The sequence below is a fragment of the Salmo salar genome, chromosome ssa01 (assembly GCF_905237065.1).
Source record: "Salmo salar chromosome ssa01, Ssal_v3.1, whole genome shotgun sequence".
Classification (NCBI taxonomy): domain Eukaryota; kingdom Metazoa; phylum Chordata; class Actinopteri; order Salmoniformes; family Salmonidae; genus Salmo; species Salmo salar.
This window is the reverse complement of record NC_059442.1, coordinates 62677006-62912102: the sequence shown is the minus strand read 5'-3', so window position 1 is coordinate 62912102 and position 235097 is coordinate 62677006. Positions and strand designations below refer to the sequence as shown.

At 43.1% G+C, this 235097-nt stretch overlaps 2 protein-coding genes, 1 long non-coding RNA gene and 1 pseudogene across 3 annotated transcripts; 2 read left to right on the top strand and 2 right to left on the bottom strand.

The window, feature by feature from the left end:
• Positions 1 to 36496: 36496 nt before the first annotated feature.
• Positions 36497 to 122394, top strand: LOC106605638 (stromal membrane-associated protein 1-like; annotated as a pseudogene).
• Positions 122395 to 123405: 1011 nt separating this feature from the next.
• Positions 123406 to 159274, bottom strand: LOC106607144 (galactosylgalactosylxylosylprotein 3-beta-glucuronosyltransferase 2). Its single transcript, XM_014203776.2, has 4 exons — positions 157955 to 159274; positions 139120 to 139264; positions 126241 to 126389; positions 123406 to 124368 (listed from the first exon to the last, which is right to left on the bottom strand). The coding sequence occupies exons 1-4, from the start codon at positions 158477 to 158479 to the stop codon at positions 124282 to 124284; spliced, it is 906 nt and encodes a 301-aa protein (XP_014059251.1). The 5' UTR covers positions 158480 to 159274; the 3' UTR covers positions 123406 to 124281.
• An 18406-nt stretch (positions 159275 to 177680) lies between these two features.
• ogfrl1 (opioid growth factor receptor-like 1) lies at positions 177681 to 182922 on the top strand. Its single transcript, XM_014201492.2, has 7 exons — positions 177681 to 178055; positions 179123 to 179206; positions 179301 to 179379; positions 179642 to 179720; positions 182101 to 182167; positions 182302 to 182447; positions 182561 to 182922. Exons 1-7 carry the CDS (start codon positions 177873 to 177875, stop codon positions 182832 to 182834), a joined length of 912 nt encoding a protein of 303 aa, XP_014056967.2. The 5' UTR covers positions 177681 to 177872; the 3' UTR covers positions 182835 to 182922.
• Positions 182923 to 200500: 17578 nt separating this feature from the next.
• LOC106607133 (uncharacterized) lies at positions 200501 to 208363 on the bottom strand. The gene is made up of 3 exons (XR_001329162.2): positions 207789 to 208363; positions 207558 to 207695; positions 200501 to 200788 (listed from the first exon to the last, which is right to left on the bottom strand). It is a non-coding gene; the product is annotated as an uncharacterized lncRNA (long non-coding RNA).
• Between the last annotated feature and the right edge of the window lie 26734 nt (positions 208364 to 235097).

Genomic DNA, 235097 nt, shown 5'->3' with positions numbered 1-235097 from the left:
AGGGGAACATGGTGCGTTAAAATCAAAGGAAATCAAATTTGATTGGTCACATACACGTGTTTAGCAGATGTTAGTGCGGGTGTAGCGAAATGCTTGCGTTTCAAGCTCCGAGAGTGCAGTAATATCTAACAAGTAATAGTTAACAAATTACACAACATATTCCCAATACACACAAATCTAAGAAGGAATGAATTAAGACTATATACATATATGGATGAGCGATGTCAGAGCAGGAAAGGACTAAGATACAGTAGAATAGTATAGAATACAGTATATACATATGATGAGAAATGCAAGATATGTAAACATTATTAAGTGACTAAGATACCGTAGAAGTATAGAATACAGTATACATATGAGATGGGTAATGCCAGATATGTAAACATTATTAAGTGACTAAAACACTGTAGAATCGTATAGAATACAGTACATACATATGAGAAAGATATGTAAACATTATTTTAAGTGACTAGTGTTCCATTCCTTAAAGTGGCCAATGATTTCTAGTCTATGCCTATATGCAGCATCCTCTAATGTGCTAGTGATGGCTGAACCTCTTAAGGATTGGACCCTTTTTTCAAATTTCGCCTAAAATGACATACCCAAATCTAACTGCCTGTAGCTCAGGCCCTGAAGCAAGGATATGCATTTTCTTGGTAACATTTGAAATGAAACACTTTGAAGTTTGTGGAAATGTGAAAGGAATGTAGGAGAATATAACACATTAGATCTGGTGAAAGATAATACAAAGAAAAAAACAGTTTTTTGTGTTGTTTTTGTACCATCATCTTTGAAATGCAAAATCTAAATTGCACCTGGGGTGGAATAATACATTATGGCCACTAGATGGCAGCAGTGTATATAACACGTTTTAGGCTGTTCCAATGCATTTCTGTTAAAACTTTTGTATCAAGACTGCCAAAATATGCCTCATTTGTTTATTAATAATTTTTCATGTTCAAAACTGGGCACTCTCCTCAAACAATAGCGTGGTATTCTTTCACTGTAATTAGCTACTGTAAATTGGACAGTGCAGTTAGATTAACAAGAATTTAAGCTTTCGGCCAATGTCAGATATGTCTATGTCCTGGGAAATGTTCTTGTTACTTACAACCTCATGCAAATCACATTAGCCTACATTAGCTCAACCGTCCTGCAAGGGACCCACCGATCCTGAAGATGTTTTAGCAGTCTGATGACCTTGAGATAGAAGCTGTTTTTCAGTCTCTCGGTCCCAGCTTGGATGCACCTGTACTGACCTCGCCTTCTGGATGATAGCGGGGCAAACAGGCCGTAGCTCGGGTGGTTGATGTCGTTGATTATCTTTTTTGGCCTTCCTGTTAACACTCTGTGGAGACTAAAGATCCTGGCTGCCAATGTGTGCAGCTTGAGACATGCCATTATTAACTTCTCCACACTAACATGCTTTTATTTGTAAATTAAAGTATATTGAAATAGAAATCTATAATAAGAAGTGTACAAGATAACATAAGGATGGAAGTCCAGGACATATGAATAAAACACATTTTTACCTCATTATGTCGAGATCACAACTTATTTAACTCATGATCACCACATAACAAAAGTTGTTTTGTTGAGATCACGCATCATCCATTATTTGTTCAGATGCAAGATAATCACTTCATCAATGAGCCCTGTGGCTGCATTGATCCTGATGCTGGGCTTTTAAGCCCTGAACGATGCCTGACAGGCAACTGGGTCTCCCAGGTTGTAAGCCGCCCTCAAGACCACAGCCGAACATGCATGGAACAATGCAGATAGTTAGCTAGCAAGCTACAGTAGCTTGCTGTCTATGCTGGTTGTTAGCTTGCATAACTGATGTGTGTGTAATTATAAGGGGCAAGTCATGTTTTGTGGATAATATTTACATTTACAGTATAAATTATATTCAGAAGGTTTTACCTGATTAAGTACAATACCATTGGATATTTATTTTTATATTCCTAAAACTTCAGTTTAAAATTATGCAGTCGTTGTTTCCTGTTGATAACACATTTTGATAAATAGTCCAATGTCAAAACACAGTTTTAAAGTGTTCAAATCAATGGTGAGCTGCCAACTGGTGAGTGAACATGGGAAAGTGACATATAAAGGGGAGGAAATGATGAAGGTAATGGAGTCCAGGTGTGAATCATAATGATTATCAGGTGTGCGTAATGGTGAATCCCAGGACCCGTGGTTAGTATTCTGGCAACGCCCCGGAGGGGGGGAGCAGGAGTGACATTGACAGGATGTTCTCAATTGTGCATCTGTAAAAGTTTGTGAGGGTTTAAGGGGCCAAGCCAAATTTCTTCAGCTTCCTGAGGTTGAAGAGGCGCTGTTGCTATTGTGCCTTCTTCACCACACTGTCTGTGTGGGTGGACCATTTCAGATCGTCAGTGATGTGTACGCTGAGGAACTTGAAGCTTTCCACCTTCTCCAATGCGGTCCCGTCGATGTGGATAGGGGCGTGCTCCCTCTGGTGTTTCCTGAAGTCCACGATCAGCTCCTTTGTTTTGTTGACGTTAAGTGAGAGGTTATTTTCCTGGCACCACTCAATCCAGGGCCTTCACCTCCTCCCTGTAAGCTGTTTCGTCATTGTTGGTAATCAGGCCTACTACTGTTGTGTCGTCTGCAAACTTGATGGTTTAGTTGGAGGTGTGCGTGGCCACGCAGTCATGGGTGAACAGGGAGTACAGGAGGATGCAGAGCATGCACCCTTGTGGGGCCTCTGTGTTTAAGATCAGTGAAGGGGAGGTGTTGTTTCCTACCTTCACCTGGGGGCAGACTGTCATGAAGTCTAGGACCCAGTTGCAGAGGGCAGGGTTCAGACCCAGGGCCCTGAGCTATAGTCAATGAACAGCATTCTTACATAGGTATTCCTCTTGTCTAGATGGGATGGGACAGTGTGCAGTGCGATGGCGATTGCATCGTCTGTGGATCTATTGGGCCGGTAAGCAAACTGAAGTGGCTCTAGGATGTCAGGTAAGGTAGAGGTCATATATCCTAAACTATCCTCTCAAAGCACTTCATGATGACAGACGTGAGTGTTATGGGGCGATAGTCATTTAGTTCAGTTACCTTTGCTTTCTTGGTTCCAGGAACAATGGTGAACATCTTGAAGCAAGTGGGGACAGCATACTGGGATAGGGAGATATTGAATATGTCTGTAAACACAGGACAATGGAGTGTTGCCTTATGTCCCTTCCACAAAAAGTGTAAAATGGTAACACCACATAACACAACCATGTCTTTCCAGGAGACGTGCAGTACCAGCAAATCTTCTGCAAGAGGTTGCATCACTGCCTGGTACGGCAATTTCTCGGCCTCTGACCACAAGGCACTACAGAGGGTAGTGCGTACGGCCCAGTACATCACTGGGGCTAAGCTGCCTGCCATCCAGGACCTCTACACCAGGCAGTGTCAGAGGAAGGCCCTAAAAATTGTCAAAGACCTCAGCCACCCCAGTCATAGACTGTTCTCTCTAGTATCGCATGGCAAGCGGTACCGGAGTGCCAAGTCTAGGATAAAAAGGCTTGTCAACAGTTTTTATCCCCAAGCCATAAAACAGGTAATCAAATGGCTACCCGGACGATTTGCATTGTGTGCCCCCCCCAACCCCTCTTTTTACGCTGCTGCTACTCTCTGTTTATCATATATGCATAGTCACTTTAACTATACATTCATGTACATACTACCTCAATTGGGCCGACCAACCAGTGCTCCCGCACATTGGCTAACCGGGCTGTCTGCATTGTATCCCACCACCCGCCAACCTCTCTTTTACGCTACTGCTACTCTCTGTTCATCATATATGCATAGTCCCTTTAACCATATCTACATGTACATACTACCTCAATCAGCCTGACAAACCGGTGTCTGTATGTAGCCTTGCTACTTTTATAGCCTCGCTACTGTATATAGCCTGTCTTTTTACTGTTGTTTTATTTCTTTACTTACCTATTATTCACCTAACACCGTTTTTGCACTATTGGTTAGAGCCTCTAAGTAAGCATTTCACTGTAAGGTCTACACCTGTTGTATTCGGCGCACGAGACAAATTAACTTTGATTTGTGCTGGAGGCAATAGGAGGCAATAAAAGGCCACTGCAGTTTTGTCACACAACACTATGCCACAGATGTCTCAACTTTTGTGGGAGTGTGCAATTGGCATGCTGACTGAAGGAAAGTTCACCAGAGCGGTTGTCAGAGAATTTAACGTTAATTTCTCTACCATAAGCCGCCTCCAACATTGTTTTAGAGAATTTGGCAGTACATCGAACCAGCCTCACAACCACAGACCACGTATATGGTGTCGTGTAGGCGAGCGGTTTGCTGATGTCAAAGTTCTGAACAGAGTGCCCCATTGTGGCGGTGGGATTATCGTATGGGCAGCCATATACTACGGACAATGAACACAATTTCATTTTATCGATGGCAATTTGAATGCACAGAGATACCGTGACGAATTCCTGAGGCCCATTTTTTTTTTTAAAGGTATCTGTGACCAACAGATGTATATCTGTATTCCTGTCACAGCTGTTTGAAGGAGCGGACCAAGATGCAGCGTGTTCGTAGTTCCACATATTTATTAAAAGTGAAACTGAATGCAATACACTGAAATACTTGAAAATACAAAACAACAAACCGTGACGCAGAGAGGACAACACACTACTCAAAAGACAATAACCCACAAACCACAATGAGAAAAAACCCTACTTAAATATGTCCTCTAATCAGAGGCAATGAGGATCAGCTGCCTCCAATTAGAGATCAACCCCAAACAATCCCAACATAGAAATAGACAAACTAGAACCTAAACATAGAAATAGAAAACATAGATAAACCAAAAACACCCACTGTCACGCCCTGCCCTACACTACTCTAGAAAATGACATCTTACTAGGGTCAGGACGTGACAATTCCCAGTCATGTGAAATCCATAGATTAGGGCCTAATACATTTTTTTCTTCAATTGACTGATTTCCTTATATGAGTCATTGATCCACCTCTATGCAGACGACACCATTCTGTTTACTTCTGGCCCTTCTTTGGACACTGTGTTAACAACCCTCCAGACGAGCTTCAATGCCACACAACTCTCCTTCCGTGGCCTCCAACTGCTCTTAAATACAAGTAAAACTAAATGCATGCTCTTCAACCGATCGCTGCCTGCACCTGCCTGCCCGTCCAGCATCACTACTCTGGACGGTTCTGACTTAGAATATGTGGACAACTACAAATACCTAGGTGTCTGGTTAGACTGTAAACTCTCCTTCCAGACTCACATTAGGCATCTCCAATCCAAAATTAAATCTAGAATCGGCTTCCTATTTCGCAACAAAGCATCCTTCACTCATGCTGCCAAACATACCCTCGTAAAACTGACTATCCTACAGATCCTTGACTTCGGCGATGTCAATTACAAAATAGCCTCCAATACCCTACTCAATAAACTGGATGCAGTCTGTCACAGTGCCATCCGTTTTGTCACCAAAGCCCCATATACTACCCACCACTGCGACCTGTACGCTCTCGTTGGCTGGCCCTCGCTTCATACCCGTCGCCAAACCCCATGGCTCCAGGTCATCTACAAGACCCTGCTAGGTAAAGTCCCTCCTTATCTCAGCTCACTGGTCACCATAGCAGCACCCACCTGTAGCACGCGCTCCAGCAGGTATATCTTTCTGGTCACCCCCAAAGCCAATTCCTCCTTTGGCCGTCTCTCCTTCCAGTTCTCTGTTGCCAATGACTGGAACGAACTACAAAAATCTCTGAAACTGGAAACACTTATCTCCCTCACTAGCTTTAAGCACCAGTTGTCAGAGCAGCTCACAGATCACTGCACCTGTACATTGCCCATCTATAATTTAGCCCATACAACTACCACTTCCCCTACGGTATTTATTTATTTATTTATTTATTTATTTATTTAGCTCCTTTGCACCCCATTATTTCTATTTCTACTTTGCACTTTCTTCCACTGCTAATCTACCATTCCAGTGTTTTACTTGCTATATTGTATTGACTTTGCCACCATGGCCTTTTTTGCCTTTACCTCCCTTATCTCGCCTCATTGGCTCACAGTGTATATAGACTTATTTTTCTACTGTATTATTGACTGTATGTTTGTTTTACTCCATGTGTAACTCTGTGTTGTTGTATGTGTTGAACTGCTTTGCTTTATCTTGGCCAGGTCGCAATTGTAAATGAGAACTTGTTCTCAACTTGCCTACCTGGTTAAATAAAGGTGAAATAAAATAAAAAATATGAACTGTAACTCAGTAAAATCATGTTGCGTTCATATTTCTATTCAGTATAGTTTTCCTTGGGACATAGTGGCCACGTATGGAAGCAGATTTGAGTGCCTCTGACACATTATTTAGCATGTCAATTAAAATAATCATCAACCATGTAAAATAGGATAGGCTTAAATGTCATATCGTTTTTATTTTTTACTGCTACTGGGTTGAGTATAATGAATCTCACCTTTCCATGAGCAGTCATCATGACTCATCTTCACAGCCACGGAGTCAGCTGAGTTGGATGATGGACCCCTATGTTTGGACCACCTTTGCCTCCCTGCTTGATCATTCCTGCAGAACAACACTTTTCTTTGACAGATGGTCTCAAATATCAGACAGACAGACAGACGTAAACACTCTCAAAATCATGGATTCAAGCGATGACAGTCCATAATTGACATGATATGACATATTTTGAGGCTATTGTTTTAACAAAGACAAAAAATTATATTTTGGATTGTGATATGGCAATATTGTTGTACTAAGCTCACGAGGCACAATCTTCAATAATCAATTATACATGCAAAACCGAAGACTATTGAATATCAAGAAATATCTCAAATTGTGCGGTGGAATGTATATAAAGTAGTAATTAGAAAAGGAGGCTACCGTATATGTTTTGAGACTGCAGTAGGAAATAGATAGAAACTGATTTTTCCATTGACACGTCATGTAGAAACTTTTGAAATGAGGGGAAAAGCGTCATGGTAAAGAGAGACACCTAGTGGTGAGACTAAGAAACAACTTGTATAATTGAGAGTTGAATACGTCACAAACCACATAAAAAAAAAAAATCACCTTTATTTAACCAGGTAGGCCATTTGTTAACAAGCTCTCATTTACAACTGCGACCTGGCCAAGATAAAGCAAAGCAGTGCGACACAAAAACACAGAGTTACACATGGAATAAACAAACGTACAGTCAAATACATTGGATTTGAAAAAAAGTCATCAACGTTATTTTGAGGGTGAAATTTCACCACAGGATTGTAATCATGGTAACCAAATTTCAACATAGACAAACCTTGTAAAAAATGTTGGATTTGTACCTTTAAAACAACGTCAGATCTTCAACATTATATCCACTGCCAGAAAAAAAACTATAGGCTGGGCAGCACCTACTTGAGAATTGATGTATCTAGAGCTACCCTTTGGTCTCCCATTCAGGGTTTTAATTAACCTCTATAGGATCGGTGTCCCCCCATGGGACGGTTAAGCTGACGTAGGCGAATGTGATTAGCATGAGGTTGTAAGTAACATGAACATTTCCCAGGACACAGACATATCTGATATGGGCAGAAAGCTTAAATTCTTGTTAATCTAACTGCACTGTCCAATTTACTATAGCTATTACAGTGAAATAATAACATGCTATTGTTTGAGGAGAGTACACAATTATGAACTTGAAAATGTATTAATAAACCAATTAGGCACGTTTGGGCAGTCTTGATACAACATTTTGAACAGATATGCAATGGTTCATTGGATCAGTCTAAAACTGCACATACAATGCTGCCATCTAGTGGCCAAAATCAAAATTGTGTCTGGGCTGGAATAATACATTATGGCCTTTCTCTTGCATTTCAAAGCTGATGGTAAAAAATAAAAATACACTGGTTTTTCTTTGTATTATCTTTTACCAGATCTAATGAGTTATATTCGCCAACATTAATTTAACATTTCCACAAACTCCAAAGTGTTTCCTTTCAAATGGTATCAAGAATATGCATATCCTTGCTTCAGGTCCTGAGCTACAAGCTAATAATTGAAAAAAAGGGGCGGATCCTTATTAACTTGTCGACAAATTAACAAATTATATGTTGGATTCAGATCCCCAACTCAACCAAATATACCAATTAAAGAGGAAGTTCAGTAAAAAATCATGTGATCAAGGCTCATGAAGTTTTGACTGCAAGTTTCTGCAGTTGCTCATCACCAATTTTATCCTGCAGCCATTGCCTGCTTTGTAGGGGGCTCTATTATCAACCAATCATTAGGGTGTTTTTGTATGACCCACGCAAACGTAACCAAAGACATGACTGAAACTGGAACCAACTTTGCTGCAATTCATGTATCCATGCATTTGAGCAAATTAGTGTGATATTTGAGGCTCTCACTCTCTCACCAATTGATTGTACAATGTACACACCTATATTTTCAGCTTGTGAGTGAACCTAGGGAAAAATCTTATTTTTTTAATTCAGCATGTTTTAGTGATACATTCTTACTTCATTGAGATAAGGTTGAATTGGAGAAAGCTGGAGGATGGTAGCTTCGCTGTCATCTTATTAATTATCTGAATACCTGAAGATAAGAAGGATTTTTATGTTTTCCAACAGGACCTCAGTCAGCTGTCTCGAAAGCGTTACTGTGATTGGGTCCGATAGCTAGAAACGTTTCTTTGCTGCGTATTGCTACCAGCATTTGGGAGTGCTGTCTACCTCAAATAAAAGTCTACAGACTTTTTGAGGATTCAACACCGGATGTTCCCATGTCTGTGCGGCATTGGAACTGACAACGGAACACAGGTCACCATAATAAACTAGCAGCAGGATATTATGCTGGCAGCAGGATCCCACTTCAAAGACATGCTAAACTTTGGGAATATCTACTGGACTCTACTGCAGTACAACTGTTTCTTTTAAAAGTTTACACAAATACTGGTATGTTGAAAGCTATTGTGTAGGCTATATTTAATTAAACATAGTTAATAAAATACAAATATACACTGAGTGTACAAAACATAAGGAACACCTTCCTAATATTGAGTTGCACCCCTTTTGTCCTCAGAACAGCCTAAATTCGTCAGGACAGGTGTCAAAAGCATTCCACAGGGATGCTTGTCCGTGTTGACTCCAATGCTTCCCACAGTTGTCAAGTTGTCTGGATGCCCTTGGGGTGGTGGACCATTCTTGATACACATGGGAAACTGTTGAGTGTGAAAAACCCAGCAGCGTTGCAGTTGTTATTTACAATGACGGCCTACCAAAAGGCAAACGGCCTCCTGCAGGGACGGGAGCTGGGATTAAAAATATAGGACAAAACACATCACAACACTAAAGAGAGACCTAAGTCAGCAACACATGATAACACAGAATGGTAGCAACACCACATGAAAACAATATGGTAGCAACACAACATGGCAGCAGCACAACATGGTAGCAGCCCAAAAGATAAAACTGTCTAGTTTGAGTGTTTTTTGCAGCTTGTTCCAGTCGCTAGCTGAAGCAAACTGAAAAGAGGAGCGACCCAGGGATGTGTGTGTTTTGGGGACCTTTAACAGAATGTGACTGGCAGAGCAGGTGTTGTATGTGGAGGATGAGGGCTGCAGTAGATATTTTACATTTACATTTTAGTCATTTAGCAGACGCTCTTATCCAGAGCGACTTACAGTAGTGAATGCATACATTTAATTTAATTTCATGCATTTTTTTTTTTGTACTGGCCCCCCGTGGGAATCAAACCCACAACCCTGGCGTTGCACACACCATGCTGGCATTGTAAACACCATGCTCTACCAACTGAGCCACAGATAGGGGGGAGTGAAGCCTAAGAGGGTTTTATAAATAAGCATCTCGCGACGGGTATACAGAGATGACCAGTCTACAGAGGAGTATAGAGTTCAGTGGTGTGTCCTATAAGGGGCTTTGGTGGCAAATCTGATGGCCTCTCAAGAGCACCCTTACCTGACGATCTATAAATTACTTCTCCGTAATCTAGCATGGGTAGGATGGTCATCTGAATCAGGGTTAGTTTGGCAGATGAGGTGAAAGAGGAGCAATTACAATAGAGGAAACGAAGTCTAGATTTAACCTTAGCCTGCAGCTTTGTGCTGAGAGAAGGACAGTGTACCATCTAGCCATACTCAAAAGTACTTGTATGAGGTGACTACCTCAAGCTCTAAAGCCTCAGAGGTAGTAATCACACCTGTGGGGAGAGGGGCATTCTTCTTACCACACCACATGACCTTTGTTTTGGAGGTGTTCAGAACAAGATTAAGGGCAGAGAAAGCTTGTTGGACACTAAGAAAACTTTGTTGTAGAGCGTTTAACACAAAATCCGGGGAGGGGCCAGCTGAGTATAAGACTGTATCATCTGCATATAAATGTATGAGAGAGCTTCCTACTGCCTGAGCTATGTTGTTGATGTAAATTGAGAAGAGCGTGGGGTCTACGATCGAGCCTTGGGGTACTCCCTTAGCCAGAGATGGAAACTCGAGTCTGAGACTCGGACTCGAGTCACACTTAAGTCGCAAAGAATAGGACTTGCGACTTGACTTAGACTCGTCATCAATTGACTTGAGACTTGACTTGGACTCTAGATGAGAGAGAGAACTTGTGGAATTAACATTAAAGATGCTGACACAACTACATCTAACTTCATCCGACATTTGAAAACTCACTGTGAAAAGGTCAGTTAGGCTAGCTAGCTAACAACGTTACAATGTGGTTAGACTAATAATAGCCTGTTTAGCAGATGCCAGCTTGATATAGCTAGCTTTCTGGTGTGTCATCTTTTGCTAACTGGAAATGTATTACTTTGGAATATTTGTTGAAAGTTTAAGTGGTGGGTTGTCAGATAGCTAGGCCTACTTGTTAGCAGAGATTATTAAATTACATCTCAGCGATATGCATATCACTCTGAGATTTAATATACCTTCTGTTATAGTCTGGTCCTATGAAGTAACTTAGTATAAAACGAAAGTTCAAAGCATGCAACTTCTTGGACATTTCTGCTGAAAAATCCCATAGACCATATATATTTGTTTGAGTCCTTGTAATTGCATTTCAAGTCAGCAACAACTATCCATCATGTTGTTCATCTGCAGGTTCACTGAATTTTGCAAAGCAAAGGTGGTCAGCGCAGGGACAGAAGGACAGAGCAGCATTGACTCATTCTTGACCACCACAGGTGTCCATGTGTACAGCCAGGGCCACCCCAGGCTGAAGGCCATGGCAGAGGCTAAACTGCAAGACCTGATCATTTCCTGCAACCTGCCTATGTCCTTAGTGGACAACTCTCACTTTAGACATTTCATGTCAGTGGTAGATGACAAATATAGACCAGTAAGTAGGCCCACGTTGACCAGGTGCCTGCATGACTTAACACTGAACAAAGAGGCTACCATCAAAAGTGCCGTAGAGAAGACAAAATCAGTGTCTGTCACTGAAGATATACGGACTGACAAGACCATGAGCGGCTTCATGGGAGTAACAGCCCATTACATGGCCATAGAAGAGAAAAAAACTCCCAGACTGGAATCAGTTCTGTTGAGCTGTGATAGATTTACAGGGTCACAGTGGGGAAAGAATCAGTGATATATTTGAAGTAGTATGTGATAATTTTGGCATAAAACATAAATTAGATAACATATGTGATAATGCTGTAAATATGAAAAAGGCCTTCACAGTTTGTTTTCCCAAAGCAAGCAATGATCATGATGATGATGTGGATAACCCCAGCCTATGGGAAGAATTTGGTGATGGGTACAATGCTGATGTAGAAGCTACCCAAACCTACTGCAGGCAACCGTGCTTACAGTGCTTTCAGATCGACTAAAGGAACCAAAAATCATAAACAGTGTGATGGCTAAGGTAACTAAACGTTGCAGCTTACGACATACTACCTGTGGTCTGAAAGAAGCATTTGATGCCGAGTTCGGAGCCAATCGTAGTATTCCTGCTGCTGTGTCTACCAGATGGAATTCGATCCTCCGGCTTGTTAAAGCAGTCACCAATCTGAATCAACAAAGTCTCAATACTCTACTTGAGGCCCAAGGACACAAGGAGCTCTGCTTATCACCAGGGGAATGGATTCAGCTATTGGAGCTAGTGGACATTTTGGACCCTTTTGTCCTGGCCACCGACCTTACTCAGGGGGAGAAAGTGGTGACTCAGTGCTGCCCTTCCTTGTGTACTGACACTCAACTATCATCTGCAAAGTATACTGAGCACAAGTCGTCACCTAGTCAGTCTAGTAAAAGCACTGCAGCAGTCACTCAAACGCAGATTCCAGGGGGTGTTTGTGAATGTCAGAATGGAGCACTCGGATGAACAGGCAACAAAACATCCATTTGGTGACAATGTATACATAATGACTGCACTGCTGGACCCATCTTTCTGCCTGTTCTGGCTTGATCATGATGTCCTCATACCACATGAAGATAAAGCTGAATTGAAGGAGAGTCTGATTGGTAGGTACAATGCATTGCAACATGCAACGTTTTCTATGTCACTTGCATTCAAATAATGTTTTTTTTATGTGTAATGAATACTGTTATATTCTTGATCATATACATTTTTTTTTTGTACATTTCAGACCTTGTTTTGACTGAGGCACAGGAAGTCACCGTTACGGAGAGCAGTAGTGGAGAAGAAGAACCACCTGCCAAAACCTCCAGACTGTTCTCTGGCTACCGCAACAAGATCAGCAAAAAGAAAGGAGACATAAAATGATCTGTCATAGAAGATACTTCAGTGTAGTGAAAAAACTCTGCTAATGAAAATGAAGTTGATTACTTGGATTTTTGGAGAATCCATGCAAAAGACTTTCCAAGGCTCAAGCAGGTAGCAATGACAGTGTCGGCTGTGCCTGCCACCAGTGAGGTGCCTGCCACCATGGAGGCCTCATCATGCGCCCTCATTGTGCCAGGCTCTGTGCAAGAACGCTGACAAACTTGATCTTTCTGAAATGTAACCTGTCTGCAACATAAATGTTCTCCGTCTAAGGGCACAGGATGTAATTTGCTACTTGTTACAGGAAATCGTATTTCTGTTAAGTGTCCAGGTCAGTAAGTATATTTTAGGGATAAAAGGTCATTACATTTGATATATACGCCACTTTAGTAGTGCAGTTATTGAACAGTTGTCAGTCATTTTGGGTTACATTCATGCTTGTCATTTATCTTCCCTCACCAATAATGTTCTGTTTGTGTGACAGAATGAAGTGAAACATAGACAATGACTGCCACAAAAAAAACATGCACTTCAAAATGTTATGTTTGCTTTTTTTCATATAAGGTACAATTACTTTTATTAATGTAAACTGTCTACATTTTAAAATGACATTTATTTTGATTTAAATAGTGCCTGATGTGCTTTCTTTCATACAAATATGGACTAATGAACAAGAGAGTCTCTTCAAATAATTGACAAAGTTTAGGACCTTTAAGGTTGCAGTGACACATCCATCACCTGAGCAGAAACCAGATACCAGAGAGAATACTATAGACATCAAGAAAGCCAGTCAGTTGATTATTGACAAGTTTTTCCAACACTTTTGATAAACAGGGCAAAATAGAAATTGGCCTATAACAGTTAGGATCAGATTGATCTCCCCCTTTAAATAAAGTATGCACAGTGGATGCCTTCCAAGCAATGAAAACCTCCCCAGAGAGGAGAGACAGGTTAAAAAGGTCAGAGATAGGCTTGGTGATGATTTGGGCTGCAAATTTAAAGAAGAAATTATGTTCTAAACCATCTGACCCAGATGTTTTTTGGGGTAAGTTTAAGGAGCTCCTTTAGCACTTCAGACTCAGTGACTGCCTGCAGGGAGAAGCTTTGTAGCGGGGCAGGGGGAAAAGGAGCATTGGGGATAGTCACATTAGAAGGGGTGGGAGATGAGGAAATGTTGGACGGGCAATGAGGCATGGCTTTGTCAAATAGGAATCCTGACTTAATGAAGTGGTGATTGCAGAGCTCAGCCATATGCTCCTTGTCAGTAACAACCACATCATCAACATTAAGGGACATGGGCAGCTGTGAGGAGGAGGGTTTTTAGGTCTTAAACCATTTTCCAGAACTTCTGGGGTTAGACCCATAGAGAGAACTGCTCCTTAAAGTAACTAACTTTGGCCTTCGGGACAGGCCGAGTGCACTTATTTCTCATTTGCCTGAATGAGAGCCAGTCAACCTGAGTATGCATGTGCCGAGCCTTTCGCCAAATGGAATTCTTGAGGTGGATTAACTCTGCCAGAACACGGTCGAACCAAGGGCTGAACCCGTTTTTAATTCAAATTTTCTTTATGGTGGCGTGTTTGTTAACAATACCACTGAAAATATAAAAAAGAAGGTCCAAGCGTCTCTGTAAAGCGATTCTATACCAATTTACAGAGGACAGGTCATGAAGGAAGGCTTGCTCATTAAAGTTTTTTAGCAAGCGTCTGACAAATCCGGACAGGTCATTTCACTGAGCAGGCAAAACGAACACAGTCTTTAAAAACGTTGTCATAAAGGTCATAACAGAAAACACCATACTGATACCTTTCAGGATTATTTGTGAGGACAACATCAAGGAGCGTAGCCTTTTCTGGGTGGTTGGAGTCATACCTTGTGGGATTGGTAATAATCGAGTCCCATTGCTTTAGGACTTGGTCAGGTGGTTGTCTCAGTTTATGTCACCTAGCAGGACAAATTCAGACTTAGTGTAAGGGGCCAGGAGAGAGCTTAGGGTACAGGCCGGGGCTGATGGTGGACGATAACACACAGCAACAGTCAACAAAGAGTGATTTGAACGTTTAATGCTTAGAACCAGCAAATCAAATTGTTTGGGGACAGACTTTGTGGAGACAACCGTGCACTGAAGGTGTTACTTGGTAAGGATTTCCACTCCAGCACCTTCGGAAGATCTGTCTTGCCGAAAAAGGTTATAACCAGAAAGGTTAACATCAGTATTCAAAACAGTCTTTCTTAACCATGTCTTAGTAATAACCAACACATCTGGATTGGAGCTGTGAACCCACACTTTCAATTTATCAATTTTAGGTAATAAGCTTCTAGTGTTAACGTGCAGAAAACCCAGGCTTTTACGAGAGCAGAAATCAATGAAACAGATATCAGAGCACAAGTCAGAATTGGGGCTAGCAACAGTAGATTGGCCAGGGTGTACATGCACAATTCCAGATATCGTCAGCAGCAATCAGGGCACAGCAGAGAAAAGGGACGGCTCTGCAGTGTTGATTTTTTTTATGACATTTGAATGTGCATCAGATGGCAACAAGATCATATTGTACAGCAATTTCATCATATGAACCTAATGCTGTTAGTAGTGGCTGCACATTAACACATTTAAAATCAGTGTAAGACCTGTCTTGACATGTAAAGAAATGCATCAGGTCAATCGCTTGGGCTTACACAGAAAATACCTTTGAGGTAGTATCCTAGTAAAATCATGTTGCTACCATGCCAAAAAAGGACACTACTAGGCACAGCTTATAGTGCATTCAGTAAGTACTCAGATCCCTTGACTTTTCCCTCATTTTGTTACTTACAGCATTATTCTAAAATACCCCATAATGACAAAGCAAAAATAGGTTTTTAGAAATGTTTGCAAATGTATTAAAAATAAACATGTTAAATATCACATTTACATAAGTATACAGACCCTTCACTCAGCAGCTACTCCCCATCTTCGTACTGTTATATCAATATGTTTTGACCATGACAGTTTACAATCCTGTAGGAGGTGCGTACTGGCGGCAGAGAAGTCAGGCGCAGGAGAGCAAAAACTGATTTACAACGGCGCAGCTTAATAAATAAAACCACCATAACAGAACAATAAATCAATGGGTAAACAAAAACCCCAAACCCCAAAACCCAAAAGAGGGTTAAATACACAACATGTAATGATGGAATTGAAACCAGGTGTGTGGGAAAACAAGACAAAACAAATGGAAAATGAAAGGTGGATCGGCGATGGCTAGAAAGCCGGTGATGTCGACCGCCGAACGCCTCCCGAACAAGGAGAGGGACCGACTTCGGCGGAAGTTACTCCAAGCAGTTTAGTCACCTCAACATGCTCAATTTGCACATTATTCATTACGAGACATACTTGAGGTTTAGGGTTTAGTGAATGATTTGTCCCAAATACAATTATTTTAATTTTGGAAATATTTAGGACTAACTCATTCCTTGCTACCCATTCCGAAACTAACTGCAGCTCTTTGCAGTCATTTCAGTCGCTGTAGTAGCTGACGTGTATAGTGTTGAGTCATCCGCATACAAACTGTAGACACACTGGCCTTACTCAAAGCCAGTGGCATGTCGTTAGTAAAGAATTTAAAAAAGCAAGGGTTCTAAACAGCTACCCTGGGGAATTCCTGATTCTACCTGGATTATGTTTGAGAGGCTTCCTTTAAAGAACACTCTTTGTGTTCTGTTAGACAAGTAACTCTTTATCCACATTGTAGCAGGGGGTGTAAAGCCATAACACATACGGTTTTCCAGCAGCAGACTATGATTGATAATGTCAAAAGCTGCACTGAAGTCTAACAAGACAGCCCCCACAATCATTTTATCATCAATTTCTCTTAGCCATTCATCAGTACTTTGTGTAAGTGCTGGGCTTGTTGAGTGTCCTTCCCTATAAGCGTGCTGAAAGTCTGTTGTCAATTTGTTTACTGTGAAATAGCATTAAATCTGGTCAAACACCATTTTTTTCCAGATGTTTACTAAGGGTTGGTAACAGGCTGATTTGTTGGCTATTTGAGCCAGTAAAGGGGTCTTTACTATTCTTGGGTAGCGGAATGACTTTAGCTTCCCTCCAGGTCTAAGGGCGTAATTGTGTTAGTTTTGGTCAGGATGTGGCAGGGTTTTTGTGTGTGTTAAGTGTTGTGTTGGTGATTGGACTCCCAATTGAAGGCAGGTGTGTTGAGTTGCCTTTGATTGGGAGTTCTATATAGTAGTGTGTGTTTTTCTTTGGGGTTGTGGGTAGTTGTTTTTGCACTGCGTTTTGTGTGCCTGCAAAACTGTTGCTGTCGTGGTTATTATTGGTTTTCCTGTGGATGCTTTACTCTGATTCATAAAAAATATGAGTATCCACATTCCCGCTGCGCCTTGGTCCATTCTTGAAGACAGCTGTGACAGAACTACCCACCACAAAAGGACCAAGCAGCGGAAGAGGAGGGAGCCACAGGAGAACAGCATGGATGGATGGACGTGGGCGGAGTTAAGGATGAGCATTTCCAGGGCTATGGAAGAGTTAAGTAAACTCGAGAGGCAGCCCCAATAATTTTTTTGGGGGGGGCACAAGGGCAGTTTTGCGGGGCAGGAATGGAGCCCCAGGCCAGCTCCCCGCACTCGCCCTGAGGTGCGTGTCTCCAGGCTGGCACGTCCAGTACCAGCCCCACGCATCAGGCGTCTAGTGTGTCAGCCCAGCCTCGCCAGTCAGGAGCTGCCAGAGCTTCCAGCCAGTCAGGAGTCGCCAGAGCTGCCCGCCAGTCAAGAGTCACCAGAGCTGCCCGCCAGTCAGGAGTCGCCAGAGCTGCCCGCCAGTCAGGAGTCGCCATAGCTGCCCGCCAGTCAGGAGTCGCCATAGCTGCCCGCCAGTCAGGAGTCGCCAGAGCTGCCCGCCAGTCAGGAGTCGCCAGAGCTGCCCGCCAGTCAGGAGTCGCCAGAGCTGCCCGCCAGTCAAGAGTCGCCAGAGCTGCCCGCCAGTCAAGAGTCGCCAGAGCTGCCCGCCAGTCAAGAGTCGCCAGAGCTGCCCGCCAGTCAAGAGTCGCCAGAGCTGCCCGCCAGTCAAGAGTCCCCAGAGCTGCCCGCCAGTCAAGAGTCCCCAGAGCTGCCTGCCAGTCAAGAGTCGCCAGAGCTGCTCGCCAGTCAAGAGTCGCCAGAGCTGCCCGCCAGTCAAGAGTCGCCAGAGCTGCCCGCCAGTCAAGAGTCGCCAGAGCTGCCCGTCAGTCAAGAGTCGCCAGTCAAGAGTCGCCAGAGCTGCCCGCCAGTCAAGAGTCGCCAGTCAAGAGTCGCCAGAGCTGCCCGCCAGTCAAGAGTCGCCAGAGCTGCCCGCCAGTCAAGAGTTGCCAGAGCTGCCCGCCAGTCAAGAGTCACGAGAGCTGCCCGCCAGTCAAGAGTTGCCAGAGCTGCCCGCCAGTCAAGAGTCGCCAGAGCTGCCCGCCAGTCAAGAGTCGCCAGAGCTGCCCGCCAGTCATGAGTCGCCAGAGCTGCCCGCCAGTCATGAGTCGCCAGAGCTGCCCGCCAGTCATGAGCCGCCAGAGCCGCCCGACTGCCCGGAGCCGCCAGAGCGGCCCGACTGCCCGGAGCCGCCAGAGCGGCCCGCCTGCCCGGATCTGCCAGGGTGCCCCGCCTGTCCTCCGGGTCTGCCAAATTGCCCCGCCTGTCATCCGGCCCAGCCCGAGTGGCCCGCCTGTCCTCCGGCCCAGCCCGAGTGGCCCGCCTGTCCTCCGGCCCAGCCCGAGTGGTCCGCCTGTCCTCCGGCCCAGCCCGAGTGGCCCGCCTGTCCTCCGGCCCAGCCAGAGTGGTCCGTCTGCCAGGGTCAGCCCGAGTGGCCCGTCTGCCCGGTGCAGCTAGCGGAGCCACCGAAGTGGGCGACGCCGAAGGTGGAGCGAGATCCACGTCCTGCACCTGAGCCACCTCCAGGATAGGTGGGTTGGGGAGGGAGGGTGTAGCACAGTGCCGTCGTTGAAGGCAGCCACCCTCCCTTCCCTCCCTTATTGTTTAGGGGATATTTTTTGTTGTTTGGGGGTTTGTTTTTTCTTTTAGGTGATTTGGACCCAAGATGATTTGGATGGAAGGTGTTTCCAGAAGGTGTCAAAGTTCTCTATAAAAGTAACCAGCAGAGCGACAGTAATCTTTTAGCTAGATGTATAATGCCAGTAGCATGCTGAATCTTTCACACCCACGGCCCAACGATGGTACTGGACCTGAAATGACTGGCTGTTTTTTGGAGTCTTTTAATGCTGAAATCAGTTTTTTTTAATCCATTTTCAGATGTTCCAAGCTAGCCCTCCTGATGTCGTATGTTCTGGAAATGAAAGGTTGTGGTGTTCCACATACGCCATCCCAACTAGCCACCCATGGAGTTCGACTTCTGACTGTGTGAACGAGCAAGCTAATAACACAGACGCAATGGCTACCTAGTCAAGCTACACTGGTCATTCCCTTTGACAGGTTTGTTAGCTTGCTAGCCTAGCACGATGGAAGCAAAAGAGAATAGAATGTAATGGCTCCGATGTGCTTTCCTCTAATTTAATTATGAGCGGAAAACACGTTGTCCGAGAGCAGTCTATGGTCAGAGTAATCAGCCTCTCCAGTATTGACTGTCAAGCAGGCTTTGCTTCAGCTCAGCGAACCACTCACCTGTGATTAATAAAAGCCTGCATCTTTACGATGGGTTTTACTAGCATCTATGTCGTGTTCAAAACAACTTAGAACTCGGTAATCTCCGACCTCAGTGCGTTCTAAACAACTCGGGAAAAACGAACTTCAACTGGGAATAAATCGATTTGAACGGTCATCCAACTCAGGAACTCTGGCCTCTTTCTAGAGCTCCGACCTGAAGATCACTGACGTCATGATTTGATCTCATATTTTTCAGAGTTTCCAGTTCTTTTGAACGTGACATTACCCCTCGTTTATTGCCAGTCAGTTTTAATTTCACTATTAGCTGCAAATGCATGTTCAACACTAGCTCAAAGGCCGGCAGATGGTGATATTGAACTGGTATTGATGGTTTCATCTACCTTCCAAAGGTGTTGTATGCAGCTGGCAAATCACTGGTATCCCCGTGGACCGGTTGGAACCTAAAACCTTCTCCATTCAGGCTGCAAGGTGTTGATTGCCTCTAATGGCAGAAAAAAACATGGAAAATATGCATACTTTCTTTATGAAACACCATTTTCCACCATCATGCTAGCAAAGATTTTTGTAACTAAACCAAGATAGACGACAGCCTGGCGTTTCCAATGGGAACAAAGGGGCAGAACAAGCAAGGAGGTGGGCAGAGCCAAGCATGAGCTAGCAAGTTCCTATTAGCCCGTTCTAGCAGACATCTACATATTTCCGTTAGGGAACGCCTACTCTGAAGTGTGTTTGTGCAAAAACTCAATTTGCCTTTGCGCTCCTAAACAACACCATTAATACATTTTTTTTTACAACTTGGCAAAGATTGAACTACGTTATGTAGACTTTAATCTGTTCATTACAGATTCTAGTTTTGGGAACAGAAAACTGTATTGACATAAAATGTTTCATCAATGAGAACATTTGCAGAATGTCAACCAAAATCCACCTCATTCCATCTTCTCCCGCTGCCGGCCACTGGGCTTCCTCTCACTACCATATTTGGTAGTGAGTGGAAACGCCAAGCAGATGCTTCCCATTTATACATCTGGTGAAATACCTGTCTCATTGTTCTATCTGTGATGCTAGTGGCTAATGATACTTCCTGATGTTGTGTTAAACAAGACTGCTGTAACCTGATTGGCTGAAAGCGATACGCAACATCTGGGACTAGCATTCCTAGTCATTAACCACTTTAGCATGGTAGTGGACAATGACGTTTCATATAGAAAGTATGGATATTTTCCCATTTTTTTCACTTTCACGCCATTAAATCTAGGTAAGGAGGAACTCGACACCTTTGCAGCCTGAAGGTAGAATTTTAGGTACGATCTGGTCCACGGGGGATACGAGTGTATTGCCGGCTGAATACAATGCATTTGAACGGTAAGATGGAAACTACTCAATATCGCAATCTGCCGGCCTTTGGACAAGGTCGGCACACGAAACAAGTATTTTTGTCCATTTGAGCAATGATCAGTCAACAGCATGACGTGTCCCTATTGCCCTGAAGAGTTTCTCTGGTCTGTCTCAGGCATTTGAGATGTGAGTCACACGTTGACATAGCTGTGATAGTGATTTCAAAACAAATTGGAACTCAGGGGGGAAAAAAAAAAGATGTCAAATCATGACGTCAGTGATCTTCATGTCGGAAAGTTGGAGCTCTAGAAAGGTGCCACAGTTTCCGACTTGGAATTCCGAGTTGGATGCGGGGTGCTGCGTATTATTCATATATATGTTACAGTTGAAGTTGGAAGTTAACATACGCTTAGGTTGGAGTCATTAAAACTCATTTTTCAACCACTCCACAAATTTCTTGTTAACAAACTATAGTTTTGGCAAATCGGTTAGGACATCTACTTTGTACATGACACAAGTAATTTTCCTAACAAATATTTACAGACAGATTATTTCACTTATAATTCACAATTATAACAATTCCAGTGGGTCAGAAGTTTACATACACTAAGTTAACTGTGCCATTAAACAGCTTGGAAAATTCCAGAAAATGATGTCATAGCTTTAGAAGCTTCTGATAGGCTAATTGAGATCATTTGAGTCAATTGGAGGTGTACCTGTGGAAGTATTTCAAGGCCTACCTTCAAACTCAGTGCCTCTTTGCTTGACATCATGGGAAAATCAAAAGAAATCAGCCAAGACCTCAGAAAAATAATTATAGACCTCCACAAGTCTGGTTCATCTTTGGGAGCAATTTCCAAACCCCTGAAGGTACCGCATTCATCTGTACAAACAATAGTACGCAAGTATAAACACCATGGGACCACACAACCGTCACACCACTCAGGAAGGAGATGCGTTCTTTCTCCTAGAGATTAACGTACTTTGGTGCGATAAGTGCAAATCAATCCCAGAATAACAGCAAAGGACCTTTTGAAGATGCTGGAGGAAATAGGGACAAAAGTATCTACATCCACAGTAGAACGAGTCCTATATCGACATAACCTGAAAGGCTGCTCATCAAGGAAGAAGCCGCTACTCCAAAACCGCCATAAAAAAGACAAACTACGGTTTGCAACTGCACATGGGGACAAAGATTGTACTTTTTGGAGAAATGTCCTCTGGTCTGATGAAACAGAAATAGAACTGTTTGGTCATAATGACCATCGTTATGTTTGGAGGAAAAAGGGCAGAGGCTTGCAAACCGAAGAACACCTTCCCAACCGTGAAGCACGGGAGTGGCAGCATCATGTTGTGGGGGTGCTTTGCTGCAGGAGGGCTGGTGCACTTCACAAAATAGATGGCATCATGAGGAATTCAAATTATGTGGATATATTGAAGCAACATCTCAAGACATCAATCAGGAAGTTAAAGCTTAGTCGCAAATGAGTCTACCAAATGGACAATGACCCCAAGCATACTTCCAAAGTTGTGGAAAATGGCTTAAGGACAACAAAGTCAAGGTATTGGAGTGGCCATCACAAAGCCCTGACCTCAATCCCATAGAAAATGTGTGGGCAGAACTGAAAAAGCATGTGCGAGCAAAGAGGCCTACAAACCTGACTAAGTTACACCAGCTCTGCCAGGAGGAATGGGCCAAAATTCCCCCAACTTATTGTGGGACGCTTGTGGAAGACTACCTGAAACGTTTGACCCAAGTTAAACAATTTAAATGCCAAGATAAAGCAAAGCAGTTTGACACATACAACAACACAGAGTTACACATGGAGTAAAACAAGCATACAGTCAATAATACAGTAGAAAAATAAGTCTATATTCAATGTGAGCAAATGAGGTGAGATAAGGGAGGTAAAGGCAAATAAAGACCATGGTGGCGAAGTACATACAATATAGCAAGTAAAACACTGGAATGGTAGATTTGCAGTGGAAGAAAGTGCAAAGTAGAAATATAAATAATGGGGTGCAAAGGAGCTAAATAAATAAATAAATACAGTAGGGGAAGCGGTAGTTGTTTGGGCTAAATTATAGATAGGCTATGTACAGGTGCAGTAATCTGTGAGCTGCGCTGACAGCTGGTGCTTAAAGCTAGTGAGATGTGTTTCCAGTTTCAGAGATGTTTGTAGTTCGTTCCAGTCATTGCAGCAGAGAACTGGAAGGAGAGGCGGCCGAAGGAGGAATTGGCTTTGGGGGTGACCAGTGAGATATACCTGCTGGAGCGTGTGCTATAGGTGGGTGCTGCTATGGTGACCAGCGAGCTGAGATAAGGGGGGACTTTACCTAGCAGTGTCTTGTAGATGACCTGGAGCCAGTGGGTTTGGCGACGAGTATGAAGCGAGGGCCAGCCAACAAGAGCGTACAGGTCGCAGTGGTGGGTAGAATATGGGGCTTTGGTGACAAAACGGATGGCACTGTGATAGACTGCATACAATTGGAGGCTATTTTGTAAATGACATCGCCGAAGTCGAGGATCGGTATTATGGTCAGTTTTACAAGGGTATGTTTGGCAGCATGAGTGAAGGATGCTTTGTTTCAAAATAGGAAGCCAATTCTAGATTTAACTTTGGATTGGAGATGTTTGATGTGAGTCTGGAAGGAGAGTTTACAGTCTAACCAGACACCTAGGTATTTGTAGTTGTCCACATATTCTAAGTCAGAACCGTCCAGAGTAGTGATGCTGGACGGGCGGGCAGGTGCAGGCAGCGTTCGGTTGAAGAGCATGCATTTAGTTTCACTTGTATTTAAGAGCAGTTGGAGGCTTTTGAAGCTCGTCTGGTCCATAGAAGGGCCAGAAGTATACAGAATGGTGTCGTCTGCGTAGAGGTGGATCAGAGACTCACCAGCAGCAAGAGCGACATCATTGATGTATACAGAGAAAAGAGTCGGCCCAAGAATTGAACCCTGTGGCACCCCCATAGAGACTGCCAGAGGTCCGGACAACAGGCCCTCCGATTTGACACACTGAACTCTATCAGAGAAGTAGTTGTTGAACCAGGCGAGGCAATCATTTGAGAAACAAGACTATTGAGTCGGCCGATGAGGATGTGGTGATTGACAGAGTCGAAAGCCTTGGCCAAGTCAATCAATACGGCTGCACAGTATTGCTTCTTATCGATGGCGGTTAAGATATCGTTTAGGACTTCGAGCGTGGCTGAGGTGCACCCATGACCAGCTCTGAAACAAGATTGCATAGCGGAGAAGGTTCGGTGGGATTCGAAATGGTCGGTAATCTGTTTGTTGACTTGGCTTTCAAAGACCTTAGAAAGGCAGGGTAGGATAGTTTGGCAGTCTGGGTCAAGAGTGTCCCCCCCCCCCCTTTGAAGAGGGGGAAGACCGTAGCTGCTTTCCAATCTTTGGGAATTTCAAATGACACGAAAGAGAGGTTGAACAGGCTAGTAATAGGGGTTGCAACAATTTCGGCAGATCATTTTAGAAAGAAAGGGCCCAGATTGTCTAGCCCCTGTCTAGGGGTACAGTTTTTGCAGCTCTTTCAGAACATCAGCTGACTGGATTTCCGAAAAGGAGAAATGGGGAAGGCTTGGGCGAGTTTCTGTGGGGGGTGCAGTGCTGTTGACCGGGTTAGGTGTAGCCAGGTGGAAAGTATGGCCAGCCGTAAAAAAATGATTATTTAAATTCTCAATTATCCTCTCTGGGCTATCGTCCCACCTACTCAACAGCCAGTGGAATCGAGTGGCGCGATATTCAAATACCTTAGAAATGCTATTACTTCAATTTCTCAAACATATGACTATTTTACACCATTTTAAAGACAAGACTCTCGTTAATCTAACCACACTGTCCGATTTCAAAAAGGCTTTACAACGAAAGCAAAACATTAGATTATGTCAGCAGAGTACCCAGCCAGAAATAATCAGACACCCATTTTTCAAACTAGCATATAATGTCTCAAAAACCAAAACCACAGCTAAATGCAGCACTAACCTTTGATGATCTTCATCAGATGACACTCCTAGGACATTATGTTATACAATACATGCATGTTTTGTTCAATCAAGTTCATATTTATATCAAAAACCAGCTTTTTACATTAGCATGTGACGTTCAGAACTAGCATTCCCACCGAACACTTCCGGTGAATTTACTAAATTACTCACGATAAACGTTCACAAAAAACATAACAATTATTTTAAGAATTATAGATACAGAACTCCTTCATGCAATCGCGGTGTCCGATTTTAAAATAGCTTTTCGTCAAAACCACATTTTGCAATATTCTGAGTAGATAGCTCGCCATCACGGGCTAGCTATTTTGACACCCACCAAGTTTGGCACTCACCAAACTCAGATTTACTATAAGAAAAATTGGATTACCTTTGCTGTTCTTCGTCAGAATGCACTCCCAGGACTTCTACTTCATCCACAAATGTTGTTTTGGTTCAAAATAATCCATAGTTATGTTCAAATATCCTCTGTTTTGTTCTTGCGTTCAAGACACTATCCGAATGGTGACGCGCGGACGCGTATCGTGACAAAAATTTTCAAAATATTCCATTACCGTACTTCGAAGCATGTCAAACTCTGTTTAAAATAAATTTTTATGCGATTTTTCTCGTAAAATAGCGATACTATTCCGACCGGGAAACCATGTTTTCGTTCAAAGACTCAAAGTTGAAAATGGAGTCATCTTTTGCATGCGCGCCCCCGTCTCATTGTTCTCAGATCGACCACTTACCAAATGCAATACCGTTTTTCAGCCTGGGACAGCAGAGTCATCATTCAACGTTCTGGCGCCTTCTGAGAGCCTATGGGAGCCTTACAAAGTGTCACGTTACAGCAGAGATCCTCAGTTTTCAATAGAGTGTAGAAAGCCAAGAAATGGTCAGAGAGAGCACTTCCTGTACAGAATCTTCTCAGGTTTTTGCCTGCCATATGAGTTCTGCTATACTCACAGACACCATTCAAACAGTTTTAGAAACTTTAGGGTGTTTTCTATCCAAATCAAACAATTATATGCATATTCTAGTTTCTGGGCAGTAGTAATAACCAGATTAAATCGGGTACGTTTTTTATCCAGATGTGAAAATACTGCCCGCTACCCTAGAGAGGTTATAGTGGATTTATCGGTGGTGACAGAGTTTCCTATCCTCAGTGCAGTGGGCAGCTGGGAGGAGGTGCTCTTATTCTTCATGGACTTTACAGTGTCCCAGGACTTATTTGAGTTTGTGTTGCAAATTTCTGCTTGAAAAAGCTAGCCTTGGCTTTTCTAACTGCCTGTGTATATTGGTTTCTAACTTCCCTGAAAAGTTGCATATCACGGGGCCTGTTCAATGCTAATGCAGAATGCCAGAGGATGTTTTTGTGTTGGTTAAGGGCAGTCAGGTCTGGAGAGAACCAAGGGCTATATCTGTTCCTGGTTCTAAATTTCTTGAATGGGGCATGCTTATTTAAGATGGTGAGGAAGGCATTTAAAAAAAATAACCAGGCATCCTCTACTGACGGGATGAGGTCAATATCCTTCCAGGATACCCGGGCCAGGTCGATTAGAAAGGCCTGCTCGCTGGAGTGTTTCAGGGAGCGTTTGACAGTGATGAGTGGAGGTCGTTTGACCACTGACCCATTACGGATGCAGGCAATGAGGCAGTGATCGCTGAGATCTTAGTTGAAAACAGCAGAGGTGTATTTAGAGGGCAAGTTGGTTAGGATGATATCCATGAGGGTGCCCGTGTTTATGGCTTTGGGGTGGTACCTGGTAGGTTCATTGATAATTTGTGTGAGATTGAGGGCATCAAGCTTAGATTGTAGGATGGCTGGGGTGTTAAGCATGTCCCAGTTCAGGTCACCTAGCAGCATGAGCTCTGAAGATAGATGGGGGGCAATCAGTTCACATATGGTGTCCAGAGCACAGCTGGGGGCAGAGGGTGGTCTATAGCAGGTGGCAACGGTGAGAGACTTGTTTTTAGAGAGGTGGATTTTTAAAAGTAGAAGTTCAAATTGTTTGGGTACAGACCTGGATAGTAGGACAGAACTCTGCAGGCTATCTCTGCAGTAGATTGCAACACCGCCCCCTTTGGCCGTTCTATCTTGTCTGAAAATGTTGTAGTTAGGGATGGAGATTTCAGAGTTTTTGGTGGTCTTCCTAAGCCAGGATTCAGACACGGCTAGGACATCCGGGTTGGCAGAGTGTGCTAAAGCAGTGAATAAAACAAACTTAGGGAGGAGGCTTCTAATGTTAACATGCATGAAACCAAGGCTATTACGGTTACAGAAGTCATCAAAAGAGAGCGCCTGGGGAATAGGAGTGGAGCTAGGCACTGCAGGGCCTGGATTCACCTCTACATCGCCAGAGGAACAGAGGAGGAGTAGGATAAGGGTACGGCTAAAAGCTATGAGAATTGGTCATCTAGGATGTCCAGAACAGAGAGTAAAAGGAGCAGGTTTCTGGGGGCAATAAAATAGCTTCAAGGTATAATGTACAGACAAAGGTATGGTAGGATGTGAACTCAGTGGAGGTAAACCTAGGCATTGAGTGATGATGAGAGAGATATTGTCTCTAGAAACATCATTGAAAGCAGGTGATGTCATCGCATGTGTGGGTGGTGGAACTGAAAGGTTGGATAAGGTATAATGAGCAGGGCTAGAGGCTCTACACTGAAATAAGCCAATAAACACTAACCAGAACAGCAATGGACAAGGCATATTGACATTAAGGAGAGGCATGCTTAGCCAAGTGATCATAAGGGTCCAGTGAGTAGTGAGGTGACGGGGTCACGGCGATTCAGACAGCTAGCCGGGCCATGGGTAGCAAGCTGGCAGAAGATGGTCTGTTTTTAGCCACCTCGTGCGTTTCCGTCGGCAGATTAGTGGGGTTCCGTGTGGTAGAGGGGACCAATCCAATTGACAAAATAGTTATAGTTATAGTGGCCCAAGAAAATTGTCCGAAAGACCTATTCAGTTAGCAGCCGATAAGACAGCTAACGATTAGCGGGCCGCAGATGGGCGTTCAGGTTACGTCGCGACGGAGGGACCAGTTGGATAACTCCCTCGGGCAGATAACGTCGGTAGTCCAGTCGTGAAGGCCCGGTGGGGCTCCGCATCGGCAGTAAAACGGGTCCGGATAGGTGACTGTAGCCCAGGAGTGGCTGATGGAACTCTTCAGCTGGCTAACTCCGGAATAATTGATGTTTTCTCCGGGACCGACGTTAGCCAATAGTCACTCGGATAGCAGCTAGCTAGCTGCAAGATCCAGGTGTCAATGTCCAGAGCTTGCGGTAGAAATCCGTGGATATGGAGAGAAAATAGGTACGGTATGCTCTGGTCTGAGTCACGTTGTACAAAAAAACTGGCGATAGCTTTTTGATCTAAAGGATAGCTGATGACCGCCAACCGTGGTTAGCTGAATACTAACGTTAGCCGGTGAACTGTTGTAAATATATATATTTACATATTTTCTTCGCATATCTTTTTATATATATTTTTTCTAACAACTCAACTTCAAAACACTCTCCTGCAACCCGCCTCACCAATTGTTTTAAAAAAAGTATATATATATACATACACATATATATATATATATACATACACGGGACACGACAAGACGAGGACAATGGACGTCTGACTGCTATGCCATCTTGGATTTTGCATACTAATTGAGTGTATGTAACTTCTGACCCACTGGGAATGTGATGAAAGAATTAAAAGCTTAAATAAATAATTCTCTCTACTATTATTCTGACATTTCACATTCATTTCACATTCTTAAAATAAAGTGGTGATCCTAACTGACCTAAGACAGGGACTTTTTACTAGGATTAAATGTCAGGAATTGTGAAAAACTGAGTTTACATGTATTTGGCTAAGGTGTATGTAAACTTCCGACTTCAACTGTATATATATATCTATATATATATATATAGATATATATATATATATATATATATATATATATATATATATATATATATCACACACACAGTACCAGTAAAAAGTTTGGACACCTACTCATTCAAGGGTATTTCTTTATTTTTACTATTTTCTACATTGTAGATAATAGCAAAGACATCAAACCTATGAAATGACACATGGAATCATGTACTAACCAAAAAATGGTGAAACAAATCAAAATATATTTTATATTTCAGATACTTCAAAGTAGCGACCCTTTGCCTTGATGACAGCTTTGCACACTCTTGGCATTCTCTCAACCAGCTTCATGAGGATTTATTTTCCTACAGTATTGAAGGAGTTCCCACAAACACTACTGTTCAAAAGTTTGGGGTCACTTAGAAATGTCCTTGTTTTCCATGAAAACATACATGCAATTAGTTCCAAAATTAATAGGAAATATAGTCAAGATGTTGACAAGGTTATAATTAATGATTTTTAATTGAAATAATAATTGTCCTTCAAACTTTTGCTTTCGTCAAAGAATCCTCCATTTGCAGCAATTATAGCCTTGCAGACCTTTGGCATTCTAGTTGTCAATTTGTTGAGGTAATCTGAAGAGATTTCACCCCATGCTTCCTGAAACACCTCCCACAAGTTGGATTGGCTTGATGGGCACTTCTTACGTACAATACGGTCAAGCTGCTCCCACAACAGTTCAATAGGGTTGAGATTGAGAATACCAGCTGACTGCTTCTTCCCTAAATAGTTCTTGCATAGTTTGGAGCTGTGCTTTGGGCATTGTCCTGTTGTAGGAGGAAATTGGCTCCAATTAAGCGCTGTCCACAGGGTATGGTATGGCATGGCATTACAAAATGGAGTGATAGCCTTCCTTCTTGAAGATCCCTTTTACCCTGTACAAATCACCAACTTTACCACCACCAAATCACCCCCAGACCATCACATTGCCTCCACCATACTTGACAGATGGCGTCAAGCACTCCTCCAACATCCTTGAATTTTTTCTGCGTATCACTAATGTTGTTCTTTGTGATCTGAACACCTCAAACTTAGATTCGTCTGTCCATAACACTTTTTTACAATCATCCTCTGTCCAGTGTCTGTGTTCTTTTACCCAACTTATTCTTTTCTTTTTATTGGCCAATCTGAGATATGGCCTTTTCTTTGCGACTCTGCCTAGAAGGCCAGCATCCTGGAGTCGCCTCTTCGCTGTTGACGTTGAGACTGGTGTTTTGCAGATACTATTTAATGAAGCTGCCAGTTGAGGATTGTGAGGCGTTTGTTTCTCAAACTAGATACTCTAATGTACTTGTCCTCTTGCTCAGTTGTCCTCTTACCCACTCCTCTTTCTATTCTGGTTAGAGCCAGTTTGCGCTGTTCTGTGAAGAGAGTAGTACACAGCGTTGTACGAGATCTTCAGTTTCTTGGCAGTTTCTTGCATGGAATAGCATTCATTTCACAGAACAAGAATAGACTGACGAGTTTCAGAATAAAGGTCTTTGTTTCTGGCCATTTTGAGTCTGTAATCAAACCCACAAATGCTGATGCTCCAGATACTCAGCTAGTCTAAAGAAGACCAGTTTTATTGCTTCTTTAATCAGAATAACGGCTTTCAGCTGTGCTAACATAATTGCAAAAGGGTTTTATAATGATCAATTAGCCTTTTTAAAAAGATCAACTTGGATTAGCCAACACAACGTGCCATTGGAACACAGGAGTGATGGTTGCTGATAATGGGCCTCTGTACGCCTATGTAGATATTCCATTAAAAATCAGCCGTTTCCAGCTACAATAGTCATTTACATCATTAGCAATGTCTACACTGTATTTCTGATCATTTTTATGTTATTTTAATGGACAAAAAAATAGCTTTTCTTTAAAAAACAAGGACATTTGTAAGTGAACCTAAACATTTGAACGGTAGTGTAGGCTGAGCACTAGTTGGCTGATTTTCTTTCACTCTGTGGTCCAACTCATCCCAAACCATCTCAATTGGGTTGAGGTTGGGTGATTGTGGAGGCCAGGTCATCTGATGTAGCACTCCATCACTCTCCTTCTTGATCAAATAGCACTTACACAGCCTGGAGTTGTGTTTTGGGTCGTTGTCCATTTGAAAAACAAATTATAGTCCCATTAAGCGCAAACCAGATGGGACGGCATATCGCTGCAGAGTGCTGTGGTAGCCATGCTGGTTAAGTGTGCCTTGAATTCTAAATAAATCACAGACAGTGTCAACAGCAAAGCACCATCACACCTCCTCTAAGCTTCACAGTGGGAACCACACATGCGGACATCATGCGTTCAGCTACTCTGCGTCTCACAAAGACACGGCGGTTGTAACTAAAATTCTCAAATCTGGACTCATCAGACCAAACAGCAGATTTCCACTGGTCTAATGTCCATTGCTTGGCCCAAGCAAGTATCTTCTTATTGGTGTCTGTTAGTGGTTTCATTTCAGCAGTTTGACCATGAAGGCCTGATTCACGCAGTCTCCTCTGAACAGTTGATGTTGAGATGTGTCTTTTACTTGAACTCTTTGACGCATTTATTTGGGTTTCAATTTCTGAGGCTGGTAACTCTAATGAGCTTATCCTCTGCATTAGACGTAACTCTAGGTCTTCCTTTCCTGTGGCGGTCCTCATGAGAGCCAGTTTCATCATAGCGCTTGATGGTTTTTGCGTCTGCACTTGAAGAAACCTTCAAAGTTCTTGAAATGTTCCGGATAATACATGAAGGTCAGTCAAAAGAAATGATGGACTGTTGTTTCTCTTTGCTTATTTGAGCTGTTCTTGCCATAATATGGACTTGGCCTTTACCAAATAGGGCTATCTTCTGTATACCACCCCTACGTTGTCACAACACAACTGATTGGCTCAAACGCATTAAGAAGGAAATAACTTTTAACAAGGCACACCTGTTAATTGAAATGCATTCCAGGTGACTACCTCATGAAGCTGGTTGAGAGAGTGCCCAGAGTGTGCAAAGCTGTCATCAAGGCAAAGGGTGGCTACTTTGAAGAATCTCAAATATAAAATATATTTTGATTTGGTTAACACTTTTTTTGGTTATTACATGTTTCCATATGTGTTTATTTCATAGTTTTGAAGTCTTCACTATTGTTCTGCAACATAGGAAATGGTAAAAAAAAAAATGTATTCAGATTTTTCAGGGGGTGCTGCAGCACCCTCTGCACCCTTGCTTCCCACGGCTATGCCCACTCATATTCCTTCAATCAACTTTTGTCATTCTTTGTTCTCCAAATCTGTGTCCTTTACCTCTACTGACCACAGTGACAAGGGCTTCTGCTGTGAAACAGGGAGAGGAGTGCTAGGCTGTGTGTGTTCCTAGACACCCAGGACTATGTGTAACATACCTGTAATAATGGTGATTAGACTGGATGTTGGCCGGCAGATTTGTCACCTAAAGTGTAGTAAGTGACTCTGCAGAGCTGCTCAGGTGTAATTTCACCCTGCCTGCCTGTGTCTCCGTGCCTGTACAGTGTGCACACTGCCCTGAACCAGTCTTTTTGTGTACTGCTGCTATGTGTTGAGGTTTGTAAGCCTATCTATGCTAAAAAAGAGTGCCGGCCTTTATCTCATTAAACTAGCCTACTCCCTTGTTTCTAGGGGTATTGTCTACATTTTGCATTTTGAATCAGCTCTTATTCAGAGCGACTTAAAGTAGCAATTAGGGTTAAGTGCCTTGTGCAAGGGCATATCATCAGATTTTTCACCTAGTCTGCTCTGGGATTTGAACCAGCAACTATTTGGTTACTGGCCCAACGCTCTCAACCACTAGGCTACCTGCCAACCCAGCATGGCATGTCATGTTCATAACAGTGGGACTCTCTCTCTGAACTGGCATGATTTTCTCTGTGTTGGTACAGCAAGCTTGGCAAGAAGGCAGCTTGGCACAGAGGGTTGTTTTGACCTCTCTCTCTCTCTCTCTCTCTCTCTCTCTCTCTCTCTCTCTCAGCCTGCTGTATGAAGGAGAGGGCAGCCAACTTCTGTCGCTACCAAATGTAGGCCTAGCCAAGGTAAACCTAAAGACACTAGTAACTAACCCAACACCACCAGTGTTGTTTCCAATTGGGAGCAAATTAAGCATAGTGGGCAGAACAAGCAAGGAGGTGGGCAGAGCCAAGCATGAGCTCGTAAGATCCTAGTGGCACATTTTAACATGTATTTGCATATTTCCATTAGGGAATAACTACTCTGTGAAGTGCACCTGTGCAATAACTCAATTCACTCTTGCACTCCTTCTAAACAATCAAATTCTTTGAAACTTTTAGAAAGGGTCAAGTCTACAAAACCTAGTGAACTCTGTTTGTAACAGATTCTAGTTTTGGGAACAGAATTGTATTGAGATGGAATGTTTCATCGATGAGGAAGTAAGCAGAATGTCGGACAAGTTTCATCTAGCTCTGTCTTCTTCCTCTTCCCGCCACTTTGGCTTGGTGATAATGGTGATAGATGCATCAATTTAGAACGTATTATCTGTGGCAAACCTGTGAGAGCCAGATCCAGTGGAACTGGATATTAGCCTCACACAACACCTTGTCGGATGTCCTGCAGGTAGACTTGTTTCTGCAACAACTCTCAACATTTGGGAAACATTGCTCCAAATAGTGAGAGAAGCCATCTTCTCTGTGTCCTCATCATGACCTGCCTACTGTTCCTGTCATCGCCAACAGGTGGTAACATAAGCCCATTAACTCTGTGAGAGAAAGAGAGTCAGGGAATTGACGGAGGCCCAATCTGATAATCTCTCAACCAAACAGTACTTTGTGTTATCCATAATACCACTGCACTTCATTTTCTTCAGGTGACAGAAGTAGCCTAGTAATTTGATTAATTTGGTCTGAGAGGATATCAATGAATTCTATTTCTGTTCACTTACCACACTGCTCTGAGCTTCCTTGATGACTTATGGGCAAGAATTGGAGTGTGATGTGTGGGTGGTATCCCCACATAAGATGCAGGCTATTTATGGATACAGGCCCAGGTGCCTACATTCACAATAGACATATACATTCACACACACACACACACACACACACACACACACACACACACACACACACACACACACACACACACACACACACGATCCAGTTTAGAGAGCCCCAGCTCCAGAGCTCCGTCAGCAGCAGATGACAATTTTGAATGGAAAATAGATGTTAGTGCATCGAACCGCATCATATCGAACCAAATCTCCTCGTTTTGTTCCTCTAATGAAACCAAATCGACCGCATCGTTTCGTTCCTCTAATGAAACCAAATCGACCGCATCGTTTCATTCCTCTAATGAAACCAAATCGACCGAATCGCTTTGAACTAAAACGTATCATTGCTGTATCATATCGGAGCCCATATATCTAGATGTGTATCAAATTGTTATTGAAAGGGAAGATGTACACCCCTAGTGTGTATGCATGTGGCATTCTTGCTTGTAGAATATGTACTGCATGTGCTGTGTGAGTTACTGGCAGTCCTTTACTAATCTGAACACGGCTGGTCTTCTGTGAGAGCTAGTGCTACAACCTAACCTCGTCCCCAGGCTATTGCACACAAAAGCCTGGAACATCAATGATTAAAAATTGGCCTTAGTGGGACCTTACTGAGTAAACTATTTGTCTTTAATTTTAGCGAATCACACGACAGTGAGGCGTGGCTCCAAATGGAGGCAGAAACTTGTGGTGCGCAGAAGACACATACTTGGCAGGATTAAGGGGAAGCCGATTTGTAAGCCAATGCCTATGCGTTGGGAGTTTTTCCCGATCTTTCTGTATTGGCCAAGTCTGATGCTTTGGTCCACCAGACCTATTCACACATTTGGGTGGAAGTGTCTGGGAACGAGATTAGCCACGACCTAACCTGGACTGTACAGCATCCAGCCCCCACCAGGGAGCAGCAAAGCACTGTTCCTCAGCTCCAGAGGTAGAAGTTGTCCCCTTAACCACAGATCTAGGATCAGATAGGCATGCCAATCATAAAATCATGGGTATGACAAAAATATCGAGCCTAACCCTGTTTGAGTGGTTGAGTGCAACTTTATCTACAGCCACTTGTTCCTCAAGCACTTTCAGTGTGGATTTAATTTTCGACAGCTTTGAACAATGGTGTCACAGATAAGGCCAGTAGTAAGAAGCTCCTGAGACAACCTGTCAGTGTCTTCTGGAGAACTGTCTGCTATCCCTGACGGCCACCAGCTCCCCTGTTACACACACACACATACGTAAGGCCCTGTCCTCAGGTTGACGGTAGGGGCTTTAATTTCAAGCTCGACTGCCTGTCACCCCGAGTTGGAAAGAGCCACTGTCACTCATTGAGGCTCCAGGGCCCTGTGTGTGTGCGTTTTAGTGGATGTGTTTGTTAGGTTGGCTGATTTTAGGTCTGTAGTCCGTCAGTGGTTGATCTATGGCAGGGGGTTCTGACTAATCGGCTAATCAATGCTCTTCAGACAGGACCACGCATAGTTGAAGGAATTGGTGTCAATGCTGGACTGGAACAAAAACAGTACCAGAATAATTAATAAACTCAGCAAAAAAAGAAACAGCCCTTTTTCAGGACCCTGTCTTTTAAAGATAATTCGTAAAAATCCCAATAACTTCACAGATCTTCATTGTAAAGGGTTTAAACACTGTTTCCTATGCTTGTTCAATGAACCATAAACAATTAATGAACATGCACCTGTGGAACGGTCGTTAAGACACTAACAGCTTACAGACGATAGGCAATTAAGGTCACAGTTATGAAAACTTAGGACACTAAAGAGGCCTTTCTACTGACTCTGAAAAACACCCTAAAGAAAGATGCCCACGATCGGTACATCCGAACATCACACCCACAGGACAGGTACAGGATGGCAACAACAACTTCCCAAGTTACACCAGGAATGCGCAATCCCACCATCAGTGCTCAGACTGTCCGCAATAGGCTGAGAGAGGCTGGACTGAGGGCTTGTAGGCCTGTTGTAAGGCAGGTCCTCACCAGACATCACCGGCAACAACGTCGCCTATGGGCACAAACCCACTGTCGCTGGACCAGACAGGACTGGTAAAAAGTACTCTTCACTGACTAGTCGCGGTTTTGTCTCACCAGGGGTGATGGTTGGATTCGCGTTTATCGTTGAAGGAATGAGCTTTACACCGAGGCCTGTACTCTGGAGCTGGATCGATTTGGAGGTGGAGGGTCTGTCGTTGTCTAAGGCGGTGTGTCACAGCATCATTGGACTGAGCTTGTTGTCATTGCAAGCAATCTCAATGCTGTGCATTACAGGGAAGACATCCTCCTCCCTCATGTGGTACCCTTCCTGCAGGCTCATCCTGACATGACCCTCCAGCATGACAATGCCACCAGCCATACTGCTCATTCTGTGCATGATTTCCTGCAAGACTGGAATGTCAGTGTTCTGCCATGGCCATCGACGTGCCCGGATCTCAATCCCATTGAACACGTCTGGGACCTGTTGGATCGGGGGGTGAGGGCTAGGGCCATTCCCCCCAGAAATGTCCGGGAACTTGCAGGTGCCTTGGTGGAAGAGTGGGGTAACATCTCACAGCAAGAACTCGCAAATCTGGTGCAGTCCATGAGGAGGAGATGCACTGCAGTACTTAATGCAGCTGGTGACCACACCAGACTGTTACTTTTGATTTTGACCCCCTCTTTTTAAGGGACACATTATTCAATTTCTGTTAGTAACATGTCTGTGGAACTTGTTCAGTTTATGTCTCAGTTGTTGAATCTTGATATGTTCATACAAATATTTGCACATGTTAAGTTTACTGAAAATAAATGCAGTTGACAGCGAGAGGACGTTTCTTTTTTTTGCTGAGTTTATGTACGTCTGCGTAGGTCTGCGGTGGGCATCATGGAACCTGGGGGTCTTCATGTTTATACACTGTGCTGGCATCCACAGGAACCTGGGCGTCCACATCTCCAGAGTCAAATCTGTCAACCTGGACCAATGGACCCAAGAACAGATCCAGGTAACATGGGAATGCGTGTATTTTTATTTATTTTATTTTATTTCACCTTTATTTAACCAGGTAGGCAAGTTGAGAACAAGTTCTCATTTACAATTGCGACCTGGCCAAGATAAAGCAAAGCAGTTCAACACATACAACAACACAGAGTTACACATGGAGTAAAACAAACATACAGTCAATAATACAGTAGAAAAATAAGTCTATATACAATGTGAGCAAATGAGGTGAGATAAGGGAGGTAAAGGCAAAAAAGGCCATGGTGGCAAAGTAAATACAATATAGCAAGTAAAACACTGGAATATTAGGTTTGTAGTGGAAGAAAGTGCAAAGTAGAAATAGAAATAATGGGATGCAAAGGAGCTAAATAAATAAATAAAATGGGTGTGTGTGAAGGACAGTGTGGTCTGTGGGTAGTTTTGGGGGTGTTCAGTATGGGAGGATGTGAGGCAGTGTGAGTAAGACCGATGTGGGGGAGGGGGGAGTGTGTGTGTATATTTGTGAGGGGGGAAAAAAGAAAATATTTGTGCACGCAAACGCAAAATGTAGGCCTATCTGTGGTTTATTGAAGAGAGTGCATAGCTGTTATCTGTGTGGTTAGATAGAGCGTGAGTCTCTCTCTCTCTCTCAATGTTAATTGCTAACCCTAATTCATTCCTGATGGGTGATTATTCCAACTCCAGCTCATTCATTCCTCCTCCCAACGCCATCATCCTCATCTGTCTGGCAAGTGTGTGTGGTTTCCGGGTGCCATCGTGTGTGTGTGTGTGTGTGTGTGTGTGTGTGTGTGTGTGTGTGTGTGTGTGTGTGTGTGTGTGTGTGTGTGTGTGTGTGTGTGTGTGTGTGTGTGTGTGTGTGTGTGTGTGTGTGTGTGTGTGTGTGTGTGTGTCATTACCAAGTACAAACTGCCTAGAATGTAAGTTTAATATTTCAAAGCAGTCAGGTTGTGACTTTTTCAGTTTCTCTTCATTCCATTTGTTTTGAAGACCTTGCCTTCCATTTGAATGTGAGTCATTTTACCTCAAAAGCACAAGAGGATTTCAACACCCACCATCTGAAATTGTGCTCAAATTGTTTCTGTAGTTCAAAACATATACGATTATTTTATTTAAGTATAATTTGATCTCTGAGAAATTAAGCTAAAGAGATTGCATCCAAATTGTCTCTTTTTAATTGATAGGATTCATATAATCTTCAATAAATATAGTACCTAACATCCGATTTGGGCTATAATTCTTCCTAACAATGAGTAAGATGAGGAATTCACTAAAATGATCAAAAGCCACCCATGGACCCCCCACGCCAATCCTAATCCAACAGCCAGTATACACTATCAGTTCTCTATGTCTAACAAGAAGTATGGAGCTGAGGCTTGGAGTAGGCTATTGCTTCTTCGTCCTATGTTATGTATTCCCTGTGAATCTGGAAATGTCCTTTTTTTCCCCAGTTCAGAAAAATTTGCTATTGAAGTCGATTACATTTTTTACCATAAATTAGTGTGAAAGTAACAGGTTTTGCCCGCTAGATGCTGCTGTTCCTGCAACTGACACACCCTTTATCCATTTTGCTGGTTTCTTGTGTTTATTAAATAGATCACAACATTGTCTTTGCAACTTTGGGTAGGACCATGTCCTCTGGTCTGATGCAAGCCAAAGAACACCATCCCAACCGTGAAGCACGGGGGTGGCAGCATCATGTTGTGGGGATGCTTTGCTGCAGGAGGGACTGGTGCACTTCACAAAATAGATGGTATCATGAGGTAGGAAAATTGTGTGGATATATTGAAGCAACATCTCAAGACATCAGTCAGGAAGTTTAAGCTTGGTCACAGATTGGTCTTCAAAACGGACAATGACCCCAATCATATTTCCAAAGTTGTGGCAAAATGGCTTAAGGACAACAAAGTCAAGATATTGGAGTGGCCATCACAAAGCCCTGACCTCAATCCTATAGAAAATGTGTGGGCATAACTGAAAAAGCATGTGCGTGCAAGGAGGCCTACAAATCTGACTCAGTTACACCAGCTCTGTCAGGAGGAATGGGCCAAAATTCACCCAACGTATTGTGGGAGGCTTGTGGAAGGCTACCTGAAATGTTTGACCCAAGTTAAACAATTTAAAGGCAATGCTACCAAATACTAATTGAGTGTATGTAACCTTCTGACCCACTGGGAATGTGATGAAAGAAATTAAAGCTGAAATAAATCATTCTCTCTACTTTTATTCTGACATTTCACATTCTTAAAATAAAGTTGTGTTCCTAACTGACCTAAGACAGGGAATATTTACTTGGATTCTATGTCAGGAATTGTGAAAAACTGAGTTTAAATGTATTTGGCTAAGGTGTACGTAAACTTCTGACTTCAACTGTATATAATGTCCTGTCAGAGGCCAAAGACATATCCCGTGGAGTACCGCAGGGATCAATATTAAGGCCTCTCTTATTTCTTATATCCGTTAATGATATGCCAGATACAATAAAGTGCAAACGCTTGCTTTGTGCTGATGAGTCATCCATACTGGTATCAGGGAAGGATACAGTTTACATAGAGGACACCCTGAGTAAGGAATTACATTTTGTTAGAGATTGGTTGTCTGACAACAAATTGTCACTACATTTGGGAAAAACTGAATCGATTTTGTTTGGAACAAAAGGTAGATTGCTTAGGGCTGACAAGATGACAGTAACCTGTACAGGCAAGGAGATTGAGTCTAAAACAAGTGTATCTTGTCTTGGTGTGTCCCTAGATCAAACCCTTTCTGGAGATCTGATTGCTGCTAAAAATGTTTCTAAAACGGCGAACAAATATAAATGTTTATATCGTAACACTAGATACTTTAACATTAAAGTTAAGAAACTGCTTATTTCAATCTTGATCCAGTATAATTTTGATTATGCCTGCTCTGCTTGGTATAGTGGCCTATCAACAAAGCTGAAATAGAGGTATATGCTGAATGTCCCCCCTAAGACCCACATAGGGGTACAGGAGTTCCGGGAGGTGGGCTTGTTGCCTTTGGAGTCCAGAGTGGACCAACTTCAACTTAATCATATGTTTGACGTCTTAAATGAGCGTGCCCCAGGTTACATGAAAAACCACATTGATACGGTCTATAACCAACAGTCACAATACCAGAGCTAGTGTTATGTCTTGTAAAAGAGTAAACAGTACTGCGAGGTGCACGTTTTTCCATACAGGCATTGGTCTATGGAATAGCCTTCCCTTGGAGATAAAGCAAAGAAAAAGTAAAAATAGCTTAAAAAGCAGGCAAAGGTTTTATTTTTTGTCTAAGTAGGAGACACCACTCCACTGCCCCTTGTGCCCCTTACTGTTGGTCAGGTGTATTTATTTGAAGGATCGGTATGATGTGAAATGAATATGGTTGATTTTTAAGGTTATGGAGAAGTGCAGTGAATAGTGCCACTTTTTAGGATCTCAATAAATTAATGTATTTTTTGTTTAATTTGGTCTTGCCTTCTAATCATTATGTGTTATTGTTTTTACAATCGAGGACCACTTTGGAGACTAGCGTTTAAATTAATACTTTCAGGTGATATCCTCTGGATCCACATTGTACATTTTGTTGTATATGTCTGTTACAGTACCCCAAATAAATTCAATTCAACTGAACTAAATTACTATCGGCCCGTATAACTCACTTCTGTCATCATAAAGTGCTTTGAGAGGCTAGTTTAGGATCATATAACCTCTACCTAGCCTTACCTGACACCCTAGACCCACTTCAATTTGCTTACCGCCCCAATAGATGCACAGACGATTCAATCGCCATCACACTGCCCTATCCCATCTGGACAAGAGGAATACCTATGTAAGTTCATTGAATATAGCTCAGCATTCAACACCATAGAACCCTCCAAGCTCATAATTCTCATAACTCTCCTTCCGTGGCCTCCAACTGCTCTTAAATACAAGTAAAACTAAATGCATGCTCTTCAACCGATCGCTGCCTGCACCTGCCCGCCCGTCCAGCATCACTACTCTGGACGGTTCTGACTTAGAATATGCGGACAACTACAAATACCTAGGTGTCTGGTTAGACTGTAAGCTCTCCTTCCAGACTCACATCAAACATCTCCAATCCAAAGTTAAATCTAGAATTGGCTTCCTATTTCGCAACAAAGCATCCTTCACTCATGCTGCCAAACATACCCTCGTAAAACTGACCATACTACTGATCCTCGACTTTGGCGATGTCATTTACAAAATAGCCTCCAATACCCTACTCAATAAACTGGATGCAGTCTATCACAGTGCCATCCGTTTTGTCACCAAAGCCCCATATACTACCCACCACTGCGACCTGTACGCTCTCGTTGGCTGGCCCTCGCTTCATACTCGTCGCCAAACCCACTGGATCCAGGTCATCTACAAGACCCTGCTAGGTAAAGTCCCCCCTTATCTCAACTGGAAACGCTTATCTCCCTCACCAGCTTTAAGCACCAGCTGTCAGAGCAGCTCACAGATCACTGCACCTGTACATAGCCCATCTATAATTTAGCCCAAACAACTACCTCTTCCCCTATTGTATTTATTTATTTTATTTATTTTTCTCCTTCGCACCCCATTATTTATATTTCTACTTTGCACTTTATTCCACTGCAAATCTACCATTCCAGTGTTTTACTTGCTATATTGTATTTACTTTGCCACCATGGCCTTTTTTGCCTTTACCTCCCTTATCTCACCTCATTTGCTCACATTGTATATAGACTTATTTTTCTACTGTATTATTGACTGTATGTTTGTTTTACTCCATGTGTAACTCTGTGTTGTTGTATGTGTTGAACTGCTTTGCTTTATCTTGGCCAGGTCGCAATTGTAAATGAGAACTTGTTCTCAACTTGCCTACCTGGTTAAATAAAGGTGAAATAAAATAAATACATAATTAAGCTTGGGGCCCTAGGTCTGAACCCCGCCCTGTGCAACTGGGTCCTGGACTTCCTGACGGGCCGCCCCCAGGTGGTGAAGGTAGGAAAAAACATCTCCACTTCGCTAATCCTCAACACATGGGCCTCACAACGGTGCATGCTCAGCCCCCTCCTTTACTCCCTGTTCACCGACAACTGCGTGGCCACGCACACCTCCAACTCAATCATCAAGTTTGCAGACAACACAGCAGTAGTAGGCCTGATTACCAACAATGACGAGACAGCCTACAGGGAGGAGGAGAGGGCCCTGGGAGTGTGGTGCCAGGAATATAACCTCTCACTCAATGTCGACAAAACAAAGGAGCTGATTGTGGACTTCAGCAAACAGCAGAGGGAGCAGGCCCCTATCCACAACTACCTGCCCTCTAGGACACCTACAGCAACGGATGTCACAGGAAGGCCAAAAAGATCATCAAGGACAACAACCAACCGAGCCACTGCCTGTTCACTCCGCTATCATCCAGAAGGCGAGGTCAGTACAGGTGCATCAAAGCTGGGACCGAGAGACTGGAAAAACAGCTTCTATCTCAAGGCCATCAGACTGTTAAATAGCCATCATGAGGTGGCATCCACACGGTTAGGTAACCCTGCACCTTAGAGGCTGCTGCCCTATATACATAGACTTGAAATCACAAGTCACTTTAATAATGGAATGCTAGTCACTTTAATAATGTTTACATTTTTCTTTACTCATCTCATATGTAAATACAGTATTCTATTCTACTGTATTTTAGTGTATGCCACTCCGGCATTGCTCATCCTAATATTTATATATTCCTTAATGTCATTCTTGTACTTTTAGGTTTGTTTATTGAGTGTGTTGTTGTAAATTATTAAATATTACTGCGCTTTTGGAGCTAGAAGCACAAGCATTTCGTTACACCTGCAATAACATCTGCTAAACGTGTGTATGTCACTAATAAATTTGACTTGATTCTTTATTGTATTATTTTATGACAAAACCTGCAAAAGTGTCAACACCCACATTTATTCAAATTCGTTTTTTCCCTGCCAAGAAGTTTCCTTTCTGTCACGACTTCTGCCAAAGTCGATGCCCCTCCTTGCTCGGGTAGTGCTCGGCGGTCGACGTCACCGGTCTTCTAGCCATCATTGATCAGTTTTTCATTTTCCATTGGTTTTGTCTTATCTTCCTACACACCTGGTTCCAATCCCATTCATTACATGTTGTGTATTTAACCCTCTGTTTTCCCTCATGTCCTTGTCAGTGATTGTTTGTGTGTTATGTACGCGTGTATTTTGTATCGGTGTGCGACGGGTTATTTTTACCCATGTTATTTTTATATTTTGGTTTTGGTGTTTGTTTTTCTATTAATTAAAATACTCCAGTTTAACCAAGTTGGTTTCTCCTGCGCCTGACTTTCCTGCCACCTACACACACGGCTATGACACTTTCTGTTTCAACGTTTTTTTCTTAAATCCTTTTGATGTAATTAATTCTTTACAGTCACTTTTTTGTTCATCATATATTAAATATCTTGTAGAAATACACTTTGACACTGTCATGCCACGTGACCAACCTGTGTCACTTCGACTAAGAATATACACTTCATGACACTGTCAAGAAGCATTGTGACCATCATAATCATATAAGCCAGATAGGCCTATCACGTACATGCCCTGATATCAGTCATCAATCAAAAAGAGGGTGTCTTGTCCTGCTCCTGAAATCTGCCCTTGAATTCATCCCACAAACAGGACCAAGCCTGGCCTGTTGAGGAGTGACGGACTCCATCCTAGCTGGAGGGGTGCTCTCATCTTATCTACGAACATAGACAGGGCTCTAACTCCTCTAGCTCCACAATGAAATAGGGTGCAGGCCAGGCAGCAGGCTGTTAGCCAGCCTGCCAGCTTAGTGGAGTCTGCCACTAGCACAGTCAGTGTAGTCAGCTCAGCTATCCCCATTGAGACCGTGTCTGTGCCCCGATCTAGGTGGGGCAAAATTAAAGATGGCGGTTTTCGCTTTAGCAATCTCACTAGTATAAAGACCTCCTCCATCCCTGCCATTATTGAAAGAGATTGTGATACCTCACATCTCAAAATAGGACTACTTAATGTTAGATCCCTCACTTCAAAGGCAGTTATAGTCAATGAACTAATCACTGATCATAATCTTGATGTGATTGACCTGACTGAAACATGGCTTAAGCCTGATGAATTTATTGTGTTAAATGAGGCCTCACCCCCTGGTTACACTAGTGACCATATCCCCCGCGCATCCCGCAAAGGCGGAGGTGTTGCTAACATTTATGATAGCAAATTTAAATTTACCAAAAAAAAAACAACTACGACGTTTTCGTCTTTTGAGCTTCTAGTCATGAAATCTATGTAGCCTACTCAATCACTTTTTATAGCTACTGTTTACAGGCCTCCTGGGCCATATACAGCGTTCCTCACTGAGTTCCCTGAATTCCTATCGGACCTTGTAGTCATCGCAGATAATATTCTAATTTTTGGTGACTTTAATAGTCACATGGAAAAGTCCACAGACCCACTCCAAAAGGCTTTCGGAGCCATCATCGACTCAGTGGGTTTTGTCCAACATGTCTCTGGACCTACTCACTGCCACAGTCATACTCTGGACCTAGTTTTGTCCCATGGAATAAATGTTGTGGATCTTAATGTTTTTCCTCATAATCCTGGACTATCGGACCACCATTTTATTACGTTCGCAATCGCAACAAATAATCTGCTCAGACCCCAACCAAGAAGCATTAAAAGTTGTGCTATAAATTCTCAGACAACCCAAAGATTCCTTGATGCCCTTCCAGACTCCCTCTGCCTACCCAAGGACGTCAGAGGACAAAAATCAGTTAACCACCTAACCGAGGAACTCAATTTAACCTTGCGCAATAACCTAGATGCAGTTGCACCCCTAAAAACTAAAAACATTTGTCATAAGAAACTAGCTCCATGGTATACAGAAAATACACGAGCTCTGAAGCAAGCTTCCAGAAAATTGGAACGGAAATGGCGCCACACCAAACTGGAAGTCTTCCGACTAGCTTGGAAAGACAGTACCATGCAGTATCGAAGAGCCCTCACTGCTGCTCGATCATCCTATTTTTCCAACTTAATTGAGGAAAATAAGAACAATCCAAAATGTATTTTTGATACTGTCGCAAAGTTAACTAAAAAGCAGCATTCCCCAAGAGAGGATGGCTCTCACTTCAGCAGTGATGAATTCATGAACTTCTTTGAGGAAAAGATCATGATCATTAGAAAGCAAATTACGGACTCCTCTTTAAATCTGCGTATTCCTCCAATGCTCCGTTGTCCTGAGTCTGCACAACCCTGCCAGGACCTAGGATCAAGGGAGACAGTAAAGTGTTTTAGTACTAGATCTCTTGACACAATGATGAAAATAATCATGGCCTCTAAACCTTCAAGCTGCATACTGGACCCTATTCCAACTAAACTACTGAAAGAGCTGCTTTCTGTGCTTGGCCCTCCTATGTTGAACATAATAAACGGCTCTCTATCCACCGGATGTGTACCAAACTCACTAAAAGTAGCAGTAATAAAGCCTCTCTTGAAAAAGCCAAATCTTGACCCAGAAATTATAAAAAACTATCGGCTTATATCGAATCTTCAATTCCTCTCAACATTTTTTGAAAAAGCTGTTGCGCAGCAACTCACTGCCTTCCTGAAGACAAACAATGTACACGAAACGCTTCAGTCTGGTTTTAGACCCCATCATAGCACTGAGACTGCACTTGTGAAGGTGGTAAATTACCTTTTAATGACGTCAGACCGAGGTTCTGCGTCTGTCCTCATGCTCCTAGATCTTAGTGCTGCTTTTGATACCATCGATCACCACATTCTTTTGGAGAGATTGGAAACCCAAATTGGTCTACATGGACAAGTTCTGGCCTGGTTTAGGTCTTATCTGACGGAAAGATATCAGTTTGTCTCTGTGAATGGTTTGTCCTCTGACAAATCAACTGTAAATTTTGGTGTTCCTCAAGATTCCGTTTTAGGACCACTATTGTTTTCACTATATATTTTACCTCTTGGGGATGTCATTCGAAAACATAATGTTAAATTTCACTGCTATGCGGATGACACACAGCTGTACATTTCAATGAAACTGTCACGCTCGTCGTTAGAAATGGCGGACCAAAACGCAGCAGGTATGTGTATACTCATCTTCTTTATTTACCGGAAAAGAAGGAAAAACCAAACAAACACGTATACAAAAAATTAACAAAACGATGAACGACAAAATGACAGCCTTGAACGCACCACAGCAATCCAAGAACAATCTCCCACAAAATACAAGACAAACACACCCAACTAATATAGGACTTCCAATCAAAGGCAACACCAAACAGCTGCCTTCAATTGGAAGTCCACCCCAATTAACTCAACATAGAAACACACTCACTAGACTACACATAGAAATACATAAACATAGACCATAACCCAAAACCCGGAAATAATAAATCAAACGCCCTCCTAACTAACACACCACCCCGAAACACATAAAACAAATACCCTCTGCCACGTCCTGACCAAACTACAATAACAATTAACCCTTATACTGGCCAGGACGTGACAGTACGCCCCCCTTAAAGGTGCTAACCCCGGAAGCACCTTAAAAAAAAAAATACAACCCCAAACAAGAAAACAAAAATTCCCCTCTACTACAAGGGAGGGAAGGGAGGGTGGCTGCCGTCAACGACGGCACTGTGCTACACCCCCCCCTCCCCAACCCACCTATATCAGGAGGTGGCTCCGGTTCTGGCAGCTCGGGGCAGTCTGGCCAGTCTGGCAGCTCGGGGCAGTCTGGCAGCTCGGGGCAGTCTGGCAGCTCTGGACAGTCTGGGCAGTCTGGCAGCTCGGGGCAGTCTGGGCAGTCTGGCAGCTCGGGGCAGTCTGGGCAGTCTGGCAGCTCGGGACAGTCTGGGCAGTCTGGCAGCTCGGGACAGTCTGGGCAGTCTGGCAGCTCGGGACAGTCTGGGCAGTCTGGCAGCTCGGGACAGTCTGGGCAGTCTGGCAGCTCGGGACAGTCTGGGCAGTCTGGCAGCTCGGGACAGTCTGGGCAGTCTGGCAGCTCGGGACAGTCTGGGCAGTCTGGCAGCTCGGGACAGTCTGGGCAGTCTGGCAGCTCGGGACAGTCTGGCAGCTCGGGACAGTCTGGTAGCTCGGGACAGTCTGGGCAGTCTGGCAGCTCGGGACAGTCTGGTAGCTCGGGACAGTCTGGGCAGTCTGGCAGCTAGGGGCGGTGGCGGTCCGGGGCGGTCGGGCCGCTCCGGCGGTCCGGGGCGGTCGGGCCGCTCCGGCGGTCCGGGGCGGTCGGGCCGCTCCGGCGGTTCGGGGCGGTCTGGCCACTCCGGCAGTTCTGACGACTGTTGACTGGCGGGCAGCTCTGACGACTGTTGACTGGCGGGCAGCTCTGACGACTGTTGACTGGCGGGCAGCTCTGACGACTGTTGACTGGCGGGCAGCTCTGACAACTGTTGACTGGCGGGCAGCTCTGACGACTGTTGACTGGCGGGCAGCTCTGACGACTTTTGACTGGCGGGCAGCTCTGACGACTTTTGACTGGCGAGGCTGGGTTTACGCACTTGAAGCCTGGTGTGTGGTGCTGGTACTGGGCGTACCAGATTGGCAACACGCACCTCCAGGCTAGTGCGGGGAGCGGGAACAGGTTGAGTCGGACTGGGTTGACGCACTTCCGGGTCCGCACGAGAGACAGGAGATGGAAACCCAGGGCTATGGAGGCGCACAGGCGGTCTTGATCTTACCTCCTGCACAACCCGTCTTGGCTGGATGGAACTAGTAGCCCTGTACGAGCGGGGTGCTTGTACAGGGCAGACTGGGCTGTGCAGGGGCCTGATGGTAGCCGTGCGTAGAGCGGGAGTTGGGTAGCCTGGTCCTCGGAGGCGTACCGGCGACCAGATGCGCTGCGCAGGCATCCTCCTACCAGGCTGGATGCCCGCTCTAGCACAGCACCTGCGAGGGGCTGGAATAACGCGCACTGGACTGTGTGTGCGTATGGGTGAGATAGTGCGCTCCTCAGCGAAACATGGCGCTCTCCACCTCATACGCTCCTCCATATAACCACGGGTAGCTGGCTTCCGGCTCTTCCTAGGCCTAGCCAAACTACCCGTGTGCCCCCCAAAAAAAAATTCTTGGGGGTGCCTCTCGTGCTTCTCCCTCAGCGCGTCCAAGGCCTCGTACCTCCGCCTCTCTGCCTTGGCTGCCTCAATTTCCCACTGCGGGCGGCGATAATCCCCAGCCTGGTGCCAAGGTCCAGCCCCGTCCAGAACTTCCTCCCAGGTCCATCTCTCCCGCCAGTCCAACTCGAAGTCCCCTTTCTTCTGCTGCTTGGTCCTTAGTTGGTGGGAGATTCTGTCACGCTCGTCGTTAGAAATGGCGGACCAAAACGCAGCAGGTATGTGTATACTCATCTTCTTTATTTACCGGAAAAGAAGGAAAAACCAAACAAACACGTATACAAAAAATAAACAAAACGATGAACGACAAAATGACAGCCTTGAAGGCACCACAGCAATCCAAGAACAATCTCCCACAAAATACAAGACAAACACACCCAACTAATATAGGACTTCCAATCAAAGGCAACACCAAACAGCTGCCTTCAATTGGAAGTCCACCCCAATTAACTCAACACAGAAACACACTCACTAGACTACACATAGAAATACATAAACATAGACCATAACCCAAAACCAGGAAATAATAAATCAAACGCCCTCCTAACTAACACACCACCCCGAACCACATAAAACAAATACCCTCTGCCACGTCCTGACCAAACTACAATAACAATTAACCCTTATACTGGCCAGGACGTGACAGAAACATGGTGAAGCCCCAAAATTGCCCTCGCTAGAAGCCTGTGTCTCAGACATAAGGAAATGGATGGCTGCAAACTTTCTACTCTTAAACTCGGCCAAGACAGAGATGCTTGGTCTAGGTCCCAAGAAACAAAGAGATCTTCTGTTGAATCTGACAATTAATCTGGATGGTTGTACAGTCGTCTCAAATAAAACTGTGAAGGACCTCGGCGTTACTCTGGACCCTGATCTCTCTTTTGAAGAACATATCAAGACTGTTTCAAGGACAGCTTTTTTTCATCTATGTAACATTGCAAAAATCAGAAACTTCCTGTCCAAACATTACGCAGAAAAATTAATCCATGCCTTTGTTACTTCTAGGTTGGACTACTGCAATGCTCTACTTTCCGGCTACCCGGATAAAGCACTAAATAAACTTCAGTTAGTGCTAAATACGGCTGCTAGAATCCTGACTAGAACCCCAAAAATTTGATCATATTACTCCAGTGCTAGCCTCCCTACACTGGCTTCCTGTTAAGGCAAGGGCTGATTTCAAGGTTTTACTGCTAACCTACAAAGCATTACATGGGCTTGCTCCTACCTATCTTTCCGATTTGGTCCTGCCGTACATACCTACACATACGCTACGGTCACAAGACGCGGGCCTCCTAATTGTTCCTAGAATTTCTAAGCAAACAGCTGGAGGCAGGGCTTTCTCCTATAGAGCTCCATTTTTATGGAATAGTCTGCCTACCCATGTGAGAGACGCAGTCTCAGTCTCAACCTTTAAGTCTTTACTGAAGACACATCTTTTCAGTAGGTCCTATGATTAAGTGTAGTCTGGCCCAGGGGTGTGAAGGTGAACGGAAAGGCTGGAGCAACGAACTGCCCTTGCTGTCTCTGCCTGGCCGGTTTCCCCTCTTTCCGCTGGGATTCTCTGCCTCTACCCCTATTACGGGGGCTGAGTCACTGGCTTACTGGTGTTCTTCCATGCCGTCCCTGGGAGGGGTGCGTCACTTGAGTGGGTTGAGTCACTGACGTGGTCTTCCTGTCTGGGTTGGCGCCCCCCCTTGGGCTGTGCCGTGGCGGAGATCTTTGTGGGCTATACTCGGCCTTGCCCCGGGATGGTATGTTGGTGGTTGGAGATATCCCTCCAGTGGTGTGGAGGCTGTGCTTTGGCAAAGTGGGTGGGGTTATATCCTACCTATTTGGCCCTGTCCGGGGGTTTCATCGGATAGGGCCACAGTGTCCTGACCCCTCCTGACTCAGCCTCCAGTATTTATGCTGCAGTAGTTTATGTGTCGGGGGGCTAGGGTCAGTCTGTCACATCTGGAATATTTCTCTTGTCTTTTCTGGTGTTCTGTGTGAATTTAAATATGCTGTCTCTAATTCTCTCTTTCTCTTTCTTTCTTTCTGTCTCTCGGAGGACCTGAGCCCCAGGACCATGCCTCAGGACTACCTGGCTTGATGACTCCTTGCTGTCCCCAGTTCACCTGGCCGTGCTGCTGCTCCAGTTCCAACTGTTCTGCCTGCAGCTATGGAACCCTGACCTGTTAACCGGACGTGCTACCTGTCCCAGACCTGTTGTCCCAGACCTGCTGGAACCCTGACCTATTCACCGGACGTGCTACCTGTCCCAGACCTGCTGTTTTCAACTCTCTAGAGACAGCAGGAGCGGTAGAGATACTCTCAAAGATCGGCTATGAAAAAGCCAACTGACACTTACTCTTGTGTTACTGACTTGTTGCACCCTCGACAACTACTATGATTATTATTATTTGACAATGCTGGTAATTTATGAACATTTGAACATCTAGGCCATGTGCTGTTATAATCTCCACCCGGCACAGCCAGAAGAGGACTGGCAACCCCTCATAGCCTGGTTCCTCTCTAGGTTTCTTCCTAGGTTTTGGCCTTTCTAGGGAGTTTGTCCTAGCCACCGTGCTTCTACACCTGCATTGCTTGCTGTTGGGGTTTTAGGCTGGGTTTCTGTACAGCACTTTGATTTGATTTGATCCCAGTCATCAGCAATAGAGCACTGAGGAAGGTGAATGTCTGACATCAATGTGTGCGCAATTGCAATGATAATTTAATATGGTCAATTTCAAAGCATTTTATATAACACAGCCTACATGTCAACAGTATATTTATGGTGTAATTAAAGGTTTTGCCTTGTGTGGTAGGTTTTGTGGGTTTTGACACTCTTATGTAGGTGTCATAACAGCAGTAAAATCTCTACCGTGGTACGTTTTGTGGGTTTTGACACTCTTATGTAGGGGGTCATAACAGCCATACAATAACACTGTCACAACAGGTCTGAATATATGTAATGACAGTGTTATGATCATTTAACAGGCTGTCAGTTGTTATGACATATTGCGTGGCTATGACCATGTCATAACATGTTATGACACAGTGTCAAGTAAAGTGTTACTGTTATGATATATTGAAGACTTTAAGATCACTCTCCCTGTGTGTGTATGTGTGTGTGTAGAGTATGGTGGACATAGGAAACACCAAGGCCAAACAGCTGTATGAAGCCCTCCTCCCAGACAACTTCAGATGGCCACAGGCAGACCAGTATCCTTTTTGTGTGTAGTTATAATAATTAATGCCTCTGTGTGCATCTGCATTTGACCACCACCCTACTCTTCAAAACACAGTTCCTTTGCCCATTTCACTTTGGAACCAATATTATGATGAGACACACATTTGGACACAGCACCTTTTGAGTGCATGGTTATAACGCAGCATGACAGCATGGTATCTGGTTTGCCTGCTGTTCTGATAACGAGGACAGGACAGCTGTGTGTTCTTAATAGCATCTGTTCCTGTTCAAACTCAGACTGAATTCACACCGTCAGCTTGTTTCAAGATAGTTCTCTAATATATCTGATATCTAGCTTTTGTTTTGGTGTGGTCATCAGTTTTGCGTTTTTGGTGGCTACTGCTAGGTCTGACGGTAGCTCTAAGGCATAGAGGTAGAAAGAATATGTAGGCCTACGTACAGTATATTCACTGTGTGGGTAGTTGGAGTATTTAAAATGTAAGGCTGTGTGTTGCTTAGCTTTCAAGTTGTCCTTCAAATTCTTGTATTGATGAAGTGCCATTCCTTTTTCATGGTTCCTTTGTCTGTCTTTCTTTTCTTCGCTCCCATCTTTCCCATCTCCTCCTCTTCTTTTACTTCTCTGTCAGATAGTTTCCCTCTATTTGTCTTGACACACACACACACACACACACACACACACACACACACACACACACACACACACACACACACACACACACACACACACACACACTGCCCTGGCTTCTGACTCATCTCATATACATTCCAGCGTGAATAAAGATGTGCCTACAGTAGAAGCACCCAAATAGATTCACACACTTTTTGTCAAGGGTCTGTATTTTTCCTACTGCTCTGACAGTGTCCTCCTTCTTTCTCTTGTCGTTCCGCGTTGTGAATTTCAGTCTCTCCTTTTCTTTCCTCCTTTCCTCCCCTGTCTCTCGCTTCTCCCCTATTCCTCACACCATTCCATCCTCTCACCTTTTGCCTCCTGTTATCCTCCTTCTCTGCCCCCTATCCATTGCATCTTCTAGTTCCATCTCTCTTCTCTCTCCCTCCACTCTTCCTCCTGGTTCAGTAGCGGTGCTATAGTGTTATGATCAAAGTTTCTACCCCCAGGCCATAATACAATAATGCCACTGGAGCGAGTGGTGTGTGTGTGTGTGTGTGTGTGTGTGTGTGTGTGTGTGTGTGTGTGTGTGTGTGTGTGTGTGTGTGTGTGTGTGTGTGTGTGTGTGTGTGTGTGTGTGTGAACCACAGTGGTATTCCTTAACCCCTGATCTCAGAGCAGTGGAGTTCTTCATCCGGGATAAGTATGAAAGGAGGAAATGCTATGACCAGAATGGCCTCAAAACAGCTCCAGTAAGTGTACACACGCACACACACTGTCCACAACACTGATCTGTTACACAGCAATTGGCATGTATAATGGCCGTGTGTCTGTGCACATTGTGTGGGGTTAGCATTATTTGTGTGAGATTTGTAAGTGAATCCGCTGCGTATGGGAGTTATTTGTGTGGGTGGCTGCGTACTGGTATGTAAAGTATGCGTGGGTGATTGAATGCATGCCCATCTGTGTGTGTGTGTTTGTTTGTACTCATGCTTGCATATGCACACATCTCTCAGATCACTGAGTGTCTAAAGCCCATTTTCCACCTGAGGGGCCCCCTGTCCACTCACACCTGCTAGCTAGCATTCGCCTGATAGCTCAGCTGACACACACACATACTCAGTCATGACGTATGCACACTTTATGCAGACTCTCACATCACAGAGAGAGATGTCTCTCTCTCTCTCAATTCAAAGGGCTATATTAACATGGGAAACATATTTACATTGCCAAAGCTAGTGGAATAGATGATAAACAAAAATGAAATCTCTCCCTCTCTCAGGTTCTGCTAGCAGGCGTACTCTGATCTAGTATCTGTCTCTGCCACCTACACAGACACTGCCTTTTTATATGCAAATGAATTATTAAAAATGACTCATTATTCATTTAAAGGGAAAGTTCACCCAAAAACACTTCTGGGCCCTTTATAACAATTTCCTGGCTGTTTGTCAGGTCTCCAGACAGTTTTTATGTCCATTGCTTGAGCATTTAGATGTAGGTAATAAGCTGATTCTACCCCTGCCTTCCCCATAGAAACCACATGCAACATCAAAGTCCATCATAAATACCTCCCAAACACAACGCTCTCCCATGACCCCAATAGTCATTTTAATGACTTGCTCTGCACAATTTTTCATCTAACTTATTTTAGTATGCTAAGTTTTACCAATGTATTTTGTTGTTTTTGACCAAGATCGGGACTTCCGAGGTGGGTGTGGTTGAAGGATGTAAACAATCGTCAAATCTAATTATAGTTAAGAATGTCAGACTAAGAATGAAGAGGGAATTGGAGACCTGCCTTATTTTCGGAATGGTACTCTTGTGCCATATCGATTATTCTGAGGCCGAGTTTCATTTGCGGGCTGACTGAGAGAAATGAGTGAGCAGATGTTGAGGAAACACAGGCTCTTCCCAGAACGCACATTGACTGGTGGTGCAGTTGCTGGAGATACCTACCTCTACCAACAGACAGTGAATGTCTGAATGGGACCTGCTTATTCCGATAATTGAGGAGGTAGAACATCAGACTGACAATGCAGCAGAAAATGGCGCATAAAGAAGGGCACTGCGTTCATCCACCACTGGACTGCTCGCCTCCCTACCTCTGCGGAAGCACAGTTCCCGCTCAGCCCAGTCAAAACTGTTCGCTGCTCTGGCACCCCAATGGTGGAACAAGTTGGAGCAAACTATTGTAAAGTGGTTGTTCCACTGGATATCATAAGGTGAATGCACCAATTTGTAAGTCGCTCTGGATAAGAGCGTCTGCTAAATGGCGTAAATGTAAAATGTAATATATAACTAACACTCCGATTTGTTGTGTCTCATCAATCCTGGTGTGTTGGAGACTTTCTTCAGAATGCCCAGGAACAACTGGAAACGACGTGCCACACCTGGCGTTCCAAATGGGAAGCTCTTTGAAGCGTAAGTGTTTTCGCTAATATTACTCACAGGATATTTATATTACTCTCTAAGATAATAAATAGCTTACCTAATGACACCCTTCCAACTGTATTTTTGAGTATCCTGCCTGCATACCATAATGTAACTGGCTATTGTAGTCCCTCTCAAGTTTGTCTGACAATGATGACATGTTGGCTAGGTAAACAGTGTCTAGAACGAGTGGATGTGCGCCATAGAAATAGTATGTATGGGACGCGCACCTCACAATCTGGGTCTATATTACCGAAAAGTGTAAGAAGTATAAAGTCAATACTGGTAGTAGAGAAGAACATGTTTCTTGCAGTTGCCAGTCTAGCTTTTATACCAATAATATTCTAAAGAGCCTGTAAACCCACACAGAAGAGGAAGAAAAAGCCTCACACTTGAGTTGGCTATTACAGTCTTCAAGTATACAAGACCAAGAGAGCTGTCAATAGTATTGCAGCAGGTAGCCTTTCGGTTCGAATCGCTGAGCCGACAAGTTGAAAAATCTGTATGTGCCTATGAGCAAAGCACTTAATCTTAACTGCTCCTGTTAGTCGCTCTGGAGAAGAGCATCTGCTATATTAGCTAAATGTATTGTAACATCATCAATATGGCTTATAAGTGAATATGCTTAATGATCCCTGAGACTGTTATTTTATGTTGTATAGGCCTAGGCCTATTTATTTCTTTGTTGTTGTATATAACACTGCCATGTATTTATTTTCTGTCTATCTAGACAATACCGACTGGTCCTTCGTCGGATCACCCTGGAGTGGATGCTGAGGGGGAGAACAGGCCAATGACGGGTACTCTCAGCCTCTGTGGTGGCAACAATTACATCCAACCAACCTTACCCCAGGCTCATAGCGTCATATACAAATAACATTTTCAAGAAATAGCATTCTAGTAAAAAAAAAAATCGAAACTATTTAATGTTATTATAAAACAACAATTACACAGTTACTATTCCATTTACACCGTCACTCAGCATTAGTTAGACCGTGGATTTACAAACATGTTCCTGGAGAGCAACCGTCCTGTAGGTTTTCACTCCAGTAGGTGAGCTTGATTAGGGTTGGATTGAAAACCTATAGGACGGTAGATCTCTAGGTACAAGGTTTGAGAACTGTGGGGTTATGTAAAACACAGAATCTTACTCATTACTCAATGTGCTGACTCACGCCTGGGAGGCAGCCCGGTTCCAAACTTCACTGGTGAAAAACATGCCTGCCCGGGCCAGATTAATCAAATCTCCTCATTGAATAGAACTGGTGTACCCATTCAAGACAATGATGGCATAATGGGTGGACTGCTGGCCATTGTGAGTTTACCCATAGGAGCAAAGCAGGAAGTAAAAGCAGGAAGTGTAGCCATCAATCTATGCTGGTATTTGTTGAATCAACTCAACTGACATAAAAAAATACATTCCATTGTATGAGCCACATCAGTTAGCATCATTTGAATGGACATTCTACATTACCATGGAAATTATTGCATCATGAACGGCAATCGGTTCCAATGCAGTCTGGAAATAACAGAACCCTGAACAGCTTCTACCCCTAAGCCATAAGACTACTAAATATTTAACAAAATAGCTACTTGGACTATCTGCACTGACCCTTTTGGCACCAAATTTTTTGACTCCTCACATACGCTGCTGTTAGTGTTTATTATCTGTCACTTTATTCCTAGTTATATGCACATATCTACCTCAATTACTTTGTACCCCTGCACATCAACTCTGTACTTGTACCCCTTGTATATGGCCAAGTTATTGTTACTCATTGTGTATTTATTACTTTTATTATTACGTGTTGTTATTATTACGTGTTATTACTTTTCTATTTCTCTATTTTCTTTCTCTCTGCATTGTTGGAAGGGCCCATAAGTAAGCATTGTTAGTCTACACCTGTTGTTCACGAAATGTGACAAATAAAATGTGACAAGGCAGCTATTGCAAGTGTACCCATGAGTTGACCAGTCAAATTGCCAGGTTTAGAGGTTCCAAGCCTGTTCTATTCATTCTGATTTCTATGCTCATGAGTTTACCGGAATGAATACACCTGAGGTAGAGAATGGTGCTGTTCTTGGTAGTCTACAGTACATAGCAGTCACACTGAACGCAACCACCAATTATTGCATGCCATGTTATTGATGGCATTCCACAACATCACACTGCCATCATTAGGCTAGCTAGAGTTAGTTGCAAAGTTGAAACATGTCACCTTAGTTGGTTTTTCAACCAGGGCGATGTTGGGAGTTTTTTACAATTTCTATTTATTAAATCTTTATAAAATTAGGCAAGTCCGTTAAGAATAAATTCTTATTTACACTGACGGCCTACCAAGAGACAAAAGGCCTCCTGCTGGGATGGGGGCTGGGATTAAAAATAAAAATGTAGGTTAAACACACATCACAACAAAAGAGACAACTCTACATAAAGAGAGGCCTAAGACAACACAGCATGGCAGCGACGCAACATGGTAGCAGCACAACATGGTAGCAGCACAACATGGTGGCAGAAAAAACATTGTTGGGCACAGACAACAGCAAAAAGGTAGAGTCCATGATTAAGTCTTTTAATGTAGAGATGGAGATAAAACTGTCCAGGCTGAGTTTTTATTTTTTATTTTTTTGCAGTTCGTTCCAGTCACTAGCTGCAGTGAACTGAAAAGAGGAGTGACTCGGCTGTGACTGGCAGAACGGGTGTGTGTATATATGTGTATATATAAAAATATATGAGGGTTGCAGAAGGTATCTCAGATGGGGGAGAGAGAGGCCTGAGAGGGTTTTATAAATGAGCTTCAACCAGTGGGTCTTGTGCCAGTTATACAGAGATGGCCAGTTTACAGAGGAGTATAGAGTGGTGATGTGTCCTATAAGTGTCAAGTCCGTCGTAAAGATGGAACCCTGGCCACAGCCAAGTCTAATTTAATAACTTTTAAAACTATGGCCACAGAGACACTGTCAACGAATACAGCAAAGAGCTGCTGTTTTTCTGAGTGTGTTCATGTTTAAGTTTATATTCAGCACTGCCACTGTTTTTATTCAATACTATTACAAAACGCGCTTCTCTGTATTTCCGCTCGGGCTGCAGCTGCAATGAATGAGTAGTCAAGTATCGATTGCCCTGCGTTTTATTATTATTAGCAGCTCGTCGTGTTGATTTTAATAGTAAGGTATATTGAACTTTCTCTAGTCGTAGGAACAACATTAATTTGTGCATGAGGCAGATGCGGTGCGACTCGAGTGTTGCCATCAGGTGGAAGACTGTTTCCTCTCTCTGGTCAGTCTCATCGGAGGAAAGGAAGGAGAGAGCAGGGACCATGAGAGGCGGTTGCAAAAATCATTTTGAACGATCATCCAACTCGGAATTCCAAGTCGTAAACTCGGGAATCTTTCTAGAGCTCCGACTTTTCAACCTGAAGATCACTGACGTCATGATTTGACCTCGTTGACCATCCGATGCAGGTACCATCAGTCCAGGAAAATAAAAAAGCAAATTATTTCATTTAATGCTCCACAGTGCCTCACAAGTGCTAAACCAACTGATCAATTTTGTTATCAAAGCTCGAGTTTTGAAATATAATATGGTCTGATTAACAATATTGCAGGCCAATCATATAGCCAGTATGCTGTGATAATGTATTAGGCCTACTGCCCAAACCTCATTCCTACAAAATATTTGTGTGAGGTTAATGTAAAAAAAAAAATCTGAGCAGTAGATCTCAGCTTGCGTTTTAACTGTGAAAGTGATCTTGACTCAGAAAAGGTTGGTGACCACTGTTGTAGAGCATTTAACACAAAATCCAGGGAGGGGCCAGCTGAGTATATAGTAAGACTGTATGATCTGCACATAAATGGATGTGAGCACTTCCTACTGCCTGAGCTGTGTTGTTGATGTAAATTGAGAAGAGCGTGGGGCCTAGGATCGAGCCTTGGGGTACTCCCTTGGTGTTGGGCAGTGGCTGAGACATCAGATATTGTGACTAATTACACTGTACTTTGTGAGAGAGGTAGTTAGCAAACCAGGCCAAAGACCCCTCAGAGACACCAATACTCCTTCCCTGACCCACAAGAATAGAATGGTCTACCATATCAAAAGCTTTGGCCAAGTCAATAAAAGTAGCAGCACAACATTGCTTAGAATCAAGAGCAATGGTGACATAATTTAATACCTTTAAGGTTGCAGTGACACATTCATAACCTGAGCGGAAACCAAATTGCATACCAGAGAGAATACTATAGACATCAAGAAAGCCAGTCAGTTGATTTTTGACAAGTTTTTCTAACCCTTTTGATAAACAGGGCAAGATAGAAATTGGACTATAACAGTTAGGATCAGCTTGATCTCCTGCTTTAAATAAAGAATGCACCGCCTGCAGGGAGAAACTGTGTAGTGGGGCAAGGGAAAAAGAGGGAGGAGCATTAGAAGGGCTGGGAGATGAGGAAATGTTGGACGGGCAAGGAGGCATGGAGTAGTCAAATAGGAACCCTGACTTAATGAAGTAGTGCATAAAAAAATTCAGCCTTACGCTCCTTGTCAGTAACAACATCATCAACATTTAAGGACATGGGTAGCTGTGAGGAAGAGGGTTTATTCTCCAGGTCTTTCACCATTTTCCAGAACTTCTTGGGGTTAGAGCCACAGAGAGAGAACTGCTCCTTAAAGTAACTAACTTTGGCCTTCCGGATAGCCTGAGTGCACTTATTTGTAATTTGCCTGAACAACAGCCAGTCAGCCTGAGTATTTGAGTGCCGAGCCTTTCGCCAAATGGGGTTGTTAAGGTGGAGTAACTCTGCCAGATGACAGTCGAACCAGTAGCTGAACTTAATTCACTTTTCTTTATGGGGCGTGCTTGTTAACAATACCACTGAAAATATATTTTTTTAAAAGGTCCAAGCATCTTTGACAGAGGGGATCAAGCTGATTCTATACACATTTACAGTAATTAAGGAAGGTTTTACAGCATCTGACAGATCAGGACAAGTCATTTAACTGAGTAACCATTACAACACAGGCTGTAAAACAGTGATCACTAAGGTCATTACAGAAAACACCAGACTGATACCTATCAGGATTATTTGTGAGGTTAACATCACGGAGAGTAACCTTTTCTGTGTGTTTGGAGTCATACCTTGTGGAATTGGATGTAATCTGAGAGAGATTTAGGGAGTCCCATTGTTTTAAGACTTGGTCAGGTGGTTTAAGCATGTCCCAGTTTAGGTCACCTAGCAGGAAAAATTCAGTCTTAGTGTAAGGGGCCAGGAGAGCGCAAAGACTTGGAGACAACTGAGCACTGAAGGTGTCCCTTGGTAAAGTTTGCCACTCCACCACCTTTTGTAAAATCTGTCTTGCCGAAAAAGGTTATAACCACAAAGGTTCACATCAGTGATTAGAACACTCTTTCTTAACCACGTCTCAGTAATGACCAACACATCTGGATTGGAGTTGTGAACCTACACTCACTTTCAATTGGTCCACATTTGGTAATAAGCTTCTAGTGTTAACATGCGGAAAACCCAGGCTTTTACGATAGCAGAAATCAGTGTAGCAGAAATCAGTGCACAAGTCAGAATTGGGGCTAGCGACAGTAGATGGGCCAGGGTGTACATACACATTTCCAGATATCATTAGAAGTAATACAATCAGGGAATGGCAGAGGACAGGGAAGGCTTTGCAGTGTTTATTTTTTTATGACATTTGAGTGTGCATCAGATGGCAACAAGATCATATTGTACAGCAATTTCATCAGGTAACATGAATTCAAAGCTGGCAAGAGGTGGTTAGAATAGGATGTGAGGCTGTGTAACCAATAGAGAGTAAGAGTTGCAAGTGTGGTAACAAACATCGTCTGTCTCACGTTCGGGTAAACAAGCAAGTTCATAGTCAACAAAGCGAGCAGGAGTCATGGAGAAAATAGCATAAAGCACAAGAAAAAAATTAAATGACTAGCCATTGTAAGTTGAGTCACTCACCCTAACAATATAACTTGAGGAAGTAGATCTCTATTAATCCAGTAGGCTATACAAGTCTGAAATAAAATAAATGAATAGTAGGCCTATACTAGTTAATCAAAGAGTTTCTGAGTATTTTAACTTAATTATAATACATACATAAAATCTATTTAGTCTCAAATAAATAATGGAACGTTCAATTTGGTTTAAATAATGCAAAAACAAAGTGTTGGAGAAGAAAGTAAAAGTGCAATATGTGCCATGTAAAAAAGCTAAAGTTTAAATTCCTTGCTCAGAACATGAGAACATATGAAAGCTGGTGGTTCCTTTTAACATGAGTCTTCAATATTCCCAGTTAAGAAGTTTTAGGTTGTAGTTAATATAGGAATTATGACACGTTGACTATTTTTCTCTATACCATTTGTATTTCATATACCTTTGACTATTGTATGTTCTTATAGGCACTTTAGTATTGCCAGCCTAATCTCGGGAGTTGATAGGCTTGAAGTCATAAACAGTGCTGTGCTTCAGGCATTGCTAAGAGCTGCTGGCAAACACAGTAAAGTGCAGTTTGAATGAATGCTTACGAGCCTGCTGCTGCCTACCACCGCTCAGTCAGACTGCTCTATCAAATATCAAATCATAGACTTAATTATAATAAACACACAGAAATACGAGCCTTTGGTCATTAATATGGTAAAATCCGGAAACGATCATTTTGAAAGCAAAACGTTTATTCTTTCAGTGAAATACGGAACTGTTCCATATTTTATCGAACGGGTGGCATCCCTAAGTCTAAATATTGCTGTTACATTGCACAACCTTCAATGTTATGTCATAATTATGTAAAATTCTTGCAAATTAATTACGGTCTTTGTTTGGGAGAAATGGTCTTCACACAGTTCGCAACGAGCCAGGTGGCCCAAACTGCTGCATATACCCTGACTCGGCTTGCACTGAACGCAAGAGAAGTGACACAATTTCCCTAGTTAATATTGCCTGCTAACATGCATTTATTTTAACTAAATATGCAGGTTTAAAAATATATACTTCTGTGTATTGATTTTAAGAAGGGCATTGATGTTCCTGCCAGCCTGTACGTTTGTGCAATGATTTTTTGCAAATGTGCTTTTGTTAATGCCATCCTTGCCTGGTCCGTGAGTTTTGGTGGGCAAACCTCTCTTGGCAGGTTTGTTGTGGTGCCATATTCTTTTCATTTTTTAATAATGGATTTAATGGTGCTCTGTGGGATGTTCAAAGTTTCTGATATTTTTTTATAACCCAACCCTGATCTGTACTTTTCCACAACTTTGTCCCTGACCTGTTTGGAGAGCTCCTTGGTCTTCATGGTGCCGCTTGCTTGGTGGTACCCTTTGCTTAGTGGTGTTGCAGACTGTTTGGCAAAGTTGAAGTAGGCTGTGATTCGATGGTAAATTAACAGGCACCGCTTTGATTATATGCAACGCAGGACAAGCTAGTTAACCTAGTAATATCATCAACCATGTGTAGTTAACTAGTGATTATGTGAAGATTGATTTGTTTTTTATAATATAAGTTTAATGCTAGCTAGCAACTTACCTTGGCTCCTTGCAGCCACAAGATCCTTTTGATGCTGCACTCGTGTAACAGGTGGTCAGCCTGCCACACAGTCTCCTCGTGGATTGCAATGTAATCAGCCATAATCGGTGTCCAAATAGGCCGATTACCGATTGTTATGAAAACTAGAAATCGGCCATAATTAATCGATAATGCCGATTAATTGGTCGACCTCTAGCCACTATAGAGGTGAACGGAACACCGCACACTTTCCCTCTTTCTCACTTTTGCTGGCACATTGTAGAACAGATGTCCACAGACAGAAAGTGTATAATGTGCATTGTAGCCCAAAGATATTGTTTTTGTTGTGTTGAACTTGACAGTAACACGTGTGAGTGAGGGGGAATTATACTTTTCTTTTACTCGGTAAACGTTACTTTTGCACACATGTAGCCTTGTGCACTTTATCGATGTCTATAGTGGCCACTATAATAGAGCAAAAATAGAATGCCTGTTTGTTTCATTCTATTTCTACTTTAAGATGTTTTTTTCCCAAGTGCAATATTCAGATGTGTGTGGTCACAAGTGTTCTATTATAAAGGCTGTCATGGCTAACTGCAATATTAGTGTATTGTTTATTCTCAAGACTTGAGTATCATTTGCAGTAAAGTCTAGGCAACAAATAACATTGGATTGCTTTCTTTACATTTTTTTAGCTGTGAGTTGGGTTTACATTAACCACTTTTTTTATTTTACACACAGAGACTGATCATGTAGATCATATTCTTTGTTGTTTAATTAGTTAAAACCTGCATTTCCATCGAGCAGGGATCCCTGATGCATAGGTCATATGAAGTGGAAGTAAAGGGCCAACAGTATCGAAGGAACCGGAGGGACATACGCCCAGTTCAGGAGAGCATAGGGCACAGGAGGTCCACATGGGAAGACTGTGAATATCCTCTGGATGGTGTGGGCAGGACAGGGGAAGACCCCACCAGGGCAGTTATCTCTGCCGACTGTGCCTCGACAATTTCAGGAGGATGTGGAAGAGGAAGGAGAGGCCCTGAGGCTCCCAGAGGTGCCCAATATGCTACCAGTGTGCCACACTAGGACAAGGGCTAACATAAGACCACCCCTGTCTATGTCCCTTAAGAGATGGAGATTTTTTTTAATCTATAAATACATTTTAAAAAATAAGGTGTTGATAATGTAAATAGGTATTTTCACTGTGGTATTAAAATGGTATGAAGTGCTCAATCTAATTCTATATGAAAAGGAAGATGTTGATAATGGACATAATGCGAACCTAGAGATGGCGCTAGTGGGGCACCGATCTAGGATAGATAAACAGGTGCATTATGAGTGTCTGATTAGGGTGTAGTGACCTGTAACATGTAATACATGAGTAAAGGATTATGCTTGTATCTTATCTAACTCTCTGACGTGAGTTATTCACATACACATATTAACAACCATCTGGCAGTCTGACGGACAAATCTGGGTTTGACGGATGCCAGGAGAACGCTACTTGCCCGATTGCATAGTGCCAACTGTAAAGTTTAGTGGAGCAGGAATAATGGTCTGGGGCTGTTTTTCATGGTTCAGGCTAAGCCCCTTAGTTCCAGTGAAGGGAAATCTTAATGTTACAGCATACAATGACATTGTAGACGATTCTGTGCTTCCAACTTGGCGGCAGTAGTTTGGGGAAGGCCCTTTCCTGTTTCAGCATGACAATCCCCCCGTGCACAAAGTGCGGTCCATACAGAAATGGTTTGTTGATCTGTGTGGAAGAACTTGACTGGCCCTGACCTCAACCCCATCAAACACCTTTGGGATGAATTGGAACACCGACTGTGAGCCAGGCCTAATCGCCCAACATCAGTGCCCGACCTCACTAATGTTCTTGTGGCTGAATGGAAGCAAGTCCCCACAGCAATGTTCCAACATCTAGTGGAAAGCCTTCCCAGAAGAGTGGAGGCTGTTGTAGCAGCAAAGGGGGAATAACTCCATGTTAATGCCCATGATTTTGGAATGAGATGTTTTACAAGCAGGTGTCCACATACTTTTGGTCATGTAGTGTACCTTGAATGGTTGGAGCTTTTCTGTCCATGGTGGAAAGACAGTGGGAACAGAACCAGGTTTCAACCAGCCAACGTCATTTGGCCAACGTCATTCAGCTACTCGACTACTAACGCTATTCGCCTACACTTACATTACTTCAGAGATTACTAACCGCTAGCCTAGCTAGCTACCATCTTTGTTTTTTACTCCCTTTTGTTCTGATTTCCTTTCTTGAAGACCGATATAGTAAGACGCTCATTCGCCCTGCCTCCAGTAATTATCCATCTTAGAACCACGAAGAAGAGTATGTACCAGATTACAAACTATATGGAAGACCTTTGTAGGTCTTTGTTTTTTATACTTTTTACATTAAACAACACATTTATTTGGCAAATCAATGCCTAGACATCAATCATTTTTTATGTAATAATAACTACACAGTTTTTTATGCTTTTTAGGTAATTTTAGAATTTCAGCATTTTGATATAATAATACAGAACTCTAAATACTCCAACAATGGACCTAAAAACTGTCTGGGGTACTGACAAACAGCCAGAAGTGCCCAGAAGTGTTTTTGGGTCAACTTCCCCTTTAAGTCGTTTTGCACAGATGGAGGTTGAGGATACGTGTTAAGAGAGCTCGGAAAAGATGTCTAGTTGTGTACATAGATTGTGAATAGGGTGTGTACTGTATGTGCATGTTAATGTGTTCGTTTGCGAAATGTGAATTTATATTGTGTGTGTGTGTGTGTGTGTGTGTGTGTGTGTGTGTGTGTGTGTGTGTGTGTGTGTGTGTGTGTGTGTGTGTGTGTGTGTGTGTGTGTGTGTGTGTGTGAGAGAGAGAGAGAGAGGGAGAATAGAGCCCTTGTGTCAAGTCCAACATCACTCAGAAAACAATGATGCATTGTGGGTGAACACATCTGTTGTAGCAGTCCATGCATGAGCCCATTGTTCTGCCATGAGTAACATGGTACGGCCTGTGTGTGCTTGTGCGAGTGGGCAAGTGCGCACGTCACATTACGTCAATTTTACTGAAGTCAACAAGACCTCACAAGCTCGCTGTCTAAGACCACCTGACACTACTTGGCCAATCAGTTCACTCCAAAAGCCCAGAAGAAGATAGTGACAAGGGGCTTGAGAACGAGATAATGGCACAAGATAAAGAGATCCACCTAATCCCAAAATCAGCCTCTATATATAGTGAAAATGTCATGCTGTCCTAGCTAGATGAAATCAAAAACAAACAGGGTGTCTTTAGAGATGGGCTCCTCAGTTTGGTGTTCCACCCCTCAGCAGGGAACAGGCTGTCACATGGGTCACCATTTTAACACTACACTCCTGACCTGCCTCTGATACCAACATATTTTATATCCTTCACCAGAACTGTCCTTTCTCTCACATTCTCTCTCACACACTCTTTTGAGTCTCTTCCTCTATATCCCTGTCTCTTTCTCTCTCCCCTTTTCTCTCACTCTGCATCTTGTCTCTCTTTCTGTCATCTACTCCCCTCTCTTTCTTTTTCTCTTTGTCTCCTCTGTTTCTCTCTCTCTCTCTCTCTCTCTCTCTCTCTCTCTCTCTCTCTCAGCATCTTATGTTTCTCTTTCTATCATTTACCCCCCCCCTCTCTCCCTCTTTCTTTTTCTCTTTGTCTCCTCTACTCTATTTTCTCTCTCTGCATCTTGTGTTTCGCTTTCTATCACTTACCCCCTCTTTTCTTTTCTCTCTCCACCACTCCTCAGCTTCATCCTAAATGTGCCTGTTACTGCTGTTTCTGCCTCTCCGTCTCCGTTCTTAGCATCAAAGTAAGAGAAGGGAAAAAAGACAGAACAAAAGTCACACTCAAGAAAATACCCTGAATTCAGATCTCTCCTAGGCCCTCTTTTTATCCAGAGGCGAGAGAAAGGCTGGTTTGATGAATAACAGACAGGGACAGAGCTAAAAACTCCCTTCAGATAGAACAAGACTTGCTCCGTGTGTGTTTTTCCCCTTAGGTAGTTTAGAGAGGGGGAAAGAGAGGGACGGGGGATATAAACACAGATTTGGAAAATGATGCACGCTCTCTCTCACTTTCTCTGAACACACACTCTGCCTACCCCCAGATGCCGATTGCTAACGAGCGCTAGTGGCTTTTTCCTAACAGCCTAAACAGCGCTGTATGCAGGGCTGATCTGGCTAGGGAGATAGCATAACTTAGCTTTGCTCCCCTGTGTTGAAGTGCTCTCAGTGCAGCTTCAGGTAGTCAGTGACCTACTGAGGTTGGCCAAGAGAAGCTAGGAGAAGCCTAGTTGGCAGTGAATAGTAGAGGGTTTTAGGTGCTCTCTCTCTCTCTCTCTCAGGGAGGGTAGAGGTTGAGTAAGGCTGTCACTCAGGTGATCAGATACAGCCACTTGACTTGGCCCAGGCAGAAAGGGCCTTTGTGGTGTCCAACACACACACACACCCACACACACAGTAAATCTCTGGCCCACAGAGGTCTTTCAATCACAGCAGAATTGTTCTAGCCTTTGGCATGTGTGTTTGCCTGCGCATGTGTGTGATTTCCCATATCCTTCACCATATGAGTTTGTCCTCTGCTTCTAGATCTTGTGGGAGTGTGTGTGACCTTCTGGTGAATGTGATGACGACTGTCTGTCTCAGGCTCTGCTAGGCTGGGTAGTGACAATGCCCTAGCTTACACAACTGGCTGCTTACTAATCCTCCTCTTTTTATCTATCCCCCCTGCTGTCGCTCTCCCTCCGTTTTCCCTTCTCTTCCATGTCCTCTAATGCCTCCCTCCTTTCTTCTTTCTCTTTCTTTCTCTCCCTGTTCCGCCTCTAACCACCTCTTTCTATATACCCCTCTCTTTCTCTCCATTCATCCTTCCCCTGCCCCCCAATCCTATCTCTTTTTTTCCCTCTTCCCTCTTTCCCTCCCTGTAGAAGTGTTCTGAAGCGGCAGCCTCTCCCTCCTCAAAGGCTGCTGAGAAGAACAGGCAGGGGGTCTGACGTTTTACCGTCATGCCACCTGGTGTTGTGTTGTGTTGCTTACCTGTGCAGTGCTGGTCCTTTCTGTGTGCTGGGCTCTGCTACGCTGTGGTGCTCTTTCTTGTAATGGTTTTCCAATGCCCCCTCATCACATACAGCACCATCACAGTACACTTCCAAGTGTGTGTGTGTGTGTGTGAGTGTTTGCAGCATGCTTGTAGGGCTGTGACGGGCATGGAATTTTGGATGGAGGTAATTGGCCAGCCAATTGACCGCGGTCTCTGTAATAACCGTTCTAATAAAAGATTTGGACGGCGATCTTCATCCGTAACCATCGGTTATACAGTAATTGTGCCAGCCCTACGTGCATGACATGAGGGAATTTGTATTTATTTATCCTTTATTGAAGTAGGCAAGTCAGTTAAGAACAAATTCTTATTTACATTGACGGTCTACCGGGGAACAGTGGGTTAACTGCCTTGTTCAAGGGCAAAACGACTGATTTTTACCTTAGCTCGGGGATTCGATCCAGCAACCTTTCGGTTACAGGCCTCAATGCTCTAACCACCAGGCTACCTGCCGCCCCAACCACCTCAATCCTGAATGAACCCCATGGTGAAGAGGTTGAATGGCTGAATAATGGAGGCTGCTAATGGATGCACCAGCCCACTGCCCCTCACTAAGCACAATGACTCAGACAGGGAATCATCAAGCTCTTATTGCTCTGAAAGAGAAGACGGTAACTCCATATGAGATTTGAATTGCTCATAGCTACACTAAATTGTTCCACAAGAGGGCAAATCGTCTGAAAGAGAAGGTGTGAGAGTTTATACACGTGTCGGTGTGAGTGCAGCTGAATCACTTCTCTTGCCGTGCGTGTGCCACTGTGTAAAAGTGAATAAGGGGTAAACCTATTTTTAGGGAGTTTTTCAACCTCTGATGAATTTGTTTGTGTGTGTGTGTGTGTGTGTTTCTTAATTCAGACTGTGTGTGCCCCATCCAGGTGTGTTATTTTATGTGTTGTCATTGCTGACCTAACCTCCAGTGTCTATTTCTTGATAGACGGAACGAGAGAAGAAGAAGGAGGAAAAGAAGGGAGGAAAGGACTCCTCTGGGAAGGTAAAGACAAGACGGTAGTTTGGGGTCATGGTGAGTCACGTGCATGTATTTATGTGCACACTCACGCACGCGTGCTTGCGGAGCTTTTCCTGTTCGGACTGAGTGGCTCTAGGCCATGGTGAATAATGCAGTGTCTGCGCGCGTCCACGCCATTCTCGCATTCGTTCGACAGGCTCCTGACAGACTGTGCGCTGCACTGTTGGGAAGGGCCTGTTAAGTAAGCATTTCATTGTTAGTCTACACCTGTTGTTTAAGAAGCATGTGACAAATACAATTTGATTTTTGTGTGTGTGTGTTTGCTGGGTCAAGGTTAGTTATGTGAATAATTCCATGGCCTGTGGAATAGTGTGCTCTGTCTTGGTTTATATAGTGATGATGGGGCTTTCTGCTCCACTGGCCACAGGGAATAGAGACTGCCTGGAAAAAAACACTGTACTGTACCCAGGCTTTACTGAACACTACCCATACTGAACACACACTGAACATTCTCTAGTTCTGTTGCTTCACACCCGCTACTCAACACACACTGAACACAGTCTGAAACACTACTCTAAGTACTCTTAGTCTTAGCTGAACACATACTGAACATAAACTGCTCTTACTGAACATGGAACATCCAACCCTCTTGCTGAACACACAGGGATCCTAAATTGTGACTCACTGAACACACACCAGCTATCCACAGCTTTATTTCAACAACTTCAATGACGCAACAGTGAGTGACCCGGCTTAGTCCTTTTCTGACTCCACCCGACCTTGTCAGAGACCCAGACTCAAGGCAAAGCATGCTGGGAATCAGAAAGCAGGAGAATGTGCCCTCTGTGCTGACCTGCAGTCTGAGAGCAGATTGATTGACGTGTGTGTGTGTGTGTGTGTGTGTGTGTGTGTGTGTGTGTGTGTGTGTGTGTGTGTGTGTGTGTGTGTGTGTGTGTGTGTGTGTGTGTGTGTGTGTGTGTGTGTGTCCGGCTGTGTGGTGACAGCTGTGTGTGTGTCTATGTGATGACAACTGTGTGTGTGTGTGATGCAGCAGTGTGTGTAGTGGATTTGCAGTTCTGTCACTTGCTCATCTCTGTTCCTCACTTATGCTTATCAACTGGGCTCCTGCTGTCGATCGGACCCGGAGTCTAGGAGATATTTTAGTGTGTGGGGCTGTATGTTTATGAGGCTGTGTGTTTGTTGGGAAATATTTATGTGTGTGTGTGTGCTTACGTGTTTCTTTCCGTATACTGTATAAGCTCAAGGGTCTGTGTGTGTGGTGCTGACACGCTAAAAGCTTGCTAATCTCAGAGAGGATAGCAGAGGGAACATGCTGACAGCCTGGCTCTTCTCTCTCTCTCTGTTCATCCCCCTCCTTGAATGTGTCATTTTATGACTCCATCCGAGCCCTCTCTCTAAATGACCACACTCACACACACACACACGCAATCTGTAAGTGGTTGCACACACACACACACTCACTCACTCTAATCGTCCCAACGTCCGCACTCCCACGCACTGAATCCAGTTATAGAACACCCCAGCAAGGGGAGAGGAGGAGGGGGAGGGAATGAGGGATGGGGAGAGGAGGAAGGGGAGGGAATGAGGGATGGAGAGAGGAGGAGGGGGGAGGGAATGAAGGATGGGGAGAGGAGAGGAGAAGGGGGAGGGAATGAGGGATGGGGAGAGGAGAGGAGGAAGGGGGAGGGAATGAGGTAGAGGAAGAGGAGAGGAGGAGGGGGAGGGAATGAGGGATGGGGAGAGGAGAGGAGGGGAGGAGGGGGGAGGGAATGAGGGATGGGGAGAGGAGAGGAGGAGCGGGTGGGAATGAGGGATGGGGAGAGGAGGAGGGGAAAGGAATGAGGGATGGGGAGAGGAGAGGAGGAGGGGGAGGGATGGAGAGAGGAGAGGAGGAGGGGGAGGGAATGAGGGATGGGGAGAGGAGGAGGGGGAGGGAATGAGGGATGAGGAGGGGGAGGGAATGATGGATAGGGAGAGGAGGAGGGGGAGGGAATGAGGGATGAGGAGCGGGGAGGGAATGGGGAGAGGAGGAAGGGGGGAGGGAATGAGGGATGGGGAGAGGAGGAGGGGAGGGATGAGAGATGAGGAGAGGAGAAGGGGGAGGGAATGAGGGATGGGGAGAGGAGGAGGGGGAGGAGGGATGAGAGATGAGGAGAGGGGGAGGGAATGAGGGATGGGGAGAGGAGAGGAGGAGGGGGAAATGAATGAGGGATGGGGAGAGGAGGAGGGGGGAGGGAATGAGAGATGAGGAGAGGAGAGGGGGGATGGAATGAGGGATGAGGGGGGAGGGAATGAGGGATGGGGAGAGGAGGAGGGGAGGGAATGAGCGATGGGGAGAGGAGGAGGGGGGAGGGAATGAGGGATGGGGAGAGGGGGAGGGAATGAGGAATGGGGAGTGGAGGAGGGAATTGAGGGATGGGGAGAGGAGGAGGGGAGGGAATGAGGGATGGGGAGAGGAGAGGAGGAGGAGGGAATGAGGGATGGGGAGAGGAGGAGGGGGGAGGGAATGAGGGATGGGGAGAGGAGAGGAGGGGGGAGGGGGGAGGAGGAAAGGAAGATGGGACATTTAGAATAATTGCTCCTCTCAAAGCAGCAGGAATTCAAGGTAAAGGAGGATGGGAGGAGATGTGCACATCCTGTATTTCTTAGAGATGGGACTTAGAAACAACCTTACGCTACTTTTAGAATGATTATGCAGTCATATTGTTTCACACCGTCACACGAAGCACTGGATATGTATGTGCATCAGTTAATCAATCAACAAATCAATCAACCAATCAATCACACACACATTTCCATGACATGTTTTACCTCTGTTCCATAGCTAACCCTGCTGCTTTGTCTTCAGAAAGTATTCAGACCCCTGACCTTTTCCACATATTGTTGTTACAGCCTGAATTTAAAATTGATTACATTTAGATTTTGCTTCACTGGTCTACACACAATACCCCATGATGTCAAAGTGGAATTATGTTTTTAGAAATGTTTACAAATTAATACATTAAAAGCTGAAATGTATTGCGTCAATAAGTATTCAACCCCTTTGTTATGTCAAGCCTAAAGAGTAAACATGTGCTTAACAAGTGTCACGGCCCTGACACAAGTCAGATAATTAGTTGCATGGACTAACTCTGTGTGCAATAATGGTGTTTAACATGATTTGTGAATGACTACCCCATCTCTGTAACCCACACATACCATTATCTCTAAGATCCCTCAGTCGAGCACTGAATTTCAAGCACAGATTCAACTACAAAGACCAGGGAGGCCACACAAAGAAGGGCACCTATTGGTAAAAAATAAAAAAGCTGACGTTGATTATCTCTTTGAGCATGGGAAAGTTGTTGCACTTTGGATGGTGTATCAATACACCCAGTCATCACAAAGATCTAGGACTCCTTCCTAACTCAGTTGCTTGAGAGGAAGGAAACCACTCAGGGATTTCACCATGAGGCCAATTTTAATCCAGTTGCAGAGTTAAATGGCTGTGATAGGTGAATTGAGGATGGATCAACAACATTGTAGTTATCCACAATACTTACCTAAATGACAGAGTGAAAAGAAAGAAGCTTGTACAGAATAAAAAATATTCCAAAACGTTCATCCTGTTTGCAATAAGGCGTTAAAGTAATACTTAAAAAAATGTGGCAAAGAAATTCACTTTTTTTGTCCTGAGTACAAAGTATTATGTCTTACACAACACATCACTGAGTTCCACTCTTCATATTTTCAAGCATAGTGGTGGTTGCACCATGTTATATGTATGCTTGTCATCGGCAAGGATTAGGGAGTTTTTTAGGATAAAAAGAAAAGGAATAGTGCTAAGCACAGGTCCTAGAGGAAAACCTGGTTCAGTCTGCCTTCCAACAGACACTGGGAGACAAATCCACCTTTCAGCAGAACAGTAATCTAAAACGAAGGGCCAATTACACGCTGGAGTTACTTATCAACGTTGAATGTTCGTGAGTGGCCTTGTTACAGTTTTGACTTAAATCAGCAAGACTTGAAAATGGCTGTGTAGCAATGATCAACAACCAACTTGACAGAGCTTGAAGAATCTTTTAAGGAATAATGGGCAAATATTGTACAATCCAGGTTTCAAAGCTCTTAGAGACTTACCCAGAAAGACTCACAGCTGTAATCGCTGCCAAAGGTGATTCTAACATGTGTTTTTGGTTACTTCATGATTCCATATGTCTTATTTCATAGTTTTGATATCTTTACTATTATTCTACAATGTAGAAAATAGTAAAAAATTCAGAAAAACCCTTGAATGAGTAGGTGTCTGAACTTTTGACTGGTACTGTATACAAAAGTATGTGGACACCCCTTAAAATTAGTAAATTCGGCTATTTCAGCCACACCCGTTGCTGACATGTCTATAAAATCGAGCACACAGCCATGCAATCTCCATAGACAAATATTGGCAGTAGAATGGCCTTACAGAAGAGCTCAGTGACTTTCAACGTGGCACCGTCATAGAATGTCACCTTTCCAAAAAGTCAGTTCATCAAATTTCTCCCCTGCTAGAGCTGCTCCGGCCAACTGCCCCAGTCAAGTGCTGTTATTGTGAGGTGGAAACATCTAGGAGCAACAACGACTCAGCCGTGAAGTGGTAGGCCACACAAGCTCGTAGAATGGGGCCGCTGAGTGCTGAAGTGCGTAAATATCATCTGGCCTCGGTTGCAACACTCACTACCGAGTTCCAAACTGCCTCTGGAAGCAACGTCAGCACAAGAGCTGTTCTTCGGGAGATTTTTGAAATGAGTTTCCATGGCCGAGCAGCTGCACAGAAGTCTAAGGTCATCATGCGCAATAACAAGAGTCGGCTGGAGTAGTGTAAAACTCGCCACCATTGGACTCTGGAGCAGTGGAAACGCTTTCTCTGGAGTGATGAATCACGCTTCGCCATCTGGCAGTCCGACGGACAAATCTGGGTTTGGCATATGCCAGGAGAACGCTACTTGCCCGAATGCATAGTTCCAACTGTAAAGTTTGGTGGAGGAGGAATAATGGTATGGAGCTGTTTTTCATGGTTCGGGCCCCTTAGTTCCAGTGAAGGGAAATCTTACTCTACAGAATACAGTGACATTCTAAACGATGTTGTGTTTCCAACTTTGTGGCAACAGTTTGGGGAAGGCCTTTTCCTGCTTCAGGCATGACAATGCCCCGTGCAAAAAGCGAGGTTCATACAGAAATGGTTTGTCAAGATTGGTGTGGAAGAACTTGACTGGGCTGCACAGAGCCCTAACCTCAACCCCATCGAACACCTTTGGGATGAATTCGAAAGCCGACATGCGAGCCAGGCCTAATTGCCAAACATCAGTGCTCGACCTCACTAATGATCTTATTGCTGAATCGAAGCAAGTCACCGCAGCACTCTTCCCAGAAGAGTGGAGGCTGTTATAGTAGCAAAGGGGGGACCAACTCCAAATGAATGCCCATGATTTTGGAATGAGATTTTTGACCAGCAGGTGTCCACATACTTTTGTCTTCTAGGATGATTCAGAGATAGGGGAGAGATATGGTATAATCAATGTTATGAGATGCAGAAAGCGTTGCACAGTCTATGGTTTAGATGCTTTTCCATTAGGGACCACTAGCAGATAGATACTAGATAATGTTTTGATGGGGTGATAACGTATAGAAGATGTTAGATGAGGACGTATAGACCTAGGCTCAGCTGTAAAGACTATAGCAGGGATGGTCTACTTTGATGGGAGTGGGGGCCACAAAAGACCGGAACTCGTCATGAGGGTCCTCAGTGGCTCGTTGGTTTGCATTCCCCGCCCCCCCCTCCCCTTTTAAAATGTACGTTTTAAAGTTAATTTGATGAAATTCCCCGCTTTTTGCCATGTGATGTGATAACTGATGATTCATGGGCCCCACGCTGGTCAGTAATTTGGCCATGCCTACTAGAAGTTTAGATAGCTGGCCGCTAGACTAATTTACCAATCAAAAAAACAAAATCGCTGACATGAGCTAATTGAGTGACTGCTGATGCACAAGCACATTTCGAAATTGCAACTTGTGTATTCTCTCTCTCAACAGTAAATTGAGACCTTGGCTGAGTTCCAAAAAAACATTGGGTCCGCGTCCAGGCCGCCAGTTGCCCATCCGTGGACTAGTGGTATGAAATAACATCTGGCTGCTGTTAGGTAACTTACTTGCATCAGAGTGATCCTCCCTCAGCATCTGATTAGTTGGATAGCCTACTGACTGGGTTTAACTAGTATTATTATGATTCTCTTCGCTATTGAAGGCTATGTAGTTCTACATTTTGATAAACAAATTCAACGTGCACAGATGCTTTCTCACCTATTCTTTTCCATCTATCCATCACACCCCTCTCTCTCATCCCTTTGCCCTTCCTTTTCTCTCTCCATCTGTACTCTCTTTTCCTCTCTCCTATCTCTATTACCCCCCCTCCCCCCCTCGTCCCCTGTATGTCCACTGCCTTTGGGCTGTAGTCCTAATTAAGCTCTAGCCATGATTCTGGCCATCTGCTGGCCTCTCTCTGTGTCAATTCTCATTGGCTGAATTCTGGCTGAGTGCAAAGTCAGAGTGTGACACCTGCAGTGAGTGTGTACGTGTGATAGTGTGTAGGATGTGAGGGAAGAGGGGTGGTGAGGCAGTGTATTTTATTGGGAGGGGGAAGGGTACAGAGATGGAGAGGGCAAAACATGTACACAAACTGCGGTACATTTTGAGGTAATGGCATATACAACAGTGGTGTGATTTCGGGTGACACACAGGTGTGTTGCCTTGTGCATAGACAGCCATGCACAAGGCAGTCCCTCTATCTATCCTTTCCACTCACTCTATCATTCACAAGCTTTTCTGAGCTCTCTCAGTTTCTGTCTCACCGTCTCTCTCTCGTTCGCTCTCTGTTTCCCTCCCTCCTGCCAAACAACAAGGCTTCTCCCTCCCATCGGAGCGGAAGCGTATGTTTTATTTTTTTCAGTCCTTAAATAAATATCAAAGGAGAACTAGTGCTGTTCCCTGCATCGATCGTGTGTGTGTGTGACAGCTACTGTAACAGTCTGGGGATTCAGGGGTACTGTATCAGGGACAGGGGGGCACAGCACATCTGGGCAGGGATGGGCTCTGAGAGGGATATAGGATACAACACACACACAGAGACGTCACATACACATACTACACCATGTGCTATCTCTGGTTGATAGGAGTTAGTTTGCGCAAATGGTTTGAATGGGGCTCAAAGCAGCAGTATCCTGTGACTAACAGCCTACCCCTCTTGCATGCACACTCACACACACACGAACATGCACACACATGTACTGGCAGCCCAAACGAGCAGCATCCAGGTGACTAATAACTGCCTCCCCCTCTTTACACACTCACACACAGAGACCGCGCTCTTCTCTCAGTGGGGGGATAGCGGGCCATGGATCGATAGCATAGCCACAGGGAGGCTAGTCGATAGCCTCGATATACACTGCTGGAGAAGGAAGATCAGCTGAGACCGTTTCAAGGGCAATTTTTTGCCTGAGCCCTACCATGCCTACAACGTTCATGCCTACCCTACCCAAGCCCGGTTGCTTCTGCCAAATTCAAGGCCCGGCCTGAAATCAGAAATCACTTCCTCCATTAGTAAATCCATTAGATTCTCTCTGTCTGTCACTCGCTCCCTGCGCGCTGCTCATGGTGGCTCTGAGTTGGTGAGTATCCATAGCAACCAGTGGAGACTGCTGAGGGAAGGACAGCACATAATAATGGCTAGAATGGAGAGTAATGGCTGAAATGGAATGGTTTCAAACACATGAAAAGCATGTTTGATTCCAAACATTGCTCAATGAAGAGACATGAGACAGCAGTTCGCTGTAAGCTACTTTTCGTCACTCTAAACCCCAACAAAACTCAAGAAACATTATTATTTATTGTGTAATAATCTGTACTGTCTTATATTTGACGAGGTTGAAGAACTTGTTATATGTTATGATCTTAGTCAGATAAGACTGTATTGCGCAGCAGAGCACGAGCAAATGGCACAGCTTCAAAATGTTAGTGATCCCTGAGCTCTGCCCTTACCCTAGTTATTGATTTTATAAAAACATTTAAAGGCCCTACCTGATGTTCCCTTTTTTGCGAGGCATTGATAAACCTCCATGGACTTTGTGGTTGAATCTGTTCAACTGAGGGACCTTACAGTTAACTGTATGTGTGGGGTACAGAGATGAGGTAGTCATTTCAAAATAATGTTAAACACTATTATTGCACACAGAGTGAGTCAATGCAATTTATTATGTAACTTGTTAATTTTTACAGCTGAAGTTATTTAGGCTTTCCATAACAAAGGACTCAAGACATTTCAGCTTTTCATTTTTTATTAATTTTTAAACATTTATCCACTTTGACATTATGGGGTATTGTTTGTAGACCAGTTACACAACATCTCAATGTAATTCATTTTTTAGTTTAGGCTGTAAAAACAACAAAATGTGGAAAAAGTCAAGGGGTGTGTAGACTTTCTGAAGGCACTGTACACACACACGGAGAGACGTCCCATACACATGCTACACCACATCTCTGGTCCATGGGAGTTGGTTTGAGCACATGGTGTGAAAGCAGAAGTACCCTGTGACTAACAGCTTACCTCCTTGCTTGCCCACTCACACAAACAGGGCTGGCCTAGCCTTTTGGGGGGCCCTAGGTGAGATTTGTATAGGCTATATCTCAAACGCTCTCAACCAGAGCACACCCTGGGAAAATACAGTAAAAAAAGAGAGCTGAATTTCCAGGAACTCTACATTTCTACCTTCTGTCCTTTCTGAGTGTGTGTGAGTTTGAATGTGTGACTTGTCCAACCACAGTCAGCTCAGCATTGAGCTCGTTTGGTCTTTCACCATGACTGACTCAAACAGTGTTCGCTCTGTTCCTGCGAAGCCAAGAGATAAGCATTTATAAAGCCTTTTGTGTAAAAACTCGCAATTAAAACTTTATCTCTCGCAGACAGGGAGCGAATGACCACGTATCTGCCCTTTGTGCGATAGCACACACAGCATCGCAATACACACAGACACACTCGAATTACACACAAACACACCAAAGAGTCTCTAATTCAGGCTTATATGAAAGTATTCTGTGACACCCCCTGTGCGGGCGAGCTGGGATGGGGTGTAAAAAAACATACATCGAATTACTTTATGCGAGGTGGCTGAATAATGTTGTATAATAAGAGCAAAATTGGAAAACAGGGCTGCATTCGCTTGCGTTGAACAGTGCCCTGTGAGCCTATCACGGAGGTCTTTAATGTGGGAATCTGCAAAGAGATGGAGAGAGAGGTAGCTTTAGTGTGAGCTCAGTCTAAACAACTCACCTCCAAGCCAAGCAGCTACACTTAAAAGACACACACACACACACACACACACACACACACACACACACACACACACACAGTTCTCTAAAGCCCAGCTTTATAGCCACTGTCTGGCAGTTTCCACATTTGCAAGCTTTCTGCATTGTTGGTGTGGAACTGTACAGATATCAGTGGCAGGCTTTCACACAACACACAGACACACACACACACACTTGCACGTGCGCACACACGCGTGTTGACTCCTGTTTCTGAATGGTCCCCTCATCAGCTCTGTGCGTCTGCGTGTACAAAGAGTGTGTGTGTGTGTGTGTGTGTGTGTGTGTGTGTGTGTGTGTGTGTGTGTGTGTGTGTGTGTGTGTGTGTGTGTGTGTTTGATTTGATTCATTTTTTTCACATCAACTCCCAAACACTGGCCCTGGCCTTTCTCCAACAATCTAGAGGTAGACTCAAGGGGGTGTGAACATCGTTTGTGTGTGTGTGTGTGTGTGTGTGTGTGTGAGACTGTCAGATTAATTTAGCTCTGGAAGAAACACTCCTGTGTGGCAGCTTAGGATCTTCCCTCTGTGACAAAACCTCTTAGAGAAGCTGTGTGTGTGTGTGTGTGTGTGTGTGTGTGTGTGTGTGTGTGTGTGTGTGTGTGTGTGTGTGTGTGTGTGTGTGTGTGTGTGTGTGTGTGTGTGTGTGTGTGTGTGTTGAGCCTGTCAGAGACTGTTAAAGTCTGTCAGGCTGCAGCAGTTCTGAACCATTCACCACAGTAAGGCTCCATCACCCCCAAACGCCACCACACACATACATCAAACAACCAAGACTCCCAGCCCAGAGAAACATTGCAGATACCCTGGGCTTGATGAATAATGCTTGGGTTCAGGTGTGTTTCAGAACAGGTTTCTAGTCAGTCCATGATTTGGAGAGCTGTTTTGTGTTTCGACTTAAGCTTCAATGTTATGTATAGTGTTGCTATGGAGCTGTGTGTCCTACTTTTGATGAAGACTTGTTTTTCCTTACAGTGATGCTTCAGTGTCAGTCCTCTCCTATTTCATAATGCCCTTCGTTGTCTTTTAGTTTTACTAAAGAGCATTTTAAAGTCGTAAAGTCTCTCTCTCTCTTTCTCTCCGTCTCTCCTTCATTCCGGGGCTGTCTTGACACACAACTCCAGACAGTGGCAGCTTTATCAATGTCTTTTGTAGTGTTAATAAGGCAGCTGTCGGGCTGGCTGGTGACATCTCTGTGTGACAGAGGGGGCCAGACTCACAGAACTGTTTGTTTTTCTCCAGCTTAAGCTTTTTTCCCAAAGATGAGAAGCACAGTATCAGGGAACTGTGTATACGGCTTCTTCCTCCCTGTTGGTCTCTGTGATGTTAATGTGTAGGGTTTGGTAGACTTGGTTGGTTTGTAGTAGGCTATATTGGTTTGTGATGGTATTTTTGGGGGTTGGGTTTAGAGTTTGACCGATTATGGTTTTTCAATGCCGATGCCGATTATTGGAGGACCAAAAAAAGCCGATACCTGTTAATCGGCGGATTTTTATATATATATATATTTGTAATAATGACAATTACAACAATAATGAATGAACAATGAACACTTTTATTTTAACTTAATATTATACATCAATAAAATCTATTTAGTCTGAAATAAATAATGAAACATGTTCAATTTGGTTTAAATAATGCAAAAACAAAGTTTTGGAGAAGAAAGCAAAAGTGCAATATGTACCATGTAAAAAAGCTAACGTTTAAGTTCCTTGCTCAGAACATGAGAACATATGAAAGCTGATGGTTCCTTTTAACATGAGTCTTCAATATTCCCAGTTAAGACGTTTTAGGTTGTAGTTATTATAGGACTATTTCTCTCTATACCATTTGTATTTCATATACCTTTGACTATTGGATGTTCTAATAGGCACTTTAGTATTGCCAGCCTAATCTCGGGAATTGATAGGCTTGATGTCATAAACAGCGCAATGCTTGAAGCATTGCGAAGAGCTGCTGGCAAATGCAGGAAAGTGCTGTTTGAATGAATGCTTACGAGCCTGCTGTTGCCTACCACCGCTCAGTCAGACTGCTCTATCAAATCATAGACTTAATTATAATATAATAACACACAGAAATACGAGCCTTAGGTCATTAATATGGTCAAATCCGGAAACGCTAATTTTGAAAACAAAACGTTTATTCTTTCAGTGAAATACGGAACCGTTCTGTATTTTATCTAACTGGTGGCATCCATAAGTCTAAATATTGCTGTTACATTACACAACCTTCAATGTTATGTCATAATTACATACAATTCTGGCAAATTACTTCGCAACGAGCCAGGCGGCCCAAACTGTTGCATACACCCTGACTTTGTGTGCAATGAACGCAAGAGAAGTGACACAATTTCCCTAGTTTAATATTGCCTGCTAACATGAATTTCTTTTAACTAAATATGCAGGTTTAAAATATATATACTTCTGTGTATTGATTTTAAGAAGGGCATTGATGTTTATGGTTAGGTACATTTGTGCAATGATTGTGCTTTTTTCGCAAATGCGCTTTTGTTAAATCATCCCTGTTTGGCGAAGTTGGCTGTGATTCAATGATAAATTAACTTCTTTGGGCTAGGGGGCAGTATTTTCACATCCGGATAAAAAACGTACCCGATTTAATCTGGTTACTACTCCTGCCCAGTACCGTGCGCGCGACTGTTATTTACCATTGGGATAGTGTCTGGGACTCACGAACAAAACGTCGCTGTTGGAACATAACTATGGATTATTTTGGACCAAACCTACATTTGTTATTGAAGTAGAAGTCCTGGGAGTGCATTCTGACGAAGAACAGGAAAGGTAAGACCATTTTTCTTATAGTAAATCTGATATTGGTGAGTGCTAAACCTGCTGGGTGTCTAAATAGCTAGCCCTGTGATGCCGGGCTAGGTACTTAGAATATTGCAAAATGTGCTTTCACCGAAAAGCTATTTTAAAATCGGACATATCGAGTGCATAGAGGAGTAATGTATCTATAATTCTTAAAATAATTGTTATGCTTTTTGTGAACGTTTATCGTGAGTAATTTAGTAAATTGTTAGTAAATTCCCCGGAAGTTTGCGGGGGGTATGCTAGTTCTGAACGTCACATGCTAATGTAAAAAGCTGTTTTTTGATATAAACATGAACATGATTGAACAAAACATGCATGTATTGTATAACATAATGTCCTAGGTGTGTCATCTGATGAAGATCATCAAAGGTTAGTGCTGCATTTAGCTGTCTTCTGGGTTTTTGTGACATTATATGCTAGCTTGAAAAATGGGTGTCTGATTATTTCTGGCTGGGTACTCTGCTGACATAATCTAATGTTTTGCTGTCGTTGTAAAGACTTTTTGAAATCGGACAGTGTGGTTAGATTAACGAGAGTCTTGTCTTTAAATAGCTGTAAAATAGTCATATGTTTGAGAAATTGAAGTAATAGCATTTCAAAGGTTTTGAAAATCGCGCCACAGGATTCAACTGGCTGTTACGTAGGTGGGACGAATTCGTCCCGCCTAGCACAGAGAGGTTAACAGGCACCGCATCGATTATATGTAACGCAGGACAAGCTAGATTAACTATTAATATCACCAAACATGTGTATTTAACCTCTACGGGCTAGTGGGACGCAAGCGTCCCACCCCTGGTACACCCTATCAACAGCAGGTGAAATATCAAGGGCGCCAAATTTGAAAACAATTAAATGTCATAATTCAAATTTCTCAAATATACAACTATCTTACACCCTTTGAAAGATAAACATCTCCTTAATCTAACCACGTTGTCCGATTTCAAAAAGGCTTTACGGCAAAAGCATAAAGTTAGATTAAGTTAGGACAGTACATTGAAAATAGCTGTGTGTAATGTTTTGTCAATGCAAAGACAGGCGTCACCAAAAGCAGAAAACCAGCTAAAATTATGCACTAACCTTTCACAATCTTCATCAGATGATACTCCTAGGACATTATGTTAGACAATACATGCATTTTTTGTTCTATCAAGTTCATATTTATATCCAAAAACAGCGTTTTACTATGGCGTTGATGTTGAGGAAATATTTTCCCTCCAATACCGCCAGTCAATCGGCACAACAAATTAAATAATTACTATTCGAAAACATTGGTAAAATATTATATTGTCATTCAAAGAATTATAGATTAACCTGTTATGGCTAGGGAGCAGTATTTTCACGGCTGGATAAAAAACGTGCCCGATTTAATCTGGTTACCACTCCTACCCAGTAACTAGAATATGCATATACTTATTGCATATGGATAGAAAACACCCTAAAGTTTCTAAAACTGTTTGAATGGTGTCTGTGAGTATAACAGAACTCATTTGGCAGGCAAAAACCTGACAAGGTTTCAGGCAGGAAGTGGCCTGTCTGACAAGGTGTCGTTCTTCTTGTCTCTGTTTATTGAAGAGTGAGGATCTTAGCTGTCCCGTGACACTTCCTACGGCTGCCATAGGGTCTCAGAAGGCGGTAAAAAGCTGAATCGTGGCTTTGCAGGCTCTGGCTGAAACAAAGTAGCGTGTTTGGGTAGTGGCTGGTTACAGTACTGTGAGACTCAGGCGCGTGCCCGCGTCGACCGAATGCTTTGTTTTCTTTCCTCTGTTTAGCTAAAAGGAGATTCCCGGTCGGAATATTATCGCTTTTTTACGAGAAAAATGGCATAAAAATGGATTTTAACCTGTTAGGGCTAGGGGGCAGCATTTGCACGTCTGGATAAAAAAAATGTACCCGATTTAATCTGGTTACTAATCCTACCCAGTAACTAGAATATGCATATACTTATTATATATGGATAGAAAACACTCTAAAGTTTCTAAAACTGTTTGAATGGTGTCTGTGAGTATAACAGAACTCATTTGGCAGGCAAAACCCTGAGACATTTTCTGACAGGAAGTGGATACCTGATGTGTTGTATTGACTTTAAACCTATCCCATTGAAAAACACAGTGGCTGAGGAATATTTTGGCACTTCCTATTGCTTCCACTAGATGTCACCAGCCTTTACAAAGTGTTTTGAGTCTTCTGGAGGGAGATCTGACCGAACAAGAGCCATGGAACGATGATGGCCCATTAGACACCTGGCGCGCGAGTTCATGTTGGGTACCCTCGTTCCAATACGTTATAAAAGAGTATGCATTCGTCCACCTTGAATATTATTCATGTTCTGGTTAAAAAAGGCCCTAATGATTTATGCTATACAACGTTTGACATGTTTGAACGAACGGAAATATATTTTTTCCCCTCGTTCATGACGAGAAGTCCGGCTGGCTTAGATCATGTGCTAACAAGACGGAGATTTTTGGACATAAATGATGAGCTTTTTTGAACAAAACTACATTCGTTATGGACCTGTGATACCTGGAAGTGACATCTGATGAAGAGAATCAAAGGTAATGGATTATTTACATAGTATTTTCGATTTTAGATCTCCCCAACATGACGTCTAGTCTGTATCGCAACGCGTATTTTTCTGGGCGCAGTGCTCAGATTATTGCAAAGTGTGATTTCCCAGTAAGGTTATTTTTAAATCTGGCAAGTTGATTGCGTTCAAGAGATGTAAATCTATAATTCTTTAAATGACAATATAATATTTTACCAATGTTTTCTCATTTTAATTATTTAATTTGTGACGCTGACTTGACTGCCGGTTATTGGAGGGAAACGATTTCCTCAACATCAATGCCATAGTAAAACGCTGTTTTTGGATATAAATATGAACTTGATAGAACTAAAAATGCATGCATTGTCTAACATAATGTCCTAGGAGTGTCATCTGATGGAGATTGTAAAAGGTTAGTGCATCATTTTAGCTGGTTTTATGGTTTTGGTGACCCTGTCTTTGACTTGACAAAACATTACACACAACTCTTGTAAATGTACTGTCCTAACATACTCTAAATTTATGCTTTCGCCGTAAAACCTTTTTGAAATCGTAAAACGTGGTTAGATTAAGGAGATGTTTATCTTTCAAATGGTGTAAAATAGTTGTATTTTTGAAAAATTTGAATTTTGACATTTATTTGGATTCAAATTTGCCGCTCTTGAAATGCACCTGCTGTTGATGGAGTGCACCACGGGTGGCACGCTAGCGTCCCACCTAGCCCATAGAGGATAAACAGCGGTTGACATGCTTCGAAGTACGGTAATGGAATATTTCGATTTTTTTTGTCACGAATTGCGCCACGCGCGCGACCCTGATTTACCATTTCAGATAGTGTCTGGGACGCATGAACAAAACGCCGCTATTCGGATATAACGATGGATTATTTTGGACCAAACGAACATTTGTTATTGAAGTAGCAGTCCTGGGAGTGCATTCTGACGAAGACAACAAAAGGTAATCAAACTTTTATAATAGTAAACCTGATATTGGTGAGTGCTAAACTTGCCGGGTGTCTAAATAGCTAGCCCGTGATGCCTGGGCTAGGTACTTAGAATATTGCAAAATGTGCTTTCACCAAAAAGCTATTTTAAAATCGGACATATCGAGTGCATAGAGGAGTTCTGTATCTATAATTCTTTAAATAATTGTTATGCTTTTTGTGAACGTTTATCGTGAGTAATTTAGTAAATTCTTAGTGAATTCGCCGGAAGTTTGCGGGGGGTATGCTAGTTCTGAACGTCACATGCTAATGTAAAAAGCTGGTTTTTGATATAAATATGAACTTGATTGAACAAAACATGCATGTATTGTATAACATAATGTCCTAGGGTTGTCATCTGATGAAGATCATAAAAGGTTTGTGCTGCATTTAGCTGTCTTCTGGGTTTTTGTGACATTATATGCTAGCTTGAAAAATGGGTGTCTGATTATTTCTGGCTTGGTACTCTGCTGACAATCTAATGTTTATTTCGTTGTAAAGCCTTTTTGAAATCGGACAGTGTGGTTAGATAAAGGAGAGTCATATCTTTAAAATGCTGTGAAATAGTCATATGTTTGAAAAATTGAAGTTTTTGTATTTTTGAGGAGTTTGTATTTCGCGCCACGCCCATCATTGGATGTTGGAGCAGGTGTTCCGCTAGCGGAACGTCTAGATGTAAGAGGTTATTAACATCTCGTGAACGCAACCGCATTGCCAGATTTAAAAATAACTTTACTGGGAAATCACACTTTGCAATAATCTGAGTACTGCGCCCAGAAAAATACGCTTTGCGATACAGACTAGGCGCCATCTTGGAGTCATCTAAAATCAAAAATACTATGTAAATAATCCCTTACCTTTGATTATCTTCATCAGAAGGCACTTCCAGGAATCCCAGGTCCATAACAAATGTAGTTTTGTTCGAAAAAGCTCATAATTTATGTCCAAAAAGCTCCATGTTGTTAACGCGTCCTGTAGGATACTCAAAAACATGAACGTCACCCGCCAGACTTGTCTTATTAATCAAAGAGGGAATAAAAAATATTTACGTTCGTTCACACATGTCAAACGTTGTATAGCATAAATCATTAGGGCCTTTTTCAATCAGAACTTCAATAATATTCAAGGCGGACGATTGCATTCTCTTTTAAAACGTATTGGAACGAGAGTACCCAAACATGCACTCGCGCGCCAGAGCAGTATCGGCCATCCGCTTATGACCAACGTTCCAAGTCTCTTGTTCCGTCAGTTTTCACAGTAGAAGACTCAAACCACTTTGTAAAGAATGGTGACATCTAGTGGATGGCGTAGGAAGTGCTCAATGATTAATACGTCCCTGTGTGTTTCAATGGCATAGGCTTAAAAGTAATTCAACACATCAGATATCCACATCCTGTCAGAATTTGTCTCAGGGTTTTGACTGCCATATGAGTTCTGTTATACTTACAGACACCATTCAAACAGTTTTTGAAAATTCAGAGTGTTTTCTATTCAAATATGTTAATAATATGCATATCCTAGCTTCTGAGTTGGTGTAGGAGGCAGTTCAAAATGGGCACATATTTTTTTCAAAATTCTCAATACTGCCCCCTAGCCCCAACAGGTTTTAACTAGTGATTATGTTAAGATTGATTGATTGTTTTTCATAAGATAAGTTTAATGCTAGCTAGCACCTTACCTTGGCTCCTTGCTGCACTCGCATAACAGTTAGTCAGCCAGCCATGCGGTCTCCTCGTGGAGTGCAATGTAATCGGCCATGATCGGTGTCCAAAAATGCCGATTACCGATTGTTATGAAAACTTGAAATCGGCCCTAATTAATCGGCCATTCTGATTAATCGGTCGACGGGTTAGTTTGTGCTGATCTTCGCAGCATTTCAGCCTCGTCTGCTTTTTAGCTTTGTGTGGGTATTTAGACTACTTTGTGTGGGCATTTAGGCCAATTTGTGTGGGTGTTTAGGCTACTTTGTGTTGTCGTTTAGGCTACTTTGTGTGGGCCGTTTAGGCTACTTTGTGTGGGCTTTTAGGCTACTTTGTGTTGGCGTTTAGGCTAATTTGTGTGGGATGTTTAGGCTACTTTTTGTTGGCGTTTTGGCTACTTTGTGTGGGCGTTTAGGCTACTTTGTGTGTTGGCGTTTAGGCTACTTTGTGTGGGCGTTTAGGCTACTTTGTGTGGGCGTTTAGGCTACTTTGTGTGGGCCATTTAGGCTACTTTGTGTGGGCTTTTAGGCTACTTTGTGTGGGCCGTTTAGGCTACTTTGTGTGGGCGTTTAGGCTACTTTGTGTGGGCCGTTTAGGCTACTTTGTGTGGGCTTTTAGGCTACTTAGTGTGGGCCGTTTAGGCTACTTTGTGTGGGCGTTTAGGCTACTTTGTGTGGACGTTTACAGCTTTCAACTGTCCTCTACTTGATATGCAGTTCTGTGATGCTCTGCTGTAGATGTGAAAGGTGATGGTAATGGGCATGGAAGGCAGTGTGCAGCTTGTTTTCCTTCCTAGCAGGATGGTGACAGATTAGAATGCTCACTTTGTTTGACCGGTGTTGCTGAAGTTGTATCGATCTCTGGGCTCACTTCAGATTAGGTTTCCACTGTCAACAACAAATAGGCCTAGCCTGACAGCCGAATTGCCAATCACAAACTAGAGCCAGTTCTTACATCCAATCACAATTTAGAGCCAGCCCTGATAACCAGTCAATAAAGCTAGAGCCAGTCCTTACATCCAATCACAATCTAGAGCCAGCCATGAGATCCGGTCACCAACTAGTCAGCGATGATGGCCAATTACAATCAGTTAGTCCCGATTCCTAGAGATGTAAACCGTTTACGAAAGAGGGCATATGCCAATGTGTGTCTGTGTTTCAGAATGACTACTGTAGGCCTTTGTGTAGCTCAACTATGTAACCATAACTGTGTGCCTGATGAACATGGAATGATAATGGTGCACAGTAATTCTGCTCAACCCTTTACAACAATATACAACTGTCCAACCATATGGAATCCTGTTTAGACCTGTGTAAATGTGTTTCTTAGTGCTGTGTTCTACATATCTTTGATTGTGTGCTGACTCTGCTCTCTCTTTGCTCTTCCTTCCAGTCTTCACAGAAGAAGGTGGAGCTTCAGACAGAGTCCAAAGTCAGTCCCAAGAGGAGCCCCAAGTCAGCCATCGACCTTCTAGGCCTGGGTAAGGCATGACCAACATATCCCAGATCCTAGAAATGGATACTCCAAATGCCCGACTCGCTCCCTCGCTCTGTCTGTCTGTCTCTGTCTTTCTCTCTCTCTCTCTGGAATTTGAGGTTACGGTAATTTGGAGCATATCAGACTCAAAAGAAACACATGGCTTTTCTGCTACTTCACTATTACCATTACACTTCATTATTATCAGTAGCATACACTTTTCTTTTACATGGATATGCTTCTTAATGAAACCTATTTCAAACAAGACATTACACTTCACTTCTTTCATGGCATTTCATATTACTCATAACTATTAATCCACAAATGGAGAAATGCCAGGTTGGAGAGGATCTATCGCATTTTTTCAGATTGACACAACATTAGCGCATGACGAGGTCAAAATAAAGATATATGCCTACCTTGTCCTTGTCTGTTGGCTTTTCTGCAAATAAAAAAAATGAATACGATCCTATTTCGACGCATAAATGAATTACAATTTTTAAAGGAACTTTTTGACTTTGTCTTAGCTAGCTAGGTCTTTTTATTTTGTCTAAATTTGCACTCAGAATGGCATAATCAAGTATTGTGAATGGTGGCGGTACAATGCTTGTTGCGTGTACATAGCAGTCCTACCTAGAATAAGATGTTCCATCAGTAACACAACTGGAATTGAAGACTCACCAGTATATCAGTGCATCATCAGATCAAGGTACTGTAAACCTTGTAAAAAAAAGAATTTATTTGCCTTCAAAAGTATGTCCTTTTTTAAAGTTAATAATAAACAACCCGGCAGACAACCTAATGCAGCTATGTAGCTAGCTACTTCCTGTATAGTGTTTCTTCACTCATGTCACTTTGATAAATTCCTGACTTGGACATAATTGTTCATTGTTTTCTTAAAGGTATTTTTGAAGTCTGTTTTTTTTCAGTTTTTTTTTTTCAGAAACATTACCATAAAGGCTGCTGCGTTCATCGATGGCAATAGCATTGGTATGGTGTCAAATCCGATTCAAAAGTCAAATGGGCGCAAGATGGCGCACGCGAGCAAGATGAAACATCATTGAGTGAGAGAGCAAGTCCTGCGAGCGCAGGCCAGCGTGGTGAGCACAAATTTTAACTTGAGAGCTGGCGAGTGTGGCTTTGAGTGAGCAGAACTGCATTTCCGCATGCAGTAAATTACTTACTACATGTCAAAACTAAAAAATTACTGCACTCTCACAAATACACCACGTCCTGACTCCCTCTCACACCCATTTTCCAGCTCGCTCTCCAAAATCCATTTTGCTCTCACAACCACTTACTATAATTTTATAACAAGGAGAAATTCTAGCCAAGGAACATTGTAGCAGTCTCCTGAAATGCAATTGGTCAGGTCTTTGGACAAATCACAGATTGACTGCTCCATAACCAGATTTTTGACCATAGAGATGAAAGGTAAAAGATGGCTGACAATAATAAACAGGTAAGTTCTATAGTTTTTCAGTAGAGAAACTAGCTAACCAATTAGCCAGCTAATCAACTATGACTTCAATTTCAATACTGAAATAAGTAGTTATTTGTTCTTCTGTTATTAAACCAGGCTATTGGTGAGGCAAGCTAGGTTAATGTCAGCTAGCTACAGTTGAAGTCGGAAGCTTACATACACCTTAGCCAAATACATTTAAACTCAGTTTTTTGCAATTCCTGACATTTAATCCTAGTAAAAATTCCCTGTCTTAGGTCAGTTGGGATCACCACCTTATTTTAAGAATGTGAAATGTCAGAATAATAGTATAGAGAATGATTTATTTCAGCTTTTATTTCTTTCATCACATTCCCAGTGGGTCAGAAGTTTACATACACTCAATTAGTATTTGGTAGAATTGCCTTTAAATTGTTTAACTTGGGTCAAACGTTTCGGGTAGCCTTCAACAAGCTTCCCACAATAAGTTTGGTGAATTTTGGCCCATTCCTCCTGACAGAGCTGGTGTAACTGAGTCAGGTTTGTAGACCTCCTTGCTCGCACACACTTTTTTAGTTCTGCCCACACATTTTCTATAGGATTGAGGTCAGGGCTTTGTGATGGCCACTCCAATACCTTGACTTTGATGTCCTTAAGCCGTTTTGCCACAACTTTGGAAGTATGCTTGGGGTCATTGTCCATTTGGAAGTCCCATTTGCGACCAAGCTTTAACTTCCTGACTGATGTCTTGAGATGTGGCTTTAATATATCAACATAATTTTCCATTCTCATGATGCCATCTATTTTGTGAAGTGCACCAGTCCCACCTGCAGCATAGCACCCCCACAACATGATGCTGCCACCGCCGTGCAAGCCTCCCTCTTTTTCCTCCAAAAATAACGATGGTCATTATGGCCAAACAGTTCTATTTTTGTTTCATCAGACCAGAGGACATTTCTCCAAAAGGTACGATCTTTGTCCCCATGTGCAGTTGCAAACCTTAGTCTGGGTTTTTTATGTCTGTTTTGAGCAGTGGTTTCTTCCTTGCTGAGCGGCCTTTCAGGTTATGTCGATATACAGTTGAAGTTGGAAGTTTACATACACTTAGGTTGGAGTCATTAAAACTCGTTTTTCAACCACTCCACAAATTTCTTGTTAACAAACTAAAGTTTTGGCAAGTCGGATAGGATATCTACTGTGTGCATGACACAAGTAATTTTTCCAACAATTGTTTACAGACAGATTATTTCACTTATAATTCACAATTATAACAATTCCAGTGGGTCAGAAGTTTACATACACTAAGTTGACTGTGCCATTAAACAGCTTGGAAAATTCCAGAAAATGATGTCATGGCTTTAGAAGCTTCTGATTGGCTAATTGACGTAATTTGAGTCAATTGGAGGTGTACCTGGGGATGTATTTCAAGGCCTACCTTCAAACTCAGTGCCTCTTTGCTTGACATCATGGGAAAATGAAAAGAAATCAGCCAAGACCACAGGAAAAAAAATTGTAGACCTCCACAAGTCTGCTTCATCCTTGGGAGCAATTTCCAAACTCCTGAATGTAACAAGTTCATCTGTACAAACAATAGTACGCAACTATAAACACCATGGGACCATGCAGCTGTCATACCACTCAGGAAGGAGACGCGTTCTGTCTCCTAGAGATGAATGTACTTTGGTGCGAAAAGTGCAAATCAATCCCAGAACAACAGCAAAGGACCTTGTGAAGATGCTAGAGGAAACAGGTACAAAAGTATCTGTATACACAGTAAAACGAGAATGACTTCAAACAATTTCTCTTGCTCCATCCCTCTTTCCATGCAGTCCACTGTTACTAATATGTGGTGGTGAAGTTGTTCTCTGCTCAGCTGACAGAGACAGATGATACAGAATTCCATTATATTGGCTCTCCTCTATGCACAGCACTCTTGGGACTTCCTGTAGGTAACCATGACATCCACCAATCACCCCCGTAACGTAATCATTAGTGGTACTGAGATTTCCTCTCATTTCTTTGATGCTGTATGAAGGCAGTGTGCATAGGACATTTGTCACGTAGAGAGGATGATGACCAGCTGCTAACTGTTAACTTTATTGGTTAGAAAGATGGTTCTATTCTGCGTTTTTGTGAAAGTTATTAACCATGTTTCCATCCTCAGTTTTTATGCGAGTAAAGTAATACCGTATATAAAAAAAGTGTACGACAGCTGTGATGGAAACAAGAAGTTTAGTTACAATTTTATAAATGCAGAAAGATAATTTGTTTGTTCTACATGGTGGGATCTTTTTGTGTCGGTAAAAGGAATTATGCGAGAAATGACAGCGTAAACACCTTTATACTCAAATATTGATATAATATCTAGTGATGCACCGATATGACATTTTTGGCCGATACCGATATCCAATATTTTCCTTGCCCCAAAAAAACGATACTGATAACCGATATCAGTCACTGGCTTTATCAGTAAGTGCATCGATGACGTCGTCCCCACAGTGACTGTACGTACAAACCCCAACCCGAAGCCATGGATTACAGGCAACATTCGCACTGAGCTAAGGGTAGAGCTGCCGCTTTCAAGGAGCGGGACTCTAACCCGGAAGCTTATAGGAAATCTCCCTATGCCCTCCGACGAACCATCAAACAGGCAAAGCATCAATACATGACTAAGATCGAATCGTACTACACCGGCTCTGATGCTCGTCGGATGTACCAGAGCTTGCAAACTATTACAGACTACAAAGGGAAGCACAGCCGAGAGCTGCCCAGTGACACAAGCCTACTAGACGAGCTAAATAACTTCTATGCTCGGGTCGAGGCAAGTAACACTGAGACATGCATGAGTGCATCAACTATTCCGGATGACTGTGTGATCACGCTCTCCTCAGCCGATGTGAGTAAGACCTTCAAACAGTTCAACATTCACAAGGCCGCTGGGCCAGACAGATTACCAGGACGTGTACTCCGAGCATGCACTGACCAACTGGCAAGTGTCTTCACTGACATTTTCATCCTCTCCTTGTACGAGTCTGTAATACCAACATGTTTCATGCAGACCACCATAGTCCCTGTGCCCAAGAACACTAAGGTAACCTGCCTAAATGACTACCGACCTGTAGCACTCACTTCTGTAGCCTTGAAATGCTTTGAAGGGCTGACCATTTTTATTTATTTTTTATTTTTATTTCACCTTTATTTAACCAGGTAGGCAAGTTGAGAACAAGTGCTCATTCACAATTGCGACCTGGCCAAGATAAAGCAAAGCAGTTCGACACATACAACTACACAGAGTTACACATGGAGTAAAACAAACATACAGTCAATAATACAGTAGAAAAGTAAGTCTATTTACAATGTGAGCAAATGAGGTGAGATAAGGGAGGTAAAGGCAAAAAGTCCATGGTGGCAAAGTAAATACAATATAGCAAGTAAAACACTGGAATGGTAGATTTGTAGTAGAAGAAAGTGCAAAGTAGAAATAGAAATAATGGGGTGCAAAGGAGCTAAATAAATAAATAAATAAGTACAGTAGGGGAAGCGGTAGTTGTATGGGCTAAATTATAGATGGGCTATGTACAGGTACGGTGATCTGTGAGCTGCTCTGACAGCTGGTGCTTAAAGCTAGTCATGGCTCACATCAACACCATTATCCCAGAAACCCTAGACCCACTCCAATTTGCATACCACACCAACAGATCAACAGATGATGCAATCCCTATTGCACTCCACACTGCCCTTTCCCACCTGGACAACAGGAACACCTATGTGAGAATGATATTCATTGACTACAGCTTTGCGTTCAACACCATAGTGCCCTCAAAACTCATCACCAAGTTAAGGACCCTGGGACTAAACAGCTCCCTCTGCAACTGGATCCTGGACTTCCTGACGGGCCGCCTGCAGGTGGTAAGGGTAGGTAACAACACATCCGCCACGCTGAATCTCAACACAGGGGCCCCTCAGGGGTGCGTGCTCAGTCCCCTCCTGTACTCCCTGTTCACTCATGACTGCACGGCCAGCCACAACTCCAACACCATCATTAAGTTTGCTGATGACACAACAGTGGTAGGCCTGATCACTGACAACAATGAGACAGCCTATAGGGAGGAGATCAGAGACCTGACCATGTGGTGCAAGGACAACAACCTCTCCCTCAACATGATCAAGACAAAGGAGATGATTGTGGACTACCGGAAAAAGAGGACCGAGCACACCCCTCAATCTCATCGATGAGGCTGTAGTGGAGCAGGTTGAGAGCAAGTTCCTTGTCGTCCACATCAACAACAAACTAACATGGTCCAAGCACACCAAGACAGTCGTGAAGAGGGCACGACAAAACCTATTATCCCTCAGGAGGCTGAAAATATTTGGCATGGGTCCTCAGATCCTCAAAAGATTTTACAGCTAAACCATCGAGCTCAGACGGGTTGCATCATTGCCTTGTATGGCAACTACTCAGCCTCCGACCTCAAGGCACTACAGAGGGTAGTGTGTACGGCCCAGTACATCACCGGGGCGAAGCTTCCTGCCATCCAGGACCTCTATACCAGGCGGTGTCAGAGGAAGGCCCTAAAAATCGTCAGACTCTAGCCACCCTAGTCATAGACTGTTCTCTCTGCTACCACACGGCAAGCGGTACCGGAGCGCCAAGTCTAGGTCCAAGAGGCTTCTAAACAGCTTCTACTTCCAAGCCATAAGACTCCTGAACAGCTAATCAAATGGCTACCAAATGGCTATCAAATTTGAACCCCCCCCACAGCTTTGTATCTTTTTTGACACGCAAAGACCCAAATGGCATTCCATAGTATGTATGTCGTGAAGCTAATAGCAGTGACGCTATTACTGTGTAACTCCAGTAGGGCAACATCTGAAAAATAGCGCACTTGGTAGTGTGTACCAGTGCTCGACCAGTTGGCGAAAGCCATCATCACCCACGACAGAGAACGATTGATTGTCAAGGGCAATGAATTCCATTATTTTGGCTTTAATGGATTTCACCTTTGAGTTTTCTCGCTGAAATGTTCTTACTCTTTCAAATGACTGCTCAATCCACACAGCAGACATTGTGGGCTAGGTTAGGAATGCTGTGTTGCACGTGTTGTGCAAAATTTTACGTGGCATCATTACATCATGTACCTACGTTATATAGGTATGCACGGTAGCTTTGACATCGGTTTTTAACATCGCCGTTAAACTAGACATCGGGCGGATACCAATGTTGCCATATTTAACTATTATCTGCCGATTCCGATATGTTCACCGATATATCGTGCATCCCTATTAATAACTATCATATCGAAGTAAACTTGGAGTCACGCAACGAAATGGTGTGTGGTCCTCCCACTATGACTCTGGAACCCATGCAGTTTATTAAACTACAGATTAAATAAATTATGATGAACTTCACAGGGTGGTGAAAGTGCAAGGTATGAGCTTGATGCTTCTTTCCAATAAATGTCCAATAAATTATTCTGGTGACATGATGATCGATGCTTGACTGCTGTTTGACAAATAAAAATATTCTCGCTCTTATCCATTATCATCTCATCATGTAGACTAACCTACCTGCAGAGCGCACATGCCAAGACCAGAGTAGGCACCTTTTCTATTTAAAGCAACAGTTAGTTTTGTTACAATCAGTAGAATTGAAAATACAATGGAAACACATTGAACATTAGATTTTTATTCCACAGTAACAGAGTACTGCTGAGACTCAGATTTTTCCATTTAAAAGATGTCAAAGAAACCAATGATTGCAAATTGTTAAAAGTAGTCATTGTGCATAGAGTTATACATTTTGTTTCACTTTGACATCATTGGTTTTTGTTTGACATACATTTTAAAGTGAAAAATCTGACTCAGTGGAATTGCCCTAAAGCTCGACTCAGTTCAGTCCCACATGGTGTTATCACTCATTTGGCTAAATTATTATCCATAGTTGCCTCTTTTGACACAGCCACAGCAGTCTTAAAATGGACTGTTACCTTGAATGTAACATTAAGATACTAAAACATTTCAACTCCAATTGAACTCTGTCTGTGACATTTCCAGACATCTTATTTTCCTCTCTCTCAATCCAGTTGTTTTCAGGAGACAGGTCCGTATATGTAGAGAGAACACGTTTGACCAGGTGGAGCCAGGACCACTACACCAATGAGGCAGAGGACGCCAAGTTTGGACCAGCTAGTCACCAACTCATCTTACGCCTTACATGCTGACCAGACCGGACACGTCGCGTGCGTGAGCGTTGCAAAATAAATGTAGAAATCAATGTTATTCAATTATTGCACCCACACTCCTCGCGTGCGCCAACGAGCGTCTGCGTTGCCAAGGGCTAAAATAGAACTCCTTCCTATTTCTGACGCAGATCGTGCTGAAAGTCCTGCCTCTCCCATCTCCTCATTGGTTTATAGAAGCAGGTACCCACGTGCCAGCTCCTCATGGTTATACCCACGTGGGTGATTGAAAGACGAACTGTTTTGCCGGTCATTGTGGTAATACTATGAAAGTTAAGATGCCAATCACCATATAAGTTCAAAGATGAAAAAGCCTGGAAGGAGGAGAGATGACTAGAAACTATTCAGTTGACCATTTTATGTGTGGATTAGGTAAAATAACAACTCAATGTTTATATCCCAGGAAAAATTTGCTAGCAACAGCAAGCTAGCTAAATAGGACAAATTAGCTAGCAAGTGCAAGCTAACTAGCTAAATTGCTGTACATGTTTAATGCTTTTCGACCTGCCTCTAAATTAATGTAATTGGTACAGAGTTTGTTTTGATATTTTAACCTGCGTGTCGTGATCGCGTTTGGTGTAGGGGGACAAAATAAATGTATGCATGATGGCGCACGCGCACAGCCGGTTTGGGTTCCGTGTTACACAACTCAGCACCTATGTGTCGCTCCACCTTCCTCAAACTCCAGTGCCCTACTTTTGTTTACCTTTTTACCAATGTCTATGGATTGTACAAGGATTTTAAGTTGGGACTTTGATTCCATTTTAAATCTAATTCCAGCTCCTGTATCGTTCTGCCTGTCTATAGATTATGCTGATGCCCCACTGTAAGAACTTGTAGGTATTCACTGGTTCTGAGGGAGGTGACGTGGCCACAAACAGTCACTGGGACACCTTCCAGCGCTACCGCTGTCTGGACAACAGCCAGAGGGTGATCAAGACATCTGCTGAAACATCATCTTTAGTGTGTCAGCTCTGCTGCACCTGGGAGCTAAAGGTATGGCACCACACTCCCAACAGTCATGTATGCGTGAACATACATGCTCATTTAAGTGTTTCTTAAAGTGGAAATCAGGAGCTGAACAATAACAAAGCCTTCTCCCCGCCCCTGTTTAGGTAAAAAGCTGAGGGATGGGGCTGGAGACACTAAAATTCATAGGCAGTGCTATAGATGCAATGACTGACCATCACACCTCCTTCTAAAATCCCATTGGAGGAGACGACCGAAGGTTCCCCGCCTCAGACAGGTTTTGAGAAGGAGGCAGGTAGAGAGGAAGTGAGGAGTTAAGCAGAGATGAATTGTTTTAGGTGGGAACTTATGTTGAATGGTACATTTATTCTGTTTGCACTTTATCTTTGTTCTACTTGTACTTTTTCCACAGATGGCTCTGGCTTTCTGATAACATCTGATCTGCTGAGACTCCTTATGGTGTCTGCTATGACTGTCTGCTTTTGTTTTACAGACAAACTTTGCTGGCTAACACGTAATAAGCTAGCTAACTTTAGCGGGTAGATTACACTCAACTCACGGTATAAATAGTATACCCATTAGAACTTATTTCCGAATTAATTTGGCTAAACTGCTGGGTTTCCCGAGTCGTCCGGTGCTTACTGTTCAAACCGGGTAGCTAGCTTAACAGATGGCTCTGCAGTGCATCGCAAACAGAAGGCTAGTAATAGCCAATCACAACACTGGACTGGCCAATGTCAGGAATTTGTTAGTTCATTGACTCCAGTGTAAGTGGCCAATCTAAGGTTTCTAGACACGCACCCATCTTTAAGGCCACCCCCATCAGCCTGAAATCCAAACCCAAAGGTGCCAAGACATGAGAGAGAGAACTTGACAATTACAAGTGACTATTGCTGGTGGACAATTTACATGTTTAAATCACGTTTCTTTGCTTACAGTTATATATGTACTGTTTAAGAAATGTTTATTTTTGATCTGTGACAATGATGTTCTGCTCACTCAGTCACACAAGTTTAATTTGTGCTCTCGACTGGCCTGGGCACTCGCGGGACCGATCCTCTGATCGCTTGACCACATATCTTCTCTCTCGACTCAGTGTTTGCTCCCGTAATGATGTTTCATCTTGCTTGCACGCTCCATCTAGTGCTCGTTCGACTTTTTAATCAGATTTGACACCATCATTGGCATATATTCTTCAAAGAGAGGACGCTGTAATGAGAGAAATGATGTAGCCTAAGCTACTGAAAATAAGCCTTTTACAAGATGAAATCAGCATTTGATTCTTATTAAAGAGATGGAGTCCAGAAAGGCTACTTTAGGAAACTGAATGAACATTTACACTGAGTGTACAAAACATTAAGGACACCTGCACTTTCCATGACATAGACTGTCCAGCTGAATCCAGGTGAAAGCTATGATGCCTTATTGATGTTACTTGTTAAATCCACTTCAATCAGTGTAGATGAAATGTATTGTTTATTTATTTAACCTTTATTTAACTAGGCAAGTCAGTTAAGGACAAATTTTTATGTACAATGACGGCCTACCCCGGCCAAACCCGGACGACGGGCTTGGCCTATTTATCAGCAATGATTCATCTATAAATTAAGAGAAGACTCCGTGTCAAATTAGGCCGTGCTCAATTTGTCAACTGCTGTTGAATAATGAACGAATAGTCAGACACATCCAACCTTTTTTAAAAGAAGACTGATGTTATTTATTTACTAGCATGCTATGAAAATGCGCATTGTACAAAAGAAAGTACGCACATCAAGTGCCATAGCCTATAAGCTAGAGCTTCTACACACCCATGCATCTAGTGGTTTTGCTGCTGGAGCATCAAGTGACAGTTGGAAAGAGGAGGAGATGTAGACAGTTAAATAGACAAACTAAGTTAGCAAAACAATTGCTTATAATCATTAGTAAATACTCACGCAATTAGGTAAAGCTTATCTGCATGAAAATAATGTATATACATTTTTTTACAAATTTTTCGAAAAATGCATGCATGCCTTATTAAATGGTTTTGACAGTTATTTTATTTTCATGACCGTCTTCATCCATAATGGTCATTTATTCAATTACCAGTCACAGCCCGAGTCTCGCTCTCTCTCTCTGTTGCTCTCTTTCTCCCTGTCTCGCTGTGTGTGTGTCGGGGGGGTGGGAGTGTGACAGAGTGTAAGAGGCGTGTAGAGGCGCGAGAGGTGTCAAGTTGTTTAAACTGATGTGGCCAGGGGAGTGGGGTGGAGGATTGGGTCTGTCTGAAAGGACCCTCAAATTAAACCATGTGTCTTCCTAATGGAGCCCTGTACGTTTCCATGGCTCCCCCAGCCTTCGCTCCCAGAGTGGCCATCCCATAATTGATGGTCAGATGTAGCCGGCTGACTGAGATGATGGCCAACCTTTCACCATAAGAATGAAGGGAGGCTATTGTCAAGGGGAGAAGAGAAATTGAAAAGCCTGTGGCGCTGTCTCTCGTTTCATCGCCCTCTCCCTCTCTCTGGTCAAACTCCCCATCATGCACTCACGACTCATCCCTCTCTTTCTTTTTCTCTCTCTCTCTCTAAATGATTTCCCTTGTTCTGTCTCTCTCAAGGGGCTCAATTTTGTTCACACATAAAGGGATCAATTATGGGTGTTCTATCAGTGTTACAGTGCCTATATTTATTTTCTTACCCATCTACGCACAGTACCACATAAAGACAAAGTAAAAACATGTTTTTAGACATTTTTGCTAATTTATTGAATGTGAAATATAGAAATATCTCATTTAAATAAGTATTCACACCCCTGAGTCAATACTTTGTAGAGGTACCTTTGGCAGTGATTACAGCTGTGAGTCTTTCTGGGCAAGTCTCCTTCTTTGGGATAGGGGGCAGTATTTTCACGTCCGGATGAAAAGAGTGCCCAAAGTAAACTGCCTGTTACTCAGGCCCAGAATCTAGGATATGCATATAATTGGTAGATAATGATAGAAAACACTCTAACGTTTCTTACACTGTTAAAAAGATGTCTGTGAGTATAACAGAACTGATATGGCAGGCGAAACCCCAAGGACAAACCACCCCCCCATCAGCTTACCACTATTTTCAATGGTGAGTACTATAATTATAAGCCCAAGTCCTCCCAGATTGCAGTTCCTAGGGCTTCCACTAGATGTCAACAGTCTTTAGTAAGAGTTTCAGGCTGGTTTTTGGAAATATGACCCAGAAATTGTAGTTTTTCTAGGTGGCTCCCATTTTGGCTGGAGTGTTTCCAAGCGTGTGGAAGAAAGTGCATTCTTTTTTATTTATCTCCGGTAATGAACATACTATTCTCCATCTTAAATTTTATCGTTTATTTGCGTATTAGGTTACCTAAGGTTTGATTATAAACATTGTTTGATTTGTTTGGAAAAGTTTATTAGTAACGTTTGGGATTCATTTTGTATGCATTTTGATGGAGGGAAACTGGATTGATTATTGACTGAAGCGCGCCAGCTAAACTGAGTTTTTATGGATATAAAGAAGGACATTATTGAACAAAAGGACCATTTGTGATGTAACTGAGACCTTTTGGAGTGCCAACAGAAGAAGATCATCAAAGGTAAGGCATGAATTATATCGTTATTTCTGACTTTCACACCTGCCTGGTTGAAATATGTTTTTCATGTGTTGGTATGTGGGGTGCTGTCCTCAGATAATCGCATGGTTTGCTTTCGCCGTAAAGCCTTTTTGAAATCTGACACGGCGGCTGGATTAACAACAAGTTAAGCTTTATTTTGATGTATTACACTTGTGATTTTATGAAAGTTAAATATTTATAGTAATTTAATTTGAATTTGGCGCTCTGCAATTTCACCGGATGTTGTCGAGGTGTCCCGCTAGCGGCACACCTTTCCCAAATTAAGAGCTTTACACATCTGGATTGTGCAACATTTGCCCATTATTAAAAAAAAATGTCATGCTCTGTAAAATTGGTTGTTGATTTTCCAGTAGATTTAATTAAGACAAAACTGTAACTCGGCTAGGAACATTCACTGTCTTCTTGGTAAGCAACTTCAGTGTAGATTTGGTCTTGTGTTTTAGGTTAATGTCCTGCTGAAAAGTGAATTCATCTCCCAGTGTCTGGTGGAACGCAGACTAAACTAGGTTTTCTACAAGGATTTTGCCTGTGCTTAGCACCATTATGTACATTTTTTATCCTGAAAAACTGCCGTCCGTACCGATTACAAGCATACCCATAACATGATGCAGCCACCACTATGCTTGAAAATATGAAGTGGAATTCAGTAATCTGTTGTATTGGATTTTCCCCAAACTTAACACTTTGTATTCAGGACAAAAAGTGAATTGCTTTGCCACATTTTTTTTCTGTATTATTTTAGTGCCTTGTTGCAAACAGGATGGATGTTTTGGAATGTGTTTGTACACATAGTAACTACATTACTGTTGATCCATCCTCAGTTTTGTCCTATCACAGCCATTAAACACTAACTGTTTTAAAGTCACCATTGGCCTCATGGTGAAATCCCTGGGCGGCTTACTTCCTTTCCGGCAACTGAGTTAGGAAGGATGCCTGTACCTTTTATAGTGACTGGGTGTATTGATACACCATCCAAAGTGTAATTAATAACTTCACCATGCTCAAAGGGATATTCAATGTCTGCTTTTTGAACGTTTACCCATCAAGCAAAAGGGGCCCTTCATTGCGAGGCACTGGAAAACCTTTGTGGTTAAATCTGGGTTTGAAATTCACTGCTTGACTGAGCAACCTTATAGATAATTGTATGTGTGGTGTACAGAGATAAATTAGTCATTTAAAAATCATGTTAAACACTATTATTGCGGTTTAAAATTATGCAATTTATTATGTGACTTGTTAAGCACATTTTTACTCCTGAACCTATTTAGGCTTGCCATAACAAAGGGGTTGAATACTTATTGACTCAAGACATTTCAACTTTTCATTTTTTATTATTTTGTAAAAATGTAGAGGAAAAAAACAGAATTCCACTTTTACATTATGGGGTATTGTATGTAGGGGTCCCTGGTTCAAATGTTTAAGATATGAGTGCATCGGTCTGTGGGAGCCCAAACCGATCCAAATGAAGCGTGCATAGGTCAGAAAACCAATTCAAACGTTATGAATCTCCAGTTCACTGTTATTTTACTCATATTTTCTTCTTCTGAAAATACCTCTTATCTGTTGTGACTTAATTGAAGGGTCCTCTCCTTCAGTTCGGTAGCCTATCAAACTTTTATGCATGTAACTGTGAATGACTGTCAGATAAGTGCGCACAGTGGGGGAGATACAGCTGCGCCAATGAGAGGCAGGTCTGCCCGTTATTCTAATAGGCTATTCGTACATCTGGCCCCTTCAGCATGTAAAATGGCTTTCGCAATGTCAAATCATAGGCTTTATCAGTTGAGTGACAACCATTGTAATTTGCTGGGTTACCTAATGCACTGTAGAAAATTGTGTTTTACCTGAGTTGTGTAGCCTACTAGAGTGGACGCAACTCACATCCAACTGCTGATTGGGGTTTTCAATCATTCCGATTTTATTTAGGCTGTTCAGGTACTCCATAAGACATAATTTTGCTTTAAACAGTTAGTATATTTGGTCATTTTTACATGAACAGGTTTGGACCCTAATTTCATAAAGGACAGAAATAATTTCACATTTATTGGTCAGCGCAGGAGAAGCTATCTGTAAAATTCCAAACAGCCTAAATCATTCAATTTCGAGACTGGAGTAAAATCCAAAGCTGCATTATGTTAATTGGCTAAATTACATGCTGATTTCAAAATATAACAAGTTAATCAGTGGGTTATTTAAGATAAAAGGTGGGGGGACAAAATGCCTACATTTCCCCCACCCCTAATCTGATAGTGGGGCGGTAGATGCTCAGTCTGTCCAATGGCTCAGCTCAGAGAGGCCCAGCTCCTGAGCTCCCATCACCAGCAGATATGAATTTAAAATAGAAAATGAATGTTCATGCAAAAATGTTAGTGTATCGAACCCAAATCACATCAATTCGTTCTCCGAATCAAAACGAATCTCACTGATTCATGTCAAACTAAAAGGTATCATTCCTGTCTCTTATCGGAGCCCATGCATCTAGATGCGTATCGAGGCGTTCATGAAATGAGAGATGCACATCCCTACATAATCCCCATCATATACATGTATATCCTCCGTATGACTTGTCTTTGGAATTCTGATTAATGGTTCCAAAAATAATGTATCCACAAATTCAATTCCATTTGAACTTAGGAAGTGAAATCACTGAGGATTCAATTAATTAAAATCCATATCCAACAGAAAGGAATGGTAAAATGGTACAATAGTTATTATTTCTCTTAGTTGACTGTTTTGAGATGGCATTGTTTCGAGAGAGATGACTGTGCTTTTTCGTTGCACATTGAGGTTCTGAACCCCACATAAATCCATCTCTGAAAACATCCTCCTACATCTTGAGGAGGGAAGGGGTGTAGGCAGCACACATCATGGATAACCAGGAGTCTCTCTCTCACACACACACACACACACACACACACACACACACACACACACACACACACACACACAGACAGATAAGACTTTACACCCAATCAATCCTGCCTACAAGTCAATGTTTAATCTCTCTCTCTCTCTCTCTCTCTCTCTCTCTCTCTCTCTCTCTCTCTCTCTCTCTCTCTCTCTCTCTCTCTCTCTCTCTCTCTCTCTCTCTCTCTCTCTCTCTCTCTCTCTCTCTCTCTCTCTCTCTCTCTCTCTCTCTCTCTCTCTCTCTCTCTCTCTCTCTCTCTCTCTCTCTCTCTCTCTCTCTCTCTCTCTCTCTCTCTCTCAGATGCACCTGCAGGCAGAGCTGCAACCAGTTCGGCTGCTGCACCCATCAGCGATGAAGACATCTTTGGTCCAATGGTGTCCAACCCTCTGCCGTCCTCCGACAACACTCAGATACCACCTCTCCCTCCAGAGCACGTCAAACTCATTCCGTGGAAGGCCTAGCGTCTGCAGGTTTTCACTCCTCCCTTGTACTTAATTGATGAGTTAAGGTCACTGATTGGTAAGGAACTCTCCTCAACTAGTTGTTTAGGTGTTAATTGGACACAAATTGAAAGGAGAAACCAAAAACGAGAAGGCACTGGGCCCACCATGGAATGAGTTTGACTCCCCTGCTCTAGCGCACCCAACATCTCCACAATCCCATATCTCACAATCTTCTTTCTCACCACTCTCCCCATCAACCTCCCAGTGTTGTCTGTCTATGTCCTCTCCCCTATGGACACAATTGCTGTGTTCAGTGAAGACAGACTGCAGCACTGGGCTTTGTTTTCCTCTGCAGTAAGAACACACACACACCTCTGTATTCATTCATACACACACACACACACACACACACACATTGACCCTAGTTCAAACACCCCTCACACACACACACAGTGTGCAGTCTCCCATTCCATGTCCTCAGAGAGCTGGAGCGAGGTTGGAGTGCATTGTTAACATTTCACAGTGTAAACAAAGGCAGTGTGTTCCAGCTCGCCAGCCACAGCTAACACTGTCGGTTACAGGTCTGTCAGAAGAAAGGACACACCTCAATAATGTCTGTACATTACCACGGGGGAGGAGAGGGAAGAGGATGAGAGGGGAACGGAGAGGGATGGAGAAGAGGGAGATTGGGACGGAGTGCAGGAACAGAAAGAGAGTATAGTCTGAGAGTCGTACAGAGACTGGAAGAGACGAGCTGGCATTCTCAGCTGTCTCACCAGTCCGAGAACAGATGTGGAAAAAAGAGAGAGAGGGAAAACAGTTGTTTAAATTAAACTTTTGTCAATGAGGTGTGTTTGAGAGGTGCCACAGTTATTCCCCCACCCCTACCTTCGTCCCCATCCCACTCCCCTATTCCCTTGGCCCTCCCCTGCCGACACACAGAACATGGATCTCCCCTCTTTCGTTGAATGGCTCCCAGCACACGCCGGCTACATGCCACCTGGGAGCCCCGACAACCCGCTACACGTACCTCAAACTACCACTGCTAGCCTGGTACCAACCCCCTGCATTCTCTCTCTCAGCCTCTCCTTTGATCTCTAAACCCCTCTCCTCCCTCCATCCCTCACTCATCCCCACTACCCTCCATCCTCTCCTCCATCCATCTCTACCCCTCTCCTCCCTCCATCTATCACTCAACTCCTCTCCTCCCTCCGTCCCTCCTTCCATCCTTCCTCCTTCTGTCCTCTCTGCTTCCCCCCCTCCCCTTGATTTCCCATCCCTGTCTCCCCCTCCCTGCCTTCATACCGTGCATCTAGAACACACTCAATACATTTGCACTGCTTGCATGTGGAATGAATTCGGACACACAAAGAAAGAATACACATGAATACACACATCACTTTCCTACTGGCTGCCCATTATTATTTTGTGCTACTGGTTTGAGCTGTGGCTGCACACACACACACACACACACACACGTACACACACACGTACACGCACACGTACACGCACACGTACACACACGTACACACACGTACACACACACGTACACACACACACACACACACACACACACACACACACACACACACACACACACACACACACAAGACAGCACTGAGCTGCTTTCCCTCAACTATAAAACAGGATTTCGGGTATGCTCTGCTATCTCTGAATATGTCAATTATAAAAATATGATTAGAGCTCTTCATGATCTGGGATTTGTGTTATCCCCAGCTTTTCAACCAAGCATGCCTTTTTTCTCTCTGAATATTCTGGAAAAACAGAGGCTGACAGATTGGAGTGGGAAGAGAAATATTGATGGAGATGGAGAGAAATAGAGAAGGGGTTCTCCCACTAGTCGGTTTTTAGTCTTTCAATCTGTTCTCTCTTTTTTCTCTCTTTCTTCCCTGGCCAGTAAAATAACACCCCCGCCCCTCCACACACACACACACACACACACACACACACAGACACACACACAGACACAGACACACACAAAACCTTCTGTCTGTCGGACACATTGCTCAGTAGGATTGTTGACTGCAGATGGTGTATCAGAGGGGGATAGTGTGTGCCTGCATGCCTGAGTGTGTGTACATTCTGCCAGATTCAGGCTGGCTGGAACACACGCTGCTAGTGTTTGTGGGTCTGAGTGTAGAAGTGTATGAATACTGACACAGTGGGAAATGGCTGTTGGATGGAAATGCCACTTCTAATTCACAGCTTTGTGGGGATTCAACAGAGGGGAATATAATATGGATACTGGAACAACGTGTGCTAAAGTGGGAGCCCAGCTATGCACAGATCTGTGTGTGTGTGTTGTGTACCTGACTGTGTCCACTAGAAGGACAGTCCCTGCTTTGCAGTTTTTTACGATTGCTTACACACTCAAATGTAACTTTTCCCACAATTAGCAAAACCTTACACTCAAGGAGCAAAACACAAGGCTAGATTTGCACAACTGTAAGCACATTGTCAGCTTCACACTATTTGCAAAACATTACACACAGTGATTTGCAAAACACTAAACACACTTGTATACATCAGACACAGAAGTATATCATGATGTCACTTCCTTGCAATTCCAAAGCACTGACTCAAATTACCACACCTATGAGCCAATCTGTTAAACACAGCCATCAGGTGCACAAACACATGATTGCTAAATTGTAGACACACCAATCAGGTTTAAGCACTATAAAAATGCTGCAGGTAGGTTCACCTGCCTTCAACCAAAATGGAAGAAGTCAGAAGAAGAGTGAGGGTGAGAGGAGGAGTACACAGAGGAGGAGGAGGAGGAGGCAGAGGCAGAGGCAGAGGCAGACCTGAAGCAGGAGGAGAACGTGCACAAAGAAGAAGAGGACCAAACTTAGCAAATTACATTCATGCAACACTAGTGGACCATGTTGTGAACCACGGATTGACGCTGAGGGTGGCTGGACTGAGAGTTCATCCAAATCTTAGCAGATATACAGTGGCATCTGTCATAAGGACTTTTCGACAGGAAAACATGTAAAAGATCTGTCTACAGTTACAGTAATCAGCCGCTTATTGTATGCACCATATCAGCACTTGTGATACCCCTTCCTGTGTCATTGTACAGTAAGTTACATGTATTATTCTCTACATAGGACTGAGGGTCGGGAACGACAAGGAGGAAGGGGGCCCATATTCACGCAAGAACAAGAGAGAGAGATAATAAACATGGTTTTGGCCAATAATGCTATCAGGCTCAGAGAACTACAAGCCAACATTATCGGTGACCATAGCATTTTCAATAATGTCCATCAGGTCTCTCAGTTAACACTGGCACGCATCCTGAAAAGACATCAGGTTCAAATGAAACAACTTTATAGAGTGCCTTTTGAGTGGCATTCCGAGAGGGTCAAACGGCTGCGGCATGAGTATGTGGAGGTTTGTATTGTTCACTTTAGCACTGTGATGTTGCATACTGCACACATTACTTTTTTACATTGACTGTATACTAGACCTATCCTGAACTACACAATCTTGTCTTTCTCTGTATTTCAGGGAGTTTTGCAGATGGATGCTGAGGAAATTCTGTATGAATTCATATATATTGATGAGGCAGCGTTCAACCTCACAAAAGCAAGAAGGAGAGGCAGAAATATCATTGGCCACAGGGCTATACTCAATGTCCCAGGGCAACGTGGGGGTAACATCACCCTTTGCGCTGACATTTCACAGCATGTGGTTTTCCTCCGTCATGCCAAAATGGGCCCTTACAACACCTCACATTCTCGCATTTTTGGACCGATTGCACCACATCGTCACAGCAGGTAATGAAATGCACCAGATGCATTACACTGTCATCTGGGACAATGTGTCATTCCACCGCTCTGCTTTGGTCCAGAACTGGTTTCAACACCATCCACAGTTGACAGTACTATACCTTCCACCATACTCTCCGTTTCTAAACCCTATCGAAGAGTTTTTCTCTGCATGGCGGTGGAAGGTTTACGATCTCCAGCCCCAGGTTCAGGTACCCCTCATTCAGGCCATGGAGGACGCCTGTGACCAAGTCGACGCCGCAGCTGTGCAAGGATGGATTCGACATTCAAGACGGATTTTCCCACGTTGTCTTGCTAATGAGGATATTGCTTGTGATGTTGATGAAATTCTCTGGCCAGATCCAGCTAGGCGAAGAGATAATGTATAGTATGTTTACAGTAGTATTTTCTGTACAATATTGTCCGTTTTTTTCAGATTATTTTTTATGTTTGTTGTTGTTGTTTACTGTAATTGTAACCTGTACTGGATACAGTATTTTACATTTGTCTGTTGTCTGCTGAGCTAACAGTGTTATGCACACTACTGTAGTAGCATGAAAACTGGGACATGTTTTGTTGTGATTCTCCATGTTGACATGTTGACTGATTTGGGTATATGGAGAGAAATAAATGATATTTTCCTCAGTCTGCAGCAGTGGTCTTGTGTAGTGTTTGTATAGTTGCACTTTCTCTGTGTACTTCATTTACAGTACTCTAATCACTGACAATTAGACTTGCAAAAAGTGTTTTAGGTTAGCAACAGCAGTGTGTAACTGGTTCAAAAAGATTGAAGTCATATGAAATGTGTGTTTCGTATGGTAACAAAATATTGTTTTTATGAAGTCGTGTATAGTTTTGACAAAAGTGTTCCATTTTGCAAATGATCTGAAGTGTTGTGCTACTTTGGTGTAGGGTTGTGCTAATTGTGTGTAGTGTTTTGACAAACCGGGCCCTGTTTTCAAAATTGTGCTTAAACAATTGAAAAAAAACTACAGTGGGGGGAAAAAAGTATTTGATCCCCTGCTGATTTTGTACGTTTGCCCACTTACAAAGAAATTATCAGTCTAATTTTAATGGTAGGCTTATATGAACAGTGAGAGACAGAATAACAACAAAAAAATCCAGAAAAACGCATGTCAAAAATGTTATAAAATGATTTGCATTTTAATGAGGAAAATAAGTATTTGACCCCTCTGCAAAACATGACTTAGTACTTGGTGGCAAAACCCTTGGCAATCACAAAGGTCAGATGTTTCTTGTAGTTGGCCACCAGGTTTGCACACATCTCAGGAGGGATTTTGTCCCACTCTTTGCAGATCTTCTCCAAGTCATTAAGGTTTCGAGGCTGACGTTTGGCAACTCGAACCTTCAGCTCCCTCCACAGATTTTCTATGGGATTAAGGTCTGGAGACTGGCTAGGCCACTCCAGGACCTTAATGTGCTTCTTCTTGAGCCACTCCTTTGTTGCCTTGGCCGTGTGTTTTGGGTCATTGTAATGCTGGAATACCCATCCACGACCCATTTTCAATGCCCTGGTTGAGGGAAGGAGGTTCTCACCCAAGATTTGACAGTACATGGCCCCGTCAAATGATGCGGTGAAGTTGTCCTGTCCCCTTAGCAGAAAAACACACCCAAAGCATAATGTTTCCACCTCCATGTTTGACGGTGGAGATGGTGTTCTTGGGGTCATAGGCAGCATTCCTCCTCCTCCAAACACGGCGAGTTGAGTTGATGCCAAAGAGCTCCATTTTGGTCTCATCTGACCACAACACTTTCACCAGTTGTCCTCTGAATCATTCAGATGTTCATTGGCAAACTTCAGACGGGCATGTATATGTATTCTTGAGCAAGGGGACCTTGCGGGCGCTGCAGGATTTCAGTCCTTCACGGCGTAGTGTGTTACCAACTGTTTTCTTGGTGACTATGGTCCCAGCTGCCTTGAGATCATTGACCACATCCTCCCGTGTAGTTCTGGGCTGATTCCTCACCGTTCTCATAATCATTGCAACTCCACGAGGTGAGATCTTGCATGGAGCCCCAGGCAGAGGGATATTGACAGTTCTTTTGTGTTTCTTCCATTTGCGAATAATCACACCAAATGTTGTCACCTTCTCACCAAGCTGCTTGGCGATGGTCTTGTAGCCCATTCCAGCCTTGTGTAGGTCTACAATCTTGTCCCTGACATCCTTGGAGAGCTCTTTGGTCTTGGCCATGGTGGAGAGTTTGGAATCTGATTGATTGATTGCTTCTGTGGACAGGTGTCTTTTATACAGGTAACAAACTGAGATTAGGAGCACTCCCTTTAAGAGTGTGCTCCTAATCTCAGCTCGTTACCTGTATAAAAGACACCTGGGAGCCAGAAATCTTTCTGATTGAGATGGGGTCAAATACTTATTTCCCTCATTAAAATGCAAATCAATTTATAACATTTTGACATGCGTTTTTCTCTATATTTTTGTTGTTATTCTGTTTCTCACTGTTCAAATAAACCTAACATTAAAATTATAGACAGATCATTTCCTTGTCAGTGGGCAAACATACAAAATCAGCAGGGGATCAAATACTTTTTTCCCCCACTATAACTTCCTCTTTTACCTATTTATTCCCTCCACATTGACCAGACACACCCCCCCTTCCTCCCTCTCTCTCATCCTCTCTCTCCTACTCCCACTTCGCTAATGATCCAGAAGGTAGTCAGGCAGACACACAGATCCAACATTAGGAAAATGCTCCTCATTGGGCCACATGCAAATGCCTGGGTATTTATAGAACATTGATACCTATTTCAACACTCCAGAGCCGCCTGCTTGTCACCTTTATCGGTCTCTGCCCTAATACAGTGCAAATGGACCGTGTGTGTGTGTGTGTGTGTGTGTGTGTGTGTGTGTGTGTGTGTGTGTGTGTGTGTGTGTGTGTGTGTGTGTGTGTGTGTGTGTGTGTGTGTGTGTGTGTGTGTGTGTGTGTGTGTGTGTGTGTGTGTGTGTGTACAGTTACTACAACCAAGTCCAAATAATTGGCATCCTTGATAAAGATGAGCAAAAAAGACTATAAAAATCAAATAATACATATACTGAGCTATATTGTATTCTCAAAAACAAGTAATTACAAGTATTGGAACCCCTGTTTTCAATATCTTTCAATACCTCACCTTGCCAGGATAACGGCACAGAGCCTTTTTTTCTAAAATGTTTTATGAGATTGGAGAACATTAGGAGGGATCTTAGATCATTCCTCCATAAAAAAAATCTTTCCAGATCCTTGATGTCTTTCGTCTGCGCTTCTAGACTGCCCTTTTCAATTCAAACCAGAGGTTTTTAATGGGGTTCAAGTCCAGAGACTGAAATGACCATTGCAAAATGTTGATTTTGTGTTCTCAAATCTCATAAAAGATTCTAGTCTCAGTGCCGTTATCTTCCAAGGTGAGGTATTGAAAACAGGGGTGCCAATAATTTTGCCCCTTCTCTTTTTGAGAAAAAGTAATTACTTGTCAAACAAAACACACTTTCAGGTCTTGCCATAGATTTTCCAGTAAATCAAAAGTGTAACTCGGCCACTCAGGAACATTCACTATCTTCTTGGTAAGAAATTCCAGAGTAGATTTGGCCATGTGTTTAAGGTTATTGTCCTTTTGAAAGGTGAATTCATCTCCAAGATTTTGTCTTTGCACAGCTCCATTCTGTTTATTTTTTTTTTTAAGGATTACAATCATACCCATAACATGATGCAACCACCACTATGCTTGAAAATATGGAGAGTGGTACTCACTAATGTGTTGTATTGGGTTTGCCCCAAACATAACACTTTGTATTCAGGAAAAAGTTAACTGATTTTTTGCAGTATTACTTTAGTACCTTGTTTCAAACAGTAGGCATGTTTAGGAATATTTTTATTCTGTACAGGCTTCCTTCTTTTCACTCTGACAATTAGGTTAGTATTGTGGAGTAATTACAATGTTGTTGATCCATCATGAGTTTTCTCCTTTCACAGGCAATAAACTCTGTAACTGTTTTACAACATTGGCCTCATGGAAGGGCCTAAGGCACTGCAGTCTAAGGCACTGCATCACAGTGCAAGCTGCATCAATACAGATCCTGGTTTGATCCCAGGCTCTATCACAGCCGGCCGTGACTGGGAGACCCATGAGGCGACACACAATTGGCCCAGCGTCGTCCGGGTTAGGGGAGGATTTGGCCGGCCGTGTTATCCTTGTCCCATTGCGCTCTAGCGACTCCTGTGGCGGGCCGGGTGCAATGCACACTGACACGGTCACCAGGTATACGGTGTTTCCTCCAACACGTTGGTGCGTCTGGCTTCCGGGTTAAGCGAGCATTGTGTCAAAAAGCAGTGCGGCTTGGCGGGGTTGTGTTTCGGAGGACACACGGCTCTCGACCTTCACCTCTCCCGAGTGTGTGTGTGTGTGTGTGTGTGTGTGTGTGTGTGTGTGTGTGTGTGTGTGTGTGTGTGTGTGTGTGTGTGTGTGTGTGTGTGTGTGTGTGTGTGTGCACAGACAGTAGAAGGTCATGCTCATGGATGTTTAAGTCCCTGCTCCAATTACATATCATGTGCTTAATCACCTGCTTGTGTCTGTATCAGCTGTCTGTCTCAGTCTCTGTGTTTGTACAAGGGCATGTGTACAGGTGTGAGTACGAGACACTGCTCGTCTACTTCGCTCTGTTCATACCCTCAGTGTTCAAAGGGACTGCAGACAGATGGGAGTCCAGCACTGCCTGCTAAGCAGCCGAATGCCACATCACACAAAGCCCTTCCTGTGTGTGTGTGTGTGTGTGTGTGTGTGTGTGTGTGTGTGTGTGTGTGTGTGTGTGTGTGTGTGTGTGTATGTATGTGTGTGTGTATGTGTGTGTGAAGCTCGGTAATCACACACAACTTCCATCCTGTCTCACCTTATCTTATTCATCAGCTCACTCCGTTTTTCTGCTCTCTCCTCTCTTTCCCTCCTCTCATTTCACCTGTCCTCTCCCCTTTGCCTCTCTTCCTCTCGGCAGCCTCTACCTTAGCCCTCCCTGCCTACATACATGCACCTTTTCATATTCGCCCTCCCCATCCATTAGACTTAATGGGTGTCGGAATTGGGAAGGTATATTTCTGTTTAAAAGTTTTTTTTATAAAGGGTGTGTGTCTCCTCATGCTCAACCTCACTTCATCTTTCTCTCCTGTGCCAGTCTAATTAATATCGTCCATCTCACTTAAGGTGACAACACCTCTTCTTGGCACACATACACACATACACAATATATGTCTCCAATTGTCTCAAGGCTTAAAAATAATTATTTAACCTGTCTCCCCCCCTTCATCTACACTGACTGAAGTGGATTTAACATTGGATTTAACAATTGACATCAATAAGGGATCAAAACGTTCACCTGGATTCACCTGGTCAGTCTATGTCATGGAAAGAGCAGGTGTTCATAATATTTTGTACACTCAGGGTATATCCATTGTTTTGGTCGAGATTGCTGAAGAATTTGGTTGGGAATATTGTCTCAGATTTTCAAGCAAATTTAAGTCAGGACTGAGACTGGACCATTCGGGAACACTCAGCACCTCTTGGAAAGCTATTGTGGTGTGTCTTTGAAATTAACATTGTGTAATTGTCACACTATATTTATTTTTTTGTCCTGGGATTAGGTTGAAGTGGGTTTTCCTCTCTTACCTGGCCTTTGCTCCTTTCACATTTTATTTTGGTCTGGACAAACTCCCCCATCCCTGCCAGTGACAAGCATACCTATAACATGATGCTGTCACCACAATACTTGAAAATGCAGAGGGTTTCTGTGTGGCTCAGTTGGTAGAGCATGGTGTTTGCAACGCCAGGGTTGTGGGCTCGAGTCCCACGGGGGACCAGTATGGAGAAAAAAAATGTATGAAATGTATGCATTCACTACTGTAAGTTGCTATGGATAAGAGCATATGGTGAATGACTAATATGTAAAAATAAAATGTATTAGATTTGACCCAAACCTGTTGTTTTAAATGTAGGCCAAAAAGTTAATTTCTTTGTCATGTTGTCACATTCACTCTGGAGTGCCAGACTGCGCTCTGGGCATTCGTAAATTCAGAGCGTTGTCAGATTGTCTGTTCGTAAATTCAGAGCGTTTCACTGTCGGAGCATTCAGAGCGCACACTGGACGCTCTGGCAAAGGAGTAGGGTTCATCCGATCGTTCTGTCCTCAATGGCAGTCAAACACCCATGCTAACTGGCTAAAGTTAGCAAGCTTGCAAGCTACTTCCAGACAAAAATGAGAGAACACCTCACTCTGACCATTTAACTTGCTCTAGCAGAGCTGGTTAGGCTGTTTTCACGTTATCCAGAGCGTTGGTGACTGCAACTGTGCTGCTGGCAACAATTTAATTATGCTTTTTTGCCGACTTTACTGACACCGGACATATTCAACACGTGTTTTGTATTTGTAATTTCGTCAGTTATTCTGTGCTCTGGCACACTCAGACGAGAGCGCTCTGAAATCTGAGTAGATAGTCAGAGTGAATTTACAAACGCACCCTTACTTAACCTCTTGGGGCTAGGTGGGACGCTAGCGTGCCACCCGTGGTGCACTCCATCAACAGCAGGTGCATTTCAAGAGCGGCAAATTTGAATCCAAATAAATGTCAAAATTCAAATTTTTCAAAAATACAACTATGTTACACCATTTGAAAGATAAACATCTCCTTAATCTAACCACGTTTTACGATTTCAAAAAGGTTTTACGGCGAAAGCATAAATTTAGAGTATGTTAGGACAGTACATTTACAAGAGTTGTGTGTAATGTTTTGTCAAGTCAAAGACAGGGTCACCAAAACCATAAAACCAGCTAAAATGATACACTAACCTTTTACAATCTCCATCAGATGACACTCCTAGGACATTATGTTAGACAATGCATGCATTTTTAGTTCTATCAAGTTCATATTTATATACAAAAACAGCGTTTTACTATGGCATTGATGTTGAGGAAATCGTTTCCTCCAATAACCGGCAGTCAAGTCAGCGTCACAAATTAAATAATTAAAATTAGAAAACATTGGTAAAATATTATATTGTCATTTAAAGAATTATAGATTTACATCTTTTGAACGCAATCAACTTGCCAGATTTAAAAATAACCTTACTGGGAAATCACACTTTGCAATAATCTGAGCACTGTGCCCAGAAAAATACGCGTTGCGATACAGACTAGACGTCATGTTGGGGAGATCTAAAATCGAAAATACTATGTAAATAATCCATTACCTTTGATTCTCTTCATCAGATGTCACTTCCAGGTATCACAGGTCCATAACGAATGTAGTTTTGTTCAAAAAAGCTCATCATTTATGTCCAAAAATCTCCGTCTCGTTAGCACATGATGTAAGCCAGCCGGACTTCTCGTCATGAACGAGGGGAAAAAATATATTTCCGTTCGTTCAAACATGTCAAACGTTGTATAGCATAAATCATTAGGGCCTTTTTTAACCAGAACATGAATAATATTCAAGGTGGACGAATGCATAGCCTTTTATAACGTATTGGAACGAGGGTACCCAACATGAAGTAGCGCGCCAGGTGTCTAATGGGACATCACCGTTCCATGGCTCTTGTTCGGTCAGATCTCCCTCCAGAAGACTCAAAACACTTTGTAAAGGCTGGTGACATCTAGTGGAAGCAATAGGAAGTGCCAAAATATTCCTAAACCCCTGTGTTTTTCAATGGGATAGGTTTAAACTCAATACAACACATCAGGTATCCACTTCCTGTCAGAAAATGTCTCAGGGTTTTGCCTGCCAAATGAGTTCTGTTATACTCACAGACACCATTCAAACAGTTTTGGAAACTTTAGAGTGTTTTCTATCCATATATAATAAGTATATGCATATTCTAGTTACTGGGTAGGATTAGTAACCAGATTAAATCGGGTACATTTTTTTTATCCAGACGTGCAAATGCTGCCCCCTAGACCCAACAGGTTAATGGCCTTGTTGCAAACAGAATGGATGATTTAGAGTGGCTATTTTAGCACAGGCTTCATTCTTTTCACTTTGTCATACAAGCCAGTGACGTGGAATGAATGCAATGTTGTTGATCCTCTATATTTTCAAGTATTGTTGTGGCAGAATCATGTTATGGGTGTGTTTGCAACCAGCAGGGACCAGTGAGTTTGTCAGAATCAAAAGAAATATGAAAACCTAACCCTGAGGTAGAGTGGTATTTTTTAGTGGAACAATTACACTCATTTTAATGCCAAAGACAGACACACCAGAATGGCTTTCCAAGACGCGTTGTGTTCCTGAATGGTACAGTCCCAGTCCTGGCTCAAATCTGCTTGAAAATCTGAGAAGGTTTGAATATTGCTGTCCGTCAATGATTCTCAACCAAATTTACTGAGCTAGAGCAATTTTGACAAAAACAATGGGTATGTTGCCCTAAGAGTTGTGCAAAGTTGATATAATCTTATTCCAAATGATTCACAGCTGTAATGGCTGCCAAATGTGCTTCAACCAAGTATTAGCTCTGAAGTGTGAAGACATCATTTGTTATTAATTTGGAGAATGTAATCCCTTTTTAGATTTAAACTCTTTGGCATCAAAATGTGAAGCAAAGAGTGTGTAGACTTTGCAATATATGTGTGTTGGTGCATTCTGCTCATGGTTGGCGTCAGTAAATACATTTGGTCACATTTCTCTCACTCACTCACTCACTCACTCACTCACTCACTCACTCACTCACTCACTCACTCACTCACACACACACACACACACTTACCCATTCTCTCTGATGTTCCTATGTGTTGTTCTGTCCCTCCAGGCCCTCTCCTGTGCAGTCCCAGGTGCCCCAGCGGTGGCAGCATCAATGGGGGTATCAGGGGGTGCAGCTGCCCCCCAGGCTGATCTGGACCTCTTCAGTGAGAAGAACAGTAGCACCACCAGCAGCATCAAGACAGAGGAGGTGACCAAGAAACTGCTCTCCAAGGACTCCATCCTCTCCCTCTAGAGCAACACTATGGTCAACCCACAGCCTGCTGCCCCAGGTAACGTTACATACATACATAGTACATACACAGTAGTGTGAACCCATTCTTTATGTAGTGTTATTGCAGCAGAAATCTAGTGCAGGTAACCTTGTGGATGTATTGCCTCTGCTAATATTAAGTGTTGACCCAAATTCTTTCCCTTTCTGTGTGTATTTGTGCGTATCCTCTCCTCCTGCTGCTGCTATTTATATGGGCCAGCCTCAGATGCAGCAGTTCCCCAGCCAGCCCTCCGGCCAGCCAACCTTCCAGACCTTCCTAGGAGTGGGCGGAGCTATGCCACCCACCACCATGATGGGTGGGGTTATGGCCCAGGGAGGAGGAGCCATGATGGGGCAGAACTCTGGTGTGATGGTCGGCCTGACGATGCCCAACAGTTACATGGGCATGCAGCAAGGCATCACGGGGCCTCAGGGCGGAGCTATGCCAGCGGGGGCGGGTACTCCCCAGATGTACGCTGCCATGCAGCAACAACAACAGCAGGGGCAGTGGAATATGAACCAGGTAACTAACATACACACCCCCTCTCACACACATCAGTGATGCAGCAACACAGTGGGTGAACATGGGGGAACCCCCCCCCTGTGTGTGTCCCTGTTCCCTTATCCGACCGCTGTGTGTGTGTGAGCTCTTGTCATTTTCCTGATGACTGCAGGAGGTTAATGAGAGATAATAAATCACTGTGCTCCCACTGACAACGCACACACACACATATATACACACACACCAAACACCGACACACACACAGACACTCTGCCTTTGTCAAGTACGTGATATGATTGGTCGTGTGTGTACTGTAATGGGTTCAGGGCAAGCTGTTGGACTTTAACCTTTGGGAAGGATGGGGGGGGGGGCGACACTCCGAAGTGCTCTGGAGTCATAAGGCTCGTCTGTGTTACACACACAAACACACGCGTCTCACACAAGCCTGATAGTTCTGCTGCTGCAGGGGCATGAAGCAGGGTTTCGTTAGGAAGATGTGGCACCAGACATTGGAAAGGCATCGTTTTTATTTACCAGACTCATATGCATTGGGGAGTTACCTAATTAGGGTGTCCCCCCACAGTGCACAGAATGACAGACATCACATTTAGAATATGGTAACTCATATGAACAGGACATGCAAGTGGAGGATGCCACTATGTGTGGTCCTTCTTATTGAATTCTGATGTGCACTTTGAACATGAACTATCCTCATTAACTTTTCCTCAGCCAACAAGACGAGTAACGAACAGCAAAATCACTTGCCTATCTCAATCTACTATAGTAGAAAAGTTTAGGCTACCTGTTCTATTCATCAGCTGGTCGAGAAAGAAATGGCTTATTCCAAGCAGACTCTGGGACAGTTGTGGGACAATAGAGCCCAAATTCATACAACCAGTAGGCCTAGGCTACAGAAAATAAAAACGTTAAAAAGATATGAGTCTGATGCAAAAGATCAGAATGTTTAGCTTAAAATGTTGATAAACTATTTCTTCACAGTATAAGAGCAGCAATGTGCACAATGCAGTAGGCTACGCGTTTGTTCCAATGTTCGTTCCATAATGCAATTAGCGGGAAAACACCATTGTCAAAAGGGCACTGCACATGCGAGCGGTTTCATGTGACATACAGTACCAGTCAAAAGTTTGGACACACCTACTCATTCCAGGGTTTTTCTATATTTTTATTATGTTCTACATTGTAGAATAATAGTGAAGACATCAAAACTATGGAAGAACACATATGGAATCATGTAGTAACCAAAAAAGTGTTAAACAAATCAAAACATATTTTATATTTGAGATTCTTGAAAGTAGCCACCCTTTGCCTTGATGCCAGCTTTGCACACTCTTGGCATTCTCTCAACCAGCTTCATGAGGTAGTCACCTGGAATGCATTTCAATTAACAGGTGTGCCTTGTTAAACCTGTTAGGGACAGACGTTCCGCTAGCGGAACGCCTCACCAATATCCATGGTCAACAGCGTGAGCGCGAAATTAATCCAAATAAAAATGCTAAAACTTCAATTTCTCAAACATACGACTATTTTACACCATTTTAAAGACAAGACATCTCCTTAATCTAACCACATTGTCCGATTTCAAAAAGGCTTTACGGCGAAAGCAAAAATTTAGATTATGTCAGGAGAGTACCCTGCCAAAAATAAATCACACAGCCATTTTCAAAGCAAGCATATATGTCACAAAAAACAAAACCACAGCTAAATGCAGCACTAACCTTTGATGATCTTCATCAGATGACACTCCTAGGACATTATGTTATACAATGCATGTATGTTTTGTTCAATGAAGTTCATATTTATATCAAAAAACAGCTTTTTACATTAGCATGTGATATTCAGAACTAGCATACCCACCGCAAACTTCCGGTGAATTTACTAAATTACTCACGATAAACGTTTACAAAAAACAAAACAATTATTTAAAGAATTATAGATACAGAACTCCTTTATGCAATCGCAGTGTCAGATTTTAAAATAGCTTTTCGGCGAAAGCACATTTTGCAATATTCTGAGTAGATAGCTCGGCCATCACAGGCTAGCTAATTTGACACCCACCAAGTTTGGTGCTCACCAAACTCAAATTTACTATAAGAAAAATTTGATTACCTTTGCTGTTCTTCGTCAGAATGCACTCCCAGGACTTCTACTTCAACAACAAATGTTGTTTTGGTTCGAAATAATCCATAGTTATATCCAAATAGCTCTGTTTTGTTCGTGCGTTCATGTCAGTATCCAAAGGGTGACGCGCGGGCGCATTTCGTGACAAAAAATTTCAAAATATTCCATTACCGTACTTCGAAGCATGTCAAACGCTGTTTAACCTCTTATGGCTAGGGGACAGTATTTTCACGGCTGGATAAAAAACGTACCCGATTTAATCTGGTTACTAATCCTACCCAGTAACTAGAATATACATATACTTATTATATATGGATAGAAACCACCCTAAAGTTTCTAAAACTGTTTGAATGGTGTCTGTGAGTATAACAGAACTCAAATGGCAGGTCAAAACCTGAGAGATTCCTTTACAGGAAGTGGCCTGTCTGACCATTTCTGGAACTTCTTTGCCATCTCTATCTTTTACTAAGGATCTCTGCTCTAACGTGACATTTCCTACGTCGTCCATAGGCGCTCAGAGCCCGGGAAAAACCTGAATGTCGTCATCCCAGCCCCAGGCTGAAACACATTATCGCCTTTCTCAAGTGGCCGATCAAGGGACTGTGGGCTTAGGCGCGTGACCTGGCTGCCCCCGTCTTTGTGATTTTTTCCTCTGTTTGCCGAAAAGGAGATTCCCGGTCGGAATATTATCGCTTTTCTACGAGAAAAATGGCATAAAAATTGATTTTTAACAGCGGTTGACATGCTTCGAAGTACGGTAATGGAATATTTAGATTTTTTTTGTCACGAATTGCGCCATGCGCGACCCTTCTTTACCATTTCGGATAGTGTCTGGAACGTACGAACAAAACGCCGCTATTCGGATATAACGATGGATTATTTTGGACCAAACCAACATTTGTTATTGAAGTAGCAGTCCTGGGAGTGCATTCTGACGAAGACAACAAAGGTAATGAAACTTTTGTAATAGTAAATCGGAGTTTGATTGGTGTCTAAATGGCTAGCCGTGATGGCTGGGCTATCTACTGAGAATATTGAAAAATGTGCTTTCACCGAAAAGCTATTTTAAAATCGGACATATCGAGTGCAAAAGGAGTTCTGTATCTATAATTCTTAAAATAATTATGTTTTTTGTGAACGTTTATCGTGAGTAATTTAGTAAATTCACCGGATGTTTGCGGGGGGTATGCTAGTTCTGAACGTCACATGCTAATGTAAAAAGCTGGTTTTTGATATAAATATGAACTTCATTGAACAAAACATGCATGCATTGTATAACATAATGTCCTAGGGTTGTCATCTGATGAAGATCATCAAAGATTAGTGCTGCATTTTGCTGTGGTTTTGTTTTTTGTGACATTATATGCTAGCTTGAAAAATGGGTGTCTGATTATTTCTGGCTTGGTACTCTGCTGACATAATCTAATGTTTTGCTTTCGCTGTAAAGCCTTTTTGAAATCGGACAGTGTGGTTAGATAAAGGAGAGTCTTGTCTTTAAAATGCTGTGAAATAGTCATATGTTTGAAAAATTGAAGTTTTTGTATTTTTGAGGAATTTGTAATTCGCGCCACGCCTATCATTGGATATTGGAGCAGGTGTTCCGCTAGCGGAACGTCTAGATGTAAGAGGTTAAAATCAATTTGTATGCTATTTTTCTCGTAAAATAGCAATAATCGAGTCGTCTCGTGCACTCCACTGTCATTGTTCCCTGCCTGACCACTCACAAAAACCCCTGCTTTTTTTCGCCCAGAGACTGCAGAGACGTCATTCCGCTTTCTGGCGCCTTCTGAGAGCCAATGGAAGCCTTAGAAAATGTCACGTTACAGCAGAGATGCTGTATTTTTGATAGAGATGCCCTAGAAGGACAACAAATTGTCAGACAGGGCACTTCCTGTATGGAATCTTCTCAGGTTTTGGCCTGCCATATGAGTTCTGTTATACTCACAGACACCATTCAAACAGTTTTAGAAACTTTAGAGTGTTTTCTACCCAAATCTACAAATTATATGCATATTCTAGTTTCTGGGCAGGAGTAAGAACCAGATTAAATCGGGTACGTTTTTTATCCGGCCGTGAAAATACTGCCCCCTATCCCAAACAGGTTAAAAGTTAATTTGTGGAATGTCTTTCCTTCATAATGCATTTGAGCCAATCAGCTGTGTCTTGACAAGGTAGGGGTGGTATACAGAAGATAGGCCTATTTGGTAAAAGACCCATGTCCATATCTTGGCAATAACAGCTCAAATAAGCAAAGAGAAATGATAGTCCATCATTACTTTAAGACATGAAGGTCAGTCAATCCGGAAAATTTCAAGAACTTTGAAAGTTTCTTCCAGTGCAGTCGCAAAAACCATCAAGCGTTGTGATGAAACTGGCTCTCATGAAGACCGCCACAGGAAAGGCAGACCCAGAGATACCTCTTTTGCAGAGGATAAGTTCATTAAAGTTAACTGCACCTCAGATTGCAGCCCTAATAAATGCTTCGCAGAGCTCATGTAACAGACACATCTCAACATCAACTGTTCAGAGGAGACTGCATAAATTTGGCCTTCATGGTGGAATTGCTGCAAAGAAACCACTACCAAATGGCACCAATAAGAAGAAGAGACTTGCTTGGGCCAAGAAACACGAACAATGGACATTAGACTGGTGGAAATCTGTCCTTTGGTCTGTTGAGTTCAAATGTTTTATTTTTGGTTCCAAGCGCCGTGTTTTTGTGACACGCAGAGTAGGTGAATGGATGATCTCGGCATTTGTGGTTCCCACCGTGGAGGAGGAGGTGTGATGGTGTGGGGGTGCTTTGCTGGTGGCACTGTCTGTGATTTATTTAGAATTCAAGGCACACTTAACCAGCATGGCTACCACAGCATTCTGCAGCGATACGCCATCCCATCTGGTTTGTGCTTAGTGGGACTATCATTTGTTTTTCAATGACCCAAAACACACCACCAGGTTATTTGACCAAGGAGATTGATGGAGGTCTGCTTCAGATGACCTGGCATCCACAATCACCCGACCTCACCCTAATTGAGATGGTTTGGGATGAGTTGGACCGCAGAGTGAAGGAAAAGCACCCAACAGGTGCTCATGTGGGAACTCCTTCAAGACTGTTGGAAAAACATTCCAGGTGAAGCTGGATGAGAGAATGCCAGGCGTGTGCAAAACTGTCATCAAAGCAAAGGGGGCTACTTTGAAAAATCTAAAATATATTTTGATTTGTTGGTTTCTTGGTTTCTACATGATTCCATATTTGTTAATTCATAGTTTTGATGTCTTCATTATTATTCTACAATGTAGAAAATAGCAAAAATAATTAAAAACCCTTGAATGAGTAGATGTGTCCAAACTTTTGACTGGGACTGTATATGAAAATATCTGTTAGAAATGTAGATCTAATAGGCTACTTTGAAGCAAGGTAAGATATGACTCATAATATGTATTAAAACGTTCCGATTTCAAACAATTAGTAAGTATATGTTTAGAAAAAGGCATACTGCCTCTAGCACATTGCAAAGGGGTGTGTGATGTGCTGATGATGCCTGCCTTCTGTTCGCGTTTGATGCCACGTTCAAAACAACTGGGAATTGGGAGAAGAAGAAAAAATCTCAGACAGGGAAAAATCACTTTGAACAATCACCAACTCGGAATTTGAACTCGGGCCTCTTTCTAGAGCTCCGACTTGAAGATCACTGAAGATCACTGACGTCATGATTTTAACTCGCATTTTTCAGAGTTTCCAGTTGTCTTGAAAGCACCACAAGATGCAGCAGCAGCTTTTGCGTTTATCTGAAAGATGTTCCACTCAAAGGTTCTGTATCTGTATGCTGTGTGCATGTGATAAATAAGATATACAACAAATATACTGTACACACGCGCCAATGGAATTCCACCAAATTATGCTGATTAACCTCTAGACCGATAAGCATGACCAGTCAAATGTATTTCCATCAACTGGTATTTCCATCAATGAATAAGCTAGAAAGCATTATTTCGCAATGGGATTTTTTTATATCGGCTTTTCCCACCAAAAGAAATGCGGACCAAAGCGGCTAATGGAAACCCCTGGCATGAAGGTGCATTTATAATGGTTTGGAACTGGACAGGAGGCAAGAGAGGAGAGGGGGGAGGAGAGCAGAGGAGACATAGGGAAGGGAGAATTGATGGGAGTGAAATAAAGGAAATGGACTGAGAAGGAGAAAAGAGAGAAGGAGGGTCTACTCTCTGGTCCTTATATATGCAGTAAGGGAATAATGTCTGCTGTGTTAAGCAGGTTGTTCATGTTATTCTAGAGTTCTTTAACTGGGTTTGTACAACCCTCTAACCTTTCTGTTTTCTCTGCCCTGCCCCCTCTCTCTCTCTCTCTCTCTCTCTCTCAGATGACCCAGCAGATGTCGGGCATCGCCATGAGTGGTAGTGTGTCAGCGCCACCCAGCTTTGTCCAACCAGGTGCTCCTGTAGGGGGGTGGGTGGGACCCCCCTCGGGCCAGACCCTCAGCACCCAGCTGTGGAAGTGAGGGAGGGGACAGGGGAAAAATGTGAACGGGAGGCAGAGCTTCCATGTACCCCCCAAATCCCCTCCTTTACCTTCTCCCACCAACCCCAAAACAGGAAACACACAGATGGTAATCTATGGACTGCTCCACTGTCCTCCCTCCTTCCCTTTTATCATTCCTTTAGAGACCTTCCCTCTACCTCTCTCTACCTCTCTCTGTGTGTTGAGGAGAGTCAAAGGGAAAGGGGGCGGAGTCTCGAGTGAAAACAGACTGGCATCTCTACATGTGACTTTCACTTTCATCTTCTTTTTACCTTTTTTTCATTTGGTAAAAAAACAAAAACATATTGGCGAAAGAGAAACAAGCGTCTAATAATAATAAGGTATCATTACCAAAACCGATAGAGATTAAATAGATATTGAAATGGAAGATAAGGCTATCATGTTGGTGACCCAATCAATCTCATGTGTGTATATTGTACTGTACCCTCCCCCTTCCTCCCCTCTGGGCAATCAGAGCCCCTGTAGCAAAACATTGTATGATCCAGTACTGTATTACTGTATGTGTGTCTGAGATAGAGGCCTCCCACCTATCCCTCCCCGTCATGTTGTGTTCTACTGTCCCCTATCTTACTGTGGTGTTTGGTTGTGTGCAGTACAACAAGACCCACAGTTATGTATGATTCACACTATATAGAGCCAAGCCTGGTTACGTGTTCACATTAGTTGCTAGAACCGTGCTGGACATGACAATGTGAAAAGACAATATCTGAGCCGGCGCAGTATGGTTCGGCTCGGCCATATAGTATGAATCAGACATTAGATTGAGGCAAACAAACCTGGAAGACAGTCAGTGGGGCAAGGAGCTAACAAGGGATGGGTGGGGAAGGAGACCAGACTGATATGAAGAAAGATATGATAACAGTGACGACATAAAGCTCCAGATGATTCAGGAACTGTGTTGACATTGGGAACCGAATGGAGCTGTCAGGGATTGGAACAGTTGTCTCAAAATCATGTGTACTTCCTGGTCTCTATTATGTCATAATCTCTGTCTAATCCTGCTTTGTGTCATTCAATAGATTCTATAGTGGGGAAATAGGAAATCCAAGTAAAGAAATACTATAGGACATGGGGGAATATGGGACAAACATACAACAGAACAAACACACCCAATCACAGACATACACACACAGAGATATTGTGTAGTGTAGTTCTAAGGTGGAGATTCTATCCCTCTGCCAAGCAATAACGAGAGAACACACAAACACACATATATACACTCATGAGAACACACACATACACACAGCGCGTACTCCAGGTTTATTTCTAATGGTGTTTACATTTTCTGGTGCCTAGTACAGAGAAAAAAAAGTTTCCGTGCATTAAACAGTGAATAGCCATGAACTGTGTGACCATTTTTGTCCAATGACTCTTTTATTGTAAAGTTGTAGTTTATCTTTTGGTTATTTTCTTTTCTTTTTTCCTTCTTTTACAAGAGGGTTCATTTGGAATCAAAGTTGTACTCCTGGAGTTTGTTCTTTGTAGTCCAGTGTGTCAGATCCACAGACACTTGAAGCCAAGAAGACCAAAATTAATGTCGGCAGTACACAACTGGTGGCTATCCTGTCACCTCTGACCATAGAACATCCGATTGCATTTTCTGGTCCTTTCCCAACTATTCAACATGTTGAATGTCCACCGTTCATCGGCACCCAGCAAGTGATCTACTTCGCACTTCCTTTTACAGATAAACACACATACTGAACACAAATCTTGTTCCGTTTCATACAAACTGAACTTACATACTCAATGATCAGGCACACACAGACAGACACACACACAGACAGACAGGTTTACCCCACATACTTCAGAGGAAGTCCCCTCATAAGGGACTGGTCCACATATTGCAGTACAAGAGCAGAGTCCACTGGGAATGCACAGGTCACCTCAGTGCATTTTGGTCCACTTTGAGTTACAAATGAATCGGGGACCTCATTGAGCCAATCACAACATTCAGGCAGCAGTTCCCATCCATGCAATTGGTCTAAAGTGTCCATCGTAGTGTAGTCAAGGTTATGGTCAAGCAAGGTGCTATCTGTAGTGTAGTTCCATAAATTACTGGCAGTCTGTCCGACCAATGGGCTTGTTTATTCCTCCCTGGTTATCCCGCCCCTTAGACCTCGATGACCATACTGTCCTGTCGATGTTTGGGCTCGTTGCCCAGATTCACCTTCTCTGTACGAGTGTGCCACACCAACACCTGAGACAGAGGGGGAGAGAGGATTAGAGTGCACACCAGTGAACTGATATAATTGGGTATGCGAAAGCAAGGGTTCCACTATAGCAGAGACAACCCTGTGAAAAGGAATGGTGCCTGTTCAAATGCTGAGGGAGTGTTTCAGACTGAACAGACTGATAGTTCTACCTTTGACTATAGTACATGTGGAAGTGGCTCACTTCTATTTCCAACCCAGTCGATGGTGGTCATTTCTGTGTTCACACACACATGCAGTGATTGATTGTTTGGTGTGTGGTGCTATCCGTTCCCGTCTCCACATGTAATTTCCTGCACGTGGCTGCTAATTTTCCCGCTGTGCATATCCAATGAGACCAATGCTGCAGCCAGCGAAGCGGTGCAGAGGGTGGGGAGCAGCATGTGTGTGTCAACATTTCTGCGCAGTTTGTGTGCATTCCATTGTTCTCCCGAACCCCAACCAATATTCTAGTCCTGTCTGTAGGGAAGATCAGAATCTAGTTAGAATCCATGTGTTATAAGATGTTCTGGGAGAGGTTGGGAAGAATTGGGGGGTGGGGTGGGGGGGGTGCCTGCGTGCAGTCCAGTCTGTTCACACCCAAAGTGTGGACAGACTGCCCTGTGCCAGTGTGTCTAGTGATAAGTCTCCTCAATCACGCTGTCTGCAACCTGCCCGGTACAGTTGAAACCGGGATTTAGCCGTGAAGAGCACCCTTCTCCAGCATTTCTATGGCCATCGAAGGTGAGCATCTGGCAACTGATCTCTGTTCCAATGCCGAACTGCAGTCAGGTCAAGACCCTGGTGAGGACGACGAGCACACAGATGAGCTTCCATGACAGTTTGTGCAGAAATTATTCAGTTGTGCAAACCCACAGTTTCATCAGCTGTCGGGGTGGCTGGTCTCAGACGATCCCGCATGTGAAGAAGCCGGATGTGGAGGTCCTGTGCTGGAGTGGTTACACCTGGTCTGCGCTTGTGAGGCCGGTTGGATGTACTGCCAAATTCTCTAAAACAACGTTGGAGAGGCAGCTTATGGTAGAGAAATGAACATACAATTATCTGGTAACAGCTCTGGTAGACATTCCTGTAGTCAGCATGCCAATTACACGCTCCCTCAAAACTTGAGGCATTGTGATGGCATTGTGTTGTGTGAAAAAATTGCACATTTTAAAGTGGCCTTTCATTTTCCCCAGCACAAGGTGCACCAGTGTAATGATCATGCTGTTTAATCAGCTTCTTGATATGCAACACCTGTCAGGTGGATGGATTATCTGGACAAAGTACAAATGCTCAATAACAGGGATGTAAACAAATTTGTACCCAATATTTGAGAGAAATAAGCTTTTTGTACATATGGAACACTTCTGGGATCTTTTATTTCAGCTCATGAAACCAAAACTTTATATGTTGTTGGTTTTTTTGTTCAGTATATTTCCTCTCTGATGCTTAAGGTTAGCATGTGAAGAATGTAAGCTTATCCCAGATCTGTAACTAAGGGAAACCTACTGTACATGGAGCCTGGCTGGGTTGTTATTAGGGATGATGTCACGTCCTGCTGGCAATGTAACCGTGGGTGATAAGTGATGATGTCACATCCTGCTAATGGTGTATATTAATATCAGCCTACAGCGGCCCCATTAACTTAATGGGCTGATAATGATGATGACTCTACTAGTGTCTTATGCTGCACAGGAGAGGAGGGAGAGGGTTAGCCTAACTGATGAGATGACACAGTCAGACAAGAGGCTATATTAGGAGATTGCGTTTCATCCCAGAAAGTTTAACCAATGGAAACAGTGTTGCTGTCAGGACAACTTTTTTGTTGTTGACCTAATAACACTGTTGCCACGGTAACAGTGATAGGCTAGACTACTCACCCTTGTGCAGTTGTTGGCTTTCGGCTCCAGGTCTCCCACCTTTGTGATCTGCTTCAGGAAGTCAGACTCCTGCATGCCGGGCTGGGAACCCCTGCGCTTAAACAGCGCCCGCGGGCTCCCCAGAACCACCTGGAGGTTTACTGCAAAACCTGGAGAAGAGGAAGAGGAGGGTTTAAGGCCTTCTATGATCATGGTCAGAGGATTACACAAAAATTCAGTTGGATGTGCTATACTGTTCGGAGAGAGCAATTGAGAGGGGCAACAGGATCAATTCATTTCTTGCATCACTCCTTGACGTAATTATATACAGATCATTGATAACCTTGAACTATTGGAACTGGGTCCCTATCCCACTATGGTGAACTGCATACTAGAGATCAGGTAAGACATTTGAGTGTGTGTGCACGTGTGTTTGTTGTTCATGACTATGCATTGAGAATGCCAAGCTTTGACACAGGAAGAGCCCGCTACAGTATCTCATATTACCCTCCTTATCTCAGTTACAGTATACACTGAGTGTGAAAACCATTACAAACACCTTCCTAATATTGAGTTGCACTGCCTTTTGCCCTGAAAACAGCCTCAATTCGTCATAGCATGGACTACAAGGTGTCAAAAGCATTCCACAGTGATGCTTCCCACAGTTGTGTCAAGTTGGCTGGATGTCCTTTGGGTGGTGGACCATTCTTGATACGCACAGGAAACTGAAAAGTCCAGTAGCGTTGCAGTTCTTGACACACTCGAACCGGTGCACCTGGCACCTAATACCATACCCAATTCAAAGGCAGTTAAATCTTTCGTCATGACCTTCACACTCTGAATGGCACACATACACAATCCATGTCTCAAGGCTTTAACATTCTTCTTTAACCTGTCTCCTCCCGTTCATCTATACTGATCGAAGTGGATTTAACAAGTGACATCAATAAGAGATCATAGCTTTGAACTGGATTCACCTGGCCAGTCTGTCATGGGGTTCCAGCAAGTGTTCCTAATGATTTGTACACTCAATGAATATGCCATCCTACTGAGAATGGGGTGTGCTGATGGCTGCATGGAATAGCGTATTATGTGTCCTTGCCTCCTCGTTTCCAGTGAGCACACTGTTTTCTAGGCCAAAAAACTACTCACATGGGTATGCTACTTCTCCACTGAGACATTGTGAGATTGTTTGTGTGAGAGTTTATGCGTGAGTGTGCATGCACGTTTATGTGTATGTGCGAGAGTGTGTTGTGTATTTCCTGTATTTTGAAGTCACCAGTTTAACACACAGATCCACAGTGTATGAGTTAGTCCAGTGAGATCTGCCTATTGGGTCAGTTCTAAATCAAATCAAATTTTATTTGTCACATACACATGGTTAGCAGATGTTAATGCGAGTGTAGCGAAACGCTTGTGCTTCTAGTTCCGACCATGCAGTAATATCTAACAAGTAATCTAAGAAGTTCACAACAACTACCTTATACACACACAAGTGTAAAGGAATGAATAAGAATATGTACATATAAATATATGGATGAGCGATGGCCGAACGGCATAGTCAAGATGCAGTAGATGGTATAGAGTACAGTATATACATATGAGATGAGTAATGTAGGTTATGTAAACATTAAATAAAGTGGCATTGTTTAAAGTGACTAGTGATACGTTTATTACATCCAATTTTTAATTAGTAAAGTGGCTAGAGATTTGAGTCAGTATGTTGGCAGCAGCCACTCAATGTTAGTGATGGCTGTTTAACAGTCTGATGGCCTTGAGATAGAAGCTGTTTTTCAGTCTCTCGGTCCCAGCTTTGATGCACCTGTACTGACCTCACCTTCTGGATGATAGCAGGGTGAACAGGCAGTGGCTCGGGTGGTTGTTGTCCTTGATGATCTTTTTGGCCTTTCTGTGATATCGGGTGGTGTAGGTGTCCTGGAGGGAAGGTAGTTTGCCCCCGGTGATGCGTTGTGCAGACCTCACTACCCTCTGTAGAGCCTTGGGTTGTGGGCGGAGCAGTTGCCGTACCAGGCTGTCATACAGCCCGACAGGATGCTCTCGATGGTGCATCTGTAAAAGTTTGTGAGTGTTTTTGGTGACAAGCCAAATTTCTTCAGCCTCCTGAGGTTGAAGATGCGCTGTTGCGCCTTCTTCACCACGCTGTCTGTGTGGGTGGACCATTTCAGTTTGTCCGTGATGTGTACGCCGAGGAACTTAAAACTTTCCACCTTCTCCACTACTGTCCCGTCGATATGGATAGGTGCGTCCTCCCTCTGTGTTTCCTGAAGTTCACGAACATCTCCTTTTTTTGTTGATGTTGAGTGTGAGGTTATTTTCCTGACACCACACTCCGAGGGCCCTCACCTCCTCCCTGTAGGCCGTCTCGTCATTGTTGGTAATCAAGCCTACCACTGTAGTGTCATCTGCAAACTTGATGATTGTGTTGGAGGCGTGCATGGCCACTCAGTCATGGGTGAACAGGGAGTAGAGGAGAGGGCTGAGAACGCACACTTTTGGGGCCCCAGTGTTGAGGATCAGCGGGGTGGAGATGTTGTTTCCTACCCTCACCACCAAGGGGCGGCCCGTCAGAAAGTCCAGGACCCAGTTGCACAGGGCAGGGTTGAGACCCAGGGTCTCGAGCTTAATGACGAGTTTGGAGGGTACTATGGTGTTAAATGCTGAGCTGTAGTCGATGAACAGCATTCTTACATAGTTATTCCTCCTGTCCAGATGGGTTAGGGCAGTGTGCAGTGTGATTGCGATTGCGTCGTCTATGGACCTATTGGGGCGGCAAGCAAATTGGAGTGGGTCTAGGGTATCAGGTAGGGTGGAGGTGATATGATCCTTGACTAGTCTCTCAAAGCACTTCATGACGACAGAAGTGAGTGCTACGGGGCGATAGTCGTTTAGCTCAGTTACCTTAGCTTTCTTGGGAACAGGAACAATGCTGGGCCTCTTGAAGCATGTGGGAACAGCAGACTGGGATAGGGATTGATTGAATATGTCCGTAAACACACCAGCCAGCTGGTCTGCGCAAGCTCTGAGGACGCGGCTAGGGATTCCGTCTGGGCTGGAAGCTTTGCGAGGGTTAACACGTTTAAATGTTTTACTCACGTTGGGAATGGGGTGTGCTAATGGCTGCATGGAATAGCGTATTATGTGTCCTTGCCTCCTTGTTCTATCAGGCATATTACTGAACAATAAGTGATACCACAGTGAAAGCCCAGAAGCTGTAACAGGTGTGATAGATGGGTATGAAAGCCATTATAAAATAGACTCTTAATCTCTTAACCTGCAGCTAAAATGGTATGAAGATTTGTGCATCTGTTAGCAATGCCTGCCTGTTATCAATGCAGTTTCTGTCTCAATAGTTTCATCCAGCTTCCTTTCCTGGCTTCATTTCCTTGTGTCCTTTTCTCTATGTTTCTGTTTCTGTGCATCATATGTAAAGTAGTGAAAGTCTACACACCTTTTGCACATAACATGATGCTGCCACCACAATACTTGAAAATACACAGGGTTTCACTCTGAGCTATGTTGTATTGGATTTGACCTGATCCTGTAGATTAAAATGTTTGCTGTTTTGTCTTGCAGTAGTACTTAACGTCCTTGTTACCAACAGAATGGATGAGCTTGAGCGATTTCTACAAAAACAATGGATATAGAGTATGTTACCCTAAGAGTTGTGCAATGTTGGTAGAATCTTATTCAAAATGATTCACAGCTCTAATGCTGCCAAATGAACTCTGCAGTGTGAAGACATACTATTGGAAAATGTCACCGGAGGGGATGGCTGCCGTTTTACAGGCTCCTAACCAATTGTGCTATTTTGTGTGTTTTTTACGCATTGTTTATAACTTATTTTGTACATAATGTTCATGCTACCGTCTCTTATGACCGAAAAGAGCTTCTGCATATCAGAACAGCGACTACTCACCTCGAACTGGACAAAGATTCTTTCTTTAACCTCTATGGGCTAGGTGGGACGCTAGCGTGCCACCCGTGGTGCACTCCATCAACAGCAGGTGCATTTCAAGAGCGGCAAATTTGAATCCAAATAAATGTCAAAATTCAAATTTTTCAAAAATACAACTATTTTACACCATTTGAAAGATAAACATCTCCTTAATCTAACCACGTTTTACGATTTCAAAAAGGTTTTACGGCGAAAGCATAAATTTAGAGTATGTTAGGACAGTACATTTACAAGAGTTGTGTGTAATGTTTTGTCAAGTCAAAGACAGGGTCACCAAAACCATAAAACCAGCTAAAATGATGCACTAACCTTTTACAATCTCCATCAGATGACACTCCTAGGACATTATGTTAGACAATGCATGCATTTTTAGTTCTATCAAGTTCATATTTATATCCAAAAACAGCGTTTTACTATGGCATTGATGTTGAGGAAATCGTTTCCCTCCAATAACCGGCAGTCAAGTCAGCGTCACAAATTAAATAATTAAAATTAGAAAACATTGGTAAAATATTATATTGTCATTTAAAGAATTATAGATTTACATCTCTTGAACGCAATCAACTTGCCAGATTTAAAAATAACCTTACTGGGAAATCACACTTTGCAATAATCTGAGCACTGCGCCCAGAAAAATACGCTTTGCGATACAGACTAGACGTCATGTTGGGGAGATCTAAAATCGAAAATACTATGTAAATAATCCATTACCTTTGATTCTCTTCATCAGATGTCACTTCCAGGTATCACAGGTCCATAACGAATGTAGTTTTGTTCAAAAAAGCTCATCATTTATGTCCAAAAATCTCCGTCTTCTTAGCACATGATCTCAGCCAGCCGGACTTCTCGTCATGAACGAGGGGAAAAAATATATTTCCGTTCGTTCAAACATGTCAAACGTTGTATAGCATAAATCATTAGGGCCTTTTTAACCAGAACATGAATAATATTCAAGGTGGACGAATGCATACTCTTTTATAACGTATTGGAACGAGGGTACCCAACATGAACTCGCGCGCCAGGTGTCTAATGGGACATCATCGTTCCATGGCTCTTGTTCGGTCAGATCTCCCTCCAGAAGACTCAAAACACTTTGTAAAGGCTGGTGACATCTAGTGGAAGCAATAGGAAGTGCCAAAATATTCCTAAACCCCTGTGTTTTTCAATGGGATAGGTTTAAAGTCAATACAACACATCAGGTATCCACTTCCTGTCAGAAAATGTCTCAGGGTTTTGCCTGCCAAATGAGTTCTGTTATACTCACAGACACCATTCAAACAGTTTTAGAAACTTTAGAGTGTTTTCTATCCATATATAATAAGTATATCCATATTCTAGTTACTGGGTAGGATTAGTAACCAGATTAAATCGGGTACATTTTTTTTATCCAGACGTGCAAATGCTGCCCCCTAGCCCTAACAGGTTAACGAGTCTGACGCAAAGGATATAATGTTGCTCCCGGAAAAGGTACAAATCACTGTCATTCACATTAAGAAAAGAAGATACTGGGGGTGCAGATCAGGGTGCCTTGTGAGAATTAGTCGGCAAGTGGGTAACCCGCCTCTACCATCTGTTCTATTGGCCAACGAGCAATAACTGGAGAATAAACTGGATGAGCTCCGTTTGAGACTATCCAACTAACGGACATTAAAAACGGCAATATCTTATGTTTTACCAAGTTGTGGCTGAACGACGACACGGATAATATACAACTTTCCGGTTTTCCGGGAAATAATATTAAGGTTGTCTTGAGGTGTTGCTCGTCTTGAGGTATTGCTCACACATAGAGATGCGTACAATGCTCTCCCTCGCCCTCCATTTGGCAAATCTTACCATAATTCTATCATCCTGATTCCTGCTTACAAGCAAAAACTAAAGCAGGTAGTACCAATGATATGTTCAATATGGAAGTGGTCAGATGACGCGGATGCGTATTTTGCTAGCACAGACAGGAATATGTTCTGGGATTCATCCAATGGCATTGAGCAGTATACCACCTCAGTCCCCGGCTTCATCAATAAGTGCATCGACGACGTCATCCCCATGGTGACCGTATGTACATATCCCAACCAGAAGCCATGGATCACATGCAACATCTGCACCGAGCTAAAGGCTGGAGCTGCCGCTTTCAAGGAGCGGGATACTAATCCAGATGCTAATAATAAATCCCGCTATGCCATGAGACGAACCATCAAACAGGCAAAGCGTCAATACAGGACTAAGATTGAATCCTACTACGCCGGATCTGTTCCTGACGACTTTGTGTTCACACTCTCCGTAGCCGATGTGAACAAGACCTTTTAAACAGGTCAAAATTCACAATGCCTTGGGGCCAGACGGATTACCAGGACATCTACTCAGAGCATGCGTTGACCACATGCCAAGTGTCTTCACTGACATTTTCAACCTCTCCCTGACCGAGTCTGTAATACCTACATATTTCAACCAGACCACCATAGTCCCTGTGCTCAAGAAAGACTGTTGGAAAGCATTTCTCATGTAGCTGGTTGAGAGAATGCCAAGAGGTTGTGCAAAGCTGTCATCAAGGCAAAAGGTGGCTACTTTGAAGAATCTCAAATAGAAAATATATTTTGATTTGTTTAACACTTTTTTGGTTACTACATGATTCCATATGTGTTATTTCATAGTTTTCATCTCTTCAGTATTAGTTTAAAATGTTGAAAATAATAAAAATAAAGAAAAACCCTGGAATGAGTAGGTGTGTCCAAACTTTTGACTGGTACTGTATGTGAGAATGCTGTTCATTGACTACAGCTCAGTGTTCAACACCATAGTGCCCATAAAGCTCATTAGTAAGCTAAGGACCCTGGGACTAAACACATCCCTCTGCAACTGGATCCTGGACTTCCTGATGGGCCACCCCCAGGTGGTAAGGGTAGGCAACAACACATCTGCCACGCTGATCCTCAACATGGGGGCCTCTCAGGGTTGCGTTCTTAGTCCTCTCCTGTACTCCCTATTCACCCACGACTGCGTGGCCAAGCACAACTCCAACACCATCATTAAGTTTGCTGACAACACAACAGTGGTAGGCCTGATCACCGACAACAATGAGATAGCCTATAGGGGGGAGGTCAGAGACCTGGCAGTGTGGTGCCAGGACAACAACCTCTCCCTCAACATGAGCAAAACAAAGGAGATTGTTGAATACAGGAAAAGGAGGGCCAAACACGCCCCCTTTCACATGGGAGCGGGTCAAGAGTTTCAGGTTCCTTGGTGTCCACATCACCAATAAACTATCATGGTCCAAACACACCAAGAAAGTTTTGAAGAGGGCACGACAACGCCTTTTCCTCCTCAGGAAACTGAAAAGATTTGGCATGGGTCCCCAGATTCTCAAAAGGTTCTACAGCTGAACCATTGAGAGCATCCTGACTGGTTGCATCACTGCCTGGTATAACAACTGCTCCACATCCGACCGGAAGGCACTACAGAGGGCAGTGCGTATGGCCCAGTACGTCACTGGGGCCAAGCTTCCTAACATCCAGGACTTATATACTAGGTGGTGTCAGAGGAAGGTCCCAAAAATTGTCAAAGACTCCAGTCACCCAAGTCATAGACTGTTCTCTCTGCTACTGCATGGCAAGCAGTACTGGAGTACAAAGTCTAGGTCCAAAAGGCTCATTTACAGCTTCTACCCACAAGCCATAAGACTGCTGAACAATTAATCAAATGGCCACCCGGACTATTTGCATAGCCTCATTATTGTTTTTTTATTGTGTTACTTCTTTTATTTTTTACTTCAGTTTATTTAGTAATTTTCTTAACTGCATTGTTGGTTAAGGGCTTGTCAGTAAGCATTTCACGGTATTCGGTGTATGTGACAATTAAAATGGTATTTTATTTGATACGCAATCAAGACATCTTCGTTTTGAAATGTTTATTACTTACCAGGTAAAATAAGGGTAGAGATGTACAGAATTGTGTGTGTTTGTGCCTACACCAGAAGAATACTAAACCATCTCCACATTCTCTGGTCGAATTGTGGCCTATTAAATGGGATGGAGTAGAGATGGGACAGCTTAGTTGGCTCACTTAGCTGCTAACAATAGCCTCCAATACCACAATACAAGTTATTAAGGCAAACGCTGCAATTTATTCACTGCTCAACACTGCCCATTCTACATTGGATGTATATGTATAGTGATTAAAGGGGGTTATTGTGCATGTGTATGCAAGCACACGTGGGTGTCTTTGTGTGTATGACTTGTCTGGCTGTGTCCATTTATGTGCACGCTTGAGTGTTAGTGTGTGTGGTTAGTGGGACCATTAATGCCGGAGGGACCACTAGATGGGTTTGTTTTGTGCAGAGAGCAAGAGAGAGACAGGAGAAAGAGAGAGAGGGGGCTGAAGTGGTGAGCAGCATCACAGCGTCCCACTTAACTTTTAAATGTGCTTACAGAAGCTTGCCCCTGACTGACCCTTTCAGAGAGGGAACAAAAACAGTCTCCCACTCCTCACCCCAAACACAAAAGGCCATTAATAGTGTGGAGCAGTTTACACCACCAAGATGGGATGCATCCCAAACTGAAAACGTACAGTTATGACTATAACAATTGTTTCCTGAAAGAGGGAGCTTGGTACAACACAGCTATCGGGAGTTTGTGCGCTACGAACCTCTACTGAAGAACATTAGAATCATGCCTGACAAGGCCAATGAACACAGGGCCTCACCGGAAGCCCCGCCTTCCACAGGTGATAAACACCAGGCACAAATTCATTCTTTCAATTCAGTACCGCTCTTCACCAAGCCCAGAACTGGGCGGAACGGGTCCGAATAGCTGTTGTTCCTCGTTTCCCTCCTTCAGAGAACAGTAGTTATAGTCATAACTGTACATTCCCTTTCAGTCTGACAAATCGGTACAACACAGCTATGGGGATATGAAATCACGTCCTGGCCCGACTTTTGCTGACAAAATATGAAATGGCCTACCGGCAAACCATTCAGAGTTCCAACCCAATAGGAAATCCTGCTGTACCTGTGTATTTCACAATCTGCGCGCTGCCTAATGACCCTCTCCTGCCCCAGCCATAAGGGCAGATTGACAGATTTTTCACCTTGTCTGCTCGGGTATTAGTACCAGCGACCTTTCGATTATTGGCCCAATGCTCTAACCCCTAGGTTACCTGCGGTCATAGGCTACCTGCACCCAAATCCCGAGTGGGCGCAATTGGTTTAGAAACCCGCCTAAGACTGCTCATACCTTTTAAAAACTGCACTGCCAGGGGATGAGCCCCTGGAGTGGCACCATCAATTCCCACATGACATGCTGAAATAACTCCTGTATGCATGTAAAACATTTTTTTTTATCATAGAGGTTATCATGCCCACCAGTCATAGGTACCGGTGACACTGCACCTTGTAACCCAGCTGGAAAAAGGGACAGACAGCGCTGAAAAATGTACCCATCGGTGATAACAGACAGGGCGATACATAATTGAATCCAATTCCCAGGAATGAAACGCATTGACCAGGAGACAGACAGCTCATTTTGGAGTTCATAAGAACCACAGCGACAGTGTGTGGGATAAAAGCATGATTGCAAAACCACCTACCGAGTCCATAATCTGTATCACTAAGCACCTCAAAGGGACTAGTGAGCTAGAGGGAGGAATCAGCAATGAATCCAGTAATATGCCACCTGTGGGGAGGGGTGCGCTCTTTTGAGCAAAGAGCGCCCGGTACTGTACAGCCCGCCTGAAACCTGGCCCTTTAATGGGTACAGGAACTCCAGCAATGGCCGACAATGTACCCAGGTCGGCCATAGCCAAACACGGAGGCACTGTTGTCACAGTACCGTATGCTAGCCAACGTCAGCCATACAGCTTCTTAGTCTTGCTATGCCAGAACCCAGCTATCTGCATTATCCTCGTGGGCTAGCACTTGCAAAGCCCGCTGCCAACAAAGAACTAGCCAAAGAACAATGAATGGTGTCTTCCTTCGGTCTCGATCTCTCCGAATGCAACACGGTTCATCTAAAATAACCAAGTGACTGAAAGCTACGTGTGCTAAACGAGAGAGAGAGATTGCGCTACACAAAAAATCCCACCATGGGAGGTAGGAATAGCCAGTGGCAGTACACTAGCTCGCCTTTAAAAGTCAGCTAACCTGGCTAGCATGCTATGCAGCGCTGTTTAGCTAGCCTGATCCCGTCCACATAAGATTGGATAATCAACCAAGTCTGGGAAGAGAGGTGAACGGTGCTTGACTGAGGCAGGCACAGGCGGCAGGCAGGGAGTGCTCACTGACCCCACTGCCCTCTCCCTTCAAGTCGCCTCACTTCGCCCTTAGTTGGCGACAGAGCGCACAGCAACTGGGTTGAGTTAGGGCAGTTTCTGCATGCCTCAGCCCAGGCAGACAAGGCATTTGATCCGGCCCAGGCCCCAATTCATCCCCGGGTCCCTTTACTCAGACCTAGCCAAGGTATGGGCACCTGTGAGAGGAAGCCATAAGAATTCCACACGTTTGCCAAGGGAACCTGCGCACACCATGGACTAGGGGAACAGTGCCAGCCGCCGGGCAAGTCACTGTTACTGACCCGAGCGGAGGCAGCCGTAGCATGCACCACACCGAGACATACCAGGCAATAAAATGTGAGTTTCTATTAATGTTATTTGGCCATGGACTTGAACCCAAACTCAGCTTGTTAGCCTTCATTGTTTTACTGAGTTACAGTCCGTATAAGGAAATCAGTCAATTTAAATAAACGAATTAGGCTCTAATCTATGGATTTCACATGACTGGGAATACAGATATGCATCTGTTGGTCACAGATACAGTACCTTTGAAAAATAGGTAGGGGCATGGATCTAAAAGGGGAGGGGTGCGCTCTTTTGGGCAAAGAGCGCCTGGTACTGTACAGCCCGCCTGAAACCTGGCCCTTTAATGGGTACAGGAACTCCAGCAATGGCCGACAATGTACCCAGGTCGGCCATAGCCAAACACGGAGGCACTGTTGTCACAGTACCGTACCGTTGAAAAATAGGTAGGGGCATGGATCTAAAAGGCTCTGATCAGGCCCTACACCCAAACAAGGGCACTCCGTTCATCCACCTCTGGCCTGCTCGCCTCCCTACCTCTGAGGAAGCACAGTTCCCGCTCAGCCCAGTCAAAACTGTTCGCTGCTCTGGCACCCCAATGGTGGAACAAGCTCCCTCACGACGCCAGGACAGCGGAGTCAATCACCACCTTCCGGAGACACCTGAAACCCCACCTCTTCAAGGAATACCTGGGATAGGATAAAGTAATCCTTCTAACCCCCCCCCTTAAAATATTTAGATGCACTATTGTAAAGTGGTTGTTCCACTGGATATTATAAGGTGAATGCACCAATTTGTAAGTCGCTCTGGATAAGAGCGTCTGCTAAATGACTTAAATGTAAATGTTAAATGTAAAAACCAGTCAGTATCTGGTGTGACCATCATTTGCCTCATGCAGCGAGACACATCTCCTTCGCATAGAGTTGATCAGGCTGTTGATTGTGGCCTGCGGAATATTGTCCGATTCATCTTCAATGCCTGTGCAAAGTTTCTGGATATTGGCGGGAACTGGAACACGCTTGGAAGTACTGGGACATTTTCAGCTTCCCGGAATTGTGTGCAGATCCTTGCAACATTGGGCCGTGCATTATTATACTGAATCATGAGGTGATGGCGGTGGATGAATGTCACGATAATGGGCCTCAGGATCTCGTCACGGTACCTCTGGGCATTCAAATTGCCATCAATAAAATATATTGTGTTCGTTGTTTGTAGCTTATACCTGCCCATACCATAACCCACCGCCACAATGGGGCAATCTGTTCACAACATTGACATCAGCAAACCGCTCGCCCACACGCCATCTGACCGGTACAGTTGAAACTGGGATTCATCAGTGAAGAGCACACTTCTCCAGGGTGCCAGTGGCCATAGAAGGTGAGTATTTGCCTACTGAAGTTGGTTACGACGCCAAAACTGCAGTCAGGTCAAGACCCTGATGAGGACAACGAGCACACAGATGAGCTTCCATGACAGTTGACAGTTTGTGCAGAAATTCTTCAGTTGTGCAAACCCACAGGTTTATCAGCTGTCGGGGTGGCTGGTCTCAGACGATCCCGCATGTGAAGAAGCCGGATGTGGAGGTCCTGGGCTGACATGGTTACAGGTGGTCTGCGTTTGTGAGGCCGGTTGGTCATACTGCCAAATTCTCTAAAACAACATTGGAGGCAGCTTATGGTAGAGAAATGAACATTAAATTATCTGGCAACAGCTTTGTTGGACATTCCTGCACTCAGCATGCCAATTGCATGCTCCCTCAAAACTTGAGACATCTGTGGCATGTGGTGTGACAAAACTGCACATTTTAGAGTTGCCTTTTATTGTCCTCAGCACAAGGTGCACCTGTGTAATGATCATGCTTTTTTAATCAGCTTCTTGATATGCCTCACCTGACAGGTGGATGGATTATCTTGGCAAATAAGAAATGCTCACTAACAAGGATGTAAACAAATTTGTGTACACAATTTGAGATAAGTAGTCATTTTGTGCGCATGGAACATTTCTGGGATTTTCATTTCAGCTCATGAAACATGGGACCAACACTTTACATGTTACGTTTATATTTTGGTTAGTATAGTTACCAAACTTTACCAAACTCAACATCCAGAAGGATGAGCACGCCCTCCTTACGTGGGACAATTAAGTTGGAGCAAAGCCTGATACATTTAGTCTTCCAACGTTTAAAAAAAAAAAATGTGAGTCACGGTGTTCATTGGCAATGTCAGGCATGATTCTAATGTTCTTCAGTAGAGGTCGCTAGCAAACTCCCCATAGCTGTGCTGTAAGAAGTTGAACAACTGAAAGGGAACCACTGGTGTCTGTTCCTCTACCGTAGATGACTAACTACAGTAAATGCGCTTTACCTGCCATGTCGATGGCGAAGGGACGGTCGGGCCTCCAGCCAGTGTACCAGCCCACCACTTTGCCCTTCTCCACTATGGGACGCTCGTACCGCCGCCCACTGACCAGCCCAACCGGCCACACTGACACACCCCGTGTTGAACGCATCTAGAGACACAGAGAGGTAGAGAGAGTTAGACACACAAACACAAACACACAGAAGCCCCATGGGCCACACAGACAGACACACTGATCTGAAAACACAGGAGAGGTCAAAGCAATAGGATTCTTGGTGTGAATTTTCTCCAGGCTTGTCCAGCTCTTTCATATCAGTGTAGATAGAGGATAGCAGACAAGAAGGCTGTTATAGACTTTTGAGATGTGTCCATATGTAGAACTCCCTGCCCCCCTAAAAAAAGATAAAGCTATGAAGTTGATCAACAACCACATTTATTTTGTGGAAAACCAAAAATATAATTTTTTTGATATTATCTTCACTGAAAAATATAATTTTTCAAGAAAAATGTGTACCCACACACTGAAGGCTGCAAACGTCTGTGTACGCTATCCCTGATACAGTGATAAAATACAACAAATAAAACATTTAAGTATGTTTTATGCAACATCTTTTTGAGTGCAGACCCATCACACCCTTTTGCTTATCTGAAATTATGGGTTTTACACACCAACCAAACTTCTGGGAGAGCACTATGGTTCCCTTTAAATTAGCTTTCGTGGAAAAGCAGAGATGTCTGATGAAATCTGAAAAGAGGAAAATAAGCTTGGCTAGACGGCTTTCTTCTCGGGATTCTACACTAAATGGTACATTTTCACTGTGAATGAATTCACACACAGACGGGAGCAGTGTAGATCCAGACTCTGTGTGGGGAAGTGTGTAGCCTTGGAGTGTGTGTGTGTGTGTGTGTACAGTTACTACAACCAAGTCCAAATAATTGGCATCCTTGATAAAGATGAGCAAAAAAGACTATAAAACAAATAATACATATATATACTGAGCTATATTGAATTCTCAAAAACAAGTAATTATTTTTTTTGCTCAAAAAGATAGGGGTCAAAAGTATTGGAACCCCTGTTTTCAATACCTTTCAATACCTCACCTTGCCAGGATAACGGCACAGAGACTTTTTTCTAAAATGTTTTTTGAGATTGGAGAACATTGGGAGGGATCTTAGATCATTCCTCCATAAAAAAATCTTTCCAGATCCTTGATGTCTTTCGTCTGCGCTTCTAGACTGTCCTTTTCAATTCAAACCACAGGTTTTTAATGGGGTTCAAGTCCAGAGACTGAAATGACCGTTGCAAAATGTTGATTTTGTGTTCTCAAATCAAATAAAAGATTCTAGTCTCAGTGCCGTTATCTTCCAAGGTGAGGTATTGAAAACAGGGGTGCCAATAATTTTGCCCCTTCTCTTTTTGAGAAAAAATAATTACTTGTCTGTCACGCTTGTCGTCGGTGAAGGAGGACCAAAACGCAGCAGGTAAGTGCAGGCTCATCTTGACGTTTATTTATTTTCAAAATGAATACCAAAATAACAAACCACTAGAACGAACGAACAACAACAACAACAACAACAACAACAACAACAACAACAACAACAACAACAACAACAACAACAACAACCAGTCTGGCAAAGCATAAGGCTCAACACAGAACAATCACCCACAAATCACAAACACAAACACACCCTAATATATGGGACTCTCAATCAAAGGCAGATAGACAACACCTGCCTTCAACTGAGAGTCCCAACCCCAATTAACCAAACATAGAACCAGACATACTAGACTAAACATAGAATACATGGAAACCAAACAGTGCCAAAAAAACCCGGAATACTAAATCAAATGCCCCTTCAACAAAAACACCACCCCGAACCACATAAAACGAATACCCTCTGCCACGTCCTGACCAAACTACAATACTAATTAACCTTTATACTGGCCAGGACGTGACAGTACCCCCCCCCTTAAAGGTGCTAACCCCGGAAGCACCTTAAAAAACAAAAAAACAAAAAAAACAACCCCAAACAACAAAACCAAAATTCCTCTCTACTGAAGGGAGGGAAGGGAGGGTGGCTGCCGTCAACGACGGCACTGTGCTACACCCCCCCTCCCCAACCCACCTATATCTGGAGGTGGCTCTGGTTCCGGCCGTTCCAGGCTGTCGGGCCACTCTGGCATCGCCGGGGGGCAGTCGGGCCAGTCTGGCAGTTCGGGACAGTCTGGGCAGTCTGGCAGTTCGGGACAGTCTGGGCAGTCTGGCAACTCGGGGCAGTTCAGGGCAGTCTGGCAACTTGGGGCAGTTCAGGGCAGTCTGGCCGCTCCGGCAGTTCAGCGCAGTCTGGCCGCTCCGGCAGTTCAGCGCAGTCTGGCCGCTCCGGCAGTTCAGCGCAGTCTGGCCGCTCCGGCGACTGTTGACTGGCGGGCAGCTCCGACGACTGTTGACTGGCGGGCAGCTCCGACGACTGTTGACTGGCGGGCAGCTCCGACGACTGTTGACTGGCGGGCAGCTCCGACGACTGTTGACTGGCGGGCAGCTCCGACGACTGTTGACTGGCGTGGCTGGGTTTCCGCACTTGAAGGCTAGTGCGGGGAGCGGGAACAGGACGAGTCGGACTGGGTTGACGCACTTCCGGGTCCGCACGAGAGACAGGAGCTGGAAACCAAGGGCTATGGAGGCGCACAGTCGGTCTTGATCTTACCTCCTGCACAACCCGTCTTGGCTGGATGGAAATAGTAGCCCTGTACGAGCGGGGTGCTGGTACAGGGCAGACTGGGCTGTGCAGGGGCCTGATGGTAGCCGTGCGTAGAGCGGGAGTTGGGTAGCCTGGTCCTCGGAGGCGTACCGGCGACCAGATGCGCTGCGCAGGCATCCTCCTACCAGGCTGGATGCCCGCTCTAGCACGGCACCTGCGAGGGGCTGGAACAACGCTCACCGGACTGTGCGTGCGTATGGGTGAGATAGTGCGCTCCTCAGCGAAACATGGCGCTCTCCAACCCATACGCTCCTCCATATAACCACGGGTAGCTGGCTTCCGGCTCTTCCTATGCCTAGCCAAACTACCCGTGTGCCCCCCCAAAAAAAATTATTGGGGGTGCCTCTCGTGCTTCACCCTCAGCGCGTCCATGGCCTCGTACCTCCGCCTCTCTGCCTTGGCTGCCTCAATTTCCCACTGCGGGCGGCGATAATCCCCAGCCTGGTGCCAAGGTCCGGCCCCGTCCAGAACTTCCTCCCAGGTCCACTTCTCCCGCCAGTCCAACTCGAAGTCCCTCTGCTCCTTCTTCTGCTGCTTGGTCCATAGTTGGTGGGTGATTCTGTCACAGTTGTCGTCGGTGAAGGAGGACCAAAACGCAGCAGGTAAGTGCAGGCTCATCTTGACGTTTATTTATTTCAAAATGAAAACCAAAATAACAAACCACTAGAACGAACGAACAACAACAAACAGTCTGGCAAAGCATAAGGCTCAACACAGAACAATCACCCACAAATCACAAACACAACCTAATATATGGGACTCTCAATCAAAGGCAGATAGACAACACCTGCCTTCAACTGAGAGTCCCAACCCCAATTAACCAAACATAGAACCAGACATACTAGACTAAACATAGAATACATGGAAACCAAACAGTGCCAAAAAAACCCGGAATACTAAATCAAATGCCCCTTCAACAAACACACCACCCCGAACCACATAAAACGAATACCCTCTGCCACGTCCTGACCAAACTACAATACTAATTAACCTTTATACTGGCCAGGACGTGACATTGTCAAACAAAACACACTTTCAGGTCTTGCCATAGATTTTCCAGTAAATCAAAAATGTAACTCGGCCACTCAGGAACATTCACTCTTCTTGGTAAGAAATTCCAGAGTAGATTTGGCCATGTGTTTAAGGTTATCGTCCTTTTGAAAGGTGAATTCATCTCCAAGATTTTGCCTTTGCATAGCTCCATTCTGTTTATTTTTTTTAAGGATTACGATCATACCCATAACATGATGCAGCCATCACTATGCTTGAAAATATGGAGAGTGGTACTCACTAATGTGCTGTATTGGGTTTGCCCCAAACATAACACTTTGTATTCAGGAAAAGGTTAACTGCTTTATCACATTTTTTGCAGTTTTACTTTAGTACCTTGTTTCAAACAGTAGGCATGTTTAGGAATATTTTTTTTTCTTTACAGGCTTCCTTCTTTTCACTCTGACAATTCGGTTAGCATTGTGGAGTAATTACAATGTTGTTGATCCATCCTAAGTTTTCTCCTTTCACAGGCAATAAACTCTGTAACTGTTTTACAACATTGGCCTCATGGAAGGGCCTAAGGCACTGCAGTCTAAGGCACTGCATCACAGTGCAAGCTGCGTCACTACAGATCCTGGTTTGATCCCAGGCTCTATCACAGCCGGCCGCGACAAGGAGACCCATGAGGCGGCACAAAATTGGCCCAGCGTCGTCCGGGTTATCCTTGTCCCATTGCGCTCTAGCGACTCATGTGGCAATGTACGATGACACGTTCACCAGGTATACGGTATTTCCTCCGACACATTTGTGCGTCTGGCTTCCAGGTTAAGCGAGCATTGTGTCAAAAAGCAGTGCGGCTTGGCAGGGTTGTGTTTCGGAGGATGCACAGCTCTCGACCTTCGCCTCTCCCGAGTGCGTACCAGAGTTGCAGCGATGGGACAAGACTGTAACTACCAATTGGATATCCCGTAATTGGGGAGAATTGAAACAAACCCCAAATATATATATATGTATTTTTCTTAAATATTGGCCTCATGGTAAAATCCCTGAGCGGTTTCCTTCCTCTCCGGCAACTGAGTTAGGAAGGACACCTGTGTCTTTGTAGTGACTGGGTGTATAGATACACCATCAAAAGTGTAAATAAGTTCACCATGCAGAAAGAGATATTGAATATCTGCTTTTTTTATCCAACTACCAATAGATGACCTTCTTTGCAAGCCCTTGGAAAACCTCCCTGGTCTTTGTGGTTGAATCTGTGTTTGAAATTCCCTGCTCGACTGAAGGACCTTACAAATAATTGTAGGTGTTGGGTACGGAGATGAGGTAGTTATTCAAAACTAATGTTAAACACCATTATTGCACACAGAGTTAGTCAATGCAACTTATTATCTGACTTGTGTCATGGCCATGACACTTGTTAAGGACATTTTTACTCTTTAAGTTATTTAGGCTTGACATAACAAAGGGGTTGAATACTTATTGACACAATACATTTAAGCTTTTAATGTATTAATTTGTAAACATTTATAAAAACATAATTCCACTTTGACATCATGGGGTATTGTGTGTAGACCAGTGACACAAAATCTAAATGTAATCAATTTTAAATTCAGGCTGTAACAACAATATGTGGAAAATGTCAGGGGGTCTGAATACTTTCTGAAGACAAAGCAGCAGGGTTAGCTATGGAACAGAGGTAAAACATGTCATGGAAATGTGTGTGTGATTGATTGGTTGATTGATTTGTTGATTGATTAACTGATGCACATACATATCCAGTGCTTCGTGTGACGGTGTGAAACGATATGACTGCATATTCATTCTAAAAGAAGCGTAAGGTTGTTTCTAAGTCCCATCTCTAAGAAATACAGGATGTGCACATCTCCTCCCATCCTCCTTATTATTGCACACAGAGTGAGTTAATGCAACTTATTATGTGACTTGTTAGCAAATGTTTATTCCTGGACTTATTTAGGCTTGTCATAACAAAGGGGTTGAATACTTATTGACTCGACATTTCAGCTTTTAATTTTTAATTAATTTGTAAGAATTTCCAAAAACATAATTTCACTTTGACGTTATGGTGTGTAGGCCAGTAACAAAAAATATCACTTTACTCCATTTCACTGTATCAAAATAAAATATGGAAAATTCAAGGGTTGTGAATACTTTCTGAAGGCACTGTATATGCTTGCTTGTGTGTGCATATGTACCCTTGTGTGTGTACGCTTGTGTGTGTGTGTGCCATTTCATTCCTTATTCCAACCCCACTACGGATCCCATTCTAGTGCAATTCTCTTTACAGAACATCAAACCACCTGAAAGAAGTCACTTGTAAGGGGCAAAACATACAAAACAATATTGGATTACAGAGCGACAATGTTGCTGTGTGATTTGTCACACAAACGGTCAGGGCAGGGCCTACATCTTTCATGTCTCCTCTCTTACTCTCAACACTCAATAGACTGATGGGAAGGCTCTCTCTCTCTCTCTCTCTCTCTCTCTCTCTCTCTCTCTCTCTTCTTCCTTCTTCTCCCCCTTTACCCCTGAGCGATGGACACATCTTTGAAGCCCTCTCTTCTAATGCTGTGGCCCTTGACCTTGCGCGACACTAAAACCCTTCCCCCCTTTCTGTTTCCACTACAGTTTTTTGCTCCAAAAGGCTTCTGGTCGGGTCTATAAAAATGGTAACGAAAAGAGAGAGAGTGTCCGTTCACTCAATGTTTTCTGCTCCCGTGTGTAGTCTTATTTTAGCTTCGTGGTACAGCATCGTTTCTACCTGTAACGGTCTTTGAATGGTTTTTAACCTGAGTAGCCTGATGACGACTGTTGTGGATGAATCATATAGATGACACTAGGGAGCAGCAAAATAAATGAGTGGACATTCATTTGGTTCTAATTAGGTTTTGTCCAGCTTCTGTGGCCCATTTGGATATGCATAATTCCTCCAATTAATGGAGACTAAGGGATGGTTCAGGTGTTTAAAATGCATCCTTAAAAATGCATCCAGTGTATTTTGACTTACAAATGTACTTCTTGTCCTACCCACAAGGCACTCCTATAAGTCTGACATGATTGGATAGTTGTGAGCAATATAGTGGAAATTCCTCCCAGCCTTTCAGAAGGAAACGTCTATCATAGTGTTGCTTCTCTCTGATACTTTCAGATCTACAGGAGTGCCTACGGGGGTAGCAGTCATATGTTAATCTGAGAGAATAGCATTGACGAGAGCAGCGGGATGAAAGAACTGTGGTTTCATTTATCCAATCACATACAGATCAGTGATTACTTCAAGGAAGGGAGGAAAGAAGGATGAATGTTCAATTGGACCAGCGCCTCAAAGCGAAAAGCATAGGGAGACCTGGGAACTGTAAAGATTGACTAAAAGCTCCAGCCTCTGCAGCCATAGACCCAGACTGTCAAAACCAACATCAACCTCTAACACCTGAGTTAGTCAATACCCTTCAGACAGAATCCATCTGCAGAGAATTCTAGCTATAAAAGTGGAAAAGTGAATATTAAAAAAATATTGTTTTTGTGAGCCATAACATCCAATGGCTCTTTGATAGCGATTTGGGACATGGAGGAAACCAGAACCCATTAAGTTGGAGTGAGACACAGTGGCTGAGTTCCCGGTCTCTGTCTGAAAGGGAAGTACTGTCCAGAGGCATCATCTGACTGAGTGGTAGAGACCAGAACCAGGGGAATGGAGGAATACAGCAGGTTACCATTTGAGATGCAGCCATGTCATCTATCTAATATTGAGTAGCAACTTAGTCAGTGAATGCCTAGGCTACCTTTGTTTACACCATATTAACAGAGGTAATATATGAAGGGTATGCATATACAATGGGACTTTAAATTATGCAGTACAAATCCATTATAAATGTGTTTCTCCCCCAGAGAAGAAGCTGTCATTTCATTGTGTGCTCAAATGCACTTTCGGATTTTAATCAAGCCTTCTCCATGTGTCATTAATATGCATAGCAGGAGCAATGAGAGAGCGAGAGGGAGAAAAAATAATGAATCAAATTAGAGGAGAGAAAATTAAGAGGTTATGAAATTGTGATGCAGTGATGCATGATGTGTTTGTGTGGGGGATGGAGGTGAGTTTGCTGTGTCTGCGTGAATAATAACATGTGTGCGCGCAGGCGGGCGTGTGTGTGTGTGTGTGTATGCGCGCGTGTGTGTGTGTGTTTGTGTTTGTGTTCTAAGGGCATTGTTTCTATCTCTTTCCTTTCAAACCAGCTGGGGGTGGGTTGGGATCAGGGTTGAAGGGTAGACAATGCCAGCATTTAGACAGACTCACACTGCTCCTGAGGGAATAGACAAGGACAGGGATGAGGAGGGGGGGAGCAGGGGGTAGAACATGACAGGGATGTGAAAAAAAGGGAGAGAAGGAGGACAGAGAAGAGGGGGAGAGTATGGAAAAGGAAAGAAGGAAGGAAATGGGAGAGGACAGGATGGAGGAATAAATCTAATCACATGTTATTTGTCACATGCTTCGTAAACAACAGGTGTAGACGAACAGTGAAATGTTTACTTACGGGCCCTTCGCAACAATGCAGAGACAAATGGAAAAATAATAGAAAAAAAGAATAACACGAGGACTAAATACACAATGAGGAATTATAACTTAGCTATATACAATATACATATGTTCATGTGAGTAAGGGTAAAGTGACTAGGTAACAGGATAGATAATAACAGGATAATGACCCTTATTATCCTGTTATGCAAAAGGGTCATGCAAATAGTCTGGGTAGCTATTTGGTTAACTATTTAGCAGTCTTATGGCTTGTGGATAGAAGCTATTCAGGATCCTGTTGGTTCCAGACTTGGTCAAATCAAATCACATTGCATTGGTCACATACACATGGTTAGCAGATGTTATTGCGAGTGTAGCGAAATGCTTGTGCTTCTAGTTCAGACAGTTCAGGAATATCTAACGTGTAATCTAGCAATTCCACAACAACTACCTAATACACACACATCTAAGAAAATGAATGGAATAAGAATATATACATATAAATATATGGATGAGCAATGACAGAGCAGCATAGGCAAGATGCAATAGATGGTATAAAATACATATATACATATGAGATGAGGGATGCAAGATATGTAAACATTATTAAAGTGGCATTATTAAAGTGACTAGTGATTCATTTATTCAAGTGGCCAATGATTTCAAGTCTGTATGTAAGCAGCAGCCTCTCTGTGTTAGTGATGACAGTTTAACAGTCTGATGGCCTTGAGATAGTAGCGGTTGTTCAGTCTCTCGGTCACAGCTTTGATGCACCTGTACTGACCTCGCCTTCTGGATGATAGCGGGGTGAACAGGCAGTGGCTCGCGTGGTTGTTGCCCTTGATTATCTTTTTAGCCTTCCTGTGACATTGGGTGCTGTAGGTGTCCTGGAGGGCAGGTAGTTTGCCCCCGGTGATGCATTATGTAGACTGCACCACCCTCTGGAGAGCCTTACGGTTGTGGGCGGTGCAGCTGCCATACCAGGCGGTGAAACAGCCCAACAGGATGTTCTCAATTGTGCATCTGTAAAAGTTTGTGAGGGTTTTCAGTGATAAGCCACATTTCTGTTGGGCCTTCTTCACCACACCGTCTGTGTGGGTGGACCATTTCAGTTTGTCCGTGATGTGTACGCCATGATGTGTTCCTCTTGTCCAGGTGGGAGAGGACAGTGTGGAGAACAATAAAGATTGCGTCATCTGTGGATCTGTTGGGGCGGTATGCAAATTTGAGTGGGTCCAGGGTGTCTGGGATGATGGTGTTGATGTGAGTCATGACCAGCCGTTTAAAGCATTTCATGGCTACAGATGTGAGTGCTACATTTTGCATTTTATACATTTAGCAGCACGATTTAGATAGCTAGGAGGGACAACCATACATCAAAGGCATAGAACGTAGATTTTTCTTCAATAACGTAGCTACCAGTAGAGTCAGAGCTAGAACGGGGTTGGTGTGGGGGGGTGGCGTTCAAGTGCAAGTGCTGGTTAAGTGTTTTTGTTTGGGGGGGGGGGGGTCAAGGTGAGGAGGAGGATTATTTAAGATACTGTTTGAAGAGATAGGGTTTCAGATGTCTTCGGTAGATGAGCATGGACTTTACTGTACTAGCTTCAAGGGGAAGCTGGTTCCACCATTGTGGTACCCGGACAGAGAAGAGCTTGGACTGGGCTGAGCGGGAGCTGCCCAGTCCAGGGGTGGGAAGGCCAAGAGAACTGAGGTCGCAGAACGGAGTGCTCGGGTTGGGGTGTAGGGTTTGAGCAAAGCCTGAAGGTGGGGTGGGGCAGTTCCTCTTACTGTTCCGTGGTCTTGTAGTGGATGCGAGCTTCGACTGGAAGCCAGTGGAGTGTGCGGAAGAGCGGGGTGACGAGAGAACTTGGAAGGTTGAAAACCAGGCGGGCTGCTGCGTTCTGGATAAGTTGCAGGGATTTGATGGCACAAGTGGGGAGCCCAGCCAACAGTGAGTTGCAGTAGTCCAGACAGGAGATGACAAGTGCCTGGATTAGGACCTGCACCGCTTCCTGTGTGAGGTAGGGTCGTACTCTACTGATGTTGTAGAGTATGAACCTGTAGGAGCGGGCCACTGCTTTGATGTTTGCAGAGAACGACAGGGTGTTGTCCAGGGTCACGCCAAGGTTCTTTGCACTCTGTGAGGGCGACACTGTGGAGTTGTCAACCGTAATGGAGAGGTCATTGAGCTGGCAGGCCTTCCCCTGGAGGAAGTTCTGCATTCATCAACCCTCTCACCTCCACCTTTCTCACCCCTCTATCTTCTTCAGTACAATACCCTTCTCTTTCTCCCTTCTCCCCTCTATCCACTCAGCCACAGACAATTTCTCTCTGTGAGATTCTCTCCTTTCTGCTTTAGCTCCCAGAGAGAAGAAAACTATCCAGTATGTAATTATGATAATTGCTCACATCGGTTTGATGGAATTGGATTTTGCTCTTCTGTTCTTTCTTGCGGTTCCTTTGTGCCCTCTCTATGGGCCTACTGTACACTCCGAAACTATGGCCCTTGATTTAATTTGTCCTGACGATGTGTCAGTGTATTTCAAGTCCAATTATTGTCACGTATGTATGCCTATCTTCACACCAATTAATATTCTTCTCATTTCGCAAGTCGTTTATACCCATGTTGAGGCAGGAGAGATCAAATTGTGTCCTCTTCTTTTCAGCCATTGGTAAGCCTTTAAGTGAACAGGTTTATTTGACAAGCTGTCTGGTTGCAGTAATTTTCAAGTCAGACAAATACATATTTCTGACTGACAGACTATGTTTAACTAAACACTTGGGAGCCATTCAGTATTGACTACGATGCTGCAGTTCTACCGCTACAGCTAGCTCACGACTCCCTACAGCCCGAGGGCAAAATGCAATCTCACCGAAAGTAGCCGTCTGGCCTGTCTGTGAGTGGGGAGAGGAGAGAGGTAGGCTAGGCTATGATGTGGACGACTCTGTTTGCTGACACCCCATTTCGAGGCAGCAAAGCTGGCGGAATGTCTTGCGCACATAATGAATTGCACCGAGCCGTGACTTGTTAATGCTTCAGAACAGAGAAAACAACAATAATCTGTCTTTATGCAAATTGTTTCTGGATGGTTTCCTCTTCAACTCAGACATAATACATAAGAGAGTAATAACAGAATCTCTTTCAGGTGTTGTTTCATCGCGTCGAGGATGATAAAATACCTCTTCTAAAATCAGTAAGCCTATAGTGACGTCACTCACTCACTTAGTAGTAATTGAATAGTGGTGGTATTGTGAGAGAATTGAATAGGATGTTATTAAGAATGCATTTATAGGCTATTCATAATGTTTTTGCTCATTGACTACAAATTCAGTTCTAATGTGGTCTATCTCTATATTATTTATTTTGGACACAAAACTGCTAAATGAAAAAATGTGCCTATGTTTGACAGCAGCACTATTTGTGCAATGCTAAAATCAACAGCATAACATGTTTGACAGGTTATTACCACTATGTGTCAGGTTATTATCACTATATGACAGGTCATTACCAAACTATGACAGACTATTACCATGGAGAGGAGTTCTGTAATGTCCTGGATGAGGTGGGGAGAGCAGGCTGACTATCAGCCAATCATATAACTGATATTTACACAGGCCTATCTTTGGAGCTGTGGCTAGACATTGCCATTAAGCACAGATTAAGGCTCTTTATCTCCCCAAATCGTAACTTAAGACAGACTTTCCCAAACTTGTTGGGGCACGGGGACCCCTTTTTTGATAGCACTTTCATCAGGGACCCCTTCAAAATCATAACACAGCTCCGACTTTTAGAGTTCGATAAAAATAGCATACAAGGAGTTTTACTATGACTGCTGCAGGACATGACCGGACTAGATGGTGCCAACAGAGAGGGCCGCCTCACTTCTAGTCCTTAGGAATCTTTGCAGTATTTCGTTTTTTATGTATTATTTCTTACATTGTTAGCCCAGAAAATCTTAAGTGTTATTACATACAGCCGGGAAGAACTATTGGATATCAGAGTGACATCAACTTTACAGCATTGCGACCAGGAATACGACTTTTCCGAAGCGGTTCCTTTGTCCAAAACAGCCAGGGCATCTGAACTGATTCCAGAGGCTGACCCAAAACAACGTCGCTGCAGAAGAGGTAGACGGAGCGGCCTTCTGGTCAGACTTCAGAGGCTCGCACACCACCCACCACTTCCGAGTATATTACTCACTAATGTCCAGTCTCTAGATAACAAGGTAGACGAAATTAGGGCAAGGGTTACTTTCCAGAGAGACATCAGGGATTGTAACATACTCTGTTTCACGGAAACATGGCTCTCTCGGGATATGCTGTCGCAGTCGGTACAGCCACCGGGATTCTTGTGCGTCGCACCGACAGAAATAAACATATCTCTGTGAAGAAGAAGGGTGGGGGTGTATGTTTCATGATTAACGACTCATGGTGTAATTGTAACAACATACAGGAACTCAAGTCCTTTTGTTCACCTGACCAAAAATTCCTTACAATCAAATGCCAACCGTATTATCTCCCAAGATAATTCTAATTGGTTATTGTCACAGCCATGTATATCCCTCCTCAAGCCGATACCACGACGGCCCTCAAGGAACTTCACTGGACTTTATGCAAACTGAAAACCATATATCCTGAGGCAGCCTTTATTGTAGCTGGGGATTTTAACAAAGCAAATTTGAGAACAAGACCACCTAAATTCTATCAGCATATTGACTGATTGTAGTACACGTGCTGGCAAAACTCTGGATCACTGCTACTCTAACTTCCGCGATGCATACAAGGCCCTCCCCCGCCCTCCCTTCGGCATATCTGACCACCACTCCAATTTGCTCCTCCCTTCCTATAGGCAGAAACTCAAACAGGATGTACCCGTGACAAGGACTATTCAACGCTGGTCTGACCAGTCGGAATCCACGCTTCAAAATTGTTTTGTTCACGCGGACTAGGACATGTTCCGGATAGCCTCAGAGAATAATATTGATTTAAATGTTGATTCGGTGAGTGAGTTTTTAGTGCCTAGGAGATGTTCTACCCACTGTGACTATTAAAAACTACCCTAACCAGAAACCGTGGATAGATGGCGGCATTCGCGCTAAGCTGAAAGTGCAAACCACCGAATTTAACCATAGAAGGTTGACTGGGAATATGGCTGAATACAAACAGTGTAGTTATTCCCTCCGCAAGGCAATCTAACAAGCGAAATGTCAGTATAGAGACAAAGTGGAGTCGCAATTTAACGGCTCAGACAAGGGACATATATGGCAGGGACTACAGACAATCATGGACTACAAAAAGAAAACCAGTCACGTCACGGACACCGACGTCATACATCCAAACAAACTAAACGCCTTCCTTGTCCGCTTTGAGGATAATACAGTGCTAACGACACGGCCTGCTACCAAGGACTGTAAGCTCTCCTTTTCCGTTGCTGACGTGAGTAAGACATTTAAGTGTGTTAACCCTCGCAATCCCTAGCCGCATCCTCAGAGCATGCGCAGACCAGCTGGCTGGTGTGATTACGGACATATTCAATCGCTCCCTATCCCAATCTGCTGTCCCCACATGCTTCAAGATTGCCACCATTATTCCTGTACCCAAGAAGGCAAAAGTAACTGAACTAAATGACTATCTCCCTGTAGCACTCACTTCTATCATTATGAAGTGCTTTGACAGACTAGTCAAGGATCATATCACCTCCACCTTGCCTGTCACCCTAGACCCACTTCAGTTTGCATATGCCCCAATAGGTCCACAGACGATGCATTCGCCATCACACAGCAGACTTCCCTATCCCACCTGGACAAGAGGAATACCTACAGTTGAAGTCGGAAGTTTACATACACCTTAGCCAAATATATCAGTTTTTCTCAATCCCTGACATTTAATCCTAGTACAAATTCCTTGTGAGTTAGAAATGTCAGTTAGGATCACCACTTTATTTTATGTGAAATGTGAGAATAATAGTGGAAAGAATGACTTATTTCAGTTTTTATTTATTTCATCACATTCCCAGTGAGTCAGAAGGTTACATACACTTAATTAGTATTTGTTAGCATTGCCTTTAAATTGTTTAACTTGAGTCAAACATTTCGGGTAGCTTTCCACAAGATACCCACAATAAGTTGGTTGAATTTTGGCCCATTCCTTCTGACAGCGCTGGTGTAACTGAGTCAGGTTTGTAGGCCTCCTTGCTCGCACACGCTTTCAAATGTTCTATTGGATTGAGGTCAGGGCGTTGGAATGGCCACTCCAGTACCTTGACTTTGATGTTCTTAAGCCATTTTGCCACAACTTTGGAAGTATGCTTGGGGTCATTGTCCATTTGGAAGACCCATTTGCGACCAAGCTTTAACTTCCTGACTGATCTCTTGAGATGTTGCTTCAATATATCCACATCATTTTCCTGCCTCATGATGCCATCTATTTTGTGAAGTGCACCAGTCCCTCCTGCAGCAAAGCACCCCCACAACATGATGCTGCCACCCCCGTGCTTCACGGCTGGGATGGTGTTCTTCAGCTTGCAAGCTTCCCCCTTTTTCCTCAGAACATAATTATTGTCATTATGGCCAAACAGTTATATTTTTGTTTCATCAGACAAGAGGACATTTCTCCAAAAGTACAATCTTTGGCCCCATGTGCAGTTGCAAACCGTAGTCAGTTTTTTTTTATGGCGGTTTTGGAGCAGTGGCTTCTTCCTTGCTGAGCAGCCTTTCAGGTTATGTCGATATAGGACTTCTATTACTGTGGATATAGATACTTTTGTACCTGTTTCCTCCAGCATCTTCACAAGGTCCTTTGCTGTTGTTCTGGGATTGATTTGCACTTTTTGCATCAAAGTACGTTCATCTCTAGGAGACAGAAAGTGTCTCCTTCCTGAGTGGTGTGACGGCTGCGTGGTCCCATGATGTTTATACTTGCGTACTATTGTTTGTACAGATGAATGTGGTACCTTCAGGCATTTGGAAATTGCTCCCAAGGATGAACCAGACTTGTGGAGGTCTACAATTTTTCTTTTGAGGTCTTGACTGATTTCTATTGATTTTCCCATGACGTCAAGCAAAGAGGCACTGGGTTTGAAGGTAGGCCTTGAAATACATCCAGAGGTACACCTCCAATTGACATGATGTCAATTAGCCTATCAGAAGCTTCTAAAGCCATGACATCATTTTCTGTAATTTTCCAAGCTGTTTAAAGGCACAGTCAACTTAGTGTATGTACATTTCTAACTCACTGGAATTGTAATATAGTGAATTATAAGTGAAATTATCTGTCTATAAACAATTGTTGGAAAATGACTTGTGTCATGCACAAAGTAGGTTGTCCTAACCGACTTGCCAAAACTATAGTTTGTTAACAAGAAATTTGTGGAGTGGTTGAAAAACGAGTTTTAATGACTCCAACCTAAGTGTATGTAAACTTCCGACTTCAACTGTATGTAAGAATGCTGTTCATTGACTACAGCTCAGCATTTAACACCATAGTACCCTCCAAGCTCATCATTAAGCTTGAGGCCCTGGGTTTAAATCCCGCCCTGTGCAATTTGGTCCTGGACTTCCTGACAGGCCGCCCACAGGTGGTGAAGGTAGGAAACAACATCTCCACTTCGCTAATCCTCAACACTGGGGCCCCACAAGGGTGTGTGCTCAGCCACCTCCTGTACTCCCTGTTCACCCATGACTGCGTGGCCATGCACGCCTCCAACTCAATCATCAAAATTGCAGATGGCACAACAGTAGTAGGCTTGATTACCAAAACAAACTAGACAGATAATAGGGAGGAGGTGAGGGCAATCGGAATGTGCTGTTAGGAAAACAACCTCTCACTTAACATCAACAAAATAAAAGAGATTATCGTGGACTTCAGGAAACAGCAGAGGGAGCATCGATGGAACAGCAGTGGAGAAGGTGGAAAGTTTTAAGTTCCTCTGCGTACACATCACGGACAAACTGAAATGGTTCACCCACACAGACAGTGTTGTGAGGAATGCGCAACAGTGCCTCTTCACCCTCAGGAGGCTGAAGAAATGTGGCTTATCACCTAAAACCCTCACAAACTTTTACAGATGCACAATTGAGAGCATCCTGTCTGACTGCATCACCACCTAGTATGGCACCTGCACCGCCCATAACCTCAGGGCTCTCCAGGGGTGGTGTGATCTGCACACTGCATCAACGGGGCAAACTACTTGCCCTTCAGGACACCTACAACACCTGATGTCACAGGAAGGTCAAAAAGATAATCAAGGACAACAAGCAGCCGTGCCACTACCTGTTCACCCCGCTACCATCCAGCAGGTGAGGTTAGTACAGGTGCATCAAAGCTGGGACCGAGAGACTGAAAAATAGCTTCTATCTCAAGGCCCTCAGACTGTTAAACAGCCATCACTAACACAGAGAGGCTGCTGCCTACATACAGACATGAAATCATTGGCCACTTTAATAAATGGATCACTAGTCACTTTAATAATGCCACTTTAATAATATTTACATATCCTGCATTACTCATCTCATATGCATATAACGTATTTTATACCATCTATTGCATCTTGCATATGCCGCTTAGTCATTACTCATCCATATACTTATATGTATTTATTTTTATTCCATTCCTTTACTTCGATTTTTTTGTATTAGGTAGTTGTTGTGGAATTGTTAGATTACTTGTTAGATATTGCTGCACTGTCGGAACTAAAAGCATAAGCATTTCACTACACTCACAATAACATCTGCTAACCATGTGAATGTGACCAATAAAATTTGATTTGATTTGACTAACCAGGTCTTGGGCCCCCTCTTCAAATCCAATAATTTCTGTCTAGTTTTCAAGGTAATTTCCTGCAATTCTACACATTTTCCTATGGGGCATAGCGACAATTTAGCAGTTTCAAATCTTAAATTACAGGTCATTTGTCACACCCTGATCTGTTTCACCTGTCGTATGCTTGTCTCCACCCCCCTCCAGGTGTCGCCCATTTTCCCCATTATCCCCTGTGCATTTATAGCTGTGTTTCTGTTTGTCTGTTGCCAGTTCTTCTTGTCTCGTCAAGCCTACCAGTGTTTTTCCCGTACTCCTGTTTTTCTCTCTAGTCCCTGTTTTCTAGTTTTCCCGGTTTTGACCATTCTGCCTGCCCTGACCCTGAGTCTGCCTGCCTGCCGTTCTTTACCTTTCGGACTTTGCTCTGGATTACTGACATCTGCCTTCCCTGTCGTTTGCCTGCCCCCTGTTTATGTAATAAACATTTGTTACTTCGAACTGTCAGCATCTGGGTCTTATACTGAGGTCTGATGGCATTTAGGTTAAAAACCTAAGGCCACCCTCTTGACAGTGAAGAGAAAACATTGATGTTTTAAAGTACATTTCCTGCAATTCTACATATTTTGCCATGGGATGTAGAGAAATTGTTGCAGTTTAAAGCAAGTTTTCTGTAATACTACACATCTTCCATAGGGTGGAGAGAATATTTAGCAATGGTATAACTAATTTCATGCATTTCTAGAACATTTTCCATGGGGCGGAGAGAAAAATTAGCAGTTTTACAGCTAATTTCCTGCAATTCTACACATTATGTCATGGGGCGTAGGGAAAATGTTGCAATTTTAAAGCAAGTTTGCTGTAATACTACACATTTTCTATGGTGCGGAGAGAAGATTTAGCAATTTTCTAATTCATTTCATTCAACAACAAAAAATGTTAATCAGTGGGGTGCAGTGAACATTTTCCATGGGGTGGAGAGAAAAATTTGCAGTTTTACAGCTAATTTCCTGCAATTCTACACATTATGTCATGGGGCGTAGGGAAAATGTTGCAGTTTTAGAGTAAATTTCCTGAAATTCTACACATTTTGCCATGGGGCGGAGAGAAGTTTTTGCAATTGTATAACTAATTTCATGCATTTCTATAATCTTTTTTCGTGGGGTGGAGAGAAAAAAATTGCATTTTTACAGCTAATTTCCTATAATTGTACACATTTTGCCATAGGGTGGACACAAATGTTTGCAGTTTTTAATGTGATATCTATGATCAATGGCGCCCCCCAGTCGGTTATTCGACCATAACTAAGACAAGTTTAGATAGCAGGCCGCTAGGCTAATTTACCAATCTAAAACGTTTTAGCTGACATGGGCTAATTGAGTGACTGTCAGTGACTAACATAACAAGCGAAAAACTGCTGATGCACAACCACATTTTTAAATCAATGAGAGATGAGCCCCTGCTGTCGATGAGGTTATTTGAATAGAAAATTATTTAGAAGATCACAGATCCAACTTGCTCGAAACAAGTTTTAGGCAAATTAACTCTGGGTTTGAGTTAAAATTACTCAAATGTAAAATGTATGTGCAGGTTTTTGTTCTATCCAGAATCAGTGCCTGGACACAGTGGCCCTCAAGGACCTTAGATGACCCTTGAAGATATCCCGCGCTTATTTCAATACGTTGTCTGATTGCACAGATAGGCTATCTGAAAACTCTTGTACTAGAAAACTGATAAGTTTTGTTGTGTGTGTGTGAATGACATCACATGCCATGTAGCCTATCCGTCATTAATGTGCTTTATTACCTCTTCAAACAGTTCCAGACTGTATGTGTTGTCATCATCTGCGAAGAATACCACCCCCACGTCCTTCCGCGAGCGATGCGACCGTAGCCACGACAGAGCCGTGTTCCTCTGCTCAGTAGCACGAGGCATCCCGGTCCGTTTGAATCGGCGGGGTGTAAAGATGTTCAAGTGTGTGTATGGCATCCCGGAGCGGGAGAGAAAGCGAGCCACCAGCTCTGTGCGCACGCTCGAGTCCTCCACTACGATCCAGTGGAAGCGAGGAACCTGGCAGAAGGTGTTAGCGAGCCGGGTAAGTTCAGCTTTCTGGACTGGCCGGTTGTAGGTCGGGGTGATGGCGTAGATTACTTGGAGAGCGGAACGATTGGCCCGAGGAAGTCTGGTTTTGTCATGCTGCTGTGCGCCCCCAGCGCGGCCCAGGACTGGACTTCGGACGGGTGTCCTCTTGGTGTCAATATCGATCATGATGATGACGATGAGGACCCAGGGCAGGAGAATGAAGAAGCGGCTGTAGAAGAGCGATTTCATTTTGCCGAAGTTAGGTGATAAACGAGCCGTGCACTCACTCTATTTCACTCACTCCATCACATCCAAGCATCCCACCACGATCGTGCAACAACAATTTGCACTCTCCAAAGCGATTTTAAGTGACCACGTAAGACCCATTTTTAGAAATGAGGACTTTGTTTATCTCCAATAAACTAATAAATATCAAAATTCATCCCGTTTAGGGTTATGAACACATAGTCACGTCCGCGTCCCGTAGGGACTGTTTGCTGATGAGTCTCCTCCCAGATGAAAGTGGAGAAGTGCCTCATATCCCTCGAACGAGAGAGCGACAAAACGAACCCCTCAACAACAAAAAAACATTTAATCCCAAACGCAATCTTCACATGCGTTCAGCCCACAACCTTTTCGATAAACCAGAAATAGCTTTTCGCAGATATCCACCGGCCGCTACTCCCGTAGTGTCTGGGAGAAAGGGACATCATTCCCGGGCTGAATGCGGCTTAAGTCGGTGTCTGATGGGCAGTGGGGAGAAGCAGGTGCGGGAGCGTCAGTGCAGAGAGAGGAGAGACAGCGATGAGAGGGGACGGGAAAGATTGGAATGGACAGGGAGAGAAAGAGAGGAGGAGGGGAGTGAGAAAGGGAGACTTTGTTATGCTGCTAGAGAAGCACGTCAGTGTCCGCTGAGGATGGAGATAAACTCACCCTACAGACAGACAGAGAGAGAGGGAGAGAGAGAGAGAGCGAGAGAGAGAGAGAGAAGCACCATCTTTTGATAAAACGTTTGCTTTCGTTCTAAATGATAATCGGAAACTTTGATTTGAACTGCGAGTTGTCCACACCAGACCGATTGAGCTGGCAGCGTTCAATGAATAGAAATAAAGACATCTCTCTGGAAGCTAGGGAAATCAGTAGCCTACAGCATGACATTAATTTAGACTCGGTCTCGTTGCAACCCACTATCGTAAATAATCTTGAAATAAACACTAATTACTTATGTGAACAAGTGTGTTTTATATTAGTTGCAGGAAATAGGCTTTCAGTTTGATGCTGATCATCCTTACATGGTTGTGGGCACTTGTCACCAGCTATTTGGATATTCAGGAGGTTTTTCCCATATCTGGTACCCTATTTGTTCAGATGCAATTAATTGCTTGTGCTTGGAAAATATTGAAAACAAAGATGGTGTTATTTATTATCCTATAGTGATAAGGAACACTCATACACTCCTAATCTCGTATGTAGCCTAACAGTCTAAATTGGACTGTAGCTTCTGTTATGCCAGACTCTGGTATTTTATAAATAGAGCAAAAAAATAGAGCCTGATTTGCATTTCATTATTGTCAATTGGTTTAAAAGATTAAATCTATACCAGTACATAAATATTGAAATATTGAGTGCATTTTTCAATGTCAGCATGAAGTGAAATCTCTTCTTTGAGTTATGACTAGTCAGTTACTCATTCCCCACATCTAGCTCCACCCTCCTCTCCCCCTCATAGGCTCTGTGCAATCAGCATGTACCTGTCATTCAACTCTCAGACTGGGGTCTTGTCAGTGCCCCAGTTCCATCAGATACTCCATTCTTATTGGGTATTGACATTGACAGTGCTCTCTGCTATTGGGAATTACATGATGAGGGGTTCTATGAGAAATGGATGCCTCACTATCAGTTCTGATGGTGGAAATCAGAGCTGGGTTCTGTTGTTTCTTTGCCCAAGGGATTGGCTATTATCTGACATCATGTCAAATGTCACAGGAGTTGGTCTGAGTAAGAGAGACAAGGGAGCATGAAACAGAGTGATGTGTTTGCTAGAGGCAACAATTAAGTGTATAGCCTATCTCACCTGTCTGGAGAGGCCTCAGTAATAGACAACACGCACGCACGCACTCACACACACACACACACCACACACACACACACACACACACACACACACACACACACACACACACACACACACACACACACACACACACACACACACAAACACAAAAGAAGGTAGCATCACCAGACACTTGCAGGAGAACAATAGTGGCACAGATAAAGAGTGTGTGTTTGTGAGAGAGAGAGAGAGAGAGAGAGAGAGAGAGAGATAACCCTGGGTCCAATCTACTCTTTGTCATCCTGGTAATACAGCATAGAGAGTGAAAGAGAAAGAAAGACAGGGAGAGAAAACGATGGCGGGGGAAGGAGGTGGATGTTTACTGATGGAGAGAAATATCTAGTTAGCTCCCAGACCAACTGAAGACTCCCTACATCCCAAGACAACAAACGAGTCTTCCATCGTATATGCATAACTCACTATGGAACCCGATTTAAGTGATAATTTAGAGTACAATTCAATTTAGAGACAATTCAGATCCTCTCAACAAATGGAAAGTCTACAAGGCATTTGTCAATGCCATTAGCATTGAAATGACTTTCCGTCCTCCCTATTGTGTAAATTGGAGACAAGCTAATACATTTCCCTCCAGCATAACTCAGTTGGCACAGGTTTGCAGTTGATGACATTAGTTGTTTTATGGGGAAGAGGATGGAGATGCTATTGAATTTACTCCCAGCCCCAAAATCGATCCCGGAAAATGTATTTATTGGAATTTCGCAAATACTTATTTTTTTTTTATACCCAATTTCATCCTCCTAAGAGGTGATGGAGGTTTCTGTTTATGTACTTCATCCCTCCATATACTGTAATGTAAAGTGGTGTGCTGTATAGAGGCAATTCTAGGTCTAATCAATTGGCTTGATACCAGCATCTACATCTCAAATAGAATTTACCAATAAAGGTAAAACCAGAGAGGAGTAAGGGAGTCTTTGTTTGTCAACCTGTCGACCACAGCTTTCCTCAAGATTTTCTCTAGAGCTTATGTCATTCCCCTTGTCAGCAACAAGACACACGCACGCACGCACGCACGCACACACACACACACACACACACACACACAATTAAGACTCATAATCCCATTAAATGACCCATCTGCCACTATAAAGGAATCGATTCCTAGGATGCTCATTGGTAGAATGTCTGTCAAGCACCTTTTAAAATGTACTTATCTAAGCATTTACACGCACCCACACTACGTAATGGATGGAATTCAGTCCTACCTGTCATTCAATAGAATCTGACACAGTCCTATATCACTTACAGGCTAAGTCAGTTTGAAAAAGACATTTACTAACAGCGTCACATAATGACTTTGACTGCAGTACCAGAGTGAGTGTGTTGTTTGTGAGGAAATGAAAACACTCACAGCATAGCGACCAAACAAGCTGGTGTTAGGCTAACCTTGAGTCTCTGGCAATATCTTTTCTGATTTACATAACAGAAGAGAGCTTCTCTCTGAACGCAGTGTGCTGTAAAGTAGTTTTTCCGCTTTGCATTGTGAGAGAGAGCGAGAGAGAGCGAGAGAGAGAGATCGTGAGAGAGACAGAGAGAGAGAGAGAGAGAGAGAGAGAGAGAGAGAGAGAGAGAGAGAGAGAGCGCAATCAGAGCAGTCAAAGCATGCTGATGCTATCTCTGGCTCCAAACTTTTATGTTAGAGAGAGGCTGAGAAAGTGTGTGTGTGTGGTTTAAGAATTCTAATGACATCCAACAGAGGTGCCAAACAGAACTTCATTCCTCTGTATAAATAATGAAGGGCTGTGATTGAGACGGGCAATTCAATAGACTGCCTTGTCCTGTGAAGGACCCACTGATGTGTGTGAAATTAATGCGTCAAGAAGGCAGAACTCAGGGCTTTAGTCTGTGGTTGGTGACCGCTCCACATGCTGTAACAGTGTAATCCGTTATTGTGACACTTTGTCGGTAACCATGCAGACGAGTGACAGGGTGAGCGATTGGAAGCCTCACCCACCTCTACACAACACAGATGACAGGGAGATACATCCTGTGTCTGGTGTTACATCAAAATGTGTCCCCCCTATAGAGCACATAATGGACCTTGGGAGCCCATAGAGATCAAACTGCCTGGATGGCTGAGGGATGGGACTCCATTTGGCTTAATTTCTATGCAGCAGGTGTGTCTGTTCTCTGCTATCCTTTCCTATCCAATCCTCTTCTCCGCCCCTCCCAACTGCTTCCCTCACTCTATCCGTGGTGCTGATGAACAGCTCCTCCTCATCCCCATGGGATGAAAGCTGCACCCCCCCAATCACTCACACACACACACACATACACACACGGACACACACACCCTCTCAGTAGAGTGGTTCCTTGAAGCTAGCCGAGGTAATTAACATGTTGTTAATGCTAATGTCTACACCTACAGGCACCCTCTCACCTCAGTCCAGAAACACGTGTAACAGCTCCCATCAGCCACACACATGCATGCATGCACACACACACAGGTACATACACACACACACGCAGTCACACACACAGCAAGTGTGGTCCATTCCCCATCAATCTATTTGAAATTAGTCTACTGTGTAATATCAGCTAGGTTAAGTGTGCTCCAAGCTGAGATAATGATACTGAGAAAAATAGTCAGCTCAGTATCTATGGTCTCTCTACATTACGTGACTCTGTGTGTATTTGCAGATATTGGATTATGAGAAAGTATATTTTCTTCACACTGTTTTCGGTTTCATTTGACTAATGGCATGTCATCCTTAATTCCCACCACTCTGATAATGGCTCATCTGTAGGCGCTGCCACACTCTACGTTGTCTCTATCTCTCTCTCTCTCTCTGTCGATTCAATTTCAATTTAAGGGGCTTTATTGGTATGGTTAACATATGTTTACATTGTCAAAGCAAGTGAAAGAGATAATAAACAAAAGTAAAATAAACAATTAAAAAAATAACAGTGAACAATACACTCACAAAATAATAAAGACATTTCAAATGTCATATTATGTCTTTATACATTGTTGTAATGATGTGCAACTAGATAAAGTACAACAGGGAAACTAAGTAAACATAAATATAGGTTGTATTTACAATGGTGTTTGTTCTTCACTGGTTTGTCTCTCTCTCTGTCTCAAGCATTATTCTATCCACCCTTCTACCAAAGAAATGTCTCCCCTGGCAAATGATCCAAAATGTCAACCAAAAAATCCCCATGGACTGCTCCTCACTAGTAAATGTCAGCATCTCTCACCACCACATCCTGACATGTGAGCACTTGTACGACCATGTACACCTGGACCATGAGGGAGTCTTTGCCAAGAACCTGAAGGATGCCACATTAGACATCTCCGGCTCCTACCAACATGTCAGAGCCCAGCAGTGCTAGACCCAGACCAGCTCAGCCCGGCAGTGCCAGAACCAACCAGGCTCAGCCCAGCGGTGCTAGACCCAGACCAGTTCAGCACAGCGGTGCCAGAACCAACCCAGCTCAGCCAAGTGGTGCCAGGACCAACCCATCTCAGCCCAGCGGTGCCAGAACCAGCCCAGCTCATCCCAGCGGTGCCGGTCACAGCTCAGCTCAGCCCAACACTTCACAGCACTGGACTGTACTCTAGGGGTTGGACAAATAGTGGCCAACAGGAGGGTACCCCAGCCCAGACCATACTTCAGCCTCACTGCCAGCCCACATATGCAGAGGCAGCCTCTGGTAAGAGACATATAGACCCTTCAGCCATCGGAGAGACGACCATACCCGGCCCGCATCAGTACAGCTCAATCAGACCCGGCCCATCACAGCACAGCTCAACCAGACTTGGCCCACCTCAGCACCGCTCTACCAGACCCGGCCAGCATCAGCATAGCTCAACCAGACCTGGTCCATCACAGCACATCTCTACCAGAACAGGCCTGCCTCAGCACAGCTCTACCAGACCCGGCCCATCACAGAACAGCTCTACCAGACTAGGCCCATCACAGCACAGCATAGCCAGACCCGGCCCATCACAAACAGACCCAGCACACCTCAACACAGCTCTACCAGACCAGGCCCGCCTCAGCACAGCTCTACCAGACATGGCCCACCTCAACTCAGCCCAGTTCTACACAGCACGACCACTACAACAGAGTCTGGCAAAACACTGTTGAGGGTGGTGCACCACATGATGCAGTCTGCACCATGTATCATTCTCATCATCAGCCCTCATATGCTGAGAGTTTGGAGCTTCACCAGCCAAACTGCCCTCTACACCACCCTCCTCAATTCCCCCCACAACCTCCCTCCCAGGCTAGTTTTGGTTACTCTACCTACTCCCATCACCATAACAGGCCTAAGACACTCCTTCTCCGAATGGCAGCCCCAACCCTGCAACAGGAGCCCCACCAAGGCCTCCTGCTGTGCACACCCAGAATGGAGCATTGGCAGCCACTCCGGTCCCCTGCAGCAGCTCCACTCCTTTGGCGGGAGCTTCATCCGGGTGGACTGAGTTCTGCCAAAACTGATCTTCCAGTTCCCGCCCCAGCCCCTGCATCAAGCGACTTGAGGGAGGTCTGTCAAATGCTCAGTCTGCTCTGCTCTCACGTGGTTGGCCAGGGACACGTGAGATAACTGCAGGTGACCCTATGCCTGTTAGATCTGATGGGAATGAGCTGAATACCCCTCTGACTTGAAATCTCATAGAGGGTATGGGATAATGCACCTAAATGTGTAAAGTATAATTAAAAAAATGGACACAATTGACATTTGGGTACAGGACTCATGTCCTGACATTTTGGTTCTCTCAGAAACATGGTTTAATGGTTCTGTATATGTGACAGATTATAGAAAGGGGGAGGTGTGGCCGTATATGTAAAATCTAATTTCCTGTCATCTCAATTTTTAAAAATATTTCTGTTACCAAGAAATTCAAGCTCCTGGTTGTAGTAGATGTGTCCATAAACCAGAATACACATTTATTTGTTGTTGAGATTTACCGCCTCCCTGCTGTCATGGCGGATGCTATTGCTGCTATTTCTTACTAATAACGCCTTAAATATTTGTCTAGTGGAGCATTTGCATATAATCTCAGTGATTATTGTCCCATAGTATGTATTAGAAATACGAAACAGCAAAATACTAATCCTTGTTTAATTAAGAAGAGAAATGTTAAAAAGTTCTCTCCTCAAGGATTCAAGATGGCGCCGACAGAGATGGTTGCCTCGCTTCAAGTTCTTAGGAAACAATGCAGTAATTGTCACAGTTTCTGTTTTATTTGATTGTTGTTTCCTTAGGTTACCACTGGAGGGCACCTTTACCTTGTTTTCTAGTTTACAGGTTACCCTGATTATTACTTATTTGTTTCACCTGTGTTTATTACCTTCTCTGTTCACCTGGTTGCCTTGCTATTTAGGTTCCTCAGTTGGCCTGTATCTGTGCTTAGGTCTCATGTTTTGTTTGTGTACTCTTGTGCGGTTGCCTTGTTTCTATCAAAACTTTAAGTAAAAGATCTGAATTTACCCTCACCTCTACTTGCTGTGTTTCTCTGCGCCTCTGTTTGAGCTCATACAAGCATTATTGTACCAGTAATTAGTTTTTTTATGTATTATTTCTTACATTGTTAGCCCGGAAAATCTTAAGTGTTATTACATACAGCCGGGAAGAACTATTGGATATAAGAGCGAAGTCCATTTACCAGTATTACGACCAGGAATATGACTTTCCCGAAGCAGATCCTTTGTTTGGACCTCCACCCTGGACATTCGATCTAATCCCAGAGGCCGACCCAAAACAATGTCGTCACCGTAGGAGAGTCTGACCTCCTGGTCAGACTTAGTAGGAGATCACACTACCCTTCGCTTCCAAGCTTATTAGTCGCCAATGTCCGGTCTCTAGACAACAAGGTGGATGAAATTAGGGTACGAGTTGCCATCCAGAGAGACATCAGAGATTGTAACATTCTCTGTTTCATGGAAACATGGCTCATGGAAACATGACAATGTTGTCAGAGTCACTACAGCCACCGGGTTTCTTCATGCGTCACGCCAACAGAAACAAACATCTCGCTGGTAAGAAGAAGGGTGGGGGTGTATGCCTCATGATTAACGACTCACGGTGTAACAATAACTACACACAGGAACTCAAGTCCTTTTGTTCACCTGACCTAGAATTCCTTACAAAAAAATGCAGACGGCATTATCTCCCAAGAGAATTCTCTTTGATTATAGTCACCGCCGTGTATATCCCCCCAAGCAGATACCTCGACAGCCCTGAAAGAACTTCACTGGTCTCTATGTAAACTGGAAACCATATATCCTGAAACTGCATTTATTGTAGCTGGGGATTTTAACAAAGCTAATTTGAGAACAAAACTACCTAAATTCTACCAGCAACATTGACTGTTGTACCTGCTTGAGCAAAACACTGGACCACGGCTACTCTAACTTCTGCGATGCATACAAGGCCCTCCCCCGCCCTCCCTTCGGCAAATCCGACCACGACTATCTTGCTCGTACCGTCCTATAGGCAGATTCTCACAGGATGTACCTGTGACTAGAACCATTCAATGCTGGTCTGACCAATCGGAATCCACGCTTCAAGATTGTTTTGATCACGTGGACTGAAAAATGTTCCGGGAAGCCTCAGACAATAACATCGATTTATTACGCTGACTCTGTGAGGGAGTTTATTAGGCAGTGCATTAGAGATGTTGTACCCACTGTGATTATTAAAACCTACCCCAACCAGAAACCGTGGATAGAAGGCGGCATTCAAGCAAAACTGAAAGCGCGAACCACTGCATTCAACCATGGAAAGAGGTCGGGGAATATGACAGAATATAAACAGTGTAGTTATTCCCTCCGCAAGAAAATCAAACAAGCGAAATGTCGGTATGGGGACAATTCAACGGCCCAGACACGATACATATGTGGCAGGGTCAACAGGCAATTACGGACTACAAAAAGAAAACCGGCCACGTCACGGACACCAACGTCTTGCTTCCAGACAAGCTAAACACCTTCTTTGCCTGCTTTGAGGATAATACAGCGCCACCAACACGGCCCGCTACCAAGGACCTATGTAAGAATGCTGTTCATTGACTATAGCTCAGCATTCAACACCATAGTATCCTCCAAGCTCATCATTAAGCTTATGGCCCTGGGTCTCAACCCCGCTCTCTGCAATTGGGTCCTGGACTTCTGACGGGCCACAGGTGGTGAAGGTAGGAAACAACATCTCCACTTCGCTGATCCTCAACACTGGGGCCCCACAAGGGTGCGTGCTCAGCCCCCTCCTGTACTCCCTGTTCACCCATGACTGCGTGGCCATGCACGCCTCTAACTCAGTCATCAAGTTTGCAGACAACACAACAGTAGTAGGCTTGATTACCAACAACGACGAGCACCGCCCCATCCACATTGACGGGACAGTAGTGGAGAAGGTGGACAGTTTTAATTTCCTCTGCGTACACATCACGGACAAACTGAAATGGTCCACCCACACAGACAGCGTTGTGAAGAAGGCCTCTTCAACCTCAGGAGGCTGAAGAAATGTGGCTTGTCACCTAAATCCCTCACAAACTTTTACAGATTCACAGTCAAGAGCATCCTGTCAGGCTGTATCACCACCTGGTACGGCAACTGCACCGCCCTCAACCGCAAGGCCCTCCAGAGGGTAGTGCGGTTTGCACAACGCATCACCTGGGGCAAACTACCTGCCCTTCAGGACACCTACAGCACCCGATGTCACAGGAAGATCAAAAAGATCAGAAGGTGAGGTCAGGAGGGGTGAATCAAAGCCGGGACCGAGACACTGAAAAACAGCTTCTATCTCAAGGCCATCAGACTGCTAAACAGCAATCACTATCATAAGGAGGCTGCCGCCAACATACAGACTTGAAATCACTGGCCACTTTAATAAAGGTAATAAAGGTTTAATAAAGGTTTAATAAAGTCACTTTAAATAATGCCACTTTAATAATGTTTACATATCCTACATTACTCATCTCATATGTATATACTGTGTTTCATACCATCTATTGCGTCTTGCCTATGCCGCACGGCCATCGCTCATCCATATATTTATATGTACATATTCTTATTCCATCCCTTTACATTTGTGTGTATAAAGTAGTTGTGAATTTGTTAGATGACTTGTTAGATATTACTGCACTGTTGAAACTAGAAGCACAAGCATTTCGCTGCACTCGCATTAACATCTGCTAACCATGTGTGTGTGACAAATAACATTTGATTTGATTTGATTTACATGTCAATTTCTACTCTGATTGATCCACTGTCTCCTGTATTCCTGGCCCTGAGTTGTCTCTTGGAAAATTCTCCTACATATTTATTCATCTGACATATCAACACTCCCCTTATATACAATTCAGAGTGAAAGATAGATCTAACCCTTGGATTTCGTCTGAGCTATCTGAGCTCATTCAGATGAGAAATCAGGCCTGAGCCAAAGCAAGGAATATTGACTCTGTAGTGGACTGCAAATTTTTAAGACAATTGAGAAACATACTATATACGCAATAATATAGTAATATGTCATATCTCGATTAAGAACGCTAAATCAAGCAACTTTTTAAGCTCAATCTCTGACACTGCTAGTGAGCCTTCTAAATTTTGGGAAAACAGTACATGCATTAAAGTGTCCAAATTCCTCTTCTTCCCTGCCAAGCAAGTTCTGTCTGACTCTGGCATCATAACTGAGAAGAAGGGGACAAGTGATGCTTTTAAGAGAAACAGTGGTTTAATTGACCTTGGCCCGTCAATCAACTGCCCTTCCCTCTGCCAGCCTCTAGCTGACCAGACGGTTAATACGTCAACTTCTAGTGAATTTTGTTTTCATTTCAGCAATTTACTCTCTCTAAGGCGCAAGATGCCATGCTCAAGATTGATGTGAAAAGAATCCACTGGGGCTGATATGCTTGATCCATTTTTGCGGCAGCTCTCTGACCCCTTGATTGCTGAATCATTAACCCATATTTTTAACCTAACAATTATATCTGGTACTATCCCCAAGGTTTGGAAGGTGGCCCATGTACTCCCCCTTCACAAAAGTGGTGATCCTTATGACCTAAATAATTATCGCCTTATTTCTAATCTTTCTTGCCTAGATAAAATATTAGAATCCTTGATTCATTATCAGCTACAATCTTTCTTATCTTTGAAATGTATTCTAAATGGACATCAGTCGGGTTTTAGACCATAGCACTATCTCTACTGCATCCCTAGTTATAAATGATGAAGTTAATTGTATGGATAAAAGGCAACATTATTCTGCCCTCTTCATTGACCTGTCAAAGGCTTTCGATACTGTTGATCACTCACTGCTAATTCAGAGGTTTTCCTCAATTGGCCTAGACCAGGATTCGTGTAAAAGGTTTAAAAATTACTTGACAGAACTCAATGTGTATCTACTGATGGTGTTAGATCAGGTTTCCTGGATATTACAAAAGATGTCCCACAGAGGTCGATTTTGGGTCCTGTACTTTTTACTGTTTACATTAACAATATCGACTTGTAACCTGTGCTTGTATGCTGATGATACTGTTGTGTATGCTATTGTCCCTACCGTTGACAGGGCTCTATCTGAACAACAGTCTGCCTTCATTGTATTAAAAAAAAAAATCATTGACCTGAAATTAGTATTGAATGCAGGTAAAACTAAGTACATGTTGTTCTCTGATGATTTACAGTGGCTTGCGAAAGTATTCACCCCCTTGGCATTTGTCCTATTTTGTTGCCTTACAACCTGGAAGTAAAATGGATTTTAGGGGGGTTTCTATCATTTGATGTATACAACATACCTACCACTTTGAAGATGCAAAATTATTTTTCTTGTCAAACAAACAAGAAATAAGACCAGAAAAAAATAAACTTGAGCATGCATAACTATTCACCCCCCCAAAGCCAATACTTTGTAGAGCCACCTATTGCAGTAATTACAGCTGCAAGTCTCTTGGGGTATGTCTCTATAAGCTTGGCACATTTAGCCACTGGGATTTTTGCACATTCTTCAAGGCAAAACTGCTCCAGCTCCTCCAAGTTGGATGGCTTCTGCTGGTGTACAGCGATCTTTAAATCATACCACAGATTCTCAATTGGATTGAGGTCAGGGCTTTGACTAGGCAATTTGAAGATATTTAAATGATTCCCCTTAAACCATTGACATGTTGCTTTAGCAGTATGCTTAGGGTCATTGTCCTGCTGGAAGGTGAACCTCCATCCCAGTCTCAAATCTCTGGAAGACTGAAACAGGTTCCCCCACAAGAATTTCCCTGTATTTAGAGCCATCCATCATTCCTTCAATTCTTACCAGTTTCCCAGTCCCTGCCGATGAAAAACAAACCCACAGCAGGGTGCTGCCACCAGGTCTTGGGTTTGCGCCAGACATAGTGTTTTCCTTGATGGCCAAAAAGCTCAATTTTAGGTACCTTCTTCCATATGTTTGGGAGTCTTCCACATGCATTTTGGTGAACACCAAACGTGTTTACTTATTTTTTTCTTTAAGCAATGGCTTTTTTCTGGCCACTCTTCCGTAAAGCCTAGCTCTGTGTAGTGTGTGGCTTAAAGTGTGTGGAGTGCAGTGTGGGGTGCAATAGAGATTGCATCATCTGTGGATCTGTTTGGGCGGTATGCAAATTGGAGTGGGTCTATGGTTTCTGGGATAATGGTGTTGATGTGAGCCATTACCAGCCTTTCAAAGCACTTCATGGCTACGGACGTGAGTGCCACGGGTCTGTAGTCATTTAGGCAGGTTGCCTTTGTGTTCTTGGGCACAGGGACTATGGTGGTCTGCTTGAAGCATGTTGGTATTACAGACTCAATCAGGGACATGTTGAAAATGTCAGTGAAGACACCTGCCAGTTGGTCAGCACATGCCCAGAGCACATGTCCTGGGAGTCCATCTGGTGCCGCAGCCTTGTGAATGTTGACCCGTTTAAAGGGCTTACTCACGTCGGCTACGGAGAGTGTGATGACACAGTCGTCCGGAACAGCTGATGCTCTCATGCATGCCTCAGTGTTGCTTGCCTCGAAGCGAGCATAGAAGTGTGATTTAGCTCGTCTGGTAGGCTCGTGTCACTGGGCAGCTCGTGGCTGTGCGTCCCTTTGTAGTCTGTAATAGTTTGCAAGCCCTGCCACATCCGACAAGCATTGGAGCCGGTGTAGTATGATTCAATCTTAGCCCTGTATTGACGCTTTGCCTGTTTGATGGTTCGTCGCAGGGCATTGCGGGATTTCTTGTAAGCTTCTGGGTTAGAGTCCCGCACCTTGAAAGTGGCAGCTCTACCCTTTAGCTCAGTGCGAATGTTGCCTGTAATCCATGGCTTCTGGTTGGGGTATGTACGTACGTACAGTCACTGTGGGGACGACGTCCTCAATGCACTTATTGATAAAGCCAGTGACTGATGTGGTGTATTCCTCAACTAGGAAAGCTGACAGTAACGTCAGCTTTCCTAGTTGCCTTATTCGGGTCCGGACGAGGCATCCCGCTCTTCTTCCTCTGCGTCGCTTCCAATTGTGAATAATTGGGATGTCTGCCCTGTGGGGTGTTTGGAGAATATCGTGTGAGTCCTGCTTGCTGCTGTTGTTGTTGTTGTTGTTGAAAAAATCTTTGTCTAATCCGAGGTGAGTGATCGCTGTCCTGATCTCTAGAAGCTCTTTTCTGCCGTAAGATACGGTCCCGCTTGCTTGGTGGTGTTGCAGAATCTGGGGCCTTTCAGAACCGGTGTATACAGTTGAAGACAGAAGTTTACATACACCTTAGCCAAATACATTTAAACTCAGTTTTTCACAATTCCTGACATTTAATCCTAGTAAAAATTCCCTGTCTTAGGTCAGGTAGGATCACCACTTTATTTTAAGAATGTGAAATGTCAGAATAATAGTAGAGAGAATGATTTATTTGAGCCTTTATTTCTTTCATCACGTTCCCAGTGGGTCAGAAGTTTACATACGCTCAATTAGTATTTGGTAGCATTCCCTTTAAATTGCTTAACTTGGGTCAAACGTTTCGGGTAGCCTTCCACAAGCTTCCCACAATAAGTTGGGTGAATTTTGGCCCATTCCTCCTGACAGAGCTGGTGTAACTGAATCAGGTTTGTAGGCCTCCTTGCTCGCACACGCTTTTTCAGTTCTGCCCACACATTTTATACAGGATTGAGGTCAGGGCTTTGTGATGGCCACTCCAATACCTTGACTTTGTTGTCCTTAAGCCATTTTGCCACAACTTTGGAAGTATGCTTGGGGTCATTGTCCATTTGGAAGACCCATTTGCAACTAAGCTCTAACTTCCTGACTGATGTCTTGAGATGTTGCTTCAATATATCCACATAATTGCCCCTCATGGTGCCATCTATTTTGTGAAGTGCACCAGTCCCTCCTGCAGCAAAGCACCCCCACAACATGATGCTGCCACCCCCGTGCTTCACGGTTGGGATGGTGTTCTTCAGCTTGCAAGCATCCCCCTTTTTCCTCCAAACATAACGATGGTCATTTTGGCCAAACAGTTCTATTTTTGTTTAATCAGACCAGAGGACATTTCTCGAAAAAGTACGATCTTTGTCCCCATGTGCAGTTGCAAACCATAGTCTGGCTTTTTTATGCCGGTTTTGGAGCAGTCGCTTCTTCCTTGCTGAGCGGCCTTTCAGGTTATGTCCATGTAGGACTCGTTTTACTGTGGATATAGATAGTTTTGTACCTGTTTCCTCCAGCATCTTCACAAGGTACTTTACTGTTGTTCTGGGATTGATTTGCACTTTTCGCACCAAAGTACGTTCATCTCTAGGAGACAGAACGCGTCTCCTTCCTGAGCGGTTGACGGCTGCGTGGTCCCATGGTGTTTATACTTGCTTACTATTATTTGTACAGATGAACATGGTACCTTCAGGCATTTGGAAATTGCTCCCAAGGATGAACCAGACTTGTGGAGGTCTAGGCTGATTTCTTTAGATTTTCCCATGATGTCAAGCAAAGAGGCACTGAGTTTGAAGGTAGGCCTTGAAATACATCCACAGGTACACCTCCAATTGACTCAAATGATGTCAATTAGCCTATTAGAAGCTTCAAAAGCCATGACATCATTTTCTGGAATTTCCCAAGCTGTTTAAAGGCACAGTCAACTTAGTGTATGTAAACTTCTGACCCACTAGAAATTCTGATACTGTGAATTGTAAGTGAAATAATCTGTCCGTAAACAATTGTTGGAAAAATGACTTGTGTCCTGCACAATATAGATGTCCTAACCGACTTGCCAAAACTTTAGTTTGTTAACAAGAAATGTGTGGAGTGGTTGAAAAACTAGTTTTAATGACTCCAACCTAAGTGTATGTAAACTTCCGACTTCAACTGTAAATACTGAGATCATGTGACAGATCATGTGACACTTAGATTGCACACAGGTGGACTTTATGTAACAAATTATGTGACTTCTGAAGGTAATTGGTTGCACCAGATCTTATTTATGGGCTTTCTAGCAAAGGGGGTGAATACATATGCACGCACCACTTTTCTGGGTTTTATATTTTTTATTTTTTGAAACATTTTATTTTTTTCATTTCACTCCACCAATTTAAACTATTTTGTGTATGTCCATTACATTAAATCCAAATAAAATTACATTTAAATTACAGGTTGTAATGCAACAAAATAGGAAAAACGCCAAAGGGGATGAATACTTTTTCATGGCTCTGTAAGCATATGTATTTTGTATGGTGTCCATATTGATCATGTTCCTGCTTACAAGTATCTGGCTAGATGAAAAGCTATCTTTTACAAAGCATATTGACGAGTTAGTTAAGAAGCTGAGAATACAAATTGGCTTCTCTATATAAATAGGTCCTGCCTCTCGATAAATAGTATAAAGCAGATTATTCAGTCGACGTTCCTATTGGTCCTAGACTATGGCGACATCATCTATATGAACACAGCTGCTACTTCATTAAAATCCGTTAGATGCAGTTTATCATAGCGCAATGCGCTTTATTACAGAAGACAGTTTTAGCACTTTTTAGCACTGCATTCTTAAAGTTGGTTGGTAGGTTGATACATTGCTATGTTTTCATTTATAAAGCCCTTTTACAAAAAGTCCCACTGTACCTAACATCATTACTAACCTTTAGACATATGAGTTACAACACCTGGTCTCAGGGATGGCTAACTCTGGAAATTCCTTTAGTCTCTACCAAGTAAGGTAAATCAGCTTTTAGTTTTTTTCCCACCTTATTTGTGGAACAATCTTCAAAATGTTGCTAAAATAAAGGTTAAATAAAATAAATAAAAAGTATCTGTCTCTCTCTCTCTCTCTGGCTCTGTCTCTTTTTCTCTCTCTGTCTGGGTCTCTCTCTCAGTCTCTCTCAATTCAATTCAATGGTTTTATTGGCATGGGAATCATATGTTAACATTGCCAAAGCAAGTGAAGTAGATAATAAACAAAAGTAAAATAAACAATAAAAATGAACAGTTAACATTACATTCACAGAAGTTCCAAAATAATTAAGACATTTCAAATGTCATATTATGTCTATATATAGTGTTGTAAAGATGTCTCTCTGTCTCTATACTAATGGTGTAGTTGAAGGAATCATTAGTGTAGTCTGTTTCAATGATATGCATATTTATTCCCTATTATTTTATTTTATTCCAAAGATAAACGTTTGAAATAAAATATGGCTGAACAATCGAGCATAGAGTTAGTGTGCCAGTAATGTATTCAGGCTTCTTGCTTTCTGGCTAGGAGGACTTCCCTGTATTTCATGGATTATCTCCACTAGCTAGGTTTCCATCCAATTGGCGACAGATTTTCATGCAAATATTCGAAAATCTGCATAAAGAAAATGTGGGCATTTTTCCACCAGGCTAGTGTTTCCACCAAACAGACTTGATGTAGATACAAATTAGTGTGATGACGTAGTGCACACAAAAATGTATTGTTTTCGCTTAAGTTTCCATGAATGGAATAAACATCTAAAGTGCAATGTGTTTCCATTGCATGTTCGACTCTACCAATAGGTTTTGTCACAAAAACGATTGTGTTAAATAGCAAATGTGACTACTCTGGTCTTGGCACGTGCGCTCTAGCCAACAGCTAGTAGATATAGTGTGGGTAGGTCAGTCTTCCTGATGAGATTATTATGGATAAGAGCAAGAATATTCTTATTTGTCAAATGGCAGTCAAGCATTGATCATCATGTCACCAGAATAAGACCCTATATATTTTATTGGAGAATCAAACTCATCACTGTGCGCATTCACCACTCTGTGAAGTTCATCATAATTTATTTCAACTTTAGCCTAATAAACTGTATAGTTTCCTGAGTCTTAGTGGGAGGACCACACGCCATATCATCACGTGACTCCAAGTATACTTCAATATGATAGTTATTATACCAATATTTTTTGCAGAAAGGTGTTTCTGCCGCCATTTCTCGCATAATTAATTTTCACCGACACAAAAAGATCCCACCATGTCTAACAAACAAATGATCTGTCAGCATTTATAAAATTGTACTGAAACTTCCTGTTTCCATCTCAGTTGTCTTGATTTTTTTAAATACAATATGACTTTACTCGCATAAAAACTGTGTATGGAAACGTGATTACTGTCATGTGGTGCTTAACTGCAAGATTGCAAGAGTTCGATTTTGCCACTGTCCATGTTGCTGAATCTCCGACCCTCATCTATTTGTTTGTTTGGGCCTTCTACAAAGTAAGCTCACGCACAGACAGACAGGGCTCTCTTTCGGTCTCTCTCTCTTTTGTCTCTGTTAATTGTCATGAAGATGACTTTAATGCACAGCCTGAAGTGTCAGTAGAAATGGGCTATGCATTATTTCCAGATTAGAGTTTGGAGATGAAGGGAAAGGAAGTGGGGGATACTGGATAGCCTACATGGAAATGGCACTTGGAGATTAATAGTGCTGCAACAATAGAATTACATATTAGAACTCAACAAGTCATTTAATATGATACTGTTTATGTGGATGTAACAGGCTTTCTAAGGAGTCGAGACCCATGTTGCTATAGTATAATATATTACATAGGAAATGCTGCCCTCATGTGGTTGTGATTAGCATGACATTCTGGTTCCTGTCTCACTGAATGTTGACCTTTGTACATAACATTTGATGTCAGTTCTGTTGTATTTGTATTATCCAGTTCTGTTGTATTCTATCAGCAACTAATGGTGCATTTGACTTTGATCCCTCTCCAACTCCAACACTGCTTGTGCAGGCTATATCATGCTTTACTATGTTTGTCTCTGTGTTGAGTACATCAAAGCTCATCCCTTAGGAGGAATGCCCTCATTTAAATGTCGATTTGAGTAGCAAATTGTAGCCTGTTGATTAGCCTACATAACTAGAAAAAACACTGCATATAGTGTGTCTGTGTGCTACACGTGTGTGCTTTATAGCCTACCAATAGACAGACCCACGTGGCCAATTCCTACAACAATGGCTGCAACTTTAGGTTAACTCGATGGAGGAGTGTATGTCAGTAACCACGTTTGCATCCACAGTTTTTGTGAGTAAAGTCATACCGTCTAAAAGGAAGTCATGACAGCTGTAATGGAAACAGGAAGTTTCTGTAAAATTGTATAAATGCTGGCAGATCATTTGTTCACTTGACACGTTGGGATCATTTTGTGTTGGTAAAGTGTATTAGGCGAGAAATGGGTGGAAACGCCTTTATCGCAAATATTTATATAAAAACCATCATATCAAAGTAAACTTGGAGTCACGCGATGATATGGTGTGTGGTCCTTCCACTATGACTCCGAAACCATGCAGTTTATTAGGTCATAGATTAGATAATTGATTATGAACTTCACAGGGTGGGGAAAGTGCCCTGTGATCTTGGTGCACCTTTCCAATAAATATAGAGGGTCTTATTCTGCTTGACTGCCGTTTGACAAATAAAAATATTGTTAATAATAATCTCATCATGTAGACTATACCCGCACAGCCTAGCGCAACTGTATCTGCTATATGTTGGCTAGAGCGCAGGTGCCAAGACCAGAGTAGGCACATTTGTTGTTTAACGCAACAGTTTTTGTGACAAAGCTATCTGTAGAGTTGAACATGCAATGGAAACATTTGAACTTTAGATTTGTAGATTTGCACATGAAAACTTAAGCGAAAAAGTACATTGTGTGTGCATTACGTCACGCACTGATTTTTATCAAAAAAGTCAATTTGGTGTAAACACACCACTGGTAGGAAAATGCGCATATTTTCCAATGCGGATACTAGAGTATTCGCATGAAAATCTGTCGCCAATTCAATAGAAACCTAGCTAGTGACCGAAAGAGAGAATGAGTATTTGTTGTCCATCTGACATTGAGGATCTCAGATGTGACACTGGTTAACCCCTGTCCCACTGTCGCGGAGCACGTGGTCATCTTTGGTCCTGATGCTGTGACCGCTTTCCTCCGCACGCGCCGCGCTTTTAGGGGTGTGTTCACCGTGTACTAGCAAGTCTGGATCGGAATTTTCCTCAGCCTGCCAGGCCGACTGCACGGCAAAATATGTAGGCTAGAAGGACACAGAGGACGGCGCGACTCGGTGTAGGCGGGTAAATGGGAAATCTGATGGGCAGTTTGCGCTACAAGGAGCCGAGAACTGTGGAGGAATGCGACTCGACATGGGAGTCAGATTCGGAAAGCGACGAGCAGCCGGGTGATGAGGACAGCGGGATATCGGAGTGTGTCAGCCGGTTTGAGACAGGGAGATGCGGCGAACAGGCGAACATGTCCCCGAAGGTAAATAGGCTACCAACAAACTGGCACACAGAAAAGAACCCACACACAAACAATAGGAAGAAGAGCAGACTGCAATGAGCTAAATTAGAAAATGGAAATGGCACAGCTGCATAGCTGACTCGCTGAAGATGTCAACATCCCAGACAATAATGTCGGGAAACCAAAATTAGGATTGTATGTAGGCTAGTAGCCTAGTTGAGGCCTATGTCCCAAAGTAATTGTCCTCAACGCATATGTTGTTGCCATGTCTACGCTACGTTCAATGTCATTGCCAGGCATCCAATTGATGTGGTCTTATGCATTGCCAAAAGTGGCAATCTTATAGCGCATAATTCTATATCGTTCAGTTTTAACCAAAATGTTGTACATCGCTGTCTTGTTTTATGTCCTCGTTTCGTGTCCTCAATGTCCTGCGTGAACACGCGGAGGGAGAGTAGCTTAGTGTTGCGCGCAAGTGAGACAGTGACCTGATAAAAGTGACCTATTTTTTTTAATACATAAAATATAATAGGGTCAAATAGGGGAACCCATCTTCCATCGTTTGATTTGGGAAAAATTACACAGTATGCCCATTCCCCAAATCCTTGCTGTTTTCAGTCAGGATCTCCTCAAGCCTTTAGGCTTACTATTTATTTTCAAAAAAAATCTGAAAATGACAATAGGCAACAACCCTACAACTTTGATGGGATGCATCCATGTTCATAAGTATAAAAGAGATAAACAACAGTATTTGTTTGTAATGAGTCAATTGCCTTTATAATACCTCGATATGCCTTTATATGGTGCATTTTCCTTCATGTTAATCTGACTGTGAGTGCATGGAAGCCTGCATGAAGTTAGAATTGCTTTCATGGGGAAGAAATTGGCAGATTATTATTCTACCTACACCAAAAATAGTTCATTCCAGTTCAGTTACGAACCCACTCAACCCAGATATCTGCTATGTTGTTATGGGTTTGTGTGTCACGTTGTTGATATCATTGTTGCTATCTATTTCAGTCAGTGTTCATTCACTATCTTCTTTCACTATCTTCTTTCCCCTCTCTCTTTTTCTCTTTCTCTCATAGCTCTCTGACTCTAAGTCCAGCACCAAGATGAAGAGGAGTTTTTATGCTGCAAAAGATCTTTACAAATATCGCCACAGCTACCCGGTACGGTACACACACACACGCACACGCACACGCACACACACACACACTAGCCTGATTCTTCCTGACTCTTCCTCCTCATCCTCTCCCTCCCTAGAACTACAAGGCGCCCCGGCTACCTAATGACTACCGCAACCTCCGCTTCTACCTGAACAAGATCCCTCTAATACCAGACGGTCAGTACACACACACACTAACACACAGTGACAAACAGCAACACACACCCGTCGGACACACAGCAGAGTGTTACTGGCTCAGGGCTTAGAGAGTTTTGATTGGCCTTGGGTCATGTTTGAACAGAGGAGTCCAGAGGATTAAGAGCTGATCTACTGTTTAAACATTAGCCTGCAGACACACACACACATTTTATGCTGACCCCAAACAGGGCAGGTGTGTTTTCCTGCATCATTTATGTGATTGACCTGAATCCCTCTCTAGGTATCTTCATTGAGGAGATCCTGACCAAATGGAGAGGAAATTATGACAAACTGGAGCACAATCACACCTACATACAGTGGTAAGAGGCCCTTCGAGGCACTATGGATGGGTGTGTGTGTGTGTGTGTGTGTGTGTGTGTGTGTGTGTGTGTGTGTGTGTGTGTGTGTGTGTGTGTGTCATGCACACCTGTGACTACGTATCAGACCGGGGTTCAAATACTATTTGAGTTTTAGAACCAATCAAGCACAGATTAAGTATTTCAAATGATTTCAAATCGAATTTGAACCCAGGTCTGTAACATATGTATGTTTGGACATAGAAATGTATCTCACCCTTTTTTGCAGGAGCAGAAAGCAGAAAAGAGAACAGCAAAGTACAGCCAATGCTTTCTCTGACACAGACCTACATAACTTAGAGACCTACATAACACCAGGAGAAAAAAACATAGTCACACCAGTGGGATTCACATATCCTGCCAATCTCACTTACTCCCTGCAGCGCCAACCTTATTATCTCTCACTTTCTCTCGTTCTCTCTATTCTGACAGAGCAGTTCATTAGCATAATATCAATTAGTGGGTGTCTAAGCAGAGTGAGCGTGTGCAGATGAGTGGCTGTCGCTCATTGAATTTACTTACAGTGCCTTGCAAAAGTATTCATCCCCCTTGGCATTTTTCCTATTTTGCTGCACTACAACCTGTAATTTAAATTGATTTTTATTTGGATTTCATGAAATGGACATATACAAAATAGTCCAAATTGGTGAAGTGAAATGAAAAAAATTACTTGTTTCAAAAAATTATAAAACAGAAAAAACTGAAAAGTGGTGTGTGCATATGTATTCACCCCCTTTGCTATGAAGCTCCTAAATAAGACCTGGTGCAACCAATTACCTCCAGAAGTCACATAATTAGTTAGATTGCACACAGGTGGACTTTATTTAAGTGTCACATGATCTGTCACATGATCTCAGTATATATACACCTGTTCTGAAAGGCCCCAGAGTCTGCAACACCACTAAGCAAGGGGCACCACCAAGCAAGCGGCACCATGAAGACCAAGGAGCTCTTCAAACAGGTCAGGGACAAAGTTGTGAAGAAGTACAGATCAGGGTTGGGTTATAAAAAAAAGATCAGAAACTTTGAACATCCCATGGAGCACCATTAAATCCATTATTTAAAAATTGAAAGAAAATGGCACCACAACAAACCTGCCAAGAGAGGGCCGCCCACCAAAACTCACGGACCAGGCACGGAGGGCATTAATCAGAGATGCAACAAAGAGACCAAAGATAACCCTGAATGAGCTGCAAAGCTCCACAGCGGAGATTGGAGTATCTGTCCATAGGACCACTTCAAGTCGTACACTCCACAGAGCTGGGCTTTACGGAAGAGTGGCCAGAAGAAAACGCCATTGTTTAAAGAAAAAAAGAAGCAAACACGTTTGGTGTTTGCCAAAAGGCATGTGGGAGACTCCCCAAACATATGGAAGAAGGTACTTTGGTCAGATGAGACTAAATTGAGCTTTTTGGCCATCAAGGAAAACACTGTCTGGCGCAAACCCAACACCTTCCATCACCCCGAGAACATCATCCCCACAGTGAAGCATGGTGGTGGCAGCATCATGCTGTGGGGATGTTTTTCATCAACAGGGACTGGGAAAATGGTCAGAATTGATGCAATGATGGATGGTGCTAAATACCGGGAAATTCTTGAGGGAAACCTGTTTCAGTCTTCCAGAGATTTGAGACTGGGACAGAGGTTCACCTTCCAGCACGACAATGACCCTAAGAATACTGCTAAAGCTACAACTCGAGTGGTTTAAGGGGAAACATTTAAATGTATTGGAATGGGATAGTCAAAGCCCAGACCTCAATCCAATTGAGAATCTGTGGTATGACTTAAAGATTGCTTTACACAAGCGGAACCCATCCAACTTGACGGAGCTGGAGCAGTTTTACCTTGAAGAATGGGCAAAATCAGAGTGGCTATATGTGCCAAGCTTATAGAGACACACCCCAAGAGACTTGCCTATGTAATTGCTGCAAAAGGTGGCTCTACAAAGTATTGACTTTGGGGGGGTGAATAGTTATGCACGCCCAAGTTTTCAGATTTTTTGTCTTATTTCTTGTTTGTCTCACAATAAAAAATATTTTGCATCTTCAAAGTGGTAGGCATGTTGTGTAAAGCAAATGATACAAACCCCCCCAAAAATCTATTTTAATTCCAGGTTGTAAGGCAACAAAATAGGACAAATGCCAAGGGGGTGAATACTTTCGCAAGCCACTGTAATAAGAGACAGCAGTGGGAGAGAGATGCGTGTATAGAGGAAAAGAGGACAGTGGGGAAGAGCAAGAGAATAAAGACAGGCAAGAGAGGACAGGGAGACGTGCATAGAAAAGTCAAGGGGAGAGAGTTATCCTCACTCTTTGACAGTCTTCTCTCTCTGTCTTTATTGCAGGCTTTTCCCTCTGAGGGAGCAAGGGCTCAACTTCTATGCTCAAGAACTCACTCAGGAGGAGATCAAGGTAAAGACAATAACAAGACTTAACCATGTGGTTTGACTGATCTGAAAATGTCAGTATGCTATCATGTTGTACAGGAATTTTGAATATTGTGGGATCTACTTATTCTTCCGGCTGATCTTTGCTGTGTCCCATAGGAATTCCAAAGCACTCGGGAGGCCAAGCGGCGATTTCTGCTGGCGTACACACTCATGCTAGATTTTTACGGGATCAAACTCCTGGATAAAAGTGGAAATGTCGCCCGAGCTTCCAACTGGCAAGAACGCTTTCAGCACCTCAATGAGTGAGTGGTAAACACAAGTGTACTTACACACACGCACACACACACACTTTCTATCTGGGTCTATAGCGAAGGTTACGCATCACCAAACCACCTATCTCTCCCTCTCTCCCCAGGTCCCAGCATAACTATCTGCGGATCACGCGCATCCTCAAGTCTCTGGGTGAGCTGGGCTTCGAGGCCTTCAAGGCCCCCCTGGTGCGTCTGCTGCTGGATGAGGCTCTGTGCCGGGGCACCCTGCCCAACATGTTGCACAGCACCCTGGAGTATTACGTCTACACCATCCGCCTCCGCTCCCACCGCCGCAGTCTGCTCCGGTACGCCCGCCAGCACTACCAGCCGGCCAACACCTTCCTCTGGGGGGCCCCCGGCCAGGAGGAGAGGAGTTGAGGCAGGGCCAGGAGGCAGGGTGGCAGAACCCACCCCAGAGAGGGAGAGGAGAGGAGGAGACCCCCATAGGGCTCGTAGTCCACTTACGAAGAAGGACTCAGTGGGAGGGGGGGGTGGGGGAGGAGATGGGAAGGGAACCAAGGGCTATACCGTCTCCACCAAAACCCTCCAGGAGGGGGTGATGGAGAGGGGTAGGGGGGACAGGGGAAAGTACATTGAGACTGTTCCACTGTAGGACTGTAGGGAGAATAGTTTTGGGACGAAGTGGTGTATGTGTGTCTTGATTGATTGGGGGGGTGGGTGGGGGGGTTATTGTAGCAATACTGGCCCATGCCATGTTTTTATGGACTCAAAGTCGTAGCTAAGTTGTAGTAGCTAAGTTTAGTATTCAGCACAATCCTTAACGTTAAACTACTCTTGCAATGTTTTCTCTCTGTCACAATGTCATTCTTCCTTTTGTGTAGATTGACTGCACTTGGTAATCCACTAATTGTACAGAACCTTCTAGCCAAGCAGATCACATGTAGGGCTTAGCATACAACAAGCAGCCTGATTGGTTGGAAGTATGAAACAAATAATCTGATAGGACATGAACAACTGCTTGAAAGGGCGGCTGCTGTGTGGAATCTTGCACCTTTGACAATCTGTCTTCCTATATGAAATATATCTGTTACTTCCTGAGCTGATCTTTCTATTGACTGCTGAGCCTGGCGATGACGGTGAAACTTTGGGCGCCGGATCCCATCTTCCTACACAAAGCCTTCTGTAGCTTTCCGAGCAGCCAAGCTAGTCAGACGCACAGGCTCATATGAGCTTTTCAGGTATACTGTAATGTGATTGATAATATGGGCTCAAGTATTAATACTGTAGCTATCAGTGTGTTGAGACTGTAGTGTGTGTGTGTGTGATAGGCAATTTGTGTACCACTATCTGAAGTGCCTCTTTTTCTATTAATCTTTTACTGGTTGATTGTTTGCCATTAGGGATGTGTGTGTACTTAGCAGTGTTTGAGTTAAAGGGTGTTTTCGTGTATGAATTTGGTTACCTGTTGGGTGTTAGCGAAAAGGTACGATTTGCATTCATAAGGACAGAACGTGACCATTTCAGTGTACCGGTATGCTTATAACACACAAATAACTTGACGGCAGCTTGACATAGCTCTTTTTTGAATGGCACACATTTCACATGATTCGCAGTAACGGGTGACAACAATACCTGGCACTTGGGTCCTGATCCTGGACTAATCTATTGGGGATGTGCAAGACTTTAATTTGATCCGAATCCAGGATGGTGATATGGCTGTTTTTTTTTTTATTGGGAAAAGAAAATGCATAACTGTTGAGTGTATGTAGATACAAATAAGCATTTATAGTAAAGCCTATACACACCTTTTTATTCATACAGACAGATTTACTCACTCTTACCCTCACCCATAGACCCATACACAATAGAGTATCTCTTCTTTGTATACAGTGCGTATCTGTTTTATAGGATTTCTCTCTCTCACACACTCTCTCTTTCCCTTCCTACTCTTCATCTACCACTTCTTCCGCATTTGCAAGAATTAAAGGAGGCTGAGTGGATGGCTTGAATCCAACTCTCTTTCTTTCTTGTTCTCTCTCATTCTGTCTCTCTCCTTATCTCTAGCCATACAGTTGGTTGGCATTGGCATATTGAAGTAATGTTCCAATGAAGACCAGTTAAAATGCCTAATTTTCTCTCTCTCCCACCCATCTTTCAGAGGAAACTTAGATTATGATAAAGAAGAATCTATTCCGTCTCTGTTTCTCTCCAGACCCTCATTGTTTAACTGCCTCTATTGTCATCTGGGCTAAGATGACACAATTTGGGAGGGGATGGAGGATTGGCACGAGAAACAGGAATGAGGAGAGGGACTAACTGTAAATCCAGTCTATGGAATTCTGGAAACTCTTCAAATGTTTTACTTCCATATACAATGTATAGTGGTCTGTTTCAGGGATAGATGCATCTCTCTCTCTGTCTGCGTCCATCCTTGTGACTGACTTGTCTCTGGATGTGTAAAGGTTCCCTTCAAAAGTATGTTTTGTAACTTGTATCAATTCTTATGATTTGTATAGAAAGTGTATGGAGACAAATTTGTTGCTGTATTAAAATATGGCAAGTCAAAAGGAAAAGACAATGTGTACTTTCTTGTGCGTATGTGTGTGTGTGTTGTGTGTAAGAGAGAGAGTATATGGGAGTAGAGAGCTGTCACATCCTGACCTTAGTAAGATGTCATTTTCTATAGTAGAGTAGGTCAGGGCGTGACAGGGGGTGTTTTGGGGTTTCTATGTATTCTATTTCTATGTTTTAGTTCTAGTTTTTCTATTTCTATGTTGGGGTTGTTTTGGTTGATCTCCAATTGGAGTCAGCTGATCCTCGTTGCCTCTGATTGGAGATCATATTTAAGTAGGGGTTTTTCTTCCTGGGTTTTTGTGGGTTGTTTTCTGTTTAGTGTATGTTCACCTGACGGTACTGTTGTTGGTCGTTTTGTTGTTTTTGTTACGTGTTTCATTAAAAGTAAATATGAGCACTTCACACGCCGCACCTTGGTCTCCTTTAGACGACCCGCGTTACAAGAGCACTGATGGCAAGACACTACAGACAAACCCAACCAGCTACATTTCTCATTGTTCGACATATACTAATGACAAATTATATTGTCACCCTTAGATGGATAGAACATGTCTGTTCAAGCCATTCTATGAGCCTGACCTACTATGACCCTGACTGCCCCACGGCAGTTTACAAGACCACAGAAGGCGAGTGTATAGACAGCAGCACATATATGAGTCCAAAGAGTGCCATGGATATCCAGAGTTATGGCAATTTCGGTTAACAGTAGAGATTTTAAAACGTAAATACTCTGAAGTAACACACACAGGTTGGTGTAAATTGAAGTGTGTGGTGAGAAGAACAATGTGTGTGATATGATGTGTGATCTTTCACACACGCAAACACACACACACACAAACACACACATGCAAACACACATACACAAACATACACACGCAAACACACACAGGCAAACACACACACGCAAACACACACACACAAACACACACACGCAAACACACACACACAAACACACACACGCAAACACACACAAACACACACACACAAACACACACACACAAACACACCTACACAAACATACACATGCAAAAGGCAGTTATACAATTTCAAAAACATTACAATACATTTCACAACAGATTTCACAACACATTAAGTGTGTGCCCCGTCCACTACTCTACTACCGCATATCTACAACGCAAAATCCATGTGTACATGTGTGTATAGTGCGTATGTTATCGTGTGTGTGTATGCATGTGTCTGCAACTGTGTGTGTGTATCTTCAGTCCCCGCTGTTCCATAAGGTGTATTTTTATCAGTTTTTTTTTAAATCAAATTTTACTGCTTGCATGAGTTACTAGATGTGGAATAGAGTTCCATGTTGTCATGGCTCTATGTACTACTGTGCGTCTCACATAGTCTGTTTTGGACTTAGGGACTGTGAGGAGACCTCTGGCCACATGTCTTGTTGGGTATGCATGGGTGTCCAAGCTGTGTGCTAGTAGTGTAAACAGACAGCTTGGTGCATTCGACATGTCAATACCTCTCCCAAATACAAGTAGTGATGAAGTCAATCTCTCCTCTACTTTGAGCCACGAGAGATTGACATGCATATAAAATATGCATAAAAAACATGCATAAAAAAATAGTATTAATGTTAGCTCTCCATCTACAGTAACAGTCAAAAGTTTGGACACACCTGCTCATTCAAGGGTTTTTCTTTATTTTTTACTATGTTCCACATTGTAGAATGATAGTGAAGACATCAACACTATGAAATAACACATATGGAATCATGTAGTAACCAAAAAAGTGTTAAACAAATCAAAATATATTTTATATTTGAGATTCTTCAAAGTAACCACCCTTTGCCTTGATGACAGCTTTGCACACTATTGGCATTCTCTCAACCAGCTTCATGAGGTAGTCACCTGGAATGCATTTCAATTAACAGGTATGCCTTGTTAAAAGTTAATTTGTGGAATTGCGCCCCTGTCGTCCACTATCATCCTCAGTAATTTTCCATCCAAGTTGTCAGACCCAGGTAGTTTGTCATTGTTGATAGACAACAGTAGTTTTTTCATCTCTTCCACACTCACTTTACAGAATTCAAAATTAAAATAATTTGGTCAGTTATGCATGGATATGTGGGTTCAGAATTTGTTGTTGGCATGTCATACCTAAGTTTGCTAACCTTGCTAATGAAAAAATCATTAAAGTAGTTGGCAATATAAGTGGATTTTGTGATGAATGAGCGATCTGATTCAATGAATGATGGAGCAGAGTTTGCGTTTTGCCCAAAATGTCATTTAAGGTGCTCCAAAGCTTTTCAAAATTAAATATTTATTTGTCCCATGCGCCGAATACAACAGGTGTAGTAGACCTTATCCTGAATTGCTTACTTACAAGCCTCTAACCAACAATGCAGAGTAATAAAATATTTGCTAAATGAATTAAAGTAAACAAATAAAAATAACACAATAAAATAACAATAACGAGGCTATATAATCAAATCAAATCACATTTTATTAGTCACATGCTCCGAATACAACAGGTGTAGACCTTCCAGTGAAATGCTTACTTACAAAGTGACTATGCATAGATGACAACAGAGAGTGGCAGTGGTGTGGGGAGGGGGGGGCAATGCAAAATAGTCCGGGTAGCCATTTGATTAACTGTTCAGCAGTCTTATGGCTTGGGGGAAGCTGTGAAGAATCCTCTTGGACCTAGACTTGGAGCTCCAGTACCACTTGCCGTGCGGTAGCAGAGGGCATAGTCTATGACTTGGGTGGCTGGAGTCTGACAATTTTTAGGGCCTTCCTCTGACATCGCCTGGTATAGAGGTCCTGGATGGCAAGAAGCTTGGCCCCAGTGATGTACTGGACCGTTTGCACTACCCTCTGTAGCACCTTGCGGTCGGATGCTGAGCAGTTGCCATACCAAGCGGTGATGCAATCACTCTGGATGCTCTCGATGGTGCAGCTGTAGAACTTTTTGAGGATCTGAGGACACACGCTAAATCTTTTCAGTCTCCTGTGGAGGAATAGGTGTTGTTGTGCCTTCTTCACAACTGTCTTGGTGTGTTTGTACCATGATAGTTTGTTGGTGATGTGGGCACCAAGGAACTTGAAACTCTCAACCCGCTCCACTACATTCCAGGTGGGAAATTCAGTGTGGAGTGCAAGAGAGAATGCGTCATCTGTGGATCTATTGGGGCGGTATGCAAATGAGAGTTTGTCACAGGTTTCTGGGATGATGGTGTTGATGTGAGCCATGACCAGCCTTTCAAAGCACTTCATGGCTACAGATGTGAGTGCTACGGGTTGGTAGTCATATAGGTTACCTTGGCGTTCTTGGGCACATGGACTATGGTGTTCTGCTTGAAACATGCCTCGGTCATGGAAAGGTTGAAAAAGTCAGTGAAGACACTTGCCAGTTTTTACTATCATTCTAAATATAATTTATCCACAGGGATTTAACAGTTTTTCCAGTAATTTTCTTAATGGGTGCATACTAATTAGTAACTGGAATAAGCAATTTCATAAGTGTGTCAAGTGCAGCGTCTGGTTGCTCCTCATTACACACCACAGAGCAGCAAATATTCTTTACATCTTCAACATTGGAATTACTACAAAACTTATTGTATGACCTCTTACACACTGTTTTAGGCTCAAGATTTAGAACTTTGGTTTTCCTAGATATGGCTACTATATTATGATGACAATATCTGATGGATTTAGATACTGCTTTAGAGAAGATTTCTGTAGCATTACTAAAGATGTGATCAACACATGTGGATTATTTAACTCCTGTGCTGTTTGTAAATACCCTGGTAGGTTGACTGATAACCTAAACCAGTTTGCAGGCACTGGTGACAGTTTGAAGCTTTTTCTTGAGTGGGCAGCTTGATGAAAGCCAATCAATATTTAGGTCACCCAGAAAGATGTACCTCTGTTGATATCCCATACAGTTGAAGTTGGAAGTTTACATACACTTAGGTTGGAGTCATTAAAACTTGTTTTTCAACCACTTCACAAATTTCTTGTTAACAAACAATAGTTTTGGCAAGTCGGTTAGGACTATTTCACTTATAACTCACTGTATCCGATTATTTCACTTATAATTCACTGTATCACAATTCCAGTGGGTCAGAAGTTTACATACACTAAGTTGACTGTGCCTTAAACAGCTTGGAAAATTCCAGAAAATGATGTCATGGCTTTAGAAGCTTCTGATAGGCTAATTGACATCATTTGAGTCAATTGGAGGTGTACCTGTGGATGTATTTCAAGGCCTACCTTCAAACCCAGTGCCTCTTTGCTAGACATCCTGGGAAAATCAAAAGAAATCAGCCAAGACCTCAGAAAAAAATTGTAGACCTCCACAAGTCTGGTTCATCCTTGGGAGCAATTTCCAAACGCCTGAAGATACCACATTCATCTGTACAAACAATAGTACGCAAGTATAAACATCATGGGACCACGCAGCCGTCATACCACTCAGGAAGGAGACGCATTCTGTCTCCTAGACAGGAACGTACTTTGGTGCGAAAGGTGCAAATCAATCCCAGAACAACAGCAAAGGACCTTGTGAAGATGCTGGAGGAAACAGGTACAAAACTATCTATAACCACAGTGAAACGAGTCCTATATCGACATAACCTGAAAGGCTGCTCAGCAAGGAAGAAGCCACTGCTCCAAAACCGACATAAAAAAGCCAGACTACGGTTTGCAACTGCACATGGGGACAAAGATCGTACTTTTTGGAGAAATGTCCTCTGGTCTGATTAAACAAAAATAGAACTGTTTGGCCATAATGACCATCGTTATGTTTGGAGGAAAAAGGGGGAGGCTTGCAAGCCGAAGAACACCATCCCAACCGTGAAGCACGGGGGTGGCAGCATCATGTTGTGGGGGTGCTATGCTGCAGGAGGGACTGGTGCACTTCACAAAATAGATGGGGGAAGAACATTTTGTGGATATATTGAAGCAACATCTCAAGACATCAGTCAGGAAGTTAAAGCTTGGTCGCAAATGGGTCTTTCAAATGGACAATGACCCCAAGTATACTTCCAAAGTTGTGGCAAAATGGCTTAAGGAAAACAAAGTCAAGGTATTGGAGTGGCCATTCCAAAGCCCTGATCTCAATCCAATAGAAAATGTGTGGGTAGAACTGAAAAAGCGTGTGCGAGCAAGGAGGCCTACAAACCTGACTCAGTTACACCAGCTCTGTCAGGAGGAATGGACCAAAATTCACCAATCTTATTGTGGGAAGCTTGTGGAATGCTACCCGAAACTTTTGACCCAAATTAAACAATTTTAAAAGCAAAGCTACCAAATACTAATTGAGTGTATGTAAACTTCTGGCGCACTGGGAATGTGATGAAAGAAATATAAGCTGAATTAAAACATTCTCTCTACTATTATTCTGACATTTCACATTCTTAAAATAAAGTGGTGATCCTAACTGACCTAAAACAGGGAATTAGTATTACTAGGATTAAATGTCAGGAATTGTGAAAAACTGAGTTTAAATGTATTTGGCTAAGGTGTATGTAAACGTCCGACTTAAACTGTACGTTATCAAGCACGTTATCACACCTTTTTAACAAGTAATCTTTCATTATGTTGGCCAATAAAAAGTTTAATCTCTAACACATTGTTTTATGATATTAATAATATTATTCATTCATTTGACGGAGGTGCATATGATGCATTGCATCAGATTTAGCATTCACTTGTTCTCATCTACAGGTACATGTATTAAATCAGAGACATTTAGAAAGTGTATACTGCCTGTGTGCGAGACTTTTGCCTTGGCTTCTTGATGTTTTTCTCCTTTTTTTGTTTCAGTTTCCTCTCAAATTTGGACTGGAAACTTCTGCAGGTGTTGTGTCTGCACCTTATAAGAAGTGTGCTACTTCCTGTATGTACCACCAGTGGGCTCCAGGGATTTGTCTCTGTCAGAGTTGGTGTGATCATCATCCTTTTCTCACATTCACACCTTTTTAACAAGTAATCTTTCATTATGTTGGCCAATAAAAAGTTTAATCTCTAACACATTGTTTTATGATATTAATAATATTATTTATTCATTTGAAGGGGGTGCATATGATGCATTGCATCAGATTTAGCATTCACTTGTTCTCATCTACAGGTACATGTATTAAATCAGAGACATTTAGAAAGTGTATACTGTACATAGGTAAACATTGTGACCTTGAAGATAAGATAACATGTGGCGAATAAGAAGGAAAATATAAATAAGAAAATCTTTATTGTTGGACATAGACAAGAAACTCACCACTACTGTGTAAAATCGATTAAATATTATAGGCCCAGTGCAGTCAAAAATGTAATTTCAATTAAATTGGCTTAAAAATCTACAGTGTATTCATCCCCATTGCCGTTTTTCCGATTTTGTTGCATTACAACCTGTCATTTAAATAGATTTTTATTGGGATTTCATTTAATGGACATACACAATATAGTCTAAATTGGTGAAGTGAAATGAAAAAAATTACTTGTTTAAAAAAAGAAGAAGAAAAAAAAAAGTTGTGCGTGCATATGTATTCACCTCTTTGCTATGAAGACCCTAAATAAGACCCGGTGCAACCAATTACCTTCAAAAGTCACATAATTTGTTAAATAAAGTCCACCTGTGTGCAATTTTACTGTCACATGATCTGTCACATGATTCCCCCATCAACACCACCCACCAAGCAGCACCATGAAGACCAAGGAGCACTCCAAACAGATCATGGACAAAGTTGTGGAGAAGTACAGATCAGGGTTAGGTTATAAAAATATATCCGAAACTTTTAACATCCCACGGAGCACCATTAAATCCATTATTAAAAAATGGAAAGAATATGGCACCACAACAAACCTGCCAAGAAAGGGCAGCCTACCAAAACTCACGGACCAGGCACGGAGGGCATTAACCAGAGAGGCTACAAAGAGACCAAAGATAATCCTGAAGGAGCAGCAAAGCTCCACTGATTGGAGTATCTGTCTATAGGACCACTTTAAGCTGTACACTCCACAGAGCTAGGCTTTACGGAAGAGTGGCCAGAAAACGCGCAAACCCAACACCTTTCATTACCCCGAGAACACCATCCCCACAGTGAAGCATGGTGGTGGCAGCATCATGCTGTGGGGATGTTTTTCATCGGCAGGGACTGGGAAAATGGTCAGAATTTGAGGAATGATGGATGGCACTAAGTACAGGGAAATTCTTGAGGAAACCTTTTTCAGTCTTCCAGAGAGGACAATGACCCTAGGCATACTGCTAAAGCAACACTCAAGTGGTTTAAGGGGAAACATTTAAATGTCTTGGAATGGCCTAGTCAAAGCCCAGACCTCAATCCAATTGAGAATCTGTGGTATGACTTAAAGATTGCTGTACACCAGTGGAACCCATCCAACTTGAAGTAGCTGGAGCAGTTTTGCCTTGAAGAATGGGCATCTTCAAAGTGGTAGGCAGGTTGTGTAAATCAAATGATACAAACCCTCCAAAACTCTATTTTAATTCCAGGTTGTAAGGCAACAAAATAGGAAAAATGCCAAAAATGCCAAGGGGGTGAATACACTGGCAAGACTTGAAAATTAATTTCTTGCAATTTTCAACAACCAACATGTAATAACTCAAGTGTGTAAATACATATGTAAATGAGATATATTTAAGTATCTAACATTTCTAAAAACATGTTTTCACTTTGTCATTATGTGGGGCATTGTCTGTAGATGGGTAAGAGAAAAAAATCTATTTAATCCCTTTTCATTTCCAGCTGTAACACAACGAAATGTGGAATAAGTCAAGGGGTATGAATACTTTCTGAAGGCACTGTACAGTTTACCGCATCTGGTGCTAATAGTGGAATAATTGTGTTTCAAAGTACTACTTACCCGCCAGTGTTGATTGGCTGTGATATTCCACTATTGATTTCTCCCGCCGGAGCAGCAGTGTTGCCAACTTAGCAACTTTGTCGCTATATTTAGCGTGTATTCAGACCCCTCTAGCGACACTTTTACAAAAAAGCGACTAGCGACAAATCTAGCGACTTTTTCTGGTGTTATTGGAGACTTTTGGAGACGTGAAAGCATGTATCGCTCTTACTATTCTCAATGAGCAGCGGGTGCTGCCGTGGGCCCCACACCGTCCCAAAGCACTCATAGGTGGCCCAGCCCACTCGCAGCAGTTGCTGCAGTCAGAGCAGGAGATGTTCACCCCTCCACGTCCAGACTGCAAATGAATCCGCCGCTGGCTGATCCCGCCCTGGCTTACATTCAGGGCGGGATGTGAATGTAAAAAACTAAACTAAAATTTTTTTTTTTTTAATTAAAAAAAAATAAAAAAATAAGTAACTCCGCCAGTGTCTCTTTTGGGTCACTTTTGCCAGTCCCAAGTCCGGATAAAGGAGGAGGGTTGGAATTGTGACATAAAAAAAAACAAGAATAGACAGAAGAAAGTTCATTTGTAGTTCTAAACATATTTAGGGTGTTTTTTACTCACTATTTGTCTCTCCCACAACCTTATTTCTCTCTCCTACAGCATCCATCACAATTACGTGCAGATGGCCAATTATGCAAATTAGGTGATGACGTCAGTTAGCGACTTCTAGCGACTTTTAGGACAGCCAATAGCTACTGTCCTAACTGAGGAGTTGGCAACACTGCGGATCGGCATTCTTTGTCAGAATGGGAAAGCTGTTCTGACTGTGGCAGTATTATCTAGTGGAAATCGTAGTTGCTTCCCTGTGGCTCAGTTGGTAGAGCATGGTGTGTGCAGGGTTGTGGGTTCGATTCCCACGGGGGGCCAGTACAAAAAAAATAAAAATGCATGAAATGAAATGTATGCATCCACTACTGTAAGTCGCTCTGGATAAGAGCGTCTGCTAAATGACTAAAATGTAAAATGAAATCGCTCTGTCATTTCCTGGTTGCTAAAATTCTATACTATTTGCTCACTTACAGTTTATGTGAGAAAACAAGCACTGAATAGTGTAGGGAATCATTGTACCATCTTAATCTCTGTGAAACTAAAAATATAGTTTTTACAGCTGTAACCTGAAATTGTGCGAACAGTGTAGAATTGTAGCAACCAGAAAATGGGTGTGATTTTAACTAGATAACACAGCCACGAAGTCGGAACAGCTTTCCTATTTTGACAACAGATGCTGCTCCGGCATTTGAAATCAATTGGCGAATATCACAGTCAATCACAACACTGGCAGGCAAGCAATACTGTGAAACACATCATTCCACTATTACTGCAGATACATTATATTATGGACATTTTCTGAAATTACAATGCAAACATGAAATAAAAACATCCTATATGTAGCACCTTTAAGGTTAGGTTTAAAATCAGATTTTATGACTTTGTGGCTGTGCAGCAGAGCTGCCTCCAGAACAAGATTCATGATGAAAAACACTAAACTGCGTTTCTTACCCGAAACTGGACTTGTTTAGGTTTCAGGGTTGCAGTCTGAGGTCAAAACTAGCTGTTACTCTGAGAGAACTTCTGATTTCTAAGGCACAGAAAGAGACGTGAAAAGAAGATAGGCCTACGACTGTAAGCACAAAGACAGTGCGTGTGTATGAAACATTTATTTGACCAAGGAGTTGACCATTAATTAAATAATTAATTATATATGGTTAAGGGGATTCACAGGAGGTTTCATGAGATGGAATAACACACACGCACGCACACAAACCAAACACACGCGCTGTACTTGTTTGACCTTTGGCAACCCTTCTGGCCAGACTGTTGTTTTGATCCAAACACTTAGCACAACTCTCACATAATCCTGCCTCTCCAGCTGTCCAAATACATGTTTTTCTGTATCTGTTTGTGACTGTGTTAATGAGTATAACAGCACTATGTGTGTGTGTGTGTGTGTGTGTGTGTGTGTGTGTGTGTGTGTTGGTGTGTGTACAGTGCCTTCAGAAAGTATTCATACCGCTTAACTTATTCCACATTTTGTACAGTCTGAATAAAAAATGGATCAAATGCATTTCTCTTCCATCGACATACAATACCCCATAATGACAAAGTGAAAACATGTTTTTTCGAAATGTTAGCAAATTGATAGAAAATGAAATACAGATATCTCATTTACAGTGCATTCGGAAAGTATTCAAACCCGGTGTTTCCTCCAACACGTTGGTGTGGCTGGCTTCCGGGTTAAGAAAGCAGGTGTTAAGAAACGCGGTTTGGGGGGGTCATGTTTTGGAGGACGCATGATATAACCTTCGCCTCTCCCAAGCCCTATGCGGAGTTGCAGTGATGAGACAAGATCGCAATTGGACATCACGAAATTGGGGAGAAAAAGGGGGTAAAATAAAACAAATAAAAATAAAACAAATAAAAAACAGAAATACCTTATGTACATAAGTATTCAGACCCTTTGCTATGAGACTCGAAATTAAGCTCAGGTGCATCCTGTTTCCATTGATCATCTTTGAGATGCTTGATTGGAGTCCACCTGTGGTAAATTCAATTAATTGGACATGATTTGGAAAGGCTCACACCTGTCTATATAAGGTCCCACAATTGACAGCATGTCAGAGCAAAAACCAAGCCATGAGGTCAAAGGATTTGTCCGTAGAGCTACAGGACAGGATTGTGATGAGGCACAGATCTGGGGAAGGGTATCAAAAAATGTCTGCAGAATTGAAGGTCCCCAAGAACACAGTGGCCTCCATCATTCTTAAATGGAAGAAGTTTGGAACCACCATGACTTTTCCTAGAGCTGGCTGGCCAAACTGAGCAATTGGGGAGAAGGCCCTGGTTAGGGAGGTGACCAAGAACCCAATGGTCACTCTGAACGAGCTCCAGAGCTCCTCTATGGACATGGGAGAACCTTCCAGAAGGACAACCATCTCTGCAGCACTCCACCAATAAGACCTTTATGGTAGAGTGGCCAGACGGAAGCCACTCCGCAGTAAAAGGCACATAACAGCCTGCTTGGAGTTTGCCAAAAGTTACCTAAAGGACTCTCAGACCATGAGAAACAAGATTCTCTGATCAGATGGAACCAAGTTTGAACTCTTGGCCTGAATGCCAAGCGTCACGTCTGGAGAAAACCTGGCACCATCCCTACGGTGAAGCATTGTGGTGGCAGCATCATGCTGTGTGGATGTTTTTCAGCGGCAGGGACTGGGAGATGAGTCAGGATCGAGGGAAAGATGAACGGAGCAAAGTAGAGAGATCCTTGATAAAAACCTGCTCCAGAGCGCTCAGGACCTCAGACTGGGGCGAAGGTTCACCTTCCAACAGGACAACAACCCTCAGCACACAGCCAAGACAACACAACACAGGAGTGGTTACGGGACAAGTCTCTGAATATCCTTGAGTGTCCCAGCCAGAGCCCGGACTTGAACCCGATTGAACTTCTCTGGCGAGACCTGAAAATATCTCTGCAGCGACGCTACCCATCCAACCTGACAGAGCTTGAGAGGATCTGCAGAGAAGAATGGGAGAAACTCCCCAAATACACGTGTGCCAAGGTTGTAGTGTCATACCTGAGAAGGTGCTTCAACATAGTACTGAGTACTTATGAATACTTAATACTTATGAAAACGTATCTAAATGTGATAAAAAAATGTAAAAAAAATATCTACAATCCCGTTTTTGCTTTGTCATTACGGGGTACAGTATTGTGTTTAGATTGATCAGATAAAAAACTATTTAATCAATTTTATAATAAGGCTGTAACGTAACAAAATGTGGAAAAAAAATCAAGGGGTCTGAATATTTTCAGAATGCACTATACATAAGTATTCACACCCCTAACTCAATACTAGAAGGACCTTTGGCAGTGAATACAGCTGTGAGTCTTTCTGGGTAAGTCTTTAAAAACCTCTTAAGGATCCGCCTCTTTTTTCAATTTTCGCCTAAAATGACATACCCAAATCTCACTGCCTGTAGCTCAGGCCCTGAAGCAAGGATATGCACATTCTTGGTACCATTTGAAAGGAAGAACTTTGATGTTTGTAGATATTTGAAAGGAATGTAGGAGAATATAACACAATAGATCTGGTAAAAGATAATACAAAGAAAAACCTACCGTTCTTTAAAAAAAAATTGTACCATCATCTTTGAAATGCAAGAGAAAGGCCATAATGTATTATTCCAGCCCAGGTGCAATTTAGATTTTGGCCACTAGATGGCACCAGTGTATGTGCAAAGTTTTAGACTGATCCAATGAACCATTGTATTTCTGTTCAAAATGTTGTATCAATACTGTCCAAATGTGCCTAATTTGTTTATTAATAACTTTTCATGTTCAAAATTGTGCACTCTCCTCAAACAATAGCATGGTATTATTTCACTGTAATTGATACTGTAAATTGGACAGTGCATTTCGATTAACAAAAATGTAAACCTTCAGCCAATATCAGATATGTCTATGTCCTGGGAAATGTTATTGTTACTGACAGCCTCATGCTAATCACATTAGCCTACGTTAGCTCAACCGTCCTGTGGACGGGACATTGATCCCAAAGAAGTTTAAGTGCTTTCCACACCTTGATTGTGCAACATTTGCCCATAATTCTTTAAAAACATTCTCTAACCTCTGTCAAATTGCTAGACAACCATTTTCAGGTCTTGACATAGATGTTCAAGTAACTAGACCACCCAGGAACATTCACTGTCTTCTTGGTAAGCAACTCCAGCGCAGATCTGACCTTGTTTTAGGTTATTGTCCTACTGAAAGGTGAATTCATCACCCAGTGTCTGGTGGAAAGCAGACTGAACCAGATTTTCCTCTTGGATTTGCCTGTGCCTCCATTCCATTTCTACTTTATTCTGAAAAACTTGCCAGTACTTAATGATTACAAGCATACCCATAACAGAATGCAGCCACCACTATGCTTGAAAATATGGAGAATGGTGACCAATTATGTGTTTTATTGGATTTGCTCTAAACATAACACTTTGTATTCAGAACAAAAAGTGAATTGCTTTGTCACATTTTTTGCAGTGTTGCAAACAGGATGCATGTTTTGTAATATTTTTATTCTGTATAGGCTTCCTTTTCACTCATCTAGGTTAGTTTTGTGGAGTAACTACAATGTTGTTGATCCATCCTCAGTTTTCTCCTATCACAGCCATTAAACTCTGTAACAGTTTTAAAATCACCATTGGCCTTATGGTAAATCCCTGAGCGGTTTCCTTCCTCTTCGGCAAATGAGTTTGGAAGGACGCCTGTATCTTTGTAGCGACTGGATGTATTGATAGACCATCCAAAGTGTAATGAATAATTTCACCATGCACAAAGCGATATTCAATGTCTGCTTTAAAAAAAAAATGTTTTACCCATCTACAAATAGGTGTCCTTTGCGAGGGACTGGTAAACCTCCCTGGTCTTTGTGATTGAATCTGTGTTTGAAATTCACTGCTCAACTGATGGCCTTAGAAATAATTGTATGTGTGGGGTACAGAGATAAGGTCGTCATAAAAAAAAACGAATACTTATTGACTCAAGACATTTCAGCTTCATTTCTTTTATTAATTAGTAAACATTTGAAAAAACATAATTCCACTTTGACATTATGGGCTATTGTCTGTAGGCCAGTGAAAACAAATCTAAATGTAATCCTTTTAAATTCTGGCTGTAACACAACAAAATTTGAAATATGTCAAATGGTGTGAATAGTTTCTAAAGGCACTGAATGTGTGTGTGAGGCAGGTTGGTGAGCCAGCTCTTTCATTGACCACAGAAATACCCAGGTCAGCTCTACGTTACTCTACATTTCAGTTCCTCGTGGCAGAGAGAGACAAGGAGTGATATAAAGTTTGGAATAGAGAGAAAGCATGTGAATCCCCTAAACAGTTCAAGAGAGACCAACAGCACCGCAAGAGTTTCGAGGATAGAAAACCCATGAATGTTTCTCTCATTGAGACAATCACACACATTATTCATTACACAACAGCCTTTATTAATCATATTCAATAATAGATTAAAAAACATATTTTGACTGTTATTATGTTTACTAAGCACACACACTAACACAAACACTTTCACCTGTACCCTATTTGAATAGCTGGAGCGCACCCTGCTTAAATCTCTGCAGTCTTTTCAAACCTGCAATGGTGAGTCATAAAGGAAAGAGGGGAGAAAAGCAGTGTTCAATGTGGAATCAGGCCTATAGTATTCTGAATAATATCAGAGATGAAGAGGCAAAGCGAGAGGATTTACTCTGCCCAAAATATGGTCGTGTGATAAGTGGGGATTTTTTTGTATGGAGGTCTATGAGACAGATATGAATTACGTGAGGTTTATTTAATCTGATACAAGTTTCGTAATGTTTAGGCTGTTACAAATGTACTGATATAAGTGGATTCACGTGGAATTCCTGCACGACTTAGTTCAGGTTGGAATGGTCCCACCTGATCTTGCCTCCCGCCTGCATTCCATCTTTGAGGACATGTATTTCCAATGTTAGAGCAGTCACTTGACTATCTTGTCTATATAATAGATTGTCTTTGATAATACAGTATTTAATGCAGTAGTTATATGGCACTTCCTACACAATGTGTGATCTGCAAGGCTAGCCTGCCCTCTTCTGGTGAATTGAAGGGAAAGGCAATGCATTCAACATTGCCTTTAACAATGTAAACCATGGCGACAGGACACCCTCTAACCTAAATAAAGTCAAAGCTTATACACCACAAAAGTATGTGGACACCCCTTGAAATTAGTGCATTCGGCTATTTCAGCCACACCCGTTGCTGACAGGTGTTTAAAATTGAGCACACAGCCATGCAATCTCAATAGGAAAACATTGACAGTAGAATGGCCTGTACTGAAGAGCTCAGTGGCATTCAAAGTGGTACCGTCATAGGATGCCACCTTTCCAACATGTCAGTTAGTCAAATTTTTGCCCTGCTAGAGCTGCCCCGGTCAACTGTAAGTGCTGTTATTGTGAAGTGGAAAAGTCTAGGAGCAACAATGGCTCAACTGCTAAGTGGTAGGCTACACAATCTCACTGAACGGGACCTCCGAGTGCTGAAGCGTGTAAAAATCATCTGTATTCGGTTGCAACACTCACTACCGAGTTCCAAACTGCCTCTGGAGGCAACGTCAGAATAATAACTGTTTGTCGGGAGCTTCATGAAATGGGTTTCCATGACCAAGCAGCTGCACACAAGCCTAAGCTCACCATGCGCAATGCCAAGCGTCGGGCTGGAGTGGTGTAAAACCCGCCGCCATTGGACTCTGGAGCAGTGGAAATGCGTTCTCTGGAGTGATGAATCACGCTTCACCATCTGGCAGTCTGACGGACGAATCTGGGTTTGGCGGATGCCAGAAGAACGCTACCTGCCAGAATGCATAGTGCCAACTGTAAAGTTTGGTGGAGGAGGAATAATGGTATGGGGCTGTTTTTCATGGTTCGGGCTATTCCCCTTAGCTCCAGTGAAGGGAAATGTTAACGCTACAGCATACAATGACATTCTAGACGATTCTGTGCTTCTAACTTTGTGGCAATAGTTTGGGGAAGGTTCTTCCCTGTTTTAGCATGACAATTCCCCCGTGCACAAAGTGAGGTCCATACAGAAATGGTTTGTCAAGATAGGTGTGGAAGAACTTGACTTGCCTGCACAGAGCCTTGACCTTAACCCCATATGATCGCCAAACATCAGTGCCTGACCTTACTAATGCTTGCGCCTGAATGGAAGCAAGTCCCCGCAGCAATGTTCCAACATCTAGTGGTTAGCCTTCCCAGAAGAGTGGAGGCTGTTATAGCAGCAAAGGGGGAACCAACTCCATATTAATGCCCATGATTTTGGAATGAGATGTTCGACGAGCAGGTGTCCACATACTGTTTGTGTATTTCTGCCTCTGATGTCTGTATTGAAGAGAGAGAGAGAGGGTAAGACTAGGGAAAACAGAGAGTTAAATCCAAAAGAACATTGGGGTTAAGGAGTAATAACAGTAGAACAAGGGCACTAAAGCTAACCCATCCCATGGAGGAAGGGTGGGAGACATGGAGAGGGCTGTGTGTGTCTCTGTGGGGTCATCTGAAGGTATTTATAGCTACTTCCTCTTGCGCTCCCTGTTGCCATGACGTCATTCATGTAAGTCTGTGTGTGTGTGTGTGTGTTTCCTGTAGCGTGTCTGTTTAACATTTGAGTCATTGAGCACTCTCTTATCCAGAGCAACTTTCAGGAGCAATTTGAGTTAAGTGCCTTGCTCAAGGGCATATTTTCAGATTTTTCACAGTCGGTTCAGGGATTCAAACTAGCAGCCTTTAGGTTACTGGTCCAACGCTCTGAACCACTAGGTTACCTGCCTACAATTTACAATTTAGTCATTTAGCAGACGCTCTTATACAGAGCAACTTACAGTAGTGAATGCATACATTTCATGCATTTTTTTTTTGTTGTACTGGCCCCCCGTGGGAATCGAACCCACAACCCTGGCGTTGCACACACCATGCTCTACCAACTGAGCCACAGGGAAGACATGCCTAGACACATCAGTTGTGAGATGGGTGGTCCTGTCCCACCAGCGCCGACATCAGCCGGTCACAGCCAATCAGATGGCGACCCCTCCCCGTTTCATGCTTCGGCTCGGCCGGCATTCCAAAAGCACGGCACTATATTCCGGGAGCGTTCCCGAGTCAGGCAGCGCAAACATCCCACTCCCGGCTGAAAGAGGGCACCGCTGAGAGTGTAGGATGTTTACACTGACTGAAGCCCGGAGAGGTCATAGGTCGGAAGTTAGAACTCACTCTTACCCACAGATCAAGGATAAGATTACCCTAATCATAAACTTTACAGGACTGCATACCAATACACCTTAACAGCGTACTTTCCTTGTCCCCTTTCCTTCAAGTACACTGTTTGGTAAAAGGACTTGACAAGTTTCCACCGTGTTGCTTGCCAGTGGTCAGAAAGGGAAGTAGATAAAGGTAGTATCCTAGACAAGGAAAGGAATTTCAAACTATTGAGATGCAGCCCATGATGAGGAAAACAAGATGGCAGACGACTCCCACGGAATAGCATTATCTGACATTTGAGATCCCTGGGCCCCTGTTCAGCTTTCCCTCATCCCTCCGCCTCTCTTCTCTCCTGAGGATGTAAAGTCTCCCTGCCACTGTTAATCAACTGGCCTGAACAGAGCCTGACAGTCATTTCCTATCCTCCCTCTCCCTTTCTCCCACTCTCTTATTCTGAACTCCTTTGGGCACAGTCATCAGAGATGGTGCTAACAGACACACAGCATAAGGAAAAGTAGCAGTGTGTGTGTGTGTCCAGTTTGTTCACTTTTCAGTGGTCATGAGGGAAAGGAGACACAGTAAGGAAACCATCTAACTGAACTAAGAGAATTGAGACTCATCCATATTTGTAATCACTGTGGGTTTGCTCCCCTGGGATGGCCTGTCAAACTGAGAGCTGTCCAGAGTGCTGAAACAGGGTGTGCGCCCCTAAACATATTTGGATTTAATTGATCAATTCATGTCACAGAATGCCTAGAGTCCACACTACAGGTCTAAGACGCTAAATAAAAGGGAGGCGTGACAATCAGTAGGAATGTGGCCCTTGCAGGAGTATGACTTATTGCTCTAGCTAGCGTACGCCTCTGTTTGGCTCTATGTGCGCGCTAGAGTAAACCTCTTTGTTTTTATGGCAGACACAGTTGACTCTGTAAGCCTAATAGTGATGGCTATAACAGTTGTCGCTATGTAAAAATATCTGTATAGTAGTTGCGATGATAATAGCAGTTGGCAGCTGCAAACATCCGACTGAAAGCCCTATATGAAACACCAGCTTTCAGTCAAGGATGTTTACAGTAGCCCATACTGCCAGTTGTCAGTTGTCCTGGAGAGTGTATATGCACACTGCTAAAACCACACACCAGGCATTAGTTGAACTATTCTTTAGTAACATACAGCATAGCCATATGTATAGCTCCAGTTCAGTTTGGCTAACTATCGCCATGTTAGCACCAAAGGTCCCACAACATGCTAACTACATTGTTATTGTATTGGAACAGTTGGTGTTGACATGGCGCCTTTCAAAAATCCCATATCTCCAACAAACTTGGCTCTATAGCTACAGCTCTGGAGTCCAGTATAGGGTCACTGGTCTCCAGTATGTTTTCTCTGCCTTTCCTTTGTTGTCCTGTAAGCATGTGACATTCCACGACGGCAGCCCCCCCACACAATGTACTGGCGTCATATTTCCCATGTAAACACCACACAGGGCTTCTGTTTAGCCATCACACACACTCCCACAGGCACACAAACACACACACAGATACATATAGGCTTACACACACACACAGGCTTACACACACACACACACACACACACACACACACACACACACACACACACACACACACACACACACACACACACACACACACACACACACACACACACACACACACACACAGTGAAATAAACTGATTGCCCCTTCACACAAAAAGCAGTGTGTCTGCACTGTAGAACTCTCTCCCAGTGGCCTTTCCACCCCTGATCCCTCAACCAAAACTCTGACTTCCTGCCTCCCCCTGTCTCCTCCTCCTCCTCCCACCATGCAATCAAAGTGGCCATTTCTGTGTTTACCATACACACTCTCCCACACCCGCCCTAACTCTGCTGTGTGACACTGGTGAGTCTCTAAATGTAGGGGATAAATGTCTATGCTGTGTGTAGTGTTCTTCAAAAGTTTTCCACAAGTGTGTGTGTGTGTGTGTGTGCCTACATGTGCTTGTGCATGTAATCACATGTGTATGCTGTGAAAAGATAAGGTGAGGAATGCATCACTACATTCTATAGCCCTCCCACCTTATTCCAAGTGCTCTACCACCTAATCCTGTTTTACCACAGGAACCAACTCTACCTTTAATTCACATTGAGTGGACAGTTTAAGTGTGTTACTGTTGGGCTAACGTCCTTGGAATGTCTGTTTTCCTCTTCACCTGTGATACCATCACTAGCATGGTCGGGTGTGTGTTTGTCTGTATAATGTACACAGTACATGTACGTAAATGTATGCGTGGCTGTCTATGTGTATGTCATAGTCGTATGTATGTGTGTCTGGAAACTATGTACAGTACATGTGTCACAGTGTATCTGTGAGTGTGGGTATCTGTGAGTGTGTGTATCTGAGTGTGTGTATCTGTGTGTGTGTACCACGGCACTGCTCAGGCTGACACTCCATGCCTCCCTCCCAGTGCTCAGGTCACTGAGGGAACAAAGCAAACTTTATCAGAATACTGCAATCCCACATTCCCCGGATTCTTAGCACTTGGCAACCGGCGAGCACACAGAGCGGAGGAGGGAGATGGGGGAGGGAGGGAGGGAGAGAGAGAGGGGGGGAAGGGTGGGAAGCACTGCCTTTCAGTTCTATTTCCATACAGTAGCATTCCTCACTCTTCAAGACGGACCATTCCCGCTGTACTCATAGGTCCAAAACCTCTCCTGCTAAAAGTATCACGTCTGTAATGTGTTATGCATGTGTTGTAATTCCATGTGTCCCTTATGAGGTGCCTTCGGGGTCCTAAATCAAATACAATGTGTAAATGTGTCGGTCACGAACTGAGGGCAGTGTGACCTGTAAATGTTAACATGGTATACTGTATTGAGGGCAGTGTGACCTGTAAATGTTAACATGGTATACCGTATCAAAGGTCCCACCCTTTTATAGTGCATTCTCTGTCTCCGTGGAAGGTGTCAAAGTCAAAGCAAGGTTATGACTCCACCCACAGAAGACAGAGTAGTGTGATATAGGAGGTCGTGGGATACAGTGAAGAAAGGGTTAACGTTAGCTTCTACAGTAGCAGACTGAGTGGCAGTGTGTGTCTGAGGACTTTACTGCAAACAAGCTGGTAATGAGAGGTGCTGAGTTTACAGTGCTCTATCTCTGGGCTTCTGTGAGCTCTTGGTCACTCTCAAATTAGAACACAGACACACAAACACTGGACGGAGAACCCTGAATCTTGCTCGGATCAAGGGCCTCAATCATCAAAGCATTCCACCTAAAATCACGCCTGAGCCACATTTCTCTTGCCTGCCTGTTGGCAGACACACACACACTGCAGCGTAGCAGACCTCACAAGAGGAGAAAGGGGGCCAACAAACAGACTATCACTGCCTCCAGTTGACAGGCTTCCTACAACAGCACAGTCTACAGATCTCAGTGACTACAGTGAAACCCACTAAGGTCAGGTTTGTATCGGTCCCATCACCATAGGATTGGATGATGCGTCACTGATCCTAGATCTGTGTCTGAGACAACTTGATCGTCTTCTGTTTAAGTGTTTAAGGGAGAAAATAACCTTTTAAAAAATCCATGTTCCTTATTTTCATTGTGGAATGAATCCTCCACTATGCAGAGTGGGTTTCTCTACTGTAGCCTCACATTCTTTTAATTGTACCTTTATTTACAATGACGGCCTACCCTAACCCAGACGACGCTGGGCCAATTGTGCACCGCGCTATGGGACTCCGAATCACGGCCGGTTGTGATACAGCCTGGAATCGAACCAGGGTCTGTAGTGACGCCTCTAGCACTGAGACGCAGTGCCTTAGATCGCTGCGCCATTCGGGAGCATGAAGACCTAGACATAATAATTATAAACACCATGCTCTTCGCCTATGCAGACTTGTGACATCCATACTCCTTGGCTATGCAGGCTTATAACCTCCAAACCACCTAGCATTGCAGATTATTGTTCCAGCCAGCGGCCACCATCTTTTGCTTTAACATAAACAACTCTCAACCATGCTCATAGCCGCTCTGCTGTAACCTCAACACTGCTCCTCTATGACAATTGATGACCTCATTCACACCACTAGCTTATGAAGTCATATGACCGCCACACTCCTTGCCTACGTAGGTTTGTGACCTTCCCATTCCGCAACCATGAATTCTTATGGAAGGCCCTAAAAATTGTCAAAGACTCCAGCCACCCAATTCATAAACCGTTCTCTCTGCTACCGACTATGTGACAGACCCTTTTTGCTCTTTTGACTCCTCACATACACTGCTGCTACTGTCTAATTCCTATCCTGTTGCCTAGTCACTTTATCCCTACCTATATGTACATATCTACCTCAATTACCTCATACCCCTACACATCGACTCAGTTATTCATTGTGTTATTATTTTTTCTATAATTTCTATTTTTTTCTCTCTGCATTGTTGGTAAGGGCCTGTAAGTAAGCATTTCACTGTTAGTCTACCCCTGCTGTTTACAAAGCATGTGACAAAAAAATGTGATTTGATTTATGACCTTCAATCTCCTGAAGCCTTATGAAGGCTTGTGGTTGTCACACTGCCTGGGATGTGTGTGTTTAGCTCAGTCCTTCGGTCCGGACATGTGTTTCCATACCCTATCTGATAGCACAGACCCTGCCCCCTTAACCCCCTCTCATCTTTTCTCGCTCAAGCTTTTTCCGAGAAACTCTGAGACGCCCCAGGGTGGCAGTCAGATGACCTTGGGACAGGGCTCTGCCGGGACTTTATCGAAACGCTGGTATTCCGAGCACGATCGTGAACGCTAACAGGACAGGTGAGCCATGACACTGGAACACTGATTAACACTGCTAACTCTCAAAGGTCTGCCAGGGGTTAACGTCCTGACACCCGTGATCCCAATACAAGTGGAGCAGAACAATTTCCTGCATAATACTAAGCTTGAGAGAGAACAATTTAACAGTCAGTCATGGTGGTGGGTCTAAACTTAATGGGTGAAAGAGTGTGTGTGCATGTGGATGTGTTTAACTATACTTGTGGGGTCCAGAATTCCCAACAAGAATAGTAAACTAACAAAAATGTGTCCAACTGGGGACATTTTGTTAGTCTCCACAAGGTCAAATGCTATTTCTAGGAGGTTTAGAGTTAAGGTTAGAAAAAGTGTTAGGGTTAGAATTATGTTTAGGGTTAGGAGGTAAGGTTAGGGCTAAGGTTAGGTTTTGGGGTTACGGTTAGGATATGGGAAAAAATGATTTTTAATGGGACTAAATTGTGTCCCCAAAAGGTTAGTTATTTAAGACTGTGTGTGTGTGTGAGAGAGAGAGAGTTGATGTGTATGTGCTTGTATGTGTTTGTGCTCTTGCATTCATGTTTGTGAGTGGGTGTGTCTCCACAGTGAAAGAAGAATGTCTAACTCACACTCCCGGCCCAGTATAAACTCCATACCCTGGCCTGTTCTGAGAGACAGGAAGTGCTCCTATCATCTCCATGGGAAAGAGTGGAGCCGGAGACCCCTCCTCAAACAGAAGGCGGGTTTAGATCAACACACAAAACAGGTTCTCACACACAAAGAGCTTCCCTTTACAATACCTTACAGAAAACCACTAACCCTTACAGTTTAACTATCACTCTTTAGAGGTGAAAATCATGTCATGCTTTTCAGATGGGTGTTATATAGACACATTTGGAGGTAGAAGTAAAATAAAGAGTACCTGAGCCATATCTATAACTTGGGGGTATAATAAACAATATATAAAAAGTCAGTTATAAGCCTAACTAGCACACTAGGCTATTTATCCCTGAATAAATTGTGCAATTTTTTGTTTTCAACAATCAATTCTTATTTATAAATGTTTCTAAGCATGATTTCCTTTGTTTCTAAAGATTCAATAATAGTCTTGTCTGCACCATGAAATAGAAGCGCTTTCTTCCCGCCATGAATGGCTGGCTATTCTCCGAGCCTTACAGCGCCATTGAACTGCTTGGGGATGCAATTGACACATCCCAGTGGAACTGCCGAGATGCGCCATGAATATTTTTTTCTCCCTGAGGAAACAGAGGAGGTGGAATAGGTGAGTGAGGTTTAGGCTCTTCCAAAAGCTATCATTGTTTTCTTTGGACATACTCTAGGCTACTTACCGCTTCACCTCATCAACGAAAATGTAAAAAGTTGACTGCGTTAGGCAAGTTATGCCGGTCCGGGACGAATAAACTCTCCGCTTTCACGGTACAGGCAGCCCGATATGTCTTGATAGATAGTAGGTTGTACCGTAGAGTTTGCAAGAATGGACAACCGCCGGTATCATGCTGCGTTAAAATCAGTCTCCGTAGTGTCTCTGACAATGCCAACCTGGACACAACATTCCCAGTCGAGGCAGTTCAGTTGTCTTCAGATAAAGTTCACAATAACACCAGAAAATTATCCAGAAAAACACACTTATCTGGCTGTAAAGTGTGGATGTACAGAACTGCAAAATGTTAAAATCTTCTGAGGGGACAGTTGCCGGGAAAAAGCGTCCTTGTCCTCCGTCTTTTTCGAGCTGTCACCCTTTCTTCCGTCCTGTCAGTCTGGAGTTTTTCTATTAAGATTCTTGGACTCGAGTCCCTCCCCTTTCTGGCAGAGCTGACCAATGGCAGACCGGACTGTGCGCATCAAAGGGGAAATAATAGCCTGTTCACTAACGTAACCTTGCGGGCGTCCTTCCGTTGCCATCCATGACCTCCAACTGTCCGTCGGTGTTCCAAGGCTCCGGAATAGCACCTCCATCCGTTATCTTTTACGCAGGCAACATTGAATTAGTGGTGAGTTGACAATTTCCCTTAAACGCACACACACACACACACACACACACACACATCCCTCTGCAATGTGTTCCTCTATAGTTTTCACCTGGCCTATGGAATCTGTGAAATGAAATGACCAATGTGCCCATTGCCCATTGCCCTACTGAAGAAATTAGAATAGTAGCCTCATAATAAACTGTCATTTTGGGTCAGATATTATAGATTAATAGGAGAACAGGAAATAAACTTTTTATGTCTCTGATGCCCTTGATCACTTTCACACATGCATGCAGATGCCCATGCCTCTCCCCCCTATTTCCAAAGCAATGTTTAGGACACAAACCAGCCTTGCCAGGAGAAACCAGCAGGGTAGTAGAGCAGGTTTGACTGTCAGAGGAGAGTTTCTGTGTTTGTACTCATAGCAGTAATGTGAGATGGGGGTTGTCTCAGAGTGAGTGGCAGTGACACCCAAAGCACCTTCAGATCCCTCTATACCACACATGTCCTGTCTCAATCAAATCGATCCCATTTTGGGGATGACATCTCAGGTGACAAATGGCATCATTTATCTCCTTTCGATCACCAATACTGATTTGAGCAGGCAGGATTGTTTTTTTTTGTAACACCAGTGCAGGGGAAGGATAGGAGACTGGAAGGGGACACCACTTCCGACTATTGAAATGAAACACAAGGGTTCAGTCAGAATTTCTAAACCCCTACATTTTACAGACTATTGAGATGAGATACAACGGAAACCAACTAAAGCAAATTGCTTTTGTGACAATCTTTATATTCTGCGCCATCTAGTGGAGTAAACCGAGCTGTACATGACCTTTGCCAGTAGGCCACAACACATGTAAGGTGAAAGGGACAACCCATATGTAACTTTGTCTGTAAATTTGCTAGTATTTATGGATGCCATGAACCATCATGGCTTTTAAGGACTCCAAATGAGACATAGCCTATGTTTGTTTCAAAAACAAGCTTTATTCCTGAATTCCCATATTTACATTTGATCAACACTTTCCAAATACTGGCTCTAAATATGAGCATTGATTTGAGGATTAGAAAACATTGCAATAATACTGATTGCTACACATTTATGGTAAGAGTCTATGGGACGGAAACATGTCAATTCAGTGCAGTCTATCAATTGTTTGTGTGTCTGAGTGTGTCGTCTAGGCTCTTCTATGCTCTTTCCATGCCTCCCTCTGTCCCTCTCTCTCTCTTTCCTATGTGTGTGTGTTAGTGTCAGTCATCTATACTCTGTATTATTTTGTTTTATTGTATAATAATGTACTATTCTCCACTACAAGCCATAGTGTTTTGTGTGTGTGTGTGTTTTAGTGGGGGTGGTCTATGCTCTTTGTGAAGTGTTCTCCAGTGTACAGGCCATCTGCAGGCTGTTGAAGCGAGCGGACCATAAACCATGGGGGTCCACCACCATTTCACCCAGACCTACCACACTCCTTCATATAGGCCGGGGCCTCGTCTGCTGCTGCCTTCTCACTGCAGGGTACACACACCAGGGAGAGCGGATGGATGAATTCATGCATGGATGAAAGTATAAATGGACAAATGAAGGAATGGATGTTTAGCCCAATGCAACATTACCGGCTTCAGTCTATCACTCTGTCTTTATAAATCATATGTGTGTCTGTGTGACACTGTGTGTTTGTGTGTGAGAGAGATAGTTACCTTGCTCCATGTGGAACAGGATGAGTTTAGCCATGAGTTTGGATGTGTGACCTTCATGATGGCTTCTCCATATCCTGTGGGGGACACTGCTCCCACCTTGTTATCAGCATAACCCCCACATCCTGACACACACACACACACACACACACACACACACACACACACACACACACACACACACACACACACACACACACACACACACACACACACACACACACACACACACACACCCTTCTACGAAAGAAAAAGGATAAAAGTATTGGGACAGTGACACAATTGTTGTTGTTTTGGCGCTGTACTCTATCACTTTGGATTTGAAATTATACAGTGACAGGTGCAGACTGTCAGCTTTAATTTGAGGGTATTTTCATCCATATCGGGTGAAGATGTCCACTAAACATAGAATCACCGTGTATCCATCTCTGACCACAGATAACTTCAGAACAAATTTGACCACAAATATAAAGTTGCGAATGTCTTTGCAAGCGATGTATAAAAATATGCTTCTACTGAAAACAGAGATGACTGCATTAAAACATAAACAGTAGGCCAGGGCTGCCCAACCCTCTTCCTGGAGATCAACCGTCCTGTGGGTTTTCAGTCCAACCTTAATTTAACACACCTGAATCTACTAATTAGCTACTCAACAAGATCTTAACTAGCTGAATCAGATACGCTAAATTAGGGTTGGACTGAAAACCTACAGGACAGTAGATCTCCAGAAAGAGGGTTGGGCAGCCATGCAGTAGGCTATAGTCCTATTTATTCAATCATAGTGAATTACATTTCATGTTCAATCAATTGAGTTCTATTTTGCTACTTGTAGGCTACTGTGTGTAAATTGTCTCAATATATTTCATGATCTGTAGTCTAACGTGTGCAATGACGTGCCAAATCGGTGATTTTGTGAATTTTTATTGGGTAAGCTTAAGAATAAACTGCATCAATTTGCAGACTGTGGTCCATCTATTGTAATCTTTGCCTAGTCCAGATATTAGTCAGTCAGCCTATACATGTGCATGTCTAGACAGCTCAAGGTGTACTCTTAAGGAGGTTTACATACACATTAGCCAAATACATTTAAACTCAGTTTTTCACAATTCCTGACATTTAATCCTTCTAAAAATTCCCTGTCTTAGGTCAGTTAGGATCACCACTTTATTTTAAGAATGTGAAATGTCAGAATAATAGTAGAGAGAATGATTTATTTCAGCTTTTATTTCTTTCATCACATTCCCAGTGGGTGATAAATGTACTTACACTCAATTAGTATTTGGTAGCATTGCCTTTAAATTGTTTAACTTGGGTCAAACATTTCTGGTAGCCTTCCACAAGCTTCCCACAATAAGTTGGGTGAATTTTGACCCATTCCTCCTGACAGAGCTGGTGTAACTGAGTCAGGTTTGTAGGCCTCCTTGCACGCACATGCCTTTTCAGTTCTGCCCACACATTTTCTATAGGATTGAGGTCAGGGCTTTGTGATGGCCACTCCAATACCTTGACTTTGTTGTCCTTAAGCCATTTTGCCACAACTTTGTACGTATGCTTGGGGTCATTGTCCATTTGGAAGACCCATTTGCGACCAAGCTTTAACTTCCTGACTGATGTCTTGAGATGTTGCTTCAATATATCCACAAAATTTTCCTACCTCATGATGCCAACTATTTTGTGAAGTGCACCAGTCCCTCCTTCAGCAAAGCACCCCCACAACATGATGCTGCCACCCCCGTGCTTCACGGTTGGGATGGTGTTCTTCAGCTTGCAAGCTTCCCCCTTTTCTTCAGCTTGCAAGCCTCCCCCTTTTCCTCCAAACATAACAATGGTCATTATGGCCAAACAGTTCTATTTTTGTTTCATCAGACCAGAGGACATTTCTCCAAAAAGTACAGTCTTTGTCCTCATGTGCAGTTGCAAGCTGTTGTCTGACTTTTTTATGGCGGTTTTGGAGCAGTGGCTTCTTCCTTGCTGAGCCTTTCAGGTTATGTCGATATAGGACTCGTTTTAATGTGGATATAGATACTTTTGTACCTGTTTCCTCCAGCATCTTCACATGGTCCTTTGCTGTTGTTCTGGGATTGATTTGCACTTTTCGCACCAAAGTACGTTCATCTCTAGGAGACAGAACGCGTCTCCTTCCTGAGCGGTATGACGACTGCGTAGTCCCATGGTGTTTATACTTGCGTATTATTGTTTGTACAGATGAACGTGGTACCTTCAGGCATTTGGAAATTGCTCCCAAGGATGAACCAGACTTGTGGAGGTCTACAATTTCTTTCTGAGTTCTTGGCTGATTTCTTTCGATTTTCCCATGATGTCAAGAAAAGAGGTACTGAGTTTGAAGGTAGGCCTTGAAATACATCCACAGGTACACCTCCAATTGACTCAAATGATGTCAATTAGCCTATCAGAAGCTTCTAAAGCCATGACATCATTTTCTATAATGTTCCCAGTTGTTTAAAGGCACAGTCAACTTTGTGTATGTAAACTTCTGACCCACTGGATTTGTGATACAGTGAATTATAAGTGAAATAACCTGTCTGTAAATAATTGTTGGAAAAATTACTTGTGTCATGCACAAAGTAGATGTCCTTACCGACTTGCCAAAACTATAATTTGATAACAAGAAATTTGTGAAGTGGTTGAAAAACGAGCTTTAATGACTCCAACCTAAGTGTATGGAAACTCCCAACTTCAACTGTATGTTATTTTCAGTGGTAGACTGGCTCTGGCAGCCAAATACTCCATCTAAACTTGAATTGATTGTCAATTGAGGTACGGTTCTAGAAACATAAAGCCCTTTACTTTCATATCACATCAAATTAATTTCTCAAATGCTAAATATACACGTACTGTACACAAGACAGTTTTAACCTGCTTTATCACAGTTGCAGCCAACATTATTTTTAAGTGACAACATGTTTCTGGCGGCCTTCTTCTGTTACTGACAGGTGTTCTGAGCATGCGAGATAGCTAATTAGCACAGGTGGTCCCTCCGTCTTCCGTAAACACGCGCTGATACATGGAGATATGGCCGCGTGGGAACACTAACCCTATAAAAGTGTGTATCAATCACCTTTTGTTTTTTTGAAAATGATTTCTCGCTGATATGAAAGATTAGGTCTTTATGCTTCCAAAACTGTACCGCAAGCGATGTGTGTTAATGTTCAGACCGAGAGCTGGGGCTCTTAACAAAACTCCCCCTTACAGAAGATTCCTTCGTTCAATGACTTATGTGTAATGCAATGGAACTTAGAGTCATGATCAAGGCCTCTATGCATATCTGTATATTTACTGGCCTATTTACCCTTTTGAATGCCTTCACTCAGCTCACACAGTTGTGTATGGAATGCGTTGGCTTGTGGTGACAAACTTCTATTACAAATTACTCTTCTATCTACATCCATATATTTATATCTGCCTGGTTCAGACCACCTGTGGTGAGTTACCAACTCTACAGTCAGCATTCAATACAGTATATAGCGGTTTCTAGCTAGCCCATACATTACTTTATTTTTTACTAGTGATCTATGAAACTCTTGACAGTGATTCATTTCTAAAAACCATGTCAGTTGATGGCGATATTTTAGTGAATTGGGTAGCTGATCATTGGTTGTTGACCTGAGTGTATTGATTTACCAACATCACTGATTAACATGAGGAATGTTCCTTGACAGAAATTTCTCAACATGTGACTCCACTTACCACATTTGAAATTAAATGCATTTGAAGTAATAGATGTTTTAGCCCGTTCTGTGTATGTGTATACATGTGTTTTGCGTTTGAGTGTGGGTGTTTGTGTGAGTATGCTGTCTATGTACTGTATGCCTGTGCCTCTGCACCTTTATGAAGCAGTCTAGGAGTGTGAGGCAGCAGTGTGTGTTGTTCAGACTGCTGGCTGTAAAAATCTCCATAGTGAAACATTAATCCAGCAGGTAGTGAGTGGCTCCACACCAGCACACATTCCTCCACGTCCCAGGGGGTCAGGGTTCACCAAGCCACTCAGCTCCTACCACTGCGCCGCTTTCTGGATCACTGTTAAAGCTGCAGGTCTCTTTCTCTCCCTAGTTATTTTCCCTCCATCTGTATCTCTTCTTCCGCTACTCCTCTCTTTCTCTCTCCTACTTCCTCTACACATCTCTTAATCTGTTTAACCTCGTGACAAAACATCAGATGACTCACCGGTACAGGCTGTGTCCTCCAGCCTGCCCTCCATCTTGTTCAGCATGCTAGTGAAGGTCGCACAGGCTATGTTCCCTTCTGCATCCACCGCCCCTACCGTGCCCATCTTCCCCACACACAAACACACACTTCAATTAAAATGTAATTAACATACCTGTATATCATGTAATATCACCCGTATGTTATAATATTTGCATTAGGTTATGTCACCAATTGGATGGAAACCTAACTATAACCAGTTAAATCTGGTAGCACTTTATTTCATGGTAGTGTTTCTACTGGTATTTACCAAAAAATATAAGGTCAATTAATACTTATTTGGTAATTCCATATGTTATTATTGTGTAACTATTATCATGTAAGCATGCACCAAGTAAATACAACTATATAGATGAATAAGTGGCGCTATTACCTTATCTGGTGTTTTTTTCTGGCCATGTGACCTGGCTAGAAAAGACTCCAGGCCCTAGTCATGGGTGTGTGTTTACCTGAGTTGTAGTGGTGGTCATTCTCCAACAGAGTGACGCCTCCACCACGGCGTCCATGGCGCTGCCCCTGGAGTTCAGCGTAGCCCCTCCTAATTGCAGCCCAGACCCATGCACACGACAGCTCTGCATGCTCCTTAGGGATGTGCCTCGCTCCCCATAGACCAACACAGGCAACATGTCTGCCAGAGAGGCGGAGAGAGAATTGGTGAGACACTGTTACAGCGATATAAAGTGGTTATACTCAAGGTTTGTGTTACACATGGACTCCTGAGAATGCCCATATTGAATGCCCATATTTAAATAATGTTGAAATAGCGGTGTCCTGATTTGCCCAGTGTCTAATAACAATAAGGACACTCTGGATACTTGAACTACAGTCAGCACCAAAACACCTGATTCAAACCATTAGGTTGTGTTAGAGTTGGGCAGGAACAAAAGCCTTCACCCCCTGTAACTCATCACGACGGGTGGGTATACTTTGTGGAACGTTCCAACATGAATCTGTTCCAAAAACTACGTAAATAACAAGGTTGCCAACAAACAACCCATACAGGGTGTATAGCTGCAGAATAAGATACCGGGTAGGGTGGGCTATTGGGCTATATCATTAAGTTTTTCTCTCACCACATTCATTCCAAAAAATATCTGTCCTCACTCTGGTAGCCTATGGACAAACATTAAGAATAAGCTATGTGGTGAGTTGATGCCTATTCGGCAGCTAACTTAGCTCGGTGAATTGATCATGCTACTTTGTATGCGTTGTTTGTTGGCAACCTCATACTTTACGTTTTTGGAACAGATTCCTGTTGGAACGTTCCACAAATTATACCCACTCATCACGACCAGGTGGTGACCACTGGTGTACATCAATACTCCACATAGTGCCAATGCATCCGATCCAAAACGAATGAAGGTGGACTTGCTCAGACACGACGGAACGCATTCATGCAGCGCAAATAAATGGACCTATGGACACTCATATGAATGTGTGTACAGAATGACAGTTCTCAACGTTGATATACATTTGCATACACACTGAGATGGTATGCGTTTATACTTTTGCTAAGAACCTGTTCTACTGTTAATATGAATTTCTTACCAGATAGTCAGTCGCGGTTCAGAGGTTATCCAAGAAAACCACTGTCAACAGAAAAAATAATAATAATTATTGTTATTATTACTGTAATTATCATTGCTTGGAACGACAATGTGTAGCTTATGTTGTTTTTAAAATGCTACCATGTGTTGCAAGGAAGCATCGTGTAGGCCTAAATGAGAAACAGACACATGTTTATTATCAATCATTACAAGTTACAGCGAAATCACTTATGCACAGTGGTGATGTTAGCATGTAAATCTTGGTGGGTCAAACAAAAACAAAAAAGCTTGGAAAAGAGCCCCTTAAACCCAGAATTGGAACCACACACCCACTCCACTGAATAGCAGGCTAGTGATTGCTTTGCAATGCTTGCAGTTAGCCACTGATTCCTTCCAAACCAATCATTGTTGAATTTGCGATTTCAACTTGTTGTGTAATGTTTATGTCCAATGGCCGGTGAGCACCGATATGTTTTATCTATACTTTCTCTCATTATTTCTCTGCATATGACAAGGATTAAACAAGATTTACCAGTAGATTGTAGACTTCATTCATGATGATGACTGCTAGCTAAGATTTTGAAAGTATGATGTTGACATGTTCAGTCCAATCCAAGCTACTGTAGATATAACATGATTTGACATCATTTTATCTGTGACCAATGATCTTGAGCCTTCTTGGATAGGCACTTCTAATGTGCCCATCCACTTCTAAACTTCTAACTCTATGGCTGCATTCCAAACACTTACAATGCCTTGCAAAAGTATTCATACCCCTTGGCGTTTTTCCTATTTTGTTGCATTACAACATGTCATTTAAATTGATTTTATTGGGATTTTATGTAATGGACATACACAAAATAGTCAAAATTGGTGAAGTGAAAAGAAAAAAAATAACTTGTTTAGAAAAAAATGTAATAATTAAAAACGGAAAAGTGGTGTGTGCATATGTATTCACCCCTTTGCTATGAAGCCCCTAAATAAGATCTTGTGCAACCAATTACCTTCAGAAGTCACATAATTAGTTAAATAAAGTTAACCTGTGTGCTTTCTAGGTGTCACATGATCTGTAACATGATCTCAGTATATATACACCTGTTCTGAAAGGCCCCAGAGTCTGCAACACCACTAAGCAAGGGGCACCACCAAGCAAGCAGCACCATGAAGACCAAGGAGCACTCCAAACAGGTCAGGGACAAAGTTGTGGAGAAGTACAGATCAGGATTGGGTTATAAAAAAATATCAGAAACTTTGAACATCCCACGAGCAACATTAAATCCATTATTAAAAAATGTAAAGAATATGGCACCACAACAAACCTGCCATGAGAGGGCTGTCCACCAAAACTCATGGACCAGGCAATGAGGGCATTAATCAGAGAGGCAACAAAGAGACCAAAGATAACCCTGAATGAGCTGCAAATAGTTATGCACACTCAAGTTTTTTTTTTTTTGGTCTTATTTCATGTTTGTTTCACAATAAAAAAAGATCTCATTGTTGTCGGTGAACAGGCCTACCACTGTTGTGTCATCAGCAAACTTAATGATGGTGTTGGAGTTGTTGTGTAAATCAAATGTTACAAACCCCCCAAAAATCCATTTTAATTCCAGGTTGTAAGGCAACAAAATAGGAAAAATGCCAAGGGGGTGAATTGCCAATCAGCCAGACTTATTTGCCATACCTTTTGCTTCATCCCTCTCAACCATACAATTTTTCAATTCCTCATCAATCCAAGGATATTTAACAGTTGTTAGTCATTTTATTACATGGGTGCGTGCTTAATAGTAACTGGAAAAAACAACTTCATAAATGTGTCAAGTGCAGCGTCTTGTTGCTCCTCATTACGCAGCACAGACCAGACAATATTCTTTACATCATCTACATAAGAATCTCTACATAGGGACCTCTTACACGCTATATTAGGCCCAGCCTTTGGAACTTTGGTTTTCCTAGACATGGCTACCATATTGTGATCACTACATTCTATGGACTTGAATGCTGCTTTAAAGCAAATTTCTGCAGCATTAGTAAAGATGTGATCAATACATGTTGATGATTTCATTCCTGTGCTACTAAATACCCCAGTAGGTTGATTGATTACCTGATTCAGGTTGCAGGCACTGGCAACAGTGAGCCAGTCAATATACCTCTCTGTTGATATCACATACACCATTAGGCATTTCACACATATTATCCAGATACTGACTGTTAGCACTTGGTGGTTTACAGCAGCCTCCCACAAGAATGGGCTTTAGGTGAAGAAGATGAACTAGTAGCCATACTACCTCAACAATATCTAACATTAGATTGTCTCTTATCTCTACAGAAATGCAGTTCTGAATATAGACCACAACATCACCCCGTTGGCATTTCTGTCTTTTTGGTAGATGTTATAACCATGTATTGCTACCACTGTATCAAAGGCATACAGTGAGCTTCAGAGATAGTCGGAATATGAATGCAATTTGTTACAAGCAAGTTGACTTCGTGAACCTTGTTTCTCAGGCTGCATATGTTAATATGGGCTATTTTTTGCACTTTTCTGGGTTGCTTGATTGTTTTTAATGCTTTACTGGGAAGATAATCAGAAGTAGACTTACTCCTGTTATTTATATTGGAGCTGATAGTGCAGGGTGAGCTGCACAAAGTGGTCTTCCCACTAGGACACACCACCTCAGTGCTAACAGTGTAACTCTGGTTCATAGGCTCATGATTACTGCTTACAATAGCTGTAGGATCAGAGGTATTCAGGGCAATTAGGGGGACATAAATTAAGTTACTTACATTGTGTCTGCCAACACCCCTAAGACAATTTACATTTGATGCAGCATTATGACGACCCATTGTCACAATGGTAGGGATTAACTGAGCTGGTCTTGGGCCATTAATAAGTCATTGTTTCAATGCAGCTTTGAAATGCATGGACAGAGTCCAGGACCCAAGATGATTTGGATGGAAGGTGTTTCCAGAAGGTGTCAAAGTTCTCTATAAAAGTAACCAGCAGAGCAACAGTAATCTTTTAGCTAGATGTATAATGAAAGTAGCATGCTGAATCTTTCACACCCACGGCCCAACGATGGTACTGGACCTGAAATGACTGGCTGTTTTTTGGGGTCTTTTAATGCTGAAATCATTTTTTTTTTATTATCCATTTTCAGATGTTCCAAGCTAGCCCTCCTGATGTCGTATGTTCTGGAAATGAAAGGTTGTGGTGTTCCACATACGCCATCCCAACTAGCCACCCATGGAGTTCGACTTCTGACTGTGTGAACGAGCAAGCTAATAACACAGACGCAATGGCTACCTAGTCAAGCTACACTGGTCATTCCCTTTGACAGGTTTGTTAGCTTGCTAGCCTAGCACGATGGAAGCAAAAGAGAATAGAATGTAATGGCTCCGATGTGCTTTCCTCTAATTTAATTATGAGCGGAAAACACGTTGTCCGAGAGCAGTCTATGGTCAGAGGAGTCAGCCTCTCCAGTATTGACTGTCAAGCAGGCTTTGCTTCAGCTCAGCGAACCACTCACCTGTGATTAATAAAAGCCTGCATCTTTACGATGGGTTTTACTAGCATCTATGTCGTGTTCAAAACAACTTAGAACTCGGTAATCTCCGACCTCAGTGCGTTCTAAACAACTCGGGAAAAACGAACTTCAACTGGGAATAAATCGATTTGAACGGTCATCCAACTCAGGAACTCTGGCCTCTTTCTAGAGCTCCGACCTGAAGATCACTGACGTCATGATTTGATCTCATATTTTTCAGAGTTTCCAGTTCTTTTGAACGTGACATTACCCCTCGTTTATTGCCAGTCAGTTTTAATTTCACTATTAGCTGCAAATGCATGTTCAACACTAGCTCAAAGGCCGGCAGATGGTGATATTGAACTGGTATTGATGGTTTCATCTACCTTCCAAAGGTGTTGTATGCAGCTGGCAAATCACTGGTATCCCCGTGGACCGGTTGGTACCTAAAACCTTCTCCATTCAGGCTGCAAGGTGTTGATTGCCTCTAATGGCAGAAAAAAACATGGAAAATATGCATACTTTCTTTATGAAACACCATTTTCCACCATCATGCTAGCAAAGATTTTTGTAACTAAACCAAGATAGACGACTGCCTGGCGTTTCCAATGGGAACAAAGGGGCAGAACAAGCAAGGAGGTGGGCAGAGCCAAGCATGAGCTAGCAAGTTCCTATTAGCCCGTTCTAGCAGACATCTACATATTTCCGTTAGGGAACGCCTACTCTGAAGTGCGTTTGTGCAAAAACTCAATTTGCCTTTGCGCTCCTAAACAACACCATTAATACATTTTTTTTTTACAACTTTGGCAAAGATTGAACTACGTTATGTAGACTTTAATCTGTTCATTACAGATTCTAGTTTTGGGAACAGAAAACTGTATTGATTATACATCTGGTGAAATACCTGTCTCATTGTTCAAATCAAATCAAATCAAATTTATTTTTATATAGACCTTCGTACATCAGCTGATATTCTCAAAGTGCTGTACAGAAACCCAGCCTAAAACCCCAAACAGCAAGCAAAGCATGTGAAAGAAGCACGGTGGCTAGGAAAAACTCCCTAGGAAAAACTCCCTAGAAAGGCCAAAAACCTAGGAAAAACCTAGAGAGGAACCAGGCTATGAGGGGTGGCCAGTCCTCTTCTGGCTGTGCAGGGTGGATATTATAACAGAACATGGTCAAAATGTTAAAATGTTAAAATGTTCATAAATGACCAGCATGGTCAAATAATAATAATCATAGTAGTTGTCGAGGGTGCAACAAGCACGTCCGGTGAACAGGTCAGGGTTCCATAGCCGCAGGCAGAACAGTTGAAACTGGAGCAGCAGCACGGCCAGGTGGACTGGGGACAGCAAGGAGTCATCATACCAGGTAGTCCTGAGGCATGGTCCTAGGGCTCAGGTCCTCCGAGAGAAAGACAGAAAGAGAGAAAGAGAGAATTAGAGAGAGCATATTTAAATACACACAGGACACCGGATAAGACAAGAGAAATACTCCAGATGTAACAGACTGACCCTAGCCCCCGACACATAAACTACTGCAGCATAAATACTGGAGGCTGAGACAGGAGGGATCAGAAGACACTGTGGCCCCATCCGATGATACCCCGGACAGGGCCAAACAGGCAGGATATAACCCCACCCACTTTGCCAAAGCACAGCCCCCACACCACTAGAGGGATGTCTCCAACCACCAACTTACCGTCCTAAGACAAGGCCGAGTATAGCCCACAACGATCTCCGCCATGGCACAACCCAAGGGGGGGCGCCAACCCAGACAGGAAGACCACGTCAGTGACTCAACCCACTCAAGTGACGCACCCCTCCCATGGACGGCATGGAAGAACACCAGTAGGCCAGTGACTCAGCCTCTGTAAAAGGGTTAGAGGCAGAGAATCCCAGTGGAAAGAGGGGAACCGGCAAGGCAGAGACAGCAAGGGCGGTTCGTTGCTCCAGCCTTTCCGTTCACCTTCACACTCCTGGGCCAGACTATACTTAATCATAGGACCTACTGAAGAGATAAGTCTTCAGTAAAGACTTAAAGGTTGAGACTGAGTCTGCGTCTCTCACATTGGTAGGCAGACCATTCCATAAAAATGGAGCTCTATAGGAGAAAGCCCTACCTCCAGCCGTTTGCTTAGAAATTCTAGGGACAATTAGGAGGCCTGCGTCTTGTGACCGTAGCGTACGTGTAGGTATGTACGGCAGGACCAAATCGGAAAGATAGGTAGGAGCAAGCCCATGTAATGCTTTGTAGGTTAGCAGTAAAACCTTGAAATCAGCCCTTGCCTTAACAGGAAGCCAGTGTAGGGAGGCTAACACTGGAGTAATATGATCAAGTTTTTTGGTTCTAGTCAGGATTCTAGCAGCCGTATTTAGCACTAACTGAAGTTTATTTAGTGCTTTATCCGGGTAGCCGGAAAGTAGAGCATTGCAGTAGTCCAGCCTAGAAGTAACAAAAGCATGGAATAATTTTTCTGCGTCATTTTTGGACAGAAAATTTCTGATTTTTGCAATGTTACGTAGATGGAAAAAAGCTGTCCTTGAAACAGTCTTGATATGTTCTTCAAAAGAGAGATCAGGGTCCAGAGTAACGCCGAGGTCCTTCACAGTTTTATTTGAGACGACTGTACAACCATCCAGATTAATTGTCAGATTCAACAGAAGATCTCTTTGTTTCTTGGGACCTAGAACAAGCATCTCTGTTTTGTCCGAGTTTAAAAGTAGAAAGTTTGCAGCCATCCACTTCTTTATGTCTGAAACACAGGCTTCTAGCGAGGGCAATTTTGGGGCTTCACCATGTTTCATTGAAATGTACAGCTGTGTGTCGTCTGCATAGCAGTGAAATTTAACATTATGTTTTCGAATGACATCCCCAAGAGGTAAAATATATAGTGAAAACAATAGTGGTCCTAAAACGGAACCTTGAGGAACACCGAAATTTACAATTGATTTGTCAGAGGACAAACCATTCACAGAGACAAACTGATATCTTTCCGACAGATAAGATCTAAACCAGGCCAGAACTTGTCCATGTAGACCAATTTGGGTTTCCAATCTCTCCAAAAGAATGTGGTGATCGATGGTATCAAAAGCGGCACTAAGATCTAGGAGCACGAGGACAGATGCAGAGCCTCGGTCTGACGTCATTAAAAGGTCATTTACCACCTTCACAAGTGCAGTCTCAGTGCTATGATGGGGTCTAAAACCAGACTGAAGCGTTTCGTATACATTGTTTGTCTTCAGGAAGGCAGTCAGTTGCTGTGCAACAGCTTTTTCTAAAATTTTGGAGAGGAATGGAAGATTCGATATAGGCCGATAGTTTTTTATAATTTCTGGATCAAGATTCGGCTTTTTCAAGAGAGGCTTTATTACTGCCACTTTTAGTGAGCTTGGTACACATCCGGTGGATAGAGAGCCGTTTATTATGTTCAACATAGGAGGGCCAAGCACAGGAAGCAGCTCTTTCAGTAGTTTAGTTGGAATAGGGTCCAGTATGCAGCTTGAGGGTTTGGAGGCCATGATTATTTTCATCATTGCGTCAAGAGATATAGTACTAAAACACTTTAGTATCTCCCTTGATCCTAGGTCCTGGCAGAGTTGTGCAGACTCAGGACAATGGAGCTTTGGAGGAATACCCAGATTTAAAGAGGAGTCTGTAATTTGCTTTCTAATGATCATGATCTTTTCCTCAAAGAAGTTCATAAATGTATTACTGCTGAAGTGAAAGCCATCCTCCATTTGCGAAGGCTGCTTTTTAGTTAGCTTTGCGACAGTATCAAAAAGAAATTTCGGATTGTTCTTATTTTCCTCAATTAAGTTGGAAAAATAGGATGATCGAGCAGCAGTGAGGGCTCTTCGATACTGCATGGTACTGTCTTTCCAAGCTAGTCGGAAGACTTCCAGTTTGGTGTGGCGCCATTTCCGTTCCAATTTTCTGGAAGCTTGCTTCAGAGCTCGTGTATTTTCTGTATACCAGGGAGCTAGTTTCTTATGACAGATGTTCTATCTGTGATGCTAGTGGCTAATGATACTTCCTGATGTTGTGTTAAACAAGACTGCTGTAACCTGATTGGCTGAAAGCGATACGCAACATCTGGGACTAGCATTCCTAGTCATTAACCACTTTAGCATGGTAGTGGACAATGACGTTTCATATAGAAAGTATGGATATTTTCCCATTTTTTTCACTTTCACGCCATTAAATCTAGGTAAGGAGGAACTCGACACCTTTGCAGCCTGAAGGTAGAATTTTAGGTACGATCTGGTCCACGGGGGATACGAGTGTATTGCCGGCTGAATACAATGCATTTGAACGGTAAGATGGAAACTACTCAATATCGCAATCTGCCGGCCTTTGGACAAAGTCGGCACACGAAACAAGTATTTTTGTCCATTTGAGCAATGATCAGTCAACAGCATGACGTGTCCCTATTGCCCTGAAGAGTTTCTCTGGTCTGTCTCAGGCATTTGAGATGTGAGTCACAAGTTGACATAGCTGTGATAGTGATTTCAAGACAAATTGGAACTCAGGGGGGAAAAAAAACAGATGTCAAATCATGACGTCAGTGATCTTCATGTCGGAAAGTTGGAGCTCTAGAAAGGTGCCACAGTTTCCGACTTGGAATTCCGAGTTTGATGCGGGGTGCTGCGTATTATTTATATATATGTTACAGTTGAAGTTGGAAGTTAACATACGCTTAGGTTGGAGTCATTAAAACTCGTTTTTCAACCACTCCACAAATTTCTTGTTAACAAACTATAGTTTTGGCAAATCGGTTAGGACATCTACTTTGTACATGACACAAGTAATTTTCCTAACAATTATTTACAGACAGATTATTTCACTTATAATTCACAATTATAACAATTCCAGTGGGTCAGAAGTTTACATACACTAAGTTGACTGTGCCATTAAACAGTTTGGAAAATTCCAGAAAATGATGTCATAGCTTTAGAAGCTTCTGATAGGCTAATTGAGATCATTTGAGTCAATTGGAGGTGTACCTGTGGAAGTATTTCAAGGCCTACCTTCAAACTCAGTGCCTCTTTGCTTGACATCATGGGAAAATCAAAAGAAATCAGCCAAGACCTCAGAAAAAGAATTATAGACCTCCACAAGTCTGGTTCATCTTTGGGAGCAATTTCCAAACCCCTGAAGGTACCGCATTCATCTGTACAAACAATAGTACGCAAGTATAAACACCATGGGACCACACAACCGTCACACCACTCAGGAAGGAGATGCGTTCTTTCTCCTAGAGATTAACGTACTTTGGTGCGATAAGTGCAAATCAATCCCAGAATAACAGCAAAGGACCTTTTGAAGATGCTGGAGGAAATAGGGACAAAGGTATCTACATCCACAGTAAAACGAGTCCTATATCGACATAACCTGAAAGGCTGCTCATCAAGGAAGAAGCCGCTACTCCAAAACCGCCATAAAAAAGACAAACTACGGTTTGCAACTGCACATGGGGACAAAGATTGTACTTTTTGGAGAAATGTCCTCTGGTCTGATGAAACAGAAATAGAACTGTTTGGTCATAATGACCATCGTTATGTTTGGAGGAAAAAGGGCAGAGGCTTGCAAACCGAAGAACACTATCCCAACCGTGAAGCACGGGAGTGGCAGCATCATGTTGTGGGGGTGCTTTGCTGCAGGAGGGCTGGTGCACTTCACAAAATAGATGGCATCATGAGGAATTCAAATTATGTGGATATATTGAAGCAACATCTCAAGACATCAATCAGGAAGTTAAAGCTTAGTCGCAAATGAGTCTACCAAATGGACAATGACCCCAAGCATACTTCCAAAGGTGTGGAAAATGGCTTAAGGACAACAAAGTCAAGGTATTGGAGTGGCCATCACAAAGCCCTGACCTCACATAGAAAATGTGTAGGCAGAACTGAAAAAGCATGTGCGAGCAAAGAGGCCTACAAACCTGACTACGTTACACCAGCTCTGCCAGGAGGAATGGGCCAAAATTCCCCCAACTTATTGTGGGACGCTTGTGTAAGACTACCTGAAACGTTTGACCCAAGTTATTAAACAATTTAAATGCAATGCTACCAAATTTGAATTAAAAAATATATATATTTCACCTTTTTTTAACCAGGTAGGCAAGTTGAGAACAAGTTCTCATTTACAATTGCGACCTGGCCAAGATAAAGCAAAGCAGTTTGACACATACAACAACACAGAGTTACACATGGAGTAAAACAAGCATACAGTCAATAATACAGTAGAAAAATAAGTCTATATTCAATGTGAGCAAATGAGGTGAGATAAGGGAGGTAAAGGCAAATAAAGACCATGGTGGTGAAGTACATACAATATAGCAAGTAAAACACTGGAATGGTAGATTTGCAGTGGAAGAAAGTGCAAAGTAGAAATATAAATAATGGGGTGCAAAGGAGCTAAATAAATAAATAAATACAGTAGGGGAAGCGGTAGTTGTTTGGGCTAAATTATAGATAGGCTATGTACAGGTGCAGTAATCTGTGAGCTGCGCTGACAGCTGGTGCTTAAAGCTAGTGAGGGAGATGTGTTTCCAGTTTCAGAGATGTTTGTAGTTCGTTCCAGTCATTGCAGCAGAGAACTGGAAGGAGAGGCGGCCGAAGGAGGAATTGGCTTTGGGGGTGACCAGTGAGATATACCTGCTGGAGCGTGTGCTACAGGTGGGTGCTGCTATGGTGACCAGCGAGCTGAGATAAGGGGGGACTTTACCTAGCAGTGTCTTGTAGATGACCTGGAGCCAGTGGGTTTGGCGACGAGTATGAAGCGAGGGCCAGCCAACAAGAGCGTACAGGTCGCAGTGGTGGGTAGAATATGGGGCTTTGGTGACAAAACGGATGGCACTGTGATAGACTGCATACAATTGGAGGCTATTTTGTAAATGACATCGCCGAAGTCGAGGATCGGTATTATGGTCAGTTTTACAAGGGTATGTTTGGCAGCATGAGTGAAGGATGCTTTGTTTCAAAATAGGAAGCCAATTCTAGATTTAACTTTGGATTGGAGATGTTTGATGTGAGTCTGGAAGGAGAGTTTACAGTCTAACCAGACACCTAGGTATTTGTAGTTGTCCACATATTCTAAGTCAGAACCATCCAGAGTAGTGATGCTGGACGGGCGTGCAGGTGCAGGCAGCGTTCGGTTGAAGAGCATGCATTTAGTTTCACTTGTATTTAAGAGCAGTTGGAGGCTTTTGAAGCTCGTCTGGAGGGTTGTTAACACAGTGTCCAAAGAAGGGCCAGAAGTATACAGAATGGTGTCGTCTGCGTAGAGGTGGATCAGAGACTCACCAGCAGCAAGAGCGACATCATTGATGTATACAGAGAAAAGAGTCGGCCCAAGAATTGAACCCTGTGGCACCCCCATAGAGATTGCCAGAGGTCCGGACAACAGGCCCTCCGATTTGACACACTGAACTCTATCAGAGAAGTAGTTGTTGAACCAGGCGAGGCAATCATTTGAGAAACAAGACTATTGAGTCGGCCGATGAGGATGTGGTGATTGACAGAGTCGAAAGCCTTGGCCAAGTCAATCAATACGGCTGCACAGTATTGCTTCTTATCGATGGCGGTTAAGATATCGTTTAGGACCTTGAGCGTGGCTGAGGTGCACCCATGACCAGCTCTGAAACAAGATTGCATAGCGGAGAAGGTTCGGTGGGATTCGAAATGGTCGGTAATCTGTTTGTTGACTTGGCTTTCAAAGACCTTAGAAAGGCAGGGTAGGATAGTTTGGCAGTCTGGGTCAAGAGTGTCCCCCCCCTTTGAAGAGGGGGAAGACCGTAGCTGCTTTCCAATCTTTGGGAATTTCAAATGACACGAAAGAGAGGTTGAACAGGCTAGTAATAGGGGTTGCAACAATTTCGGCAGATCATTTTAGAAAGAAAGGGCCCAGATTGTCTAGCCCGGCTGATTTCTAGGGGTACAGATTTTGCAGCTCTTTCAGAACATCAGCTGACTGGATTTCCGAAAAGGAGAAATGGGTAAGGCTTGGGCGAGTTTCTGTGGGGGGTGCAGTGCTGTTGACCGGGTTAGGTGTAGCCAGGTGGAAAGCATGGCCAGCCGTAAAAAAAATGATTATTTAAATTCTCAATTATCCTCTCTGGGCTATCGTCCCACCTACTCAACAGCCAGTGGAATCGAGTGGCGCGATATTCAAATACCTTAGAAATGCTATTACTTCAATTTCTCAAACATATGACTATTTTACACCATTTTAAAGACAAGACTCTCGTTAATCTAACCACACTGTCCGATTTCAAAAAGGCTTTACAACGAAAGCAAAACATTAGATTGTGTCAGCAGAGTACCCAGCCAGAAATAATCAGACACCCATTTTTCAAACTAGCATATAATGTCTCAAAAACCAAAACCACAGCTAAATGCAGCACTAACCTTTGATGATCTTCATCAGATGACACTCCTAGGACATTATGTTATACAATACATGCATGTTTTGTTCAATCAAGTTCATATTTATATCAAAAAACAGCTTTTTACATTAGCATGTGACGTTCAGAACTAGCATTCCCACCGAACACTTCCGGTGAATTTACTAAATTACTCACGATAAACGTTCACAAAAAACATAACAATTATTTTAAGAATTATAGATACAGAACTCCTTCATGCAATCGCGGTGTCCGATTTTAAAATAGCTTTTCGTCAAAAGCACATTTTGCAATATTCTGAGTAGATAGCTCGCCATCACGGGCTAGCTATTTTGACACCCACCAAGTTTGGCACTCACCAAACTCAGATTTACTATAAGAAAAATTGGATTACCTTTGCTGTTCTTCGTCAGAATGCACTCCCAGGACTTCTACTTCATCCACAAATGTTGTTTTGGTTCAAAATAATCCATAGTTATGTTCAAATATCCTCTGTTTTGTTCTTGCGTTCAAGACACTATCCGAATGGTGACGCGCGGACGCGTATCGTCACAAAAAATTTCAAAATATTCCATTAACGTACTTCGAAGCATGTCAAACGCTCTTTAAAATCAATTTTTATGCGATTTTTCTCGTAAAATAGCGATACTATTCCGACCGGGAAACCATGTTTTCGTTCAAAGACTCAAAGTTGAAAATGGAGTCGTCTTTTGCATGCGCGCCCCCGTCTCATTGTTCTCAGATCGACCACTTACCAAATGCAATACCGTTTTTCAGCCTGGGACAGCAGAGTCATCATTCAACGTTCTGGCGCCTTCTGAGAGCCTATGGGAGCCTTACAAAGTGTCACGTTACAGCAGAGATCCTCAGTTTTCAATAGAGTGTAGAAAGCCAAGAAATGGTCAGAGAGAGCACTTCCTGTTCAGAATCTTCTCAGGTTTTTGCCTGCCATATGAGTTCTGCTATACTCACAGACACCATTCAAACAGTTTTAGAAACTTTAGGGTGTTTTCTATCCAAATCAAACAATTATATGCATATTCTAGTTTCTGGACAGTAGTAATAACCAGATTAATTCGGGTACGTTTTTTATCCGGATGTGAAAATACTGCCCGCTACCCTAGAGAGGTTATAGTGGATTTATCGGTGGTGACAGAGTTTCCTATCCTCAGTGCAGTGGGCAGCTGGGAGGAGGTGCTCTTATTCTTCATGGACTTTACAGTGTCCCAGGACTTATTTGAGTTTGTGTTGCAAATTTCTGCTTGAAAAAGCTAGCCTTGGCTTTTCTAACTGCCTGTGTATATTGGTTTCTAACTTCCCTGAAAAGTTGCATATCACGGGGCCTGTTCAATGCTAATGCAGAATGCCAGAGGATGTTTTTGTGTTGGTTAACCTGTTAGGGCTAGGGGGCAGTATTGACACGGCTGGATAAAAAAACATACCCGATTTAATCTGGTTACCACTCCTACCCAGTAACTAGAATATGCATATACTTATTACATATGGATAGAAAACACCCTAAATTTTCTAAAACTGTTTGAATGGTGTCTGTGAGTATAACAGAACTCATTTGGCAGGCAAAACCCTGAGACATTTTCTGACAGGAAGTGGATACCTGATGTGTTGTATTACCTTTAAACCTATCCCATTGAAAAACACAGGGGCTGAGGAATATTTTGGCACTTCCTATTGCTTCCACTAGATGTCACCAGCCTTTACAAAGTGTTTTGAGTCTTCTGGAGGGAGATCTGACCGAACAAGAGCCATGGAACGATGATGGCCCATTAGACACCTGGCGCGCGAGTTCATGTTGGGTACCCTCGTTCCAATACGTTATAAAAGAGTATGCATTCGTCCACCTTGAATATTATTCATGTTCTGGTTAAAAAGGCCCTAATGATTTATGCTATACAACGTTTGACATGTTTCAACGAACGTAAATATATTTTTTCCCCTCGTTCATGACGAGAAGTCCGGCTGGCTTAGATCATGTGCTAACAAGACGGAGATTTTTGGACATAAATGATGAGCTTTTTTGAACAAAACTACATTCGTTATGGACCTGTGATACCTGGAAGTGACATCTGATGAAGAGAATCAAAGGTAATGGATTATTTACATAGTATTTTCGATTTTAGATCTCCCCAACATGACGTCTAGTCTGTATCGCAACGCGTATTTTTCTGGGCGCAGTGCTCAGATTATTGCAAAGTGTGATTTCCCAATAAGGTTATTTTTAAATCTCGCAAGTTGATTGCGTTCAAGAGATGTAAATCTATAATTCTTTAAATGACAATATAATATTTTACCAATGTTTTCTCATTTTAATTATTTAATTTGTGACGCTGACTTGACTGCCGGTTATTGGAGGGAAACGATTTCCTCAACATCAATGCCATAGTAAAACGCTGTTTTTGGATATAAATATGAACTTGATAGAACTAAAAATGCATGCATTGTCTAACATAATGTCCTAGGAGTGTCATCTGATGGAGATTGTAAAAGGTTAGTGCATCATTTTAGCTGGTTTTATGGTTTTGGTGACCCTGTCTTTGAATTGACAAAACATTACACACAACTCTTGTAAATGTACTGTCCTAACATACTCTAAATTTATGCTTTCGCCGTAAAACCTTTTTGAAATCGTAAAACGTGGTTAGATTAAGGAGATGTTTATCTTTCAAAGGGTGTAAAATAGTTGTATGTTTGAAAAATTTGAATTTTGACATTTATTTGGATTCAAATTTGCCGCTCTTGAAATGCACCTGCTGTTGATGGAGTGCACCACGGGTGGCACGCTAGCGTCCCACCTAGCCCATAGAGGTTAACATTAGAAGCCTCCTCCCTAAGTTTGTTTTATTCACTGCTTTAGCACACTTTGCAATAATCTGAGCACTGCGCCCAGAAAAATACGCGTTGCGATACAGACTAGACGTCATGTTGGGGAGATCTAAAATCGAAAATACTATGTAAATAATCCATTACCTTTGATTCTCTTCATCAGATGTCACTTCCAGGTATCACAGGTCCATAACGAATGTAGTTTTGTTCAAAAAAGCTCATCATTTATGTCCAAAAATCTCCGTCTTGTTAGCACATGATCTAAGCCAGCCGGACTTCTCGTCATGAACGAGGGGAAAAAATATATTTACGTTCGTTCAAACATGTCAAACATTGTATAGCATAAATCATTAGGGCCTTTTTTAACCAGAACATGAATAATATTCAAGGTGGACGAATGCATTCTCTTTTATAACGTATTGGAACGAGGGTACCCAACATGAACTCGCGCGCCAGGTGTCTAATGGGCCATCATCGTTCCATGGCTCTTGTTCGGTCAGATCTCCCTCCAGAAGACTCAAAACACTTTGTAAAGGCTGGTGACATCTAGTGGAAGCAATAGGAAGTGCCAAAATATTCCTCAACCCCTGTGTTTTTCAATGGCATAGGTTTAAAGGTAATACAACACATCAGGTATCCACTTCCTGTCAGAAAATGTCTCAGGGTTTTGCCTGCCAAATGAGTTCTGTTATACTCACAGACACCATTCAAACAGTTTTAGAAACTTTAGGGTGTTTTCTATCCATATATAATAAGTATATGCATATTCTAGTTACTGGGTAGGATTAGTAACCAGATTAAATCGGGTACATTTTTTTATCCAGCTGTGCAAATACTGCCCCCTAGCCCTAACAGGTTTTAAGCAATGGCTTTTTTCTGGTCACTCTTCCATAAAGCCCAGCTCTGTGGAGTATATGGCTTAAAGTGGTCCTATGGACAGATACTCCAATCTCCGCTGTGGAGCTTTGCAGCTCCTTCAGGGCTTTCTTTGGTCTCTTTGTTGCCTCTCTGGTTAATGCTCTCCTTGCCTGGTCCGTGAGTTTTGGTGGGCGGCCCTCTCTTGGCAGGTTTGTTGTGTTTCCATATTCTTTCAATTTTTTAATAGTGGATTTAATAGTGCTCCGTGGGATGTTCAAAGTTTCTGATATTTTTTTATAACCCAACCCTGATCTGTACTTCTCCACAACCTTGTCCCTGACCTGTTTGGAGAGCTCCTTGGTCTTCAAACTAGTATTTTTTTTTCATTTCACTTCACCAATTAGGACTGTTTTTGGAATGTCCATTACATGAAATCCAAATAAAAATCCATTTAAATTACAGGTTGTAATGCAACAAAATAAGAGAAACGCCAAGGGGGATGAATACTTTTGCAAGGAACTGTATATTTACCAGACATCGTTGTGGGTGTAGCAAAGTGCTTGTGTTCATAGCGCCAACAGTGGAGTAATATCTAACAATACACAACAATACACACAAATCTATTTGTGAAATAATGGAATAAAAAAAAATAGAAATATTAGGATGAGCAATGTCAGAGTCCGGAGAATAAACATATGTATATACAGTGTATTCGGAAAGTATTCAGACCCCTTGACTTTTTCCACATTTTGTTACATTACAGCCTTTTTCTAAAATGGATTAAATAAATTGTTTTCCTCATCAATCTACACACAATACCCCATAATGACAAAGCAAAAACAGTTTCTTAGATTTTTTTCAAATGTATTAAAAATAGAAACAGATATACCTTCTTTACATAAGTATTCAGACCCTTTGCTGTGAGACTCGAAATTGAGCTCAGGTGCATCCTGTTTCCATTGATCAACCTTGAGATGTGTCTACAACTTCATTTCAGTCCACATGTGGTAAAATCAATTGACTGGACATGATTTGGAAAGGCCACACCTGTCTATTTAAGGTCCCACCATTGGCAGTGCATGTCAGAGCAAAAACCAAGCCACAAGGTCAAAGGAATTGTCCATAGAGCTCCGAGACAGGATTTTATTGAGGCACAGATCTGGGGAAGGGTACCCACAAATTTCTGCAGCATTGAAGGTCCCCAAGAACACGGTGGCCTCAATTCTTCTGAAATAGAAGTTTGGAACTACCAAGACTCTTTCTAGAGCTGTCCGCCCGGCCAAACTGGGCAATCGGGGGAGAATGGCTTTGGTCAGGTGATCAAGAACCCGATGGTCACTCTGACATCGCTCCAGAGTTCCTCTGTGGAGATGGGAGAACCTTCCAGAAGGACAACCATCTATGCAGCACTCCACAAATCAGGCCATTATGGTAGAGTGGCCAGACGGAAGCTACTCCTCAGTGAAAGGCCCATGACAGCCCACTTGGAGTATGCATCGTAGGAAACCTGGCGCCATTCCTACGATGAAGCATGGAGGTGGCAACATTATGCTGTGAGGATGTTTTTCAGAAGCAGGGACTGGTAGACTAGTCAGGATCGAGGGAAAGATGAACGGAGCAAAGTACAGAAAGATCCTTGATGAAATCCTGCTCCAGAGCATTCAGGACCTCAGACTGGGGCAAAGGTTCACCTTTCAACAGGACAACGATCCTAAGCACACAGCCAAGACAACGCAGAAGTGGCTTCGAAAATAGCTGTGCTGCAAAGCTCCCCATCCAACCTGACAGAGCTTGAGAGGATCTGCAGAGAAGAATGGGAGACTCCCCTACGCTTGGGTCCTGTCTAATTATTTCTGCAATTGGTTCAATTGCCAGTGGAAACAGGAGGTGGGGAGAGAGGAAATCCCTGTCTTGTACCCCTTTCTAAAGCAATATCCTCAGATAAGGTATTATTTGTGTGTATTTTTCCTTAGGTTTATTATATCATATTTTTATTAAATGTAATATTTCAGCTGGAATGTTGAAGGCTTCCAAAGTTTTGAATAGAAAATGCCATCAAGACCGGCAGAAGCCTTTTCGGCATCAACAGCCATTATTGATAAATCTATATCTTGTTTTTTATCATATTGTATTATACTGAAACATGGTCATGTATTTGTTTGTAAATCTATATTTTTAATAAAGTCTGGTAAGACTTTTGCCAATCTTTTGATTGATTAAACTTATGGGTCTGTAATCAGCAGGGAATTCTCCAGATTTTCCTAATTTTAATATAACTTAAATAACTGTTTGATACATAGAATAAGGAAGTACTGAATTGAGTGACATGTGTGTTGTCACTTGGGTAAATAAGGGCACTACTTTGTCCCAAATTTTAAATAGAATTCTACGGGAAAGCCTCCATTCCTCATACTTTTTTCCATGTGAATGTTTTAACAGTGTCTTATCTTTCTTTTTGGATGGTCTCTATTTTTTGTGATTCTTTTTTGTCTGCTGATAGTTGCTTCAGGGTTATTGAGTCTAAGGCTGTAGGATCAGTCCAGCTATTGTTTAATTCTGATTTATTAGATTTATATCGACTTTTTTAATTGTAATTTTGCTTATTTTTAGACATATTGTTTTGAAAGATTTACTCTTTCAGCACATCCAATATCCAGAGTGGGCTCTCTGGTACTTTTGTAGATATGACCCATTTTATATATACTGAACAAAAATATATAGATCAGGGTGTTGCCAAGGAGTCTTGTTCTGTGCACACACCGTGCAAGTGACGACGAATGCGGACACGTCAGGAATCATAGTAGGCCACCAACAACGCTGTCGCACAAAGGCCAGCGTCTGACGGACGCCTGGGCGTCAGGAACAAACATCCGGTTATCAGGCCCAAAACAGCTGATTCTCCAGAAGGTGTTGAAGGACCTGCCGGATGTGGAACACGTGTTCTTGAGGGGAGCGGGAGAAGACGAGGATGTCATCAATGTTGACGAAGATGAACCGGTTCAACATGTCGCGGAGGACATCATTCACCAGAGTCTGGAACACAGCAGGAGTGTTGGTGAGGCCAAAGGGCATCACCAGATACTCGTAGTGGCCACTGGCTGTGTTGAAGGCGGTCTTCCACTCGTCCCCCTCTCGTATCCGCAGTAGGTGGTAGGCGTTTCGTAAATCCAGCTTGGAAAACACAGTGACCCCCTGGAGCGGTACGAATGCCGAGGAGATGAGTGGTAGCAGAGGGGACTTGATGAGCAGGAACTGTATAGCCTCGCTGTGGTTCCTGACACCTGTAGGTTGATGGGAGTGGATTTGTGGGTAACTCGGGCCTATAGACCGCCCGTCCATTGCTCTAACGTCCATGGGAATGGAGAGGGGCTGAGGGGATGTTCAGCTCGGATGCCAGGGTAGCGTCCAAAAAGCTCTCGTCGGTCCCAGAGTCAATGAGAACCCGGAGAGATTTGGACTGGTCTCCCCACAGCAGAATGGCATGAAAATTGTGCGAGCCGGGGAAGCAGGAACGTTCTCCATATGACCCACCAGAGTACTTGCTTCTACCAGTGAGCCTGGTTTCTTT

Bases quoted from the DNA above. Each gene is read 5' to 3' on its own strand.
- LOC106607144 (XM_014203776.2), bottom strand. From the start codon at position 158,479: ATGAAATCGCTCTTCTACAGCCGCTTCTTCATTCTCCTGCCCTGGGTC. The intron at 139,265-157,954 runs GTAATAAAGCAC...CTGTGTCTCTAG, and splicing joins GTCTGGAACTGTTTGAAGAG to ATGCGTTCAACACGGGGTGT. The intron at 126,390-139,119 runs GTAAAGCGCATT...CCTCTTCTCCAG, and splicing joins CTTCGCCATCGACATGGCAG to GTTTTGCAGTAAACCTCCAG.
- ogfrl1 (XM_014201492.2), top strand. From the start codon at position 177,873: ATGGGAAATCTGATGGGCAGTTTGCGCTACAAGGAGCCGAGAACTGTG. The intron at 179,721-182,100 runs GTAAGAGGCCCT...TCTTTATTGCAG, and splicing joins AATCACACCTACATACAGTG to GCTTTTCCCTCTGAGGGAGC. The intron at 182,168-182,301 runs GTAAAGACAATA...TGTGTCCCATAG, and splicing joins TCACTCAGGAGGAGATCAAG to GAATTCCAAAGCACTCGGGA.